Source organism: Muntiacus reevesi, chromosome 2, assembly GCF_963930625.1.
Source record: "Muntiacus reevesi chromosome 2, mMunRee1.1, whole genome shotgun sequence".
In the NCBI taxonomy this organism is placed as follows: domain Eukaryota; kingdom Metazoa; phylum Chordata; class Mammalia; order Artiodactyla; family Cervidae; genus Muntiacus; species Muntiacus reevesi.
The window spans coordinates 255812654-256083489 of NC_089250.1; the positions used below are offsets into that span (position 1 = coordinate 255812654).

The window sequence follows — 270836 nt, forward strand, 5'->3', positions numbered from 1 at the left end:
CCACAGGCTGCTGCCCTTGGAGACCTGAGGAAGCGTCCAGAGGCCACCCTGTGGGAAGATCAGGAAGGTGTGGGCGGCCACCTGCGTGCTGTGGGGGGCCTTGAATGCGCGAGTTGCCTGGCAAAGGGGGGAGGCTGACTCTCGGGGTGGGTGTTCGCTAGGTGTATCTGTGCCACATGCCAGAAACCGAGGGCCTTCCATCCAGCCCTGCCCTTCCGACCCTGGTGCACTTCCTCGGCTGTCTGGGAGTCAGCAGGAACCATGAGGCTGCCCACTCGTCTGTCCTCAGGCTTTCCTCAGCTGACAAGGGTCACGTGCTGTCTGGGACTCTGTTTCCTGCCTGAGACATGGAGATACTGATGCCCATGGCCCGAGGTCGTTGGGAAATGAAAGGAATGGCAGAGTAACAGGGAGCCGGGAGGCCAAGCCCCAGGGCGCCTGTGGGGTAATGGAAAGCCCTGATGTACCTGGGGGAACAGAGGGGCCCCGTGCTTCAGTTTTGGGGCCCCAGGCGCAGTCAGGCTCGGCACCACTCTTTGCTGCCCGCGGGAGGAGCCACGTAGCAGAGAGGGCTGGGGCGAGTCCCAGCTGGGTGTCTGAGATCACCTGGGAGCAACCCTTGGCCTAGAGATTCGGGGAGGGGAGGAAACAGCCAGACATTACCTGCATCCTAGGAACTCTGGAGAGGGGCCCAGGCCTGGAGATACAGCAGGGCTTAGAGTGGGTGTTGGGGCTCAGGGGGGACCCCAAACCAGAAGGATCAGGGCACTGCAGCAGATGCCAAGGAGGCCCACCTCCCTGGAGGGCCCCTTGGCCCATCTCCATGCCCAGCAGACATCCCCTGGCCTGGACCTGGGGGCCATGTTGCCCAGAGTCACCCCATGCCCACTTGGACCAGATCCTCCCGAGGCTCTGGCAGCCAGCGTTTGGGAAATTAGGTGAGGGGGGTCTGGGACAGGGGTGAGGAAGGGAACAATTTATGTCTAAAAGTCATCTTGAAATTTTCAACATACTTTTTATTTTTCAAAACAAAAGCTCTACACGTGGGGGGTGGGGAATGGGGGTTAAACCTAGCTTTGTGGGAAATGAGTCAGACGGCCATAAAATGTGTTTTTCTGAGCCGAGGGGATTATTTTACATCTTGTGGCATGAGCACACTGAGAGGAAGCCCTCCTCCTGGTCCCTGGCGGGGCTCCCCGTGCGCCAGCCTGGGCCGCAGCGCCCCCTCCCTTCCTGAGCTGGGGGCTCTCGCCCTCCCAGAGGAGATGAGTGCCGTGCCCCTTCTGACGGCCTGCCTTCTCATCCCCCAGGCCTCAGCCTCTACCTCCCTGACCTCACGGCCCGTTCTCTTTGGCAGGAGGGAGGCTGGGAGGGGGTGGCCTCGTGGTGGGCCCCAGTTTCACCGTGTATAGTCAGAGAATCTGGTTGAAGTCCAGTGGACCTCTGGAGCCTCCTACCCCTCATCCCTTGGACAGGCTGGTGTGGGACCATCCCCAGAGCAGCTGAGGAACTTACAAAAGCACCTGCAGGCCATTGGTGCTCAATGAAAAAGACCTTCCTTTCCCATCATCAAGCAGCATCCGGGAGCACAGGTGACAAGGTGCGTGAGGGGCAGCCTGTTCCTTTGGACGTTCTTTTTAAGGCCAGAAAGGCAGAAGTCCTCTCCTAACCTCCCCTACATGGTCAGCATCCCCACCTATCACTGTGCTCCTCCGGCCTCCCCCAACTCTGGTCCCAGGGACTGGAAGCAGAATTCCTGCCCGAGGGTTGAAGTCTCAGAAAGGCTTGTTGTGGTGGTGGTGAAGTCGCTCAGTCGTTGTCCGACTCTTTGTGACCCCATGGACTGTAGCCCACCAGGATCCTCTGTCCTTGAGATTCTCCAGGCAAGAAGACTGCAGTGGGTTGCTATTTCCTTCTTCAGGGGATCTTCCTGATGCAGGGATTGAACCCATGTTTCTCCTGCCTTGGATGGTGGATTCTTTACCACTGAGTCACCTGGGAAGCCCTCAGAAAGGCTAGGATCAAGGTATTCCAGGTTGGGAAGATGCCCTGGAGAAGGAAATGGCAACCCACTCCAGTATTCTTGCTTGGAGAATCCCAAGGACGGAGGAGCCTGGCGAGCTGTAGTCCATGGGGTCACAAAGAGTCGGATACGACTGAGTGACTAACCCATGGGGGAATAGGACTGGGAGGCTCCAGAGGACTCAGCTTGCAGCTTCCAATCCCAGGTAGGTGTTGAGTGGGAGCAGGAGGTGAGGCCGCTGCCTGGAGCCTCTCCTGGGGCAGCTGCCTGTCACCATGTGTACCCTGCAGCCCCGCCTCCACGGGCTAGGGGCACAGATCTCACGGAGAGCCTGGGGCCCAGAGGATCTGTGCCGCCTGTGGGAAGAGGCTGCTGGCAGCCTGAGGTGGGGCAGAAGTCAGGAGAGGATCTGGGGCCCGGGTCACAACAGCTGATGCCAGAACCCACCCCCAACTTCCACCCCCAGGGAAGCTGAATTTGCTTTTTGTTTGGAAGCAAGGAGTCACCCTCAGTCACTCTCAGCCTCACTCTCCATGGGCTCTATTCCACCAGGGACAGCAGGAGAGTGGGCCTGAGCTGTCTTGCCTGCCTCATTTCCTCTCATTCCAAACCCCTGGATTCTCCTTGGTGCACCGCTGCCTGCTCTTTCACCCTCAACCCATGCAGTGTGAGTGGGGCTGGCCTCCTCCCAGAGGATCTGTGGCAGGGGTAAGAACATGACTCAGGATTGGCCAGTTAGGGTCGTCCATCCTTCTGGAGAGAGTAGCTGGTTCAATGAGGAGAATATGGTCCAAGAGAATCCAATTTGAGGACTTTTGACAGAGCTATTAAAAAAATCCAAGCTCTCTTCTGGGTTGCTGGGTGTTTGTTTAGAGGTTTGGGGTCACTGGGAAGTAAGGGAAACTGAAGGCAGTGTGAAGGATGGCAAATCAGGAAATGCAGTGAGAGGGGACTCTTGATGACCCAATCAGGCTGCTGGATCCAGCTGTGCCTGAAGACACATCTGGCCGTGTTTTCTCTTCCTCATTGCACTTGGCTCCATGCCTGGCACAGAGACAGGATTTTGGGTGAGAGGTGCCAGTATCAAATGCTCCTTTCTACTCAGACCACTCAAGATAGGATTCTGTGAGCGTTTGTAAGCCTGTTACCTAGAGCTAAGGACCAGCCTGGAGTGAGGGCCCAGTCAGTGCAAACCACACACAGCCAGCCTCACCAACCATGGAAACCTAGGTATGTGGGTGAAAGGGGAGGCAAGGGCAAGCTATATTACAAGTAGTTCCCCATGGAAACCTCCCTCAGGGGCAAATCTGGGAGCAGACTTCATGGAATATAGCTTAGGATTTTCCAGTGATTACATGTAAAAAACCAACCAGCAAGATACTCCTTTGGCTTCATCTTTCCATCTGTCCAATGGGTACCTCCAGTTGTCGAGGGCACCAACGGTGGAGAGTTAGTTCCTTTTGTTAGATATGTGTTAGCATTTCTAACAGTGGAATGTAAACTCCATGAGGGCAGTTCTGCCAAGTGGGGCTCAGTCCTGTGCCCCAGAGCCAAGGAGGACAATGAGGTAAATATTTGGTGAATGAAGGAAAAGGCTTGGATTCGGTCCCTCCCCTGCTTGAAATCCTCTGATGGCTTCGTGGCCATTAAAATATGAAAAGCCTAGATTTCTTTGCTCTATCCTGTAAGGAAGGCGACCATGTCATTTACTGAATAAGCAGGGGTACTTTGTGAGTCAAGGGGGTGCTATTAAACAATTGTGCTGGAACAGCAGGAGGAAACTAGGTAAACGAGGGCTCCTTCATGTCAGTGGGATGCGGGACAGCTCCACTCCAAAGCTACCAGCGGGCTGGTCTCCGCCTGGCTCTCCAGCTTCATCTTCTGCCCCGCCCCCCTCCCCACCACCATCCCAGCTTGCTGGCCTTTCCCTGGACCTTTGCTCTTTTTCTCTACTTCTCAGAGAAGTCCTCTGAGTGCCTGGATCTTTCTCATCACTTTGGTGTCCCCTGAACACTGCCTCCTCCCAGGGAGGCCTTACCCTGACCACCCAGGCAACCTCTGCCACGAGGTTGAGTTTCATCTTTTCCTCCTTGCCCTCGGCTCTCTGCCCTCAGCACAGGGGCTGACGGGGCGGGGGTTGAAATGAACCACGATGTTTGGGAGCCCAGTTCTCAGCATCTGTCAGCCTCTGAGTGGAGGCTTCAGGCACACATCTCCAAAGTGAAAGTGAAGAGAGGGAGCTTCAGCTCCGGAGGGAGGCGGGGAAGTGGGAAATGGAGGAGAGGGAGGAAGAGAGCAGGGAGCGGGGTCAGGATTCTTCCAGAACTAAGCTCAGCAGTGGGCCCATCACATTCACCCCAGAAATCAGATGCACTCTGACCCCAGCCACTGGGACACTTCTTTTAAGAAGTGTCTGGAACCTGAATGTGACTGCGGATTGGAAAGCAACATCTTTGGAGCTCCCAGCGGCCGGACGGAAGACACCAGAAATGTTTATGATTTTCCTAATTACCTCTATCCTCTCTGATACGGGGGCTCTATGAAATTGTCACAGCCGTGGTTGTCACTGGGCTCTGGCTCGCCCTGCATGCACGCGGGTGTGTGTTTACGGAACGCAGATGGCGGCGGGGCCTTCATGTGGCTCTGACACCACCCCGTTGGCTGCCACGAGGGACTGGCCCTTCCCCAGGATTGCCAGACAGATTCGCGTCTCCAGATTCTTTGAAGCGAAAAAACCTGAGTCTTGGGGGTCACTCAAGGGTCCTTGGCAGAAAACCAGACTCAACCTTGCTACCTCCAGTAGAGGGATGTTAACAAAGGGGGACCGCTGGCGGGGTGTGACCCAGCTTGAAGAAATCAAGGGGGCCCCCAGGCCACAGCAGCAGTGGGGACCAGCAGTGCTCCAGAGGTGAGGCAAGCCTTCGTGCTGCCAGAGCCCCACGAGAACTAGACCCACGGAGGGCAGAGCCCCAGCCACCTGAGGTGGGCTGTAGTCTCATCGACTTGCAGATGGGGTGCTGCAGCAGGAAGAGAGCAGAGATAAAATGCACCCCCATCTCTCTCCTTCCTCTGTGTCATTTCCGGCTGGTACCTACCATTGGCCAAACCCAATAGGAAGCCAGAGGCCCAGGGGGCCCTCAGTGTGGCCCACCTAGGCCAGACTCACAGGGCAGAGAGCAGACAGAGCAGGTGTCAAGTTGATCTGAGGGCAAATGAAGACAACCCAGCAGGATTGGGGAAGGCATTCTGGGATAACAAAATGGTCAAGCTTGGCGGAAATCCTTCTCTTATCCCCTAACCATCCCTTGAATTTGTCCACCTCTGGGCTACAAAGCTCCCTCACCGGCCTGACCGATGCCCGGCTCTCACCCCTTGCACTTCGGCAGAGGCACTGTAATAAGCAAGCCTGATCTTGATGGTCTCCATGGCTTCTGCGGCTTTTGGCGTATTGACCAAAGTCTGAACCCTTGCTTGTGAGAACCTGATTGACCCAGCTGACCTCCGGCCTCACCTCTCATCCTCCCACTCCCCATGCCAGGCACTGCGGCCGCCACACTGGATGTTCTTTAGGACCTAGAAGGCCATGCTCCCTCCTACTGCAGAGATGGGAACATGCATTTCCCTCCATCTGGATGCTGTCCATCCAGCCCCCGACTATTTATAAATCCCATCAATTCTGCAGATCTCAGCTTAAAAACCGCATCTCTAGGAATGACTTCCCTGAGCCCACAGAGTCAGCAAGGGTTCCTTCTTGTCACTCCCAAATCTTACTTCGCAATATGCCTTACAACTGTAGTTAACTAATCAATTGAGTAACTCTTTGTTTATTGTCTGTCTCCCTAGAGAGACAGTCGATGAGTACCGCAAGAGCCCACTCTGTCTGTCTAGTTTTCTACTCTGCCCAGCACGTGATGGGCACACAGAGACACTCACAAGTGCTTGCTGAAAGACCGAAGGAGAACTTCTGGCTTCCATTAATGGCAGGTTAGGAGATTTGGGCCCATCCTTGCACTCAAAACAACTAAAAATGCTGGATAAAATTTTTTAAATGTATTAAAAGCACTGAAGCATTGGCAGTATCAAAGGGAATTGCCAGGCCAAAACCAGGTGAGAAAGGAATCCAGACAGGTAAGCAAGAGGAGAAGCCACTTTTTTCCCTTGAGGCCTTGTCTGATCCAACCAATTTGAATTTTATTTTGACAGCCTCATGAATGAGAGAGACAGAAATCAAATCTCAGAGCTCACACAGTTGGGGCCATATAATAAGACACTCCATCCCCCATGCTGATATGAAATTCCAGGAGCTACACTCTCAGGATAAGGGTGAACCAGAAGTAGACCAGCCCTCACATGAGGTTGCAATCTAAGTCTCATCTCCTAGGTGAGTTAGCTTTACAGGTGGAATAAGGTGGCCCTGAACTGGCATATTCCTCACTGTTTGGCAGGAGCAAATAAAAATGCTCTCTAGCAGAAGGGATTGTTGTGCTAAATCCAAGATTTTTCTTACAATTTTTTCTAAAACAATGATTAGCACGTGGTCAAAGAAGATTAGACACACAAGAAAATGAAGCACTAGAGCAAAAACTAGAAGAATCAACAGGAAACAGAAATAGACCCTTAAGACTTCAAGTTACTGACTATGAAAGAACTGTGCATGTGATGTTTAAAGAAATATGATATGCTTACAAATAACTGCAGGGGATAAAAATCTATGAAAAGTAACATAGTCGATCTGCAAAAGAATCAAGTTGAGTCTCTAGAAGTAAAACTGCAATAACCCAAATTAAGACCTCCATGGTCTAATAGCTGAGGAAACACAGTTGAGAAGAGAATTGGGGAATTAGAAGAGAAGTCCGAGGAAATTATCACAAATGTAGCACATAGAGACAAAAGGAAGAGAATATGGAAGAGATGATATGACGTAAAGAGGAAGAGAAGGTGTAACATATGATTGATATTGTCCCCTAAGGAGAGGACAGAAGTGGAGAAGAAGCAACACTTTAAGGATTAATGGATAAGAATTTTCTGGAACCAATGAATGAACACATGAGAAAGGCACTGAACCATTTAATGGTTAGTTGGGCTTTGGTGATATAGCTCCGTGTTTCAGACGAGCTCAAAGAATACTAATGAGAGATTCTGGACGCAGTTTGCTCTTGGCCAAGGGCCATGATGTTGTACAATGCCAAGCCCAATGTAGCAAAAGACACGAAAAAAGTGAAAAATTGACTCCTGCCTGTGCCTTGCCTCTGCAGCTCACCCCTGCCTTCTTAGGAACAATTGGGAAAGGCCTGAGATGACCCTAGCTTCAGCCTCCTGTTCCTTCTGCCCTCCTGCAGGCCTTGCTGACCCGTCACTGGGAGATAGCAGAATGCCAATCCCTAAGATCCCTCCACGGTCAGGAGGGAGGTACAGTGGCATGGCTGGGGGGCATTCTTATTCCGTACTGATGGTGACCTCCTTCTCCTAGACACTGTGCCTCTTCTCTCCTCTGACCTGGGTCTCCTTGTACCTAGACTCCCATCTTGGCTCTCAGAGGTGCTTGGTGGAGACTTACTGACTCATTGGCTGATTTGATCTGATCCTGGCTGGGGAGGAGTGGAGGGGGCCTGGATCTAAAAGAGGAGGTGATGTTAGAGTGTCCTTTTGCCATAGCAGAAGCAGCCTTGATGATGCCAGCCCCATTTGAGGGCCCTTCAACCCCAGGTCCCAACATGAGCCAAGGAGCACTACTGTTTTCACTGTCACCTGGATCTTGAAGCCGGGCTCCAGAGGCAGGAGGGGAAATGCCCAGCCCTTGATCCCGCCTCCCTCTGGCTTTTAAGCCTGAGCTCTCTTAGCAAAGTGGGAAAGTGACCTGGCTGGCAGGTGGATAGTTTGTTTCCTTTTTTTTTTTTAATTGTTAATTGGAGGATAATTGCTTTACAATGTTGTGTTAGATTCTGCTGTACAACGTGGTATCAGCTATAAGCATACATAGATCCCCTTCCTATTGAGTCTCCCTCCATCCCACCATCCCACCCCTCTAGGTCAACACAGAGCACCGAGCGCTGAGCGCCCTGTTTTATACGGCAGCTTCCCACCGGCCATCTATTTCACACCTGGTGGTGCATGTATGTCAGTGCTAGTTTGCCTCTGACTCACGCTCTTGGCTGCCAGGTGGACTGGTCCTTGTCCTCCTCAGGGTGACTCGTCCTGGGATCAGGTTCTTGTGGTTGCTCTGTTCTGCAGGGACACCCATTCATCATCTTGCCTCTGGGAATCCGGCACACCTCTCAGGCACGCTCAAACAGAGAGGCTGCCAAACCTGCGCTTGGTCACACAGCCCGTGTGTGATCAGGCAAGGACACTCACGGTCTCACGCCCCCGGTTGGGTGGCGAGGCAGGCCCAGCCCTTGTGTAACCACCTCCGCACCCCCAGCAGCAGGTCTCTCCAAACCACTGTGCTGTTGGAGGTACCATCCCAGTGGCTTATCTCATGGGGAAAGCCTATGATGAGTGAAGATGGTGGGGGGGGGGGTGGTGTGTGTGCTTGTGCAAGCCCCCAAACCTGGCTCTGCGGTGTCTCGGACATGCCCTTCCAATTTCTGAAATCCTCAAAGATATTCCAAGCAACATGCAGTTGATTTAATTTTTAAAATGAAGAACTCAAGTAGATTAAGTTGAGGAATGCTGGGCCGAGGCAGGGGAGGGAGAGGGTGTCATGGAATATGGCCAGAAAGGAGAGACTTAGGAATACATGAGTGTATCACTCCCCTGGGGGTCTTTGGGGGTGGAGAGGGCGAAACTCTCCCACCGGATGCAGAGCATAGGGCCCCCAGTGGTGACCCAGCCCCTGCCCTGGGTCTCATCACCGGTACTGGCAGACCAGGCTCCTTGGCGAGCATCTGGGGCCCTGGGGAGCCTGGGCTGCAGCTCAGTTGGCGATTAGAGGACCCAAAAGCGCTGCTGTCCTTTCCAGCTCGCCTCACACACATCCTGAGCAGTGCTGCCCCACATAATTACATAAACAGCAAATCACTCAAGATGCTCATCTCACCTCTGACATACTTCAGGCTCAGAGCCATCGTCCCTACCTCCCCTCCTCGGCTCAGGGGCCTGGCCCATGACTCACATGCCCTCCCAGGTGAGATCGCTCCCCGAATAGAGGTCAAGCCTTGGTGAACTTGGGAATTGCTCTTGGGAGCACTCGCCACTCCTCCTGGGCCTGAAAGCGCCTCCAGCCGGAGGTTCAGAATCAGCCAAGTCTATATGCCCACAGCACGCTCTTGCACCCCTGCCCACACCCCATGGCCACACTCTCCCCAGGGAGTTGCCCGCTCTCCTTTCCAGGCTGAGCCGGCTGTGGAGGAGCCAATGGTTGAGGGCCTCCCGGCCCCTCTGGTTTCCTGCTGCCCTACCTTGACAAAGTGAAAGTCACTCAGTCATGTCCAGCTCTTTGCAACCCCTTGGACTATTACAGACCATGGAATTCTCCAGGCCAGAATACTGGAGGGGGTAGCCTTTCCCTTCTCCAGGGGATCTTCCCAACCCAGGGATCGAACCCAGGTCTCCCACATTGAGGGCGGATTCTTTACCAGCTGAGCCACAAGGGAAGCCCAAGAATACTGGAGTGGGTAGCCTATCCCTTCTCCAGTCCTGCCTTGACAAGTGGCAGCCAACTGCTTCCTGTGTGGAGGTGCCCCAGAGGAAGGCCACCTGCCTCCCTTTCCTGAGGAGTTTGCTCATTAACTCGAGTCACCCTCACGGTGGCGTTCCCAGCAGCCAAGGGAGAAGCAGGGTCAGTTCCAGAGAAGCTCTTTCCTGTCGGGGGCCCCAGCTCTGGGGAAGGCCTTCTCAGCCTCCTTGCACCTCAGGGACTGCCTTAGTGGTGTGAGCCCAGCTCGGCCACCCCACAGGGCCCAGGGCAGCCTCCTCCCCTCACTTCCTGGACTCGAGCTGGGCTGGCAAATGGGAACCAGCTGGTTGGCCAAGGGCTGCTGTGACCCAGTGGGGAGCTGAGGGAGGCAAGGGCGTGGGAGTTGTCCCCCCACACCCCGTGTCCCTGACACACCAGCATACCCTCCACTCCCATTCAGCAGTAAGGGAGGAGGCAAGGCCACCCTCCTAGCTGGGGTCCCAGCCCCCCAGATGGAAAGGAGTTAGTGAGGGGCAGGATCAGGGGAGCGGGGAGGGGGTGTCTTTCAGGACTTGGGGAGGCTGATACCCCCCCAAGTGTGAGAATGCTTGTCCTCACTAACCAGGAGTCATCCCATGGGATTCTACACTAGTATCAAGAAACTTCTACCATGACACATACAGGGTGTTCTCACCTGCTCTGCTGAGAGCAGTGGAGAGGGTGTGACCTCTTCTCACTCTTCAGGGTCATAGGGAAGAGGGTTCTGCACCCAGGAGGAACTCATTAAGTGCTTCCTGAGCAAATGGAAGGTCTCCTGGGGAAAAAAATCCAAGTGACATTAAAGTGACTTCAGGAACTCGGTTATTCCGGGTACAAGGATTTTTGCCCTAAATTATTCAGGTGACTGTCTCCTTCCAGGAGAGTTTTCAGGGACTGGGCGTGGCCTTCGCGCCCACTCTGCCTCCTGCCCTAACTCTCAGAGATGGCAATCTCATCAGTTTGAGCCAAGTGTCTCACAAGCTTTGCCTGTTTACCTTTCACAACAGCTCCGTGATGTGAGATTTGTTTTGCATACCTTTTGCATAAAAGGAAACTGAAGCCCACAGAAATGAATAGACTTGGTGAGGGCCCCCACAGACAGTAAGAGGCAAAGCCAGGAGTCAGGTGGAGCCAGTGCCTCAGGCCCACCTCCAGTGGCCCATTCCAACCCTAGGATGGGAGCAAGAGGAAGCTTCTATTCATGAAGTATGAACAAAGTGCTTTCCTCCAGCACCCAGCTCAGCGGTGGGTGTATCATGCCAGGTCATCTGGGCTGGATGCATCCACTCAACAAGGCCTGCTGACCTACCGTGTGCCAGGGCTCTGCAGGAGAGTGGCAGCGACCTCCAGCCCACATTTGCTGGCCGCAGGCAAGAGGCACCTGCAAGGCTGAACTAGACGTAGAGTTAAGCAGCATAGACTCCCGTGCCTTCGAATTGTCCCAGGATAAATCCTTCGTCCTGTGGACTCTTGGATAAAGGCCAGTTAAATTGCTGCCAGGTAGGGCTTATTCCCTATAAATCAGTGGGAATGTGTTCACACGAATTTTAAATATCAGATTAAAATCAAATTAGTGGGAAAATTTGGAACAAATTGCCTTCAAGTACAGTGAATGAGTCTATTTTTAAAATGTTGCCGCACCAGGCAAAATAGTGAAGGAAATGCATTTCCTAACAGTGCATAGACACCGTGTTAGGAGTGATTTGTCATGCTGAGTCACTGTAATTGCTCTAGCAAAACTGAGGAATCAAATAAAACGTGTTTGCAAATTGTAAATCACTTGAGGAGGCTACCTGAGACGGGTCCGAACCTGATGTGGAAGGCCACAGTGGCTCCCTCTGGGGCAGGCACCCCAGCCCTGACACCTCTCGTCCCCGTCCTCGGGGACAGGGGCTGTCACATCCAGCTGAGATGAATGCCCGGTGTGCGAGCCGGAAGGGCCGCCGTAAATCAGCCATGCTTCCTCACCAGCCCGAGGGGCCTGGATCCTGGGGGACTCCAGGGAAAATACTTGTGTTGGCTGGGGGAAGGGGGTGGACTTGCTGAGTACTCCCTGGCTAGGTAGAGTAGGGCCAGGGGCTGCTGCAGAAGGACAGGCTTACTTCCTGGGGAAAGCTTGGCTGCCACCTGCCAAGAAGCAGGAATATTTTCTTGCCACCCGCCAAGAAGCAGGCTTGGGTCAGGCCCTGATGATTCCCTTTCGACCCTGTCTTGGTCACCGGGTGACATGTTCTAACTCTAGGCCACCATATTTGGTCACCGATGCTTTCCATTCTTGGGCCATCACCCTAGGGAGACACAAAAGGGGAGATACAAGGGCTGAAAGATCTCTCTATCAGAAGCACCATGACCCCAGCTGCCCGGTGTCTCTGAGCAGCCCCCACAGGCTTGGGGCACGCTGCCCCCCTCCAACCCTCTCCCCCTTCTCCTGGAATCCCACCTCCTCCCTGTATACTCCCCACCAGTACAACCGTCCTGCTGGGGCCCAGCTAGACTTGGAGGTGAGCTAATCACACAGACGTGTTGAGGATTATCTAGAACTGGATAGGTCACCTTTCGTAGGATTCTTGCTTTTAAAAATTAACTTGGTAGAAGCAACGACTCATCTAGAGTGGGCCAGCCTGGTGCAGCCTTATCTCTGGTGTCCTTGTGTTACCTCCCGACCCTCCAACCCCTGCTTGGTGAACCTCAGGCCAACCCCCTCTCCCCCAGACCCTGCATGGAGCTAGAGGGTGTGGATGTTTTTTTTTTAAGGGTGAGAGATGAGTTGCAGAGAGATCCGTGCATTCAGACACATGTGTTGAAGACCTGTTGTGGGCCAGACACTGGACTTCCATGGGGGCCAGATTCAGCCAGGGGCCAAGAAAGGCAGGATCCCAGGCAAGCTCGGGTGCCTTAGCTCTAGAGACCTGGAGGAGAACACTCTCCAGGGAGGGTGAGGGTAGAGGGTAAGGATGGGGAAGGAGAAGATGAAGTTCAGAAAGTGGCTCTCTGGGTATGTAAGAATCACAAAGGATGTTTTTAATAACACTGATTCCCATCCCAACTTGATGGATATAAGAAAACCACATCTTTAAGTCCACCCTGGGTGGGGCTCCAAACCATGGTCTGAAAAATGGGGCTATGGAAGTGTCTGTTTTGGCTCGGCCTAGAAAAGGCTTCAGAGCAGCAGAAGTTTCTTTGCCTGTGGGGCTCATTCAGCCCCTTCTAGGCCCCACAAGGCAGCCAGGCAGTACAGACCCCCTGTGCCCAGCTCTGCTAGCAATCATTCCAACCTCTGAGAGCTCAGCTGGTCCTACCAGGACTGCCTGCCTGCCGCTCTGCAACCTAAAGGGAGTGCCTGGGGTTCAGGCCCCACGGGGGTCCCCAACACCACCTCCTGCTGTCCTTGGGAATGGGCAGTAGGTTTGGACACAGCTAATGAAGAGAAAGGAAATCTTTGGGCGACATGCACCCAGGGAGGCCTGTTTCAGATGGGTGGGGCCAGAAGGCTAGAAAAATAATAAACAAAAACAAAAGTGAAGAGAAGCAAAGCTCTTGGGTGCCAGAAAGGGGCTGGCCGAGGCTGTGGCTGCCTGAGTAATGGGTTCCACATTTGCCTGGCTCTCAGCGACCAGGATGCAGAACGCACAGCGGGCCCTGCAGGGGCCAGAGGGGACAGCCCAGCTGTGGCCAGACCTAGGCCGAGACATATCCTTTGTGAAGGCCTCTTCCCCGGCTGGCCACAGCGAGCGGAGCCCTCGCTCTGAGCTCATACTCCAGCACCCCAGCCTCTCCCCGCCCCCGCCCGCAGCTCCTGGGTCCCTGCCGGCCTGCACAGATTGTTCGCGTTATTAATGCCGTTTTCCCAGAGATTCCATCTGGCTTTTTAATTGCTCTGGGATGGGGCTAGGATGCTTTGATAGTGAATTGGTATCTTTCCTATGTCTCTGCTTGCGTCAAATCCTCCATCCACAGAAAGGCGTTTGGGGGGAGGGGGAGGAGCAGGGGTGTCCTGAGAAGAGAGATAGCGAGAGACTTTCAGAGAAACAAGAAAGACCTTTCGAAGGTGAGGCGCCGGTGGTTTAGTTTCACCTGAAGAAGAGTAAAGCCCTGCCCTTCCTGCCAGCGTAGGAAGGAGCAGAAGGAATAGTGCCTCGGTCCAGGCATGGATGCGGCCCCATGTCTGTGGAAGGTCTGTGGGTGCCTGGAAGGTGAGCTTCGTGGCTGAGCAATGTCAGGGTTTCCCCCCTGACCTGCTCCATGAGTGGCCTCCTGCTTCCTCCCCACTCCCCATTTCCTCCCAGGAAACTGACAGCTCTCTGAGAGGAGATGTGGCAGGTTCTTTCCTGGGAAGGTGGGGGCGGGAGACCTGGGAGCGGCAGACACTCCTCACCAGTCCCAATGGCTCATCACAGGTGTCAGGGCCAAGCCCCGTGTTCACTAGATTCCCAGGAGATCCAGGAGATAAGGGGGACATGGCGACAACCATCAGGAGGCATCCGGTGCCAAGGGGCACCTCCCCATCTCCCTTCTGCCTTTGCTCCTTCCCTGGAGCCTGGCTCCCCTGAACAGCGCTCTCAGGGGACTCTGGGCTCCAGAGGTCTACTGAGGGGCTGAGGCCCCTGTCGCCCCTCATAGGAGAGGCAGCCAGGCACACTGGACTCGGTCCATGGCCGGGTCTTGGTCAAAACTGCTGCCTCCAAGAAGCCTTCCCTGGGGGCCTCTACTCCCCTTTGAACTTCCCCTTATTGCCCGGTCGCCCTTGAAGCACATCTCGGGTCCACAGGCCTGTGCGTTCCACACCCCCGCCACCCCCGGCATACAGTAGGCATCCAATAAATGCTTGGGGTGTGTTCTCGTGCCAGACTCTTGAAGTAGGTCTTCATGAAGGCTGTAGTCAGGAGGGTAACCATGAGGGCCCCTTCAGGAAGCAGTGGGTGGTAAGGATCAGCTCTCTGTGGGGGCCCCTCTGGCTTGGCACAGCGCACGTGCCAGGCAGTTTCACCCCACGCTCCCCCTCCCCGCAAGTGGGTTGCTCTGTCTACTGGGGACACTACTGGGGGCCTCATGGGCCCCACCCCTTTCCTGGGGCTGTCTTGTCCCCAACAAAGCCTGCCTTGGACCCCAGGGTCTGTGGCAGGAGGGGTGCCCTTTCGTGAGCAGACAGCTTTGAAAGAGGAAACCCCTGAAGCTGGGACAGTGGAACCGGAGAGAGAGGCGTGAGGGCAGGAGGGGCGCCCCTCCCCCGTTTGTCTCGGGATCTGTTCTGGGGGCAAAGGGGGAAGCCAAGGCTTGGCCCCCTCAAACAAGAAAAACTGGAATTAGCACTGAACTCAGAGAGGGTTTGCTGGGGCCTAGCAAGCTGTGGCCTGCCCCAGGCCTCTAGGCAGGCAGTGGGGCTCTGCCTCCTTGGTTCCCAGGCGGTGGGGCAGGCTGCCGCCTCCTCACCGGGGCCCTCGGCCTTTCCTCCACCAAGGGCGGCCAAGGGTGAGGAGGAGGCAAGACAGGGACGGAGAGATAGGGCGGTGGAGGAGCTGGGGGAGTGGGGTGGGAGGCGGGTAAGTCACCCCATTCACCACACGGGCAGGTGAAGCGAAAATTTTCAGAATTTAAAAAGAATGTGTAATTTCTTGAAATGGTCACAGCCCACGTTGGCATACGGCATCAGATGCTCAAGTGAACTGTCTCGGGGTAAAAACAGAAGGCAAAGAGTTTTGCCTTTTACCCTCAGAGAGAGTCAACTCTGAAAGCCCTGGGTCCTGGGTTACTTCCTCCTGGGCCCTCTTCTTGCGGGCATGAGTGAGTGCCCTCCCTTGGCAGTCCAGCACTGCTGCTAGGAGGAGGGGGATCCCGGATACCTGTCCTCATGGGGCAGTTGTTGGATTCGGGGGCTTGGTCCGGGGTGGGCACAGTGGGGAGGCAAATGCTGGGCCTGTTCCTTGCCTTCCAGGCAGTGTGTGGGGAAGGGCCAGACATCCAGTGCGGGCCTGCCGTGGGTCCTTCCTTTCTGGGTGGGCTGGGGCAGGGCAGGTGAGGAGGGCTGGGTGGAGGGCTCCTGTCAGGGCCCCCGCTGGGAGAGGCAGCAGGCACGTGGGCCTGAGCCAGCGGGGAGGGGTGGAGGGTCCTTACCGCTTGTGGCCTATCCCTGCCCGCCCACGGTTCTGCCGGAGGGCTGGGGCAAAGGCAGGTGTGAGCAAGGCTTCCAGAGCTGGGGCTGGGAGTGATCTGGAAGTCAGTGTGGTCAAAGGGCCTCTGGAGCCTGGAGCTCCTGGGCCAGGCCTGCCCGCGTTCCAGAGAAGCTGTGGCAACTTCAGGCAGAGGGCCCCCTCTCCAAGTCCCTCTTCTCCCAGGAGCTGAGAGGCCACACGAAGGCCCGGTAATACCTCCGCACACCCCTCTTCCCACCACACATCCGGAGCCTCTCCAGGCTGTGGCCTTCTCAGCTTGGAGCCTTGTCTACCCTCTGCCATTTATTTGCCTTGGTTGGGAGAAGTCACCCCCTTAATGTAAAGAGGGGCTCAGGATGGGTGGAGAGCTAATGAAAGTCAGGCTTTCGGCCAGAGAATACGCTGTGATTATTCACAAATGTGACCTGGCCCACAGAAAACCTTGGAAGTAGATTTTCTAGTTTTAAAAAGACACCAAAACTGACTTTGATATGTTTATATTATAGATATAATACATAAAACATCTAGCATGAAATTCTATGTCCTCCCCAAAGAAGAGAACCAAAGCCGCCCTCCCCGCTCCCAGGCCCAGCGATCGAATCGGTGAGTGAACGCTGGCTGAGGCCACCTCCCTTCCAGACCCGGAGCCAGGGCCTCTGGGGAGACCAAGCTGCGGGCAGCCCGGGCCGGAGGGGACCGAGGCCCACAGCCACCCCCAGGGAGAGCTGAGGGGGAAGGGGAAGCCCACCTCGCCTCTTTGGTTCCCCTGGGAGCAAAAACAATCCCAAAACCAAAAGGAAAGAGAGCCGCAGACCCTCCCTGCAGCTGCTGACGAAGAGTCTCATTTTGGCAAGTTTCTGAGCAAAACCAAAACAAAACAAAAACCAAATAAAATGGTGGTTTAGCATAGACGTGCACATTCACATTGCACAAGGCACCGCAGGGACACAGAGAGGCCAGATACAAGTGTTGATGTCGGCTGATAAAGCAAAATATTTGGAAAGCTTCTCATAACTTCGGTCCCTCTGGGATGGACTGATTGTGCTTCATGTGTATATGGCAATGCTGGCGACATACAGTACAGACAAGGCTGATGGTCCAGTGTCCCTTCACCATCCCCTAGACCCCCAGACCAGATCTCTAGGTTCCCTGCTTCCACCAGGCCACCACTCCCATGAACATATGTCCTCCTAGCTAACCCTCGACCTAGCTTTCTGATCTGACTGGGGGTCGCAGGCTCCCACTGGTCACCTGGTGACATCCATCTCAGTGAGTTCTGCCCGAGAGAGCCCAGCCTGTTGCAGGCTGGGAGTTCAGAGGCAAGGCACTAGGGACCCTCCACCTTCACGCAGAACAAGGGGAACAACCTTAGGTTCAAAGCCCCAAGTCCCTGTTTCCTCCCCTCCAAAGACAGGCGCTCAGGAGCTGCCGCCAGGGCTGACTTATCGGGATCTCTGCTCCCTGAACCTTCCTCTTCCTGGGGGCCTGCACCCCTCCTCTTGTGGGGGCAGGAACCCTCCAAATAAATTGACAAGGCACATATTTGCTCCCCCTACTCGGTAGGAATCAGAGCGGTGAGTTTGCATTTCCAAGGCACAGGGTTATTCCTTTAATACTAGAGTTGCCAGGCTCCCGGCTCAGCCCCATGGCGCTTCTCTTCTCTGCCTGACCCCTCATCTTAGACGCACCGTGTCCGGCGCAGAGGAAGGCAAGGGGCACGCGCAGCAGGCCAGGCTCTCAGGCGGCACCGGAATCTCCTGGTCCTGGCTTACGCGGTTCGGGCAGTCTTGAGATCCGGAGACCCGAAGCCACTCCCTGGGTCCCAGCCGGCAGCCGGCCCAGGGCGGTCCCGCCGCCGCGCGCCTCACGCGCAGTTGCCCATGGCCTTGACCAGGGAGCTCTCGGGCAGCTGACGGAAGATGCCCCGCAGCGTGTCCAGTTCGCGGCTCAGTTGTTCCACCCGCTTGCGCAGGCGGTCATTGTCACTGGTCAGCTCCAGCACCTTCTGCTGCGTCTCCACGTTGCGCTGCTTGGCCTTGTCCCGGCTCTTGCGCACCGCGATGTTGTTGCGCTCGCGCCGCACCCGGTACTCGTTGCTGTTCTTGTCCACGGACTTCTTGGCTTTGCCGCCGCCGCCGCCGCCGCCCGCACGGAGGTCGGGGTGAGCGGCGGCCAGCCCCTTGAGCGCGCCGCCGGGGCCTGGCAGGCCAGCGGCGCCGAGCGCGGGCGCTGGGTGCGGGCTGGGCACGGGCGTGGGCGGCGGCGTGGGGTGGCCGGGCTGCAGGTGCATGGTGGTCTGGCCGCAGTGTGCGATCTGGAACTGCAGGTGCGGGGCGGCCAGGTGAGCGGGCGGCGGGTGCGAGTGCGGCGGCGGCGGCGGCGGTGGCGGCTGGTAGGGAAAGAGGCCGGCCAGCGCCAGCTGCTTCGCCTCGTCCTCCTCGCGCGGCTCCTGCTTGATCACCAGCGGCCGCAGCGCCGGCGCCCCGACCCGCTCGTACAGAGGCTCCAGCCTGCTGTCCAGGTAGCCGGCCGCCGCGCAGCCGTAGCCGGGAGGGGGACCGTGCGTCCCCCCGGGCATGACGGCGCCGCCGGGGCCCACGGGGGCGCCCGGGTAGTCAAAGTCGTTGCCGCCTCCTGCGGGGGCCGCGGCCGCCTTGGCCTTCTCCTGCTGCCGGCTGTGCTGGAACAGGTCGGCCAGGAACTCGTCGTTGAAGGCGGCCGGGTCGATGTAGGCGCTGATGTCGATGGACGTCTCGTGTTCGCAGATGCCGCCCAGAGGCTCCGGGGCGGCAGGTGGGGCGGGGGGGTGCGAGGGGCCCGCGCCCCGGGGAAAGCCGAAAGCGGCGCTGCTGGGCGCGTGTGGGGGGCTCTGGAGGTGGCTGCTCATCGGGGGCCGCGGCTCCGCCTCGTAGAAGTCGGCCGACTCCATGGGGGAGCTAAAGTCCTCCCGGCATGGCGAGCCTCGGCGGCCTCCAGCCTGCGCGGGGCGCCGCTGCCGCCGCCGCCCACCCAGAGCCCCTACTCGGCTCGCGCCCGCTCAACTCCCGGTCGCGAATGGCCAGGCCCGCGCGGGGCCCGAATTTATACCTGGGCGGTTTGTCGCCCTCTAGTGTCCAAACGGTGACAACGGAGCAGCGCCTCCTGGGTCTTAGCGCCTGCGGTCTGCAGAGGGCGGAGAGTGGGGCTGGAGCTCAGCGCTGGCGGGGAGGGGCCGCGGGGGCAACGCCTACTATCTCCTGTGTCGCCAGCCGAACCGAGACCCGCGCGCGGTGCCCCACCCTCGGTAGAGTTGTCGCCCCTGCGCACGAGTGGTTGACTGCAGGGCCCCCTTCTCTAACCTTTCCAGGGCACCCACCTCCAGCCAAAGACCGGGGAGCCCGGGAACACCCGACGCCGCACAGGGGGTTAGGGTTGGTTGGTGTGGGCTGAGAGGCAGGTCTTGATCTCCGAGCTTTCCTGGCGCGAACTCACTTTAAAAGCTGGAACCGGTTCCGTCCGGGTCTGGGTACTCTGCAAGGAGGCTGCGTAAAAAAGGGGTCAGGGGTGGGGGGCAGGGAACAGTTTCGGACGTGCGGCCCAGAGCATGTTGCCGCTTGGAGATGCCAAGGAGAACCGGGATTTTGCGTCTCTCTCTGATACCCAGGCACCCGCACAGGTTCCGCGCACAAGTACCTCTCCGCTCCGCTCGCCCCGAGCAAGCACTCCAGGGTCATAGGGGCCCGCAGTGCCGGGCGCTAGGACCCCGCGGGGAGCAGAGGAAAGGGGAGGTGGCCGCAGTCCTGGAGTCTAGAGGACTCGGCTCGTCCACCCGCCCCGGCTGGGAAACTTTCTTGCTAATTACTTCTCCTTGCCGGAGCTCTAGGTGTTGCTAGGTGCACGGAGTTGGCGCTGCTACCCGGCGCGGGGCCGCCAGTTTTTTTCCCAGCGAGACGGGCCCAGCTGGATTCCGGGGCTGGGGTACCCGGGCGAGCGGAGACGCATAGAGGGAGGAGGCGAATTTGACTCCGAGACGGGGATCCCGAAGCGGGGTCGGCGATCAACGGCCCTGGAACCCACAACCTTCCCCCTTACTCCCCATTCAGGTGCTCTCCAAGGCGGGAGCAGGACTGTGGAGAGAGCCGGGGCCTCCAAATCTCTGCGGCTCAGGGTCGGAGCACCTAATGAGAGAGCCCTGCAGGCTGGCTCGCAGGACGCTGGGTCCCTGGAATCCTGAGGAACAAGGTGGCCGGGCCCCGGTGACCCCTGGGCGCCGCCTCCGCACTGGCTGCTGCGGGGGGGAAGGGGTTTACGGCAGCGCGTTTCCCCAGCCACGTGGCGCCTCGCGTGTTCTACTTAGGGATCGCGGGGACAGCCTACTCCCTTGGGGCTTCGTGGGCCCGCAAGTTGCTCCCGCTTCTAGTCCCCATTGCCCCTTATCGACTAAGTGCCCCGAAGACCAATGCCGTCTGGGCACTATTTGGAAGTTTGCCTGCTTGAGAATCCCCGGGGCTGAGCCCGTGACGACCCCTCCTGGACCGCGGGCTTCCAAAGGCTGGCAAGACGCCACCACTAGTCCAGGAGCCCTCAAAGAGACGCAGCGTAAAAGCAAGGCCGGGGGAGGCTGAACTTCCACTGTGGTCACAGCAAAGAAGCAGCTTCGTCTGGGGAACGCAGACTGGGCTTTAATCAAGTTCCTATTCAACATATTCCCCATGATTAATGACCCAACTGCTTCATGTTTTGGTCCAGAGCTCATACATAAGATATTTTCAGCTTGATACTTTTGGCCTGGGAGTAAAAGTGGATGTATTCAATAAATGCATATATGAGGAGCTGCTTTCTGCCCCAGGGTGCAGGACGATTTATACACCGCGCACCTCTGGAGACCTGGAGGGAAAATATGGAATGAGATTTTCATTTTTTGCTGCGATGCTAAAAATAAGTCTGCCCCTGTGCAGGAACAAAGAGAGGGCTATCAACAATGACCTGTTCTAGCTTGTACATCTGCTGCCCTGTGCACACAGCAGGCAAGTCTCCTCTTAGGATCCAAGAAAATTGCAGAGGCTCCTGGGCTGGGGGAGCATTGGAATAAAACCTTGTTAGTAAGACCTCACTGTGGGAGTGAGAGATACCAGGTGGGGCTCAGAGCCAGGACTGTAGGTCTTCTCATGGCAGAAGCAGAAAGCTCCCCATGAGGCCAGCTCTGTGCAAGGTGTTTAGTGCCCAGAGGTGAGGCAGAAGCAGCTTCTGCCCTCTCAGAGCTCTGGTCATAGCTGGGGAGACAGACAAATTGTCACACAAAGTCTGCTAAAAGACGGGGGCCTCCTCACAGAGGAGGCAATGCTGAAGGAGCAGGAAATGGGATTGGGTAGAGGCAACGAGCCCATGACTTTGTCAGATGTATGTTGGGAGACATGGATGCAGAGGAAGGATGAGTGTGTTGTGATAAAGGGACGTCCTGCTCTGGCAAATATGGCTTTGAAGGAGGGTGCAACCAACTGAGGAGGTGCTACAGGCTTAATTGTGAAAGTGTTAGTCGTTCAGTTATGTCCAACTGTTTGTGACCCCAGGGACATAGCCCACCAGGCTCCTCTGTCCATGAAATTCTCCAGGCAAGAGTACTGGAGTGGGTTGCCATTGTATTTGCCTCAAATTCATATGCTGAAGCCACAACCCCCAGTGTAATTATATTTGGAGATGGATTTTTCAGGAGGTAGTTACAGTTCAATATGTCATAAATGTGGGGTCCTAGTCTGATAGGATTAGTGGGCTTATTTTAAAAAAAGGAAGAGAGGATGCGTCTCCCCACCACTCACCACCTCCCATGTGAGGACCCAGGGAGAAGGTGGCATCAGTAAGCCAGGAGAGCCCTCACCAGAGCCTGACCATGCTGGCACCCTGATCAATGACTTCCAGTCTCCAGATCTGGGAGAAAACTAATGTCTGTGGTTTAAGTCTTCAGTCTGTGGTTTCTGTTATGGTGGCTCAAGCTGACCTGGATAGGAGAGGGCTTCCTGTAGGAGTGGACCTTTGAGCTCCACCTTGAAGGATGAGCAGGAATTTGCTAGAAGAGAGGTGCAATTTGCAGAACGGCATGTTCAAAGGTGGAGCAGCTGCAAGTACATGTCATGTTCTGGTGACAAAGGACAAGACGTTAGAGGGACTGGAGTGCAGGTATTGCTGGGGAGGGGCCTAGATAAGACTGGATCCACAGACGGGGCCGGGTTCATGGCCAGGGAGACTACCAGGGAAGGAGAGAGCCTCTCTTACAGGCGTTTGCTGTCCATTTTTTAGCAGCGGAGGACTGTGATCCAATCTGGTTTCCTGAAAAGCCACTCTGCCAGGGGCTGGAAAGGGGACTGTGGACCAGATGAGAAGTAAAGGAGGCCTGAGGCCCCAGGAGGGGGGATGGAGGGCAGGGACTATCCTTTGGTATGAATTAGATGACATTTGAATGAGATGTCAGAACTTGGAGTCTGGGTGGGGGCTGGATGGCTGGCTTCTGGCTGAGGTCACCATCCCCCAAAATATGTAATGCAGGGGAAGCAGGAGGTCCCCTCCAAGCCCCAGGGGTTGTGGGGTCTCACCACCCACAGGACAACCACTGCCTGATTTGCCATTCTGGAGGAGAGGACCATGACCCAGAACAGCCTCCAAGATCCACCTCCATAGTCCAGTTTTTCCTTTGAGAGCCAAGAGAACACTTTGGGATGAAGAGGAAGGAGTTTAGAGGGCAGGTAGTGGTTTTGTGTCAATAACCTCAGATATGTAGATGACACCACCCTTAGGGCAGAAAGTGAAGAAGAACTGAAAGAGGAAAGTGGAAAAGTTGGCTTAAAGCTCACCATTCAGAAAACTAAGATCATGGCATTTGGTCCCATCACTTCATGGCAAATAGATGGGGAAATGGTGGAAGCAAGCAGTGTCTGACTTTATTTTTTTGAGCTCCAGAATCACTGCAGATTGTGATTGCAGCCATGAAATTAAGACACTCCTTGGAAGAAAAGTTATGACCAACCTAGACAGCATATTAAAAAGCAGACACATTACTTTGTCAACAAAGGTCCGTCTAGTCAAGGCTATGGTTTTTCTAGTAGTCATGTATGGATGTGAGAGTTAGATTATAAAGAAAGCTGAGTGCAGAAGAATTGATGCTTTTGAACTGTGGTGCTGGAGAAGACTCTTGAGAGTCCCTTGGACTACAAGGAGATCCAACCAGTCCATCCTAAAGGAGATCAGTCCTGGGTGTTCATTGGAAGGACTGTTGTTGAAGCTGAAACTCCAATACTTTGGCCACCTGATGTGAAGAGTTGACTCATTTGAAAAGACCCTGACATTGGGAAAGATTGAAGGCAGGAGGAGAAGGGGATGACAGAGGATGAGATGGTTGGATGGCATCACCGACTCAATGGACATGAGTTTGGGTATACTCCGGGAGTTGGAGATGGACAGGGAGGCCTGGCGTGCTGTGGTTCATGGGGTCACAAAGAATCAGACACGACTGAGCGACTGAACTGAACTGAACTGAGTGGCTTTGTGGCTTCTCAGGTGGTGCTAGTGGTAAAGAACCTGCCTGCGAATGCAGAAGACGCAGGAGACCTGGGTTTGACTCCTGTGTTGGGAAAATCCCTCGGAGGAGGGCGTGGTCCCTCACTCCAGTATTCATGCCTGTAGAATCCCCATGGACAGTGGAACCTGGCGGGCTGCAGTCCATAGGGTAGCAAAGAGTTGGACACAACTGAAGCAACTGAAGACGCACACGCACGGTGGATTGTGGGTGTGCAGCCCAGAGGTGAGGGGGAGTCGTGGGGCCGTCTAAGCCGTGAAACAAGAAGTGGCTGCAGTACCTGGGGGAGAGCCCAGGGTCACTGGACCGTCTTTCCATGGGAGGCGCCCACAGATGGAAGGGGGCGTGGCCTGATGGGGCGCGTGGGTAGCCAGTGTTTGGTTGGAGGCACTTAGGAGGGAGATAGCGCTGTGGCTCAAGTTGAGACAGGGCCAGTCATAAGAGAGGCTCATAAATCTGACCGCCTTTACAATCCTGCTTCATCTTAATTGATGGCACTTGGCCGTCCTCGAGGAGCGAGCGGAGGGAGGGCTTTCTGATGAGCCCTGGCTGCAGTGTGCTCAGCAGGGCGATGTGGGGCAGGGACCCTGCATCGAGGCCACCAGCTCCCGGGACCTGACCTCTGCCACCACAGGGGCCCTGGGAGAGAAGAAGCATGTGCTGGCTCTGGTTCTACTTTTTACATATTAGCAATAGAAGTGAAAATGCAGTTCGTAGGTGTGAATTATGCTCCAGGTAGCTCAGGGGAGGAGGCTGTCGCGCTGGGGGCAGGCAGGCTGGGTGGGGAGAGGGTGGGTGAGAGTCGACCCCTGCCATGAATCATGGTCCTGAGTTTTGGGTGCTCCACGAGTTTCAGAGTCATTCATAACACTGATCATTTTGAAAAGACAGAGTGAGGAAGTTCTTACTTTACTTTGATTCAACCTTCCTAATGCAATGCCTACAAGAGAATTAGTACCTATGTTTGAAAATCAATCGAATTCTGAAGAACAAAGCCAGAATGATTTAGTTGCTCACTTTGTACTATGCTCTGCTTAGGCGCTCAGTCGCGTCCAACTCTCGGCCACCCCACAGACTGTATCCCACCAGGCTCCTCTGTCCATGGGGATTCTCCAGGCAAGAATATTGGAGTGGGTTGCCATGCCCTCCTCCAGGGGATCTTCCCAACTCAGGGATGGAACCTAGGTCTCCCGCACTGTGGGAGCCACCAACTTTATCTACGGCTAAACAGATGTAGGATTGATCATTCCAAAGCAGTACTAGTTAAGATAATTAGTAAGCTCTAATTAAGATAGGAGACAAGAACTATAATTTTCCATCATGGTTTGTCCTCTGGCTAATTTAGTATATCCAATATGGCAATTTAATAAAATACTCTCAAAGACCTTCCTAAATTGTAGACAAACAAAACAAAACACCAGTTACTTTTTAATACAAGTGCATATGGTAAAACATATGAACTCCATGGACAGTCAACCTAAAGTTTAGTGTTTCTTGTGAACAGACCCTGGGCACTTGGAGAAGACATTCTTTTTTTTTTTTAAGGCTCTGTTTTTTTTTCTTTTTCTTTTTTTAAATTTATTTTTAATTTTGGCTGTGCTGGGTCTTTGTTGAAGCATGTGAGCTCTTTAGTTGCAGCAGGAGGACATAGTTGCCTCACGGCATATGGGATCTTAGTTTCCAGACCAGGGATTGAACCCATGTCCCCTGCATTAGATCCCTGATAGCTCAGTTGGTAAAGAATCCGCCTGCAATGCAGGAGACCCGTTTGATTCCTGGGTCAGGAAGATCCCCTGGAGAAGGGATAGGCTACCCACTCCAGTATTCTTGGGCTTCCCTAGTAGCTGGGCTGGTAAAGAATCTGCCCACAATGCAGGTGACCTGGGTTCGGTCCCTGGGTCGGGAACATCCCCTGGAGAAGGGAATATCCCCTGGAGAAGGCAACAGCTACCCACTCCAGTATTCTGGCCTAGGGAACTCCACAGACTGTATAGTCCATAGTGTCGCAAAGAGTCGGACATGACTGAGCGACTTTCACTTTCCCCTGCATTTGGAAGGTGTATTCTTAACCACTGGGCCATCAGGGAAGTTCCGGAGAAGACATTCTTATTACCCTTAGACTAGGTGTTCTATCTCATCAGGAGGTGTGGAGGATTCCTCAGACCTGTTACAACCCCCTGCTTCACCATTTATTAGTACTAGGGTGACTTTGGGAAAGTTATTGAATTTCTCTTAGCCTTTTCTGTAAACTGAGGGCAGTAATTCACTAGAGCGTATTCTCAGCTTGTTATAGGACAAAGCACTGAGAAGTCACACAGAATGTGACAAGGAAAAATTAATTCTGTCACCATGAGCTAGAAATGATTTAACTGTTAGGAAAGATGGCTATATTGACCGTACAAAATCAAACCCATGAGTTACTCAGGTCCATAGAAGACCCACAGTGTCAGGTTCAGCTGATTCTAGTTTTCTCTCAATTTCTATCCCCTCTAATGTGTATATGTGTTTTTTGTTATGTTTCCTGTTTAGTTTAGGTGCTTGCAACTGCTAGCAGATAGGCAAAGATTTAAGAAAAAGAAAACTGAGTCAAAATTAAAAATTCAGAAAGTCCTCCATTATCTTAATTTTGCTTAGTAAATTTGGAAAAGTCCTTTATTTCGGTGCAAAACTCCTTTGGTAGATAATGGGCCCCAGAACTGCCTATCCAGCATTTGGGGAACACTCCAGAAAGCAAGCTGTTGAATGTGGGTGGGCGCCCACCCCACATTTTTATGGGATCAGGGACAAGATTACAAATGGCAACCCCCACACCATCTGTTTAAACATTAGACGTTATCAATCAAATGAAGAAACTGTTAGATAAAATACGTTCTACTTTCCTGCCTTGACAAATAAATCTTCACAGGGTCCTAGAAGGCTAGATTTCGATTTAGAGCTGGGACTCTGGAACATGGTGGTGTCACCCCTTGTGCCATCCTCCACCAGAGGGGTCCTTAGTCAGGTGGGTGTAGATGCCCAGGGCAGGGCTCCAACATTACCCACCCCCCTTGGAGACTGCTCCCCTCCCGTCTCACCCTAATCTCGGTGTGTGCCCACTCCAAGTGCCTGGTGAAGCGGTCCATGAGGACCCAGGCAGCTGGCTCTAGACTGTCTGGGCTGGAAATTCCCTGGCCTGTAGGGTCCTCACCCCGAGGGAAGGGAGCAGCCAGAGGAGGGTGTGAGTGGGGCCTTCTAATGTTGGGGGGGGGTCCCATTTGGGGGTCCAGCTCGGGGAGCCTGAGCTGAGGGACGATATGCGGGATCCAGCAGGCAGGGTCTCAGCACTCCGGTGGGGCCAGCATCCTTCAATGCAAACAGGAGGGCAGTGGTCCTGCTTCTGTGTGAGGACCTGTCAGTCAGCAGTAATCCCCAGCCTGTAACCCGGTTTATGTCTTCCCTCCAGCTCACCCCGCAGATATCCTGGTCCCACACTCTCTCATCTGGACCACGCAGCAGTGCCTGAGTGTCTCCCCGCTGCCCTCCTTGCCCACTGACTGTCCCCAGGGAGCTGCCTGAGTTACCCTTGGATCATGACGCTCACCTGCTCCACCCTGCAGGGACTGCCCATCGCCCATGGAAGAGGACAGGCTGCGTCTCGGCCTGACCACAAGGTCTCACACGGTTTGGCCCTCACGTCTCCTCTCTTTATACCTCACACACTCCTTGGCTGCCCATGGGGCTCCCAGCCTCGGGCGCTGCCCTGCCAGCTCCCTGGTGTTTCTCCCCAGATGTTGGCATGGCTCCTTCCTTCCCATCATTGGAGCCTCACCTTCTCCGAGAGGCTCCTCTCAGGGACGTGTTGTTCACTAGCCACCTCTCCCACTGCTGCTTTGGCCGCTGTGCGTTTTCTTTTCCTCACAGCGCTCTCTGGAAAACGGTCTTGTTTACTCATTTGACTTGTTCCCCGTCTGGCTTCCCCCACTTGGAATGCCAGCTCCACAAAGACAGGACCTCGTCTGTCCTGTTCTGCCTATTTCCAGAGCTACAACAGGCCTTGGCATATGGTAGGGCCTCAAATATTTATTGAATGAACACAGAATGGATTCTATTCAAGAAAACTGCTACCCGGCCACCCTCCCAGAACTCAAGTTTCTTCCCAAGTAGGAGAGCAGCTCAAGGGTGGCCCCAAAGGATGCCGGGGAAGACCCAGCCCCCTGGGTCAGGGCTGTCCCGGGCAGACCATCCGGAGCCTCCTGAAGCTGTGCCAGGCAAGACTGCCAGGGCCTGGAGCGTCTGGACTGACTCGGAAGAAGGCCCGCCGCCACCCCAGGCACATGCAGCCCCCGGGGGCTTGGCTGAGCAGAAAGTGCCTTTGTTGGGAAGAAAAGGGGCCCCTTTCTCTGGAGAGAAGCAGCCCGGCCAGGATACAAGGCTTCGTGAGTGGAAGCCTCCTGCACTGGGGGTGTTTGTGTAAAGCAGACTTCTCCACCCTGCATGACAACCCTGGAGCAGCCCCTCCACCCTCACTTCAGAGCACCCCCTACCTGTAGGCACCCCTTCCGGCCGGGGCCCTGGGACAGCAGGACTCAGTCCTTGGAGGTGATGCACAGCAGATCCACCTGGGGAACCAGGCCAGCCTCCTGCAGGCGGAGCTGCTCCAGCATGCAGAGGAGACACCCCCACTTCTGGAGAGATAAGGTGAGGCTCCTTGAAACTCACTTCTTTTTTCAAAGTAACTGATTTTTTAAACTGGAGGGTAATTGCTTTACAATGTAGTATTGGTTTCTGCCATACAGCAACGTGAATGAGCTGTAAGTATGTATGTATCTCTCCTTTCTCTGGAACCTCCTTCCCCCAACCCCATCCCAGCCCTCTAGGTTGTCACAGAGCACCGGGTGGAGCTTCCTGTGTTATATAGCAACTTCCCACTAGCTAGCTGTTTCACACATGGTAATGTGTATGTTTCAGTGCTACTCTCTCAGTTCATCCTACCCTCTCCTGCCCCCCACTGTGTTCACAGTCCATTCTCTGTGTCTAAGTCTCTATTCCTGCCCTGCAAATAGAGGAACTCACTTCTGTCCACCCACTGCTTTGACCCCACTCCTCCTCTTTGTAGATTTATTCAAGGTTGCATCTTAAAAGCAAAACCAAAAAAAGAAAAACACCTTTAATTAGGTGAGAAGACAAATCCTTTGAAAACCAAAATGAGTTTTTAGGTGCTGGCTCCTTTAAGGCCTCAATGTGAGCCCTCTTTCCTTGGGATTATTCTCAGCAACCTCCCCTCCAGTCTAAGTTCCTCCAACTATGTATAAAACGTCCCCCAAGTGCAAGACCCTGGAGCTGCAGGAGAAATGATCTGCACAGAGTGAGCTACTTGATATGTCTCCAAAGGCCTTATCTGTTCTAGCCCATTAGTTGGGGCTGGATTAACTCCCAAAGGAAGCCGTATCTATGGTGATATACTGTCAATTTACAGAGGTTAAAAAAACTGATTTGCAGAAGTTACCATTCTTAACATCCAAGATTAATCCGTAACTGAAAAAAATCAAGTTACAGAACAGCATGTAGCTTCCACTTTGTGGGGAAACATTATTTAAATACCTATTGTTGCTGTGGAGAAAGATGTTAGGAGGAATACACACCAAACTCTTAACGGGGCTGCTGCTTTGGTAGAAACACAGATAACTTGTACTTTTAAATTTATGCACATATGTATTGGGTTGGCCAAAAGTTTGTTTGAGTTTCCCGTAGGAGCTTACGGGAAGATTGGAATGAACTTTTTGGCCAGCCCATATATTGGACTTTACAGATGAGTGTATATTTATTACTTTTCTAATTTTATAAACTATAAAAATATTTAAAGTCATGTACATTTTATGGTTTTATAATTTTTATAGTTTCATAAACTATAAAATGTTTTAAAGTCACTTTGATTTACTCTGCAAATGTGTGATGCCATAATGGATTGCATGTTTCGGTAAATTACTTCAAAATGCTCTTTAATGACCATATTTTCCAAATAAAAAAATTTGGAACCATGCTGTAAGAATGAATTGTTTCTGATTTATGAATTTGTTCATCTGCAGAACCACACCTAGTTATAGACATGGAAGCACATTTAGTTCTACATTTGAAGAGTCATCTTTACTCTCTTTTTGCAGAGAATTCAACTTCTGTTCTTTTTTAACTTTGTATTTTATATTGGAATATTGTTGATTAACAATGTTGTGATCGTTCAGGTGTACAGAAAATGATTTACGTGTACATTACACACATGTATCTTTTCTTTTTGAAATTCTTTTCCCATTTAGGTTGTTACATAATAAGGTCATCTTTACTCTATTTATTTATTTTTTTAATTTTTTTTCATCTTTACTTTAAAAGAGAAAAGCTCATTTGTATGAGAAATGATAATTCATATATAAGAAAATTCTACAAATCAATATGAAAGAGAATCATTGTCCAAAAGAAAATGGGTATGACTAGAGAGTTTATTAAACAAAAAATAATAAGTACAAATGAATTTTAAACATGCTTGAAAGTGCTAATACTCTGAATAAAAGATATACAAATTAAAGCTATGCCAGTTGGACAGGGTGTAATGTGCCATACTGATAAATGGATAGGTCAAACAGGTAGGACTGTATATTGATACAATCTCTTTGGAGGCCAATTTAGCAATACCTATTGAATTTGAAAGTGTTTTAACCTTTCACCTAGTAATTCCACTTACAGAAATTCAATCCCATAAACTTTCCTATGTGCACAAAGAGATACATGCATGGATATTGACCAAAACATTGTTTATTGTTGCAAAAGACAGGAAACAATGGACTGTCTGTCTATGAATGGAAGACTAGTTAGATAACCATGGGATAGCTGGTTAGTATCCTCTATAGCTCTGTTAAGAAAAAGAAGGAAAATCTGTCCATGAACACATAGAGCTCTGATATATTCATTCATATATGTGTGCCTGCTCACTCAATTGTGTCTGACTCATATGACCCCATGGACTGTAGCCTGCCAGGCTCCTCTGTCCATGGAATTCTCCAGGCAAGAATACTGGAGTGGGTTGCCATTTCTTCTTCCAGGGAATCTTCCTGACCCAGGAATCAAACCTGCATCTCCTGCTTGGCAGGCAGATTCTTTACCACTGAGCCATCTAGGAAGCCCTCAATCACATATACATATGCATAAAACACAGTCGTAAATATGAATGCGTGTGTGCTCAGTTGCTCAGTCATGTCCAACTGTGTGACCCCATGGACTATAGCCCACCAGGCTCCTCTGCCCATGGAATTTTCCAGGCAAGAATACTGGGTTGTCATTTCCTTCTGCAGGGTGTATATATGAATATATACAAACACATAGACACACAGTGCAGTAAATGTGCTTCCATTAGTGTAAAACGTAGGAGAGTCTACATTTATGCTATCTCTGTCTAGAACAGCTCAGGAAGAGCACATTGGCAGGGAATGTAGAGAAGGAATTGCAAATGCATGAGAATTTTTAATACACATATAGATATTTGAAAGATTTAAACAGTTACTAAATAATAAGGAATTGGGATTGCTCCAAAAATCCCAAATCATATGACTGCTGAGTATATCCTGAAAATGCTAGCCTCAGGATGATGAGACAGGGTTTTAGTTTAGTTTTTATATAGTTGAACAGAACTAAATGACCATAAAAGCCCAAACAATACTTTATTTTCATTGGTGTCCCCAAGAAAATCTATGAACCAGTCAGTTACAGTAAAACTTTTATACAACCTGAGCCCATTTCCCCCAAATATGGAACTGAACTTCCTGTCTGTATTGAGTTAGCAGTTGAGGGGCAGCAGGCAGGGTTATCCCTTCCCATCCCTCCAACTGCTTCTGTCTCTACTATTTTCAGTCAAAATTCCAAAGGTCACTTGAAAAGTACATAACCCACTAAGCTTTCCAGACACTCCCTTTTGGCTAGATAACCACCCCCCACCCCCACCCCCAAGGCTCAGATCCCAATGCAGAGTCTTGGGAACCAAAGGGACACTGTTATCAATCCTTGTCTACTTGACCAACAACTGGAGGTGATACTGAACAAATCAAGAGTTTCCACAGGTATATGTTTAGAATCCAATTTTTATTATAATAGCCAGAAAATCTAGCTTACATTCCAAATGCAGTTATTTTATCATCATCAAGGTGCAATAACAGTTAAACAAAAACCAGTATGAGTCATGCTCCCATAAAACCATCTGCTTGCAGAGTTTGGCTTTTGAGTTGGAGAAAAGCTCAGAGTCGGGCAGCATAGAAAGGGGCTGCTCTAAGCCCTCTTCAGTTCAGTTCAGTTCAATTCAGTCGCACAGTCGTGTCTGACTCTTTGCGACCCCATGAATCGCAGCACGCCAGGCCTCCCTGTCCATCACAAACTCCCGGAGTTTACTCAAACTCATGCCCAAGGAGTCAGTGATGCCATCCAGCCATCTCATCCTCTGTCGTCCCCTTCTCCTTCTGCTTCCAATCCCTCCCAGCATCAGGGTCTTTTCCAGTGAATCAACTCTTCGCATGAGGTGGCCAAAGTACTGGAGTTTCAGCTTCAGCATCAGTCCTTCCAATGAACACCCAGGACTGATCTCCTTTAGGATGGACTAAGGCCTCTTACTGGGAGAAATTAATATAAGGAAAGCAGGTCACACGGAATCTGCCCAGTGGCCCACTGACATGGAATGTGCATATCAATTGCACTCTTTGGTTGCCCAGCAGCATCTGAACACCTTTCTAACTTTCAGGGATGGTCCATCTCCCCACGCAGAAGCCAGAAATGCTTTCTCTCTGCCTCCTTCACAGTGAGGATGAAGTATGCAGGAAGGACCTGACAACATGCACGCTGGTGGTAGTCATCAGGGCTTGAATGGAAGGTTCAAGGAGCAGGCTTTGCCGAGTTTCACCTTGGAGAGGAGCTAAGAGACAGCCAGCGTCCTGGATGCTGTGGGCATTATAAGTAGTTGCATGGCCCGGTACTCTGTCCTCTGGCTCTTCTAGAGGTGTTGCCAACTTCCTAACATCCTCTTGAACTCTTCTTGGACTTCATTCTCGTTAACGAGAGTGGATTCTGTTTGTTGTACCCTGCTGGGATAAGCCTCTCGGATGACTAACAAGGACTGGGCCAAGATCAAAGTCACAGATGACTCCTTCCACCTTCTCCCTCCAGCTATGGCCTTGGTCTCGAAAGCTTGCCCTCTGTGTAAGCTGTGTCTCATGGCCGGATTGAAAAAGAAAATGGACTGTAGAGTGAGCAGCCCAATTGAATGCCACTCATGCACAGTGACTTTAATGAGCAACTAAATCTCTCTTGCTCAATATTCTCATCTGTAAAATGGGGATAATAAAGTCATCTTCCCTATAGAGGAGTTGTGAGAATTAAATAAAATAATCCATGCATTTAAAAGCACTTGGATAAATGTTGAGGACTAGTGGTCCCAGTAAGCAAATAAAATAAGATTAAATATGGGGAGTTAGAAAGCCATATTATACAGGATAAAAATAACTGTCCCTTTAACAATGAGATCAGGGATTCTGAGCCGTAATTTTTTCTGCCCATAGACCTCTTAAGAATCAGTCAAGAATATCCAATGATATCCAACTATGTACTCTAGACAAAATCTATACATCAACTATCTGAAGATACTGGAGAGTGAAAAAAGCAAGCAGATGCTGGAAAGAAGTTGGCACTTGGAAGAAAAGGATACCACAGAGTTTCTTTTTAAGTAGCCTAAAGGAAGGCCTCAGTGTGTACGTGAAAGTGAAAGTCGCTCAGTTGTGTCGACTCTTTGCAACCCCATGGACTATACGTACAGTCCATGGAATTCTCCAGGCCCGAATACTGGAGTGGGTAGCTGTTCCCTTCTCAGTCTGGGTCTCCCACACTGCAGGTGGATTCTTTACCAGCTGAGCCACCAGGAAAGCCCAAGAATACTGGAGTGGGTAGCTTATTCCTCCTCTCACAGATCTTCCCCACCTAGGAATCAAACCAGGGTCTCCTGCATTGCAGGCAGATTCTTTACCAGCTGAGCTATCAGGGAAGCCCAGTGTGTGCATGAAGGGTAGCTAAAAGTCTGCCAGAAGAACCTGGATTATTATTGGCTTGATGAACCAGAGGACACATTTTAGGGCTCCACAGTCACTGGAGAGTGAGGAGATGGGAATCTGAGAAAGGGGAGAGGGAGTCTAAATCTGCGGTTGACCCTTAAGCTGCACAGAAATGGGGCAGACACCAAGCAGCCAGCTAAGGCTAAGAGAACTGCACTTGAATTTGAGCTGCCACCCACTACAGGGGGGAGACAAAATTTACAGTTTGAATTTAGTCAAGTTAACTACAAGCTCAAATCTAAACCAATTTTCTTAAGAGAAACATAACAGAAGCCAGAGACTCTACAGTGTATCATTCATAACATCCAGGATACAGTCAAGATTCCCTGATACACCAAAACACACACACACACACACACACACACACACAAGAAAACATAACAGTCTAAGAAAAAAAGATAGCCAATGAAGACCAACTCCAAGATGATTCAGATACAAGAATAGCAGACAAGGATTTAAAAGCAGCTATTGGGGCTTCCCTGGGGGCTCAGACGGCAAAGCGTCTGCCTGCAATGTGGGAGACCAGGGTTCGATCCCTGAGTCGGGAAGATCCCCTGGAGAAGGCAATGGCAACCCACTCCAGTACTCTTGCCTGGAAAATCCCATGGATGGAGGAGCCTGGGGAACAGTCCACAGGGTGGCAAAGAGTCGGATAAGAGTGAGCGACTTCACTTTCACTATTACAACTATGCCCAAAAGGACATTAAAAAAAATGTATTTGCCATAAATAAAAGAATAGAAAATCTCAGCAGAACAGTAACTATAAAAAGAGAATGAAATGGAAATTCTCAAATTTTCCCTGAAAATTCAGTATCAGAAATGAAAATTTCAATATCATAAATTAAAATATATCACTAGGAGGTTTTAGGAGCAGAAGAAATATTACAGAAGAGTCAATAGAAATTGTCCGTCCTGAAGGACATACACATTGAAAAAAATGAAGAGTACTTCAAGGACAAGTGGGACAATATCAAAATGTCTGCACGCATGCTAAGATGCTTCAGTCGAGTCTAACTCTTAGCGACCCCATGGACTGTAGCCGCCAGGCTCCTCTGTCCACAGGATTCTCCAAGCAAGAATACTGAAGTGGGTTGCCATGCCCTCCTCCAGGGATCTTCCTGAGCCAGGGATCGAACCCGCGCCCCTTACGTCTCCTGCATTGACAGGTGGGTACTTAACTACTCCTTGCCACCTGGGGAGCCCATCAAAATGTCTAGCATACTTGTAATCAGAGTGTTAGAAGGAAAAGAGAGGGGAAAAGGGACAGAAAATGTTTGAAAAAAGAGTTTTAAGAAAATGGCTACCTAGTGAATATATCCTTCAAGAAGGGCTTCCCTGGCGACTCGTTGGAAAGAATCCACCTGCCAGTGCAGGAGACTCGAGTTTGATGCCTGGGTCAGGAAGATCACCTGGAAGAGGAAATGGCAACCCACCCCAGTATTCTTGACTGGGAAATCCCATAGACAGAGGGGCCTGGCAGGCTACAGTTCATGGGTGGCAGAGAGTCCGGCACGACTGAGCAACTAATGCAACAATTAAAGAGAATCTGTCAGCAGCAGCTTTGTATTACAAGAAATGCTAAAGGAAGTTCTTCAGACAGAAGGAAAATGAAACCAGATAAAAACTCAACTCTACAGGATGGAATGAAGATCATTGAAAAAGGTAAATAGGTGGATAACTAAAAGAATTTATTTTTGTCATCTTAATTTCTTTAAAATACAAATAAAATACAAATAATGTTGAAAAATTGTAACATTATATTATGGGGTTTACAATGTGGCTCAGAGGATAAAGCGTCTGTCTGCAGTGCGGAAGACCTGGGTTCGATCCCTGGGTTGGGAAGATGCCCTGGAGAAGGAAATGGCAACCCACTCCAGTATTCTTGCCTGGAGAATCCCCATGGACAGAGGAGCCTGGTGGGCCACAGTCCATGGCATGGGGTCGCCAAGAGTCAGACACGACTAAGCAACTTCGCTTATAGTAATTATAACAACTCTACATGAAGGACAGGGATGTAAATGGACCTACATGGTTGCAAGCTTTCTACATTTCACGTGAAGTGTGGTATAATACAAACTCTGAGCAGATTGTGAAAAGTTAAGGATGTACCTTGTAACTTTAGAGCAGAGATGGAGAAGGAAGCATGGTTTTGAAAGATATGTAGGAAACTATATGGTGAGAATTTGGCAACTCTAGACCGAGATGATGACACACACTGACATTTATTAACTCCCTTAAGTCGAGTTTCATGAAACCTCTTGGTCAAGTGCTACTTTATTCTTATTTCTTGTAAAATAATAATAATACCATAACGATATCTACCACTTTAAAAGTTCATTTTATTCAATGCCATCCCCAGCAGAATCTCAGGGACTTCCCTGGTGGTCCAGTGGTTAAGACTTCAGCTTCCAGTGCCGAGGGTGTGGGTTCGATCCCTGGGATCCCAGCTAAGATCCCACAGGCCTCGTGGTCAATGACCAATACATAAAAGAGAAAAACAATATCATAACAAATTCAAGAAAGACTTAAAAATGGCCCATGTCAAAAAAATCTTTTAAAGAATAAAGAATCTCAAGTGAACTTACTTATAAAACAGAAACAGGCTCATAGACTTAGAGAATGAACTTATGGTGGCTGGGGGGTGGGGGAAGGACACATGCATGTGTGTGGCCAAGTCTCCTTCACTATTCACCTGAAACTATCACAATATTGTTCATCGGTTACATCCCGAAACAAACGTATTTGTTCTTTCAGTCGCTGAGTCGTGTCCAACTCTTTGCAACCCATGGACTGCAGCATGCCGGGCTCCCCTGTCCTTCTCTATCTCCCAGACTTTGCTCAGATTCTTGTCCACTGAGTCAGTGATGCAATCTAGCTATGTCATCCTCTGCCACCCCCTTATTTAACAAAAACCCCAAACCAAAGAACCTCAGCTGGTTTCTTTGTAGAAATTGATGCACTGATCATAAAAATCACACGAAACCCAAGGAACCCAGAATAGCCAAAATAACCCTGAAAAGAAGAACAATGTTTAGAGAACTTACTCTTTTTTATTTCAAACCTTACTACAAAGCAAAAGTAATCAAGACAGTGTGATACTGGCATGCAACATATAGATCAATAGAACAGAAATGAGAGTCCAAAAATAAACCCATATCTTTACGGTAAATCACTTTTTTTATAATGGTGCCAAGACTATTCAGTTGGGGAAGAATGTCTCTTCAATGAACGAAGCTGGGACAACTGGATATCTGTATGCCAATGAATGAAGTTGGATCCCTCTCTCACATCATATATAAAGATTAACTCAAAATGGATCAAAGACCTGAATGTAAGAGCAGAAACTATAAAACTCTTAGAAGATAACATAGGAGTAAATCTTTGTGACCTTGGACAAGGCAATGGTTTCTTAGATATGACACCAAAACCACAAGCAGCAAGATGAATTTTGACTTCATCAAAATTAAAAACTTTGTGTTTCAAATGGTATTATTAAGAAAGTAAAAATCTAATCTATGCAATGAAAGAAAATGTGTGCAAATCATACATCTGATAAAGGACTTGTATCTGGAATATATGAAAAACTCTTTAACAACTCAACAATAAAAGTAATCTAATTGTATTAACTAGATTAATATTAATGGGCAATTGTTAACTGTTATTCAGATTAAATATTTCTCCAAAGAAGATATACAAAGGGCCAAGAAGTACATGAAAAGAAGCTCAACATATTAGTCATCAGGGAATACAAATCAAAACCACAATGAGATATTACATCATACCCACTAGAAATCAGAAGACAAATAACCCAAGTGTTACTGAGAATATGGAGAAATTGGAACACTTATACACTGTTGGGAGGAGTGTAAAATGGTATAGCCACTCTGGAAAACTGTTGGCAGTTACTCAAATAGTTGAACATATGTCTCTCATCTGACCCAATCTACCTGGATTTATACCTAAGAGAAATGAAAATATATGTACACACAGAAACTTCTGCACGAATGTGGATAGTATAGTAGCATTATTGATAATAGCCAAAATGTAGAACAAAGGTGGCAACAGTGATAAAGAACCCGCCTGCCAATACAGGAGACGTAAGAGATGCATGTTCGATACCTGGGTTAGGAAGATACCTGGAGAAAGGCATGGCAACCCACTCCATTATTCTTGCCTGGAGAATCCCATGGACAGAGAAGCCTGGCAGGCTACAGTCCATAGCATCGCACAGAGTTGAATACGACTGAAGTGACTGACCATGCATGCACGCATGCACAACCAACTTAAATGCCCACCACCTGCTGAATGGATAAAGCAAACATGGCGCATATATCCATCCAGTGGTATACTACCGGGCTGTAAAAAGGAATGACGTATTGAAACACGCTACCACTCAGATAAACCTTGAAAGCATTATGCTCAGTGAAAGCAGCCAGTTACAAATGACAGCATATTACGTGGTTCTGTTTATATGAAGTGTCCTAAAAGGCAACTCTGTGGAAACACAGAATGGATTACTGGTTGCTTAGGAATGAGGGGGATGGGAAGATAGGAGGGCAGGTGTAGATAAAGGGTTTTTTTGAGGCTGAAGAAAATGTTCTAAAATTGATTATAATGATGGTTATACAACTCTGTGAATATACTAAAAGCCAATAAATTATACACTGTGAGTGAATTATATGGCAAATTACAAACATTTTTAAATTTCATTTTGTTTTTAATTTTTAAAGCTATATAGTTAATACATGTATATTTTATGTTTAAGAAATCAAAAATACAGCAGGATATAGAGGAAAAAAAATTTTAATTATCTTTAAAAATGTTTTTTATTTTATGTTGGAGTAGAGTTGATTAACAATATTGTGCTAATTTCAGTATGATTGAAAATGATTCAATTTTTAATTACCTTCTTATTCCAGACTTTTAACACTACTTTTAACCCAGAGGAAGTCTCTGTTACCAGTTTAATACAAATCTTTCTGTACACTTTTTTTTGTGTTTGCATATGTATGGACATAAATTGTAGATATATTATTTAGTTCTGTAATCTGAAAAATAAGAAGTTTTGAACTATATATATTCTGCTGCTTGCTTTTTTCACTTAATGTTGTGTTTTATAAATCTTCCATATTATTATATATAGATATTCCTTTTTAAAAATACTGCATAGTATTTACATAGTACTGCATTAGTAAAGATGTATGTAGGCTGAATATTTAAGAGTGAAATTGTTGGATCAAAGGGTATGGGGTTTAAAATTAATAGATACTGCAAACAATCCCCCCAAAAGGGTGTACAATTTCACATACCTAACAATAGAGAATAAATACATCCCCCTATACCCTCGCAAGCAATGGACATTATTAGTACTTTAAAATTTTGATATCTCATTGTTGTTTTAACTTCTATTTTCTTGGTTACTTATAAGTTTAGTGAATATGAAATTCCCTAACATTTTCACCCTGAATTATTGTTTTTGGGATATCTGGTATGTTTGTTACATCCATTTTTAAAGTTTTAAAATTCTCTGTTTATCATTTATTTTGATTTTTATTTTGTTTTGTCCATATGTCAAATAGCTAGGTTTTCTTGACTATAAATCTAACAGAGTTTACCTGATCTGAGAGTTGGAAAAAAGGGAACTTGAAAAACCCAAAGAGTTTATTGACAAATCGCCAAGACTAATGTTATTTAAGAGTCTGTCTGTGTAGCTGTATATTATCTTTGTTAAGTACATCATCATATTTTGCTGTAGAATTGAAGTTTTAAAGTTTGTTTATATAGTGCATTCTTGGTTTTATCATGAAGAATTCCACTTGGTTATTATGATGGCTTTAAAACATGTCCACGAATTCTTTGACCCTTCTCTCATAAGAGGTGGAGCCTGATTTCTCCTCCCCTGGAATATGAGCTGGCCTTAGTGACTCACCTCTAACAAGCAGAATGAAGTGAGGCTGAGACTTCCCGCTTCCACTTGGCTCTTTTTCTGTTGGGACGTTTGCCCTTGGAACCCAGCCACCATGTTGTGAGGAAGCCCAGGCCACATGCAGAGGCCCAGTCAGCAGCCAGCACCAAGTGCCAGACATGTGAGTGAAGAACTTTCAGCTGAGGCTCCAAACATCGGGAGCCTCCCTCCACTGTGCCCTGCCCCAGTTCCTGCTCCACAGAATTCATGAACAAAAGAAATCATTCTTTCACGCCACCATGTTTTGGGGAACAACACCTTCCAGCTGCGGTGGAAAAGAGAAGATTTAATCTTTTTTCTAATAACTCATTCTTCAATTTCTCAATGAGATACGTTTGGCACTGTTTATACCATCTTTTTTTAGATTTTCTATTTCTGCACAGAAGTATTTTTTTTTCTTTTGCCTTTCTTCCCCTCTTTTAAGAATCTCGCATTTTCTTTGAATTAATAGGTTTTGGTGTTGTTCCATTCTTTCCTTCTGGGGATTAGAATGTATAGACTGTATACATCTTCTGTTCTTTTTAGGGTTGTGATTACAATAGTGAGAGGTAATAACTAGGTTTAACCAGATTTCAGAAACTAGAGGTAATCAGTATCTATTTCCTCCTCTGAAGGAGAGGAAGAACTTAAAGGACTTTCACTTCCCTCCTCTCTCTCTTTACCACCTCCTCTTACGTTGATAAGCAGCTGAACTTGAGTTTCAGACTGCCTTAAAAAAAAAAAAAAACAGCCAGCAATTAGTTATACTTAATTATAAGCACACCCTCTACTCTCATTTCTTTGCTTGGCATTGTTTTTAGTATCACATATATTTCTCATGGATTTATTGTCTGACTTGCTGGGAGATTTTCAGGGATGTGTCTGGGAGGGTAAACTTTATGAATCTTTGGGTGACTGAAAACATCTTTATTTTGTCCTCTCCATTTGAATGTTGGTATAGAGCTCTGGGTTCAAAAGTTAAACTTCTCTCGGAACTATCTCTACGGCATGCTGTTGTTCTCTAGCTTTCGGTGTTGCCAGTGAGAGATACGATGCTAAAAGGCTCATCATTTTCTTGTGTGTGATCTGGTTCTCTCTCTCTTGGAGAATTTTCTCTTTATTTTTGGTATTCTGAAATTTCATAAAATGGGCCTTTTCCTCACTCTTCTTAGCAATCTAAGGACTGGTTTCTTTTTTCGGCTCTGTAAATATTTCTCTCTCTCCATTCCCCTCCTGCTTCGCTTTCTGCCAGCATCCTCCACCCCCACCCCACTCTCACCAAACAGGATCCCTTCTTATGTCTAATCTACAGGGTTCTCACATTCTCATCTTCTCCTTCACCTCCTCCTATTGTGACAGGGAAGGTGACTTCCTCCTGCCCTAAGTCAAGACTTTTCTTCTTGCTCTGGATCCATTCCTCTCCCCTTTTCAGCACTTCCCTGATCTGATCGCTATTCAGCGTTCAGCCAAGCTCTCATATCCCCCACTTAAGAAAACAAAACACCTCTCATTTTAAATTTTTTAAAAAGATTTTTCTATGTAGACCATTAAAAAAAAATCTTTATAGAGTTTGTTATAATATTGTTTCTGTTTTCTATTCTTTTTTTTTTTGGCCACAAAGCATGTGAGATCTTAGTTCCCCAGCCAGGGATCGAACTGGCACCTCCTGATTTGGAAGATGAAGCCTGGACCCACCAGGGAAGTCCCAACACTGCTCTTGACTCCACACCCTTTCTACCCACCTCCCCATTTCTCAACTCTTTATTCACAACTGAGCTCCTTGACAGAGTTGTCTCTATATGCCATCTCTCCTTGCTCACCTTTTATGAATTTTCCAACTCAGTCCAATATACTCACCATGTCTCACCTACTTACTGAAACTACTTTTGGTAATGTGCCTTCCAGGCTCCTGGATTTGGTAGTCTCCTTTATTGGCACACCCTTTCCCTGGCTTTAAATACCATCTATTTGCTGCTTATTTCCAAATTCATATCTCCAACCCAAACACTGAGTCTGAGCTCCACCTTCCAACATCTCACCTCTTGATCTGGTTTCACAGGTGGCCTGGAGTTGACAAACTAAGACTGAATCTCATTTTTCTTCTGAACTCCCCTCCCAATCAGATCCTCCTACCCAGTGATTTAAACCAGAATCTCAAGAGTTCATCTCTACATCTCTATCTCATGCTTCCTGTCTGATCTCCTAGCATAATCTATTGACCACGTTAGCCCTTCATTATGTGTCTATCAACTTCTACACCCATAGCCAGGACCCTAGTCCACACCACCACTGTCTCTCACCTGGACCGCAATCATATCCTCCTAACTGTGCTTGTTTTTAGTCTTGTTCCTTTAGTGCATTTTCCATCCAGCAACTACAGGCATCCTTTCAAAAACATAACCTAGCTCATACCTTCCCTTCACACTTCAATCTTACAAGGCCCTGTGTGACCCGTGTCTGCTTCATCTCTCCAATCATGTCTTACATCATTCCTCAACTCCACCTTCATCCTCATTCAGTCAAAGACTCTGGCCTTTCATTTCCAGCCTTTCACACCAACAAAGACACTTATATATCACTCTGTTTTGAAGGGAATTAACCTGTTGGGGAGGAGGTGAACGGAGAGGCAAGGTGCCCAAGGAGGCAGCAAATGGGATGCATTCTCCTGTGACATGAGAAATGACATTTCATTTTCTGACTCAGGACTAAGGGGGTGGGGCTGAGAGATCTATAATGGGAGAGAACTTGCAATGCACATGATAACTGAAGGGTTAAAATCTTCAAAAGACAAATACCTTCAACCTGGGAAGAAAAATAATCCAACAGATAAATAGAGAAGGGATTTAATAGAATTTTCAGAGGAAGAGAAATTCAAAGAGAGAATAAATGTGAAGAAACTGAAGTACCTTTCTTTTATAGAAAACAGCTCATCAGATTGTCAAAAATGAGAAAGAGTAACTGGTATGAATACATGAAATTAGATACTCTCACACATTGTTAGTAGAAATGTGAATTGCAGCAATGCTTTGGGGAAATGGTCTGGCAACATTACTAACAAAATAGAAAATTACTCCCTACATCATGTTATGTAAAATAAGATAGAAAATTCCATCAATATTACTGCAAGTCTACAAACATGGATTGAGCATATGGACAAGGACCAGAGGATACCATTAAGTCAAGTGAAAGTCACTCAGTCATGTCGGACTCTACAACCCCATGGACTGTAGCCCACCAGGCTCCTTTGTTCATGGGATTCTCCAGGCAAGAATACTGGAGTGGGTGGCCATTCCTTTCTCCAGGGGATCTTCCTGACCCAGGGATCAAATCCAGGTCTCCTGCATTGCAGGCAAATTCTTTACCATCTGCGACACCAGGGAAGCCTGAGGATACCATGGATGTATACAAACCGATGAGATTGTGGGAAATTTTGCCTTGAATTTTTGCTGTTAAAGTAATATTATTTTTCCAGTATTGTAACTTTTATTTTTTTAAGGCTTTTATTTTATATTGAAGTACATATGATTTACAGTGTTGTGATACTGTAACTTAAAAAACCACACATGGTGAACCCAGGAAGTAGTGATTGTTTATAGGGTGGAGGTTAATTTGCCTTGAAGGTCATTTAAGAATTTTCAGGCTACTCTTATGGGAAACCAGGCAGCAAGGATGGGTTGGGGCTTGACCAGCTGGAGAGCAGTGGGTGGTGGGGTGGCCTTGGGGCTTGAGAGTGCTGGATGAATGGAGGATGGAGACTAGAGGTGAACCGCGAAGTTTCTGCCATGCTCTGTGGATAAGCCTGCTCAATGGATAAGCCACGCTCTATACATAACCTGCGATCAGGTCTGGGGCAGTGGAGAATGATGTAGGTTCAGAGTGCATGTCAGAAGAAACCACTGACCCGGTCAGTGAAGGAAAGAGGCATGAATGGGATTCCAAAGCACAAGATGGGTGGCAGGGAGAGCTGTGGGGTCAGGGGAGTTCTTCAAAGAGGTAGAGTGGGAAAGAAGAATATAAATTGGATTTCAGACGCGCTGAATGTGAATTTTGAGAGTTTTCTGACATCAACTGGGAATAGGGAAATGGGAACCTGACCAAGCTCAAAAAATATACATATATATCAGAAGTCAGAGGTTGAACATTCTTCTGTTACTTGATTGATCTGTGGAAAGATTGAACTTTCCCTCCAATAAGACACATTCTTTCAGCAGAAGGAGTTCCAAAAATAGTACTTCCTCACTTTGTGGTGAAACCATTCCTCATTTTGTATAACTTTATCTTAATATATTTTTTTTTTGTCTAATATTGAACTCAAATTCTCCTTTTTAAGTCTTTGTCATATTGCTAGTATATTTCCTCTATTTTAAACATCCTTTTCCTTAAAAAATTTTTTTTCTTGCTGCTTTTGCCCATCATATACTTGTAAAAAGTGGACGCTGATGACCCAAACTACCCCCTTGGAGATTTAGTCTTTGCTCTGGACCAATTCCTCCATTCTTTTAATAACTTTGGTTCCTCTTTGTCCCCTGCCAGCCTTTTCTCTACATACTTGTGGTAGAAAGCAGGCCTAACTAAGCGCAGTTTTCTGGGTGTGGCTCTACTGTACTTCCCTCATCTGGGCAGCCTTGTCTCCTGCTGGCTCTTTCAGGTTCTCTGATATTAGCTGGCCGGTGACCTTCTCCCACTGAGACCTCTTTGATTCCTACCACCAACTGTGGTTACTACCAGTACCCTCTGCCACAGGTTACAGCTCTACATGCTCCAAATCAGATGCGAGCATTAAAACCTCCACGTTTACCTATTAGGATGGTTTTAATATTAAATTCTTAAAAGGAAAATATGAAGCATTCTTGAGGGTGTGGAGGAGTTGGAACACTCATGCACTGCTGATGGGAAAGAAAACTGGCTCAGCTACTGTGAAAAATAGGATAGTCGTTTCTCAGAAACATAAAAATAGGGCTTCCTTGATGGCTCAGTGGTAAAGAATCCACCTGCCAATGCAGGAGACACAGGTTCAATCCCTGGTCTGGGAGGACCACACATGCCATGGAGCAACGAAGCCCAAGCGCACAGCCAGTGAGACTGAGCTCTCGAGGCTGTGCATGCATGCTAAGTCGCTTCAGTCATGTCCAGATCCTTGAGGCCCCATGGACTGTAGCCCTCCAGGCTCCTCTGTCCACGGAATTCTCCAGGCAAGAATACCGGAGTGGGTTGCCAGGCCCTCCCCCAGGGGATCTTCCCAACCCAGGGATCAAACCTGCATCTCTTAGCTCTCCTGTATTGGCAGGCAGGTTCTTTATCACTAGCACCACCTGGGAAGCCCCAAGTCTGGAGGCCACAGCTACTGAGCCCGAGTGCTGCCCTCACTGAAGCCAGTCCGCCCTAGAGCCCATGTGCCACAACAGGAGAAGCCACTGCAATGAGAAGTCCATGCAACACAGCTGGAGAGCAGTTCCCACTTGCCGCAAGTAGAGAAAAGCCTGTGCAGCAATGAAGACCCGACCTAGCCAAGAAAGAAATGAAAAAACCAAACAAGTTAAAAATAGAATTACTATACGATCCAGCAATTCCACTTTGGGGTAAATAACTGAAAGAGTTGAAAGCAGAGTCTCAAAGAGATAGTTCTACACCCATGTTTATAGCAACGTTATTCATCACAGCCAAAAGGTGGAAACAACGCAAGTATCCATCCATGGATGAACGGGTAACAATGTGGATGAATGTGGTGTCTCCATACAATGGAATATTCATTCATCCTTAAAAAAGAAGGAAATTCTGACACATGTTAACCTTGGATGAACCTTGAGGACATTATGCTAAATGAAATAAGCCTGTCATAAAAAGACAAATGATGTATGATTCCACCTATGTGAGTTACCTAATAACAGAGCAGTCAGATTTAGAGAAACAGAAAGTCGAAAGGTGGTTGCCAGGGCCTGGGAGGAGGAGGGAGTCAGGAGTTATTTAATGGGCACAGAGTTTCAGTTTTGCAAGATGAAAGACTTCTGGAGATAGATTGCACAACAGGATGAATGTACCACCAAACTGTACCCTTAAAAATAGTAAAAATAGCACATCTTACATTATGTGTATTTTACCAAAATAAAAAAAAGTTTTGAAAATTTTTAAAAGGAAAAAAAGAAGTAGTGAAGCTAAGATCCAAATCCAGGTCATCTGATGACAATGCCTACTTTCAAACACTAGGCTACGCTAGTCCTGCAGGTAATGGGACCCATGTGCCTTAGAGGGCAGGCTATCCATCACCCACTCATGCCAGAGCATGCCCCATGGAGGTCTCAATCCCCAACTCAAGCAGTTTATCAGTGGATTCTTTATATGTACATTCAGAGCACCTCCCCCTGCCCCACCCCTGCCTGGAGGTGTTCTGGCAAACATATTTCTCTAAGTCTATTTGTCTTCTCATGATTGGTGCCCCAGCAGCCAGCTGGCTGGGCCACTCAATCAGATTTCTTAAAAGTAGCACCAGTGTTGCCTGGAAAATTCCATGAACAGAGGAGCTTGGTGGGCTACAGTCCAAGGGGTCATGAAGAGTCAGACACGACTGAGCAACTGAGCGCATACATACACTCACACACACACACACACAGCACATCCTCTAACACGTCTTAAAGCTTTGCTAGTGGCTAGAACTCACCTTGGTACCCACCTCATGGAGTTCATGCATCTTTACCATTCTGTGCTCATTTGGCTCCCTGATGTCAGTATAAGTTCATCTGCATCTGAGGGATCTTTGTTCCACATCTGTGCTCACAAAAACTTTTCTACATGGACCAAGAGTTCTGTATTTTCATTCTTTTACCTAATACACTCCATAAAAGTAGAACTTTGTCTTGTACTCCCATAGTATTGCCACCATCTTATACATATGAGAGGTATTTTGAAAAGAGAGCAGGAACTAACTGACCATCTTAAACATGAAAGACATTTTTTTCAAACTTCACAAAAGTAGAGAAAAGAGTATAATGAACGCCTTTGTGGTCATCCCTCTGCATTGACATGTTGTCACTCTTGTTACCTAATAAACATGTAATAAATACATAATTAAATAATAGCATTAAATGGATATAGTCCCAAAATTGACAATTTTATCTGTTTATTTTTTTAATTTAAAATTTTTTTTATTTTTTTCATTTGTTTTTATTAGTTGGAGGCTAATTACTTTACAATATTGTAGTGGTTTTTGCCATACATTGACACGAATCAGCCATGGATTTACATGTATTCCCCATCCCGATCCCCCCTCCCACCTCCCTCTCCACCCCATCCCTCTGGGTCTTCCCAGTGCACCAGCCCTGAGCACTTGTCTCATGCATCCAACCTGGGCTGGTGATCTGTTTCACTCTTGATAAGATACATGTTTTGATGCTGCTCTCTCAAAACAAGAGAATTTTAAATTAATGTAAGAGGAATTTCTTGGGAGAACTTCTTCGTAGACACTCAGTTTTTTAGTAGGTGACATTATGGAATATACTATTTCTGTTTAGCTAAGCTGGATTTGACCCTTTCTGAGATCATTTCTGCCTAATGATGGTCTACAGATGGGCTAAATTACCTCCTAATGTATTTTCTCATTGTGTTAGGTCCAGAATGCAGCAAGGTCTTTGTTTATGAGGAACGGAAACTAAGTCTTGTTAACTTAAATGGTTGGAAGGATTTGGAGCTCATAGAATCCAAGGAAAAACAGAACAACCTTGTAAAGGAGACCATCCAGAGGGAGTTCAGAGCTCCAGAGAGCAGGAATTAATGACCATCTATTCCAGGTGCCACTGCTGCTAAGGTGAATCAGTTCCAAACACTCTCTGACCTTCTCATTCCTGTCACCATTCCAATTCCCAACAGATGACATTAATTGCTCTAGCCTGAGTCATGTGATCATGGCACATGTTCACCCAATCACTATGGCTCTGATTTGGCCAGGCCAAGCTGGTCCTTCAAAGGAAGAACCTTGTACTAATACCAAAAGAATAAACAAGGAATAGAGGCTTCTCTTGTGGTCCAGTGGTTAAGAATCTGCCTGCCAATGCAGGGACAGGGGTTCGATCCCTGGTCCGGGTAGATTCCACATGCCACAGGGCAACTAAGCTCATGTGCCACAACTACTGAAGCCAGAATGCCTAAAGCCTGTGCTCCAGAACAAGAGAAGCCACTGCAACGAGAAACCTGGGCACCACAACTAGAAAAAAGCCTGCACAGCGATAAAGACCCAGCACAGCCCAAAATAATAAAGAATAAACAAGGGATAACAAAGATGAGCAAAGTCCACCCCAAATATCCACTAGCACTTCTTCCTGGCAGCAACTTCTAGCTCAGAGTCTTGTGAACTTGTCTTATGTAACTTCAGATGTGGCTTTAATTTTTTTAAATGATAAATAGTTTTAAATTAATCCCCAAAACACTATCACCATCTGTGATATTGCCTCTCTGTCTACCTGGACCTCATGGAGAATGAAGTGTTCAAAAGAGTAAAAATACACTCCATCCGTTTTTAACCCCAGCTTCATTTTAAATGGTAAAGAATCTGCCTGTGATATGGGAGACCTGGGTTGGGAAGATCCCCTGGAGAAGGTACTTGCAGGCTTCCCTAGTGGCTCAGTTGGTAAAGAATTTGCCTGCAATGCAGGAGACCGGGGTTCGAACCCTGGGTAGGGAAGGCCCCGCAGAGAAAGAAATGGCAACCCACTCCAGTATTCTTACCTGGAGAATTCCATAGACAGAGGAGTCAGGCAGGCTACAGTCCATGGGATTGCAAAGAGTCAGACACAACTGAGTGACTTCCACTTTTCAGTTTATTTATGCTTCCCAGGTGGCACTTGTGGTAAAGAATTCACCTGCCAATGCAGGTAGATGTAAGAGATGCAGGTCTGATCCCTGGGTGGGGAAAATCCCCCGGTGGAGAACATGGCAACCCACTCAAGTATTCCTCCCTGGAGAACCCCATGGACAGAGGAGCCTGGTGGGCTATGGTTCATGGGGTTACAAAGTCAGGCATGACTGAAGTGATTTAGCACGCATGCATGTAATTGATAAATGTTTCGATTCTATATCAAATAAGTTTCTTTTGGGCAAATCAAGTTATATTTTCCTATTATTTGTAATATCGAAGTTTTGTCATCTTCATGTTCTTTAGTTAATGGTGGTCATGACAATGGGATTTCCTTTATGAGTTAAGTGATGCTCTATTCAAAGATTACTCTGTGTGAGATCCTAAAATAAATACTTAGCAAAGAAAATTTCTGTAAAGTGAAGCATCCTTCTTACTCTTTTTCCAAAAAACAAGTGTTTATTTGAGCTTCATGCATGGACAGAGGAGCGTGATGGGCTGCAGTCCATGGGGTCACAAAGAGTGGGACATGACAGTGATTGAGCATGCATGTGTGTTTAAAAAGAACACATAAATAGTTCTTTTAGGGCCAGGAAGCAGAAGAAACTCAATTAGCAGAATAATTATAAAAAATTTCCATTTTCTTTTTCTATGTCATTACTCAATTTTATTCAAAATTACTCAATTTAGTCCTCTGGTTTCTGAACTTAGATGGTCTTTAAGTCAGACATTTGTGGGCTGGCTTAAACACATACCTCCAATTATGATAAACATGTATTTAACCCATCAATTAAAGGACTGTCCCAAAGAAGATTCTAGGTTGCTGGTAGAATCTGTTCCTCAACACCCCCTCCTGCTCTTTCTTTTCATGCTTTGTTTTTTCTTTGCTTAAAGATAGATGTTTACTTTCAAAGTTTTTTCAAATCTTCTGGTTGAACAACATTCTCAATGAACATTTTGTCTATTCTCCTGGCTTCAGGCAAGGCGTCTAAACTCACCTGATCCTTCATTACTTTGTTCAGCAGTCACTAGACTCAGTATTTCCAGGATAGTCTAGGCTGACCCATTACACAAAAAGACTACACTGAAATGCACAGCATTGAAGCATTTGTCCCATGAAGGGTAGAATACTGTGCCTCTCGTGAGAATGATAGATTCTGGGAGGATGAGGTACAGAGTTCCTTCCCCACCCAAGAATCTCTGGAAAAATGCAATATTTTTTCAATAAATTGTTATATTCTTTACCTTTTTCATGAGCTAGCTTCTCTTGTTGTGCCACCCACACACTGGCTGATAAAACCTGGTTCCTTTGCCTGATGCTTGCATTCAGAAACACAGACCTCGGCCACTCTAGAGCAGTGCTGTCCTACAGAAATAGAACATAAGCCACGTATGTAATTTAAAGTTTTCTGATATCTGGATGAAAGAAGTGAAAAGAAGTAATTATTAATTTAAATTTAACCAAATGTATGAACTTATTTTGACATATAATCAGTAGAAATACTGATTAATCAATAGACTAATCAGTAGTCTAATCAACAGACTTTACAGTCTTTCCTTCCAGGTTTTATTGAGATGTAACTGACATAAAACTCTGGATACATGTAAGGTGTGCAATATAATGATTTGATATATGAATATGTTGCAAAATTTTACAGTCTTTTTTCATACAAAGTATTCAAAATCTAGCATCCATTTTACACTTAGAACATACCTCAATTAGGACACTAAATTTTTATTGGAAATAATTGGTCTGTATTTAAATTTCATAAAATTGACAGTGGAGTCACATACCAAAGTATTTAAAAGATTTCTAGTCGCTAAATCAAGTATTAGCTTTAAATTTTAAATATAAGTTAATTAGAATGAAATAAAACAAAAAACATAGTTCTTTAGTTGCACTAGCCACATTGCAAGTGTTGGTTTTTTGAACAGTGCAACTCTAGAGCCTTGTTACTCAGAGTATGGTCCAGGGATCAGCAGCATCGCTTGGGATCTTGTCAGAGCTGTAGCCCCACTCTAGATCTCAGAAGCTAGTTTCCAGGGTTCAAATGCACATCAAAGCTGAAAAAGGATGCTCTAGACCAGTGGTCAGGAAACTTTTCCCATAATGGGCCATATAGTAAATATTTACACTTTGTGGGTCACAGACAATCTCAGCTGCATGTTCGTCTCTGATTTTTTTTTTTTTTTAACAAATCCTTAAAAATTTAAAAGTCATTCTTAGCTCATGGACCATATAAGAACAGTCTGCAGGCCACATGTGGCAAAAGCAGGCTACAGGCCACATTTGACCCACAGCCATAGTTTGCTAATCCATGTCCTGACCACATCTTTTAAAAGAACAAAAGAATCCTTAGCCCTTTCTAGTGGCCTAGTTACCTGGTATATTCTCATTAGAACAAACAAATATAATTTAAAAAATATCACTGGACTTCTCTGGTGGTCTAGTGGTTAAGACTTCAGCTTCCAATGCAAGGTTCATGGGTTCAATCCCCAGTCCAAGGACTAGGATCCCATATGTCAGCGTCACAGCCATAAAAGCACTGTGAATTTTACAAGGCATATTTGCCACTATCCACCTAAATGAAGAACACACACACCCTCTGATCCACACATTTCCACTTCTAGACATCTATTCTACAGAAACATATAATTACACACATACACAGAAAACATAGCAATTGCATATAATCAAAGATACTCACTGTAGTTTTGTTTGTAAAAGAAAAATACTGGGAATACTGTAAATGTCCATTAGTAAATGTTCTATAAATTATGATGTCTCCTTTACCACAAAACACTGTAAAGTTGATAAAAGAAATAAGTAGATCTACATACAATGACATGGATGTATGTTCAGGATATGTTGCTAATTGAAAACAAAAGGATTTGTAGGGATTTCCCTGGTGGGCCAATGGTTAAGAATCCACCATGCAATGCAGGGGAAGTGGGTTCAATCCCTGGTCAGAGAACTAGGATCCCACAAGCTGTGAAGAAACCAAGCCCCCGCCTCGCAACTACTGAGCCACAACCAGAGAGTCCACATGCCACCCATGAAAGTTCCTGCGTGCCACAACTAAGGCCTGATATAGCCAAATAAATAAATATTGTTAAAAAAGCATTGCAAAACAGTGTTCTTATTTTAAAAATTGAAAACACACATGTGCACACACAGTCCAGATTAATTCAGTGATTATCCCTGTGGAGTGAGAGTTGGGAGAAAGAGGCAGAAGGGACAGTGAACTTTCACTTTTTGCTTTAAATCTTTCTGTAGTATGATGATATTCAGTAGGCATGTGCTATCTCTGTAAAGCTCCTACGTGTGCCCTGAAGGAGGACCTTAACTCCTGTACCTGCAGGTCTGAGATGAATTTGAAAATCAAACTCAAAATCTTATCCTGTGATTGGCCAGATTACCACTGTGATTGGTTGAACTCTCAGCCGGCACCTATGGCCTCAAGGGAAGATCCCTACCCTCAGCTGACAGCAGAAGAGAAGACAGAGAAGACTTAGGCTTGGTCTATGGATGGTTCTGCATGATATGCCGGTACCACCCGGAAGTGGGCAGCTGCCGTACTAAGGCCCCTTGCTGGGACATCCTGAAGAAACAGTGAAAAGTTTTCCCAGTGGACAGAACTTTTACCTGTGGACCTGATTCATTGTTCATGGAAGGAGAAATGGCCAGACATGTGGTTTTACACTGATTCATGAGCCCCGGCCAATGGTTTGGCTATATGGATGGGAACTTGGAAGGAACATAATAGGAAAAATCGGTAACAAGGATATTTGGGGCAGAGTTGTGTGGACAGACCTCTCTAAATGGGTAAAAAATATAAAGATTTTTTTTTTTTTTATCCCATGTGAATGTTCCCCAAAGGATGACCTCAGAGGAGATTTTAATAATAAAGTGGATAGGATGACGGGTTCTGTGGGGACCACTCAGCCTCTGTGGAGACCCCTAGCCACTCCTGTCATCACCCAATGGGCTCATGAACAAAGCAGCCAATACTGGCAGGGATGAAGTTATACATGGGCTTCCACTCACCACGGCTAGACTAGGTAATGTTGCCACTGATCACAACTCTCTGGTTGCAGCTCACTGGTTGCAAATGAGACCAACTCTCAGTCCTGGGTATGGCCCTATTCCCTGAGGTGATCAGTCAGCTACCTGATGGCATGCTAATTACACTGACCGGCTTCATTCATGTAAGGAGCACTGTTTTGTTCCTACTATACCAGACACTTTCTCTGTGTTTATTTCACTCCCTGCACACAATACTTGGGCCCGAACTCCCATCTGTGGACTGAATATCTTATTCATCATTCATGCAGCGTTTCTTCTTTTTTCCTTTTTGTTTCGGACACACTATACAGCAGGTGGGATCTCAGTTCCCTGACCAGGGATTGAACCTGCACCCCCGGCAGTGGAAGCGTGGAGTCTTAACCACTGCACTGCCAGGGAAATCCCAGGAACATACTTCACAGCAAAAGCGGAGCAGTGGGCTCACGGTCCTGGATTTCTCTGGTCTTACCACGCTTTTCACCATCCTGAAGCAACTGGTTTGGTAGAATGGTGGGATGTCCTTTTGTAGATTCAATGACAGCAATGGCTAGGTAGCAGTTTCTTGCAGTGTTGAGGCCAAGTTCACAAGAGCTTCAGAGTATCAACATCCAAAAGCCAGGAGCCAGGATTCACAGGCCTAGGAATCAAGAGGCAGAAATGGGAGTGGCACCATCACTATTATCCCTGCTGATCCGCTAGCACGATACATGCTTCCTGTTCCTACACAGGTATGCTCTGCTGGCCTGGGGGTCTTAATTCCACGGGAGGAATGCTTCCACCAGGAGTCACAACAATGACTCCATTGAACTGGAAGTTAAGACCGCCACCTGGTCGTTTCGGACTCCTCATGCCTCTGAATCAACAGGCAAAGGAAGAAGTTACTGCGCTTGTGATGAGAGGGGTGACTGATCCTGACTACCAAGGGGAAATTGAAGCTGCTCCTCCACAACAGAGGCAAGGAAGAGTATGTCTGGAATACAGGAGATCCCCAAAATCATCTCTTAGTATTACCATGCCCTGTGATTAAGGTCAATGGAAGACTACAGCAACCTAATCCTGATAGGACTGCTAATGGTCCAGACCCTTTAGGAATAAAGCTTTGGGTCACCCTACCAGCTAAAGAACCACGACCAGCTGAGGCGATTCCTGAAGGCATAAGGAATAAAAAAAGAGCAGTAGTAGAAGGTAATTATAAATACCAGCTATACCCACTTGGCCAGTACAAAAATAAGGACTGTAATTATCATGAGTATTTCCTTATATTATTATGAAAATGTTTGCGTGTGTATAGCAAATGTCTTTGTTGTCTTCCCTCTCTTATTGTGCAACACAAGTATTGACTTTATTTTATAGGATTTAAGTATTGTTAGTTTTTAAATTGTATTTTCAAGTTAAAGGTTATCAGGAAAAGAGTAAACATCACTCAAGGACTTTACCTCTTCTCAGGAAGGAGTTAGTGTGTTTTCCATTGTTAGCAGAATTGTTGTACCATATTTGGTGGAATTATGGCCCTGTTATTGTCTTTATTTGGAGATTAAGTATGGTTTAAGAGATGCTTTAGTGCCAAGTTGACAAAGGGTGTACTCGTGATCGTTAATTTTATGTGTATGGGAAAAGGGAAACACAGAAAATACTGAAAGTAATGAAAAAGACATGTTTAAAGTGTTCCAGTTCAGTTCAGTTCAGCTCAGTCGCTCAGTCATGTCCTACTCTCTGAGACCCCGTGAACCGCAGCACGCCAGGCCTCCCCGTCCATCACCAACTCCCAGAGTTCACCCAAACCCATGTCCATCGAGTCAGTGATGCCATCCAACCATCTCATCCTCTGTCGTTCCCTTCTCCTCCTGCCTTCAATCTTTCCCAGCATCAAGGTCTTATCAAATGAGTCAGCTCTTCACATGAGGTGGCCAAAGTATTGGAGTTTCAGCTTCAACATCAGTCCTTCCAATGAATATTCAGGACTGACCTCCTTTAGGATGGACTGGTTGGATCTCCTTGCAGTCCAAGGGACTCTCAAGAGTCTTCTCCAACACCACTGTTCAAAAACATCAATTCTTCTGTGCTTAGCTTTCTTTATGGTCCAACTCTCACATCCATACATGACTACTGGAAAAACCATAGCCTTGACTAGATGGACCTTTGTTGGCAAAGTAATGTGTCTGCTTTTTAATATGCTATCTAGGTTGGTCATAACTTTCCTTCCAAGGAGTAAGTGTCTTTTAATTTCATGGCTGCAATCACCATTTGCAGTGATTTTGGAGCCCAGAAAAATAAAGTCAGTCACTGTTTCCATTGTTTCCCCATCTATTTGCCGTGAAGTGATGGGACCAGATGCCATGATCTTAGTTTTCTGAATGGTGAGCTTTAAGCCAACTTTTTCACTCTCCTCTTTCACTTTCATCAAGAGGCTCTTTTGTTCTTCACTTTCGGCCACAAGGGTGGTGTCATCTGCATATCTGAGGTTATTGATATTTTTCCCGGCAATCTTGATTCCAGCTTGTGCTTCCTCCAGCCTAGCATTTCTCATGATGTACTCTGCAATAAAGTGTTTAACATTATATAATTGGGGTCCCAAAACAAGAGGAAAGAGAGAATGGATCCCAAGCTAGACATACACAAAGAAAGCCATAGTTAGGCAAATCATAGTGAAGATGTTAAAAATTTAAAACAAAGGGAAACCTTAAAAGTACCCAGAGGAAAATTTGACTCATTTTCTCCAAAAGAAACAATGAAATTGACGACTGAGTTTTTGATAGAAAGGATAGAAGACTGAAGAAAACAGAATAAGAGCTTTAATGTGATGAAAGAAAATAATTGCCAGCTTGGAATTTCACATCCGGTGAAAATATGCTTCAGAAAAGATGGTGAAATGAAGAAATATTTAGACAAGGAATAAGAAATGTTTAGGCAAACAAACATTTAGAGAGAATTAGCTATTGTATAATCACTCTAGAAGAATGGCTAAAAGGAGTTCTTCAAGCAACAGAAAAATAATTCCAGAGTTAAGGGTGGAAATTCAGGAAGGATTAAAGAATGGCAGAGAGAAATGTGTGTGTAAATCTTAAGTGAAGACTGATTACATAAAACAAAAATAACGATGACTTACGAGTTTTACAGACACACAAAATAAAAAAAAAAAAAATAATGACACAGTATCACAGATGGTGGAAGGGGAGTTCACCAGAGGAGATCCTGAAACAAAGATCTGAGTTCAAATAATTTATTTGGGGAGTTAACCCAGATTGTATCAGTATGGGCCTGGGGAAGTGAGGTCTGGAAGGGAGGAGACCAATGAAGAGCCTATAATCTAAAAAATTCTCACTAGGGATAACTGGAGCTTAATCCTGCCTGGAACCTTTAGGACCAGAGGAGATCAGGCACCTCAGAGCTAATCTCACCCGAAGGGCAAAGAAGCTGGGATATTTATGCACCATTTCTGATAGGCAATTCATTGAGGACTACTTCAGGCAGTTTTAAATTTTTAGGCACTCTTCTTGCCTGCTTGGCACTCAGCATCTGAAGAAGCCCTCAGGCCAACTGAGTCACAGATGCTGGGAGTTGTAAACTGGGTCAACATGCATGGAAATGGTGCCAAGGAGGTTTAGGTGGGACAGAGAAAGCACCCACCCCTGGGAAAAAAGGGAGAGTTAAAAAATTAAAAATTTAGTTTTAATCAACCAGGAAGAAATAAATGTACTAATTTATGTTAGGCTCTAAAAAATAGAAGACACATATTGTAATCTCCAGAGTTTTAAGAGTAATGTGTATTTGACAAATCAGTAGAGAGAGGAGAAGAATTGGTAAAAATGACTCATTAATCCAAAAATGTTAAAAAGTTTAAAAAAATGAACATACAAGACAGAATGAGTGGAAGAGAAATACTAAGATGGTAGATTTTAATCTTGATGTATCATTTAATTGTGGGCTTCCCAGATGGTGCTAGTGGTAAAGAACCTGCCTGCCATTGCAGGAGACGTAAGAGACGTGGGTTTGATCCCTGGATTGGAAAGATCCCCTAGAAGAGGAACCAGTTCCACTATTCTTGCCTGGAGAATCCAAGGGACAGAGGAGTCTGGCGGCCTATGGTCCACAGGGTCGCAAAGAGTCGGACACAATTGAAGCGACTTAGCACACATCATTAATTGTGCAAATGTGAAAGGATGAAATATTCCAATTAAAGGACAAAGATTATCAGATTGAACAATAAAGCACAGTACAACTCAATATTGCTGATAAGACATTTTCAACATAGGATATAGAAAATCGAAAATAAAAAGATGGGAAGCACAGACAAGACAAACCAAAATAAAGCAGAGGCAGTTATATAAATGTCATACAAAGGTATGCTGAGATAGGAAGCATTACTAGGGCTAAAGAAAGATGAAGGAGAAAGGTGTCAATAGCCAAGAAGATATGACAATTTAAATTTACATGTATCTAACAACACAGCCTCACTGTGGATAAAGCTAATGAGTAGAACTAAAACAGACAAATTCACATTCATCAAGAGAAGTGTTTAGCAGATTTCTTTCAGTAACTGTTAAGACTTACAGAACAAGAAGGATATATCAATATAAGATGTAAATAAGATTAACAAACTTTAAACAGATATAACCATTGCTTTTAACATCTGCGGAATACACATTCTTTTCAAGAATACTGCAACATTCATGAAAATTGGCCAGCTCTTGGGCCACAAAGCAAGTCTGGGCACATTTGAAAGAATTGAAATTGTATAGATTATGTTTTCTTATTATAATAGAATTAAGCTAGAAATCAATAATTAGAACCCAAATCCTCAAATGCTAGAAATTAAGAAACACTTTAAAAAAAATTCTGAGTTAAAGAAGAAATTTCAGTAAAAGTTAGAGAGTATTTTGGACTAAATGATAATAAATACATGACAGTGAAAGTATGGATGCAGATAAAACTGTGCTTTTCATACTTTAAATGTTTATGTCAGAAAAGAAGGCTTCAAATTAATGATGTAAGTATCCATTTTAAATGCTAGGAAAAGGAAAGCAAGTGAGTACACCCAAAGAAAATAAAGATTAGAAAAGAAACCAGTGAAACTAAAAACAAATGTATATTAAAGAAACAGAGACTTTCCTGGCAGTCCAGTGGTTGAGACTCCACACTTCCAATGTCGGGGGCTTGAGTTCAATCCCAGGTTGGGGAAATAAGACCCCACACGCAATATGGTACAGCCAAAAAAACCCAAAACAACAAGAAACAAAGACAAAGATTGTTTCTTTGAAAACAATATTGAAATCTATAAACACCTGGTAAGACAAATCAAGAAAAGAGAGAAAAATCACAAGGTACCAGTATGAGACTGGCAAAGAGGATATCATAGTCAATCTTCATATGTTAAAAAGATAAGATGATAATAAATTTTTTATGCTAATGAATTTGGAAATTTAGGGGAGAAACCCCCTCAACCTACCAAAAGTGAAAAGTAGAAACAGAAAAATCTGAGTAATCTTATACCTATTTAATGCATTGAATCCATGATTAAAAATCATCCCACAAATGAAACTCCAAGTATAGATGATTTCACTAGTGAATTTAACTGAACATTTATGGAGAATAAATATTTATTTGGGGGGGTACTACTTAAAGAGGGAGCACTCCCCAACTTGTTTTATGAGACCAGAATAACCTGGATCCCAAAACTGACAAGGATGTTATAGGAAAAGAAAAAGCCAATCGTTCCCATGAATTTAGATGTAAAAATCTTAAACATTATTAAACTAAATCAAGGATCACAGAAAAAGGATAATATACAAAAACCAAGAAATGAAAGGCTGGTGTAATCAACTGATATAATTGCATACCATCAGGACTTCCCTGGTGGTCCAGTGGTTAAGACTCCAAGCTCCCAATTCAAGGGACCTAGGTTCAATCCCTGGTCAGGGAACTAGATCCACATGCTGCAAGGAAGACTCCAAGCGCTGCAACTAAGACTGGATGCAGTCAAGTTAGAAAAAGAAAGAAAGAAAATAAATTTTTAAAAAAGATTGAAAAAATTATTTCATGCAATCTTTAAAGGAGAAAACCATGGAATCATATCAATAGATGCAGAAGAATCATATAATGAAATTCAACACATTCATTGTAAAAATTGTTAGCAAACTAAGAAGAAATGGAAACTTCCTTTTGCAGGGTATTTAAAAACACCAGAAGAAAAGTGAAATACTGAAACCCCTATCAGAAAGTGATAACAAGAAAAATACAGATCTTCCTTGGTTTATGAAGGGATTATATCCCAATAAACTCATTGTAAGTTGAAAATATTGTAAGTTGAAAATTAATTAAATTAAAAATTCAATATAACTCACCTATCAAACATTGTAGCTTTAGCTGAATCTACCTAAACACTCTCAGAACACTTAGATCAGGCTACAGTTGGACAAAATCATCTAACACATTTTAAAGTAAAATTGGGAGTATCTCATGTAATTTATTGACTACTTGTACTGAAAGTGGGGCTCCTTCATGGCTCAGCAGTAAAGAATCTGCCTACCAATCAATGTAGGAGATACGGGTTTGATCCCTGAGTCAGAAAGATCCCTTGAAGAAGGAAATGACAACCCATTCCAGTATTTTTGCCTGAGAAATCGCATGGACAGAGGAGCCTGGCAGGAGTCGGACACGACTTAGCAACTAAACAACAACAGAAAGTGATAAACATAGAATGGTTGTAAGCCTGTTGTTGTTTACCCTTGTGATGATGGGGATAACTCCTGTGGTTACACTATTGCTGCCCAGCATGACAAAATAATGTCTAACTGCATATCGCTAGGCTGGAAAAAGGTAAAAAATTCAAAATACAGTTTCCACTAAATGTGTATCACTTTCACATCTTCATAAAGTATAAAAATCATAAGCGGGGCTATAGTAAGTCAGGAGCCATCTGTGTATTGGTTATTACCACTTACATTCAACATTGTACCAGAGGGCATAAACAATGCAAAATGACAAGAAAGGAAACAAAAGACATATGGATTTAAAAGGAAGAAATAAAACTGCTATTATTTACAAACAATATGACTGCATACCCAAAGGAAACCCAAAGAATAGGAAGCTCAAAGCATCACAGACAAATTGTTGAAATCAACGTCTGACAAAGTTATAGAATACGAAGTCAACAAACAAAACTTAATTATATTTCTATGTTCGGCAACGGACAATTAGACAATAAAATTGTAACAGACAAGTAACATTTTTAATGGTATAAAATAGCCAATAATTGGGTATAAATCAAAAGAAAGAGAAGACCTCTGCAGTGACAGCAAAAAAATCATAATTGAGATTTAAAAAAAATATCTAAGTACATTTAGGGGATATGCCATGTTCATGAACTGGAAAACTCAATTTTGTAAATGTCAATTCATTCCAAATTCAATGCACTCCAAATAAAAATCCCAGTAGATGTATAGGAACTTGGCAAGCTGATTTTAAATTTATGCAATACAAAGTGCTAAAAATAGTAAAGACAGCCTTGAAGAAGAATGAATGAATTTGGAGGATTTATACTGCCAGATATGAAGACTTACTATAAGGTTAAAACAATATGACAGTGTGATATTAGCACAAAGATAGACCAACGAACAGCACAAAGAGTCTGGAAATAAATCCACACGCGTATAGATATCTAACTTATGAGACAGATGACAAATGCAAGGGAAAAAATGTTTTTTCAATAAATGGTGCCAATCAACTGGATATCTTCAGGTGGAAAAATGAATCTTGGCCACTACTTCAGATCACTCATAAAAATGAAGTCCTGTCATATCAGTGATCTAGGTGTGAAAGTCAGAACAACAATGCTTCTGGGAGAACAAATAGAAGAAGATCTAGATTACCATGAGGTAAAACTTTCTTAAACAGACCACAGCACATAAAGAAAAAGATTGACAGATTGGGTTATATTAAAATTAGGAACTTCTTCTCATCAAAAGACACTATGGAAAGCATACTAAGCGAAGCCACAGAATGGGCAAAGATGTTTGCTGACATATATCTGACAAACGACTTATGCACAGAATATGAAAGAACTCTTACAAATCAAAAAATAGATATCCCAATAGAAAAAGACTTGAATTGACAGTTCACCGAAAAGAATGTCCGAACGGTCAATTTGTTGTTCAGTCACTCAGTCATGTCCAACTCTTTGTGAACCCATGGACTGCAGCATGCCAGGCTTCCCTGTCCTTCACTGTTTCCAAGAGTTTTCTCAGACTCACTTCCACTGAGTTGATGATGCCATCCAACTATCTCATCCTTAGGCATCCCCATCTCCTCTTACCCTCAATCTTTCCCAGCATCAGGGCCTTTTGCAATGAGTCGGCTCTTTGTATCAGGTGGCCAATAAATATAGAAACATGTGCTTTCATTAGGTCTCAGGGAAATGCAAATTAATAGAACAACAAAATATCACTGCACCCTCCAACCAGAATGGTTAACACAAAAATGACTGATAATACCATGTGTTGGTGATGAGATGGAGTGGAGTGTTTTCATTTGCTAGGGCTGCCATAACAACGTATGGCTTAACAACGTATGGATGACTTAAACAACAGAAATTCATTTCCCCACAGTCCTGGAGACTAGAAGTCCAAGATCAAGGTGTCAGCAGATTGGTTTCTCCCGAAGGCGTTTCTCCTTGGCTTAACTAACCATCTTCTCCCTCAGTCTTCACACGGACCTTCTTCTGTGTGTATTTGTGTCCTAATTTCTTCTTCGTGTAAGGACACCAATCATATTGAATTATAGGCCACCCTCCTTACTACTTTTAAAAAATTAATTTATTTATTTTAATTGTAAATTACTTTACAATATTGTAGTGGTTTTGCCATACACTGACATGAATCAGCCATGGGTGTACATGTGTTCCCCATCCTGAACCCCCCTCCCACCTCCTCATCCCATCCCTCTGGGTCATCCCAGTGCACCAGCCCTGAGCACCCTGTCTCATGCAGCGAACCTGGACTGGGGATCTATTTCACATATGGTAATATACATGTTTCATTGCCATTCTCTCAAATCATTTCACCCTTGCCTTCTCCCATAGAGTCCAAAAGTCTGTTCTTTACATCTGTGTATCTTTTGCTGTCTTGCATATAGGGTCATCGTTACCATCTTTCTAAATTCCTTGTATATGCATTAATATACTGTATTGGTGTTTTTCTTTCTGACTTACTTCACTCTGTATAATAGGTTCCAGTTTCATCCACCTCATTAGAACTGATTCAAATGCATTCTTTTTAATATCTGAGTAATATTCCATTGTGTATATATACCACAGCTTTCTTATCCATTCGTCTGCTGATGGACATCTGGGTTGCTCCCACGTCTTAGCTATTGTAAACAGTGCTGCAACGAACATTGGGGTACACAGAATTTAACTACTTTTTAAAGACCTTGTCTCCAAATATAGACCCATTATGAAGTACTGGGGTTAGGACCTTAACATATGAATTTTAGAAAGATACAATTCAGCTCATAATCTGGGGAAACTCGACCTCTCATATACCAGAAGTATGTGTGTGTATGCGTGCTAAATCACTTTAGTCGTGTCCGACTCTTTTTTGACTTCAGAGACTGTAGCCTGCCAGGCTCCTCTGTCCATGGGATTCTCCAGGCAAGAATACTGAAGTGGGTTACTGTGCCCTCCTCCAGGGGATTTTTCTGATCCAGCAGTGGAACTCACATCTGTTTATGTCTCCTGCATTGGCAGGTGGGTTCCTTACCACCAGTGCCATGTGGGAAGCCCATCCCACAAGTATAAATTAACATAACTGCTTTGGAAAGTGGTGGACAACATTGAGTACACACCTCTTGGGCCCCGGGGATGATTCATTTCTAGGTGGATATACAGCAGAAACACAGACATTCACACATCAAAAGGCATGTACCAGAATGTTCATGGAGGGCTTCCTTGGTGGCCCAATGGTTAAGAATCTGCCTTGCAATGCAGAAGACAACAGTTCAATCCCTGGTCTGGGAAGATCCCACATGCTGTGGGGCAACTAAGCCTGTTCACCACAGTTACTGAAGCCTGTACGCCCAGAGCCCTTGCTCCACAACAAAAGAAGCCACTGCAACAAGAAGCCCACACCCTGCAACTGGAAAGTAGCCCTGACTCACTGCAGCTAGAGAAAGCCATTGGCAGCAACAAAGACCCAGCACAGCCCAAATAAAATTTAAAAGAGAGAGAGAGAGAATGTTCGTGAAGTTTTCATAATCACCCCAACCGGAAACAAACCAAATATCCAGTGGATAACTGGATAGATAAATTTTGGTATATTATTCCTTGTTGTTTAGCTTCTAAGTCACGTCTGACTTTTTGCAACCCTTTGGACTGTAGCCCACCTGGCTCCTCTGATCATAGGATTTCCCAGGCAAGAATACTGGAGTGGCCTGCCATTTTCTTCTCCAGGGGATCTTCCCGACTCAGAGATCAAACTTGTGTCTTCTGCATTGGCAGGCAGATTTTTTACCATTGAACCACTAGGGAAGTGCCAAATTTTGGTATGGGCATGCAACAGAATTCTACAGAAAAATAAAAACCAACTATCTATTGCTACTCCCAACATACACGGATCTCATGAACACAATGTTGAGTGAAAGGAGCCAGATATGAAAATGTACATTCTGTGTAATCTATAGAATTGCATTAACTTCAAAACTAGGCAAACTACTCCATGGCGTTTGGAGGAAGAATTAGGACAGTGACTGTGGGGAGGGAACCATGAAGGGGGGCTTCTGTTCCTTGACCTGGGTCCTTACTTTGTGCAACCTTTCTTAGTATCTCAGTTTATCAAAGAAAGCAAAGCAGGGACTCCCTTGGTAGTCGAGTGATTAAGAATTCACCTTCCATTACAGGGAACGCAGGTTCGATCCTTGGCCAGGGAACTAAGATCACCGCACCTAAGGTAGGCAACTAAGCCCGCACCACTCAACTAGAAAGCCTGGGGGCCACCATAAAGATCCAGTACAGCCAAAATAAAGCGTTTTAAAAGTAAGGAAGGCAAAGCACCTCAAGCGAGTCTGATACGGGTCTGCAATTGATTTTTAAATCACTACTTAGGCCAGGAAAATTGCAAGGTCCCTATTGTCTGTCTACACCAGGTAGGAGGTAACGAATAACAAATCTGGGTTAGGCTCTCCAAGCTGCTGACAGCATTTGTAATCCAGCTCCTCAGCAACAGTTTGGAAAATGTTTCCCCAAAGACTGAACTTCCCATGGTCAAAAGAACAATTACATTGATTATTCTTAGAAATAGGAGCTCAGATAAGGGACTGCTTTTTATTATAGAACTGAGGAGGAATTCAGGAAAGAAAACTTGCTTAAACAGAAGAATAGAGTCCAGCACATTTTAACCCAGACACTGTCTTGATCCCAGCAGGATCAAAAATGAATTTTCAGTACAGATCCCTCTTAAGGACTTAATTTCTTTATTCCCAACTGATTATTTAGCTGAACTGGGGCATTCAGTGTCCCAAAGCTAGTTGAGTCTGCAGTCACCATTCCCAAACCCCTCTCTTTCTCCTCTCTCCTCCTGGATACCATGGAGACTGGTAATCAAAAGCCAGGCTGCCCCTCCTCTTCCGTATCCCAAGGGGCAGAGTTGAGCACTCGGAGCTACAGCTTTAGATTTCTCTAGTTTCGATGTAACAGGAAAAAAAAAAAAGAATTGAGCCAACTGAAGAGTTATCCTTGGAACTCTGAAGATCTGGCATCTGTGTGCCTCATGTGATTCTGGGAGAACTCTATACCAAAACCAGAATTTTTTTCATGACGATCTCAGTTTTATGAATATCCCAGTAATTACAAGTGGGGATTTCCTCCTACTCTGGTGACTTGGTGCCTTGTTGGCCCAATGCCATGACTCTTTTTGCTCTTCCGGGCTCAGGAGAGCAAAATCCTGGCAGGACTCAAGGGAGCTTTTGGAAAGAGGAGTTGTGGTTACTAAATCCAAACACAGGAGTACCAACTCTATTCCCAGGTGTGTCCCATGGCTCTTGTTTGGGCCTGTTTTGGATCGATAGGCTCCTTTAAGAAAAATAATTCACTTGGTATATAGCTTGGGTGGGTTTTGCTTAAATTTCAAATTAAAAAATATCTCCCTGTTAAAAGAAAGGAACTTACTTTTTCTCCCAGCATACATCTGGCTGCCTCTCTGAGCACAAATCCTATATATAATCCTTGAAAAGAAAGGCGGGGAGGAGGGGTGGAAACATTTCCCAAAAGAATGACTGTGATCATGTCTACAATACCATGTCCTAAGAGAAAAGAAGTGAACCTGGAAGTTTTCAGAGTAATGTGACACCTGCAGCAAACCATTCTAGATAATTCTGTTCTCAAGGCATATTTTGGGGGCTTTGACTGTCTCAGACTCTGGAGTCTGATCCGCCATGGAGCTCCTCACCCAGGTTTACCCTGACCATCCTATTTGATTATCTTTTAAGAATATTTATTTATTTGGCTGCACTGGGTATTAGCTGCAGCATGCAGGATCTAGTTCCCTGGCGAGGGACCAAACCAAGATCCCCTGCATTGGGAGTGCACAGTGTTAGCCACTGGACCATCAGCGAAGTCCCCTGACCATGCTATTTAAATATACTCAATCTTATTCTGGATGGCTCTGTGGTAAGGAATCTGCCTGCCACTGCAGGGTTTGATCCCTGAGTTTGGAAAATCCTCTGGAGGAGGGCATGGTAACCCACTCTAGTATTCTTGCCTGGAAATTTCATGGACCGAGGAACCTGGCAGGCTACAGTCCATGGGGTCTCAAAAGAGTTGGACACGACTGAACACGCAAGCAATCTTGTGTCCAGTCCTCCTTTTACTCCTCCACTTCCCCCTGCCCACAATGTTTAGAACCTTTTAATATAGTGTTCAGTTTATCTCTGTTTTCTACTGTCTGTTTTCTACTGTTTTCTACTCCCCCTGCTAGAAGATGACCCCAAGCAAAAAGAGCTCTCCCTCTGGTTTGTTCCCTGATACATACTAAATGCTGAGGACTGTCCCTTGTACAGTGAGGACATTGTACACTCAATGCTTGCTAACAACTTGAAAATTCAGCACCTCAATTAATCAAGTGCCAAGCCTTTTCACCTTCTTGCCTCAAATCAAATTAAAAATTTTGAATGCAAGGTCTTTGCTGTTATCCAAAATGTTAACATATTTTCCAGACACAGGACTGGGTTGCCCTATCTCTTTTCATCACACCATTTAAAACAAATTTTTAATGAATATTGATCTTCTAATATCAAGGTCTAAAAATTCTGGAAATTTTTAAAAAGTGTGCATGTAATACATACATACTCTATGATGTAAAGCAAATTGGCAGTTAATCTAAGATTCTCTAAAGAAGAACTTAAAGGCACAACACATTTGTCTTTAATCAAGGCATGAAATATCTGTGTGAGCAACAGCTCATGACAAGTCCATGTCCGATTACAATTAGTTAAAACTTGTATGTTGGATGTCTGCTATGTGCCAGGCACAAAGGTTTGCCTGCACTATCTCTGATTATCCCAACAATCCTTCAAGGTAGGTATTATCATCCACACCCATAGATGTGGAAACTGAAGCCCAGAAAGGAGAAAAAAGCTAGCTCAAGGTCACACAGATCTCAGATGAGAACGTGGGTTTGCTCAGCCCCAGGGTTTATCCCCAGACACTTGGCTATTTCTCCAGAAAACAGTGTAATGTACGACTTTATGTGATACTCAACACATGTCATTGGTTTCAATATTCTTAGTCAACACATATGTTTTGAGTAATTGTTATGTTCATAGCACTGTGCCGGCTTCCTGGGAGATGGCTGTGAGAAGCTTGCCATCTCGCTGGGAGGTACTCATGAACCCGGGCATGGGATGTGACGTGACAAGTGAGTGGAATCCACGGAGATGCTGTGGGAGCTCAGAAGAGGGAGACGCCCTCCTGGGTCGGGCTCTTGCAGCCCAAGCACAGGCTGGTCCTCTACTTTTTCAGCCAGACTGGGATTGGGCTAAGTTTTGGCGGCCCAGCTCCTATTTGCACTCAGTTCTCAGTTCTTGCGAGAAATGACTTTTCCCCTACCCCGTGGTCTGTGCACAGGGGTTGGCATCCCAGTCTCCATGGTAACTGAAGAGGTGAGCGCTTCCTTGCTTGAAACGATGGGGGGAAGCAGGGAGGTGTGGGGCCCACACTCTGGCCAATTGCAGGCCTGTTGCTGGGACCTTGGATCTTGAGGAGATGACGCAAGGGTGGCGGACCATCTGCTGGCAGCAAAGACCATGGTGGACAGAGGCTAAACTGAAGCAGCCACATCCTGATTGGGCTGCTCCAGGGTTGAGGAAGTGACACATGTCCCTGAGAGCAGGTTTGTCGCCCGTCAGAGCTAGGACCCCACGAGAGCTTCCCATTAAATCTCACGGTACTTGATACAGTCCTAAGTTTATTGTCTGGCCTTTACTGGAAAAAAAATGTATCTTTTCCTTTATCCTTTCCCCCCTGCATTTCACACTGTTGGATATAGTTTGTGAAAAAAATGGAAACAAACAAAAGGTTCCAGAGACAATCATCAATGAATCAGAAAGTGAAATCTGCCTTCTGTAAACTGTTTCTGTGCTCTGATGGTCTCTCTGCAGGTTGAAGAATGTCTGTGTGCATGCTCAGTGGTGTCCGACTCTTTGCAACCCCATGGACTGTATAGCCTGCCAGGCTCCTCTGTTCATGAAAATCTCCAGGCTAGAACACTGGAGTGGGTTGCCATTTCCCATTGCCCCAGAGTGTCTGATGTTTACCTAATAAAGTTTGAGATGTTTCAGTGTTTTCATCATTCCTCTGAAGTTATCTGAAGCTTAGTAATCCCACAAGAAGCCACCCAGAGTCATGGAGTCCTGGGGGACATGGAACCATCTAGGTAGAGGGGGCTCTGGCTGAGGTGTGGAAGAGGGTGATGTCAGGGTATTGGGTGCCCTGCTGACTTTGCTCTGCGGGATGGTGCAGGGAGAGGCTGTATTTTGGCTCAGAACACAGGCAAGATCTCATCTGCAAAACCACAGCACCATGCCTGGTCCTGAAACTATGAAAGAATGAAGCTTGGGATGACCCACTTACTGAGCGAACGCTATACATCTCAACACTGTTCATTATCTTCCATAGTGTAATGCACTGATTCAGAGAGTATATTTTCAGAGCACATCTGCCCGTTTAAACTCTCTGCACCCAGAGTTACAGTGCAGAGCTGGAACTTGAATCCATCAAAGCCAATTATTCCAGTTCCTTTTTTTTTTTCAGCTTGGAGTTTTTCATTTAAAAGTTGTCATGGGAAAATAACTCTTAATAAATCCCTTTAAGCACAGGGAACTAGGGCAATTACTGACATTTTAAGAATTATTGAAACATTTTAAAGTTTTTTTGATTTATGTTCTGAAGGACATAAGTAATCCTTTTTTCTTTTTGGAAGACCTTCAATTAATTTCAAGGACAGACATTGGCACTCAGACTGTTCAAATCTAATTAATTATCTGACTGTGCCCACAACAGTCACACCTTCAAAACACTGTGGTTATAGCTAATCATCTGAGATTCTCCCACACTGAAATAATTGCACACACCCTTTTAGTCCATGACAGATATATGTATGGGGTGAATTACAAGAAGGGATGGTGCATTCCCAGAGGGAAATCAAGTTTTGTGTGTTTATTAGTGACTCATCAATTTAGTGCATTAAATATTCAACATCTGATGTAAAACATTTAAAATCCTGAGGTAATTTCTTGAAGCAAAACTATACAGGTCAGGTTAACCAATCACTTGAGTAGCTTTGTACCATAAATTAAATTAGAAAATCCCACAGCTGGGAAAAGCAACGACGGAAAGATCCCAGGGATGATGTGGCTCAGAAATCCATGGGTGAACAAACCCAGCGAGGCAAGGGGGTGAGTTTTCTTTCAGTTCATGATCAACAGGAAGTTGAAGGCCAGTCACCTTCGGGCACTGTAGACAACCACCCTTATCCAGTGGCGTTCACTTGGAGTTGATTTACTGCCTCAGGATGTGCATCCAAAAAGGAGCAGAGAGCTTAAAATTCATTCTCACATTTAACCTAAAAACTTCATTTTCCCACACATTGCTAAACTTTAAAAAATAGGAGAAGAAAAAAAAAATAGGAGAAGAGACAAAATACTTGATCCTGAAACTTCTCTTGGAAAAGTTACTTAGGTTACTTGTAGTGAAGCAAAAGATACAATGTGGCGACCACATGTCCCTCATTGCTGAGACCAAACTCTTTCTTTTTCTCCATAAAAAGAAATATTACACTATGCCTTTATTTTTATTTTAAAATATTTTGTAATAAAAAATATTGTTTTTCTGTTTATTTTTGGTTGCACGGGGTCTTCATTGTTACACACAGGCTTTCTTTGGTTGTGGTGTGCAAGCTTCTCATTATGGTGGCTTCTCTTGTTGTGGAGCAGAAGCTTTAGGCTCTTGGGCTCAGTAGTTGTGGGGCTTGGGCTTAGTTGCCCCTCGGCATGTGGGATCTTCCCAGACCACAGATCAAACCTGTGTCCCTTGCATTGACAGGTGATTCTCAACCACTGGACCCACAAGGAAGTCACACACCATGTTTAAAAAAAAAAAAACACGCCACAAGCCTTATCAGAGTCACGGTTGAGTAGTGGTATGTAGGTCTGGAGTACAAATACAAAAATAATTGCTAGAACGTGCCATGACATGTCACCTGCCCCATCAGATGCCTGTTTTGTTGCATACAGAAGTTTGGAATTCGCCACTCCAGGGAATAAACTACTTGTCTGGACACCTGTATAGGTGGGGGCCGATTCAATGATAACTTCCAAGTGTGACCTGAGTGGTTTCTAAAAGACAAGGGAGCGCCCCTGTGAGGCTCAGGCGCTGTTGCCCTGGACAGGTATTGGCAACGATCAAGAGAAGCTGGCTTCTTCAGAGGAGAACGCCCTTTGTGAGGCAAAAGAGAGGTGAGTGGCTGAATAGAGCAGGCCAAAAGATGGACTTCCATACGGTTTTTGTTGACGATTCAAGGGAAATCAGTGTTTGGACCCGAATGTCTGAGAATTGCTGCGCTTCCGTCAACAGAGCCTGTGACTTGTTTAGGGCCCGTCTTCTGCTTTCCAGGACCCGAGGCACCAGGCAAAACTGAAGTTGGCAGTGTGTGCTCCCTACTTGGAGCACCTGCTCCTCCAGCACCAACTCATCTGAGTTGTTCCACTATTTCCAAAATGCCCCCCAGTTTCTTGCCTTCACCTTTTCAGGAATCAGAAAAAGATATTCACACTAAAGAACTAACTGCTGGTGAAATGTCAATTTGGAGAGGATGGAGGCCACATTATCCAAGGAAAAAAATAGTACCAAAAATAAAGGGAGGGGAATGAGAGTGAATCCATTTAAGACAGGAGCCAAAATTTCATAGTACAGTGAAAAAATATATGATTAGGGCTTTGCCTTGAAAGTTGAATAAGCATTACAAAAGGTTTTATTTTGTGTTTCAGAAAATGGGTTTTAACTGCAATCATGGGCAGTTCTTAAATATGAACAGAGAATGAATCAGGTGATGTTGGGGGAGGTTTTGTTTATTGTGTGTGCTCATCCTCTGTGGATTTCCCTTTAGACTGTCACAGTGTGAGGACAAAGAAGGTGACTTTATTAATTATCCCCAAAGCCTCCCTTTGCTATTTAGCTCATTTTTTTTCACGTCAGTATCCTTTTAGCCATCGATTTCCTTCCTCAGTTGTTGACCTGTCTGAATTGTGTCCCATCCACCTCTGACAATGGCTTTGCTTGTGATACGAGCAATCAATAAGTCTTACACAGACAGTGAGGAATCTGGGCTGTTGTGTGTGGGTTTTTTTTTTCAATCTCACTTTGTGGTGATCTGTTGTATGTGTATCCCATTCTTTTGCCACAAAGAGACTGATCCCTCAAAACGGTAACATGAATGGCAAAATGGCTCTCCTGTTGGGTTGGGAAATATGAGTTTATTTTAACCATGGCAAATCCTTTTACCATGACCATAAATATTTCCATGTTATGATTACCTTGGATTCCCTGAGCAACTTCCTAAATATTGGATTTCAGATAAAGAAATCCCCCATTTACTTCCCCAAACTGAATGATTGCTCCTTTATTCTTTTCCAATAATACAAGCCTTTAGGGACTTCCTTGACAGTCCGGAAGATAAGACTCCAAGCCTTCAAAGCTGGGGGCGCAGGTTTGATCCCTGATGGGGGAACAAAGATCTCACATGCTATGGGATGTAACCAAAAAAAAAAAAAAAAAAAAAAAGCCTTTAAAACTGAATTCTATTGAGTAAATAAATATATACCCTCAAAAGTTAATATATACCGTTTTCATAATATTTTTTAAACATAAGTGAAATTGCCATTTTTATTTTTCCCAAGATATATTCAAAATATTTTAAAGATTATTTTATTTTGATTTATAAGTTTATTATTTTGATCCTTTTTATTTATCATCTAGTTTTATTGCATTGTGGATAGTGAAAGTTCTGCTTTGGGGGAATATATTCACATTGTTTTTATTGCCCAATGTAAACTTCTTTTGTATGTGTGACTATTCCATGGGTATTTGGAAAGATTGCATGTACTTTGGCCAAAAGAGCATTGATATGTTTTATCTATTAGATTGCAGTTATATGTTATTATTCAGATCTTCCATGTCTTTTTAAATGACACATTTATTGAGGTATAATTTACATACCATACAATTCACAGATTTAAGGTAGACAATGCAGTGTTTCCTGATATATTCACAGAGTTGTACCGAAATCACCATACTCTTAAATTTTAGCTTACCTTATCAAAATCTACTTCAGATTTATAATGACTTAGTTACAGTGAAATTCAGAAACTTTACTCCTAAAAAGCTCCATTCCACCTCTTCTGTATGCTATCACTGTTATAAATTTTATGTCTTTTGTTGACCTGAAACAAATAGACTACTAGAAACTTCTTCAGCAAAGATGGATTTATTTGAGATTGGCAGAGAATTGTAATTTGGGGTCTGTAGCCATGGGAAGCCACATGCAAGTCCCCACATAGCAAGGAAAGGAGAACATTTTTATAGGGGGGAGGGTTGAGGGGTAGAGGAAGTTGGCAGGGTTCTTGTAAATAAAGAGTCCATGCCTTTTCATTGGCTGAGTCCTTGCCAGGAAAGAAGAGGAGTCTTTCTTCTTCCTGTTGGGTTCTGCTATTGTCACAGGACTTGAGAGCTCCCCCTTCTGGTCTCCTGACTGTGTAATTGAGTTTTCTGAATACTAATTTTTTACACTTTATATGTTAAAAACCAACACTACATTATTATAATTAATTTTATGTAGTATCCTGTGTTTTAAAGAAACAGAGAAGAAAGGAAAGCAAATATATATTTATAGAGTTTTTATATTACCTTCTTACCCTTTCTTTTCTCTTCATCTATTACTGTAGATTTGGGTTATCACCTTTATGCCTTCCCTGATTTGGTTTGAACCCACCTTCCTTCTAGGTAATGTTATTGTCAGATATATTGTATGTCTATATGTTGTAAACTCAACAATACAGCTATATACCATAGTTTTATAATTCAGTTTAGGGAACACAGGGGAAGAAATATGCAATTATGTATTATTTTACAACTCCCTCATACTTACCAATGCTCTCTGAGCGTGTGTATGTGTGCATGTGTGTGTTTTCAAATTACGGTCTGTAGTCACTTGCTTTCTGCCTGAGTATTTCTTGTCATATAGGTGTGCTATCAATAAATTCTTTCAGGTTTTGTTTATGTGGGAATATCTTTCTTTTATTCTCATTTTTGTAGGGATAATTTTACTAGATATAAGACTCGTGCTTGACAATATTTTACTTTCAGCACTGTGAATATATCATCCCAGTGCCTTTTGATCTCCATTGTTTCTTATGAAAAGTCTGCTGTTAATCTTACCAGGGAGTCTGTGTGATGAATTGTTTTCTTTTGGTGCTTTCAAGATTTTATCTTTGTCGTTGCCTTGAAACATTTAGACTCTCATATGTCTGGATGTGAATCTCTTTGTTTATCATGCTTGGAGTTAGTTAAGTTTCTTGGCAATATAGGGTAATGATTTTCATCAAATTTGGAAAATTTCAGTCATTGTTTCTTTGAATACTTTTAATGCCCCTTTCTCTCTCCTTTATTTCTGTGAATTCCTTTATGTATGTATATATATGCATATAACAGTGGCTCACATTTTTCTGAGGCTCTGTCAACTTTTTCTTATTTTATTTCTACTTTGTATTTCTGACTGGATAGACAATATTGACCCATCTTAAGCTTCACTGATTTTAATTCTCCCAGCTTACATCTTTTGTTGAGTCTCTCTAGGGAAGTTTTTACTTTTGATTATTGTACTTTTCAACTCCAGAATTTCTGTGTTGCTGTTTAAGTAATGTTATCTCTTTATCAGTGTTCTCTATTTGATGAGACAATATTATCTTTTTCTTTAATTCTTACAGCATAATTTTTTTTTCATTCTTTGAACGTATTTATGCTAGCTGTTTTGGAGTTTCTGTTTGCTATTTTACCATCTGTACCCCTTCAGTTCCATGTGTTTTATCTTGGTCTGTCAAAGAGTAAAGGTATATTAAATTATTCTACTAAAATGTGTTTTTTTACATTTTCCCCTTTTGTTTTTAATTTTTGACTACAAAATTTAATGCTATTGCTATATTAAGCACATAAAAGGTTTTTTCCTATTGTTATGAAGTATTAAGCAGCTATAAATTAATATTTGTAAAATATGAGCTGTAAGTAACAACTACTATAACAAGTATCAGAGTGTGTACCCATCAAATTTAGGAAAAAGAATACTGTCACCAATTTTTCATTTTGTATTTTGAAGAATTATTTTGGAGAATTTATATTACTAGACATAAAAACTGGTTATTTTGCCATAGTGTGACAGTGATCACATTAGCACAAGGGTAGACAAACAGACTAATGGAAGAGAACAGAGAGTCTGAAAATAAATCAACACGTGTGTAGATACAATTTATGATAATTGGGACAAATGCAGAGAGTACATTTTGATTTGTAGAAACTCATAGAGTTACAAATATTTCCTTTGTAGCTTATCCTTTAATCATTTAAACTTTTCCTTTTTTCTTTTCTGTTTTTTTTCTGTCACACAATATTTTTTTTATGTTTTGCTTTTTAATTTTTATATAGTCAAATCTGTTTATATTTTCTTCTTTAGATTCCAGGTCTTCTGAATTATTTAGGAAACTTCTGCAATCCAAGTGCATAGAAATATTTTCCTTTAATGATTTGGAAAAATATATATATGTATGTGTATGTGTGTTTGTATGTGACTGTGTGTGTGTCTGACTCTTTGTGACCCCATGAACTGTAGCCCACCAGGCTCCTCTATCCCTGGAATTCTCCAGGCAAGAATACTGGAGTGGGTTGCCATTCCCTTCTCCAGGAGATTTTCCTGACCCAGAGATTGAACTCAGCTCTGCCTCATTGCTGGCAGATTAATTCATTCAGAACTTCGTATATATATATATATATAATCCCTAATTCATCCAGAAATTCTTTTCAAGTGTAGTATGTGGTAGGCATCTAACAGATAGCTACTTGTCACTTTCCTATTTGTTGACTGATCCTTTCTTTCCCCAGTAATTTAAAGGGCCACATTTTTTATCTCCTAATTTTCTGCTTTGGGGTTCTTTGTCTAATCTTGGACCAATATCTCACTGTTCTAATAGCTATAACTTAATAGTATATTTTTGTTTCTGGTGAAACAAGTATCTCTTTGGTGTTTTTTCCCAAGCCTGTAGTGAATTCAGAGGGTACCCTTTAAGGTCCTCTGAGTCTAGATACACAGGCTGAGGTCAGGCAGAGCATACAGATCAGATTCTAGAGATACATCTTTAATTTTATGCTCTATAGAAACAACCATAAAACATAATGAACAGAATCATGATCTTCAGCATCTACTGGGCCCCATGTTGCTCTCAAGTCTCACTTTTCCAGAGTCAATTCTCTTTCCTATTCTTCTTAGCTCCAGTTGTACACCTAAACCATCCCTCCATTTATTCCTCCAGGATGAACTCCCCATCTTTGTTTCAGAATAGAAACAAACCATAACATGGGATATTAAAATGGAGAGAGAGCCTCACCCTCTTTCTGCCAAGCTCTGTTTAGTGAGATCTGGTCCCACCCCTTCCCATTCCCTTAGGGAATAGCTCCTTTTCACCGTGTGTTTAAACATGCCTATCTCTCTCACTTTAACACACATGCATGTGTGTGCGCGTGCACACACACACACACCCCCTTTTCACTCCATGTTTCCTTGCAGCTGCCTTGCTATCTCTTCTTGTTCAAAGCCTCATTTCTAGAAAGAGTTGTGCAAACTCATCATTTCTCCTCCTCCCACTCATTTCTCATTCTACTCAAAGGTCACCTGTCACTTCCTTATTGTTAAATCTTTGCTAATATTCTTGCCTCTGGTCTTGTTCCTCATCATTGTAGCTGCCAGAATAATCCTTTTAAGATGCCAATTTGAACACATTATTCCCCTCCTTGAAAAGCTTTCATGGCTTCTTACTGATCTCCAGATAAGTTCCAAACTCCTAGGAGGCCACCATTTTCAGTCTCCCCAGCCTTCTCCAACCCTAAACTCTGGTCACACCATGCTTCTCACTGTCCCTGGCTTCCTCACTATGCCTTCACCTATTCTTTCTTTCTGCACATTTGCATGGCTAATGCATACGTACCTTCATTACACCATTACTTCATTACTCAGGAAAGAAGATGGGAAGGCTTTCCTGACCACCACTCCAAGACCAGACGAAGCTCCCTCACTTTGTGTTTCCTTGGCACCTGTACAATGTGGAGCCCATATCACACTGTTTATTTCTCTCTGTCTCCAACTGGGCTGAAAACTCTTGAGAGCAGAGATCATTTCTTAATTATCACCTAACCCCAACATTAAGCAAAGTGCCTGGCACATAGCAGATAAACTGTAGATATTGAAATCAATGAATGCATATCTTCTCTGTTAGCTTGAGAGCTCAGCATCATCTTTTATTTTTTAAACTAAAGAGTATTGTTTGTTTATACTATGGTAAAAAATCACATGGTGCTTCCCAGGTGGCACAGTGGTGAAGAATTCACCTGCCAATGCAAGAGACACAAGAGACACGGGTTTGATCCCTGGGTTGGGAAGATCCCCTGCAGTAGGAAATGGTAACCCACTCCAGTATTCTTGCCTGAAAAACTCCATGGACAGAGGAGCCTGTCAGGCTGTTTCCATGGGGTCACAAAGAGTTGGACACGACTGAACAATAAAGCACAAAAAACCACATATCATTTAATGTATCCTCTTAACTGTTTCTTAAATGTACAGTTTAGTAGTGTTAAGTATATTTATATTGTTGTGAAACAGATCTCTGGAATGTTTTCTCTTGCGAAACTGGAACTCTATATCCATTAAATAATAGTTCTTCTTGGCTTCTTATCCTTAACTCCTGATAACCACCATTCTACTTCCCATATCTATAAATTTGACTACTTTAGATACCTCATATAATGGAATTGTATGCTATTTGTCTTTTGTATAGTATTGTATAGTATTTGTGTAGTATTTGCCCTTGACTAGCTAATTTCACTTGGCATACTTCTTCAATGTTTATGCATGTAAGAGGAAGGAACACTTCTGAACTCATTCTAGAGATCACAATCACCCTGATAACAAAACTAGACAAAGCTATCACATGCACAAAAAAGTTACAGGCCAGTATCACTGATGAACATAAATGCAAAAATTCTCAGCAAAATATTAACAAACCAAATCCAGCAGCGTATTAAGAAGGATCATATGCCATGATCAAGGGGGAGTTATTCCAGGGATTTAATATCTGCAAATCAGTCAACCAGTGTGTTATATACCATAATAACAAATTGAAGAATAAAACCTTTATGATCATATCAATAGATTCAGAAAAAAACTATTGATAACCATTTAACACCTATTTATGACAAAATCTCTCCAGAAAGTGGGCATAGAGGAACATACCTCTACATAATAAAGGCCATATATGATAAACCCATAGCTAATGTCATACTCTATGATAAACCCATAGCTAATGTCATACTCAATGGTGAAAAGCTGTAAACATTCCTTTAAGATTAGGAGCAAGACAAGAGTGCCCACTCTCACCAACTTTTATTCAATATGGTTTTGGAAGTCCTAGTCACAATATTCAGAGAAGAAAAAGAAATAAAAAGAATCCAAATTGGAAAGAAATATGTAAAACTGTTACTATTTGTAGATGTCATGATACTATATGGAGAAAATCCTAAAGATGCCACCAGAAAACTACCCAGTTCAGTACAGTTCAGTCGCTCAGTCATGTCCGACTCTTCGAGACCCCATGAATCGCAGCACGCCAGGCCTCCCTGTCCATCACCAACTCGCAGAGTTTACTCAAACTCACGTCCGTTGAGTCCGTGATGCCATCCAACCATCTCACCCTCTGTTGTCCCCTTCTCCTCCTGCCCCCAGTCCCTCCCAGCATCAGGGTCTTTTCTAATGAGTCAACTCTTTGCATAAGGTGGCCAAAGTATTGGAGTTTCAGCTTCAGCATCAGTCCTTTCAATGAATATTCAGGACTGATCTCCCTTAGGATGGACTGGTTGGATCTCCTTACAGTCCAGAGGACTCTCAAGAGTCTTCTCTAACACCACAGTTCAAAAGCATCAATTCTTCAGCGCTCAGCTTTCTTCAACAGTCCAACTCTCACATCCATACATGACCACTGGAAAAACCATAGCCTGAAAACTACTAGAGATCATCAATGAATTTGGTAAAACCACAGGATACAAAGTTAATATACAGAAGTCTATTGTATTTCTATGCACTAACAATGAAATATCAGAAATAAATTAAGAAAACAATCCCATTTATCACCACCCCAAAAAGAATAAAATAGCTAGGTATAAACCTACCTAGAGAGGCAAAAGATGTGTACTCTGAAAACTATAAGACATTGATGAAAGAAATTGAAGAAGACACTAACAGATGGAGAGATACACTGTGTTTTTGGATTGGAATAACCAATATTGTTAAAATGACCCTGCTACCCAAGGCCCTGGTAGCTCAGTTGGTGAAGAATCCACCTGCAATGCAGGAGACCTGGGTTTGACCCCTGGATTGGGACGATCCCCTGGGGAAGGAAATGGCAATCCACTCCAGGATTCTTGCCTGGAAAAATTCCATGGACAGAGGAGCCTGGTGGGCTATAGTCCATGGAGTCACAAAGAGTTGGACTCAACTTAGCACCAACCATCACCACCCAAGGTAATCTACAGATTCAGTGCAGTTGCTATCGAAATACCAATGGCATTTTTCACAGAACTAGGACAAGTAATGTTAAAATTTGTATGCAAACACAAAAGGCCCCAAATAGCAGAACCAGTCTTGAGAAAGAGGAACAGAGCTGGAAGAATTATGTTTCCCAACCTCAGATTGTACTGCAAAGATACAGTGATCAAAACAGTATGGTACTGGCATGAAAACAGACACATAGATCAATGGAACAAGATAGAAAGCCCAGAAATAAACGCACCCTGTTACAGTCAATTAATTCACAACACAAGAAGCAAGAATATGCAATGGGTAAAAGACAGTATCTTCTATAAGTGGTGCTGAGAAAACTGAAAAGTTACATGTAAAGGAAGAAATTAGAATATGATCTAATATTGTACACAAAAATAAGCTTAAAATGGCTTAAAGACGTAAATGTAAGACCAGATACTATAACACTCCTAGAAGAAAACTTAGGCAGGACATTCTTGGACATAAATTGAACCATTATTTTGTGTGTCCTTCTCCTAAAGTCAAAGAAATAAAAGCAAAAATAAATGGGATATAATTAAACTTGGAAGTTTTTGCACAGCAAAGGAAACCACCAACAAAATGAAAAGAAATCTACTGAATGAGAGAAAATATTTGCAAATGATATGGCTGAAAAGGAATTAATATCAAATATATATACTCAACATCAAAAAACGACCCAATTTAAATATGGGCAGAAGAACTGAATAGACATTTTTCTAAAGAGGAAATGCAAATGACCAACAGGCACAAGAGAAGATGTTTAACATTAGTAATAATCAGGAAGATGCATATCAAAACCACACACAATTTCAGCTCATTCCTGTCAGAATGGCTAAGAGCAAAAAATATCAGTCAGGATGTGGAGAAAAGGAAGAAAGGGAATACAATGCTAGTGGGAATGTAAATTAATATAGCCACTGTGGAAAACAGTATGGATACCTCTCAAAAAACTAAAAATAGAACTATCACATGACCCAGTTCTTCCACTCCTGGGTATATATCTGAAAAAAAAACCCCACTAATTCAAAATGATACATGCACCCAGTGTTCATAGAAGCATTATTTTTAATTGCCAAGACAAAAACAACCGAAGTGTCCATTAAGAGGTGAATGGATAAAGAAGCTGTGGTATATATATATACACATACACACACACCTACTGGAATACTGTATGCATACTAAGTCGCTTCAGTTGTGTTCAACTTTTTCCAACCCTACGGACCAGAGCCCGCCAGGTTCCTCTGTGCACGGAATTCTCCAGGCAAGAATACTGGTGTGGGTTGCCATGCCTTCCTCTAGGGTATCTTCCTGACCCAGGGATCAAACCCGTATCTCTTACGTTTCCTGCATGGCAGGCAGATTCTTTACTGCTGAGCTACTGGGGAAATTGGAATACTACTTGGCCATAAAAAAGTTTTGCCATTTGCAACAACATGGATGGACTTGGAAGGCATTATGCCAAGTGAAAGGCGTCAGACAGAGAAAGACAAAAATTGTATGGTATCAGTTATGTGGACTCTAAAAAATATAACAAAACAGAAGCAGATTCACCTAGATAGAGAACAAACTAGTGGTTACCAGAGGTGGGGAAGGGGCAATATAGGGGTGAAGGAGTGGGAGATACAAGCTTTTGGGTGTAAGATAGGCTCAGGGATGTATTGTACAACAGAGGATATAACCAATATTTTGTAGTAACTGTAAATGGAAAGCAACTTTTAAAAATTGTGTAAAAATTTCAAATTTTTAATTAAAAAAAGACTAATGCATGTAGTATATTATAGGCTTTCCTTCCTTTTTAAGGCTGTCTCATATTCGATTATATATATATATATATACCACATTTTTTTGTCATTTTTTGTCCATTCATCCACTGATGGACATTTGGGTTGCTTCCAACCACTGGTGATTTTTTATGATTTTCTACAGTATTTATAATTCTGGGTTTTCACAAGTTTCTGATCCTATAACATTCAAATTCCAGATAGTATATGCAACTATATGCTTTACAGAAATAAAAAGAGCTTTATTAAATATAAGCTTTTGTAACTACTATAAAGTTATTCAGTTTTTCTAATTAAAAAACTTATTAAAATGTATACATTTTAATATGCATTCCACTGTATAAATCCTCATTAAAAATAAGAAATGCTTATGCATAATTTGGTATCAGTTTATATAGAATAATGACTCTAATGAGACTGATCTTTATAAGGTCAATTTTTAAACTTGTGTGTTAGTCGCTTAGTCGTGTCTGACTCTTTGCAACCTCAGACACTGTAGCCCGCCAGGCTCCTCTATCCATGGGATTCTCTAGGCAAGAATACTGGAGTGGATTGTCATTTCCTTTTCTAGGGGATGTTCCCAACCTAGGGGTCGAACCCAGGTCTCCCTCATTGCAGGCAGATTCTTTACCATCTGAGCCACCAGGGAAGCCCAACTTAAAAGTGTACAAATCTTCAGAGTCTGAGAATGAATAATCATGAATATTCATGAATGAACATTCATGAATGAATATTCACATATATCTATAGATAGATAGATAGATATAGATATATATTCCAAAGTTTGTTTATCTTTTTAAAAGAGAACACAAATCATTAATCTTTGTTTTCTTCAACCACCAGGTAGCCCACAGGAGTAGATTTTTAATCAACAAGTGAGATCAGGTGGGATGGATAGAATTCTCTGCCCTAATGATCAAATTACAGTGCAATCCATACAAATAGGCATTCAGTTCCTCAAGGGATAAGAAGGCAAAAGAAAGAAAGGTGACAAAAAAACCCAATAATAGTGCCAGTTATAATCCTGTTACTTTAAGTCAGTAACCCATGTTAGGCATATCTTTTCTTCCATTTCTTCATTCCTTCTTGTTGATTTTGAGGACTGGGGCTCATTCAGATGGACATTTAGATAAATTGTCTCTCTTTCTCTGGTTATTGTAAACAACGAGACAATGTAATTCCTTGTATTTTCACATGCATGTATGATGATCTTCTTGGAATAAATGACTAAATTGGAATGGCTGGATCAAACAGTACACCACACACTTCTAGGAGAATATATGTATATCACATGGTGTTGTGATTACTCACCTAGAGCCAGATATCCTAGAGTGTGAAGTCAAGAGGGCCTTAGAAAGCATCACTACGAACAAAGCTAGTGGAGGTGATGGAATTCCAGCTGAGCTATTTCAACTCCTAAAAGATAATGCTGTGAAAGTGTTGCATTCAACGCCAGCAACTTCGGAAAACTCAACAGTGACCAGAGGACTGGAAAAGGTCAGTTTTCATTCCAATTCCAAAGAAAGGCAATGCCAAAGAATGTTTAAACTACTGCACAATTGCATTCGTTTCACACGCTAGCAAAGTAATGCTCAAAATTCTCCAAACTAGGCTTCAATACTATGTGAACTGAGAACTTCCAGATCATAGAAAAAATAAGAGAATTCCAGAAATATCAATAACCTCAGATATGCAGATGACACCATCCTTATGGCAGAAAATAAGGTGCCTCTTGATGAAAGTGAAAGAGGGGAGTGAAAAAGCTGACTTAAAACTCAACTTTCAAAAAACGAAGATCATGGCATCTGGTCCCATCACTTTATGGCAAATAGATGGGGAAAAAATGGAAACAGCGATAGATTTTATTTTCTTGGGCTCCAAAATCACTGAAGATGGTGACTGCAGCCATGAAATTAAAAGATGCTTGCTCCTAGGAAGAAAAGCGATGACAAACCTAGGCAGCATATTAAAAAGCAAAGATATTACTTGGCCAACAAAGGTCCGTATAGTCAAAGCGATGGATTTTCCAGTATTCACATATGGATGTGCGAGTTGGATCATAAAGAAAGCTGATTGCCAAAGAACTGATGCTTTTGAACTGTGGTGTTGGAGAAGATTCTTGAGAGTCCCTTGGATAGCAAGGAGACCAAACCAATCAATCGTAAAGGAAATCAGTGCTGCATATTCATTGGAGGACTGATGTTGAAGCTGATACTCCAATACTTTGGCCACCTGATGTGAAAAACTGACTCATTAGAAAAGATCCTGATGCTGGGCAAGATTGAAGGCAGAAGGAGAAGGGGATGACAGAGGATGAGATGGATGGATGACATCACCGACTTGATGGACATGGGTTTGAGCAAGCTCCGGGAGATTGTGATGGACAGGGAGTCCTGATGTGCTGCATTCAGTGGGGTCACAGAGTCGGATGCTACTGAGCAACTGAACAACAATAACAGATAGGGAGAGAGAGAGAGAACATATATTCTCTCACATATGCCTGCACACATATGTGTATTTATTTCTATATCTATCAATAGATGAATATACACCAAATCATGAATTCATTCTGATAATCTCTGATTCCAATCCAACAACACAGGGTTCATCTAGTCTTGTTCTTTTCCTATTTGTAACCACTTTCTCCGAGTGAGAAACTTGCTCTCATTCTCGAAATATATTTACTTAATTGCTAGCACTTACATAGGGCTTCCTTGGTGGCTCAGATGGTGAAGAATCTGCCTGCAATGCAGGAGACGCAGGAGATGCAGGTTCGACCCCTTGGTCGGGAAGATCCCCTGGAGAAGGGAATGGTCACCCACTCCAGTATTCTTGCCTGGAGAATTCCACGGACCGAGGAGCCTAGCGGGCTACAGTCTACGGGGTCACAAAGAGCCGGACATGACTGAGTGAATAACACACACAGCACATACATAAAATAGCTTCAGAATTGCTAACCTATACCCCTTTGAATAACCTAGTAACTAGTGCATATTGTTTGTGTACAGTTCTTTTTGTATTTTGCCTATCCATTCAAAATACTATGTTCTAAAGCTACAGAGGTTAGTTCCTTTCTTTGCCACAGTGTGGTTATATTGTTCATTTGTAGTACAGTTAGGTTAATGGTTGTTATTTGTATTTCATTTTGGGTCCCCCCTCCCATCCTGGTTGGTGTTAACTATTTGTTTCTGGGGTTTGTGAAACCTCACTGTAGTTCTCAGAGTCAGAGCTGTACAAAAAGGATACTCACAGATCAATCCAGTCCATCCTAAAGGAAATCAATATTGAATATTCATTGGAGGGACTGATGCTGAAGCTGAAGCTCCAATACTTTGGCCACCTGATGAAGAGCCAACTCATTGGAAAAGACCCTGATGCTGGGGAAGACTGAGGGCAGGAGGAGAAGGGGGCAACAGAGGATGAGATGGTTGGATGGCATCATCGACTCAATGGACATGAGTTTGAGCAAGCTCCAGGAGATGCTGAAAGACAGGGAAGCCTGGCATGTTACAGTCCATGGCACTGCAAAGAGCTGACACAGCCGAGCGACTGACAACAACAACATACTCACAGAGGTCTCAGTCACTCCCTCATCTGTTCTACCCACTTCCCACTCTCCTGTTCTTTCTATGTCTGTCTCATCTACCCCTCATAAGTAATTTGTAACTTTAGTTTCTGGTTTATTTGTACTGTGTTTCCTTTACATTACTGATCCCCTGCTGGTCTTGATGATAAATGGACAAGTGCTGTGTTGTGTTTATTGCGCAGTCGTCTCTGACTCTTGGCGACCCACAGACTGCAGCCTGCCAGGCTCCTCTGTCCATGGGGATTCTTTAGACAAGAATACTGGAGTGGGTTGCCATGCCCTCCTCCAGGGGATCTTCCCAACCCAGGGATTAAACCCAGGTCTCCCACATTGCAGGCAGATTCGTACCAACCGAGCCACCTGGGAAGCCCTAAATGGACAAAAACAGCAGTCAAAGCCTTAAAAGGACGTGGAAATAAAGGGTATAGATTGCTTAAGGTTGATGCTTACCCTACCAAGTAAGTCTGTTAGGCCAGGAGACAGGCTGGCCAAGGCTGAGGAGACTTTAGAAGGAGTACTGATAAATTTGACACTATCAAATAAAGTCCATACTCTATTTTTATTTCCTTAGTTTTTACCCAATGTCCTTTCTCTGTTCCAGAGTCCACCCAAGGAACCACATTACATTTGACTGTCATGTCTCCTTAGGATTCTCCAGACTGTGACACTTCGTCAGACTTTCCTTGTTTCAATGACCTTGACAATTTTGAGGAGGTCAGACACTTTGTAGCACATATCTGTTGGGATTTGTCTGGTGTTTTTAGTTCCTAGGGCTTCCTTGATAACTCAGTTGGTAAAGAACCTGCCTGCAACGCAGGAGACCCTGGTTCGATTCCTGGGTCGAGAAGATCCACTGGAGAAGGGAGAGGCTACTCACTCCAGTATTCTTGGGCTTCCCTTGTGGCTCGGCTGGTAAAAAATCTGCTTGCAATGTGGAAGACCTGGGTTTGATCCCTGGGTTGGGAAGATCCACTAGAGAAGTGGTAGGTACCCACTCCAGTATTCTGGCCTGGAGAATTCCATGGAATGTACAGTCATGGGGTTGCAAAGAGTCGGACATGACTGAGTGACTTTCATTTTAATTCCTAAGTGATCAATGCAAAGAAATAGAGGAAAACGATAGAATGGGAAAGACCAGAGATCTCTTCAAGAAAATTAGAGATACCAAGGGAATGTTTCCTGCAGAGATGGGCACAATAAAAGACAGAAATGGTATGGACCTAACAGAAACAGAAGATATTAAGAAGAGGTGGCCAGAATACACAGAAGAACTATACAAAAAAGATCTTAATGACCCAGATAGCCACAATGGTGTGATCACTCACCTAGAGCCAGACATCCTAAAGTGCAAAGTCAAGTGGGCCTTAGGAAGCATCACTACGAACAAAGCTAGTGGAGGTGACAGAATTCCAGCTGAGCTATTTTAAATCCTTAAAGATGATGATGTTAAAGTGCTGCCCTCAATACACGAGCAAATTTGGAAAACTCAGCAGTGGCCAGAGAACAGGAAAAGGTTCGTTTTCGTTCCAATTCTAAAGGGCAATGCCAAAGAATGTTCAAACTACCACACAATTGCACTCATCTCACATGCTAGCAAAGAAATGCTCAAAATTCTCCAAGTCAGCCTTCAACAGTAGGTGAACTGAGAACTTCCAGATGTTCAAGCTGAATTTTAAAAAGGCAGAGGAACCAGAGATCAAATTGACATCATCCACTGGATCACAGAAAAAGCAAGAGAATTCTGGAAAAACATCTACTTCTGCTTCATTGACAATGCTAAAGCCTTTGACTCTCTGGATCATGATAAACTGTGGAAAATTCTTAAAGAGATGGGAATATCAGACCACCTTACCTGCCTCCTGAGAAATCTGTATGCAGGTCAAGAAGCAACGATTAGAACTGGACATGAAACAACAGACTGGTTCAAAATTGGGTAAGAAGTACATCAAGGCTGTATATTGTCACCTTGTTTATTTAACTTATGTGGAGAGTACACCATGTGAAATGCCGGACTGGAGGAAGCACAAGTTGGAATCAAGATTGCAGAGAGAAATATCAATAACCTCAGATATGCAGATGACACCAGATGGCAGAAAGCAAAGAGGAACTAAAGAGCCTCTTTGATGACAGTGAAAGAGTCATGTCTTTCATGTCATGAAAGAGTTAAAAGAGTAGAGTAAAAAAGTTGGCTTTAAACTCAATATTAAGAAAATGAGATCATGGCATCTGGTCCCATCACTTCATGGCAAATAGATGGAGAAACAATGGAAACAGTTACAGACTTTATTTTGGGGGGCTCCAAAATCACTGCAGATGGTGACTGTAGCCATGAAATTTAAAAATTTAAAAATGCTTGCTCCTTGGAAGAAAAGCTATGACAAACCTAGATAGCATATTAAAGAGCAGAGACATTGCTTTACTGACAAAGGTCTGTATAGTCAAAGCTATAGTTTTTCTAGTACTCACGTATGGATGTGAGAGTTGGACCATAAAGAAAGCTGAGTGCTGAAGAATTGATGCTTTTGAACTGTGGTGTTGGAAGAGACTCTTGAGAGTCCCTTGGACAGCAAAGAGATCAAATCAGTCAATTCTAAAGGAAACCAGTACTGAATATTCATTGGAAGGACTGATGCTAAAGCTGAAACTCCAATACTTTGCTCACCTGATGAGAAGAACTAACACATTAGAAAAGACCCTGAAGCTGGGAAAAATTGAAGGCAGGAGAAGGGGACGACAGAGGATGAGATGGTTGGGTGGCATTACCGACTCAACGGACATGAGTTTGAGCAAGTTCTGGGAGTTGGAGATGGACAGGGAAGTCTGTTGTGCTGTAGTTGATGGGGTCACAAAGAGTTGGACATGACTGAGCAATTGAACTGAACTTTCTCATAGTTAGACTACCATGAATTCTTGGACGTCAAGTGGCATTGTCAACTCAATATAGCAACGGCTTTCCTGGTGGCTCAGAGGTTAAAGCGTCTGCCTCCAATCAGGGAGATCCAGGTTCGATCCCTGGGTCAGGAAGATCCCCTGGAGATGGAAATGGCAACCCACTCCAGTGTTCTTGCCTGGAGAATCCCATGGATGGAGGAGCTTGGTAGGCTACAACCCACGGGGTTGCAGAGTCGGACATGACAGAGCGACTTCACTTTCACAGCAACAAGATGCTATGGTTGGATGGCATCATTAACTCAATGGACATGAATTTTAGCAAACTCAGGGAGATAGTGAAGGACGGGGAAGCATAGCATGTTGCAGTTCATGGGGTCACAGACAGTTGGACATGATTGGTGACTGAACAACAACATCGCAGTATGGTTTATGTCTGATTGATGTTGACCTTAATCGACTGAGGTAGTGTCATCAGGTTTCTCCACTGTAAAGATTCTCTTTATTTTTCCCTTTCATGCTCTGCTTTTCAGAAGAAAGTCTCTTTGTGTAGTTCTTCCATAAGGAGTGAAGAATTATGATCCCCCATCTGAGGGCAGAGTATCTACATAAATTATTTGGAATTCTTCTGCATGGGAGACCCATCTCTTTCCTGATACTCATTTATTTACATCAACATGGACTCTTGGGACTTTCCTGTGGTCCAGTGGGTTAGACTCTGCCCTTCCAATGCAAGGGGCACAGGTTTGATCCCTGGTTGGGAACTAAGGTCCCATATATCTCATGGGGTGGCCAAAAATTAAAAAAACAAACAACCATGAACTCTTGGGTATTTGTTTTATACTCTGGGTTATAACTCAACTCTACACTATTTATTTTGCTACTCACACTGGCATCGGGGCTCTCTGGGCACGAGGGACTCATCCATTTGTTCCTGTGCTCCCTTGGGACATGATTTTGGACTGAAAGTTTGTGTGTCACCGTTGCCCCTCCATATTCACATGTTGAAACCTTAATCCCAAACATGTTGGTATTTAGAGATGGGCATTTGGACATTAGGGTTAGATGAGGCCATGAGGGCCCTCATAATAGGATTAGTGCCTTTATAAGAAGAGACACTGGAGAGCATGTCTCTCCCGTATCCATACAAGGATCACATGAACACACAGTGAGCTGGTGTCTGACTTCACACCAAGAAAAGAGGCCTTGGCATAAAATCGACCTTGTTGGCATTTTGATCTTGGATTTGCCAGCCTCCAGGGCTGTGAGAGAAAAACTTCTGTTGTTTAATCCACGCAGTCTATGATGCTTTGTTATGGCAGCCTGAGCGAAGACACATACCTCATTGTTTTGCTTTTTGAGTACTTCCTCTCTTTCTGGCGTTGCAAGATGCTCCAGGCTCATCTTGTGTATTTCCTGCCTCAGTCCTAGAATCAGCCATTTTTCCAAGGAGTCCCATTGTTGTTACTGGAGAATGTTATCAGACACCAGGAACCAGGTCTTAGGTAGCAAATTCTTTTTGGATAGACAGATTATTTTGTGCCCACTATGTTTCATGCTATGCTAGCTTCTTTTCACTGCAGTTTACTTGACCCTCATAACAATTCTATGAGGAATTTACTGTTAACCCCCTCTGCAGAGGGGGAACAGAGGTTTAGCTAGATAAATGCTAGCCAGCATCACCTCGTTCTATTTCCTGAACCCATCATACCACTATAATGGAGACTGGTGTCACATATCCCACAAATTCCAAACGACCCTCTGTTTATCTGCAGTTTTGTACTTCATAAACTCTAGAGTAATTTGCATTACAATCAACATGTAACAGGTAATCAGCGCTTTTTCAGAGGGGTGAAGATATAAGCCGCTCCTGGATCCACAAGGATAGTAGATACAAGTTACCTCTCCTGATATGTACAGATGTCACACCCCTCTTACGAACACAGTTCTCATGTACAGTCTGAGACAGTCTGTACCTATTTTCATGTGTTTACATAGTACACACCACAGCACACACCAATCCTTGTGTGCACAGATAATACGGACTATTCTAAAATGCATGGATGACACGTCTTTTCAAAAAATTTATTTATTTTTTCATTGAAGGATAATTGCTTTACAGAATTTTGCTGATTTCTGCCAAACATCAACATGAATCAGGCATACGTATACATATGTCCCCTCCTTCCATCTCCCTCCCCACCCCCACCCCTCTAGGTTGTTACAGAGCTGCTGTCTGAGTTCCCTGAGTAATACAACAAATTCTCATTGGCTGTCTATTTTACACATGGCAATGTAAATTTCCACGTTAGTCTCTCCATACATCTCACTTTCTCCTTCTCCCTCCCCTGCCAGCTCCGTGTCCACAAGTCTGTTTTCTATGTCTGTTTTTCCATTGCTGCCCTGGAAATAGATTCATCAGTTCCATCTTTCTAGATTCCACATACATACATTAGCATATGATATTTTTCTTTCTCTTTCTGACTTACTTCATTCTGTATAATAGGTTCTGGGTATGGATGGCATCTTAACTGACAGAATAATGAAATCTGACATGTGGGAAAGTGCTTTATAAAAGACATTGACACTACTCTAGTTTAAACTATGTCAGATTTTTCTCTTTCACACAAAGGACCAATTTATGAAATTTGGGGATGTCCTAAGACAACTACTGAGCATCTTAGCTATTATTCCAAATAGTGCTTCCAAAGGTAAAATTGGAGTTTTAAATCTTGTCCTCAAGGATGGGGATCATATGGTACAGGAAAGAACAAATCAGACAACCAGAGTGATTAAGGCTCCCTAAGAGTGGCCACGGTGTGAGCTGGCATTTGAAGTAGACATTGGTGGATTTGTCTGCTCAGCGCCCCCTTTCCCTCTGGGAGCTGCTTTTGCCTTACCATCCATAGCTGCCACATTAGTACAAGGTGATCATTTGATCATTCCAGGGAAGAGCACTTGACCCAGCTGGACCAGCCCCCAAGTCCTTGTCTAGGACTTTTATAACAGGAACTGGTAAGGAGAGTGGGCCTTTCTTTAGTGACCAAAGCCGTGAACAGTGAGGCTGTCAGTGGCTGGGTGAAGTAGGAATAATGTGTGCAATGCCCTAAAATCTTTGACCAAATCCTTCTTTGTGCTAAGCATACTCAGGGTTGGTTTTCAGTTATTTCCTATCAAAAGAGCCCCAACCAATGCAGAATAATTGCCAATTGCTGTCATGTAATTGCTAATATAGCACAAAAACCATCTATTGAGACTCAAACCTGTGACAGACAATATCTCAATCCCCAGAATATTATAGCTGTGGTCCAGATCTGTCAAAGGTGGTTAATTTGGTATATTAATTCTTCAGAAACTTTACAGATACACATTTATCATACTTAAATATTATTCTAAGTACTTAAGATACATTTATGATAAATACTTAAGTTTCCATGGCAGACCTCTATTGATCTGGCTTTCAAATACTAAGAAATTTCAAATTACTAAACTTTTTTTCCACTCTGTGGAAAGAAATGAAATGATAAAATGTGGTAACTAAGGGAATTATCCTTTAAAAAATGCCTTTTGAGATACCCTATCGAGTCAACATCACCTTCAATATTGTGACTATTTCAGTGCCTGAATCATCAAAGTAATATTAAGCACAGGGTGACCTTGGTTTGAAGTGTATTGTAGTTTACTATAATTCTGTGGATATAACTGGTTTATAATTCAGTTATGAGCATCATGGTAATAATAGCTGATACTTCTGAACCATGTATCAGGGGTTTCCCTGGTGACTCAGTGGTAAAGAATCCACCTGCCAATGTAGGAGATGCAGGTTCAATCTCTGGGTTGGGAAGATCCCCCGGAGAAGGAAACGGCAGCCACTCCAGTATTCTTGCCTGGGAAATCCCACGGACAGAGGAACTTGGTGGGCTAAAGTCTATGTGGCTGCAAAAGAGTCGGACACGACTTAGCAAATAAACAACACTAACAACAATGTTGTATCAGCCAGGCTGTTTTAGGGCCCTTTTATCAACTCCAATCCTCACAGCAATTCTATTGGGTAGGCATCGTTGGTCTCCCCATTTGCAGAAGAGAGAGAGGTTAAGTAATTGGCCTGAGGTCACACAACCAGTAAGAGGTGCGGCTGTGAACAGAACAGCCTGACACTAGAGTCCACACCTGTTAGGTAACTAAGTAGTTAATCGCAGTAGCTCTCAGGTAATTGGCCCATTCAATTACAGGAGGTCTTACTTCTCAAGTCCTTTGGAGGGGATTTTAAGGTACTACTTGTTTACAAATTCTCTGGATTTGTAGACTGTGTATTGAGTATCAGTGAGGCAGAGATCTATGCACAAAATTTTTCTTTGGTTGTAGTGGCTTGGGTCCCTGTGACATGCAAGAAACAGTATGGTGGATCTCCTCAAACTAAAGAGAACTCCACCAGGCTCTCCTCATTTCCTTACGATGAGAGCAAGTCTTTCAGAGGATTCCCATCTCTCTTACGGTAAGAATCAGAACACTTCCCAGGCCACAGGGTCCTGTCCATCTCATCAATCTCCTCTGGGGCACTGTGCTTCAGTCACTCTGGCTTTAAATTTCTCCCATCTCAAGACCTTTCGGAATTCCTCAGTGGCTCAGAGGGTAAAGAGTCTGCCTGCAATACGAGAGACCAGGGTTTGATCCTTGGGTGAGGAAGATCCCCTGGAGAAGGACATGGCAAGCCACTCCAGTATTCTAGGCTGAAGAATCACATGGACAAAGGAGCCTGGCGGGCTACAGTCCATGGGGTCTCAAACAGTCGTACACGACAGCAAATTCACAAAACTTTTAGATAAGCGAGATCCTCTGACTTGAAGACACATTCCCTTTATCTGTACCACTTAGGCAAATCCTATTCATCATACAGGGTTTCCCTAACCCACAGACCAGGTTTGATTCCCTTCTCATAGTCTCTGCAGCATCTTGTACTTTCTTCTTAAAATAACAGTGAGAAGTGATTAGAAAATTGTGTGATTACTGAAAGTTTCTAAGTGTAAGCTCCGAGTGGACAGGGACTGTTTATTGCTGATTCCTGACAGCTTAGCACATAGTTGGCACCAAATAAATAACGTGTAAACTGAGTAGAAGAAAGAATTACCAGCTACCAGCTGAGGAGGAAATAAATAGTCTCCTTGACATTGACTAGACCTGCTGAATGTGGAAGGCCTGCCCAGACAGACACGGAGAATGCCGGAGCAGCTTGGCAGAGAGGTTAGCAAACCTGAGGATACATGAACCTACCTATACTTTATTTTTTATACAGTTTCTTAGGTGATTAGGAAAGAGTGGGTGTAAAGTTATGGTTTTGTGAGCAACAAAATTGAATCCAGTTTTAACAGTGCTAAAATCTTGATCAAAGAAATTTCAACTCAGAACACTAAGGGCCAAAGTGAAAGAACATAGTGTTTTTGATGATTCTGTCATTCTACCAAGTGTGCTTCTGTGGTTATCAGTGCTCATTTGCAGTTGCCTCTCTTTTTGATTTTTATAATCTTTATTTTTTTGCAAATATTTTATCATGTCTTCACTGATTCCTCGAAACAGTCTTATGCGGAGAGCTGGTGTCATGGCCTGGGTGATGTAGAAACGTTTCCTTTTTCAAAGACTCCAGTTTCTGGACGATAAGAAGTGCTAAAGAGGAAGCAATCAAACCTATCTGCCTCCACCCTGCGCGCTGCTTCCTGGTCGTGATACCCTTTCAGATTCTCCTGTGAATTGTCTTAGATAAATAAGGATGGACTGCCATCCATTTTTTGAGATCACGTCTCTGTTCACCTGGAGGACAGTAGAGCACAAGGGAATGGATCGTGGAAATGCATTCCCCCATAACCACAGTCTGCACCAATGTGACATCAACACTAATCCTACGTTGGGAAATTTTGCTCCCTTAGTCTTTCAACAAGTTTGCAGTTGCCTTCACTGCCCTGAGGTCCAGGTCTTCTCTCCAGGCTCCCTCCGAGTGGTGCGGGCCGTCAGCGGTGAAGCGTCCGTCGGGCACCCAGCGTCCCAGGAGGCGAGCCTGGTGGGCCGTTCCGGGAAACCGTTCCCGGGAGCGACGCCGAGGCGGGGCTCCCCGAGGACCTGGTGAAACCAAAACAGAAATCGGTGATTCAAAACATCATCTCAGGAAATTGTGCTTTCCAAAGACAGGTGCTCCCTTCCCGAGGCTACGGTTCTCCAACTCCCACCGAACCTTCCCCGCGGCCGGCAGTCCACCCCTCCGAGGGCCGCCCCGCGCACTCGCCCGGGGAACCCGGGGCAGCCTCTCCGCCAGCCCCGCCCGCCCCGCCGAGCCGTGGGATACGCCTTCGCCACGTGCCCGCCTCCCGCGCCTAGACCTCCCGCAATTGGCTGGTGGCCCTGCCCGTCGCGGGGGGGAAGGCGTGCCCCCCGCAAGGCGGCGCTCCCATTGGTCATGACGGCAGCGGCCGCGCGCGCGGACCCGGCGAGGAGGGGAAGCCGGTGGTGGTGGCGGCTGCGGCGGCGGAGCGGGCGGAGGCAGCCGGTTTCGTAACCGTCGCTCCTCCTGGCTGACTCGCGGGCTGCGAGGCCTGGGTCGGGTCGGGCCGCGCCGTGCGGGGCCGCTTGGAGTGGAGGCCGCCTGGGAGCAGGCGGGCTGGAGGCGCCAGGTAAGGAGGCCGCGGGCGGGCTGAAGGAGGAGGAGGAGGCCGCGGCGCCGCCGGCCGCTCGCGTGGGTGCGGCCCCAGCGCGAGGAGACCCGGCCCGGCCCTGGGCGGCCGGCTTGCTGGGAAGGCCCCGCGCGGCCCGCGGCGCGGGCGGCGGCCCCGCGCGGCGTCTGATGCAACCTGCCGGCAACACTCGGCGGGGCCGCTGAGCTCATCCCTGGCCCCGGCCCAGCGCCGCGGCGCCACCCGCCGACCCCCGCGCTGCCCCGGCGCCCCTGCTGCCGGCCCCGGACGGGATGCGAGCCCGGCTGTGCCCCCCTCCAGAACCCGGCCCTCTGTTTCTGCAACGCGCAGTGTGACTAGCCAGGCTCGTATTGGCCCCTGGGGATACAGGGTGTTCCCAGAATAGCAGAAGGTGGATCGCGTCCTGTTGAGTGCCGCCTGGGATTATTTCCCAGGTGCTAAACTGCTCGGTGTGGGGCAGTCGGGAATCTTGTTCAGAAGTTAGTAGAAAAGTAGGCAGGGAAAGCAGTTGAGTTTAAAATATATGACTTTACACAGATATTATTGTGCTTCCTTATGGAGCTGTACTTCGAGTATACATTCTGCGTTAACTGTTGAGCACACGTTGGATGAACGTGCAGAGCCACCACGTTGAATAGGAAAGAGGAGGGCAAGAAATGAAGCGCTTCATTAGCGTGTTTGGAGGGAACACAGTAAGGAAAACTGCCAGCGGAGGTGTCTAGGCGGAGAGGATGGAAATGCATGTTTGAGGGGAAGGATAATCTGTTCTTCGAAGTAAGCTTGTGGGTTTTTATTCTTCAGAAGGTTTAATTGCTTGGCTTTCCTCTGATCTGAGGTTTGTGCTGTCATCTAGCATCTTACATAAAATGTGTCCGTTTCAGAAGGGTGTTTAACATTGGTGGGTTACCCAAAAGTTGGTAGTTCTCTCTCCCAGGATACCCTGTCAGTTGAATTCTTGTTTGAAGAGATTACCCTTTAATTCAGGTAGGATATGGGATGCTCAGAGACACATTTGAAATAAAATACTATGGAGGCTTGGCTTTACTAAGAAATTTAGCCTTTAAAAGCCCTTGGTAACTAAAAGTTAAAATTTGGTCAGCTGTTACTACTTGAGTAGTATTTGGGATAAGCTATTCTTAAAGTTGGTTCACTGTTTTGGAGAAACTTAGTGTAAACAAGGCTAAATAATTACAGGATGCTAGTGAGCTGAAGAACTTTTCAATTTCTTGAGTCCTACTTCTGGTGGGCACACTTGGCAGATTCAGCCATTTTAATACCTGCCTGAAAAACATAGGTGGAACCAAAACTTCGTGTTTTTTTTTTTTTTTCTTTACCCCCAGAATATCCTGTTAAGTTCTCAAGATCATGTCATAACTCTCAGCAAAGTTGTCTGATCTTGGACAGGTAGTTTCATCCCTAGGGATTTAAACAGCACCTGGTGAGTCCTAGGTAAAGATGAATAGGGCAGAATTCATGTGGCTGAATTTGGTGTTATGGCCTTAAATTGCCCCACCTGATCACAGAAATGGTAAACACAGGTAGTCACAATTCCATGTTTATTGTGTGTTCTTAGGCCAGGGTAGCCGATGCTTCTGTGGGTTCTTAGGCTGATAGGTACATTGATCTCCTACCTTTTTGGTTTTCCAGACCAACCAGTAAAAAGAAAAAAGAGCATGACTCTAAAAGATGTATATTTATAAACAGTGTGGTGTGTTATTAATAGTTCATGTGTGTTTTAAATGACACCAAAACTAGAGTAAAAAGATGACATTAAAAAAAGACAAGAGATATTTTCTTCTCATACTCCAGTGGACCACTTATCTACTCCCTGAAGGAGTATACTCGTTTGTGGACCCTTGTTTTGGGTCATGAAGCCAGCGTGGCAAATTCGTAGAAATCCTGCTCATCTGGTGTGTGTGAAGTTTGACAGCTTCCCTTCATTTCATTTGTAGTACTGAGTTGCCAGACCCTGGCAACGTATGCCTAGGAACTTGAGGTTGTGGAAAAACGTAACTGGACAAAGTGGAAAATAAAGGTTCTCAACTGAATGAAGCAAAGAACAGACATGAATGACCGTCACTGTATAGGCTGGGGACTAGAGTAGCAAATGTTTTTATTTTCCTGTATTCCTTTAAGATAGACCAGGAACTTTGGATCATAAGGCTGTGTGTACCTTAGTAGCACTCAATTTAATTATGGTTGTTTTAAGAGATTTTAATGCTAGAGAATCTTATTTTTATATAAGACACTTAAATGTTTTCTCTTAGCCTTTTGAGACTGTATTCAACAAATGTTTCTTGAGCACCACCACTGGATGCTGGGCGTATGATGATAAAGACAGAGGCCTGCCTCTAGCTTATTCTACAGGGAGCCACACTGTGGAGCTGGCATTGACAGAGAAACTAGGGGAACAAATTGGACAAAAGCACAAAGAACAAAGGGCAGACCATTTAGGGGTGTGATGTTGACTTCCAGTATTGTTGGGGGGTAATGAGAAAGGGAACTGGGCCTGAAGAGATTTGATCTGTATGTTGAAGCCACAGAAGAATTTTCAGTGAGAGGGAGGCTGTGACACACTCAGGTTTGAGTGTTAGATTGCTCTGGAGACAGTGGCTGGAGGGAACACTGCTGGAGCAGGCAGGCTGTGCCCCTGAGAGATGATGCCAGCCCGAGGTGACTGTGGCATAGAATGGAGCGGGATGGTGGAGTGAGGGGTTTTGGGGGAGACATCTGGGCAGAATACCAGTAATACCAATGGTTTGAACAGATTTGGAACAAGGGACAAATGTCTGAATATTGTGGAGTGTATATCTTGACTGGGGAAATTGGAGGTAAACATTCATTTGGGAAGAAGGAGAGGAAGGATATCTCATTGTATATATATGAAAAAAAAAATGACAAGAGGGCTAGGAAAAGGCTTGAGACATTTATTATCCCAAGTGAAACTTGAGAAAATTTTGATTTTGCTTTACTCATTCTAACATTTTGAGTTTTCCTGATTTGAGTGTGTCCCGGATTTTGAATGAACGTCACTTGATTTAAGAAATTTGAATTTAAAAAGTGGTACCCACTCAGCCCATCTTTCTGAAGATCTGCAGTTGGTTTGTGGCAGTGGCTGTCAAACTTCAGTCACTCGGGGGTCCTGTTGAGACGTAGATTGCTTGGCCCTGTTCCGAGAGCTGCTGATGCCTCCGTCTGGGGCAGCCTGAGAACTTGCATGTCTACCAGGGGGATGCTGAGGCCACTGGTTCAGGGACTGTTTTTCTGAGAACTGCTGCTTTTCAGTTTTTCTCCTGCTTCCTGCCGGAGTGATTCACAGCAGGGAGCAAGGTGCCGCCCTGCTTCCTGTAGTCTGAACTTTGGAGTAGCATTTGTCCACGTAGGAGCCAGACTTTCATTTAGGGTTGAACATCCAGATTTGAAATAAGCTTATTTTCCATTGTAGGTGCTCAGTAAATGTTCGTGAAAGAAACAAAAGCACAGACAACAGTGTAAACTGCAGAACTGTAAACTGTATGTAGCATTTAGAGGTAGCTGTTTTACTCAGTGTGAAAAATAAAATTGACAATCTATTTGGAGCAAGTCTTAGCCCCATTTAGCTCTTTGACCCCCTTTCCATCGTGGATAACTCTTCACCTTGAGCATTACTTTCTTGGCTTGTCTTTGGTTGGGGAACTTAATAAAAACAACTCCTTTTTTTTTTTTTTTAAATCTCCCAGTTTCCCTTTCTTACATTTTTTACCAGTTAGATGATTACTGTTTGTTTTACAAGCCAAGGGCTCATTTTCAAAACCTTGCCTGCTGTATTCAGCCTAGTACCTTGGCAAGATGAGTCAGATTGAAAGCGCCCTTCCTTGTTCTGATGTCTTTGAGAACAAAAACGGGCATGAACCTCACTAAGTTTGGAGCCTGTAATAAGTGTTTTTGGTGACTGACGTTCATGGTATATTGTCAGCGTCGGAGGGCATTTTACATTCCTCCTTTGCAGAGGGGGAGATGGAAGGCCCAGAGAGGAAACGGGTGTGTCCAGAGTGGGACGGGGGATGTCCGAGCCAGGATGAGAATCGACTTGGTTCCTGGTCTCTACTTCTTTGGATTATTGTTATCTCTGAGTTTATTAGGGATTCGCTTTAAAGACTAAAAACCCAATTGGTATATAGAAGATAAAAAATAGATGAACATAATCATTGATTGTTGAGACAATCCCAGGACAGGTGTTAAACAAGTTCTTAAAAGTTGAGTAAACACTTCACTTTAGACCAGTAGATAAGCAATAGTATAGATGGCCAGTAACACTATTAATGCTAAGTGTGGTGCAAATTATACTCAACTGCCACTTTGAAGAAAAAATAGGCAGCATGATAAATTATCAAGGGAAATTGTGAAACATTCATTGCTGAAGATAAACTTGGAGTAGATATCCATCATGGTTTGGAAGGAAGCTTTTGGTGTTTCCTTAGTACCGAAGTGAGAACAGATGACCCTCTAGCTCAGGACTGCCTGTGTGGCCTGAAAAACAATGGAAAGCAATGATATATGGCCTTTTAAAAAAAACAGCCCAATACAGAAATGGCTCGCTAAAGGTTTGGGCGAAGCTTTTCTTAAGAATTGTGAGGTGTACTCATTCGAAGCTGTTCATAATTGTGGCTTCAGGTTTTTTACACTGATGCAGTTTTGTGAAAAAATGGGGTAGTTCTGTGGTTCCTAGCACTGCTTCCTCAGTTTCCAGCAGTGCTGTGACTTCTTGGTGGGCATAGTTCACTCAGCTTAGACAGTTTGTCTTGAAGTGGCCTCGTGATGATAGGCTAGGTCTGCTTTTGACACATCTTGAGGCAGTTTTAGGACCAGCTTGGATTCAGAGTAATCCGAATGTGACTGGTTTCTGAAGCTGTGACTTTGTTTCTCCCGGCAGCGCTGCAGATTTGGCATGTCCTCTGTTGTCTGAGCAGCGTCAGGCGGGTGCAGGCCGCTGCTGCCCTGGCTCTTGGTTCAGCCTGACTCCCAGCTTGCACCTCCTTGGATGCATCATCAGGGCCTTTGTTTCTCTCCTTGTGGTATCAGGGTGACAGTGTTTAGATGTGTTTACTAGTTATGTCAAGAATTAGGAAAACACTGGAAGCTTGATGTGAGATGGGGAAGCAAACTGGGTGTCTCAGAGCTCCGCAATGAGCCAAGAAACTAACTTAGGAAATCTCTGTAAACTACCATCATTTGAGGTCATTAGGAAAATAAAAACAAGCCAAAAAACACATTTTCAAAATAGCCCATACAGATACGCTTTGGGAGAACAGTTAAGTCCTTGCTGGCTCAGTCTGCACGTTAGAGTAAGGACCACGCAGAGATGGTAGTGCGGTGTTCCTGAGGAGACTGGCCTGGGTGCTCTGCGCTGGCCTTCTGATTTGATCTGAACCAACAGTTGAACGTTGTCCCTCTTTTATTGCACTGTGTCTCTCCTGTTGTAATTGAGCTCATATTTTCTGTGTTTAAACCAAATACCTCACATTTCTCTCTTGCAGATTGCCAAGTGCTGTCATTCATATGTGCTACCTAATTAGTGATACTGTTTTGTTTTTTCCTCCCATTTTTGATAACACTCACAGATGGGCAGTCCCCTCAGGGATTCAGGTGGGTTAAATTTGGCCGTGTGGTGCCTATGTATTAACTTACTTCTCTGAATTACATGACTTAGACTTCTGAAACAGGGGAACAGTTGGCCGTTGTTATAGACGCTTCTCAGCATGGTCAGTTAATACTGGCCTGCTGTGAAGTACATGCGAATTTGATCTCATTTGATCTTGTCATCTCCAATATTTTAATGCAGTTTTTTTCTTGAATAGGTACATGTGAAGATTTCTTGGCAGTTCAGTGTGGAAACCATTGATCACCTTGTCTTCCTTCTGCTTGTTCTGTGTTGACAAGGGAGCGTGCCCAAATGAGCAAGGTATCGCAGCAGAACAGCACCCCGGGCGTGAACGGAATAAGTGTCATCCATACTCAGGCTCATGCCAGCGGCTTACAGCAGGTTCCTCAACTGGTGCCCGCCGGCCCTGGGGGCGGAGGCAAAGCCGTGCCTCCCAGCAAGCAGAGCAAAAAGAGCTCACCCATGGATCGCAACAGTGACGAGTATCGTCAGCGCCGGGAGAGGAACAACATGGCTGTGAAAAAGAGCCGGTTGAAAAGCAAGCAGAAAGCGCAGGATACGCTGCAGAGAGTCAATCAGCTCAAGGAAGAGAATGAACGGTTGGAAGCAAAAATTAAATTGCTGACTAAGGAATTAAGTGTACTGAAAGATTTGTTCCTTGAGCACGCACACAACCTCGCAGATAACGTGCAACCCAGTAGCACTGAAAACACGACCAGTCCTGATAAGGCAGGGCAGTAGAGCCCACCCTTTCCAGACTTCACACCTTGGGACTTGAACATTCAAGGTGTGACTGCCTATGCCTCTCGCATCAGAGTGAACCGCCATTATTCAGAGATCCACTGAAGGTTGTTTTCTAGGGTCAGCCTTGAAGAGCTGATTAGCTGAAAATGTTAGCCGTGTAACTTGAATATCTGATTTTAAATGATAAGCGTTTTTGTGGGGATAAAAAACACTTTTAAAGGTATATGGTTTTAAAAAAAAAAAAAAAAACCTGCCCTGGAAACTTGATGTTCTTAATAAATGCTGACTTCCCAAAAAAATGTTTCTTTTTTAGGTTGACAAAAGGAATGGGGAACTGGCAAGTCGTGCGGAAGAGTCTTGGTTTTAATGGATATGGTTAATTGGATGAAAGAAAGCTGAATGCCATCTCTGTTCATCTATTTGTGACTCGTTTCTAAATTATGTATTAAAAATGCTTAGGGCTATAGAAACCAATCACTTTATAATTTGGAGTGATTTTATGTATAGCATAAACCCTGTTTCAGCCTAATTAGTACTGTTTTACCCAACAAGTACTAGTTTTTTGAGTAGTGGTGACAAGTTACGTAAAGAAACCCCATTGCATTTTAAAGGCAATATGCAGCCAATTGGCTTAAAAATAGAAATAGCATTTAGGAAGCAAATAGGTTTTTTAAAAGTAAAAGCAAAGCATATTAGAATTACACTCTTGGGATACCTTTGGGTTATTGGATTGGCATTGTTTTGTTAAAATTAAAAAAACAATGGTTTAGAGAAACTTTGTATCAGTTCTAGTTTCTGCAGATGCTAGTAAGCTTTTTTTTCTTTCACACCATTTGCACAGCCTGGTTAGAAAATCAAAGAATCTTAACAGTTTATGTCCACCCAAATTGCTGATTAGGATTTTGAATATTAATTTCAGCAGGTAGTTTCTTCTGTGTTCAGATACACTGCAGTGGGGATGAGGATTTTGAAAGCAAAAATTTCTTGTGAAGGATCACTTGTATTTGACCTTAACCAACTGGTTATTAGAAAAATACACTGTCAACTCCATGCAATTTCCCAAAATAATAACCTAAGAAAACTTGAAAGTATAAGGTTTAACAGTTAATTTATTTCACTTAAACACATCTTTTTATATTGTTTTTGTGACATTTCTTAGTGAGCTATATTCTTCCAGACTTTTGTACCACTCTTTATTCATTTGTATGCATTTATGTCCCATAAATTATTTTAGCAAGAAAATACTGATAAAACTCAGGATACTGATATTTTTGTTGAGACTAAAAAGTGGCAGTCACTAGAATGGGAATCTCTAGGATCTGGATTATGTCAGTGTTGGTAGTTTTGATTGCCCTTGTTTCTTTCTTTAACACAGTTCTAGCTCAAATTTGTTGGAAGTCTATTTTTTTCTTCTTTCAGTTTTTGTTTTTGGATGACCCAGGCTGGTGACAAGAAACTGAGTCACATCTGATTTAAAAAGTTACCAGCTGTCTTATTTGAACTTGGTCATTTTAGGCCACACTGTTGTTTCATACCAGAACGTGGGACATTTTAACCAGGATGTAATTCAAGTTGCACCCTCAGACTGATGGAGGAGTGGTGTCTGTGCCCTTCTGGTCAGCAGAAGACTATCACAGTGCCCTGTGGCTCAGCACAGCCACTAACAAAGGCCAGGAATCCCTTCTGCATGTGACATGAGCCCAGTATTGTCCCATGAGAGCCACCGTCCCAGGATGGTTAACACCTGAGAGAGCCAGGAGACAGGATAGGGGTTGCAGTTAGGGTCCAACATTGGTCACCTTGGTTGGAGTATTGATCAACTTGTAGGTTGATAGAGGTTTTAAATAACTAGGAGATGCCCCAGAATCCTGCTGAATGTTCAGTAGCACCTCACTGGGGATGCAGTTAGGTCTCCTGAATCTTGAAGCATCTATAAGAGGTACTACAGACATTTTAATCTCTTTATTTACTAAACAGTATCTTTCAGAAATGGATGTCCACATGGAATTTATTGTTACCCATTATATGAAGTGACCTAACTATCTTGGAAAAGAAGCTTTACGGAAATCATCAGGAATGTACTCGGTTATTTCAAATAAGAAAATAAGATTGGAACTTTTGGAACAATTGATTCAGACTTTCCTTTTACCTATGCAAATAAGAACTAGCACAAGCAGCCGTGCAGTTTTATGCATAATGTAAAAAGATGTTAACCATGGTCTTGACTGTCTCACTGAAGTGTTTGGGAATGAAAGTTTTTCATTTGATAGGTTTATCAGTATAAAATGGAGGGAAACCAAGTGTGGGGAATGGGTAAGTGTAGAGCTTTGGGAATTGTAAATGATTTGTAACTTTTTGTTCTGTAGGTTTTGTGTGAACCATTAGGATATGATCTGCCTTTGCTGGCAGGTCTAGTGGTTTAGGAATTAGGCTTCAGTATAAATTTCTAGCTGCATCTGAGTCTTCCGGGGTGGGTGCTTTCTGACTGGGCTTGGCTGCAGGTGGTGCCAATGAACAGTGCTTCCTGCTGTCCGGCCGCTTTTAGTTACTGGGATGTGAGCTCATACTTTGGACATTCTTACCAAGAAGTAGTAAGATTTTAATAAAACATGACCAGAATTTTGAAATTCAGGTCATGAGTGTGAAATTCTCAAATTTACATAAAGAAGTAGAAGTATGTACACTTTAATGTTTGAGGTTAAAAGAAAGGAAATCATAGCAGCTTTTGATGTTTCTTAATCCCCATTAGAAGGTGTGAAGCTTTGTACCTGAACAACCCAGTTAAGGCACTCAGAGTGTTTTTGATGCCTTAGAAATAGAAATTTTTTGTTTGACAAAAGCTAGGAAGGAATAAAGTCCATTCTGTAGCTGTTAGATCTGCCTCTCAGGAAAAAGTACTTGTTCTTTTTGTTCCTGGCTTTCCTCAGTTTGTGAGATAACTCTATTTTTTTAAATATAATTTTATTTCTTTCAATGGATTTGAAATAAAAAAAAAAACCTTTGGAATAATGACTGTATTTCATTGTGGGTTTCTTTGTTAGATGCCAAGAAAGTAATCCAAGTTTGTTCACCAGCTTGAGGAGCAGGCAGATAGATGCCTGCTGCCTTTATGTGCTCAGCCCAAGGCAGGGGTGAGGTGGGTATGGGAGCAAGCAGAGGCACTTTTGTCCCAAGTGCTCAGCTGTGTCCAACTCTTAGCAACTCCATGGACTGCAGCCCGCCAGGCACTGTCCATGGGATTTTCCAGGCAAGGATACTAGAGTGGATTACCATTTCCTTCTGCAGGGGATCTTCCTGACCCAGGGATCAAACCCATGTCTCTTGGATCTCCTGCATTGGCAGGCGGAGTCCTTACTGTTGAGCAACCAAGTGTAGGCTTCCCTTAATGACAGGAACATAGTTGCCTCTGAATTTAGAGTGCCTCTTCTGTTACATTATTTGTCACCTTGTCTAATGTAAAACTATATACCAGAATAGAGGAAGCAGAACACCTAGTGTCTCAGAATGCGGCCTCCACCTTCAGGGTAGGAAATGAGTTCTTGGGCTTTGAGGTCGACGGGACATCAAAGTCAGGCCTTTCCCCTCACAGTCCAGTATGTGCACTGTCTTCATTTGAATGTCTAAAAAGGGATTCATAAATATAAACCTGAGAAAAGCTGATCTGAGTGTTTGAAGGGAAGACACCATCTAGATCCATGTCGTCTATGATCCTTCAGTTATTTTCATGTCTTGGGAAATAGATTTCTACTTACTGCATCTTAATGAAAACTGTAGTACAGTAATTTCTGTGGGTAGTACGTCCCATTTCATTTTTATGAATTAGTTGTAAGTTAGCATCCAGTAACTTGTCAGGCAATTCTATATCAAGATGGTTGTGAGAGTGCCAGCCCTATTTCAATAAAAGCACTTTAGACCTACTGCTCTGTGGCTGCCTGGGAGTGAAGAGCTCATGTGCCTTTTACACGTTCTCAGGGGAGAACAACAACCCCGAGTACCCTTTTACTGCAAAGTCCCCGCTCCTCCCAGCACTCCAGACCTGAAGGTTGTGCGGGGGTGTCTAGAGAACAGGGCTTGGGAGAGAATGGAGTTGTTAGGCTGTCACACATCACACTTGTTTGCAGCCCATTTCCCCAAGTCTTGCGTCCTGGGAAGCAGCTATTGGACCAGATGCCTTTGTACATCACCACCTTTCAGTTCTGCCAGCTGTCTCCAGACTTCCCCAGCCTCACCTCCCCTGCCCCACCTTTTGGAGGAGACATCACCCTCTCTGGCCTGGCTTTGATCTCCCTGGAACTGTGCACGCTTTCCAGATCTTGGTGGTTCCCAGGTACACTCTGCGTGAGACCCAGCCTCCCTGGGATGTGGCTCTGTTTGCTTTTGCTGCCTTCACCCCCCACCCTAACCCCCTGCAACTCTTGTGCATCATTGCATCACTTTGCTTTGACAGCAGGGCTTTTCTCAGCACTCTACCCCAGGGCTGGCTGCCTTAGCACAGCTCTGGAATGGCTTCATCCCTATACTTTTCACTTTCCACCCTTCCTGTCTCAGGCCCCTGGCTTTCTAGGTAAAGTCAATCTTGTTTTACTTTCCTTCTTGGCACTTTTCAGTGTTTGAGACATTCTATTTGTGCATGTTTAAGGAGAAGTCAGACTCCAGGCTCTGAGAGCTGGGGTCTTGTTTTTATGCCAACATTGGCGTATAGGAGATGCTCATTTCTTAAATGAATACCTAGACTTTTCCTGGATTTTGGAAAGGCTTTTTGGCACTGTGTGGCTTTCTGGAATGGTCTCTAATGAATTTCTGAAGCTGTACAAATTTCTGCAAAAGTTGGAGACTTAGGAATTGAACGTAGCCTCTGAAACATGGGGCGAAGTAGGTGACTACTGTGTCCCTGAGTCCTGCCTGCAAAGAATGCCCTTTGATTCACCCACCTGGGTCCAAGCAGCCATTTCTGTCCCCATTGTCCCTCTGGGACAAAGAGCACTTAGTTACTGAGATTTCTCCTTGAACTTTTTTATCAACTTGCTTGATAATCACAGCAAATGTTACTGAGAAATGGTCTGTTTTGCTATGAAACATCTAAAGGGGAGGAAGGAAGATGTATTTTTCAGTTAACACAATTGAAGTGTCCACTTAAGAGTTCCAACCTAATTGTAACTGGTTTTATCCTGGGGGTGGGGGGAACTTGAAACCCTGTGCATAGAACGTGGCTTGCAGGTACAGCTGGTGGTGAGAATGATTTGGGTGAACTCAAACTGACCTTCAGAAAGATAGCCATTACTCAAACTGCTCAATATCATGAATAATCATGATTAGGGAACATACCTGCTTGTCAGCAGGAAACCTTAAAAACTGATGTTGTAAATCTTACAATTTACAAAAAATAGTGATTTGAAACGAATACTGCTTTATTTTAATGCGGCCACATCACAAGCACTTCCGTATTAGTGGCATAGAAGAAATCAGTTTGTATTCTTCTCCTCAGTGACTTAAACAGTCTCTGACTTGGGCTATGGTTCCCCATCCTGTCAAGGCTTCATCAGTGACATCTGCCCTTCTAACCTGCCCTCCACCTGGGCTCAAAAACTCCCAGATGTGCAGAGACAACCCCGGGACGGTGTGCAGGATTCTAGAAGCTGGCTGAGGAGTCGGGGTGGGTCTGGGAGGCCGTGGGAAGGCCGGGCAAGCAGAGGAAGGCCAGGTGTCCGGCCACTGGCAGGGACTGAGCCAGAGGGCCCGCGTGGCCCCTGCGTCTCAGAGTGGAGTTCGGCCAGCGGGCTCCCACTCATGGGAGACACACAGACAGACTCGGCAAACGTGGAAGGAATGAGAGAGTTCACCTTTGCCATGGTGCTGCCTGAGGCGGCAGTGTCTCTCAGACAGACGCTGGCTTTACTAGCATATCTCACATGAATAGGAGACCAAGGACAAGGAGTCTGCAAGTCTCAGGTGCTCAGGTAACTGTGCTTTAAATGCTGCACAGTTAAGACCACTTCGGGAATCCAGCTTTGAGGCAGTGCATGCGTGCATGTTCAGTCATGTCTGTGACGCCATGGGCTGTAGTCCACCAGGCTCCTCTGTCCATGGGATTTTCCAGGTAAGAATACCAGAGCGGGTTGCCATTCCCATCTCTGGAGGATCTTCCCAACCCCAGGATCGAACCCGCATCTCCTGTGTCCCTTGCATTGGCAGGTGGATGCTTTACCACTGAGTCACCCATATCAAAAAGGCTTCTTACGCTCTAGTCCTCCTTTGCACCTGTGCAGAGGCGAGACAGCCCCACCTACACATTCAGGCCCCCAGAGGGCTCTGCAGGGTCACTTTCCAGATCTAAGCATGTGTTCATCTGCAAAGGGAAAAAGGATGGGGCGGGGAGAGGTGATGGGCACAAAGGTCCATTTTAGGAAATCTTTTATTGCAAATTCCATTCTGTGTATTGATTTTGAGAGAAAACACTAGAAATGCCCCTTTCCTGAGCAGAATACAAATGACAGCAAAATACACATTTAGTTGCTAGTAAAGAGAACAGGATTATTGAAAATAACGCGATAATTGAAAATTAGTATTCTAAAAGCCGCTGTCACTCAGGCAAAGTAAAGACATTTAGATGAAGGGTGTGATCCCACAGAAGGGTAGTAAGAAAGTTTCTCCAGGGAAACAGCATATTGGGTGTGATCAAAGGCTGATGATGTCGTGCGTGATTTCTGAGCACCACTGGGGCCGATGAGCAGGCTGCCCTCCAGGAAGCAACTTGCGAGGCCGGGGCCCAGCCCCCTGCCCCGGGGCACACCCATGGCTCTACTTGGGACCAGAGAAGGGAGCAAAGGCCTTGTCCTGGCCCGCCATGCACGCTTCCACCTCCTCCACCGTGCGGGGCACGCAGGTCAGCAGCTCCATGCCAGTGTCCGTCACCACGACATCCTCCTCGATCCGGACCTGGTCAGACGGATGGACACTCGTTATTTCTGAGCTGTCTTTGCGCGCTTAGTTTGAGCATCAGGCCCGACAGCTCCAGGTTGAGTGGGAAGAGCCTTTTCTGTGGAGTGGGCAGCACGGCCCAGGTCGGGGTGCTGGCCCTAAGGCCGCTGTGGGCAGCTGCTGGGCAGAAGGTGCCTCCCACAGGACATCTGCTCCTCCACCCGCCCAGCCCGGCTTGCCCCCTGCCGGGTGGGTGGGAGCCCCTGGAGTGGGCAGAGGTTTTGTAGGAATCTGTGTCGCTTGTGTTGAGGGCTGGTGACAGACCATGAGAAAGGGTGGGCCAGGTGCCTCTCAAGTGAGGAGAGTCAAGACTGTGCCTCTTGTCCTGGAGGACAAACCGGTGACAGGTTGGGGGGGCAGGGGAGGGGGCGTTCTGGGAGCAATCAGCACTCACCCCACCAAAACCACGGAAGCGCTGCAGGACCTCGCGGTTAAAGAAGCAGGCGCGGGCCGGGTCGGCCAGGGCCTCGTCCAGGAGGTGGTCGATGAAGTAGATGCCCGGCTCCACGGTGAGCACCATGCGTGGCTCCAGGTGCCGAGCGGTGCGCAGGCGCTGCAGGCCGGGCTCGTCAATCCGATCCACGCCCTGGGTGGGGGTAGGGGGGTGGTAGGGAGAGGACAGTGAGGGGGGGACCCAGGAGGGCACAGCCCCAGGCCAAGGCCACCGCCTCGGCGGAAGGCATACGGAAACAGGCAAGTGCGCAGGGCACCCGCCCCTGCCTGTGCAGGCAGCCACACGTGGGGCCTGGCTCAAGCCCCTTGGGTCCTCCTGGAGCCGCAGGAGGCTCTGTGACCTCGGGGGTCTCCAGCCCAGACTCAGACTTGCTGGGTCGTCCACGGTACTTCAGATAAAGCCCTCTGCTCTCTGCACGCTCCCCTAGATTTCTCGTGTCCCTGCCCCTTGTCACCCCTAGAACTGTGCCCCATGGACACTCATGTGCACACACCCAAGGCACGCTGTCCTGCTGACCCAGGGGGCTGGCTGGGGGTCCGGCTGCCTTACCCAGGCCCTCTTCCCGCCAGGGGAGCAGTTGAAGCCAAACCTGTGAAGCCAAAAAAGCTCTTAGGAGGTTGCAAGGCCTCCCAGGCTGCAGCTCTCTTCCAGGCAGCTGGTTTCCAGGCAGAGTGGAAACCAGCCCTCAAGTGCTGGGCCTGGATCCCCACAAGCCGAGGCCCAGGTTTTCCGTGTGGCTTTCCAGGAAGAGGGACAGGTGCTGTCAGCAGGACACCAGCCCTGGCTTGTGTGTGCACAGATGCACACTCGCCCCGTGTGCATGGCCTGGGGGGGTGGCCCACGAGGAGCACACGAGGCAGCTCCACACCACACCCATGTGCTGAGCCTCCGCTGGGCTGTGGGGGACTGGCTCTCAAGCTCTCTCCCCCAGCACTCACAAGGGCATGGCCAATGGGGCAGGTGGCACCTAGGACACTTGCAGAAATTTCCCTGCCTTCCCCAAGTCCTGGAGGCACCCGTCCGGCCCTTGGCCAAGGCCTGGGAGCAAGCGCGCAGCAGGCAAGCTTTCTGGTCGGCCTCTGAGCTTGCCCTGCCCCGCTCGTGGCTCTACGCTGGAAGCCCAGCTGCTGGAGATGGAACTGTCATTTCTGACTGTTTGGGGGCCAAGAACATCAGACTTCAATTAGTGGTTCATGTAAGGTAACCAGAAACGGGCTGGCTCAGCCTCCATCCATGGCTGGGCGCAGCAGGGAAGGCTGTGACCGTGATTCCACGAGGGCGGGGACAGCGGGGCACTGTGTGCACGGCCGCCCTGACCAGGTGTGAGCCAGGCTGGGATGGAGGTGACGAGGGGACACCAAGGCCCTGTGGCCCCTGGGCACAGACGCCCGCCTGGTGTGGTATTTGACCCCACAGTCTGGGATGACGGTCCCTGTGCTCAGGTGAGAGGTGCTGGGTGGTGGGTAGCAGGGGCCTATCTCCTGCCATCTGAAGCCTGCGTCTGCCCCCTGGGCAGCCCCTCCCCTCCCTTCCCTTCATGCTGCCCCCAAGAGCCAAGGCTGTCAAAGTCAGGGGCCAGGCGGAGGCTGAGAGCTGACGAGGTCTTGCCTCCCTGATCTCCTTGGTGGCTGAGGAGCTGTGCCAAAGGCGGGGGGTTTGCTCAAACTTCTGCAGATGGCCTTCTCTCCAGAAGATTCCAGGACCACTGCTCAGACTGGGGGTGAGGGGTGAATGGAAGGGATCCGGGGGGCACAGGAGGATGTGCTGCCCACTGACTATGACCCCTGCAGGGCATTCACTCCCAGGAGTCTGCCCTATAGGCCTCACCAAGGACGGCCAGATCAGGGCTGGGAGAACGATGGAGGCGGGGCTGAATAGGGAGAAGACCCCATGAAGGGGAGAGGCCGAGCGCCCAGCCCCTCAGGCCTGGGGACTTCAGCCTTGTTGGGGGTGGGGGGGACCCTGCCCATGCCGGGTCCACGCTGGCTTCCGCTTGGGCTCAGGGCTTGACGGGGCCTCCGCTGCACTGGGCTCCGGACAGAGGAGACCCAGATGTGTCTGAAATAAAACAAATGACTTTTAGAGGAAAAGCCATATTTTTTCCACAATGTTTATCTGTCAGAAGAATAGACTCCGTGAGCACAAAGGACCGCTTACTGGAAAAGATGAAAACAGTTTGCTGCCAATTTTCTCTGGTGGAAAAAAAAAGTGCTTTGGCGACTAATGAATAACGAACCTCAGTTAACAATGTCTGGAAGGCTCTGCTCTTGGCTCCCTGCGCACAGTGTGATGGATAGAAATTAGGAAATTAAAACTGATTTTGTTTCTCCAAATTTAACTGTTTACACTTGAGGAAAAAATAATTGAATAATAATGCTTCTCTTGAGCAATTCCCGCCCCCCCCCAAAATCGTTCTTAGAGCTTTCAAAATACCCTGCAGCTAAGGGGCCAAGCCATCTTGGCTAACTGGCTGGTGGGCCCCAGGGCGTGCACCGATTGCATAATCCACCCCCCTGTGTTTCAGGCACCTGGCCAGACGGCAGGGCCGGCTCACCCCCACCCAGGGCCTATGGAGGCTGCAGTCACCTGCCCGGCAGAGCCTCCTGAAGCCTCAAGCTTTGTCTGGGTGGTCCTTTCAAGGGTCGGTCAGTAGGAGGGGGAGGGGAAAGCCTGGCCTAGAGATGCCCACACAAGCCTCCCTGTCCTGCTGAGCATGGGTCCAGGAGATGAGGAAGCCATGCAGGCCCTGTTGGCTCAGGCATCTGGGTGGATGGAAGCTGAACCGTCCAGCTGAACCAGGAGAGGGTGGGGCAGGACTTGCGAGGGGCGTGGGGCTCAGCTCGTCCCAGGATGGACCGGTCACCAGCCTGAGGAGCCTTGTCATACCTGATGAATGAAGCCAGAGGCAGGAGGACATGACGGGCGCACTGCCAGCCCACCACTGAGACCCAGCTTTGGGGCTCCACTTTCAGGGCAGGTGCTGCCCCCCGCGTGCAGCCCTGGGCCCCGTGCAGAGCACACCCATTGCCTGCCTGGTTCTGCGGAGGCGGCCGCCAGGGGAGACGCCCTTGGTAAGGACAGGGCCCTGGGCGTGGGCAGTGACCTGGGCTGGGATCAGCCCCTGGGTGAAGGGGGAGGAGGGAGAGCAGGCCTTGCCAAGACCCCAGTCCTTCTCATCCTGCCTGTCCCCCTACACTGCGGCCGTGTCCCAGAGCCCCATTCCACCCCCAGGGAGGTCCAGGCTCAGCTCTGGCTCACAGGCAGGCCGCTCGTGCCAACGCTCCCACACTGACCTCAGGGTAGCCTCCCACGTCGTGCACATCGAGTCCCAGGAAGTGGCCGAGCCCGTGAGGCATGAACACGGCTCCCAGGTGGACCTGGACCATGGCGTCCACGCTGCCGGTCAGGAGGCCGATGCGGGTCAGTTCCTCCAGGTGGATGCGGTCGGCCAAGCGGTGCATGTCGGGCCACCAGACACCTGGGGCTCAGAAGGAGGCTGCGATGAGCTGAGGCCTCTGGCAGCCTGGCCAGGGCTTCCCAGGGCAAGGTTGCAGGGAACACAGGAAGCCCTTGCACTGGCTGAAGCTGGGGAGTCTGAGGTGAGGGGCAAGAGCGATGCGGCCCAGGCGGTCCCCCTGCAGGGCTCTTTCAGCGCAGCTCTGGACCCGAGACCCCTCCTCTCTCTCCACTGTGCCCTCGGGGCTAGGCTCCTCTCATCCACGGTCACCCGCAGGGGCCCAGCTCCTGTGGTGTGCTCCCAGGGCCAGGGGAGCCCAGTAAAATCTTTGGCACCAGGAGGAGAAAAGCATGTGTCCCCAAGAGCCGAGGTGGGGCAGCCTCAGTGAGCCCTAGACAGAGGCTCAGGTGTGGGTGGGGGAGGGGCGTCCCTGCACACCCCCGCATGGGGGGCTGAATCATCCTTGGAGCCGCTGTGGGGAGCAAAGGTTTCTGGGGTGAAGGTGCAGCCGGCACAGCCTCCCCGGCAAACCGGCAGGGGTCTGTGGCCCTGTGGCTACCAGCACCAGGTGACCATCTCCGTGGTAGCCCAGATGTCCAAACCCTGGGCTCTAATCAAACTCATCCCGGCCCCATGTTTCTGGGGCAAAGGTCACCATGGAGAGCATCCCCAGGCACCGAGTTCTGAGGAGTGCAGGCTCTTTGGAGCTGCCTGGCCCCCAGGGAGGCCCTGAGGGGCTGGAGCCTTAGGCCCTCAGGGAGCAGCCTCCAGGAGCCTCGCTGTCACTGGGGCGTGGCCGCCTTGCCCACTCGGCTCCACGAAACGAGGGCACCAGGTGCTCAGACTGAGCACAAGAACCTAGACTGACAATGCTCCCTGCCCCACCTTAAGAGGGCAGAGTTGGGGGCAGGCCATGTGCCAGCCGAGGCCAGCAGCCCTGGGACGAACGGGGCCAGGAGGACAGGGTGGGACCTGCACCCAGAAAGAGGGCCAGGGCTTGACCCTGTGGCCCCTCCATGTGGGGCGTAACCCTGGCTCCCAAGGGGTCACTCAGCCATGCCCTGATGATCTCAGCTACAAGAGGGGAGCACTGGGATTCCACACCCCAAGGGGCCTTGCTGTGGATCCTGCACTGGTGAGGGGTGGGCCACCAGGATCCGAGCCTCTGGGGCTGGCAGGTAGCAGATGATAGGCCTGAGAGGTAGAGGGAGATGAGACACAGGCCCTCCCCTTTCAGACACTTGCTGGGCACCAGTCCCCCAGGTGTCCCCCTACCCTGCCAGAGACAGTGGGCCCATGTTTGGGGTCTTGAGCTGGCTGGAAACCCAAGGCTGATCCAACCTCTTGAACCCAGGACCCAGGTTCTGAGCTGGTGGTGCTGCACCGCGATCATCAGGCAGTGGCCAGTCCCCGGCCCAAGACACAGGGAGGCCAAGGGTGGAGGAAGCCCAGTCTTGTCCAGAGACACAGCCTCCTTGGAGTCCAGCCCTGTTCTACCTGCCTCAGCCCATGAAGTGGGGGTGGCGTCCTGGGGCCTGGTTACAACCACGCTGGCGCGGGTGGCTGGGTCTGTACCCCTGGGGGTGGAGCCAGTGTGGGGAGCTTTTCTCTGATGGTCTGGCATCCTGAAATAGAGACCCTGTTAACCAGGTCCCAGCTAGGCCGTTCACCTGCTGTGTGGCCTAGGCAGGCCTCCACCTCCAGGAGCCTCAGATGCTTCCTTTGTCAAAGGGCCATGACACCGGCTGCAGAAAGCTGGCTGTAGAGCCTCTGGCATCTACTGGGGACCAGCTCACTAAGCTCCCCCAAACTGCCACTGTTCATCCATCACGTGTGGCCAGTCAGACCCTAGGTTCGACACTTTATGATCAGTGCGTCCCTGGGGCACAAGCCAAGCCTGCCCAGCCTCAGCCACCACTCTTTTCCTAAGACTGACTCACCCGCCTCGCCCTCCTCGGGCCAGGGACCCCTGCCCCAGAAGCACACCTGAGGGCCCTGCACGTCTGACCCTTTGCAGAGCCGGCTGGCCTGTGACCCTCCTCCTCGAGGTCTCAGCGTACACATCCGCCCCTCCTGGAGTGACCTCCCCCATCGCGACCGCTCTGCTGTCCCGGCCACTACTGTCTGCACCTTGTTCCCTGCACAAGCATGCTCACTTGCTTCTAGGGTCTCTCCACCAGGAGGGCGGCTGCCCCTCCAGGGCACACCAGGAGGGCAGAGCGGGTGCTGGTCCAGTGGTGGACGTGCAGCGCGCTCTTTCCTAAGGCCCGCCCCTGCCCAGGGCCTCTGGGCCTAAGAGTAAGCCCCCAAGTAACCCTGCAAACTCCGCTCCCATCACTCAGCCTGGCCCCGGCGAACCTGGGAAGGGCCAATGCCCCAGGGCAGCTCCATCTCTCTCGGGCAGGGCCTTTTCGGGTCGCCAAGCGAGAGGCCCGGGAAGCAGGCTGACTTCAAACCTGGCTACCTTCCACAGTGCGGGGCTGCGGTCTCGGCCGGGCCCAGGCAGCGGGTGGGAATCAGGTATAAATCAAGCTCCGTGCTGGCAGCTCGGCTCCCCTCCTGTCCTCGCGGCCCCTCGTGGGGGCCGGACGTGTGGGCCCCGGCGGTCCCCGCGGCGCCTGTAGTCTTCCTTGCCTGCGCGCCCTTGGGGAAGGCCGTGCACACGGCTCTCTTGGCCGGGAGTGGGAGTTTCTGCCTGTGTGTGGTTAGGGTTGTGACAGTGATTAAACCTCCAGCAACTTGGCCCCAGTGTCTGGCCCGGATGGTGGTTACAACACCCACGGCCAGGGCAGGGGCCCCTGAAGTGAGTGGAGGTTACTGTCCCCGGGCGAGAAGGCAGGGGTGGGCACAGACCAGAGGGTCTCCCTGCCCGCCTAAGGCCCCGACGCCCCGGCTCCTCAGCCTCTGCAGCCCGTGGGCACATCTGAGCCCACAGGCCTGGCCAGGAGCATCGGGGGGCCCCCGAGTCTGCTCACACTGGGGATACCGCTGGAGATCGTGCTGCAGAGACCAGGTCATCTGCCCTGCCCGCCCTTCTACCGCCAGCAAGCACCGAATCTCATCCTCTCTTCCCGAAACCTCTCCTGACCCCGGCGCCTCCGTGGGCCCCCACCTCTCCTGGACCCTTGCCTGGCTCCTCCAGACTCCTCACCCCGCTGCCTCCTGTAAACGGCCGGGACACCAGGCCATCTCTCTGGAGCACAGGTCAGACCAGGCCAGTCCCCGCCCCAAGGACAGAGCCCCAAGCTCCTTGGAATGGCTTCCCTCTCCAGCTCCAACCCCACCCACTCCTGAGGTGCCCCTGTGCCTTCCACCTGCCACTCCCTCCGCTGGGACACCTCACCTTGCCAGTCTCACTGCCCGGCCTCCTGTGGGCCTCTGCGGAGGCTTTCTCCAGGAAGCCCTCCCTGATTGCCTCTTCCCTTGCTGCCCGAGCTGGGCAGGGCTCGGTCTCTGAACCCCGAGAAGGCGGGGCCCTCTGCCCTGCTCCGAGTCTGACAACCACGTGGCCTGACCGGGAGCCCCAGTCTCCCCGTGGCTCTCTTGCAGCCTGTGCTGTGACGTGATGGGCCCAGGATTCACGTGTGCCCCCAACCCCGCTCCTCTGTGCACTCGGGCCCAGGGTAGCAAGGCGGCATCTGCGTTTGCACTGCACCACCTGCCCCTTGGCTCAGAGGGACCCGAGGCCTGGGGCCCAGGCACCACTACGTATCCCAAGCAGCCTCAAGTCACCGACTGCCCTTTGTGCTCACCTGGCCCCCTCGGACCACACCTTCCCCTGATGGGCCGGGAGCCTGCTGGGCCTGCTGCCGGGGCGGGCTCCTGGGAGCCTCGGCAGCATCCATCACGGCCTTGAGGCCTCCTGCCCAGAGCGTGACAGGCCTGGGGGCTCCGAGGCCCTGAGCCGAGCCGGGAAGGCAGCGGAGGGCCCCTTGAGCTACATCCTCACAGCCCATCCAGACAAAGAGCTCACTTCATCTGAAGACAATGGCCCTCGGGGGATGACCGCGCGCCAGGCCCTGGGGGTGCAGGAGGGAAGGCTCAGGGCTGGGGTCCCAGGGCAGGCCCCGCGGGCTGCAGGGAAGTGTCTGGCAGGCCATGCTGGCGCGGGGCGGAGGGCTTCCAGCCCACCCCGCCACACAGCCCTGCCTGCTGCCAGGACCTCGGGGGACCCACTCACCCTGCAGAAGGGCAGGGGCAGCACACGCCTGGGCAGCAGGCACCACGATGCTGAGTTAAGCATGACCACCCCACGCGGTCCCCATGTGGTCCCCCACCCCAAACCCTGGCAGAGAGGCCAGGGAGGGCGGGAACTCCCCCACTGCCCTTTGGCCAGCAGAGGGGCCTCTCTCAGGCCAGAGGGGGGACACAGTGCCTTTATCAAGCACAGTCCTGGCTCTGCTGGTTTCTGCCCTAAGGTGCCCCTGGTCTGCATGGCATGCTGTCCCACTGCATCTGCCTGCTGGGCCTCTGTGCCCAGCACCATCTCTAAGGCTAGGCCTCCAGGGGAGTCCAGACACTGCAGCCCCTGCCCCCACCAGGGAGGGAGGCAAAGTTGGCAAAGGGACCCTGACCAGAGTCTGCAGAACGAAAGACCCTGCCCCGACCAGTGGCCAGCTCGGACATCGACTCTGGTCCCTGCCCTGCCCACAGCACCTCCTCCTCTCGTGGGGACCAGGTGTCCTATCAGCAAGCCCATGGGAGCCCGTGGAGACAGGCGGTCAGCCCAGGATGGGCGCCTGCTCTGACGCGGAAGCCTTGGAGAGATTTGCTTGCATGGGCCAGAAGCCGGCACGTGGCCAATGCACCGACCCCCCACCCCGCTGCGGGGCCAGCGCGGGTGGCGCTTCCCCCAGGTGCCGCCACTGCCTGGCCGGCCCTGCTGCTCTTGTGCAGTCTCTGAGAGAGCTCAGCCCTCCTTCCCAGGCTGCCTCTGCGTGGCAGGCGGGACACTACCCCCCGGCCCCAGGCCTGCCTTGCTCAGGATCCCTGTGTGCTCCAAGCACCGGCCCCTGCCCCTCCTCTGGGCATCTCGCTGTGACCCCGGCTGTCTCGATTCACTCGTCCCTGGAAGGCGCAGGAAGGAGTCACACAGTCTCTGCGGGTGTTTGTCTTGGCCCAGGAGCCAGGCCCACAAACCAGGGGCATTTCCGCTAGGACCGGGCACGGGGCTGACCTGGCCACGGCCTTTGTGCTGCTGTGGGGGGTATGGCTACCCCCTCTGAGGGCAGCGCTGTGAGCATAGGACCATGCGACCCCCAGGGAGCAGCGTGTCACAGCCTTGAAGAATGGGGCGGGGGGCACGTTGGGGGCTCTGCTCCCTTCCCCTCCACACGGGAACCTCGAGGCCCCAGTGCAGGCCAGGCCTGTGCCCCGCCGTGTGCTGGGGGAGGCCTGCCTCACAGTCCCCAGGGACCATCTCAGCTGAGTCTGGCCTGGCGGGGCCTGAAGCCTTGTAACCGCCCCCAAAGTGACACCGCCAGGCAGTCCCATAGGACCTTGGTGCTGGGACCCTTTTCAGTTCAATGTGTGGCCCCCGGGACTTGGCTGTGGACCTGGCCACTTTCTGAGCAGAATCGGGGTTGCTTTGTTGATCGACTGAGCCGGCCAGGACAGCAGCTGGGGACGTGCCACCCAGAGCCTGCCCAGGACCACCCTCTGTACCACGGCCTGGAGCCAGGCTCGGGTCCACACAGGTCCCTCTATGCTCCTGGAGGGACCTGCCATGGGCTGTGGGTGCACCAGGGTCTTGGGGCCACGCACCTCCAGGCACTCCCACTGGCCCAAACCTTTTGCTGCAAGTGAAACGCTTATCACTTAAACGACCGATGTTCAAAGCTGAACAGAACCTTCCACTCCTTCTCTCCCTGGGGTAACGCGAGGATATCAGGAGGAGATGGTGCCCCTTGCTCGGGGTGACGGCTCCACACAGGCGGAGTTTTACAGGTAACAGGTGCCAAGTACCTGGGTTTAAAGGTCAGAAAGTATAAAAGGCTCCCGGGGAGCACCCTCCCTCCTCGCCACGGCCCGCCCAGTCTGTCTGGCTGGCTCCCTTCCTGCCCCTCCCCCTGTGGATTTACAAGCACTTGTGAATCCACGTTCTCACCGCCCTTGCCCTCTTCTTTATCACCTTTTGTGAATTCACCCCCTCCTGCGCCGCTCTGTCTTTATGCAACAGTCCGCCCTGGAAGCGTCCACACTAGCCCCTACCTAGAGAACTGCTTTTTAAACACAGTTAGTGCAAGATGCTCTTCTCTTCTGCAGCCGCCACACCAGGCCAGCCCCGTTGATGCCGTCAGCTGCCCCGAGCTGAGCTTTCAGGTTTCCTTCCTTGTGTCCTTTTTCGTGTGTATCTGAGTTCCTCATCATTGGACTCATCTGATCACCAGCCTTTGTTCCCGCTGGACAAGTGAGAGTGCGGGCCCGTCACCCCTCCCCGGCTCCCTGGCCTCTGGTGGCCCCGGCACTGATGGGGGCGTCCGGAAAGCCCTGCTCACAGTTCGCCTCCTCGGAAGGCGGCAGTCGCTGATGAACCCTCACAAGCAGCACTTGGCCGGCAACGACTGGATACGGGGTGGCAGGGGCTCCAGGCGGAGCCATCAGATTCTGGGCCCTCAAGGGGCCACACTCTGGGGCCTTTACAGTTTAGGGGCTTAGGATCTTTTCTTCTTTTTCCCTTTGTAAATACAGTAAATTTCCTACATACGAACGAGTTCAGTTCTGACAACGTATTCGTTAAGTCCGACCAAGTTAGCCTAGGTACCTGACTTTTCTAGACAATGCCAGACATGTGAACTAATTTAAGTGACTGGACAGGCGCACGCACATTCGCATCTTTGAGAGCTCGCGACTTGAAGGTTCGTGTGTTGGAGACTGACTATAAAAGTTCCATGAAGAAATACAAGTCTGACTGCCACAGTCTCCCTGATTCTGGTATGAACTCAGAGTCCAACATTCAAGGCCTGTCAGGCCAGGTCCTCAGATGGCCCCACAGCCTCTGCTCATCACTCGCCACACCGGAGAGACACTCAGCTCCTGCCCAACCAGAGGCGAGTGTCCACACTGCCAAGCCCTCGCTGCAGCAGCCGCTGCTGCGGGGCAGGGCAGAGGACATGCTGACATCCCAGCGGCCAGTGTGGACAGGGAGACGCGCAGAAGGAGAAGGTGGGAGGGGATGGGGGGTGGCCTCGGGCTGAGCTCCCTGAACCCCCCCAGCCCTGTCTCTGCTTGGTGGTCAGCCCCCTTTCCCAGGAGTGATGCTGGGGACCTGCTAGCATCTGGGGCCTTACTGGCTGAGCATGGGGGGGGGGGGGGGGGGACAGAGTCAGGTCACTGCAGAGTGCCGGACCTGCTTCTCAGAGGTGCCCCGCCCCCGGCCACGGGCATCCCCTTACCAGGAGGTCCTCCCCCCAGGCCCCACCCCTGCCCTCACCTGGCTTCATGGCACTCATGACGGCCCGGCAGCTCCGCAGCACCGCCTCGTAGATGGCCTTCTGGTCTGGGGTGAACTTGCCGTTGGCGGGGAAGGAGCACGTGATGTCAGAAGCGAAGCAGTAATATTCACCGCCCATGTCGAACACGCTGCCGGGAGAGTGGGGCGTGAGGCTGGTGGGACACTCGGGGGCACCTGTACCCGCCCCAGCCACGCTTCCCTCCTGCTGGGCACTCAAGGCCACCAAACCAGAGACTTCTTGCAACACGGCCTGAGCAGACAGCAGCGTGGGGCCCTCCTGCCCCGCTGTCTCCTCACGGTGCACAGGCAGTAAAGGACCCAGGGGCGCCCGGGGAGGCTCCCGCTCCAGAGCAGGAAGGTTGGGGGGAATGTGGCTGCCCACACACCACACCCTCACAGCCTCTGCTGGCCAGGCCCCTGGATGCCTGGCTGTGGGGATTCCCTGAGGGAGGGGTGGGGGTATCCCCAGGCCCCCACCTGGCCTCCACAGAGGCACTCTGACAGCGCTGCCCCCAACCCCCAGGGGCCACCCTGCACCCAGCATGGGCACAGCTGCAGCCCACAGGGCAATGCTCATGGGAGCCGGACGGGGCCTCAGGACAGATGCACCCGCCAGACAGAAGACGTGGGCTGAGGCATGGCGCCCACCTCTCACAGGCCCCAGGGCTCCAGTGAATACCCCGACCTTGGGGCTGCCCGGCCCCCAGCACCCCCAGGCCACAGAGCAGGGACCAGGAGGCACAGAGGCCGGCGTGCAGAATGTGGGAGGAGGGGAGAAGCGGGAGCCGGGAGCCCCTGCAGGCGGAGGCAGGGCGGCGCTGGGACAGACAGCAGGCTGCTGAGTCAGGAGGCCGGGCGGTCGGGCCTGCCCTCTGGACACCCGTAACAGGGCCCCAAGCCGCAGGGCTGGGTCGGAGTGCGGGGATCCAGGCTCCCACACCCTCACCGCCTGGCCCTACTGTCAAGGGCAGGTGAGAATCCCGCCTCACGCACCCTCCACATGGGGATAAGACAAAAACGAGGGAGGGGCTGCTGGGTCCAAGCTTGGTTCCCACCAGGTTACCCACAGAGAGGAGTGGGGTGTCCAGAATGAGCAGCCTCCCTATCCTGTCCCCTCACCAGCAGGATGCTGGACAGTGGGCCCAGAGCTGGACCATCATGGGGTCAGGGTCAAGTCATGATGCTGATGGTGACAAGACAGTCTGGGGGCATCAGTTCAGCTTCAGGCCCAGGCCACTGCGGTACCTTTGGGACTAGGGGCCCCAGAGAGGGTAGGGGCGGAGGTGGGTGCCGCTGCCCTCTCTGGGTCTGGCTCCGCCCCGTGGGGGGCAGTCTGCAGCCACTGTTGGAAAATTGGAGCCCCGAGGCAGAGCCACACCTGCCATGAAAAGAGCCTCTCAAACCCCAATTCTGGGCTTCCCTGAGAGCTCAGTGGTGAAGAGTCTGCCTGCCAACGCAGGAGACACAGCTTCGACCCCTGGTCTGGGAAGATCCCACATGCCTCGGAGCAGCTAAGCCCACGCACCACAACTGAGTCTGTGCTCTAGAATCCAGGAGTCACAATTACTTAAGTCTGTGTGCCCTAGAGCCCATGCTCTGAAACAAGACTAGAGAGTAGTCCCCGCTTGTCACAACGAGAGAAAAGCCCTCAGAGCAATGAAGACCCAGCGCGGCCAAAAATAAAGAAATAAAATTATTTTTTTAAAACCCCCATATTTCAGTGGTAAACACGACGACTCAGCCTGCAATCCAAGAGCTGCCTGCATGCCTGTCTCAGGGGACCTACACCCTGAGCAACTGGCCCTACAGGTGGAGCCAGGGGTCGGCCATGCGGCCTGATGGCAGCAACAGGGACTCCATAGAAACAGAATTGTTTCTAAAGGAAAGTCGTGAATACTTGGGATCTCAAGACACTCCGCTGGAAATCGAAGTCCCCAGTCAGGCACTTTTTAATCTCCTGTCTTTTTCTGACTGCAAAACATCATAAACTGTCAACAGTGCAAGAAGCACCGGATAACAACTCAGGTGATTCTCAGGTGGTGGTGGGGAGAGCTCGCCCGAACGGCAGGGATCTTTGGGTTGGGTCAAGGTCAGAGACTCTGGGGGACCCACCCTGGGGTGGGCCAATGTGTGTGTGTCTGAGGGCGGACTTGGGGCTCACTAGACGGGACCCGCTCAGCCCGGGTGTGGGAGCCAAGGATCCAAGGGCGAGAGGCCCCAGCAGACACGCCCAGCATCTGCTCCCCAGGACGCTCTGATGCACCAGGGGGTTGGGGCTGACAGCTGTCTGCAGGTTTACTAGTGCCCCGGGACACATTCCCCCTCCCGCCAGCTGGCCAGGAGGGCGGAGCACATCAGAACCCTAAACTTCAGGGAAACCGAGGCTCTGCACACTGGTCTGGCAACGTCTCAGGTCGGGGTCAGCAGCTCAGAGCCCAGAGACGGGCTCTCCTGCCCTCGCTCCGGCACTCAGCCTCGAGCGCCTCAGGGCGGCCCCACATTTAGCATGTGGCTGCCGCCATTGCGGCGGCTTTGCGTCCTCCGCGGCCAGTGTGCAGGCAGGCCTGGGAGTGGAACCGCGTGGGGCCGTGGCCCAGCTTCACCCGGGGAGCAGAGCATTCTTACTTGGGGTCCTTGGAGGCAACAAAGGAAAATGGTCTGTGGTTTGTTGATTCAGAAGGACCAGGAATGGCCTGAGCAGACAGGACAGAGCCAGGGGCGTGGGGACACAGATTCCTGGGGGCCACCACATCAGAAACAGACCTGCAGCAGCATCCCTCCAGGCAGAAAGTTCTATGGGGCTGTGCAGGGCTCAAAGGAAAACAGAAATTAAACTATTTAAAAAGCCAGGAAGCCCACAAGAGCACACCAAATGCTGGAGTCATCCGGAGGAGTGAAAACAGGCCCCTTCCCCGGGGCAGGCACGACTCCTGACCAAGTTCTCAAAAACAAAAACACGGGAGGCGGGGGTGAGCTCCCCGGCCAGTCTGGCTTTATTGTTCAGCTTCTAGAAACCTTCGGCTGTAGTTTTTTTGTTTTAAAATCATCCACTTTAGGGAGAAGGAAGTGTACACCCAGCCGGCCAGCTCCATCCTGCCCAGCGATGCTCGGGCACGGGGCTGACGTCTATTTTTGTGCTCTCAGTTCCCTATCTCTCTGCATTTTTAAAAAAAATCTCCCTCAGAGAGTTCCTACATGTATTAGTTATTCAGATTTCAAGTCGTTCTGGAATCCAGGGATGAAAGCCATCGCTTTTATAAATCATTTCCCTTAGTTCCTCTGTGTCCACTCTGTCCGTCCTCTGAACGCAGGCTGATGACGGAGAATTCGCTCATACTTTGGCTCAACAGAGAACACGAGAGCCCTCCTCCCAGCTGCCTGGGGACACCCACTGGGGACCCTACCATCTCTGGCCGAGTGAACGCGTTATGATAATCTAAGCCATCTGGGGAGGTATTACACATCTCCAAGCAATATGCTGGTGGCTCATTCCTCACGTGTTCATCTGGTTCTATTTCTGGCTTGGAGGAGAGGTTCTGTCTTCCGTTGGCTCCTCCCGGGCAACTTCAGGCCCGAGCTACCTGCCACCATCGGCCCCCCAGGCCCTCCCCAGATCCCCTCCGTCCCCTCCACCCCACTGCGGGCAGGAGGCCTATGAGATGGTTCGGTCTCTGATGCGAGGCCTGGGAAGAGTTTTGGGGGAACTCTGTGATCCTTACGGCAAGGTCACTGTGTACACAGGCTGCAGCTCTGGTTTACTCTCCAGGGCTGTGACCTCGCTCTCAGCTATCTCAGCCGTCAGTACCCAGACAGGCACAGTACACACGTGCCCACGCGTGTGCACTCACTCACAGATCTATTCACCGCAGCGCACCATTTCAGACCCCGACTTGCACCCGCCCCAGTCGGCGTTCTGGACCAGGCTGGGGGATTTCTGAGCTGCAGGAATCTCCTGCTTCCCCTCCAGACCTCAGCCTGAGACAGAGAGGAAGGCGAACTGGTGACTTTCCCACTGGTGGTGGCCACACAAGGCCCACGGGTCACCGCCAGCTCCCAGCCAGACCTTCCGCGTGGTGACGAGCCCTGGGACAAAGGCCTATGCTCAAAGCCCTGGGGCTGACTCCCCAAGCCGACCTCTTCCCACTGCCTTCTGGGCATCCCTGCTCCCCATCCCAGCCATGGGATGGGTATGTGGGGCCCGGGCAGACAGGAAAGTCATCCAGGCAACCAGCCCCAGGAGCCCCGAGCCAAGGGTTGGCACGTGCTGCGGGCCTCCCATGTGTCTGGATGGAACTGCTGTTACCTTTCCGCAGAGGACGTGGGGAGCGGCGGAGGACGTGGGGAGCGGCAGAGCCCCAGTGCGGGCCACGACCCCAGGAAGGACGCTCCGCAGTCTCTAGCCCCATGTGTGGGTGGGACGCGGCGGCCGCCCAGCCCTGGGGCTTCCTGCCGCCACAGGCAGTGGCCTTCCCGGGGCTGGGGGAGGCGGTGAGTCGGCGTCACGCGCACAGCACATGCTTCGTTCCACTTTTCGGTAAGCAGTGTCCCATGGTGTCTGCGAGCACCCCGGCTGACCGGGTGCTTTCACACTGTGGGTTGTGGCGTCAACCATGTGGGATGCAGGGGCAGCAGCATAAACAGGCAACACAGGGCAGACCCCACGGTGAGGGCGCTTGGTTATTTTCCAGGCGTATCTGCTTGCCCGGTACTGCATTAGAATGCAAAGGCTGCTTCAACCCAGACGGCGGGTTGAAGGCCACGATCACTGGTCTGGACAGATAGCTGACCAGGGCCTGTGCCTTCCTGAGTGTGTTCTCTTGCCCCAGGACTGGGGCATGTCCCGAAGACCATCAACTCCTCAGGATGGGGCTGGCTGGTGACTATATGGCCCACCAGGCTCCTCTGTCCATGGGAGTCTCCAGGCAAGAATACTGGAGTGGGTTGCCATTTCCTTCTCCAGAGATGTCCTCTAAGGAGACAGCAAAGTCGGGGGAGTGGTGTCCTGGGCTGGGCTTGGAGGAAACACTTGTTCTCTAAAGCTGACCAAGGCTTCAGGCACCAAGACAAGGGGAGACTTAGGGACCCCTCATTGTGGCCCCTCTGCCAGCTGGGGAGGAGACCCAGGCAAGACTTGCCTGCCCCCAGGAAGCAGCACACAGATGCCAGACAGATGTCAGACCAAGGGGCCCCCAGGAGCAGGCAGAATTGTTCCCACTCCTGCCAGAGGAGCCCCAGAAATGCTAAGGGGACTGCTTGGGCCCCGAGTGAGCAGCAGGCACCCAAAGCCTGTGGAGGTGGGGGTGGATGTCTGTGATGAAGATGCAGGCTATAGCCCCAGGCACGGTGTGATGGAGGTAAGGAGGGGGGAGCTCCCCCAAGCAGTTTAAACTAATGTCTAGTCCACATCAAACCTGTGGAATGATCAGGGAACTAACTGGAGAGCAGGGCAGACAACCCACTCCAGTATTCTTGCCTGGAGAAGCCCACAGACAGAGGAGCCTGGCAGGCTACAGTCCATGGGGTCGCAAAGAGTCGGACACGTTTGAAACGACTTAGCGCGCTGAGTGGGGTTGGGACAAGCCTCTCCCCCACTAACCAGGCCAGCCAACCGCTCCTAGGCCCCAGAACACAGAGAACACAGCCAGCAGGGATGAGCCTGGCCGGCTGGCATGTCCTGAAACAACGCTGCCCTCTTCTGGCCAGTGCTGGGAGGTCCGGCTTGCCACCCACCAGCCACATCCTGCCTGCAGCTGGGCAACCCAGGCCCAAGCATGCTTCGACTGGGGCATCTAGAAGGTTCTGAGGGCAGCCACTGGGCTCCCTACCCCAGGAACCATCCCCCTGCTACCTAATCAAATGGTGGGAGAGGGAGGCGGTGGCAGGTGAGGAGGGGTTGTCCCAGCTGTTTTCCAAATCAGAGCCCAGTGGAGGCAGACCCTGGACCCTCCCCACCTCTGCCCTCTGGGGTGTGCCTGCTGCGCCCAGGGGGAGGCGGGGAGTCTAGCACAAAAGAGGGCCCAAGTCTGGGTACATGGCTTCCTTGGGGACAGTGGCGCCCCCTGGCCCATGGGCAGGGCCCTAGCCCTGGGTGCCTCCATCCACCACGGAGGCTCAGGGAGGGAAAGCCCAGGCAGGCTCTGGGCGGACGCGCCAGCGCTTGAGGGCTCAGATGACGACGGAGGACGATGAGGACGGTGAGGACAGTGACCTCGCCGCCACAGGCTCAGGGCTGATCTGGTGGGGAGGGGTCTTCCGGGGCTCCCACCCAGGAAGACTTCTGATGGCTTCAGACACGGTCCGCTGTGTGAGCTTGGGAAGGGTATTCATCAGAAGTGCACCACACTTCTGGGACCGTGTTTTAGAAGGTCTGCTTGCTTTTGTCTTAAAACAAAAACAGAAAGCAACTAATGGCTTAAGAGGAGAGCGACTTAGTGATGGGGTTCATGGAGAGCCCTGAGGGCCACAGCAGGAAAAGGGCTCTCTCAGAGGCGACAGCAAAGCCCTGGGCGGCCCCACAAGAGGCTGTGTGCCTCTAAACCAGCCGAGAGGGAGGTCCGTGGGGACCCGAGGCCACATCAAAGTCCAGTCGTCGTCCCCCCCACACCCTCGGATCCAGGCAGAGCAAGTCTGGCAGCATCCAGCTGATATAAACGGGGGTGGGCGGGGCTGGTGTGGTGTGAGGAGTGGTCCTCAAAACCCCCCTCTCAGCTCTTGGGTGATGCCTCTGACATGGAGTAAGAACCAATGCATCTGATAAACAGGCCCCGATTTCCGGGCCCAGCTCCCAGGCAGCACCTGGTATTGGAAGGACAGAGGAGTGGAATGCGGCGCTGGCCAGCTACATGCCCTACCCGGCGCAAGCCTCGAGGACAGTTTAGGGGCTGAAAACAGAGAGCAGGCAACTACATGACCTGAGAGTTGTGTGAATAAACCGGGGTTGTCTTGCGCTGCGCTGGGGCCTCTTGCCTCTAGTATCTGTCCGGAAGTGCTGCTGGGAGGTGGGCCTCAGGGCACAGGTGCGCTGCTGGCTCTGGGAATTCTGATATGTAGCAGCAATCCCACCAGGGGCCCCCTGTGCAGGCTCCATGCTCAGCCTTATGATCAGTGAGTCCTCCCGGAGCTGGGTGCTCTCACCCACAAAGATGGATGGAGAAACAGGCTCAGAGGGGTGATCACTCAGCTGGGCACGGGGGTGTGGGGGGGTGGCGAGGGGGGCAGGGATTTGAGCCAGGGACCTTTGCTCATCACCACACTCCTGGGGCTGGAGGGAGAGGGATGCCCTTCGGCATCCACTCCCCACCTTCTCCAGCAGAGTCTGACTGCCCTGGACCAGCTCCTGGCCCCCAAACAGCCCCATTCCTAAATGTTAAAGATCTCTGGGGCATTTTCACCTGACATCAAGGAACTGAGACCCAGAGCGTACCACAGGATGGGTGCCTGGAGAACAGTCGTAGCTGAGAGAGACACTCAGGTTCAGAAAAATTCTACACCAGGCTCATATTTTGGTTTCATACCTTATGCTGAAGTGCTGTGACTTTTATGTTGGGATAACAGAGTGATTTATTATTTACCGAACACAGTAGGCGCTCGGCAGATCAATTTCAATAAAACAATGGATTATAAATGCTGCCAGCAATCTGGCAGTAGCAGTAATCAACAAAACATGTTGTTCTAAATGCTGCATAATAAATTGACTATAATAAACTCATAATTATTCTACTGGCTACATTTCAAAGTTAGCACTAGAAAAATAAAATCACCCATTTGGGCTTGGCATCAACATCTGTGGGATTCTCTGGATCACTCCTGACTCTCAAGCAGCAGGAGACTCGGGTGCCACACGCTGCCCAGGAGGGTCGGGGACACAGCATCCGGACGCGTGGAGGCCCGATGCACAGCGCCCCTATTCAGCCAGGCCCCAGTGTGCCAGGCGCCCCCGGAACACAGCTGCAACAAGCCTCTCGTGGGTGAGGACTCTCTTGGGACACAGAGAGAGGAGAAGCAACCACTTCCTCCGGGCTGTGTGAACTCACAGAGAAGACAGACTCGGAGCCACATGGCCCCGACGCAGGACCCTCCGCAGGGACAGCTGTGGCTGCTCGTGTGACCCGGGCTCTGCCCGCCTGGGGACTGGGTTCCCACGTCCTGGCTCAGCCAGAGCAGGCTGCAGAGTCAAAAGCGTTAGGACATGTTCTAGGAGGCGTGAGTCCCTGAAGACACCAGTTGGTCTCCCTTTGGGGCCACCAGTGACCCAGCTGTGGCCCAGAGGGTAGGCCCCCTCTGTTTCCCTAGTCTCCAGCTGAGTCAGGTTGGAGGCAGCTGACCCCTCCCCCAAATCCCTCTGGCTCTGCACCTGGACGCTCCATGGGTCTCAGTGGCTCCGCTACATGTGGGGGGGTGGGGGGGAGTCTGGTGGGAGGGGGAGACACCCACTTCATGGGATCAGAGTGAGCGAATCTCCATCATGAGCGGCACCTCGTGTCAGGCAGGGCCAGAACCCCATCCAGGCTGCTGCACCCCCTTGACCCCCACGCCAGGAAGGGCTTCAGACTCTCCGGGGGTGGAGCGAGCAGTGAGCGGGGCTGCAGTGACCTCCGTGACCACGCTGGTGTCCCCCTCTGCGTGGCCCTGTCCCCGTCCTGTGGGCCCAGGTCCCTGGGAGCGTGTGTCCACCAGCACTTGTGGTCCTGACATGTTCCCGCCACTATCCCGCGCAGGGCCGAGTGCTGCATGCCATCTCCACCGACAGACAGTAAACTCAGGCTCAGAGAGAATCCGGAGGCTTTGCTTCCTCCCAGAAGCCTGAGCTGGGCTCCTGCCAACAGGGTCCTGAGCCAGAACATCCCATCCAGCTACTGACCCCGGGCGAATGGATACCATAGCCAGTGGCGCTGGGGCGCCCTGGGGCAGGGGGCACCCTGGGCTTGGGTGGGTTTCTGAGAACACTGGGCAGTGACAGCTCGGGATGGGGTGTCTCTCGGCTCAGGTCCCCTGATGGCTGTGGGCGAGGGCCCCCCATGCACAAGTTCCCCAACTCCCAGCCTGAGGTTGGGTCCTGGCCAGTGTGCAGGCATGACCAGAATATGAGCGTGGGGTCAAAGCCTCACAGAATGGCACATATGAACCGAGGCGGATGAGGGGCCGGATGAACTGGTGCTGGTGGGAAGTGGGACAGAGGGGCTCAGTTGCCTTAGCAGCAAGAGGAAAAGAACCAAGGGACCAGGTAGGGCAATGTGCTACCTGATGGGAAGAACTGACTCATTAGAAAAGACCCTGATGCTGCGAAAGACTGAAGGCGGGAGGAGAAGGGGACAGCAGAGGATGAGATGGTTGGATGGCATCACCGACCCAATGGACTTGAGTTTGAGTAAACTCCGGTAGTTGGTGATGGACAGGGAGGCCTGGCGTGCTGCGATTCATGGGGTCGTGAAGAGTCAGACACGTCTGAGTGACTGAACTGAACTGAGGCCAATGTGCACCAGCTCTCCTGCCCACACCTGCGGGTTGGTGGCCATGGTGAGATGTCTCAAGGGCAAGACAGAAGGCCCCGTGGAACTTGTGGCCTCTGGGCGGCTCTCAGCCTCTGGCCTGGACTGGCCCTGCCCGACATCTGGGTGGTGGAGAGAACAGGCGGGGAATACAAGTGCCCATGAGCTGAGGACAGGGACGCTCCAGGTCAGTAGGGTGTCCATGGCCCCTGCCAAGGCCAGAGGGGCCGCTCAGAGTGGAAGGGTGTATGCCCAATGGGAGCCCTACACACTGGGGAGTTGGAGGCTGTGGGGCCTGCCCACATATGCTCAGTCAGTAATCCATGAGGAGCGGTGGCACGTGGGCAAGCAGTCCTGAGGGTCAAGCACCCCCTCTGACCTCCTGAACAAGTGGCCGCTCATGCCGAGGCGTCGTGAGGCAAGAGCCGGCAGGTTCAGAGGGCGGAGGACTCCCTAGGGGTCTCCCTTGCTCCAAACTGGAGACTCGAGCTGGAGACGCGAGCACGGTGGGTGCTGGGTCACGGCGCAGGTCCTCCTCTGAGGTGGGGCCCTACCCTCACAGCACTTGGCCCCCGCTCCCCTCTCAGGGCCTCCTTGGTCCTGGAGAGGAGACAACATGGAGGACAAAGCCTTGGCAGAGAAGTCTAGACCCAGACCAGGCCCAGGGACCGTGCTGTGGCCAGCCTTCCCGGGCTGGGGCCAAGGGGCCTCCATCAGCCACGCCTGGGGTTGGGTCCCACCTGGGCCCCACCATTCACACGCCAGCCAGGGGAGCTGGGGGCTGGCCCCACTCACCACATGTCTCCGTCTTGGATGGTCTTGTCGTTGGGGGCCCCGGCGTGTCCGTAGTGCAGCACGGCTGAGTTCTCACCACTGCGGAGCATCAGGGGGAGGTCAAGAGCCCATTCGCACCCAGCGGGCCCCAGGGGCCGGCGCCCCAACCCCTGGCCCCGTGGGCAGTAGCATACCCTGCAGCAGAGGCCCAGGGCCAGGTGGACCCGGCCAAGAGCCTGAGGCGGGGTGACGGGCACGGTGGCCCTGGCGTCCTGCAGCCACAGAGCTGGCGGCTGGCCTCTGGGCTGCTCAGGTAGGTGCCCTTGGGGCTGAAGATGTGGGCCTGATGTGGCAGCAAGGGCCTGCAGGCCAGGGGAAGGGATCCCAAGGAAGCTGGGCATCCTGGTGGCTAAACGGGGAGGGGAGGCCCAGTGGGAAGGGCCGGGACTGTGTCGGGGCTGCATGGAGATTGGCCGGGCTGGGCCAGAGCCGCAGCCAGGGAGCCAGCGGCTGCCTGCTCCTCAGCTTGAGAGCACTTCCCTAATGAGCGATACCTTTAAGAAAAAAGGACTTTTTAGTCTGTCCAAAGGAAAAAAAAAAAAAACCCACCTGGGTATAATATTTATGGCCCCGTTCAGGAGTCTCAGGAATCATAAAAGTAGAAATAATGATTTTTCTCTCTATCCACCAGAGAAGAACATTTCCAAGGACTGAGATGTTCACATGTATTATTCATGTGCCAAGGACGTGTATGCCAGCAGAGCTGCCGGCTCCATCCTGGCTGGGCAGAGGCCTGACCCTCTGACCCAAGGGGAAAACACAGGGAGATGAGATGGGGTGAGCCTGGGGGACTGGGAGCCCCCCCAGTCAGGACGTGTCCCTCAGAGACACACAGGTCTGCATGCTCACGGCTATGAGCTGCCCCACATGCATGGTCACCTCTACCCTGGGCCTGCAGACCAGCCAATGCAGGTCACACACACACACACACACACACACACAGAACCCCCTGCCCCCAGCCACATGTCACACACACACACACACACACACACATACACACACAGAACCCCCTGCCCCCAGCCACATGTCACACACACACACACACACACACATGCACAGAACCCCCTGCCCCCAGCCACATGTCACACACACACACACACACACACAAACCCCCTGCCCCCAGCCACATGTCACACACACACACACACACACACAGAACCCCCTGCCCCCAACCACATGTCACACACACACACACACACACACAGAACCCCCTGACCCCAGCCACATGTCACACACACACACACACACACACAGAACCCCCTGACCCCAGCCACATGTCTCACACACACACACACACAGAACCCCCTGCCCCCAGCCACATGTCACACACACACACACACACACAGAACCCCCTGACCCCAGCCACATGTCACACACACACACACCTACAGTAACAGCCCCCAAGGCAGAGCCCCAGACCCACCCGTGGCTGTGCTGTTCCCCACACAGCCACACACACACATGCACACATAGCCACACACACACATGCACACATAGCCACACACAACCACACACACGCATGCACACACAGCCACACACACACAACCATAGTCTCCTGCCCTGATATAGCTCCTTCCACACACCCTGCACACAGAAGCCGTCACAGTCTGAGGTCATGGCCTAGTCCCCACACGCTGGGAGCTGCTTGTGGAGGCGGAGAGGAAGGCTGGCCCCAGGAGGAGCCACCAGCTGGAGATGGGATGGGAGGGCAAGGCAGTGGTGGGCTGGCTCCCCTCTGCACCCCGAACTGCCCAGGGCGGGCAGGAAGCAACCTCCACTCCCAGAGCCTTAGGAGCGGGGAATGACTTCCAGGCTTATGAGGTGCCGGGGGCAGGAGAGCAAACAGTTGCGTCTAAGCTGGGGGATGGTGGGGTCCCCTCACTCCCCCCCAACTCCCTCTTTCCATCATCCCCACGTGGCCCAGGTGGCTGCTTACCTGCCGCAGATGCAGGTGTAGGAGCTATGGCGCATGCCGCCCCGGGAGTAGCAGTAGTGTTCGAAGAGGCTGCGGGCGAAGGAAGATGGGTCAGAGTGGGGTCACCGGAGCACACGCGCCCCCTACCCCTGTGCAAATCCTCAGCCCAGGCCTCCCTCGGCCGCGCCCACAGGAAGGCCTGAGCTCCGCAGTGCAGGTCAGTGGCTGGGAGCCTGGAGGACACGGGCCACTGAAGCACGGAGGTCAGCGCAGAGAGGGAGCATGGCTGGGGGAGCCGGCCACTTCCAGTGCCAGCCTTTCGGGCCCAGCGGGAGGACAGGTCTGGTCCTGTGGGGAGACGGCCTGGGGTGGGGCCCCCTGTTTCTGCAGGGCTGGAGGGGGCATGCCCCTGCGACTCCCTCCTCCAGTGGTCACATCCTTCCCCCACCACGAGGGGCTGGGTGCACAGCCAGGGAGGGATGAGAGCTCTCTGGACCCCAGTGCGGGACTCACCCGGGGCCCCGAGGCTGACCCTGGGAGGGGTGCGGAGGAAGGAGAACAGGGGCTGCTGGGCTCTGGCCTGGGGACTGGGGATGGGGGGCAGGTCGGTGTATGACAAGCAGGCTGGGTGGGCTCTGGCGGGGGAAAGAGGGGCAGAGTCTGGGGGTAGGCACCGACCAGTTGGTCCCCTAGACAAGCTCCCTCTCTGAGCTGGGGAGTCCAAGAACACGGTCTGGAGGGAAGATGAGAGCCCAGGGCAGGTAGCTGGCAACTGGGAGCCCGCCTCCAGGCTGCGCCCAGACACAGTCAGAGCCAGCGGAGGCGTCTGGGAGCTCGGCTGTCAGCAGAGCCCAGCAACCGTGGGAGTGGAGGGTGAGAGGTCAGAGGGTGAGCCAGCCTCAACCCTGTCCCCCTGGGGCAGATCCTGGGGGTGACTGGTGGACCAGACTCGCCACATCCACAAACGTGAGCAGCGTTTGGAACCCTCAGGAGACCACGCTGCCTAGGGCTCTGCAGAGGCCAGGTCCTGCCCCTGCCCCTCACCACACACCCCAGGACCTGAGCGGGTAAGAAACTGGGCATGGGACTCAGGGTGCCAAGGGCCCCGCCTCTGCAGAACCCAGTGGGGAAAGGGGAGACACTGGGGGGCTGCCCCCGGCCCCTCCCTGAGGCCTCGCCAGAGCTTGGACCCAGTTGAGAAGCAGGTCCAGGTGGACCGGACCCCACCCACTGACCACCAGTGGGGGGAGACCGACCACGAGGCGTGCTCAGAGCCCCGAGGCCGCCTGTGGGCACGCTAAGTGGCAGTTCTGCCCTGCATGTTCCGGGCCTGTTTAAGAGAACGTCTGAACGGAGGAGTCTAATCTTCAGGCACTGTAAACACAAATTAAGTGTAATTGTTATGATTGGGTATAAAGCAGTTGTTATGCAGGAAGGGTTCTGCTCTATTCAGTCAGCTTTCAGACTTGCTTTACAAATCTCACAGGATAATTGGGAATCTGCAAGTGAAATGTTTCCTCAACACAAAAGAATCCAGGAACTGCCAGGGAGGTGAGGAAAGCCGTGTGAGGTACGAGCCGCCCCCACAGTCACAGTGGGAGCGCTCAGGCAGCTGCCGCCGACCTCAGCCTCGGGTACTGAGGCCACAGGACAGCTGGGCCAAGCCCGGGCCCCACGGCGGCTCCACACGGCCTGCCCAGATGCTGGGGCCTCAGACACCGGGACTCCGTGCAGCTGCCCCCCAGAGACTGGGGGATGCTGACCGGCCATGGAGCCGCAGGGCTCCCCTGAGCCTTGGGGGACGAGGCCCTGCCCAGACAGAAGCAGGTCAGGGGGCAGCAGCTGCTCTCCGGGTGACGGGGGCAGACGGGCACAGATGAACAAGCCAGAACCGCTAGAGCAGCCTGGGGGACCGCGGTAGCACTGGCTCCCCCACCTGCTCCCAGTCTCTCCCTGCCCTGTAATCTACTCAACAGAGACAGCCTTCATCGCACGCTCAGGCTCCCACTTAAGTAAAGAAAAGCCTTTTAGAGTAAACGCATGGCTCACGGACGTGCCAGACTAAGGGAAGACCGACCCAGTTTTCATCTGCTAACTGCAGCCGGGGTTGCCTCTGCCAGTCACACGATCCCACACCCGCAAGAAGAGCCACAAACACCAATGCTGGAAATCCAGTCTCCCGCAGAAGGGCTCCAGTCCTTCACATTGAGCTTCAGCACCTGATCCTGTCTCAGGTGAACTTGTCTGACATGACACAAGAACCACCCGATGCAATGGGGGCGTAACAGATACAATGGGCCCTATTTTTGCTCGCACCCCTCAGGGAACCCTCTCCCCAGGAGCTCGGCCCTGGGCTGTGGACACGTTCTGGGGCAAGTGCTGTGGCCCAGGCCCCAAGTCTTAACATCTTTCTGATTTTCAAGGGGTGGGGGTGCGAGGATGCTCCAAACTGGGGCTACAGGCTCGACGTGAGGCTCCTGAATGGCCCGGTCAGAGCTCAGCAGGAACGGGTGTGGAGGACAGATCGCAGCAGCAGCAGAGCCACCTCGGTCCCAATGGATGGCTCCCAGACCAGGCGGCAATGGGAGGACGCTCCGTAAAGACCCACTCGATCTTTACAGAAAAGACGGCAAACTGTGAGCCAAAGAGGGGCCAGCTGCTGCGTAACTGGAGGGGCCGACTACTGATGATACACGTCCACGGCCGAATTCGGCTGTGAGCTACCACTGAGCCCCTCCAGAGCCACGATGAGATGAAGGCAGAGTCCACGGCCAGAAACCCTTTGACCCCCAACCTGCAGAGCTGAAGATTAAATGTGATAAGCAGAGCCATGTCCATAGGAGAAGCAGGGAGGTGAGGCCAGAAGAGGAAGCTGCCAGTCTTGCGAGCCTGGAGGGCTTGGCATTCATTGCCATATGGGGACAGCGAGGAGACCTCAGGCAAACCAGAGTTGGGGGCCAGAACTGAGCTCTCCCCTGACATAACGCCAGGGGCGGGGCAAGGATGTTCCCTCTGCGAAAGGATGGACTTGGAGAAAATTCACCAGCATCACAGGATGCAATGCAGAAGTGTTCCTGGGCTCTGGGAAAAAACAGTGAAGGTTTCCTCAGAATTCGCAGCATAGGTCTGTCCTCCACGGGGTTCAGGTTCAAGGGTGAAGGACTTACGTGGTTTTGGAAACCTTGAAGCCAGGAAATCAACAAAAAACCGAGTCCCTAACCGGTGATACCTGGAGCCAAACCGACAAAGTCAAACTGGTTGGCCGCCCCTCTACCCAGGCAGGAGAGACACATGTACAGACATACGTGTACATACATGTAAATATATGTACCCACACATATACTCACTCATAGGTACGTATACACAACGCACGCACTGGAGAGGAACTCGGGATCTGAAAACAGTTCACAGGAGCCGTCAGACACCACAAGCAGCAGGCTGAGACGCAGCCCTCCAGAACTTCCAACAACAGAGCAAACAGCAGGCTAAGACCTGCCCTGGCACCAGTGCAGCACCACCAGGGACAGGGGACAATCCCTGGCCAGACTGGGGCCGCTGCTGCCTTCCCACCACGACGGCGCAGGCCTAGCCAGCAAGAAACACCCAGTAGCCTCCTGTAGCCTTTGGTGTTTGCGACCATCCCTCAGGGGTAGGAGACGGTTTCCGACTTTGCCAATGAGGAAAACTGCGGGTCAGCGTGGTGATGTGCTATGGTCAGAGAACCTCTTGAAGGAGTCCTGTGAGCCTGGAGTCCATGCAGGGTTTCTGACCCCGATGCCTCTAAACCTCAGGTCTGTCAGTGATGGGGGCGCTGGAACAGCAGCTGCCCGGGCGGGACAAGGCCCTCTGCTCCCCAAACACCAGTGGTGGGTGATGCCGTGCTGGGCCTTCCAGGACTCTGGACTCTGCAGGGAGCCCAGACAGAGCGGGAACGGGTCTGCTAGGACACATGGCCCACCAACCCCAGGGACGACCAGTGGAAAGCTGGAGCTGGTGCTCTGGAAGAGGCCCCTGGGGAGTGGAGACCTTGGAAAAGGAGAACCCGCCGACTAGAGGCAAGGGCGGTTGCAAGGATGGCTGTGGTCGGGGCAGCATCAGGGAGAGGCCACTGTTTTTCCCTCGGAGAGAGTGGCCTTATCAAGGTATGAGATAATTAGCATTTTAATTGGGTAATTGGGAATTCTGAATTGCCTAGCTTGTATGAGGCGTGACTGAGGACATAACATGACATTCAATTAACAAATATTCCCTTTTATTCTTGACATGCTCAATTAGTTGGAGCTTCTGAGTTCCTCAACATCAATTCCTGGATAAAGCACTATATCCTCTCAGCTGTCAAAGCCCTGGCTGCCTCAGACTGCTAATCATCAACATATATAGAGTCGGCATATACACATATGCAATTTTAGACATTTTCTACACAAAAGAAAAAAAGAATGACAATCACCCATAATCAGTTCAGTTCAGTTCAGTACAGTCGCTCAGTCGTGTCCAACTTTTTGTGACCCCATGAACCACAGCACACCAGGCCTCCCTGTCCATCACCAACTCCTGGAGTCTACCCAAACCCATGTCCATCGAGTTGGTGATGTCATCCAACCATCTCATCCTCTGTTGTCCCGTTCTCCTCCTGCCCTCAATCTTTCCCAGCATCAGGTTTTTTTCAAATGAGTCAGCTCTTCACATCAGGTGGCCAAAGTATTGGAGTTTCAGCTTCAACATCAGTCCTTCCAATGAACACCCAGGACTGATCTCCTTTAGGATGGACTGGTTGGATCTCCTTGCAGTCCAAGGGACTCTCAAGAGTCTTCTCCAACACCACAGTTCAAAAGCATCAATTCTTTGGTGCTCAACTTTCTTTATAGTCCACCCATAATCTTCTTCCCACAAAATAACCTCTATCACATATTTTCTTGAACATCTTCTCAGACACTTCTAAACGCAGAAACACAGATTTTAAAAATAACAATTAGCTCACACTTGCAATGGAGCAGACCCTGGTTCAATTCCTCAGTCGGGAAAATCTGCTGGAGAAGGGATAGGCTACCCACTCCAGTATTCTTGGGCTTCTTCCCTTGTGGCTTAGTGGGTAAAGAATCTGCCTGCAATGCGGGAGACCTGGGTTTGATCCCTGGATTGTAACGATCCCCTGGAGAAGGGAAAGGATTCTCACTCCAGTATTCTGGCCTGGAGAATTCCACGGACTGTATAGTCCATGGGGTCGCAAAGAGTCGGACATGACTGAGAGACTTTCACTTTCAAACTTTATTAAAAAAAAAAAGTCACCTTTTGACTGAAGTCTGACACACACAGAAAAGGACCACAATTATAAGGACTGGGCACGATGGCCAGTCACAAAGTGAGCATCTCTGCCCAGCATCCAGAGGCCCTGCCCCATCAGTCTTCACACCCATGGGAAGCCTGACTTCCAAGACTGTGGGTTAGCGTCTCCTGTTTCTGAATTTGATGTAAATGGAATCAAACAACAAGATCTCTGAGTCTGGCCTCCCCGACTGCTCCACGTCACATGGGTGAACCAATCCTCAACAATGAGTCATGGTCACTTGCTCCCTCTCATCGAGGGCAGTGCTCCGCCGGGTGAAGGTGCCCCACTCTATTGTTGGGCATTCATGTTGCTTCCAGATAGTGGCCATCAGGAATAGCGCTGCTGAGGACATTCTCATGTGGTCTTTTGGGGCACATGCACGCATCCCCGTCAAGCACATAGCCAGGAGTAGAAATGCTATGTGTTGCTGGAGTCTGTGTAGGTCTAGTTTTAGCAGATAAAGCCAGTCTTTCCAGGCAGCTAGATCCATGTGTTCACTGGTCTCTTCCACTTCATACCTGTGCACATCTCAATGGCCCCACTCAGGCCAGGATGAGGGCTGGAATGTCGTTCCCGGTCAACAGATACATGTCTACACGACTGTCTCCGTGACAAGACCCTGACACTTCCCCCACTGCTCGCCCCTGATGCACCTTCTCTTGCCTGGTCCACGGTGACAGTGGTGGACCCGGAGCCCCTGCTTCAGCCCTCACCCCCAGAGTGTATCCCTTCAACAATGTAAACGGGCTCCCAGGATTCCTCTGCTCAAACCCCACCTTGCCAAGAGCAATCCACTTCCCTTTCGTTCCCAAGTCTCAGCTCATCTTCTCAATATGCCTCCTTGCTACTCATGGGACCACCAGCCAAGCTCCCACCGCAGGACCACCAGCTGAGCCCTGTCTTTTCTGTCTGGAACATCTGGCCCAGAGGTCTACAGCTTGCTCTCTCTCCTTTAGGCTTCTTCATGTCTCCTCCTCAAGGACACCTGTCCTGAGCTCCCTGGGGAAAGAACACTCCCTCACCAATATCCATTCCTTCATCCATCTATGCATCCCTCCATCCTCTCTTGCCCCCCACTAGGCTGGCTCCTGTCTCTTCTGTTCACTGTAGAACCCCCAGAGCCTGGAATAGTGCCTGGAACACAGGAGATTTTCAGTACAGCTGTTGAAAGACTGAGTAAGTAAGTGGCTGTGTGAGCAGGATCACTGCCTATAATTTACTTAACTCCCTTCACGCTATGAGACATCTAGGTTGCTTCCACCTCCGTGTTATGATGGACACCCGTGGCCATATGCCTTTTTACTATCTTCAGGCTAAATTCCTAGAATTCCTGAGCATATGCACAGTAGTTCTGATCTCAGGGAATGTTCTGCCAAACGGGCCCCAGAAAGCTCACAGGGATTTCCAGGGTCCTGAGCTGTGTACCATGGGGCCTGTCGGCCACTGGACTGAGAGTCTGGCAGGCAAAACAAACAGGATTTCGCTGTCTCATTAACTGGCAAGTTTGAACATGTTTACATGTTCATTTACTCATATTTATTCCTTCCATTCATTTAGAAAACTGAATGTCGGGCTTCCCTGGTGGCTGGCTCAGTGGTAAAGAATCCGTCTGCCAATGTAGGAGTCATGGGTTCGATTCCTGGTCTGGGAAATCTCACATGCCACAGAGCAACTAAGCCTGTGTGCCACAACTACCGAGCCTGCGCTCTAGAGACCGGAAGCTGAGACTGCTGAGCCCACACGCTACAACTACTGAGCCCATGCACCTAGAGCGTATGCTCACAACAAGAAGAGCCACTGCAATGAGAAGCTCGTGCATCCCAACTAGAGAGTAGCCCCCACTTACCGCAACTATAGAAAAGCCCACGCAGCAACAGGGACCCAGCCACAGCCAATAAGTAAATGCAATTATTTTTAAAAATAAAAAAAGAAAACTGAATGTTCACCTTTTCCTTACTGATCTTCAAGGGATTTACATAAGACGATTTGGACCATCATCTACATGGCAAGGGGCTGGCCTGTTCTGACCCTCTCCAGCACCTTCTTTGTCGGGAAGAACAGGGTGCCCGGGGCAGGACTGACTGCTTCCCAGGATGGTGAAAACACACAGGAGGAAGAAACCCTGGATTCCCACAGCACATGGCTTAAGTGGGATAGTCCAGATCTATAAATCCAGTAGCCCTCATAGTCAACAAAAGAGTCCGAAATGCAGTACTTGGGTGCAATCTCAAAAATGAGAGAATGATCGCTGTTCATTTCCAAGGCAAACCATTCGTATCACAGTAACCCAAGTCTCTGCCAAATACCAGTTCTATGATGACCTACGAGACCATCTAGAACTAACACCATAAAAAGATGTTCTTTTCATTAAAGGGGACAGTAATGCCAAAGTAGGAAGTCAAGAGATACCTGGAGTAACAGGCAAGTGTGGCCTTGGAGTACAAAATGAAGCAGGGCAAGACTAACAGAGTTCTGCCAAGAGAATGCACTGGTCATAGCAAACACCCTCTTCCAACAACACAAGAGACGACTCTATTGGACATCACCAGATGGTCAATACCAAAATCAGATTGATTATATTCTCTGCAGTTGAAGATGGAGAGGCTCTATACAGTCAGTAAAAGCAAGATTGCGAGTTGACTGTGGTTCAGATCATGAACTCCTTATTGCAAAATTCAGACTTAAATTGAAGAAAGTAGGAAAAACCACTAGACAGTTCAGGTATGAGCTAAATCAAATCCCCTATGATTATACTGTGGAAATCCCAAATAGATTCAAGGGCTTAGATCTGATAAGAGTGTCTGAAGAACTATGGATGGAGGTTCATGACATTGTACAGGAGAGAGTGATCAAGACAGTGATCTCGAAGTAAAAGAAATGCAAAGAGGTAAAATGGTTGACTGAGGAGGCCTTACAAATAGCTGTGAAAAGAAGAGAAGCAAAAGGCAAACGAGAAAAGGAAAGATATACCCAACTGAATGCAGAATTCCAAAGAACAGCAAGGAGAGATAAGAAAGCCTTCCTCAGAGATCGATGCAAAAAAGAGAGGAAAACAATAGAATGAAAAAGACTAGAGATCTTTCCAAGAAAACCAGAGATACCAAGGAAACATTTTATGAAAAGATGGGCACAATAAAGGACAGAAACAGTTTGGACCTAACAGAAGCAGAAGATACTAAATAGAGGTGGCAAGAATACACAGAAGAACTATACAAAAAAGATCTTCATGACCCAGAAAACCACGATGGTGTGATCACCCACCTAGAGCCAAACATCCTGGAATGTGAAGTCAAGTGAGCCTTAGGAAGCATCACTATGAACAAAGCTAGTGGAGGTGATGGAATTCCTGTTGAGCTATTTCAAATCCTAAAAGATGATGCTGTGAAAGTGCTGCACTCAATATGCCAGCAAATTTGGAAAACTCAGCAATGGCTACAGGACTAGAAAAGGTCAGTTTTCATTTCAATCCCAAAGTAAGGCAATGCCAAAGAATGTGCAATCTACCCCTCAATTGCATTCTTCTCACATGCTAGCAAAGTAATGCTCAAAATTCTCCAAGCTAGGCTTCAACAGTACATGAACCAAGAACTTCCAGATGCTCAAGCTGGATTTAGAAAAGCCAGAGGAACCAGAGATCAAATTGCCAACATCTGTTGGATCACAGAAAAAGCAAGAGAGTTCCAGAAAAACATCTACTTCTGCTTTATTGATTCTGCCAAAGCCTTTGACTGTGTGGATCACAACAAACTGTAGAAAATTCTTAAAGAGATGGGAATATCAGAACACCTTACCTGCCTCCTGAGAAACCTATACGTATGCAGGTCAAGAAGCAACAGTTAGAACTGAACATGGAGCAATGGACTGGTTCCAAATTGGGAAACGAGTACGTCAAGGTTGTATTCTGTCACCCTGCTTATTTAACTTATATGCAGAGTACATCCTGAAAAATGCCAGGTTGGACAAAGCACAAGCTAGAATTAAGATTGCCGGGAGAAATATCAATAACCTCAGATATGCAGATGACACCACCCTGATGGCAGAAAGTGAAGAGGAACTAAAGAGCCTCTTAATGAAAGTGAAAGAGGAGAGTGAAAAAGCTGGCCTAAAACTCAACATTCAGAAAATCATGGCGTCAGGTCCCATCACTTCATGGCAAATAGATGGGGAAACAGTGGAAACAGTGACAGACTTTATTTTGGGGGGCTCCAAAATCACTGCAGATAGTGACTGCAGCTATGAAATTAAAAGATGCTTGCTCCTTGGAAGAAAAGCTACAACAAAACTAGACAGCACATCAAAAAGCAGAGATATTACTTTGCCGACAAAGGTTATCTAGTCAAAGCTACAGTTTTTCCAGTAGTCATGTATGGATGTGAGAGTTGAACCATAAAGAAAGCTGACTACTGAAGAATTGATGCTTTTGAACTGTGGTGTTGGAGAAGACTCCTGAGAGTCTCTTGGACTGCAAGGAGATTAAATCAGTCAATCCTAAAGGAAATCAGTCCTGAATATATTCATTGAAAGGACTGATGCTGAAGCTGAAGCTCCAATACTTTGGCAACCTGATGCAAAGAACTGACTCATTGGCAAAGACCCTGATTCTGGGAAAGGCTGAAGGCAGGGGAAGGGGACGACAGAGGATGAGATGGTTGGATGGCATCACTGATTCAATGCACATGAATTTGAGCAAGCTCTGGGAGTTGGTGATGGACAGAGAAGCCTGGTGTGTTGCAGTGCATGGGGTTGTAAAGAGTTGGACATGACTGAGCAACTGAACTGAACTGAACTTGGGGCTGGCACTCTTGAGCAAGTGAGAGGCCCTAGCTCTGGAAGTCCTTGGAAGAGCCCTGTAAACACAGGCACAGTCTGCTAACTGCTCTCTGCCTTCCTAAGAGATCAACAGGGTCTGCTCTCATCTGACACAATCTCACTAGTTTTTCCCCATGTCAGCAAGAATATCTTTCTTGGCCCTAAACCAAAAACTTCCCCTTTAAAAATGCACCAGGCCACCCTAGGAATCAGCCAGGGAGGCTCAAATTGCATGACCGGAAGATGTGGAGAGAGAGGATCCTTGTTCACCAGGATCTAGAGGCTACTTTTCCTCCAAGGGAGGCCAGCACTCCCTTCTCCCCTCCCCAGAAAGGCGCAAGGCAGGGCCGGCCTTACACAGAGAGAGGAGGGAAGCGGTTTTCTATGAGTTGGTACTTCCCAAAGCATGACAAAGGTCCATGAGATGACATTATGGGATGGGGTACACCGATAAACATGTTTTGCCCTAGGTGTTTATTTTAAAGTCACCTTCCACTTATGGCAAATTACACTGATAGGAATACAAAGCTTTCTTTTAAAGTATATTTCAAGAAAGAAGTAAGTCAATTATTAAGCAAATAATACAAGAATGGGGCAGAAGCTTTCTGAGGAAAAGCCTGTTTTTAGTTCCGGGTGGGAGGACGCTATCCAGATGCTCCCCGTTCCCAGGCGTCCCCCAAATCTGCCAGCCTTTGGAAAACAGCTGGTGGGATGGACTCCAACAGAACCCAGGCTCTTACCCATGCCCCCACCTGCTCCTGTGCCCTGCTCAGCAGCCTGGACCCCAGGTTACTGTGGACCCCGTGGACGAAGGCCAACGGACAAATGGGCCCTCTGTCCTTAGCACTGGGGGTACTGGGGGGGCTCAGGGAACAAAGCCACCTCCAGCAAACCTGACTGCCGAGGGCCTCAGACAAACAGATGCCAAGCTCTTATCACAGTACTCTGCTCCCTATCACGTGCAGGCTAGTGAGAACTTCCCTTCAGCCCAGGATCCTGGCTAGAGCCTAGCTTTCCACCTTCCCTTATTCAACAGCTGCCCATCAGGCCGGATCATTGATGGAGCCTGGTCAGGGCAACGGCCGCCTCTCAGGGTGTCCACTCAGGACCACGGCTGCATGGCACCTCGCATGCTGGAGGCTACCCTACTCCACCCTGGGGTGCCTTTGGGGCACCATTTGCCACAACTCTCCCCATTCCATGAGCTCGCCTCCCATCCCCAGTGGAAAAAACAAAACCTGGAATCTTTCACCAAACAGGTATTTCCTAAATACAAACCCTACAGGAGAGAAGGGTCCCGGGTGCAGCCCAGTGCAGTCAGGATAGCAAGCCTATAGCCAGCCCTTCTTCCTGAATCCCTCCGGGCTCTGCTTTCTGAATCCCTCTAGGGCGCTACAGAGTCCAGTGCCACTTTATTTCCAAACATCAAATTTCCTTTTCAGCCTTACAATCTTAACATATTTCACAAGTGTGTCATTTCAGATAGAAGTTTCTCTGGAAAGCACCATTTTATGTCAGTGCCTTTCTCATGTCAAGCGCCGGCTCCCGCTCCCGCTCCCAGGCTCCCAGGAGGCAGAGAGCCCAGCTTGACGTCAAAAGAACCAGGAAGGGAGGCCTGGACACCGGCAGGACCCAGGCAGAACCTTGGTAGAAACAACCCTTCCCAACCTGTGTGTGGCTGTGTTCTGGCGGGTAGCATGTTGACCATTTCTCCTTCGTGCATCACAGACTCGTCCTGGAGAAGGGAGTGTGTGACTCAATGAAACTATGAGCCATGCCGTGCAGGGCCACCCAAGACAGACAGGTCCCAGTGAGGAGTTCTGACAAACTGTGGTCCACCAGAGGAGGGAATGGCAAACCACTCCAGTATTTTTGCCATGAGACCCCATGAATCGTGTGAAAAGGCAAAAAGATATGACACCAGAAGATGCATCCCCCAGATCGGAGGTGTCCAGTATGATACTGGGGAAGAGTAGCAGGCAACTACTAATAGCTCCAAATAGAAAGAAGAAGCGGAAATGAGGCTCAGTTGTGGATGTGTCTGGTGGTAAAAGTAAAGTCCAATGCTATAAAGAACAGTATTGCATAGGAACCTGGAATGTTAGGTCCATGAATCAAGGCAAATAAGTTGTGTCAAATAGGAGATGGCAAGATTGAACATGGACATTTTAGGAATCAGTGAACTAAAATGGACAGGGATGGGCAAATTTAATTCAGGTGACCATTATATCTACTACTGTTGGCAAGAACCCACTAGAAGAAATGGAGTAGTCTTCAGAGTTAACAAAAGAGTCTGAAATGCAGTACTTAGGTGCAATCTCAAAAACAGAATGATCTCGGTTCATTTCCAAGGCAAACCACTCAACATCACAATAATCCAAGTCTATGCCCCAAACACTGATGATGAAGAAGCTGATGTTGACTGGTTCTATGAAGAATTATAACACCTTCTAGAACTAACACCAAAAAAAGATGTCCTTTTTATCACAGGGGATTGAAATGCAAAACTAGGAAGTCAAGAGATCCCTGGAATAACAGGCAAGTTTGGCTTGGAGTACAAAATGAATCAGGGCAAAAGCTGACAGAGGTTTGTCAAAAGAACATGCTGATCATAGCAAATACCCTTTCCAACAACCCAAGAGACAGCTCTATGTATGCCTATCACCAGATGGTTAATACTGAAATCAGATGGATTAGTTCTTTGCAGTCGAAGATGGAGAAGTTCTATACAGTCAGCAAAAGTAAGACCTAGAGCTGACTGAGGCTCAGATCATGAGCTACCTATTGCAAAATTCAGGCTTAAATTGAAGAAAGTAGGGAAAACCACCAGGCCATTCAGGTATGACCTATGACCTAAATCAAATTCCTATGATCATACAGTGGAGGTGACAAATAGATTGAAGAGATTAGATCTGGTGAAGAGGGCCTGAAGAACTATGGATGGAGGTTCGTAACACTGTACAGGAGACAGTGACCAAAACTATTCCAAAGAAAAAGAAATGCAAGGAGGCAAAGTGGTTATCTGAGAAGGCCTTACAAATAGCTGAGGAAAGAAGAGAAGAGAAGCAAAAGACAGGGGAGAAAGGGACAGATATACCCAACTGAAGGCAGAGTTCCAGAGAAGAGCAAGGAGAGATAAGAAAGCTTTCTTAAATGAACAATGCAAAGAAACAGAGGAAAATAATAGAATGGGGAAGACTAGAGATCTCTTAGAAAACTGGAGATTTAAAGGAAACATTCCATGGCAGAAAGGGCATGATAAGGGACAGAAATGGTAACGACCTAACAGAAGCAGAAGAGATTAAGAAGAGGTGGCAAGAATACACAGCACTATACAGGAAAGGTCTTAATGACCCAAATAACCACAATGCGGGGGGAGGTCACTCACCTAGAGCCAGACATCCTGGAGTGTGAAGTCAAGTGGGCCTTAGGAAGCATTACTACAAACAAAGCTAGTGGAGGTGACTGAATTCCAGCTAAGCTATTTCAAATCCTAAAAGATGATGTTGTTAAAATGCTACATGTAGTATGTCTGCAAATTTGGAAAACTCTACAAGGGCCACAGGACTGGAAAAGGTCAGTTATCATTCCAATCCCAAAGAAGGGCAATGCAAAAGAAATGTTCAAACTACCGTACAATCGTGTTCATTTCACATGCTAGTATGGTTATGCTCAAAATCTTTCAAGGGAGGCTTCAGCAGTACGTGAACCAAGAAGTTTCAGATGTACAAGTTGGGTTTAGAAAAGGCAGAGGAATCAAATTGCCAACATCCGTTGGATCATGGAGAAAGCAAAGGAGTTCCAGAAAAACATCTACTTCTACATCACTGACTACTCGAAAGCCTTTGACTGTGTGGATCACAACAAGCTGTGGAAAATTCTTAAAGAGACAGGAGTACCAGACCACCTTACCTGTCTCTTGAGAAACTAGAATGCAGGTCAAGATGCAATAGTTAGAACTGAACATGGAACAATGGATTGGTTCAAAACTAGGAAAGGAATACGTCAAGGCTGTATATTGTCATCCTGCTTATCTAACTTCGAAGAGTACTTCATGCAAAATACTGGACTGGATGAATCACAAGCTGGACTCAAGATTGCCAGGGAAAATATCAACAACCTCAGATATGTAGATGATACCACTCTAATGGCAAAAAGTGAAAAGGAACTAAAGAGCATTTTGATGAGGGTGAAAGATGAGACTGAAAAAAGCTGGCTTGAAACTGGACATAAAAATAAAACTAAGATCATGGCATCTGGTCCCATCACTTCATGGAAAATAGAAGGGGAAGAAGTGGAAGCAATGGCAGATTTTATTTTCTTGGGCTCCAAAATCACTGTGGATGGTGACTGGAGCCATGAGATTAACAGACTCTTTCTCCTTGGAAGGAAAGCTATGACAAACCTAGACAGTGTATTAAAAAGCATAGCTATCACTTTGTTAGTCACTCTGGTTTTTCCAGTAGCCATGTACGGATGTGAGAGTTGGACCATAAAGAAAGCTGAGTGCCACAGAATTGATGCTTTTGAATTGTGGTGTTAGATGGAGAAGACTCTTGAGAGTCCCGTGGACTGCAAGGAGATCAAACCAGTCAGTCCTAAAGAAAATCAACTCTGAAAATTCATTGGAAGGACTGAGGCTGATGCTGAAGCTCCAATATTTTGGCCACCCAATACTTAGAACTAATTAACTGAAAAAGACCCTGATGCTGGGAAAGATTGAGGGAAGAAGGACAAGGAGGTAACAGAGGATGAGATGGTTGGATAGCATCACCTATTCAATGGACATGAATTTGAGCAAACTCCAGGAAACAGTGGAGGATAGAGGAGCCTGGCGTGCTGCAGTCCACGGAGTTGAAAAGAGTTGGACACGACTTAGTAATTGAACAACAACAACTGACTATTTGGTGTGAGCTGCCGAGATCCCTCTTCTCATGACCCTTTCCATCCCCACTCAGGACTCCAAACGTTATTTTAGGCACACTCAGCTGAAGGAACAAAGGAGGATGTTATTGATCACTTTGAAACTCATCATCTGCTTAAGATGACAAATGGGAGTTGCACTTACGCTCTCCTTATAAAATGATCAGCCCTGAAAAGAGGAAGTGCTGCCTGCCGGGACACTCGGTAAGTATGGGGTGTGGTCGGGGGGCAAAGGGGCCGGAGCTTTAGCCCGGGCATGGCAGGGGCCACATAGGTGCTCCCTCGGAAACTGATCAGCGGGGCCTCGGCCACGGTTCAGCACAGTGAGGACACGGCCATCTTCCACCACCACGGTGCTCCCCACTGTTCCCGACTTGCTGCCGGACGTCTGCTCGGGGTCCGAGGGGACAGGAGAGGTGACTTAAGAAGTCACTCCTGGGGCAGCCAAGTCCGTGCTCCACGAGAAGACACTGCAGTAAGAAGCCCGCTTGCCACAACTAGAAAAAGCCTGTGCAGCAACAAAGACCCAGCACAGCCAAAAGTAAATAAAATAAAAATATTACACCCATAAAAAACAAACACAAAAAAGAACTCACTCTTGTGCTCTGAACCTTCCTCCCACTGATGCCATCCCAGGGTTGCAGGGCAGGCTCCTAAAAGCAGTCCTCTAAGCCCCATGAATTAAATATTTTGGTAACTGGAACCTATTTATCAATAGCTAATTAATAAGGTCCAAGTCCTGTGATGACAGAGTGATTGAAGTGTTTTCGAAATAATCCATTTTTAATTAAAATGCTACCCCTCTCTTGGTTTCTGGATAGATTCAAAAGAAAGCCTTAACAGATGTCTCATTTTTAAATATACATTATATAAAGCCAATAATTAGAAAAATTCATGCTTTTAATTATATTTTAATTATTCTTTGCCTATTGATGCAAAGTTAAACGATCTTTCTTCATGGTACTAATGCTGCTAAACAAAGCCGGCAGACGAGTAGCTGGTGTGAAATCCCCTTGCAGGGAGCTGGAGAGCAGCAGAGGTACTTAGAGGAACTCTGTGCCCTAGTCCTGGCAGACGGCAGGCTAATTCCAGCAAACCGCCTGGTGTGGAAGTGCTCTCCTGGCTCCTGGTCTGAGAGAGGCAGACACGCCAGTTATGTGATGAGGGTCAGGGTTTCCCCTTCTGCTGTGCAGTCACGAGGCAGAAAAGCCCCTTGATGTCTCCGCTCCCTTCCCGGCACACCCTGCAAGGTTTCTCGTCGGAGCAACCTGCCCGAGCCACCAGATCAGACAGCAAAATTCAGAGAAACTCACAAGAGCCTGGAGTGTGAAGAAGAGGGGACCACCCCGAGAGGCGTGCTTCCCCCCCAGCACGCTGACCACCGCAGCGAGCATCTTCACCCTGCCCGGCGTGCCCCGAGCTCTCCTTCCTGCGCTCCACCTCCAGCACTGCCCCCTGCCAGCCCCTCGGCCCCCGCCAGGTCCCCTCTCCCCAGCATACTGCAGCCCCTCCTCGTGGCTCCCTCCAGGCCACCTGTCTGCCCTGTTGGCCTTAACCAGGGTCTCTCAGGGTCCATCTGCCCACTCTGCAGCCTCCCCCCTCTCCCCACCACAAGCCCTTCACAGGTGAACCCTCTCCTCCTCCCCCCACCCCCCCGCCACGTTCCCCAGCAAGTCCTCATGGCTGGTGGTCTTGCACACGCCTGTGCCACAGAGCCTGTCCTTTTCCCCTACAAGGCTCAGAGGGAGCTCCTAGAGGCAGGCCAAAGTCACCATGTACCCAAGGCAGGGCACAGTGAAGAACACATGGTCAGTCCTCTTCTGGGGGCAAGAGTAACAGCTGGTATGGATGGTTGGCCTGCACATGCCTAACGACCAAAACAGAACACGCACACATGTGAGTACACACTCACAGCCTTAAGCCTTGCCTGTACAAACGTAGCCCCGGGTGGAGACCTGGCCATGTGTTTACCACTCCACTTCCTCTTTCTGGACACATTTTTCAGACTCCCTGCAGTTTGGCTGGGACCAGGGGCTGACTCTTGTCAACGGCAGTAAGAGGGGAAGGGACGCGTGCTGCTTCCTATGAGACGTTTAAGTGGATGCATGCTCTTCATGCTTTCTCTCTCTCCTCTCAAAGGGGACAGAGTCGGACAATGCAACTGACCCAACACTTCTGGAGGAAGACCACGGGGCCTGATCAGACCTCAGCGTAAGTCAGAAACAAACTGTTCCTGGGCTAAGTCACTGAGATCTGGGGTTTTATTGTTACTGCAGCAAAGGCTATCCTATGCTGACTAACACACACAGGGGTTCAGAACATGGCACTGACTCAATGGACATGAAACCGGGCAGACTCCAGGAAATGGTGAGGGACAGGAAGGCCTGGCGTGCTGCAGTCCATGGGGTCACAGTCGGAGATGACTTGGCAACTGAACAACAACAACAAAGGTGAAATTATAAGTGAATAGGGAAAAGACTTTACTCCAAGGACAGCGGATCAACTAGTCACTTTGTGAGGGCACAACGGCCAGAATCCTCGCTTGCTCATTACTCTTAAACGCACTTTAAGTAAAAAGTTAAAAGTAAACAATGAAATCACACGGATACACGGATATGTGAAACGACACATACCAGTGTCAAAATATTTCATAATAATACAGAAAATACTGTTAAAAGAAAATCATGAGATCATAAAGATAGATGAAAACATAGGCAAACAACTGAACTGTGCTGAGGTGGTAGAAATGATCTAACTATGCAAAAGGTAAAAACTATACAAGAAAAACTCAATTTGAACCATTATATTTAAATTTCTTGTATATCAAACTGGGAAAAATATTTTAACAGATAGAACAGTAACACAAAGAGCCCTATTATAAAGTGTTCTTGTAGAAAGTCCACCTACAAATGTCCCAAGGGCAAAATTGTGCCAAGGACAGACAAGCCACAAAAGCAAATGCCCAGGAAATACCTTTAAGAGAAGTTTAATCTCACCAGTAAATAAAGAAGTACAAATAAAGGTAGGATACTTTTATCAGACTGGGCAGATGGTTAATAATAAAAACAATACTAATTAACTTTGAAGCCCAAGTGGGCACACAGGCACCTAAGGATGGATGCATGGCATGTGTGTGTGTCCAGTTCGGTAGGTGAGAACTTGGTTTCTGAACAGAGGCCACCTGGCTCCTCTAAGACCCATCTGTCTGCTGTGGGATCTTGGGCCAGTTCCTTAAAGCTCTGTGCGGTGTAAAGTTCAGAGGATGCCATCCCCACCTTACAGGATTAAATGAGAAAATCCCCAGGAAGCGCGTAGCGTATGCTCACCAGACAGACATTAATGTCACCCAAGCTGTGTGGGAGAACAGCTTCGAGAAGGCAGTTATGCTTCGCGCATCAAAATCCTACCCCCGCCCCAACCCCAGAATTTACCCCGAAGAGATTATCAGTTAAACACCAAGAGGGGGATAGATAAGGCTGATCATCACAGTGTCATTCACACCGTAAAGTCGGAAACCACCTGGCCGCCCATGCGGAGGGCTGGATAAGAGGATTATGACACAGCCCCGCAGGAGCAGCAGGCCCCGGATCACTGATGGGAGAGATGGCCCCCTCTCAGAAGGAGGAGGGAAAACTCTGCCCGGTGTGATCCCGGCAGACCTGAGTCTGTGTGTCTGTGCTCCCGGAGAGATCCACAACACGTCTACTGAAGCAACAGGGGTGAGCGAACCTCTGCATCACAGGAGATTTTTCATAGCTTGCCTATAATGCTTTGTGCTGACTGAATTTCCTGCTGGCACAAGCAATATCTCTTCATCTTTTCATCCGAGAAAACTGTTTTCATTTTGACAATATTTTCCGGAAGGAATGAAAGCTACTTGTTAAAGACCAGCTCCCCTGCAGCCAGCCTTGCCGCACCAGCCCCAGTAGGCCTCTTTAAAGACCCATGTGACGGGCTCAGTGGACACGACCCGCAAAGCCACCAACAAGGACGATGCTACGAAGCTGCCACAAGGGGTCGCTAGTGCACACTGCCTGCTGCCCACACCTTGAGAAACCTTCAGTCTGGCTTGAGGGTCTGACGGTTCAGAAACAAACTCTGCAGGAACTCTTGGGCATGGGGTGTGAAGAATCCAAGCCACAAGAATGTCTGCTCAGTCTTGCTTCAAAACCCCACTTACTTGTCTTCTCTGGAATGGGATTCTGTCTGCATGAGGAGGGACCCCCACTGCAGCGTGAGCTGGGGATATCAGGGACTGGCTAGACCCCCTCTGTCTGACCCCAACGTGCACACTGCCCTTCCTGGACCACCTGCCCACCCCCTCGGCAAACTCACAGGGCTTGGCCTCCCTCTGGGTGGAAGGAGCTGCTGGGAAACCCCAGCTCTCTGTCTCTCCTGGGAGCAGAAGGAAGCTTCTCTGCCCTGGGGACTGGGCTGTCCCGTGGAGGCAAGCCTGCTACTGTAAACAGACTCAGCAGGTACAGGGCAAATACTACCTGGACGTGTTAGGCATGAAAGTGAAAAAAACAAGTTAAAGTGGTAGTTGCTCAGTCGTGTCAGTCTCTTTGCAACCCCATGGACTGTAGCCTGCCAGGCTTCTCTGTCCACGGAATTCTCCAGACAAGAATACTGGAGCGGGTTGCCATGCCCTTCTCCAGGGGATCTTCCTGACCCAAGGATTGAACTCGCGCCTCCTGAACTGCAGGCAGAATCTTTACTGTCCAAGCCATCAGGGAAGACCTGACATTCACCAAATGCCCCTGGAAAGAGCACTTGAATTCAGCAAGTAGCTCGGAGTCGAATGGATTTCCATTCATAGCTTCTAAATCCCCAATGCAACGCACTGCCACACGGCAAAGGTGGGAAGCTGGGGCTCCCTGCACGTTGTAGCCGGGAGACGGTACCCTGACACTGCCTGAGTCAAATGCACACACGTCTCCCAGAGGCCCCTGGTCCCTCTCTGCTGTACCAGCTGCTGCTGTGGCTGGGAGCATGGCATCAGACCCTTCTGCCTGCCTGCCAGCAGCAGGGCGTCCTGGGGGAGGATACTTCAAGGGAATTGTTTCTGCCTACACCTCCCACCCCAGTTCTGAGACAACTGGTGGTCCCCAGGGACTTGGGAGCTACACAAACACTTGGATGTGGCTTCCAACCAATTCTACCACTTGAACCTGGTCGCCTCTCCCGGCCTTCCTCGCTCGGGCACAGGACAGGCTTGGTGAGGCCACAAAGTGCCAGCCTCCCCAGGCACTTCACCAACTAGGGAAGAGATTTCTCTATGAAATTTCTGTGGTCTGGCTGCTAGTTCTTGCCTCTTCTGGGGTGAGCAGGGGTTTTATCCTTAAGTACGGAGACGGAGCGCTCCTGTCCTGGCTGGGCATTCCCACTCCACACACACACACACACACACACACACACACACACACGGGGCACACGGAGGCCCTTCAGACGGTCTTAGAATAATGATGCCCACTGGGAACCTCCAGGGGACTTAACTAATTTATAAGGCAATTTTAATAATAACTATATATTAATTTTGCATTCCCTTTTTACCTATTTCAGTGACTACGAACTGATAGGAATTAGGTAATATATTACAATAGGCTTCTGGGGACTTTTTATTAACTAATGTCCCATATTTAAAAACCTTCCTGTCAAATGAGAAACATTAAAAAAAATGCTGTCCCTTTTATAATTGCTTCTAATAGACTCAATATTCAGGTCCTGGCCTTAGTAGACAGCCCGGGTGGTACTTCCCCAAATTACACTTAACTTCTCATTTTCTCACTGTCACTGGCCAACGGAATCATTCTGGAAGCACACAAATGGTCATCTTACTGTGTCAGCCTGTGGCTCCCGAGATGCCTATAAATTTAGAAGGTACGAAGGCCACTTAGGACAAGAGACATGCAGCAGCTTCTTGCCTGGTTACTGCAGTAGCCTGCCTTTTTGTACAGTTGCTTAGTATTTTTTTTTTTTTTTTTTTTTTGGTAACCCTATTTATTAAAAAATAGAACATACATACAGTAAAATGCCTGCAATGCAGGAGACCCGGGTTCACTTCCTGGGTTGGGAAGATCCCCTGGAGAAGGAAATGGTAACCCACTTCAGTATTCATATCTGGGAAATCCCACGGACAGAGGAATCTGGCAGGCTACAGTCCATGGGGTTATAAGAGTCGGACATGACTTAGCAACTAAACCACCGCTACAGTAAAATGCACACATCGTAGGCGTCCAGACGGGTGAGACTTTATAAATGTTCCCTTTAGATCAAGACACAGAACATTTCTAGTCCCCTGGCAGGGAACACTGCTGCCCCTCTCCCTGGCCCCTGCTCCTCCATCACCCAAGTTTTGCCTGTTGGGGAACCTGAAGGAATGGAACGGTTCTCCTTTCTCTAGACACTGCCCCCATGGGAGCTGCCCGACCCTGGTCTTGTGTGCTGGTATTCATCGTGTGAACACACCATAGTTTATCCACCTCCACAGGCAGGCTGTGGGTCCCCCTGGTTTTAGAGCACTCCCAGCCCATACACACAGTGTCCTCGTGTGCGGCTCTAGCATGTCTGCTGTGAGCCGAGTGGACCCGCTAGTCACCAGGTAAGGAATGCTCAGCTTTCACGGACGCTGTCAATAGTCCTCCAGTGTCTCTGTTTTTCAAGTTTGCTACTTTTTCCCTGGCACAGAAGAAACTTTCAAGCCCATCACTTTATGAACTAGAGGAATAAACCCGAGGGTGAAGCCTGAGCACCTCACCAGGCCTGAGTCCTGCCTCCCTTGGTCATTTTGGGCAAAGCTGGAAGAAACTGCCTTCTCTGAAAGCCAGACCTGGGCTTCCCAAGTGGCGTTAGTGATTAAGAAACCACCTGCCAAAGCAGGAGACATAAAAGACTCGTGTTTGATCCCTGGTTCAGGAAGATCCCCCGGAGGAGGAAAAGGCAACCCACTCCAATATTCTTGCCTGGAGAATCCCATGGGCAGCGGCACCTGGAAGGCTACAGTCTATGGGGTCACAAAGAGTTGGACAAGACTGAGTGATTTAGGACGCAAAGCCAGACGTGCACACGAGACGATGGCACAACTGGCCTTCCCCCAACCCCAGAGGCAGGACCACACGTTCCTGAGAAGCAGAGTTGCAGGTGGACTCTGAGGCCCCTTCATCTACAAGTAGAGACCTCTGCAGATGCAGACACGTGATCCAGAACAAGGCAGAGGGAGTGAAAATCACACACCCGTCCAACTGGGAGAGAAAGGTGTCAGCTGGGGGCATCCAGAAGCAGCTGGGAAAGGTCACGTCTTTTGAGTGGCCGCTCAGTCTTGGGAACAGAGTCAGGAAGGAGCCGGAGGAAGCCCAGTAAACGACATTTGAGGTCCAGCCCTCCCTGCTCTGAACGATGGACTGTGGCAGGGCGGGCGCGGGGGTGGCGCGCAGACCCTGGACAGGCAAACATGTGAGGACAAGCCGGGAAGAGGAAGCAGACAGACGCCAGCTTCCCTGGGAGGGAGCCTCAGGACGCAGGCCCACTGCAGCACAGGGCCCCGGGGACAACCAGAGTGCAGGCCAGACAGAGGCTGAGGGACGACGCGGGACAGCGGAGGTGGCGGAGAGCCCTGGGCGCGGTGGGCGGCCAAGCGCAGGCGGCTGAGGTGACAGCTCCTTATTCACCCTGCACTTCCAGGCAGAGGAGAGAAGAGGCCCAGCCTCCCAGGGCTGCCGGAAAGATGCCAAGCTGGGGGTCCTTTGTTTTCCTTTCCCAATTCAAAGGGCCCTGGGCTGGCGTCAGTCAGCGTCTGATCCTGACTCAAAGCCACAGCGGATCCCTGGTGAGCCCCAACACAGAGGCTCAGCTGTGCCAGCGGGTGTGGGGGCAAAGGGAGGTTGGAAAATGAAGGCCCCAGGGGCCAGTTTTAGAAGTTTATGAATAATAAATGCAATTAATGTGATGGAAAACAGAAGCCGAGTGGAGGCCTCGGGGTGGGTGATGACTCAGCAGGTGGCCTCCCTTGCTACTTCTGGCTGCCCAGTCCCTCACAAAGGACAGTCAGTCAGGAGGCGGGGGCGGCGGGCCCCTCCCTCACCTGGCCTCAGCCCAGAACAAAGGACCATCAGGGTCTGAGTCTGGGTGTGAGACACAGGCCCCCAGCACCCTCCCCCTGGTTCAGTGCCAGGCCCGGCCTGCCCTGGCGGTATAGGGGTCCTGGCTTCTGAGCGTGCCTCTCAGGCCCAGGTTCCCTTGGCTGTGAACCGGAACGAGGACCACGCTCAGACTGGATATCGTCACCCCAGTGCTGATCCTGTAACCCTCCACTCTCATCACGTCGACATCCTGGGGTCAGAACAGCCACGGGCTGCGAGGTGAGGGCTGCTCGGGGGTCCCCACACCACATTCCCATGGTGGCCCCTGCCTGGACTCCGACACTGGCCCCAGGGACATGCTCCCACTAATCCGAGCTCCCGTCAGCCTGCTGGTGGGTACCCCGACCCGCCCCGGGCTCTCAGGAGCTCCTCTGCTTTCCCAGTGCCTGGCACCCAGTATCCCTCAACGAGCGTCACTGGAAGGCAGAGCAGGTGCGGAGGAGGAGGCCGGCCTCTGGAGCTGGGGGCAGCAAGGAGAAGCCTGAGGTCAAAGTGGCTCAGAGCTCCTCCTGACTTCTGGGCTCCCAACTTGGCTTCTGGTTCCTTCTGGTGAGAGGACCAGGAGAGGGGAGGAAGGAGACGGCGAGGGGGAAGGAAGGGGCAGGAGGGCTCAGGCTGGAGCCTTCCAGGGGGCCCCCAGCTCCCCACCTGGAGGCTAGACTTAGCCTTCGCCAGCGTCTCCGCTGGCCCAGCCCAGGGTGCTCCTGCCTGACCGAGACCAGCCCAGTCCAGAACTCCAGCGCCCTTGCACGCTGAGGAGACACCTTCCCCTGGCATGGGCCATGAGGCGAGTGTCCACTGCGGCTGGGGGGGTGGGGAGGGGTCTCAGTGGCTGCCCCCGATGAGGTCAGCCGAGAGACGGTCCACTCCCCCCGGAGGGCCTCGGGGCCCACTGGTGAGGAATGGTCAGGAAGCTCCTCTTACTTACTATAAATTGTACCTTTATGGGAAAATCAATGATACTGTCTCCTCGATCTTCTACACTTGTTGCTGGTCTAAAGTAATTTCTCCGTAAGGCAACAGGCCAAAACCGGGCCAGTGCTCCCTGGAGCGCCTGCCCGCCCCCACCCCTGCATCCCAGGAGGGCCCGGGATGGGAAGCTGCCAGAAGAGACTCATCACGCCCAGCTCCCGTGCGTGTCCACTAGGTCTGTGGGCAATACTGTTGTCCACCTACTATATGCCAGCTGTCACACACTGTGACCACAGGACGAGGGAGACCCGGGCCCTCATCCACGGAGAGATGGGCATGACTTGATTAACTGTGGCAATGGGAAGTTGGACAAAGCACAGCCAAAGGGACAGAACTTACCGGAGGACTTCCTGGAGGAGGTGGCACAGCAAGTGGGAAATCCAGAGGGAGAGGGAAGCAGAACATGTGAGGGGGCAGCAACAAGGCCTGAGGAGGCAGCCAGAGCTCAGGGGGCAAAGGAGGTGGGGTCTGACCCTCACAACACGTATGTCGCCTGCCCTTGGCACTCTGAACACTAACTTCTCAAAACAGTCTACTTTTTCCCTCTTTCAAGGTTCTTTGAAATGATAGCTTGTTTAACTAGCAACATCAATTGGCCAGCCATTCCACGAACAAATGGCTCTCTGCTTATCTCTGAGTTCAATCACTTTTATTTGTCCCCAAGTATTTGGCAGGAACCAGTTACATCAATAAAGAAACGTCAATTTTTAACAGCCACATGAGATGCAAAAGCTTCAGATGGATTTTCCTTCAGCAAACAGGGCGCCTGGAGGACTGTTATTAACAGCCATTAGAGACACGCGGGCGGGCCTGGGAGACAGGGCTCTAGATTTAGACTGGATTAAGGAGATAGCATAGACCCAGGACTTCTCAGCATCATAAATAATGCTGAAATTTTAGACGATGGCTGCACTCTCTGTTGTCACAATCGTTTAGGCCACCGTGTGTCTGATGCTGTATAGCAAAATGACAAATATCTTTCTCAACTGCTAAGTGCACAGAGCCCATCGGAATAAATCCAACCAAATTCCCCACAACAGGCAATCAGGCGGTGACAGGGGGGTTGAGGGGGGAGTGGTATCAGATGCGACTCAGACAGTGATTTCTGGAGGTGTGTGGGCCATGCAGAGAGAGGTCTGCTTTCTTGCCAACTCTCACCACTTCCTGTCATGTCACGTCACTGTTTCCAACCACGTGGGGTCTGATACTCAGCTCTCCCCAACAAACACCACATCACAGCAGAGACAGTGAAATGGGAAGAAAAAATAAATACAGAGAATGATGGAGTGCAGTGTCCAACCGTGAAATATAAGGAGAGACATGCATTAAAGCAATGACTGATGCTCCTGGAGAGAAATCTCCCTCCACGTACCACTGGCTGACCCACTGCCAGGAGACAAGCCCTCAAGGGTGTTGCCAACCAGCGAGACTTTGTGAGACATCCAGGAACTGGGGTGGGTGCTCAGAGGGCAGCCCCCCGCCACCACCCCAGGGCACACGGGCTTCTGGTATAGACATTCAGCTGGGTGCACGGTGAACACGGCCATCTGCCCCCAGGTCTGGGGAAGAACTGTCAGAGGCAGGGATGACACACCCCAACTCACATGCTGTGCCTGTCCCGCGGGAGAAACAACACCTGTCTTAGGCTCCTACCCGGGCTCAGAGCTTCAGCCAGCACACTGGGCTGCTCCTTTCTCTGGCACCAGGCCAGCCTGATTTAGTGGTTGCCAGAAAATGGAGCCTGAAGGGTTTGAGAGAAGAGGCAGGTCAAAGGGTCCCTTTAGTCCTATTTCCGGCAAGGCTAAGACCTCCCTCCGCCAGGGTCCGCTGTGCCCCCAGCCCTGCTGGGTGGGAGCTCTTCCGCTGCCCAGCTGGCCAGGCCAAACTGGAGTGGCCCCTGGGAGACCGAGGTGGGCACGGCAGGGTCCTGCTCTCATCAACAGCTGGCCCTGGCAGAGCAGTTGCACTGAAGGGAAATGTTCTCCCGGCACTGGCCGCTCTCCCCGGAGCAGAACTTCCACAGCCCAATCAAAGACACCTCTGGGACTGAGGCGTTTTGCTCTAAGAAGGTAAGATGCTTTCTAACCAAGAAGAGCCTGTGCTCCAGGACAGGCCGGTAACACAGTTCTCCTCCCTGGCAGTGCAAAAGTTGCTGCTGTCTTGGGTCTTCCCTGCCGATCCAATGGTCAGGACTCTGTGCTTCTACTGCAGGGGGCATGGGTTCAATTCCTGGTCGGGGAACTAAGATCCTGCATGCCATGTGGCGTGGCCAAAAATTTTAAAAGTGGCTGCTCTTGAAAGGGAGGTTTGAGGGGCTGCTCCAGACGGGTCACGGTCCAGGGAGGGAAAATTGTGACCTGGCCAGGGCTCCCATAACCTGCCTCGTCTCACATGCACCCACAGGTCCCAGGGGGCACCGACACCTCCTGCAAGCCCTGGCCCCGCCTCCCCTGGCTGGGCACTCAGGACAAGGGGCCCCAGGTGTTGGTGACCATGACTTTCATCGGGACTGGGGAGCAGTCCCAGAGCCCCCTAATTCTCTCATGGAAGAGCCAAAGCTTCAGAAAAAGGCTTTCTCCCCCATGCACAGGGGTGGTGAGGTGGGGGGCAGGACACAGAATAGGCTGGCAAGCCTCCCCGAGCAGCTGGGGCTCTGGCGGGGGTTTGCGAGGGGAGACTCAGCAGGGCTCCTGGGCCCAGGCAGTTGTGTTAGCTTCCTGGGGGCTCTTCAAAAACACCGCCAAGTGAGAGGTCTCGGCCACGAGATGCCCACCACAGCTGGCATGTCAGGGGTCTGTGGGCCACACAGCCTGGCACCATCCTTATGAAGGGTGGCCGGTGACCCCAACTGTCAGTGCCTGCAATTAAATCGGATCATAGCCTCTCAGGCACTGCCACCCTTGGACCTTGCTGAACGCCTTTCATATGCTCCCCAGAGCAAATGCCAAACTTCACAAGAAAATGGTTCCAAGAAATGTTCTGAATGACTTTATGCTGGCTTCTCCTGAAGCACAGCAACAGTTCATTTATAAAGATTCTAAATGACGTCCAGTGGGACCTGTCACAGGCCGGGTGACCCTGGCTAGAGATGAACTTTTCCCCTCTGTTGCCTCCATCTCCCCAGGGATAGGTGCTCTGGCCTCTCCCAGCCAGACTTCCGCCTCCTATCATTTATTATTTTTTTCTTTTAAGTTTTTATTGCTTAAATACCCATACTATAGAGCAAAAGTCCCTGAAAATATCACGGATAGATTTTTCTCCCTTCATCAGAAAATTAGAAGTAATGGGAATTTCTACACAATAGCTGTTATGAGCCTGATTCTTTTTTCTAATGTTTTTCCTCTCCATCATTTAATAGCAACTCTATCCTTCCAGATACTCATGTCGAAAACCCTGTAGTCAACTTTGATCTGACAACACACTCTGCTGGTCTCTACCTTCCAATAAGACAGGGCTCCTCGATAACCTCTGAGTTTTCAGGTTCACCAGGTCCAGCGTAAGGTATGCCCAGAACCACCCACTTCTCCCCTTGAATGTTCTGACCCCGGACTGAGGCCCTGTCGCCTCTCACCACTGCAGGGGCCTCCTCTCCAGGCCCCTGCTGGTACCCTTGCCCCACTGCAATCTCAGCTCAGCAGAGCTGCCTGAGGCTGTTCTTTGCCATTAGACTGTCCCTGTTCTGCCCAACCCATCGCCTCTCGGCCCTCACCCCCAGCCCTCTCCTCCCTCTCACTCTGCTGTGGCCAGGGGCCCCTCTGGGTCCTACGCAACCTCCCTGCGAGGCTGTGATGCCACCCTACTCAAAACTGCAAATCAATCCTAGAAGGGACTTCCCTGGAGGTCCAGTGGTTAAGACTCCCCCTTCCAATGGAGAGGGGTGCAGGTCTGATCCCTGGTTGGGGAACTAAGATCCCACATGCCTCGGGGTGCCATCAAAAATAAAAATATAAAAAACAAACACACACAATCACTCCCAGGACTCCCTCCATCACTCTCTGTGGTTTTCCATTTTCTGTAGAATTTGTCACCATCAAATATTCTGTATTTTACTTATTTGTTTGTCTTTCTTCCAAAGCTCCACTGACAGGTTTCCTGTGTTCTATCTCCATGCTCCTAGAACACTGCTTGGCACCTGTGGTTCCCCCATAAAGGTCTATAATCCAACCAATTGGCACAGGCAAGCTGAGGCTGAGCCAACACTTGCTGGCCAGCGGGCAGGATGGGCCCCGGGGGCGGGGGGGGGGGGTAGCCCGCTTGCCAAGAACGGGCAGCATGTGGGGGGCATCTGTCAGCCTGCTTGGCCAAGGCAGGTGAGAGGGTCAGGGGCTTCACTGCCCTTCTGGTGAAGCCTCTGCATGGTCACATCAGCTCTGCAATGCACAGCCCTAAAGGTAGTTTCGAGATACCCCTACTGCATCTGGAAATGACTTTGGAAATACTGGTGTTGAAGGGACAGTGAACCTGGCTTGGCAGGTTCCGCCAAACCCCGAGAGGTCAGCTCTGGCTCTCCTGGGCCCCCAGAGATGGCTTCGTCAGCCTGCCGTCTGAACATCCTTCCGGTGAGGCTGGCCTTTGCCTGGCCCTGAGACCACCTGTGAACGATTGCCACACACGCCTCGTTGCGACACCATCAGACCTCTTATCTGCCAGCCCAGGGGCACGGGCCCGATTCCTTGATAACCACTGGGCTGTCAGGTTCACCAGGGCCAGAGACCACATCCATAGGAAGCGAGGCGCCTGGAAGAGTGCGTGGCCGTGGGTGCGGGGTGGGGCGGGGGTGGCATGTGACCTTGCCCTGACAGGCAGGACTTCGGCCCCGCCCAGCCTGGACACTCCTTGGACCTTGAATCCTCCGAAGGTTAAGCGAGGAGCCTGCGGAGTCCTCCTCCTCCTCGGGAACACTTACTGAGCACCTGCTGTGTACCAGGCCGGTCCTTCCTGCTCCATCTGCAGTCCGGAGCCATCCATCCCTGCGGGTGGCCTCTGCCCTCTCCCCCATGCCTCCTCATCCCTTCCCTGCCCAGCCGTCCCTTTGCTCTGGACCTGCGGTCTCTGCAGGGCCACAGAGAACATTTCCAGACGCTGGAGCAACCTCTGAAGGCCACGCCCTGGCCTCCAGACAACGGCCTTGACCCTGACTGAGTGTGAGTGGGTAGGGGGTGTTTTGAATGCCCTGCCATTTCTTAGGCAATCTCTTTTCAATTTAGGGGGCAGAGGCTTCTTCCTTACCTAGAGCTGGCTCCAGATCCCACCCCTCCCCCACTCTGGCATTAGGTTATATGTCATCATAATTAATTTGTAAACTGATAGATATTATCATTTTTAATCTGCATATATATTTACACAAATAAGAACTCCCCACAGAAAAGAAGTGGGCCTTTCCGGAACCCTGCACTGTGCAGTGACCACTGCCAGGTTGAAAGAAGCAGGCCCCCATCCACTGTGCAGACGTCGCCACGGCCAAGCAGCAAAGGCTGCAGGCTCTAGAGCCGTCGGCTGGGGCGCCAGTCCTGGCTCCTCTGCATGTCAATGGTAGGGCCTTGGAAAAGTTACTCAGCCTCTCTGTTCCTCACTTACCTTGCCTATGAAAGAGGCAACGGTCCCTACATGCGGAAGGCTGCTGGGAGAATGAAACGCATTGTCCCCTCCTCATTCAATACGAGAAGTGCAAAAGGGCCCAGGCCTCTGGAAACACCTGTGGGACTGCTGCTGCCGCCACCCCACATATCACACACACCACACACACACGCACACACTCACACCCTACCACCACCACGACCACACACATATCCCCCCGCACACACCCCACCACTGCACAAACACACACACCCCACCACCACACACATATACTCCACCCCACACACACTCACACCCCACCACCACCACACACACATACCCCCCCACCACCACACACTCTCACACACACACACCCCGACACACACCCCACCACCACCACTCACACATATCCCCCCCCCACACCCCACGACTGCACACACACACACCTCACCATCACCACATACACACTACACACTCACACATATATCCCCCCACACACACCCCACCACTACCACCACACACACACACACACACCCCACCACCACACACATATCCCCCCACACACACCCCACCACTGCACACACACACACCCCACCACCACACACATATACTCCACCCCACACACACTCACACCCCACCACCACCACACACACATACCCCCCCACCACCACCACACACTCTCACACACACCTCCACACACACACACCCCGACACACACCCCACCACCACCACTCACACATATCCCCCCCCCACACCCCACCACTGCACACACACACACCTCACCATCACCACATACACACTACACACTCACACATATATCCCCCCCACACACACCCCACCACTGCACACACACACACCTCACCATCACCACATACACACTACACACTCACACATATATCCCCCCCCACACACCCCACCACTGCACACACACACACCTCACCATCACCACATACACACTACACACTCACACATATATCCCCCCACACACACCCCACCACTGCACACACACACACCTCACCATCACCACATACACACTACACACTCACACATATATCCCCCCACACACACCCCACCACTACCACCACACACACACACCCCACCACCACACACATATCCCCCCACACACACCCCACCACCACCACTCACACATATCCCCCCCACACACCCCACCACTGCACACACACACACCTCACCATCACCACATACACACTACACACTCACACATATATCCCCCCACACACCCCCCACCACCACCACCACACACACACACCCCACCACCACACACATATCCCCCCACACACACCCCACCACCACCACTCACACATATCCCCCCCACACACCCCACCACTGCACACACACACACCTCACCATCACCACATACACACTACACACTCACACATATATCCCCCCACACACACCCCACCACTGCACACACACACACCTCACCATCACCACATACACACTACACACTCACACATATATCCCCCCACACACCCCCCACCACCACCACCACCACACACACACACACACACACACCCCACCACCACACACATATCCCCCCATACACACCCCACCACTGCACAAACACACACACCCCACCACCACACACATATACTCCACCCCACACACACTCACACCCCACCACCATCACACACACACACCCCCCACCACACACACACACCCATTCACACACACATCCCACCACATACACACCCCCCCTCCACCACACACACACGCACACACTCACTCTCACACACCACACTCAAGGCAGACGTGAAATACAGCCAGGCCTGAATGAAAGGGCAGCGCCGGGGCCCTAGGGAATCTCTCCCCCATCCAAACTCAGGATGTCATAAAAGCACAGCCTGAAGGCAGAGCCTCTGCATTCCAGGGGCCGAAACTACAATGCTTGGGAGGTAGGAGGCAGGAGAGAGAAGAGCAGGTATCTGGGGGAGTAGCGCCTGCAGCTACCTAGACAGGTAAGGGACGGCGGGGAAGTGTGACTCAGCCTGCCCAGCCTGGCCCGGCACCACCAGGTGGCAAGTCAGGAGCCTGGGACCACTCCTTCCCCCTCACCCTCATGTGCCACGCGTCAGCGAGCCCCCAGCTCCAGCCCCCAACATCCTCCAGCCCACCCTCTCCTCCCGCCCGGCCCCATGGCAGCCCTGTCACTGCTCTCCGGAGGCCGCCTCTGTCTGCTCGCCACCCGAAGCCACAGCCTCAGCAGGTCACGTCACCCACTCACAGACACCTCCGAAGGGCGTCTCACTGAGACCTGGCCCCCCACCGCTCCTCTCACACCCCCCGGTCCCTGGTCCCTGTGCCCCTCACCACGTGGTCAGTGCCAGGCTGGCTCCTCAGCCCTTCTCGGGCTCAACACAACCATCGTGCTGGGCCATCGGCCCCCTGTTCCTTCCTGGATTCCGAATTATCACCACGTACAATTCTCCTGTCTTCTCTGGAACGTCACCGGTGCACTCTTGGGGCTAAGCTGTGTGCCCCCCAAATTCCTATGCTGAAGCCCAAACCCCAGTGCCTCAGAATGTGACGGTATGGAGACAGGGCCTTTGGAGGGGTGATTAAACTAAACTGAGGCCATCACAGGGCTCTAGTCCAATCTGACACCCTTAGAGGAGGGGACTGGGGCACAGAGACACCAGGGACATCTGTCCACCGAGGAGAGACCACGTGAGGACCTGGGGAGAGAGTGGCCGTCTGCAAGCCAAGCAGAGAGGCCTCAGAAGAAACTAAACCTGCCCACACCTTGATTTTGGTCTCTCGCAGCTTACAAGGCTACAAGAGTATAGATTTCTGTGGCTGAAGCCCCCAGTCTGGGATATTTCGTTATGGCAGCGCCAGCAAACTACCACAGGGAAGCCAAAGGCTGAGCAGTCCCCAGAAGCTCTCGGGAAGGCTGTGGCCACAAAGCACCAGGGCCTGAACTGCCCATGTCCTGAAAGCTGAACCAGAGTCCCATCAGGGTCAGAGCCAAGACCTCAGAGGCCAGAGAGAGGATGTGACAAGCCCAGCTCCCAGGTGAGCTCCAGCCACAGCTGTGTCGCCTGTCAGTAGGGGCCTGTGTCTTCACAGCAGAAGAGGGAAGCAGACCCCTCCCCGCCCCCACCCAGCCGGCCCCTGGCTGGAATTCTGGCAACCCCCCTCCACTCCCACCCCAAGGAAGGGTGGCCGCTCTGAACCATCCAGACTGCAGCCTCTCGGAGATTCATTTCTTTCCTCTTCAAAGCATTACGGATTGATTGCCAAGTCTTGCTGTAAATCAAAAGAAAGTCACTACTCATTACCTACTTAGAATTCCCCGAGATCTTCCTGGGAAACCATTTCTCAGCTGTTTGATCTCTGAGCCACCAGCACTATCTCCAGGCATGCCACCCATCACGGCAGCCACCAGACACTTTCTTCTTCCAGGCTCCTTTCTCAGCACCTGGATGAATTTTTACCTTTCTCCAGTTTCAAGAAGAGCTGCCAAGATAAATGATTCAAAGACTCCAGCTCGTGCTGAAAATATATGGACTGCGTAGAGCCTATTCAGAATAACCCCACGCTGGGGGAAAAGGCTCCGACTATGCTCTCATCCCACAGGTAGTGCTGGCAGGCGGGGCCCTGCACATTCCTTCCTGTGTCTTTTCACCTGCAGGACAGTGACACTTGTCCATCTGCAGCCAGCACCAGCTGCCCATGACTCGGTCAAGCCCCTCCTACCCCTCAGCAGAATGTCACCCATGGCCCTAGGGACATACATCAGCTGTGGCTAGTGCGAACAAGGAAGTAGCCCAATTTTCAAACTGTGAATGTAGGAGGACCCTCTTTCCCCAGTCCTGCAGCTGGTAACTCTTTCCCAAGAGACCCCACTCATGAAAGGGCTGCTCACCACCCACGGGGGCAGGGCCCAGCTGATAGCAGCCTCCCCCACCCAGCGTGCCCATCTGCACAGCCACCAGCCCAGCTCTAGATCAAGCAGTCCAACCCTACTTCTCTTGCTGGGATGAACATCAAGACAAATTAGAACAGAAGAAACAAGCCCAGCCAGGCCCCGACCCCAAAAGCTACCAGGTGCCTGCCTGTGCAGGGGGCTGGATGGGCAGGAATGTCCACCAAGAAGCCATGGTCAAGCCAGGCTGGAGGGATAGGTACAGCGTACCCAGCCCTGGCCAGGACACCCAGGCCTCTGTGCTGCTCCTGAAGGTCAGGACATGAGAAGAGCCGCAGCCCAGGCCTGGACACAGAAGGCAGGGGACTGCCACGCAGCAAGCGAGGGGACCCAAGGAGCAGTCAGGAGCGCAGCCTGGTGGTGTGGGTGGGACACATTCGAGGAGGATGCCGGGGAGGGCGAGCTGGTGGGAAGCATAGATGCAGGATGCTGGAGCAGAGGGGGATGAGGTGTGGCCGCTGCAGAACTAGACTTTCCAGCAAAACAGTGGAATTGACATAAACGCAGCCCGCTGAGTCTGGGGGAGGCGGTAATCACACCAGGTTCCTGCAGGTGCGGGCCAGAGGACACCAACCTTTTGCCCAGGGCCGTGACCAAGGGCAGAGCCATCATCTTACTCTCCTTGGAGAAGCAAGGGACAGAGGGAACTTGAGTCCTGGCAGTGCAGGGGCCTGAAGGAACCCAGGACACTCCACAGGGACAACAGGTGAGCCCAGATCCCTGACCTGAGGTCGATCACCCACACTGGACTTGGCCCCCAGTCGGGCAGTGGCAGCCTGGTTCCCAGACATCCTCATGTCCTCCAAGCCTCAAGCACAGCATGCGGAAAGTCCCAGGTCCATGGGAGCTGCAAGAGCCCATCTCCTGACCGTCCACCCAACTCTGCACTCTTCTTCCCCTGTTCTGGGGCAGCAGTGGGAGGAGAGGCCATGGCAGGCCTTTTCAAAACCAGAGAAGGTCAGAGGTGCACCTGCCCACCCTCCAGGCCAGGGACCAAGGGGAGCCCTGGTGCAGGGCACAGAGACTGGCCTGGCCCAGGGTGGGTGGAGGTGGGGGCACTCCTGCATGGCACCTGATGTTGGAACCTCTAAGCGGGAAAGTCTCTCTATGGTTCCACCATCAATTACCTCTGGGTTTTAAAAGCACACAAGTCAGCTGGCAGATATGGGAACGGGCTTTCAGAGTTCCTGGATTAAATCCTTCATGACATCTACAGAATTCAGAGTTAGCAGGGAAAAACTCCCAGCCCAGAATAATTGCTCCCACAGGGAGCATCTTTCTGCACCAGAATGTAATAGGTCTGGATGAGAATATTCTAAAAACCGGCACCAAACCTTGCAGCAAAATCACAACTCTTTGCTTGTTTGGGGAGCCAAACCGAAATAATGGCTCCTGCAGGGTAATTTCTCACCAGACGCTCCTGAGACCCTGAGTGATTGTTCTGATCATCAGACCCAGGCAGCGAAGACTGCCCTCCAAGATGGGCCCCTGGCCTACACATAGCACCCCCTCCCCATCTATCTGCCATGCGGTTCCTCCTATATGGAAAAGCAGAAAAGCTACTCCCAGGTGTGCTGAGGGCCAGGACCTGCTCAGAGGCCTAAGGGCACCTGGCTGGTAACCTGTAAAGGAGTGAAGTTGACCAGAGATTTATACACAAAATATGAGAGTGGCCTTTTTTTTTTCCCCATAGTGTTCCCATTTTTCTCAAAATACATGACCCCTTTGACTATCTTCTCTTTTCCTGTGTTTTTATAGAGACACTGGTGCTTGAGAAATCTTTCTCAACTATGAAAGAACCAGAGGCATGAGAGCCACGAGAAAAGGTGGGGGCAGGGTCTGCCTTAGTGCTGGGGAAGGCAGCAGGACTCTGCCCTACTGGGCTGCTGCTCTGTGGGAGCTCCCACCCAAGAATTAATTTCAATGTCCAGGGAAACCCAGAGAAGTTTCCTGATTTTTAATTGTTGAATTCAGTTCAGTTCAGTCACTCAGTCATGTCCAACCCTTTGTGACCCCAAGGACTGAAGCACGCCAGGCCTCCCTGTCCATCACCAACTCCCAGAATTTACCCAAACTCATGTCCATTGAGTCAGTGCTGCCATCCAACCATCTCATCCTCTGTCATCCCCTTCTCCTCTGTCCTCAATCTTTTCCAGCATCAGGGTCTTTTCAAATGAGCCAGCTCTTCACATGAGGTGGCCAAAGTATTGGAGTTTCAGCTTCAACATCAGTCCTTCCAATGAACACCCAGGACTGATCTCCTTTAGGATGGACTGCTTGGATCTCCTTGCAGTCCAAGGGAATCTCAAGAGTCTTCTCCAACACAATTGTTGAATTAGAATGACCAGAACAAGCCAAAAAATCTCACTGTGTGGGCTAAACTCACTCTGCCTATGCCCTGGGTCCGGCCCAAAGGGCTACCCACCAGTATACAACCTCTGGATTTGATCTTGCTAGAAAATAGTGGGGACACCAAAGGTTCTAACCCCTCTCCTACAAGACCTTAACCTGACAGAAGTTTCTGGAAACCCACAGGGGCTGCAGGCCAATCTCACCAGGACCCCAGGGGGAGGCAGGCCAGCTCAGGGGGTATGGCCTAAACCAACTCCAGCAGCGACCAGGGCGGAAGCTTGATGCACCCCTGGTGTGGCTCATGCCCTCCTCAGCACCTCTGAGTGGCTCATCTTGAAAGTGAATCCACAGGCAACCCTAACCTTCCTCCCCTTTTCTTCTGGGCCTGAGCCATTTCAACAGCACCCGGCATCCCAGAATCAATCAGATGGTTTTCAGCGGTACAGAAGGAGCCAGAGAGAATCTCTCCCTGTGGGAAACGGGAGGAAATTTAAAGTAAGTCCTGAGCCCATGTTTTTATGGGATCCACAAGGACAGCATATCTGAAGAGCCAGAGCTGACAGTCATGGATGGAGAAGGGGCCGTAATAGGGAGGGGCTCTCCAAGACCACAGAAATGGTGGCCAGGTTATAAAACGGGTGTATTTGGGAGGAGCAAAGCTTCTGGAAGGGGGTGGCAGGAAGTGAAAGGGAAGACAAGTCCGCAAACTTTCCACCAATGAGGAAGTGCAAGAGAAAAGATGAGAGCCCCAAGACAATGGCCAGTGACCCGATACCTGTGGAATGAAGGCCCTGAGGAGAAGAAAGGTTTCAGTGTCCAGATTAGAGAGTCAGTTTCTAGACCATTCGGGAGATCGTAGGGTCGACCCCAGGCTTGTCTACACAGCTGCTGGCACCCAACGGGTCCTGTTAACTAAGAAGAAAGGAAGCCACAGAAAGATGGGGGTGTGAAACCTGTCCAGGGTGACATGATAAATAATTCCATCACAAGTCTCAGATAACGTGACCTGGGGGATAAATGCCTGCGCCTGGGAAGTGACCAACAGGGTAACAGACAGGAAATACACAGTGCATGACACACTCACTTGAGTGTGTGTGGCCACTGCCTCCGGCCTGTCCTTGCTGGTGGCACAGCTGCTCCTGACCCCACAGAGAAGCTGATGACATCGCCGGACCTCTCACCTGGATCACAGTCGACAGGCTGTGTCCTCCTCCACCTCGTCTGGTCTGTGTGCAGGTGTGACTGCTTCTTTGTTCGACCCTTCACTGGCCTAAGTCAGAACACACCTGACCGGAGTCCTGCCACTTGAGCTGTGCTGCCCTCTGCACACACACACACACACACACACACACACACACACACACACACACACACACACACACACACACCGCCTGGCTGGAGAGTGGTCAGTTAACACGAGGTCCATGCACACCTCTCCTCCAGGCGCTGCCTACAGGGATCCCACCCAGCTGGCGAGGCTGGCGGAACCGTGACTCCCGGAGCCTGGCAGAAGCATGGATCCTTGGGAAATATTGTTGCACTCAACAAGAATCCTGTAAGCGGGACTCCCCTGGTGGTTCAGTGGTAAAGAGTCTGCCTGCCAATGCAGGAAATGTGGGTTCAATCCCTGATCCGGGAAGAGCCCACATGTTGTGTAGCAACTAAGCCCGTGGGCCACAGCTATTAAGCCTGAGCTCTAGAGCCCGAGAGATGCAAATACTGAAGCCCTGCGCTCTAGGGTCCCTGCTCCGCAACAAGAGCCACCACAATGAGAAGTCTGTGTACCACAACTAGAGAAAAGCCCACACAGCAGCAAAGACCCAGCAGAGCCAAAAAGAAATAAACAGAAAATTAAAAAAACAAAAACAAAAAAGAATCCTGTAAGCATCGGACAAGAAAATTAACAGCTCCCTAGAGAGGAAGAGCATATGATTTGCCTAAGGTCTTCAGCAACAATGGAGGGAATATTTTCAAACAACAGAGATTCAATACCTGGGAAGCCATCCTTCACACAGGAGGCAAGGAAAGGATCTTCTGATGTTCAAGGTTAAACTAAATGCTTTAGAGCAGGGGTCCCCAACCTCTGAGATCTAATGCCTGATGATCTGAGGTGGAGCTGATTTAATAACAAAAGAAATAAAGTGCCCAATACGTGTAATGTGCCTGAATCAACCCCAAACCATTCCCCCACCCTGGTCTGTAGAAAAATTCTTTTCCATGAAACAGGCCCCTCATGGCAGAAAGGCTGGGGACTGCTACTTTAGAGGAAAGGGGGAACACAGGGCAAAATACAGGTCCACACTGGATTCAGTAACACAGTGACAACTAAATAACTATAAACATAATCAACTTTTTAACAGAGGTAGAGAATGGAGAGAAATACAGGTCATTTTTTCTTAACTTAAAGATAAATTCTACAATAAAAGTGGAATGCATAAAAAAGAACAAAGGAAATTTCACCAACTTTCCAAAGACAAAAAAATTGTTTTTCCCAAAGCCGGAACAGAAACCAGAATGTGCCAAAGGAGACTCTGATGAGAAACCAAACACATTAGTCATCACCACAGATGCCATTGGCTCTCCTAACACTTAGAGGGGCTCCATTTGGAACAGATAAACTGCAACCAATGAACAAAGTTTAAAATAAAGGAGCAAGCAAAGATATATTATGCAAATTTCACAAAGAAAACATTTAATAGCAAAACCAGTGTCAGTTAAAGTCAGATTTAAGACGAAAAGGATTAATTAGGTCAAAATGGTTCTTAAAAGCCATAAAAAGGTAAAATATCACGATAATGTCATAATCATCAACCTTTATGCATCAAACAACTTGGGGTGGAAATGAACAAAACAAAAGCTACTAAGAATCACAAAGAGAATCATAAAACCATTTCTCTTAATCTTAAATATAAAAAATAAGGAAGGAGGCAGAGGATTGGAATAATATAAGAAATCTGATTTAATGTACACCAAAGTAAGTAATATACAAATAAAAAAAATAGTTTCTAATATTCCATAAAATAATGACCAAAAAGATGTCTACAGAGTCCACAAAGAAAAATCTCAAAATTCACATAGACCACAATCTGTCACTACAATGGTGATAAAACCAGAAACCAATAACAAAAAGTTAACAAACCACATTTACCTAAAAATGAAAAGAAATGCTTTTAGCTCATTTCTGGGGTTAAAACATGAGCGAATCAAAACCTCTTGGGATATGGTCAAGGCAGTATTTAAAAATATATTAGCTAAAATTCACATATTATTAAAGGAGAAAAAATAAAAAAATTAGATTCAACTAAACAAGTTAAAAGATGGATGTTCAAAACAAGGTCAGGAAGTGGAGGGAGAAAGGAATCAATAATGAAACTAGGAATCCATGAGTTAGACAAGCAGAACCAATAAATATGTTTAATATCTGATTTATGAAAATACCTATAAAACTGAAACAATTTTAACAGTGCTAATGAATAAAAAAAGAACAAGACTGTGAAAGGGAATACAACTACAGTTACAGAGAATTTGGGGGTGGGGCTGGGGGTGGGGGCCACGCCCTGTGGCTAGCAGGATCTTAGTTCCCCAATCAGGGATTGAACCTGGGCCCTGGCAGTGAAACCACCGTGTCTGAACCACTGGACCACCAGGGAATTCCCTAGAGAATGTAGTTTTTAAAATTAAGAGAATAAAACTGATAACTTGCTTCTAAGAAGTTCAAAATTCTTGATGAAAACAAAAACTTTCCAGGAAAATGTACTGTATTGACTTTAAGAGGGATAAAGTCAGAATAAAACATCGCTGTGAGAAACTTAAAAAGGTATCAGAGAAATTCTCCCCAAAGAAACAATGGGTTCTGACAGCATCAAAAGACTTCTTTATACCTTCAAGGAGCAGACAGCTTTCTAAACTGTTAAAAGTAGAGAGATTCCCAAATCATGATCTCAAAAAAACAACACAGCTAAAGAAAAAAAAAGTATACCTCAATCCCTGATTTTGGAACCTACATACAATGCTAGTAAAAGAATATCATCAAAACAACCATTATGATGCTCACTACCTACACTGTTCTATATAGTGTACATGTATCAACTCACCAAATCCTCCCAACCATCCTATGAAGTGCTATTATTATCCTTTCTTCCAGATGAGGAAACCGTGGCACAACTGTGACCCAAACCCAGGACACCAGTCTCTAGAGACCATGCGCTAATCACTGAAATACACTGCCTCCCCTTTCAGTCCTGCAGCTTATTAAAACAGGAATCCACCACAACAAAGTAAGGTATACCAGGGATGCCAGGCTGGCTCTGCACTGGGAAGTCTGCTCACAAAATTCATCTAAGGGACACCCAGTGCCCGGTGTTGGTATCTGATACCATGCTACAATAAAAGCAGCCAGCCAGGGCTTCTCCGAGAAATGGCTGATTTGAGGGATGGAGCAGGAAATATACAAGATGAGCCTGGAGCATCCTGCAGGGCCAGAAAGTAAGGAAGTACTCAAGAAGCAAAATTATGGGGTATATTAGAGGGACAAAGGAGCCGAATGAAAGAACCCCCAATGGCCAAGTTGGAACGAATTAAGCAATAAAATAGTGTAATACTGGTTTATAACCCAAGGTACAAAACACATTATCTATGAATCCATACAGATAGAAGCAAATAAGCCATTGAATAAACAGGAAACAAGAGGCAAATCTCCCCTACAGAAGAATTATAAACAGTGTATGTAGATAACTCCCCACTCAAGGAGACAGAGCATAACCCCCCTCTCCGTAAGCATGAGCTGCACACTGTGACTTCTTCTGAAGAATGCACTATAACGAGGGGGAAAACAAGTATGCTTAAGTGGAAAGGCGTGACAAACACTACCTCAGTTAGGCAATCAAGGTCAGTATCAGTGACGTCAGGTCACTAGCATGCACTCTCACAATGATGAGATATAAAAGTGGCCCTTTTCCTTTGGGGTCCTCCTCCCAGTGACACATACCTCCAGTCTAACCAGGAGAAAAACATCAGAAAAACTAAAACTGAGGGACATTCTGCAAAATACCTGACCACTCAAAACTTTAGGCCACTGAAAACAGGGGAAGTTGTAGAAATTGCCACAAGCCAGGGGAGCCTAAATGTAACGTGGGATCCTGGAACAGAAGAAAGTTATTAGGTAAAAGCTAAGGAAGGAATTCCCTGGCGGTTCAGTAGTTAGGACTCAGGGCTTCCACTGCAGGGGGCATGGGTTCGATCCCTGGTCAGGGAACTAAGATCCCGCATGCTGCACTAGCACAAATAAAGAAAGAAAGAAAAGATATTATGGAAATTGGAATAAAGTATAGGCTTTCAATAATAATAATGTATCAACACTGCCCATTAGTTATGACAGTATATCACAAGCACATTAATGATAGGGGAAAAAGAGAACTGTCTCTAATATTCCTGTAACTTCTCTGTGATCTAAAACTGTTCTGAAGTTAAAAGTTTATTAACTGCTTAAAACACAGAGACAAAAGGCTGATAAAATTCAACATCCTTTCCTGATAAAATCTTAGTAAGCCAGGAAGAAAACACTACTTCCTTACACTGATGATAAATATTTATCAAAAATCAACAGTCAGCACCAGGTTCAATGGTGACATACTAGAGGCAAATCCATAAAGATGCCAACCAGTACTACTGTTATTTAATAGGTTCTCCAGGGGCAATTCCCCTGGCATGTGAAAAGAAAATGCCTATTTCTGTTGGCTTTGCCCCCAAAAGCTCTAATTAGGGTTGCATCAACCAGGGTGCGTATTTGCAGAAGCCCTTCCCTCCGGTTCTTCTCGAGCTTTCTGGCTGAATAGCAAGCAGTCTAGTTTCTGTCCTGAAAGTGAACGTGTTAGATGCTCAGTCGTGTCTGACTCTTTTCGACCCCATAGACTGTAGCCTACCAGGGTCTTCTGTCCATGGGATTTCCCAGGCAGGAATACTGGAGCAGGTTGCCATTCCCATCTGCAGAGGATCTTCCTGACCCAAGGATCTAACCAGCATCTCCTGCATTGCAGGCAGATTCTTTACAGTCTGAGCCACTTACCAGACACTTGGTTTATGTCCTAAAGGTGCCCATTTCTCAGCTATTTTTCAAGCAAAATGAGCTATCCATGCTTCAAGCCACAGATCCCCATAGCCTTCCATCCTCAAAGCCCACCTACACTCCATACACTGAACTCTGCAGAGCCTCACAGTTCCCCTCTCTGATACTGGGTGGTCCAGGGTGAGGTCAAGTCTGTTCAGAATTCCAGGAATTCTCCACCCAAGACAGCCCCGACTTCTCAGAAAGGGCTCAGCTTGAACACCAAGGCGCGCATGGCTGGTGGGGGGGCAGGACTCATGGACGGCCTTCCTGAGGGGTGCACCAAACAGATGGGGGTTTCCTGACCCCCTCGTGGTGGGCTGTGTGTGGTCCATCTCCAACAGCCGAGGAAGTGCTGGCAGGAAACCCGCAGCAGCCTCACACACCCAAGGCAAAGAGCCGGTTTGGCCACACCAGACCTGGGGGTCTCAGTGGGCCAGGCCCAGCCTCGTCCCTCAAGGGGGTGGACGAGAGTGAGTGAGGTCTGCTGTGGAGGGTGCGAGGTACTGCCCAGACAGCAGCCGGGCCCACGGAGAGGGCCCATTACACCTGTACTTGCCTAGTGGCTCTAGTCTCAGAGGCTGCCTGGACCCAGGCCTGTCCCAGGGCCCCAAGCAAAAGTCTAGTACCTTCCCAGGGTAATAAACAGAGGGCAGTCTCATAGGGGCCCAAGCTTGTCCAGGCTGCGAGCACATTAGGTTGGATCACTCCAGGTGACATCTCCAGACCCTCCAGGAAAGTAGGAAGTAATGAGAGCCTCTGGGTGATGCGCATCACCGACGAAACCTGGATCTCCAGCGAGACCCATGGGGTGGCCAAAGACACACAGGGCCATGCCTGACTACCGTGGCGGGCAGGGAGAGCCTTGGGCAAGACCCAGAGTGAGAGGAGGACCGTGAAGGCCCGAGAGTCTAAGAGATGGCCCCTCGGGAGTTACAGGGCACCACGAGGGAGGGACTGAGGAAGAAGAGGGCCACAGGCCGAGAGCGGGAGACACAGCTTCTGCAGATCTGAGAAGCTGGTCCAGACCAGTGAGGGCGGGGTGGCACTGCAGAGAGTTTGGGCGGGGGGGTGGGGGGGAGTCATGCAGGCGAGGCCTGGGTGGGAGAGACAGAACTCTCCACACCTGCCTACGCTCTCAGCGGCCACAATCACCACGGGTTCATAGGGTTGTACAGCTTCCTGTAAACTCTCCCACCTTCCAATTATCCTCACTGGAGTTACATTTTCTAATCCTCAGGAAAAACAAACAACATAGGCCTTGTTTAACAAGAACACAGCAAGGGTTTTTTGTGGGGGTTTTTTTTGCAGCCTATTCCCTGGGGTGGGTAAACTGAAAGCTCAACCAGCAGATCCAGCAACATATGGCTTGAAGGGAATTCGTGTGTGAGTGTGTGGCGTGGCGTGTGGTATATGTAGGGTATGTGTGTGGGGGGTGGGGTGTGTGTGTGTGTATGATGGGATGTGAGTTTGTGAAAGAGAGCGGGTTGCAGTGCAAGTGAGTGTGAGAATATATGGTGGAGTGTGTGTGTGTGTGTGTGAGGTGGGTGATATATGTGAGAGCTGCGGTGTGTGTGACAAAATGTGTGGCAGAGTGTGTGTGTGGTATGAGTGCTAGGTGTGTGTGCATATGTGATGAGATGTGAGTCTGTGGAGCATATCGTGCAGTGCGTGTGTGAGTGTGTGTGTGTGTACGGTGAGTGGTGGGGAGTTTGTGAGAGGATGTGTTGCAGAGTATGTGATGGAGTGTGTGTGTGCACGTGTGGGATATGTGGTGTGGGTAGTGGGGAATGTGTGTGTGGTGGAAGTGGTGGGGTGTTTGTGAGACAGGATGTGTGGTAGAGTGTGTGTATGATATGAGTGGTGCGGTGTGTCTGCGTGACGTGTATGTGCGGGGGTTGCATATGGGGGGGAGCCCCCCCTCCAGCCCTGGGGAGAAGCCCCTCAGGCCAGGTCCCGTCCCCCGACCCCCAGTCCGGGCCCAGCGGGCGCACAGAACTGTGACTTCCTCCCTCCGACCAAAGGGCAGGAAGAAGCGAGGCCACCCTGAGCCCAGAGCGGCCCGGCCGCACAGCTGGTCACTACCAAATACTGAAAGAGGAGAGGAGACTCTTACTGCGGGCTGCCATCTGGGACGGAGCACAGGGAAAATCAGGCCCTGACAGGGGTCTCCACGCAGGCTCGGGGTCTGCCAAGACCCAGCCAGGGGAGGAGGACAACACGATGCTTGTCCCTTGGAGCCCTCACAGACCCCTCTGCCTATTCAGTGACACCCACAACCCCCAGGGACGCTGCCGGGAAAGAGCCCGAAATGCCCCCATTCACCACGTGGAGAGAAAGAGAGCGTAATTTCAATTAAGGTCCCAGACTGTCAAAAAACGTCAAGTTATTAATCTCCTCGTGGCAAATGTGAACCGGGACCTGCTTACACAGCCAATTGAGCATGCTCTAAATTAGTGTTTGCAGGTAATTGATTCAGCTGCCAGCCCCACGCCGGCCACTACAAGCCGGTGACGCCACTAACATTAAATAATATGGGGCAGCAAAGCGCGCTGCCTGACTGGGCCTGCAGTCAGATGCCGTTAGCGCCCAATTTACCCAAACATTAACGTCTCATCGGTTTAACACAATTTACGACACCTCAATTGCGGAAACTGATTTTCATTTCCTCTGGAACCCCGCTCACAGGCACAGTGCGGAGGAGGGGGGAGTCTTAATAAATGGCAGCGGGTCGCTTCCATTTTTCCACTGTGCCCTGAAGATTTTATGACAAACCTTTGATGATGAAACAAAACAAGAAGATGAGGCTTAGAACTAGGTCTCCTGGCCAGCAGCCCCTGTCTGGGTCTGAGCACCACTGTGCCGGGGGTGGTGTGCCCTCCTCCCGGAAAGTCAGTCCCGTCTCCTCCCCCTTCAATCCTGACCTGCAAGAGTACCTGTGCTTCTTGCCCTGAGTCCCCCCTTCCGTGGGGCTGGGGCTTGGCCATGCTCCCAGCAGAATGTCCAGAAGACTCTAGGGAGACTTCCAGCCCAGGGGTCAGTGGCCTGCAGGGGAATCACTGCCCTGTACCATCCCGGGCATCAGTCCAGCCTGTGTAATGAGCACCACACCTCCTGGGGAACCTCCACCTGCTTCAGAGGAGATCTCACACTCCCAGTCAAGAGAAGAACGCTGAAGTTTACAGCCAGCTGAGACGACAGGAGAAAAGTAGTTCAGGACATTTTCTTCTCTTGCGCGCCCATCCATCTAACTCACCCACGTGTATTTCCTGACACCAACTGTGGTGCGGACGCCGCAGATTAATGAGATGGTGGGGCCTCCAAGGGGAAGTTCCTAGGCTCCAAGGACACAGGCCACAAAACAGCACCCCGGGCCACCTGGGCCATGACAGAGACGTGCCCGTGGGGAGAGCGAGCCTGAGGCAGCGGTGTGGGCCCACCTCAACGCTGAAGACTGAGCGGTGGCACTGGCAGTAGGCGGCGCCCTCCTCAAATCTGGCCAGGGACACCCCAAGATGTGGCGGTGTCCCAGGACAGTTCAGTTCAGTCGCTCAGTCATGTCTGACTCTTTGTGATCCCATGGACTGCAGCACGCCAGGCTTCCGTATCCATCACTAACTCCTGGAGCTTATTCAAACTCATGTCCATCGAGTTGGTGATGCCATCCAACCGTCTCATCCCCTGTTGTCCCCTTCTCCTCCTACCTCCAGTCCTTCCCAGAACAACCACCTTCCCATTGCCTCTATTGGGGGGGGGGGGCGGGGGGGGGGCCGACACCATCTGCTCCCCAAGGTCATTTGCCCTGCCTCTCCCCTCCCCCTTGCCCTTCAGGAACAGACTCCATCTCTTGTTCTCATCATCTCTGCCTCAGCTTTTCTCCAAGAGGAAAACTGCCTCTACCCTCCACCCCAGGAACCCCCTGCTCTCAGGGTCAGGGACCCACAGATCAGAAGCCCCCCCGCCCTGCCTGGCTGAGGCCGCGAGGGCAGGCACCAGTTCCCATCTGTATCCCTCACGGCCAGCCGCAGGGTGGGCACATCACACCGTAGGTGCACAACAGTGTACCTACCTGGCACTTGAGCTGGATTAATGCCCCTCATCGCCCTCAGGGTGGCTGCTTCTGGCCCAGAGCCTCAACATCATTCCTCGGAGGGCCACCCCTGATATACAGAGGTGGCGGCAGTGGGGCCAGCCTGGGATGGGAAGGGGCGGGGGCAGGGGGAGACCAAGCAGTGTGGAGACAAATGTAAGCTCTCCCCAGAGCTCAGCTTGTCAAGAGGCTCTCCTTCAAATGACAGCTAAACACAACATGTAGATGCTGAATCCCAACTCACACAGACCAACTCGAAAAGGACAGCTTTAGACAATGTGACCTAGACACTTGTAATATTCAAGATGACTGTTAACTTACTCAGTGGTTACGTGTAAAGGAAAAAAGTACCCTGATCCACTGAGACACCTGCTGACGTATTTACAGGTGAGATGACTCCATGTCTGGGGTTTGGTTTGAAACATTCCAGCAAAACAAAACTAAACAAAAACCCTGATGGGGACTTGGAAGTTCATTATACTCTTCTGCAGTTGTTGCTGCTGTTGTTCAGTCGCTAAGTCATGTCTGACTCTTTGGGACCCTTTGGACTGCAGCCCGCTGGCCTTCCCTGTCCTTCACTATCTCCTGGAGTTTGCTCAAATTCACGTCCACTGAGTCGGTGATGCTATCTAACCATCTCATCCTCTGCTGTCCTCTTCTCCTTTTGCCTTCTTTCCCAGCATCAGGGTCTCTTCCAGTGAGTCTACTTGGGGAGTATTTGAAATTTCTCATTAAAAGAAAAAAATGATCTCTATTGCCTGGGGTCAGGGAGTTAGGGAGCAGGAAGAAGGTATTTCAAGTGGCCGGCCCCTGACCCAGGGCCCACATCCATAGGAATCCTAGAGCAGATACCATGTTGCAGCAGGAGACCATGGGGAGGCAAGAGTCCTCCTGTGGCAGGAGTGACAGGGCTGGGTCCTTGATGACTCACCAATTCTGTGCCCTCTCGTGGGAAGTCATAGCAGCGGGGCCTCTGAGGCCATGTTAGCGTCTTATCTCCCAGGATAAGAAGAGAGAAATACAGAGGACTTCTTTATAGGTTATTAGACTTTGAAAAAAAGATGCCTACCCCCCAAGCCCAGGATGATGATGACCATAAATGTCCACAATGCTCACAGCTGACTCGGTCTGCCTCACCCTCATCCTGCACTGATGAGGTGGGCTGTCGGAATAGGCTAGGGGTGTGGAGGCAGGCCAACCCGGAGGGCACCTCGGGTAGACTTGGGTCCTGCAAGGGGGTAAGGGGCACAGCACTGAGCTCTCACAAGGCCAGGCAGCCCAGGATGGATGGTACAGGGCAAAACATTTTTTTGTGCTCACAACATTTCTGACATCAAATAAGTGGGTTTTCCACACTAAGTAATACTCCAGTTCTCTGTGATACCTTCTGATACTGACTGCTGGAGTTATTTGCAGACGACACAGATTAAGGGCTCCGTACCACAAAACTGGCCCCTCTGCAGGCACCAAGCCCAAGTCCGGGCCTCCTTTACTAAACTCTGACTGATCAGCCTGAAATCAGGGGTTCCCACCGAACCTCACCTTGGGTTTCACAGTCTGCTAGAATGGCTTGCAGAGCTCGGGAAAGCGCTTTACTTGCTACAACCACTTCATTATGAAGGATAAAACTCAGCAAGGGCTGAATGGAGAGCAGCACAGGGCCAGGTGTGGGGGGAAGGGCACAGAGCTTCTAAACCCTCTCCAGGGGCGCCACCCTCCCATCACCTCCCCACGTTCGCCAACCTAGATGCTAGATGCTTTCTGAACTCAGTGGTTTAGGGCTTTTATGGAAGTGCCATTACCTCCTTAGATACACGACTGATTAAATCACAGCCAGAACTCAGTCTCAATCTCTGGTGCCTCTCTCCTCCCATTCTGAGGGTTCCTCATTAATATAAGGGGCTTCCCTGAGGGCTCAGTTGGTAAAGAATCTGCCTGCAATGCAGGAGATCCCGGTTCGATTCCTGGGTCAGGAAGATCTGCTGGAGAAGGGATAGGCTACTCACTCCAGTATTCTTGGGCTTCCCTGGTGGCTCAGCTGGTAAAGAATCTGCCTGCAATGTGGGAGACCTGGGTTCGATCTCTGGGTTGGGAAGATCCCCTGGAAAAGGGAAAGGCTAACCACCCCAGTGTTCTGGCCAGGAGAATTCCATGGACTGTGTAGTCCATGGGGTCACAGAGTTGGACACGACAGAGCAACTTTCACACTCACTCACTCATTAGTATAAATTCAGGTGTGGTGGAAAGGGGCTTATTGTAAATAATCATATGCTCCTCTTTATGAGGGGATTTCAAAGGTTTTATAAGCTCTGTGCCAGGAACTGGTGGTAGAGACAAAACATGCATTTTTATTACGTCACTTGTGAAAAAAAGGCAGCCTCTTCAGTGTCCTCTCTCCACAGGATGGGGGCTCCCAGGTGGGAGACTTGGGAATGGGGGCTTCCTGCCCCAGGAGGTGGGTGGGAGGGCAGCCACTGGGGCAGCTTGGGGCTGACTGCAGGGCTTCTTCACGCTCTGGGGAGCAGCCTGCTGACCCCAGGGTCCTAGAGTGGGGCTGAGGAAGGGGCCAGGCCACACCCAGGATAGTGGGGCAGCGCCTGCCCCACCTCGAGGCCCCCAGGGGGCAACGGGCTCAGCCTAATTGGAGCCAGAGGATGACGGAGCCCTCCAGAACGCTTTATGAGCCACTTAGCCATCCCGCGACCCAGTCGTCCAAGCACAGCAGACATAATGGCGGTGTTCACACATAAAAACGGCAAGCTGTTTTACTAGCGGCTTTCAGAGTCACAATAGCAGCTATTTGGTAAAGTTTCCCACAAATGGCAGAAAGTCCAAGAGTAGAATGCTGGGGCACTAAACCACCCTGAAAAGTAATCAAAGACCATTACCATCAAACACTCTGCCAAGAGGCAGGGAGGTGGCCCCAGTCAGGAGAGAAATCCTCTCTGCCCATGACGTCGAGTCTGCCCCTAATCCCCGCTCAATCTGTGCGCCGGCCGCCGCGCCTCATCTGTTACTCGCTCGGGGAGCATCAATTACTGCTTCTTACATTTTAATCTTTACCCAGAGAAACACGGCAGCTTACCTTTCCATCTCATATTCTTTCATTCCCACTTTTACAGCCTTCATTACCTGGAGGACGGATATTAAGCAAAGACATTTGTATTAAAGAGATAAGTAACACTGCCTTATAAATAATGTATAGCACTTTTCCCCAAAGAATCTCTTCTTTAAAAAAAAAAGAAAGATACGTGCACACAGCGGTGCAGAAATGCGACAAATTAGAACTTTTTTTTTTAAAGCTCCAAAGTCATATAGTTTATTTAAACCACTCCGGAGCACTTCTATTCAGCAGTCAATAAACACCTCGGCAGGCGAGTGAAGATTTAACCAAGATGTGTCGGGTGAATTCTTAATGCTCGGAAGGCCATGGCAACTATCCGAGAAGGTTTCCCTCCTTATAAAACACAGACAACATGAACTGGGACAACAGATTCTGCTGCTCCCAATGATCCCCATCCGTCTCCTGACACAAGGCTACAGTGAGCAGGTACCGGGCTAGCCCACTCAACCGGACTCGTTTTGGGAAATAAACTTCCTTCGGGTAAAGTGGAAAAGGTTTGGGAAAAACCCATGTGAGGGTGTTTTCAGAAAATGTATGATGGTAATAAATGTGCTTGATTAGCGGGTAAGAACCACAGATTATTTTTTTGTAACAGGCTTTATTTATTTATTTAAACTTTTGGCCACAGCCTGTGGCATGTGGGATCTTAGTTCCTCGAACAGGGAGCGAACTCACACCCCCTGCATTGGAAGGTGGTCTCTTAACTCCCCACCAGGGAAGTCCGGAGGACCACAGATTCTTTCAAAGGAGCTGGGACGGCCAGGATGCCAAGAGGGAGAGTCCTATTCTCCCAGAAGGGGGTACTTCTTGTTGGGAAATTCCCTGAGAGTGGGGGTCTTAAGGTGAGAAACTGAGGCGGGAGCCTCAGTCCTGCAGGTCCTGTGCCCACTGGGGACCAGTAAGGAGCCAGCACTGTGCATCTGGCCTGCAGAGGCACTCCTGCCTGCTGGCGTGGCCTGGGGACCGGTGCCACTCTCGACACTCCCCTCTCCATCTCGTCCATCCTCCCCTCGTCCATCTCGACACTCCCCTCTCGGCCCACACAGAGCAAGGCTGTTTCCCTGGCCCTCCCGGAATGGCAGATCCCACGAGCCAGCGCCCAGCTTACCTCCCGGTGGGCCTCACTGGAGATTTTATTGGTGTAGCGCAAAACCTCCAGCTCCATGTCCGTCTTGAAGACCCGGCTGCAGAGAGGAGAGAAACAAAGCAGCGAGTCAGTGACCTCCAGTGGGAGCTGGCCGACCCCCAGGGAGACCCTGCACTACACCGAGCACCGCCTGACAAGGAGCCTGGTGCTGCAGATGGGCTGCCTGGGCGTGGGGATGGGCAGAGGATGGGCCGCCAAGCCTCAGCGATAATAAGCTGAGCTAGGCATGGCCCTGGAGACCCAGCGCCAGCCTCAGGAGCGTGGGCTGTTTCCAGTGATGAGATTGGGAAGCCACTGTGGGTGGTAGAAGCCCAGATTCTGTGGTCAGAGACAGCTTGCCTCAGCAGGACCCAGCTTCCTCATCCATCAAATGGGAATACGGCTACACGGTAACACTGCACGCACGCATGCTAAGTTGCTTCAGTCGTGTTTGACTCTTGGCGATCCTATGGGCCGTAGCCTGCCAAACTCCTCTGTCCACAGCATTCTCCAGGCAAGAATATTAGAGTGGGTTGAAGTGCCCTCCTCCAGCACAGCAAGGCTGCTGGACCTGAATCTTAAGTGTGCTGACTCCCAGCGCCCAGATGGCTGAAGAGTTCTTCCATTTCTTCCTCACCTAGCCCACAGGTCAAGGAGCCTTAGAAAACCATGTGATTCAGGCCCCTAGCGTGAGACAGGGTTATGGTGGGAACAGGGACGGGGTGAGCAATGCAACCAAGACACCCTGCCATCCCCTCAAGGCTCAACTGTGCCTCCTGCCAGCTGCACTCCAGGGGGGGTCCTCCCAATAAACTCATGTTAGTTTGCCCAAATCTGGTTCGGTTTCTGGTCTCTGAAATCAATCACAAGCCTAAGTCAGACTCCTGTAGAGAAGCTAAATAAATATTCATTTTCTACTTCTACTCATTTGAAATAAGCAACTGCAGGTCATGAGCATTTAAATAGCAGCCCGGCCCAGCCCTTACGTGCATGGAGTCCTCGGTGCATCCCTGATGGCCAAGTCTGCCCCCTTTATGAAAGGTGACCCGGCTGCACCAAAGGGCCCACACGGCCACCCCTCCTCTCACAACGGGAACATGCCCAAGCCCCCTCAAGATCAGCACGGTAGGGGACTTCCCTGGTGGCCCAAGGTTAAGAATCTGCCTTCCAATGCATGGGACACGGGTTCCATCCTTGGTGGGGGTACTAAGAGCCCACATGCTGCGGAGCAGCTAAGCCTGTGCGCCGCAGCTAGAGTCCATGCACCACAACTAAGGAGTCTGTGGACCGCAACTAGAGAGTCCGTGTGCTGCAATGGAAGGTCCCTCGTGCTGCAACTGAGACCCGACAGGGCCAAAAACAAGATCAGCAGAGCATACCGTCATGGTGATAGATTAACGCCTGCCCCTCCATCCAGAGCGCACCTGCATCTAAGCACTGTCCTCCCCTAAAGCCTGGTGGCTCTGAGCTAGTCTCAGCCAAGGTGGCCGAGGATGGCATGGAGCACCCGTCTCCACCAGATGCACTCCCCAACACACGCTGTCTCCATGGTGCCCAGCTGGACAGCCTCCAGCCACTTATCACCAGGAAGGAAGGAAGGCACTGGACAGCACAGGAACACCTTTCTAAGTCTATAAAACCTTCTGGGGGGAAGATCAACCACCCACCCACTGAGATTCTGTCCAAACAAACATGCCTTCTTTGCCGAGAACCAGACCTGGAAGTCTCAGCCTGCTCTTTATCATCATAAAGGTACTCTGGCTCCTTCTCCGGGTGCTGTGAGCAGTGCCACAGGAGGAACCAAAAGCTGGTTCCTGTGCCCCGGAGGCTGAGGTCCAAATCCACTCGCAGGATAGCCTAGCGGCCCCTGGTGCTTTGATCCCGCCTACTTAGCACCAGCCCTAAGATCTGTGAGGGGGAGCAGACCTCTCTATTCTCCGATGCAGTGATGACAACAGTGACAACACCCGTGGGGACCAGGCCCAGGCTGCCCAGCCTCTGACCCTCCGCCTCTCTCTTCAGCCTGGTCCAGCACTCTAGCCACACTCTTGCTGCCACTTAGACCCCTAGGCCCTGTGCCCTTCCATCAGCAGGGGCTTGGCCAAAGCCCCAAGAGGCACGAACCCAAGCCCAGGCCTGTGTGTGTAGGACAGGATGGCTGAACAGAAACCACTCGGCCGGCGGACAGACGGCAGCACTGCCACCGGCCTCCAACGCTCCCGCTCTGCCAGGAGTCACAGCAGAGCGAGCAGGCTGCTCTTGACTTCCCCCACCAGGGAGGCCTCCCAGGGCTCCTTCTCACACGAAGGAACTCACCTCCTGCCTCCTGGGGAACGCGGAAGCCGGCAGACAGGTGTGCTCTCACCTTTTCTCCGAACGCCCAAGCCCTCCCCCCATACCGTCCCCCAACCTGGTACAAGGGAAGGCGTGCCCTCTTAACAGTGAGGCTCAGCCCCCCAACATCCACACCTGGGCTCCACACCTGCCGCTCTTCCTGGAAGCTCCATGACCACTCACCTCCTCCTCTGGCCAAGATTTCTCCCCAAATCCTGGCCCCATTTCCAGAAAGAAAACCCGGACAGTCCTTGCCCTGGGAGAAGAGCTTTTACGAGCCTCTTCCCTGGCTTCTCCCTTACCTTCTCCCCTCTCCTTGTCTCCTTCGGCCCCCGCCACTCTCCCAGCTCCCCCACCACTAATGACCTTCTCACAAGCCCAGAGGCATCAGTGACCTCCTGAGAGTGAGAGGCACCACGACGCCTGCCTCCACTGGTCCATCCTCAGCCGCCTCACCTCCTCCGTCTCTCTTGGGTCCTCCCCTCCCTGCTCCCCCACCCCCAAGCTTTGCCATACAATCTGCTTCCAAACCCCTGGCTCGGATATAGGCCTCTCAGCTGCATTCCACCTGCAGGACTCCCGAGGCACCACAGCTCAGCAGGGAAGAGACTCCCACCCTTCCTTGAGCTCCCACCTCCAGCCACAGCTCCCCATCCCCACTGCCTAATACACAGACCTGGGCGACCTCTCTCTCATCTGTTCATCACTCCCACATCCAACTGATGACCAGGGGCTGTGATCCCACCTCCGCACCCTCTCATGCCTCCCCTTTTCTCTTTGCCCCACCCCACCCCCAGCCTGGACCACCTCTTCTGGCTCTTCTGGCCTCCAGCCCCGTCTGCTTCCTGGACCACAGCTGTGGCTCTTCAGGCAATGCAAATAAGACCAGGCATTCCCTAGTTTAAAACCTTTAGTAGTCCCTAGATGTCCAGACGAAGTTAAAACAAGGACCTATACTCAATATTTTGTAATAACCTATAAGGGAATATATGTGTGTGAAAAATAACTGGATCGCTGTGCCACATGCCTGAAACTAACATGACACTGTAAATCAACTATTGTTGCTCAGTCACTCAGTCGTGTCCGACTCTTTGTGGCCCTGTGGACTGCAGCACGCCAGGCTTCCCTGTCCTTCACCATCTCCCAGAGTTCGCTCAAACTCATGTCTGTTGAGTCAGTGATGCCAACCAACCATCTTGTCCTCTGTCATCCCAGCATCAGGGTCTACTTCAGTTAAAAACCATAACAACAACCCTATCTTGGGACCCTGAGGCTCTCCAGGGCCCACCTGACCTATCTCCATCACCTAGCTGCAGCCTCCTCCCCCGTCCCCCACCAGGGACCCCTCTGCCTGGAACTGATTCCTGCCGTTTCATTCTCTGGCTTCCACCTGAAATGCCCCTTTCTCAGGGCTAGCTCCATCCAGTCCCTCACTAGGCAAAATCCACTCCCTCTATTCCTTATGCAGTAAACGATCAGGCTTGTAGTTTCTTTTTCATTTAAGTTTCCCTTTAAAAGCGCATGGTCCCTGAGAGAAGGTTCCCAGAGCCAGAACAGTACCTGGCCCTGAGCAGACAGACAGGACCTGAGCATTGAAACCAAAGCTGGAAAACACTTCACTTCCAACCAGGAGAGAGAATGGCGCATCTCAAAAAGAAAAAGAGGCCTCCCCACTGTTGCCCACCCTGGGTTGTTCCCTAGGTCAGTGTGGGATGTTGCACAGCCTGGCAAATCCGGGGCAGGACAGGGAGACACAGCCTCCCCAGGCCTCAGCAGCCTAACCCCGCCCCACCACTGCCCGCCCCCCACCACACAGGTAGGAAGAGGCAGCCCCACTGTTTGAGTCCCAGGAGACCACCTCACAGGCTCTTATACTCACTTGCCAGATATATACCTCCCAGGCTCTCCACTCCCCTCCCCTCTGCAGCCTGGACACCCTCAGTCTTGAAATAAGCAGGGAAGAGGCTCCACCAGCCAAGGAGAGAGGGTGCTGGGAGCCCAAAACCATGCCCCCTCCCATCAGAGGTGATAAGCATGTCGAGCTATCTGAGGCCCAGAGTCCTGTTTTCTTTTCTAATTTTACTTTGGGGAAGATGACAAACTCAACCTCTAGCTGATTTACTCAGGACTTATATTTTTAGTCATGTTAAAAAAACATCAAACAGAACCAGGGTGAACTGTCCCGAGAAGGCAGTTCTCCGGTGAAGCTAGCCTGACTGAGCCCAGGCCTGGCCCTGTTGAGTCCAGGCTTTAAGGGCCCTGAAAGCAGACAGCTGCGTGTGCCAGCTAACCCGACTGCCCACGGGTGCTCTAGGGCTGACGTCTCGCCCTGGTGCTGGGAGTCCCAGCCTGGCCCCGTTAACTCCACAACACAAGCACGGGAAACTGTCTTTAGGACTGTGGCAGGAAGCAGTAAGACTTTCCAGTGTTCTGCACAGTTTCTCCTCATCTGCGAGAAGACTGCGCTGCCCTGAGGTTGAGAAAGCTGTTTCCTTTACTGCCGAGACAAAAAGGCAAGTGGTTTGGCCATGGTTTGGCCTCTGTAGGCCCAGCAGCCTCGGAGTGACGGAAGGACGCTGAGTGTCACACTGAGCCCCAGCTTTGCCCAGCCCGAGGATGTATGGGGTGGGGTTAGAAACATCACCGGCGAGGTGTCCATCCCCAGGAGAGGATGGAGGTCACCTCCTCCATGAAGCATCAGGGGACCAACAATGCTTAGGACAGGATGGCACTGATGCCCTTCAGCTGTCTGGGCAGAAAGCAGCTCAGGCTCTTCTAGCAGCAAGAGGAGGTGCCTGACGTGTGCAGATGAGGACACTCAGGCAGAGCCCCCTGCTCATGGCCAGGCCTGTGAGTACCACCACATCAGGAGCCCGCTCAAGGAGAAAGGCAGCCCCACATGAGAGAAGGGGAGAGGAGGGGAGAGAGGGGGTGAAGGCCCAGAATCCCCGCTACAGGCCTGAAACGACAATAACTGGACCAGGCTGAGATCCATTTGTGCAATCTTTTTTTTTCCTTTCCCTTAAATATTCGCAGGTCACAAAACTGCCTCTGGGCATTAAACCCAGGATTAAGACATCAATTAAGTAAGGTCTGAATGCTCCACTGATTAAAACAGTAGCAAGACAGGATGAAGGATTTCCAAAATCAGTCTCTAAGCATCGAAGTGTCACAGTGTTGAACAAAAACCCATTTGAAAGGGACAGGAATCCCGTCTCTCCCAGAGATGGATGTGCACAGGCAAGTTCTGTGCGAGCCATGGGCAGGATTTCAATACCCCCGCACCCACGCGGCCATTCCTTCCCTACACCGCGACCCAGGGACAAAAAGGGTAAAATCCCGGAACAACAGGAGGCAGGGAAAGGAAGGAGCTGGTTGGAATTACATATTCTCAGGAGGCTCGATCAATACGTCCTCTCAGAGAAACCAGAGCCAAAAGAAAGAAAACAGTGGTTGAGCTCAGCTGGGAGTTGAGAGTGCCTGAAAACTGACCGGGGCCAGGCAGTCGTGGGCCACGTAGGGGAGGGCTGGGACCGGGGCCTGACGCCCACAGTAAGCCAGGTTCTCCCTCTAATCTCAGGTCCCCACTCTCCACTCCGCTTTCTGGTTGACTTAGGGCTAAATGCCTATTCATTGGGAGGCAAAGACTGCAATCCTACCAGAATACTTTCCACATACAGGTCAGAGAATCTAGGTCATCATCCACGTACCCTTTCTAATTTGGGACACGTTACCCAGGATGCAGGATCCTGATGCACGTCTGCCCCAAACCATCCACACCTCGCCATCTCCTGGGCACAGACAGGCAGGGCAGTAGAAACAGAAGGGTCACCCCACCGCCCGATGAATACACACAGGCCACCTCCGCCCAGTGTCAGTAACAGCTCCAACACTGGTATAGGACTCAAGTTAACACGGTCTCACTTAAAACCCGAGAAGGTACGTGGCAATGGCTGACACGCTTGCTCTTTTGTGACGTTTCCAGAGGTGCTGAACTAAAACCCACAGCACCGAGCTATTAGACAGCACAGAGGCATCTCCTTTTATTTCCTCACCCACCTTCAGATCAATTTAATCATCTGCCAAACAGGAAAGCAGAACCACAGCTTAAATTATGGAAGTGAGACGCCTGCTCTTATTGAGTTTCAACTTTTGACCTCCATGTTCCCACTGCAATACCCAGCGTAAGGAAAGAAATGATCAGTTATGATCGCATGTTTGTGGGGGAAGAAGAGTATGATTATAGAGGAATTTACAAGAAATCAAAAAGGTACTGCTCGAGTGAATGGAAAACAATAAAAGCAGTCATAGAAAAGAAATGAATGACACCCAAACATAAATGGGAAGGGAAGCTTCTCCTGTGCTAGGAGAGGCCTCTGAATCAGACAGTCTCCAGGAAGGATCCCAAATCCCCAGGCCAGCTGCCACCTGGGAGGTGGGGTGAATGTGGGTAGCAAGGCATGGTTCTTCCACCCCACCACACCCTGGCCTCACATGAGATCTATTCCAGGGGCTCTGAGCATGTCAGGTGGCCAAGAATGAACCGATAGTGGCTGACACTTAGGCAGCACCTGCACGCCACAAGATGCTCCTCAGAGCCACATGGGGTGGTATCTGAGCCTGGAGCCACTGGCCTGGGCTCAGCTCCTGCCCTCTTCTTGGGCAAATCATTTCCCTGTGCTTCAGTCTGCCCACCTGCAGCATGGGGATGATCAGAATCCTACCTTATAACATAAATAAAATGTCTCTTCAAATGAGGTGATGGGTGTCGAGTGCTTAGCACAGCACCTGGGACACAGGAAGACTCAAAAGGTGGCAGCTGGTGGTCCAGGGGTTAGGAATTCACCTTCCAATGCATCAGATGTGGGTTCAATCCCTGGTCGGGGAACTAAGATCCCACATGTGCGTGCTCAGTTGCTCAGTCATGTCTGACTCTGTGCAACCCTACGGACTGTAGCCCACCAGGCTCCTCTGTCCATGGCATTTCCCAGGCAAGAATACTGGAGTGGGTTGCCACTTCCTCCTCCAGGGGATCCCCCTAAATCAGAGGCTGAACCTGCATCTCCTGCATTGGCAGACAGATTCTTTATCACTGTGCCACCTGGGAAGCCGTAATTCCCACAGGTTGGGAGGCAACTAAGCCCAGGTGCCACACAACTGCAGAGCCCGTGAGCTGCCATGAGGACCCAGTGCAGCCAAAAAAGTGACTGCCATTATTATCAGCATGTGTTGTCACTTGACTTTGCCCTCAGTCTTTGAGCCATTCACCAAGGGAGACCACATCTACTTTGCAGTTGAGGAAACTGAGGTGTGGTGTGTTATACACTGAATGCTGTGTTCCCCTCAAATTTATAGGTTGAAACCTATCTCCAGTGTGATGGTGTTTGAAGGCAGCAACTTTGTGGGGTGCTTTAGGTCATGAGGGTGGAACCCTCATGAATGGGAATTAGCACCCTTATAAAAGACACTCTAGAGGACTCCCTTACCCTTTCTGCCCTTGAGGACACAATGTGAAGACACCATCTATGAACCAGACAGTGGGCCCGCGCCTTGGCCTTGAACCTCCCAGTCTTCTGAACTGTGAGAAATAAACTTTGGTTGCTTGTAAGCCACTTGGTCTGTGGTAATTGTTAGGCAACACGCATCTTGATGTGCATGCTGTGAGTTAGGCATTACACCCCCATTTTACAGATGTAGAAGCTGAGGCTCACAAAAGTTAAGTGACTTCCCATGGGGCGAGAGGGCATGTAAGGATGGGCTGGGGATAGAATTTGGATATGCCTGACTGGACCCTTCTTCCATCACCCCAGGTAACTTCTCTCCATGGAGCCGAGAGAAAGAGGGTGGTAAAAGCAGCCAGGACACAGGGCCTGAAGACACATCAATGAGCCATAATTTAACACCACGGAAGGCCAGCCTCCCCTGTAAATGAGGGGCCTGCCCACCGTCCCACCCAGAGTCCTTCCGTCAGTGACCAGAGAGGAGGGTGAGGATGGTGACTGAGCCCGCCAAGAATGACTGCAGTCACTACAGAGGCCGGAACCCACGCTGCTAAACACACCCCTGAGGCTGTAAGCACGGTGTGACATTTCTAAAATAGTTCCATGGCCATCAAATGCCAAGTAAGTCCTCTCTGCTAAAGGCTTTAATAAGACTGGGAAGTAGTTTATGAGTGCAGGATCTACCTCAGAGCATTGGAAATGTCACTAGAATTAAAGTGCGCTTGTTTCAAAATGACGAACTAATGACTTGTCCCTCTGGAGATGCGAGGTGCACAACCAGCCCTGGTCTCCGAAGCATCCGGAGTGTCAGCAGCTGTGAGGGATGTCACGGGGAGGAGCAGACACGGTTCCTGGGCATCCAGGATTTATTTTTCTGCCGGCTGTGTGCTACGGAGGGGCCAGGCATGTTATTTCATATAAACAATAAGAGATGGGGGACTTCCCTGGTGGTCCACTGGCTAAGACCCTGTGCTTCCGACGCAGCCAGCCTGGGTTCAATTCCCAGCCAGGGGACTAGGTCCCACAGGCTGCAACTAAGAGTTCGCATGCTGCAACTAACAGCTCCTGCACGCTGAAACTAAAGATTCCACACGCCACAAGGAAGATCCCGCCTGCTGCAACTAAGACCCGGCACTGCCAAATAAATACATAAAATACACAAATATTTTTAAAATAAATAAAAAAAAAAACAAGAAGAGGTGGCTGTGAACTGGCAGGACACAGGCCCTCATGCTCCAAGTGTGCAGCCGTGCCGGGCACTGGGCCAGGGCTGCCAACAGAGCTGCTGGCCCGCCTGCCCCCAGCTCTCCCAAGGGTTGGTACCGATGCCAGTCGACAACCCTCAGATCTTCTCCTCTGGCTCAGCCTCTCTCCCACTGGCACCTGCCTCAAACTCAACACACCACAAACAAGTCCCTCATCGGCCACAGCACCGGTCCCATCTCAGTAACACACCACCCAGAGCTAATCAGGACAAAAACCCAGAGTCACCTTCAACTGTGCCCTTCACTCAGGCATCAAGGCTGGTTCCTCTCAGGAGCGTTCTGCTTGACTGCCCTTTACTCTCGACTCTGCCACCTACCCCCCGCCTCCCCCCCCCCCCCCAAAAGCCACCTGGACCCTGCAGCAGCCTCCTAATTGGCAGCCTGCTCCCATTCCTGCCCCACGACTCAAAAAATCACAAACCTGATCCCACCACTCTCCTGGTTCCACTGTCTCAAGACAAGGTCCGGGCCGACAGTATGGCCCGCCTGGCCCCCGCCCGTCTCTCTGGCCAACCTCAGGGGTCACTTCCACAGTGAGTGGCCCTAGGCTGGCCACAGAGCCACCAACCTTTCTCGTCTCCAGCCTTTGAACAAGTGGCCCCTTGGCCTGGATTATGCGCTCCTTCTCCCCTGCTCTGCGTTGCCCCCAACCTCATGAGCCAGCCCGTGCTCACCCTCAGGCCACAGTGTTCCCAAGACTAGACGGGCGAGGTCTCCCAGCCAGATGGTGAACTTGATGAATGGCCTTAGGGTCAGACGTGAGGCATCCACACACCTCCCAGTCAGGGGATGATGTGGCAAAGGCCCTGCCTCTCCTCTCTCCTCCCTTCACAATAAGTGCAGCCACATGACAAATAAAACACGTTTTAGTGCTACTCAAGAGCACCTCGATGGCGTAGGAAAACTGGCAGCAATCAGAGTTGAAGGGTCTCTTCTGGGACACACTGGAGGTACATCGCCCTGCTGTGACCCAACAGAAACAACACGGCAGGCAGGGGCTAGTGGTACCGGGAAGCGAGCGGGCAACATAAGACACATGAAAAGGAGGCCAACTAGTCAAGACACACATGTGACATGAGGAAAACATGTTTGCCTTTTGGGTAATGGAATTATGTATGAGGTTTACTTTTATTCCTTTCACTATCAACTTTAACTGAGCTATGTAACTTTGGCTCCTTTACAGTAAGATTTTGTTTTAAAAACTTCTAAATAAAGAAAGGGAGAAATACAATTGACACTCGAGTGACTCGTGCCCTTCTGGAAAAACAGACCAACCGACAAAAGAACAAAACAGAAGAGGCTGAGAGAAGAGCTTCTAGCAACCAGCCTGCCCGAGGGGCTCCCTGAGACAGGGTGGGTGGAAACAGCAGGGTCTCTCCCCTTCCCGGGCTGAGCACAACCAACAGCCACAAGCCATACTCACCACTCCACGATCTCCGGATGAAGAATGGTGCTGTTGACATTGAACCTAGGGAGAGAAAACAAGTCAAGTCCATTAGTTCAACGGTCTATTCATCTCCCAGCAAGAAATATTTCATTCAAGACACATCAAGAGGGCTTCCTTGGTGGCTCAGTGGTAAAGAATCTGCCTGCCAATGCAGGAGACACAGGTTTGATCCTTGATCCGGGAAGATCCCACATCCTCCGGAGCAATTAAGCCTGTGTGTCACGAGTATTAACCCTGTGCTCTAGAGCCCGGGAGCCACAACTATGAGCCTAAGTGTCCCAGAGCCCAGGCTCTGCAATAAGAGAAGCCACCGTAATGAGGAGTCCATGCACCACAACTAGAAAGCAGCTCCCGCTAGCCACAACTAGAGAAAAGCCTATGCAGCAACGAAGACTCACCACAGCCAAAAATAAATAAATAAATAAAAGACATACCGGAGAGAAGATCTAATCAAGAGAATTTTAACTTCATGACTCTCTGGACAACAGAAGGCCTGCTGCTCACTTCCTGCAGCAGACTTGGCAGCTCAGGCCATGTCCTCCAAGTGCAGTCAGTTGGAGAACAAGCTGCTTGGCTGCAAAACACAATCTTCCACACTCACTAGACAGGGAGCATAGCTGCTTCCATCAAGTGTACCAACATGTACATAATAGAAGTCCCAGAAGAAAAGGAGAGTGATAGTGAAGCAGGATATTTGAAAATATCATAGCCAAAAACTTTCCCAATTTAATGAAAAATATCAGTGTTAATTTCCATAATGCTTAACGAACTCCAAGTAGGATAAACTCAAAGAGATCCACTCCCAGACATATGATCAAACTGTCAAAAGAAAATCTTAAAAGCAGTAAGAGAAAATAAATTTATCACATACAAAGAATCTTTAATAAGATTCATGGCTGATTTCTCATCAGAAACTACAGAAGCCAGAAGACAGAATACAAGATGACATATTCAAAGTGCTAAAAGAAAAAAAAAATCTGTCCATCAGGATTCCATATCCAGCAAAGCTATGCTTCAATAATGAAAGAAATTAAAACAGTTCCAGATAAATGAAAACTGAGAGAATTCATCACTAGAAGATCTAGCCTACAAGAAATATCAAAAGGGATCTTTCAGACTATAGTGAAAGGAGTTACTAGAGTAACTAGGATTCAAAAGAGAAGAAAAAAGGCAGGGGTAGAGGTAATTAAATAGGCAAGTATAGGAGCAGTGTAAATGCATTATTTGTTTGTAAGTCCTAGTTTTCTCCTATCTGAGTTAAAAGACAATTGCATAAAGCGATAACTATAAACCTGTGTAGATCACCACAAGATGTATAAAGATGCAACCTGTATGTAATAACAGCACAAAGGAAGACAGCATACTTTTTGTGTACCATTGAAACCAGCTGTTATTAATGCAAACTATATTATTATAAGTTTAAGAGGTCATTTGTAATCCTCTGGGTAACCACTGAGAAAATAACTAAAATATACAGAAAGCAAAATAAAAAAGGAATCAAAACTGAATACTGCAAAAACCTCAAACACAAAGAATGGGAGTAATGGAGAAACTGAGAAATAAAAATAATATAGGACACAGGAAACTAAAAACAAAATGGCATAAAAAAGATCTTCCTTATCAGTAATTTAGATGTAAATGGATTAAAATTTCTAATTAGAAGACAAGGATTGACAGAATAGATGCAAAAAATAACTCAACTATATGCTCTAAAGAGATACTTTAGACTCAAAGACACAAGATGAAAGTGAAAGGATAGGAAAAGATATACTATGCAAACAGAAACCAATACATCCATAGGCTGGAATATTTTTCAGCCGTAAAAATGAGCAAAGTACTGATTCATGCTACAATATGGTTGAATTTTGAAAACACAGTAAATGAATGAAGCCAGATATAGAAGGCCATTTATTGCAGGATTCCGTTTAAATCAAATACTAACATAGGCAAATCTACAAAGATAGAAAGTAGATTAGTGGTGGGCAAGGGAATGATTGCTAATGGATATAAGATTTCTTTATGGATGATGAAAATATTATAAAGTTGGCTGTGATGATAATTGCACAAATCTGTAAACATACAAAAACCATTTAATTGTATAGTTTAAGTGAGTCAATTGTAAGGTATATGAATTATATCCTGACAAGACTGTTTTTAAAAACTTACTGAATATATCCATAATTAATTTTATTACATACAAATTTTATCTAATAAAATTGATTTCTAAAAATTCTCAGAACAGAAATGGAAACAGATAAATCAACAAGAATAGTTTGAGATTTTCACATACCTCTTTTGATGACAGAACAAGCAAACAGAGAAATCAGTAAAGATGCAGAAGATATAAACAATACACTTAATCAACTTAACTTCATTGACATATACAGAACATTACAACCTACATGCTGTGGACTGTGCTCCCTTTAAGTACACATGAAACACTTATAACGATCATATGCAGAAAGTTTCAACAAATTTCAAAGGGCTGAAGTACAGAGAACATTCACTGATTACAACAGAATTAAACTAAAAATCAGTAACAGAAAGAAAAATATAAAATCCAAAATCAAGAATTAAGCAATAAACTTCTAAATATCCACTCTTCAAAGAAGAGATAATAATAAAATTAGAAAATAAAAACATGAAATATCCTAACTGATGAACTGCAGCTAAAGCAGTGCTTAGAGGAAAATTTAAAGCTCTAAATATAGATAGTAGAAAAGAAAAATTGAAAACCAGTGATCTAAACTTCTATCCCAGAAATGCCTTTCTTCTTTCTCAAGAAGCTAGAGAAAGAACAAACAAAATGTAAAGAGATTAGAAACTTTTCAAAGCAAAAATCAATGAAATAGAAAGCAAACATGTAATTGAGAAAAACCAAGTTGTTCTTTGGTAAAATGAACATAACTGGAAACAGAACCCAAGAAACAAAAAGATCAGGCTGGGGCAAACCCCTGACACTGGCGTCACATGTGACTCAGAGCTCAAGCTATCAGTGAGACAGCCGAGGAAGCGCAATGCGGCCCGGCACGATGCATGGGCCTCAGCAGAGAAGCCTTGGCAGGCCTTCGACCCCCGGGATTCTGAGTCCTGCTCCATCTCAAGCCAGGAGATTACACGCAGGGCATACAGGATTGTGAGCAATCAGGAATTCTCCCGGGCCTCAATGACGGGTGTTTGAAAACACCCATCTAATGCCTTGGTTGTGCAGCTAGCACCCCCACTCCTGGCTGAAGAAGAGAAAGGGGAGAGGAGAGAGAAGGAGGTGCTGGCAGGCTGAGAGGTTTTCACAGTATGAAAGCTTTCAGGGTCCCTAACTAGAAAAATAAGACTACTTACTGCAAAGTCAAGCAAAATGTTGTAGAATCAAGCCCTACTTGTGAAATATCAAAGCGACCACAGACAGCCAATGTGGCGCAGAGTGAAGAACAGAGAAGCAGATGACATAAATAAAGATGGCAATAGAGATTCTGTCTCCCATTCTGCCAAATGTCACTTTGATGCCGGGAAAAGCAATGGCCTATCTCTTCAAAAGCCAAACATGCCAATAAAATCTCACATTACAAATCATACATACATATACACGTGTGCTCACACACACATACGGACAGCAAGGTGACCCAGCACAAAGACCCAGATGCAGACACACAGACACACACACAGGCGGGCATATGCTTAGAAAAGAGGCACATGCAGACCCACACATGGATGTATATTCATGGACCTGGGCAAATACACACACAAAAAGGCATACACTTAGACTAACAAAGATCCACATCCAAATATACACACATATAGAAATATACAGATTCGCACACATGAGACACAAAAACACTCAGAGAATCACACTCGGACACACACGTAAGAGTCCAAAAGATGTTCACTACAATGTCGATGGTTTAATTTAGGGTCATGCAATTGGAATGCTCCTTGCTTTTGCCTCTGTGCTAGTTAGACCTTTCTACAACGAACATGTAATTATTATGTGGGGAAAAAAAAAAAAGCCCACCAGCGTCCATGAGGGTGAAGAGTGTCCTAGAAGCAGAGGGTGCCTAAATGGTGGGCTGCACCTGTGGGCTGGATGATGGAAAGCGAGCAGTACGGGCCCAGCCAGCCCTGCCCCAGCCCCCAGGCTCCTCCCTAGTTTCCAACTTGAGGATGGAGAACAGGCCTCGAAGGCCTCCCACTCCACCAGCTCTGGGGGCTGGGATGGGCTCTTGTCTCTTCAGGAGACTCATGGAAATTCCATGAGCCATAATCAGAACCTCAATCTGAACTGCTACCTTGATACATAAGTTAACAGGAACCAGAGAGCCACTGGTCCCCCCATCACAGACTGGCATTTTATTGTAATTGTCAGGTTTTAATAATGTTCTTCTATTTCTTGGGTTTAAAAATTCACATCTCTGAACATTAATATTCCTATATTAATAACCCCCCAATTCAGCAATTTCATATTTAACTGCTTATTTAAATGGAATTAATTTGTAACCGATTGTCTTCAAGTGCTCAAGGCAATTTAAGTAAATGCCAAAAGATAAGAAATATGCTTATCCTGAACAACCAGCTGATGTAAAATATCGACCATATTTCTCTGTCAGACAATGGCGTGAAACAAAGTGCTCTGAACTGACGGCCCCCGCCTGGGGCTCCCGCGCAGCCCGCCCACCTCGGAAGGAGCGGTCCCAGGCCAGAAGGGTGGCCCCCCACAGATAATCTCGCTCCCTTCAGAGCTGGGGTCTGTCTGTCTCTCAGGAAAATCAAGTCTACCCCCTCAGATTGCTAACAAAGACTTATGTCTGCCTTGGAGCCCAGGCTGCAGGAACCCACTACGGCAGGCCCAGTGGTATGTGCAGCCCGGGAAGAAGCCGTGTTTACGGCAAAGCTGTCCTCTCCACAGACCAGCCTTGGCCCTGCCCTCGCCAGCACCTGGCAATGGACGCTGGACCCTGCCCTGTGTCCAGAGCCCCTGCGGGGCCTGCTCCTCCTGCACCTTCGTGGGAGCTGTGGCCTGGGCCAGAGTCCAGCTGAGCAGGAGGCCTGCCCCTACCCTGCTCCCTTCAGCCCAGCATAGCACTCCCTGCCCCCCAGGAAGGACAAAGCCCCACCTTGCTTTCACCTCTGTGTGAGTTAAGAGCTCTCTACGCGAGCATATCATAATTATGTAAAAAATAAAAACAAAGCCCACCAGAGCCCATGAGGGTGGGGCGTGTCCCAGAAGCAGAGGGCACCTCCCGGATGAGTCCAGGGGCCCCACGTCATGGGGAGATCCCAGCACACATCTACCGCCCCCAGCCCGCCTCTGCCTCCCTGCTCCCGATCCTCTGCCGATGCCAAGACTGTGATGCCTGGTACAAACCCTGCCGTGGGCAGCAGGAGGCCTGGCCCTGATCTGGGAAGTCTGAGGGAGGCCTAAAGGCTCCCAGGATCAAACCCACAGCCACCCCCGCCTCCGACAAGGTGTCAGGCCCGAGGCAGCCAACCCTGAGGAGCCACGCCTGGAGAGACAGTCACAGGCCAATCACTAGGCTGGACCAGGGCCAGGAGGGTCAGGCATGGGTGGACAGCTAAGGCCTTTGTTCTGCCACCAGCTCCCTCCTACCCCAAGTCAAGGGATCAAGGTGGCTGGGGGTGGCCCATTAGGACAAATTGAGAGGCCGGATCCTGAACTTCTGCCAGAGGTCAAATAAGGATCTAAGGTGGGAGGTTTGCAGAGAAGTTCAAAACGGTTACAAACAAAATTCCAGGAATGAGGCACTTCATTAGGGGAGTGAGAAGTGACCGAGGACAGCAGCAGCTTAGTACTGGAAACTAGGACGACAGCAAGATTCATCTTGCTTAGGAAACAGGCTATTATTATCCCCGAAAACAGCTGGAGAGGCTCGCGGCAGGCAGGTGAACTCGGTCACTGAGCCCCGCGGCTCTGGAGGACAAGGGCCCCGCCAGCCCGGAAACAGGGTCCGGGAGGTGGGAGAACTAGAGTGCCGGCAGCGGGCTGGACTGCACCCAGACCCCAGGAATCTGAACATGACTCTTCCATAGGGAAGGCGCTGGCAGGGGACCCGAGGTCAGTGACCACGCGTGCGGGGTGAGGGCACCCAAAAGGAGCAACCCTGGAGGGCAGAGCTACGTGAAGGCTGCCACACTGGGGTGTGGGGCCCAGCGGGAGGTGTGAGGGAACAGGAGAGAGGTGAGCACTGCAGGTGGGCCTGGGGACCCCAAGGCAGGGAGGGCTCTCATCTGCAGCCAAGTCAGAAAACTCTGCTGCCACGTGGGCGTGGAAATGAATCTACCCAGCATGGGGCGGCACTCAGCCAAGCAGTGAGGGGCCTGGGGAGCAGTCCATAGCCAGCCCCTGTCTGGACTGGACCATGGATTGGAGAGGGCTAACCTAGTGCCTAAGAGCGTGTGCAAAGATAAGGCAGGCCCTGGCTCTCCAAAAAGCATCCCACAGTGGGGTGGGGTGTTGGCCAAGCACAGGCTCCTTTGGGCTCTCGGCAGGGACCATGGCGACTCTGGGGGCAGCAGGGAACAGAGGCTGAGTCTACTCCATGGAGGGAGGGGTCGGTCCACATCGGGAATCCTCCCAGGGGGAGTGGGCAGGGGGCCTCAGCTTTCACTGCTCACTGACAGTGATGATGTCGCTAGGGTCCCCTGCCTCTCCCTCCAGAAAACTTTAGGGAGTAGCCAGCAGCCACCTGTGCCCAGGGTGCTAGGGAGGCATTCTCCACAGCAGAGACCTCGGCTGGGGAGCTGGGCAAGCACAGACCCCACAGCCGAGAAGCCCGACAGCTCAATGACATCCGGGAATTTTGTCATCAGAGATTCTAAAGTCCACTGGCCCACTATACAGCTGGGGAAACTGAGGCTTGTAGAGGCACTGGGGCATGATGGGGGTTTGCTCATGGGTAACTGTTTACTAAGCACTGACTCCACGCCGGGCTCTGGATGAGTAGGGCCTCATTGCATCACGTGGCAAGCCCACCCTCCTCCCAGCCTGGGGCCCTCCCCACGAGGTAGGGACCCACGCTGAGACCAGAGGGGCCAGCCCGCAGGACCAGAGATGTTCCATGGTGCTGGCAGAGGCAGGTGAACAGGGCCCGAGAGCTCTGGCATCGGGCGGTGCTGGGGGACCAGGGGAGGCTTGGGACGGGAAGCAGCCAGCTGCGCCCACACCACCCTCTCAAGGGCCTGGGGAAGAGACAGCGGCTCCGCGGCCAGCATCTCAACGAGCTGGGCTAATCACCGCTGGTGTGGGAGGTAGGCCGCTCTGGGAAACTCCCGAGAGGATGCAGAGATTCGTGCAATGAAAAGCAGCAAACCTGACACCCGTTCCCCCTGCCCCGCCGCTCTTATCATTGGGGGAAGTGATACATATTTATGAGCTCATAATCCCTGCTAATCACCCTACATCACACATACGCACAAACTCCCATGGCTCTGGCTCATACATAGTTATAAGGCGCTTCCTCTGCCACCGCCGCAGTCCACCAAAGGACGACAGAGGACGCCCTGGTGCAGAGGACGGGCGGTGCAGGAGAGGCTGGGGCCAGAGGAACAGGCCAGCGGGCCATCCACACTCAGCAGCCCCGTGGGGTAGTGCTCTCCTCAAGGGCTCGTTTGCTGCAGCCTGGGGCCCCGCAGATAACCCCCCATCCCCACCAGGGTCGGTCAGCAGCCAGTCCAGAGACACGAGGGTGGCTGGCCAGCCACATTCTTTGGGGGCCAGGGCGTGAGGGTGGCAAGGCAGGCAAGATTCTGTGCCCAACATCTGACCTCCTGTGTGTAGAGGCCTAAAGGGGGGAACAGGACTCCAGGGCCCCGCCTGGGGCTACACTGGGGAGTGAGGGCAGGAAAGGCAGGGGCCCCTGCCCGGGACTGGGGCAGAAATGGGCACGGGAGAAAGCTGTAAGCCAGACTGGGAGAGGGTCATCGGCCAGGAGTGAGGGGAGGGGGCTGGTAAGAATGAAGACCACAAGGTCAGAGCAGGTCCCTGGAGAGAAAACAGCTGCCCGCTGTGTGTACTCGGCCCCCTGAGTGTGCCTGGCGGCCAGGGCTCCCTAAGCACGCGGTCGCTGGCACTTTGATGATGGAGCTCTGTGGGGAAGTAGCATCGGTCCTTAAAGTTGAACTGAATATAAGCAAATTTTTTTCTAAGCATTTCCTCAAAAGTACCAAATTGAGCCCCTTTCTATAAATATCCTTCTGGTTTTTGTTTTTTAACTTTTTGGCCATGCTCTGCGGCATGTGGGATCTAGTTCCCTGATCAGGGATAGAACCCATGCCCTCTGCATTGAAAGCAGGGAGTCTTAACCAATGGACCACCAAGGGAAGTCCCTTCTTGTGCGTTTTGCATCTAGTTTATATAAATAGACTGGGTCAGGCCTGCGGGGGGAGGATGTGAGATGAGGGAGTAGGAAGACGGTTCCCGGGGCCCCAGGACTCACTTGCTGATGCCCTCGAAGGAGGCCTCCCTGCAGATGCTGCCGCTGTCGGTGTTGACGCCGCGCTGGGGAGAGAGACTGAGAGTGAGGGCACAGACCTGGCACACGGGGTCTTGGGGACTGGGTAAGGACCGGGAGCCCCCACCCTGGCTCAGCCAACCCACCCCTTCCTGAAAGGCCAGGCCCCAGCAGAAGGGCAACCCTCCTTTCTCTGCTGTAGCTTGAAAAGCAGAGGAAACCAAGGTCTCCTTCATCCAAGCACTTTGCTGACCCTAGCTCGGGCTGCCTGGGACCACCTTCGACCACAAGCCCCTGCCCCCAAGCCTGACCCATCTTCCTTGCACAAGTGTGTGTGCACACACGCTCCTCAGACAGTGTCCCGAGAACACTGTCAAATCTGACCCTGCCAGAGCTGCCGGTGTGACCCAACTCGGGAGGGATGGGACTTTCCCAGTGACGCTGGGACTCTGCTACATTCCTCTCTTTCCCTAGTTGTAAGGAGACTCCAAGTAGAACTCAGACAGGGAAGGAGAGAAAACAAAAGATTCAGAGGAAAATCTGCTATCCCCAGAGAGGCCAAGCCTTTAAAACCCCCTTTTAATTCTTCCTCAAGACCTTCAGGTGGATGTCTGATTGCGTCCCCCCAAATAAAACAAACTGGACCCACTGTGACCACAATCTTAACTTCTCTTCTCAGCCATCAAAACAGCAGGGTGGGAAAAAGAGATCATGTGAAGTGCTAACAAAAATAACTGAGAAAAACTATTCCTGTAAAAATCAATTAACAAAGGAGAGAAGGGTCACTTTCTGTACGCTCTTCATATTGGAAGCGCCCCAAGACTGAAGAAGTGTACGAAGGCAGGCTTCTTCTCCGAGCTGTTTCACAGCCCCAGCTTTCCCACCCCGCTGGGGTGCACTGTGCACCCCTGCCAGCCCCAGGCTGCCGCAGTTCCTCTGTCACTCGGCGCCCAGGGTCCCAAATCTGACGCCACACAGCCCAGCATCTTCATGGGCTGATGCAAAGGGTGTGTTTTTCAAATTCTATCAACAATGAGGGAGGCACAGGGTGGAAGCAAATTGATAAACAAACCCCGCGAGCTCAACCTGACCCAAATACATCCTCTAGCCGGGTTTTAACTCTTGGAGTATGCACGGCACCTCGTCCATAGTGGGCCTCAGGACAGGACGCGGCCCAGGGCGACTGGAGAATGGAGGGTGTGATCCTGGACACGATTAGTCATTCAGACTGAGGTGTCACTACTGATCACCAGTGACTGCTGCTCACAGTTTTCCATCCCACCCCAAGGCCTTAACCTCTGCAGTGTCAAGCAGCTCCCCAAAGCCCCTCCCTGCACACAAATGCTCCCTGGTCCCTGAACACCAGCCACTTACCAGCGTGAGGAGCACAGAGGGGCTCCGGGATGTCAGAACACTGGCGATCTGAAAGGTCAGAAAGAAAACATCCTCTTTAGTGCCACCGCATGAAGCCTGATGGCAGTGACGTACAAGGGTTACTAAGGGCTGACAATTCACACGGATCAAGCACATCCTTCAAACAGGAAACTTACAGAGAATAAGGGACTTCAGAAAGCCACAGAGCTATCAGGGGGCAGAGAGGGAGTCAAGCTTAAACCTGGCACACTTCCCCATGTGCTGCCCAGCCTCCGTGACCCACATGGACCCCAGCTCTAAACAGCCAGTCCCACCCGCCTGCCAAGGGCAGCACCTCTGTTCATCTGCCTGGTCCCCTGCAAAACACCTGTTCCAGCCAGCTCTTAGGCACCGGCCCCACCCGGCTCTGGTCTCCTGGGCAGACACCCGCCTCCCTGCCCCGATTCACCCCCTTGACCACATGGACTCAGCCACTCCTGACCCCACATCCTTGCTCTCCATCTCTCCCATGGCCCACTCAGGCCCTTGATTGCTGGCTGCTTCCTAGCCAACCCCCTTGAACAACCCCACTCCCACCCCTGCCACACAGGCTCATCCCCATGCCTTTGCCTGGGCTCTCACTGCTGCCTGGCACACTTCTCCCCATCTCAGCTGCTTCCTCAATTTGTACTCAAGACTTAGGTCCCTGCCCCCTTCCCAGGCAGGTTGGTTCACCCCCTCCTCTACTGCCCCCGAACAGCCCTCATTCCCCTGGCAACCTGCCTATCACACTGCATCGGCCATGACATCCAAGGGTGCCTGCCACTTCAGTGGAACCACCTGCTTCCTCTCCTGGATCCACTACTCAGTCCACTCAGCATCTTGGCCATGGCAGCTCCCACTGTATTTGGGCCCCCTCCCCACGCCCCCACCCTAAACTCTAACACTCTGACACAGGATGAGAGTGAGGGGGATTTGTTTGTTGTTTCAACTGCTTTATGAAACCGTCACTGACATATTCTATGCTGCACATTATTTGAAGTGCATGTTTTCATAAGCCCTGACATATGTAATACATATGCTTTTTAATACTGAGAGGCTCCCAGAGAATATCTGGAAGATACTGAAAACTATAAAAAAAGATAAAACACACCTACAAAACCATCCCCTGAGAGTTTTTACCTCTGCACATAAAAACAGATTTGTAACGACATTTGGATCATATGAAGTTACACGCTTTGCTTATTTCCTGTCATTAAATATTCTTCAAACATGCCATTTTTGCCAGTCACTACCGAGGGGGATGGTAAACATCCAGGGAGACCTTGATTATGGCCTGTGTCAGTCACTGCAGACTCATCTCATGTAACCACCCACGAAACTAGTGCAGCAAATTCAGGTTTCACTGGTGAAAAAGCTTAAGGGGAACTTCCTGGTGACCCCAGAACCTGCCTTGAAATGCAGGGGGTGTGGGCTCAATCCCCGGTCAGGAAACTAAGATCCCACATGCCGCAGGGCAACTAAGCCCATGCGCCACAGCTACTGGGCCTGCGCGCTCCAGAGCCCTCCACCACAACTAGAGAGCCCGAGCACCGCAGTGAAAGACTCTGCATGACGAAAGGAAGATCCTGTGTGCTGCAACTAAGATCTGATGCCGCCAAACAAACAAACACTGTGTGCACACAAGCTCAGTTGCTCAGTTGAGTCTGACTCTGTGACCCCATGGACAGGAGCCTGCCGGGCTCCTCTGGGATTTCCCAGGCAAGAATACTTGAGTGGATTGCCATTTCTTTTTGCAGGGGATCTTTCCGACTCCGCATCTCTTCTCGCCATCTCTTCCCACGTCTCTTGCATTGACAGGTGGATGCTTTACCACTAAGCCACCTGAGAAGCCCCAAAATAAACAGTAAAATAAAATAAAAAACCTAAGACTTCATCTAACCAGGTTCACAGTTAAAAGACAGCAGAGTGCAGAGTTGCGCCATGTCCTAGTCTCTTAACAGAGCTGGCATAGTTTATTTACTCATTCCTCTGTGGGCACTTACATTATTTCTAATGATTATTATAAATCATGACAATGGACATCCTGGTATAGAGTCTTTATTTCCTTAAAATAAATTATCTTTTAAAAAATGGCTTTCTTAAAAAAAAAACTGATTTAGGGAAACTGCTGTCTGACAAGCCCCACACTTTGTCAAGGTTTTGATGAGTCCCGGATGTGTACCAACCACCCTCCCACCGACGCTCCATCTCCCCAGGCCCTCCTCATTTGCTCAGTAACTGCTCTGAGAATGACTGAAGCCCGGCCTCCGAGCTGCACGCACCACAGCACGCTGAGTCACTGACACTCCCCAGGCCCTCCTTGAGGAGGGGGCGGCTCATTAGAAGGAACCGGAGCCGTGCTTGTCAGCCCTGGGTGTGTTGTTACGGCGACTGAAGGGTCTACATTCATCAGCGTGGAGCGGGTCTGTCAACTGCAGCAGCAGAGCCAGAGCGCGAGCGGGCACTTGGGGATTGTAGGCGCTATTGTCCTTGGGAGAGGGGAGGAGGATGACAAATGTGCTGGCTGCTGGTTTTCTTCTCGGCTGCGACTCAGGACGTGCTGGTGGGGGTTAACAGAGGAGAAGGAGCAGACGGATGGAGGAGGTCTGATGTGGCGGGCCGGGAATCTGACGGTCCTGGCAGGACAGTGTCTTTTATTGATCACGACCTCTTGAGTGGGCCCTGCTTACCTCTGCGGCTGTGAAACCTCCCCAAGCCAGGCAGCTGCATCCGCCCTTCCCTGTGGAGACCCATTACTGCTACACTCTCATCGGCACACCCTGATTCCATGCCTCTGAAATTAAGGTGATGGGAGGCAGCTATGCGTCACCAGCGGGAAATGCCACTCCACATATGGGATGACACAGCTCCGGCCACACAGGGCCTTGTTTCCATGGAGCAGCGGTCACTGGGGACCCACCAGCTCTCACGAACCAGTGCTGTTAAACACCCCTGCCTAACTTCATGCCACAGCACCTGTTTCCCAGATAGCCTGGCCTTTCCGGCAGGTTGAGGTGGACAGCAAACACAGAATGCTCCAGAGCCCTGTGGACAAGGATCCTTCCCTGGGGATAGTCAGAGGCTTCCTCTTGCACCCTGGCACCCAAGGCTTCCACCAGGCCTGCTGGCCACTCTTCAAGGGTGATGATCCAGAAAAGGGGGCTGGACGATCCTTGACCAGTACTGTCAAAACAAGCTCCTACGGCTCCAGGAAGTTGGGTTCACGATGCAAAAAGCAAAGCTTTTAAAAAAATGAACCTGTATCATGGCAGTCTGAAACAGGGCTGCACAATAGTTTTTAAATGCAGCAATGCATTTAAAATTTTCAAATTGTTCCTAAAATTTAAATGTGGGGAATGACCATAAACAGCATGGATGTGCATCTACTTATGAACAACTGGGGTATCCGGTAACCTGGGGCCAGTGTCCCACAGAGCGATCGGGGGCACACCTCTTCCTGATGCCTTTACCCACTGAGGTGGGGAGATAGGGGGTATCAGCCACTGGGCTGTCACCAAGGTCTCTTATATCTGAGTCAGTGACTTTGGCAACACCTGTCTGGTGCCACAAAAGAGGACACAAGACTTGCCCTCTGCCAGGCCAGCTCCCATCACCAGGCACATAGCCTCTGCACTGCACCTCGACGGCAATGCCTAGACCCTCTCAAGGTTTTCCTGAGCCCCACCCTCTCAGGGGAGCCACCATTCACTCGACCTTCTCAATAATTAAACTCAGGATCACCTATACAAGGAGGGGGAACTAGACAGCCAGGTTTGCTACATCAGCCACCTGCATGTGGTATCGAGTGACAGGCCATGGCCTGGGGTGGGGGCTTCCTGCCTTCTTTCAGAGGAGACAAGTGTCAGCTGCTTCCTGTCTGTGATTTGTGCAGATGGCCACGGCTGTCTGAGGGTTAGACTGAGCCAAGCCTCATAGAACCGGCCCAACACAAAGGGCTTCCTGTCACCGTCCGTGATGGAGCAGCCCTGGGCATCTTGAGTGCCTCCCAGCTTAGGCGTCTGTACTTTGGTTGGGCTCCAAGTCAAGCCACAGAAAATCCAAGGCACCTGGGGGCCTTGTCAGCTCTACAGGTGAGTCCAGCAGCACCTGCTCACTTCTGATAGGGCACAGGTGGGGGTGGAGGGTGCACCTGTGGGGTCCACAGGCTCTGAGGTCACATCCAAGTCTGGTACTCCACACTGGTGGGGCTGTGGATGAGGCCCTTCGCTGCTTGGAGCCTTGGCCTCCTCCTTTTATCAGGGTGAGACTCTGGCCCCCATAGCACAGGGCAGAGGGAGGAGGGAATCCATGAGAGTTACTGAGGTTCCTGGAACCTGCAGGTGCCGCCCCAGGGTGAAGCACCTCTCCCCCAGTCCACAAGAGCCCTCGTTTCCAGTAAGATCCACAGGAGAAAAAGGCACGACAAGGCTGATGACACTGATGATAGAGGGGCCTGCAGAAAGCTTTCTGTTTTCAACTACACTGATGCCTTCACTTAAGATTCTGCTTCCTAAACACAGACTCAGAATGAGCTGGTCTGTGGGGCTGTAATCCTAGACCATCATTACAGGCTTTCCTGTCCTGACACGAGACCTCTTCTGTTTCACCTCATCTAGAAGCCAGCTCTCCTTCTCCCCAGAAATCACAGTGTAAGTGGAGCTGAGTTCACCCTCTTCCTGCCACTGCCCACCCCCTGGTCATAGAAGCAAAACCATCAGATTGTGGCTGGGAGGCTCTGACTCGGTGGGCTGAGCCCCAGGACCCGTCCCAGGCTGCCCACCTCCAGGTTTCACACCCAGGAGACCCAGAAGGTCAAGGTCCCAAAGGGCAATAATGTTACAACGCAGTTTACAAAGGCAGTAGGGATACACCCACAAAAGGAGAGGATCGGAACAAAATGAGAACTAAGCATGGGCACCTCCCCCTGCTCTAACAGCAGTGGAAGTCAGGGGCAGCCGCTTCCAATTGCCTGGACTGGGGACAGATTCAAAGCCCCAGGAAGACGGCTGCATCCCTACCCTGGCCACACACTATTGGCCAAGCACACTGAGAAGAAGATTAAAGCTGGGGGGAGTTCCCTGGTGGCCTAGTGGTGAGGATTCCACGCTTTCACTGCCGTGACCCGGGTTCCATCCTCAGTTGGGGAGCTAAGATCTCGCAAACTGTGTGGCATAGCCAAGAAATAAATAAAAGTATAGACAGGGGACCTCCAAGTCCACCCCACCCCACAGGCCTCTCGCAGCCTGGGGCTTTTCTGACAGCAGCATCTGCAGCTGATGAGGGCCTGAGAGAGGGCCTCCCGACACATGAAGGCCCAGCCGAGACTGATCAGACCTTCACAGAGATAGCCTCCCCCGGGCAGCTCAGCGGCCACCTCCCAGGTACCAGATGCTTCCGGCACTGCTAAGGGGGCTGGTGGCTGGCCCACGCTGTCCCGCGATGTCAAGCCAGGCTGCGGCAGGGGAAGGGGTCAGTCACTACTGACCTCGTCTGTGTACTGGACGTCATCCACGGCGTACTTCTCTTTGAAGTGCTCCTTGGAGTGGATCCTCAAAAAAAGCACAAAGAAGGCCAGGGTCAGGGTTTGGCCTTGGCTGGGCCCCAGCTGCCTTCCCACCCCCAAGTCTAGGGCCCATTCCTACCCAATCCAGCACTTGGCACCAAGCCAGTCTACCCAACACAGACTCGGGGACAGGGGGCAAAGGACACTGGGCCACAGAGAGACCGCTGAACCCCGTCTGCCTCCGTCCACCTCCCCAGCTGATCTCTGCTCTTCCTGTGAGTCTGTGACCCTCACCGCTGGCAGCAAGTAGGGACGACCCTCCCTCCACCCACCAGGGAGAGTCCAAGGGGCAGCCCATCAGCACACCCTACTCTTTGGGGAGTGAAATAAGCTGCCTCCCAGGCCCCCACAGAGCCTCTTTAAAGGAAAGTTTAAAAATTAAAAATTAACATTTTAAAGAAGTCAATAACAGTATTACTCACTGTGATGAGAAACACTCAAGCTTACTCATCGTCCCTAAAAAATCAGCTGGTGAGAAGACAAAGACCCGGGGCGGAGGTGGCTGAGTCGCCCCTGCCCGGCTCACGGTCACGTGTGTGCTGGCCGTGGTCATGGCTGTGCTGGGCAGGGCTGGCGGGTCCGGCAAGCGCCACCCCCACCCCCAGCCTCTTGGTGGGAAAAATGAATCAATGTCACTGCTGGGGACAGAGCTCACATCAGGAGCACAGCCACCCAGGAGAAGGGTGTCCAACCCAAGTCTAGTCACACACACACACTGCCGTGTGCCATCCCATGCCTGGGCATCGCATCAGCCCAGGGGGTTCGCCCTTCCCCTGCCTGCGATGTGTGGTACTCCAGTCACTAAGTGTCAGATCCAAAGGAGGCCTCAGAGGAAGCAGCAGATGGCTTTTGGAGTGTGTTTCCTGGGCTGTCAAGGATGAGCAGACAGGCAGGGGGAGGTGCCAAGGACAGTGCGCCTGGGAGGCCCACAGGGGATAAGGAAGCGGGCACTTGGAGACAACCACCTCTGAGAGCAAGCTCCACGCACCTCTGAGGTACCAGCACCACTACCCAGAAAACAGACTCCCATCCCCTCTCTGAGTGGCAATTTTCCTTCCACCCAAACAGGCAGCCCAGACTGTGGCCAGGAAACACACAGCATGATCCAGGGACAGACAGGTGGCCTGGGGATTAGCAGCAGGGCACTCACAGCCCCAGGGCCGAGCTGGGCTGGGGAGACAGTGGTCCCGGGCGATGGGCAGCTCACTGGCCCAGAACCCTCTTTGCTTCACCTCCCTTCTGGCTTCTCTGACACGGGCACTGGGTGTCAAGCTCCCATCATTAACTAAACTTGCAGGATCCAACTGCATCAGCTTCTGTGGTTGAGACAGGACTCAAAGGTAAATGGCCAAAGTCTGGTGCCTCCACTAGCATCGACCACAGCAGCTACACGGGGCAGGAGCTGATGACAAGCACCCCGCGTGGACACTGGAGGCCCTGGCTCCAAGGCTTATTGCCAAGAGCTCGCTGACTCTTTGCTACTAAGGGGTGACACTCTGCAGGTGACCCTGCAGCCGCACACAGAAGCACAGGCCAGATGGGCAAGAGGTAGGGACCTTGGCGTCATCACCATGTTCCCGCTGACTGCTGTGACTCCAGCCCCAGCTAAGGACACTCAACATCCTCGGTGGGTCCCCAGTTCACCTGTGGGCCCCCGTCACTCCATCTGCTCCAGCTGTGACAGACATCAAAAGCAAACTCCCGAAAGAGTCTGGAAGAGCTAAGGGCCTGCTTCCGAGGCCGGCCTCAATGATCCTATAGAGGGGTGTCTCGGCCATTAGCCTGGACACTGGCCTTCTCATCTCACCTCCTGTTGGGGACCCTAACCCTCCCAGGTCTTCCAAGCCACCTTGCCAAGGGACACCGCAGGAACCATGCTCCTGCTGGCCCTGCTCGGGGGTGGGCGGGGGTGGGGGGGTCTTGTCAATCAGGATTCAGCAGAAACCCAGGAGACTTGAGATCTGGGAACATCTCCATGTATTCAGCCTGAGGTCAAAGTCTTAATAGGGAGGAACCGGTGGAGGGGGGCAGAGGAGGGAGTAAAGGAGAGAGGAGCACAGGAAGCTGTGACCCATGGGTGGCCCAGGGCTGTGTGCTTGCCTGTCCACCCCTCACCTACCAGCCACGAGCCAGCCCACTTGCCATGGGAGCCAAGGAGCCACGAGGGGCCAGCCAGCCCACGGGAGAGGCAGATGCTGCTGCTCTGATGTCCAGGAGGAAGCGAGTTGGGAAGTCAGCCTCACCAAACGCCCTTTGCCCACCTCAACAAGTCCAGAGTGCACATGGGCCTCAAGGGCCCCAAGTCACCCAACTAGCCACAGGCTTGGCTCTCAGCAGGAGTAACCAACTGGATCATCTCTGGCACTTAGCATGTCACTTCTTTCTAAAGGATAGGGATAGTTAAGTTGGAATAGTACTTATTTTTCATGTTTTGGGGCCAATTCTAATAAAAATCATTTAAATGGCACCGTAAGAGATAAGAGTGACAGACCACCATGTCACCCAGCCACCAGAGGGATTGACAGGAAAAGGAGTGGCATGTCCACACGAGCCCTGCAGGAGAGGTCACTGGGCAACTCCATGCCCACCGAGCGCTGGGCCGGCCGCAGCCACACGGAGAGCTGCACGCTGCCCGGACTGGAGTCTGGAGTCCAGCAGGGCAGCTCGGGCCAGATCTCGTCATATGGGAGATCCAAGTGGCAGCAACTGAATGCGAGAGAGTGGGCCACCAGGGAAGCCAAGCCCACCCTGGAAACTCTCCCTTCAAAAGGAAGGGGCAACCTGAATCTCCCACACACTGTTAATCAGCTATACCTCAATGCAAAATATTTTGGGTATTAAAAAATTAAAATTTAAAAAAATGTACAAAAAAGGAAGGGGAAGCTCTGGCAGGAGAGAGGAGGCAGGGCCCACTCTCAAAGGGGTTCACATCTTCAGGAAGGAGCTGGTGTCCGCGGCCCCGGCCCATGCAGGCCTTCTCTACTGGCAGCTGGGCCCAGCAGGCGACAGGGGAGGCCTCGCCTAGAACTCAGAGTCAGGGCAGGCGCAGTGAGTGCCAACACCCTGTGCGGGGCCTCCCCTGAGAAGGAAACTTTCAACTAACGCCCAAGGGGCAGACACAATGAAACCCTCTAGAAAATAAAATTCCCAAGCACAGGTCTAGCTGGCGAGCTGACCACCTGCATGTGGCTAATGAACCAGTAACAGGGCCAAATTACAGCCGTCAGCATCCATGTCCAGCAGCCAGAGCCTGCCTGCAGCTCTTCTCCTCCTGCTCACCGTCCAGCGCCCCGCACCAGCTCTGGAACGAAGGTGGCAACCATGTGGGGGTTCTATTAGCTTGAGAGAGAAAAGCAGGACACTCCCAAGTTCGGGAGGCACTTTGACCTCAGGCTGCCTGGGGTCAGGTTCCTCACGAACCGCCTGGGTCAGAGCCAAAGGAATTCCCTCGGCCCTCCTCCTCTGGGAGGCCTGCACCTCTCAGCACTATCCTGAAGACAAGGGAGCCAGGACCAGGCCACCAGACAGGCTGAGGCAGCCGTCATCCTGTGACCCAGCCGTGTGTACGGGGTGGGGGGCAGGGGCTGAGAAAACACCCCACACCCCCCACATACGCACCACACCACAACCACACAACATACACACACTGAACCACACACATACTATGCCACACCCCACTCCCACGCCATCCACCCTACACACACACCACCCCACACACATACCACACCACATATACCCCCTATACGGCTCGCACACAGACCCACACACATCACACATGCACACAGCACACCCGCTGCAGACACATCACACACGCCACAGCACACAGCACACACACTTCAGTTCCCACACCAGGAAGTGACATGTTCAGGGCCTCAGCCCCGGAGACACCTCCCTCCTCCCTACAAACCCCAGGCCAGCCACACTCTCTCATGTTCAAGCCCGAGGTCTCAGCCAGGGGTGGGAGCAGAACACAGCCAGGCTGCCAAGGTCCTAGAAGGGGTCCCCCAACCTGGCCCAGAGTCGTTCGCCCTCTATCCGTGCTGAAGCTTCCCCAGGGTGCAAATTTCCCGCCTGCTCAGAGGACCCCAGACACCCCGGGGGCCAAAACTGCCATCAGCTGAGCCCGATTCTGACGGAAATGACAGGAAACACTCTCACAACAAAACCACCACCAGACTTGTACAAGCAAAGATGCCAAATAAAAACAAAATAGAAATTACCACATTCCCGTCCCCACAACGGCCAGGGGTGAGGAACAGCCTGAGCCATCGGCTGCCCTCGGGCCCCTCGCATCTGAAGCCTTGATGACAGGATAGGCTGTTTACACAGGAAACGGCAAATGTGGAGACGGGGGTGCTGTTTCCCTGGGCGACTTCAGATTGCGGTATCTGCCAGCAGGATTTTCAAAAGCCATCGGAGAGAGACTCAGAAGGAAGCTGAGGAGCTAAAGGTCAAACGTTCAGGCTAGCGGGTTTTGATCGCAAAGGCCAGGTAATCCCGCCAGCCTCGCTCCCGCCCTATTGATCAGGAGTGTCTGATCAGCTCCGCACATCAGATCCAGCCACTCCCCACTCCAGCCCCAGACAGTCCAACCCTTCCACTGCCCTGTGCCTGACATGCCGCCTTCTCTTCCGAAGGCTTGGGACACGTGGACTAGTAGAAGGTCACACCAGAGCGGAGGGAGGGAAAGGCCAGATGGGCTAGGCACAGAGGGGAGCCAGGTCTGCCAGAGACAAGGGGCTAGCTCTCTGCTGCAGAGCCAGAATGCCCTGGGGACCGGCCTGCTCCGTCTGGCCTGCCCAGACCACCTGGAGCCTTTCTGACAGGGAGACGCGCCCTGCAGACCCATCTGTACCCTCCAAAATCCACACCACACAGTCAGTTGCCCTGGCAAAGCAGGGACAGACTGGAGAAGAATTTTTTAACAGCAGCTCTGAAACGCAGCCATGGTCAGAGTGCAGAAGATCATTCCTGTATTACTGAAGACTATGCTCTAGAACCGGAGAAGGCAATGGCACTCCACTCCAGTACTCCTGCCTGGAGAATCCCAGGGACAGGGGAGCCTGGTGGGCTGCTGTCTATGGGGTCGCACAGAGTCTGACACGACTGAAGCGACTTAGGAGCAGCAGCAGCAACACCATGCTCTGGAACAGGCAACCGCTAACAGCTGCTCCCTGACCAGTCAGGTCCAGAGTTTTAAACCCTATGTTAGGACGTCCCTGGTGGTCCAGGGGTTAAGACTCCACTTCCACTTCAGGGGGCAAGGGTTAGATCCCTAGTCAGGGAACTAGATTCCACATGTCAGGCCAAGCGGTCAAAACAAAACCCCCTAAATGCCATTTGGCTGTGGGGAGGCAGGGTGAGACCTGCTCAGCTGTGTGGAGTCCCCAGGGCCAGGAGCCACACCCTGGAGGGTGTGCACCCTACCCCGTGGACAGGCACTCCCTGACTTCTGGCAAGAGTCAGCCCTGGGTAAGCAGTATCAGTGGTCTTAAGGGGGGGTGCCCTCAGAGCCCCGCCACGCCTCCTGATGGAAACTCACCACTGTCCACACCCACGTCTCACGGGGCTGCGTCTCTGATGCTCTGGGCGTCTCAGCACAGCTGGGGCCAGGAGGCAGGGCCACGGGGAGGCTGAGAGGGCGGGCAGGCCAAGGCCACGGGGGCCATCCAGGCACAGGGGCCCCAGACCTGCCACTGGCAGGAAGGGCTGAGGCTACAGCTTGGTGCTCACCTCAGGGTGCAGGGAGGGCTCTGGGAGAAGCTTCTCACCCAGACCAAATCTAAACACTCACCAGGAAACTCCTGCAGTCACCAGGGCTTCATGACGAGCCACCCTGACCCGTAGGGGAGTAAAAAACCACATACCACGCTCACAGACCCTGCAGGTTGGGGCTCGGGACAAGAGTCCCAAGAGAGCTGGGGCTCCAGCGGGGGTGCTGGCTGACAGCCGGCCCTGGGCCCTCTACACAGTGAGTCTGGGTTCCTCACCACATGGCAGCTGGGCTCGAGGAATGAGACCCTGATGGAAACTACAGCACAATTTACAGGCTAGCCCCAGAAGTCACAGGCTCTCCTGGTGGCTCAGATGGTAAAGAATCCGCCTGCCATGTAGAAGACTTGGGTTCAATTCTTGGGTTTGAGTAGATCCCCTGGAGAAGGGAATGGTTACCCACCCCAGTACTCTCGCCTGGAAATCCATGGACAGAGGAGTCTGGAGGGCTACAGTCCATGGGGTCACAAAAAGTCAGATACAACTGAGTGACTAACACTCACTTCACTCAGAAGTCACACAGCGACCCAGCCATGTTTATGCATTGAGGCCGTGACCCAGGTCCTGACTGAGCCAGGCAGGAGGGAAATGATTCCAACTCTCCATAGGGAATGGCCATAAATACTGTGGACATTACAAGCTGCCTGTCCCCAGCATCCTCACTGCCTCACCCCAATGCCACACCACAGTGACCGTCCCACAGTGTAACCACCGCATAGTAACTGAATAAAGCCCTGGTGATGCCTCGTGAGTGGCACCGTGGCTGTTCCACAGATAAGACATTGGAGGCTCCGACATTGGTCAGACCCGCTCCCCGGAGAAGCCCACGGAGGTTGGGGGGGCCCTACCCTGGCCCTCTGCACAGACGCCTCATCATTCAAACCAGCCACAGACCCACCAGCCGACCTGGCAATGAGCGTTGGGACACGAGGCAGAGAAGGCTGCAATTTGTACATTAGCCCAGAATAAGCATTCTCCTGGCAGAAATGACACGTTAGAAGGTGGAGAGCATCTAGCGGAATCCTCTGATCACCTCAAGCGTGCCCAGTTAAGTACAGCCGCCACCTCAGCACCTAGGAGCCGGCAGGAACACCTCCTGGGAGCAGCGGATGTGGCCAAGGGTCCTGACACTGGCAGGCACCCCAGATGATGAGTGTGGCAGCCTCTCAGCCTCACTCAGGCCTCTGGCCCCAAGCTTATCACACAGCATACCCCAGAGCATGACCCCGTCTCCCAGCTGAGCCACTGGAGGCAGGGCCTACATCCTCGGCCCCTCATGGCTTAGCCCAGAGGCCAGTACATGGGAGGCACCCCGAGACAGCATGCAATCCGTGACAGGCCTCAGAGAAGGACCCCAGGATGTCCTCCCTGGCCAGAGCCAACCCCAGCACACCAGGGTGGGGCCGCCTCCCATGGATGCTACACAGGAGCGAAGGTCCCCCCTGCCCAGAGCCAAGGCCTCAGGCATCTCAACACAGCTGGGAATCCGGAATCTCAGTATTAACAAACAACACCTCCAAACAAACGTGAAAAGTCTGCGGCTCCTGCTCTGATACTCCTTCCCATCCAAGGGCACTGGGCTCCAGCCCAGAGCAGGCTGTTAATACGCTTGCCCACTAAGCCTTGCCCCTTGCTAACCTTCCTCCGTAGCCACTCACAGGCCAGGCCGTGCCCCTGCCCCCAGCCCACCAGTGGCCAGCAGGCACGCTCACAGCCCCAGACTGCTCCTTACTTGCCCATCCAGGTGGCGTGGCTGGGAGGAAGCCTGGGCACGAACAGAGTGGCCGTCCCGGTGTCCACATCGATCACGCCGTAGCAGTCCGGCTCGGTAACACCAAACGCCCAGTGAAAGAAGGATTCCTGTGGCGGGAACGAGGACCCAGGTCACCCAGTCGGCAGGACAGAAACTTAAGGCGCAAGGAGAGAGATGGGGAGTCTGACCGAGCACCTTCCTCCCCACACCCCAGAGAGGAGACTCAGACTCCCCGGCTCTTGAAGTCGGACCCCAGTCTCACACCGCCCTGCACCTCAGCACTGTACCCCCCACTCCAACCAACTGCCATCTTCTCCTTCCTCCTGACTGGCTGCTCGGACCCCGCTTCATGCCCATGTCCCAGACCCACCCGCCATCCCTGCCTCCCCGCCACACCCCTCAGGTCCCAGACAGGACAGGTTAAAACTCGGGTTCCCAAGAGCATCACAAATCTGGCAACGCCCTACCTGCATCCTCCTGTCCCTCCCCACCTCTCTGCCACCCCCACTGCCTGCAGGCAGGCAAGGTTCCACCTTGACTTAAGACGCCCAGGCCGGGCATCTGCTCAGAAGCAGATTCCTCCATTTAGGACTTCTTCCTTCCTTCTCCCGCCCCCGGGGCAGCTGATGACTTCAGTGTTTAGCATTAAACACGGAGCTAAAATATCGTTGTAAAGGTATGAAGTGGAGGAGGCGCTCTTCTAAAATTAATCTTGCATAAAACATCAGTAAGGGAGCCAACAGCTGAATTTAGGAGATTGGTTTTTAAACCACAGACTATGGAAACCTCAAGAAGCATCAGGACGAGGCAGAGAAAACTTGTTTAGACCTCCACGTCTCCAGCAACCCAGGGACGGCAGGAACGAAGAGGCAGAGGGAAGCCCTCCAGTAGGAGACACTTTCTGTGGAAGGTGCTGCGTGCACCATGGCTCCCAGCAGCGGATCGAGGCCTGTGCCCCGAAGGGTAGACACTGTCCAGCTGCGGAGGCCATGCTTTGCTGCCTGCTCTCCACGCTCAGCTCCCTTCCCATTCCCCTGCCTGCTCCCTGACCTGGATGCTGGACAGCCATGTCCTCTAGGCCTTGCCTGGCCCCAGGGAGTTCCCAGTGCATCAGACCCCTGCTCTGGGAGACTTGGAGTCAGCAGATGGGTTCTAATTAATCCCAGCTTCCCCTCTGGCAAGTCATTTCCCGCTGAGTCTATTTCCTCATCTGTAAAGTGGGGGCAGCCTAGGGCCCCCTGGGTGAGCCTCTGATGGCTGTCCTTGTTCCTGTCCCTGGGAACTGAGTGACACCAGAGGCCATCACATCCAGGCTGGCTTTCTACAGCTTGGCCACCCGCCGCCATCCCCCAGGGTTCTAGAACTTTGAGGAGCCCCTGGATCACTTCCCAAGGGAGGAAACCAAACCCAAGGGGTCAGTACTGGCCAAGCTGGGATGAATGCCAGGGCACTGGACTCCTGTTCAGACCCTGCTCCCACGCCTCCTCCTCCCAGGATCTCTGGAGCACCAGTCCATTCTCCTTGCTGCGGCAAAATCTGGTCACAGGAACTCAGCCTTCCCCAACAGCACCTCTCCCAGCCCAGGGAAGGCTGCCCAGCCCACCCTCTGGGGTCCAATCCTGTGGATACCATTCCCCCACCTAGAACACCGAACCCCAGTTCCACCTGTCAGTATTCACACTGGCCTTCAGGGTCATGCCCAATACTGCCTCCTCCAGGAAGCCTTGCCTGCTTGCTCCCCAGGAACATCATCCCTCTGTACTCTGATCTGAGAGAGCAGAGGCTGATTGGTGACAGCTCTGCCTCCGGAGTGGGGGCCCCCTGGGGACCTCAGCCTTGGCCTGCCTTCAGAGAACCTCCTCCTGGTCCCTCAGGAGGGCAGAGCTGCCCAGACCCACCCAGCCTGATGCTGGAGGAGGGCAGACGGCCTACAGGAGGCCCAGCGCACACCCAAGAGGCGGGAAGCGGCCGGCAGCGCTCACCTGGCGGAAGATCACCCCGGTGTCAGTGCAGTAGCGCTGAGTCTCCTCGCCGCCCTGCAGCACCACTGCAGAGCCCGCCTGCACCGCCGGGTTCTTCCGCAGCCGCTCACACAGGCGCCGCCTGTTCAGCGCGAAGAGTGCCAGTGGCACCTTCAGGGTTTCGTTCCCCAGCCAAAATGAGGGTCTGCAAAGACATAAGCAGGCTTCTGTTAGCACCGCCAGGCACATGCCCTATGCACAGTCTGGGGCGGCCGCAAGGCCCAGCCTGGCACCGGACCCCCAATAGCACGTGGGAAGCTGATCCAAGCTCGACCTGCATGTGATCTGGAAACAGCTCCTTGCCGGGCGCCAGTGGACCACAGGGGCTGTCAACCACACCCTCCCCTCCTGGCCCTGAGCGCCAGACAAGTGGGATGAGGGGCAGCTGGGTCTGTTTAACCAGCAGACAGATGAGGACACCGAGGGAAACTATAACGGTGCCCAGACACACTCCCTACCCTCCAGTTCCTGCCCTCAAGGAGCTTCCCATCCATGTGAGATGTTTTCCCAGAGGACACTGGATCCCTGCCCACGTGTCCGCAGGCTGCATCTGTTCTGTAGGTCACAGATCTGGCAGCCCGGGTTGTTTCTCACCTGAGCTGGGACAAACACACACACACACACACACACACACACACACACACACACACACACACACACACACACACACACACACACACGGCATGCGCGCACACACAGACAGACACACACACGGTGTGCACACACACACACACACACACACACACACACACACGGCATGCGCGCACACACAGACAGACAGACAGACACACACACGGCGCACAGACACACACACACGCCCCACCCCACTCAGCACCAGACACTGAGCCGAGCCAGGCCTGTATGTGCCAAATGACTGAGGAGGAACCATGACAAGATGGATCCGGAAGTTGCGGCCTTTGGGCTGAGGCCTGAGCTACCCCTCATGTTTCTCCCCCCCGCCCCCCAACCCCTTGCATTGCTCCAGCATCAATTTTCCCCTCTGGGGACCATTCTCAGCATTCAGACGTACAGGAACCTCACCCATCTTTAAAATAAATAAGTAAAAACACACCCCTTGACCCCTACCCACCAGCATCTACTTCTCTCTCTCTCTGTGTGCAATAAAATCCTCTGAAGAGTCACCCAGCCGTTCCCCATGTCCTGGCCACCCCAGCGCCCTTAGAACCCAGTGCAGACTTCCTCCCAGCCACAAGGCGCTGAGGCGGGCCACACGGGCATCATACTCTTCCCTAAACCCTAAGAATGCTCCCACCTGGGGCCTTCCTGTTCCCTGTAAGGAACACACTCTCCTACTGCCGACCAGGGTCATGTTCTCGCTTCATCCAGGCCTCTGCAGACATAACCCCTCTTCCCGGAAACTTTTCCAACAACCCCACCCAAACCTATCCACTGCTCTCTTCCCACCTCTCTAGAGCACGCATCACTGTCTAATGGTATATGTTTACTTGCTCGTCATCTCCCCAGGTAAAATGTAAGCTCCATGAGGGTGGGGACCACCTCCTTCCAGGCCCCTAAAACAGTGCTTCATGCGTGCATGCATGCTAAGTCGCTTCATTTGTGTCCAACTCTGCAACCCTGTGGACCGTAGCCCACCAAGCTCCTCTGTCCATGGGATTCTCCAGGCAATACTGGAGTGGGGTTGCCATGCCCTCCTCCAGGGGATCTTCCACACCCAGGGATCGAGCCCAGGTCTGTAACATCTCCTGCACTGGCAGGTGGGTTCTTTACCACTGGCGTCACCTGGGAAGCCCAAAACAGAGCTGCATGAATGACTAAGTGGAGGAAGGGCAGTCCCAGTGAGTGGGCTGGTGGCCAGCAAGGTTGGGGCCAGAGGGCAGGAGTTAGGCAGGGGCGTGTGACCTGTGCGGAGGGAGGCCCTGCAAGCTCTCTAGCCAGCGGAGGTCCAGGAGGACAGGGACAGCCCAGAGAGAGGGGGTGCTGCCTGGGGCTGCAGTGAGAGACGGTGCTCACGCGAGAGGGCCACCTCCGGCCACTAGAACGGAAACCCCACGAGCCCAGAGAGCTGGGTCTGCTCTGGCCAGTGCCGCCCCACACCAAGCTCTGTGCTGGGCACGTGGCAAGTGCTCAATAAAGATTTGCTGAGTGAGCAACTGTCACAGCCTGGGGCCACCCACACAGCTGTGCAAAGCTGCCATTTCAGCCCCAGAGGGGAAGGAAGCCCCACCCTTAGACCAGCCTGGCCAGGAAGGACAGACAGGTCCTGCCCACCCAACGTGCTGACGGGACCAGAGCCTCCCTGGGCACGACCCTCCCTCACCCTCCCAGGAGGGTGGACCCAAGAGGCCAGGGCTTCCTCTCAGCCAGGCCGCTTGCCTGCCATGCTCAGCACCAGGATGAAAGGAAGGGGTGACGGCTCACAAACAGGCCGGCATCCCAGCTGTCAGGAACTGAAAGTGCAGCCGCCAGCACCCCTGCACAGAGTCTCCTGTGTTTCCCCATTCTTTCCCCTCACTCAGCAAAGCCCATGGGGTGGGCTCAGGGAAGAGCCTCGTCTCTCTGGACTCCCAACAGCACAGAAGGGGCAGGACCGCTGCAGAGGCCCCGGCCAAAGCTGCCTAGACCCATGCAGATTCAACAGCACCAGTGCCTAAAAATGCCCAGCCTCGGCCCCCAGCCTGCAGAGCCCGCCCACCTCAGGTCCCCCCACCTCATGCCCGCCACGTCCCTCCTTAAACATACCAGGTACCAGTTGCCTGGGTGGCTCATGGTAAAGAATCCGCCTGTGATACAGAAGACATGAGTTCGATCTCTGGGTTGGGAAGCTCCCCTGGAGAAGTAAATGGCAACCCACTCCAGTATTCTTGCCTGGAAAATCCCATGATCCCATGGATGGAAAAGCCTGGTGGGCTACAGTCCATGGGGTCACAAAAGAGTCGGACATGACTTAACAACTAAACAATAAAACCAGTTGACACAGCATCACCACCTGGAAGGCTCTCAGAAGGGCTAGGCGTCACCTTATCTGGGCTTTCCTGGTGGCTCAAATGGTAAAGAATTCTACCCACAATGCGGAAGACCTGGGTTCAATCCCTGGGTTGGGAAGATCCCCCTGGAGAAGAGAAAGGCTGCCCACTCCAGTATTCTGGCCTGGAGAATTCCATGGATGGAGGAGCCTGGAAGGCTACAGTCCATGGGGTCAAAAAGAGTTGGACACAACTGAGCGACTTTCACTTCATCTTATCCAGAACTTTCTGAGAGACCTAAACTCCTCAGGGCACCTGGACAGGAGTTTTCTGGCCCAAGGGCCGAGCAGTCCAGATCAAGACAGGAAACTCGACAAGCTACCGTCCCTGGGAGCAAGAGCTGCTGCTGCAAAGGAAATCTACAATACTACCTAATCCTGCATGGGCTCAGCCAGAACAGAGAAAGGCAGCCTGGCCAGAGCCCCTGGACAGGGCTGACGGCTGCAGTCATTTATTACTGCAGGGCACCTCAGAATCCAGGGGTATAGAGACATGCCCTTTGATTTCTCATGGCATAAACCAACCCTCAGAGAGAACGTTGGGCCCAGAGCCATCACAGGTGGCTTCTCCCTGCAAGTTCAGCAAAAGCAGCACTAATAAAACATCCCCACCTGGTTTCTGCTGGAGCTTTTGCTAATTGGCACCTGGAATCTAAAAGGTAAAAGCCAGGTCATCTCCAAGTCCAAGTGTAAATAAGGCACACTCTACTGCAGGCAGCCAAGGGCACGGGCAACGCCCAGGAAGACAGTAGGGACTGGCGGATAAAGACTCCAGGGTATCAGAGAGACCCACAGAACAAGCTCCAGCCCTCATAGGCCAGCCCACCCCCTGTCAACAGCCAGAGCCCAGGAAACAGCCAGTGACCTGCCCCCATGGAAGGTGTGACACTGATGCCCGGAAACCTCTCCTGTCCCCCAAATCAGCACCGAGCCACCTCTCCTTTCCCTCAATGGCTACCTGCTGGGCTCTCACCCAAGGGATTAATGCACAGAGTTTAGGGACTCCGCCTACCTAAATGGGGAAAAAGAGTTATATCTTTATTTTCTCTAACCTCTCTTTCAAATTAACATTTTCTTCAGTTATTAACATAAGCAACAAACCACAACAGTATCAGCAGAGTATGAATCTATGAACAGAAATCAGAAGTATTTTCATGTCACCTTATTGATGTTCCCATATCTCAAGATTACCACTTTTACTCATCACTACTTCAACACTAAGGTTAGACCTGCTGCTTTTATTATTTAATGTGTTAATAAAGAAGCATATAGTACTATACCACAAATTTGTTTCCTAACATCTTAATGACTGTGTTCCTATATAATTGGTTCTCCTTGTACTCCTCTGTAATTTATTTTATCATGTTTTTGTTGTTTAGTTGCTCAGTCATGTCCAACTCTTTGCAACCCCATGAACTACAGCATGCCAGGCTCCTATGTCCATGGGATTTCCCAGGCAAGAATATTGGAGTAGATTGCCATTTACTTCTCCAGGGGACCTTTCCGGCCCAGGGATTGAACCCGCATTTTCTGCATTGGCAGGCAGACTCTTTATCACTGAGCCATGTGGGAATCACGCTGGGAGGGATAAAAAGGTCTCATGGATGTCCATGGGGTCCATAGCATGGATGAGGACAACATCCTTGCTCTGTGATGTGACACCACTTCTGAATGGGGCCATACTGCTAAGCTCCCAGCAAGAGAGGCCAGCCAAGGACTGGCCTAATTCCTCAGCCACAGCCTCCAGCTCAGGTCAGGCACTGAACCCTCTGGCTGGCTGACAGCAAGGCCGACTCTCTCACCCTGGCTGAAGGGGCCTCCCAGCAGCTGGCCGGCATCTCCCACCCTGCCTACCCTTCTCCTAAGGAGGGTGAGCAGGGCTAAGCACACCCAACGACCTGTGTGGAGGCAGACCAGGCCTGAGAAAGGGCCTCGGAGGGCAAAGGGGCACTCATTGGCCAGTCTGCCTCCCGCAGACCCACACCTCACCCCAGCCACCAAGGTCAGCTCGTTGCCTCTTCCCCAAGAGCACAAGGTTCATATCAGGGTGGAGACAGGCTCTGATCCAGAATCTGACTCCTCCAGATACTTGCTCTCCAGAAATGCTGACTCCAGTATGACCTATGACCCCATAGGGACATATCCAGGACAGCTCACCTGCTGCTCCTCGCTGGGCAAAAGTCCTCTGGGCAGCAGCCCCTCCATCCCGAGTGTCACTCAGTTAAAGATATCCCTTCATCCTGCTCAGCATGCTGTCCCCACTCCCGCCCACAGCTCCCTTCCTCAATTACTGAGGGCTCCATGGAAAGCAGGATGGCATGCTGGACTAATATAGAGAAATCATTAGGTACCACGTCACCCAGAACCAATCACAAGGTGGCCATGGGGCTCTGGAGACACACACTGAAATAGTCCCTGGGCTTAAGGATGCCGGCAGAGGCATGAAGGGGAGCAACCTCTCACCTGACCACTATGGGCAGGCATGCAGATGCAGAAAAGCATCCTGCCAGCAGGGAAAAACTGGGATTCTCTGAAGTTCTGAGAAGGAAACTTTGACTGGAGGTCCAAATCAGGGAGGCGATGGGGGGCGGGGGGCGGGGAAGGAGATCAGGAAAGGCTTCTAGGAGGAGGAACCACCTGAACTGAGCCTGCAAGTGTGAGAACAGTATGTGAGAGGATGAGGACGGTCCAGGGCCAGCCAGTGAGTGGGCAGAGGGAGGAGGAGAAAGGAAAAAGCCATGAGGGGTACCGATATAGCAGCTCTGGCTACAGCAGAGCAGTCTCATCTCTACTCAAGGAGAACACACCTTCCACCAGGTGTCATGGGATGGACGGGGGGTGTGGAGGTGACTTCACAGCAGACCCTCTGGGGGCTGTGGGACCCTCTGTCTCAATCTTGAAGTCCTCGCCCAGGCTGGTAGGACAAAGCAGAATCAACCCTGAGACATTCCTCAGAGGAGCAGTTCAAGTTTCCAGTTGAACCTGAGATACTACCTTAGGGCTTCCACTGCTCCCCAGATCACATGGAGCACAAACCAGCACCTGTGTCTCCTGGCCTCCCGGGGCCTAGAATCTGGAAGCACTCTTGTTGTTTAGTCGCTAAGTCATGCCCGATTCTTTGAGACCCCATGGACTGTAGCCCACTAGGCTCCATGGGATTTCCCAGGCAAGAATATTGGAGTGGGTTGCTATTTCCTTCTCCAGGGGATCTTCCCAATGCAGGGAGCAAATCCACATCTCCTGCATTGGCAGGTGAATTCTTTACCACTGAGCCGCCAGGGAAGGTCCGTGTTCAGGGAGGGCTCTATAAGCAACCAAATTCAACTCCTGGGGAGACTGTGGCTATGACTTGGTGATGTGGTGACTCTTTATGCCTGACACTCCGATCTGCTCTGAGTATGTCTGGGGACCTTGAAGAACTATAACGACAGCAGTAAAGCCATTCTTCAAGGTCCCCAGACATACTAGGACACAGCTTTGCCGGAAACACACTCAAAGCCTCTTCCACCTAAGGAAGTTGCTGGGTTCCAAGGGTCCAGCAAGGCCACCAACACCAGCCTGGGGTGGTTCTTGCCAAGGAGGGCCTATTAAGCTCTGGAAGCTACCTCTCAGGTCTCCCTTCCCATTACACACCTCTCCAAGACCTCTGTCACTCAGCTTTTACTGCACATGGCCCAGAGAATCAGCTTCGCTACAAAGGCCTTCCCTCCAGGATTCAGCCAGCTCGAGGCCCATGCCCATCCAATCACCAGCCTGGCTCACTGTACCTTTGGTAGCACAGACCTCAAACCAGCATGGAGCCCTGAACCCAAATGTAGCAACTGGAACTCCCTGTGACCACATGGTGGCCCGGATACAGTGGTAACAGAACCACATCTGGGCACGGGCCCGCACCTACTGCTCACTGTGCGCTTTAAGACAGGGTCACAGGCTGGGTTCAAGGGTCTGACCCTGGATTCCATGACATTCATGTGAGACTTAGTTATCTGCCTGAGGGGTACTCAAGGACTAGCACAAATGCCATCCAGGGAGTGAAGCCCACCCACACCCTCCCCTGAGCTCAGAACCCGTGCACGTCCAAGGCACCCATTAAGAGGCAGACAGATGAATGACATCTACCCAGGTGGCCCGTGAACACCTAAGGGTAGACCCAGTACTCTTTCTGGAATACAGCAGGGTCCTATTACGTGTTTAATTTGTAATAACGTGTTTGTTTGTCCTAAGCTCTCCCAACCTCGGGGGCCATTTTCTGTTGCCATTCTCCCTACCTTCCAAAGAGAGACGCCCATTTAGTCCACCAGTTTCCCCATTCTGATCTCAGTTCTGGCCTGGCATCTAGAGCAATGCCTTCGCTCTATCTACCACACCCCATTCCAGCCCCAGCATCTCCAGGCCCAGGTCTTGCCCTAAACTCACAATAGCTCAAGAAGTAGTTATCTAAAAGGCAGAACTCACCCATAGCTCAGAAGATAGTTATCTAAAAGGCAGATCTGAGCAGATTAAAACCCTTGGAATGTCCCAGTCCCTTAGGACAAAGTCTAGAAAAGCCAGCTGGGACACACCTGTGCGCTCCAGCACAGGGACACACTCCATTGTCCCCTGTCCCAGAACACTCTCAACCTTTGTCTGGAATGTTCCTTCATCTTGGACACTCTCCAGTGCTCCAGTGAGCCCATCTGTCCACACTTCCTTCCACTAGGACCACTCACCATTCTTCTATTGGGCAGGATTTATGAGGCATGTATGTAAGGCAAATGAGGCCCAGGGGTGAAGGAGACAAAGGCCCTAACCTCACACTCTAAACGGAGAGAGGACAAGAACAGGTTCGTTGGGTTTTCTTTTTTTTTTTTTTTAAGGTACTATATTATTAACCAAGTGGTGCTAAGAGTGGGAAAGGTGCTTAGGGAAGGCTTCTCTGAGGAGGTTCCATCTGGGCACTGAAGAAAGAGTGGAATTGCCTAGCTAGGGAAGAGGATTCCAAGGCCATCTCAAATGCTGCCTCTTCCCGGGATCCCCAGGACCCCAGCACCCTGGCAACGCCGCCTTCCCATCGGAGTTCCATGACTGAACGCGCGTGTGGATCCGAGACCCACCTCGGCCGCACAGTGGGGACGCCACACACGCGAGTGGGGCCTGAGCGCCACGGCGGCCCTGAGGGCAATGAGCAGCGGCCAGTGAGGGGACTCGCAGCCGGATGCCCAGCGCTCGGAGGACCGACCCGCGCGAAGAAGCGCGCTGCCCACGGCCTCACTGCACGCCCGGCGGGGACGCGGCCTGGCAGCGCGGGGCTCTCACCCGCTGTCCAATCGGCAGGCCCAAGGCCCCCGCGCCGCGCCGCCGGCCAAGGGCCAGGGACAGCGGCAGCACTCACCCGGTGGCCGCCGCCATGCTTCCCCAGCTCCAGCGTCACGTGAGGAGGGGCGTCAGCTGAGCCCGACCAGGTCCCACTCCGGGGGGGCGGGGCTGGATGGGCGGGGCCTGGGCGGGGCTGGTGGGCGGGGCCGGGAGCCCCTGTCCAGTGCCCTCCGGCGAAGCGCTTCCCCCGACCCGGAGGGGCGGAGCCCTGGAGGAGGTGGAGAATCTGTCTGGTCGCCCGCCTCTTGCTGCAGGGGTGCGGCTGAGGTGCGGGCGGAGGCTTTTCCAGAATAGAAGCGAACATACCCGAGGCAGTGAATACCTTGATTCTGCCCTTCACCCGACGTCCCAGCCTGCCCAGGGGGAAAGACACCTTGAGAGAGGAGCCTCTGACCCAGTCTAGTAACGGGCAGAGGTGACAGTGGTTGGCTTAAGAAGGGAAATGGCTTGAGCAAGGGCCAGGGCAATTGAAGTAACCTAAAAGTTCAGTGTCCAGGAGAGAGGGGAGGTGCAGCCTCAGAGGTGAGCAAGGGTCAGATCTTGCACTGCCTGAGGAGGGCTAGGGAGAAGCGGCCACAGAGAGCGCACAGTTCAGGATGGAGAATCGATCAGAGGGTCACCCCCCACCCTTGCCCAGCTGTGCACTCTAGTTGGGTGCAGGCTCCAGAGAGTTGAGAAGTGGGGCAGGAAGGGGGATGGTAAGTAAATATTCCAAGTGTTGACTAAAAAAGATGTACAGCTTGAGAGTTACCAGTTTGTTTTTTTTTTTTTTCAGTGAGTTTTGTCATACATTGATATGAATCAGCCATAGAGTTACACGTGTTCCCCATCCCGATCCCCCCTCCCACCTCCCTCTCCACCCGATTCCTCTGGGTCTTCCCAGCCCACCAGGCCCGAGCACTTGACTCATGCATCCCACCTGGGCTGGTGATCTGTTTCACCATAGATAATATACATGCTGTTCTTTCGAAACATCCCACCCTCATCTTCTCCCACAGAGTTCCAACTCTGTGGAACCAGTTAAGTTTTATTTGGGACAAAATGAGGACTGCAGCCCGGGAGGCAGCATCTCAGATAGCTCTAAGAGACTGCTCCAAAGCAGCAGTGGGGGAAGGTCGATATATAAGGTTTTGGTGAAGCGGGCGTTCAATAACTTGAAGCACTCATTTTACAAAAGGGTTTTTGTTATTCATGAGGATCTGATGTCACCATGAAGGGACTCAGTGCTTCTCTAAACATGAGGAGATGCAAGGATTGAGATCATAGAGATCATAAAATCTGTTTCTAAAAACATCCAGCTATCTAAAGACCTGTCCCACCAGATTCCCTGGAGCAAGGAGTGTCTCACTCCACCCTGAACTCCCTCAGGGGTTGTTGAAGGTCATCAGCTATGGCAGCAGGGGGTTCAATCTCCGTAGAGGTAGATGGTAAATGCCTTTGTCATTCAGTTGTTGGCAATGCTCTTGGTAAGTGCCAGTTTGTAATTGACGCAAGGCAGCTCCCTATGCTGTTGGTACCTTAGAATAACAGTAACACTAGCAGGTATGGAGCACTTACTGTGCCCCAGTGCTTTGCGAATGTCAGTTCACTGAATCCTCAAAAGAGCCCTGTGAGGTGGGCTTTGTCCTTAATGCCATTTTACAGATGAGGAAACTGAGGCCCAGAGAGATAAATTGAAGAAGGAATTCATAGGTCCCGGACTCCACCTCAGGTCTGTCCGTGCTGAACATGCTCGGCCACCTCTCCAGTGGTCTCTGAACTCTCTGCTTAGTGCCTGTGGGAACAACAATGGAAGGATAAGACCCCCTCCGGATAGGGGAACCTTGAAGATCATATCCTAAGAGAAAACAGACACTAATCACCCCTGCCTCCGGACACTATCTATCAGAATGTAAGCACAGGCTTATCGGTTATTAACTGGTTGGAATGTAACCTCGGGCTTATTGATTATTAACTGTTTTAACACATAACATGTGAATGATGGAGTTATTGTGATTGTATTTACTCTTCCTTTGTAAGCCTCAAGGGATTTGGGGTGGTGGGTTTGGACACGTACACATGGGGTATAAAAGATTTTCACAAATGCTGGTCGGGGTCCTTGGCTAAGAGGAGACTCTGCCTTGGACCCGCCGATGTAATAAACTGCACTCCACTATCTGTATTGTCCTTCTGAGTGAGTTTGTTTCCTGGAAAGCATGGCTATAACAAAATAACTCACCCAAGTTCACACCGGGGCTGAGTTCATGCAGTAGTGACTTGGGAGTGACTCACACCCTCTCTGTAAAGGGGCCCAGGGCTAGTGGGAGGGGGTACCCCTTGAGTTCTGGGCCACACGAGGCCGTGCAGATGTGGGTGGACAGGAGGAGGGGCCCAGCACATGCCCACAGCCCCTAGCTATCTCACAGCTGGAAGTAGCTTCTGTTTGGCTTTTGGGGTTCCTCTTGTTTCTTTGTTAGGATCAGGATGTGGGTCACCGTGACTGAGCTAGGGAACCACCAGGGACAGAGAAGCAGCTGCTGTTTGCCCCCACAAAGCTGGGAAAAGAGCAGCCCCTTAAACAGGCGGAAAGGGCAAGTCGAAGCATAAGCAGGGTGGGTGACTTGAAGCGTTCCTGCTTCTTGTTGAGCGCCATCCCTCGTTTCTTCATCTGTCAGGTGGGAGCTAATGGTTCTTGCCTCATGGGGCTGCTGTTGGACTTCACGAACAAACATCCAGGCATCTTCAGCCTGTGGCACAGCTAAAATGGCCAAAGCTGTAAGGAGGCCGGCAGCTCCTCCAGACAGCCCTTCCCACCTCCCTCACCCAGATAAAGCCACGGAGACTTGATGGAAGGAGGGGACCCCCATCCTTCCTCCCACTCCCCACTTCCTCCAGGGACCCCAGAGAGGACCTATCTGCCCTCTTGGCAGTTTCAAAGAAGCTGAGCAGAGGTATAAGCCCCACACCCCACTGCCCAGCCCAGTTTTCTGAGAACTTGGACTCCCCCACCCTCATTTCCATTAAGCAGTTTTCCACCTTCAGCTGGAGAAACTTGATTCTCTAATAAGAGACACTTTTTAAAAACAACAAAGAGTGAGCAGAATGAGCTTCTCATGCTCTTTTGTGGAAGGAAAACCTGCCCTGGAGCTAATCACCACCCCTCCACCTTTTCTTTTGACAGAAAATATGTCAGAATTAAGCCAGCTGCCAGTTCTGAGTGTTTATTAATATGAAAAAGAAGTAATTATCCTAAACAGTCACAAAATAATAGGGGGAGGTCACCTACCGACTGAGTGGGGTGCCCTTGTTTGCGGGCAGTGCTGGAGGGGGAGGGCTGCCCCTAATTCCTGCCCACCCAGGTCTGTCTGGATGGTGGGCTTACCCCGCCAGTGAGCCTGGCACAGAGGGCTGCTCGCCACTGCTCACCCCTTCCCATCAGAGGCTCTGGCAGGGCTGTCCCCACTCTCACCCCCTCCTTATCAGGGCTCTGGCAGGGGCTCCAAGAGAAGCAGCCCTGGGAATGGGAGAAGATTGCATAGTTACTCATGCAGGGCCGACCCTGAACGCTGCTGGGAGCCAGGAGGCAATTGGGGAAAGATTGATTTTAGAGGGTTGGAGCGAGAGTGTATAAATCAGCAAGAGAGAGCTCCAGCCAGCACTCTCAGGCCTCACGCAGCGTCCCCTCTGAGGTCACAGACCCTTGGCTGAAATAGTCGCCCCTCATCGTGACCTACAAGTGGCTGAGAGGTGTTTGCACTCTGCTGGCCCGGTGGCCGGGGCATTGTGGCTCTTGAGAAGTGCCCTGCCCCGGCCAGAGCCCACAAAGGAACTTGGTCCCAGGAAACCTTCTCCTCGGAGCTCCCAGGGCTCCCTTTGTCTCTGTGAGAGCATGTCCTGCCAGGTTTCCCCTCTCTGCCCACCCTGCTTGACCCAGGCAGCATGCCCCTGCAGCTCCATGGACACTACTGACAGCTGGCTGCCTGGAGATGGTTGGCCCGGAGGTGGCCACCAGCCAGACTCTGACTCGGGGCCTCACAGGAGCGTCCCTGGAAGACCTGGAGGACCTGGGCACCTTCCATCTTCTACGACATACTAAGGACGCTGGTCTGCCGGAAGGCTCTGTGTCACCGCATTGGATGCTGGCTCTGCCCCGCTATCAAGCTGTGCCACATGCAGATCCTGGAGGTCTGGGAGCAGAGGAGGAAGAAGGGGCCCCCAGCATCATCCCCAAGGAGCCCACCATCTGGGAGGGCCTAAAGCAGGGATGTGTGACGAGTTAGGGGGTTACTGAGGGCTTCTGAGCAGAAGAGCAGAGGGGTCCGAGTCCATGTCTGGGGCGGGAGGAGCTGGCAAGAGGCTCTGTGCCAACTGTATGGGGGCACCAGTCTCAGAGGGTGGCACCCCACACGGGGTGGCATGTGAGATTTCTGTGACCCTTTGCTTTTTCTGACAATGAAAGACGGGGCTCAGGAAACCGACCGAACAGAAAGAAGAGAGGGTGTGAAAGGGGAGGCGGGGGTGGTATTGTCTAACCCAACCTCTTCCCAAGTGGGGAAGGAAGGTGCATGATGGAAATGAAATGCCCAGGAGGCCGCCTCTCCATCACGGTTCTGGCAGCTCTCAGCCCTCAGCCTTTGCAACATCAGCAGCAGCTGCAGCCGTCGCTCTCCGACTCCTGGGGCCAGCCTGGCTGGCTGCCTCCTCCAGGCCATGCCACAACTGTCACTGCCATCCCTCAGCCCCCCAGAGGAGCCCCCACGCCACCTCACACTCCTCTTGCCCTCGCTGGCCCTGCCTGGCCCACCTGGGCATCCATCTTCCTGCATAAAAGAGGTGGGCAGCAGCCCCGGGGCCTTCCCTAGGAAGCCCCGTCACCGGCTCAGATGAAGTGGTCCCCTCTGACTGCTCTGCCAGGGTCTACGAGGCAATTCAAGATGAGAAATGGAACGATGCCTTTGGAAAGGCAAATCATTCCAACAGCACCTTAAAAACAGCAGAGGAAACAAGCTCGTGTGTGTGTGTGTGTGTGTGTGAAAATGGAGAATATATTGTTTTTCACTGTTTGGAAGACTGTTTTCTCATCTTGAAACCACAAGCTGTTTTCTTCCAGAGAGACTTATAAATACATCCAATTATCAACATTCAATATAGGAAATAAAGTTCTGAAATGGTTTTCTTTCGCGCACGAGGAATGGGCTGGCCAGGTTGTGCAGGTGATAATTACTTTTATTTCTTAGGAGTCGTATCGGTGCCTAGTGGCTGGTCTCTCCACCTTTTATTGCTTTCACCTTTATTGCATTTGCCATGTTGCATGAGGCTGTTCGTTGGTGTAACTTTATTTACCACATTTCAAAATCTTGATAAAATGAACAAAATTCAGAAGTAGGAGTGTTGTGTCCCAGCGCAGGGAAATTGGTTTCTGTGGCTTGTGTCCTGGAGAGAAATCTCCTAGGGGGATGGGTTCTCCCTCTACCCATCTGCAAGGTACTGAACATCTCTGACGTTCCTGCTGACATTCACAGCTGCCTGTCTCATGGGTTACTGTCAGGGTGTCATTTTAAGGGAGTTGATTTCAGTCCTTCATGAAATCACCTACCGACCATGTCCCCAGCAGCCACCTAGCCTGTCCGTGCCACCTGCAAGACTGGAGTGACTGCTCCCTCTCCTGACCTCACACCTGTCTTTCCTTCCTCCTCAGTGCCTTGTCTCCCCCCATCCCTCCCACCTCTCTCTTCTGGCAGCCCCTTCCCACTCCCCTCATGTGACTGCCAAGTCTCCCAGGCTGGCTGGCTGCCTACCTCTTCACAGTCTCTTCCCTTTTTAAACCCCATGCTCATCAGGATTCCTTGTAGCCAAGAGTCCCTTGAGTCTGGCCAACCTCAAATAGAGGAGGATGTGTCGGGGGATATCAGGAGACAATATGGAGGAGAGTCAGTTTCAGAAAACAGAAGGAGACCAGATAGACTGGTAGCTAAGTGCACAGCCAGGCCACACCACACATTGCTGCCCTAAATTGTTGCCACTACCCCTATTCTTGGACATCACCCTGGACTGTCACAGGATCCTGGCTTCTTTGCACAACCAAAGCTCTTAGAAGGCAATGCGGCCACTGGTTGAGCCCAAGACTCATGCCCACACTCTGGCTATCTTGTCCCTCTGGATTTCTGCGATGAGGAGGGAAGGGTTGAGTGCCTGGTATCTCACTGAGTCCCATTCTCCAAACAGGTGATGGTTAAGATGCTGGGAGATGTACACAAGTCCCTGCGACACACATTTTTGCAGGTCCCAATGGGCCGGCAACTGCCCCTAAATAGTATCTTGAAAAGTTCAACTTGGACAGGCTAGTCCTGAATGTTGCAGTTTAAAAGTCTAGAAGGCAGCAATTTTCATTTCAACACAACAGTGAGTTTCTTGTTTCATGGTTTTTTTTTTTTTCCAGTTTACATGAGAGGATACATCATTTTTTTCATTTCTTCAACTCTAAAGGCCTAACCTGGTCCCGCCTCTGTAACATTGTCAAGGAAATATCCCCAAGCAAGAAAAACCCGTTAGAAATCGTGCAGTGAAGAAAGAAAAGAAGTACATGTGGGTCCCCTGAGTTCCCCATTTTGAGACAAAAAGGTGCTTTTGCTTAACAAGGCAGTTCCCAGAGGCAGAGGAGGCCATGAACTCTGGGGCTCTTGGATGACTGTTTGCTCTATTGCGCTTAGTCGCTCAGTCGTGTCCAGCTCTTTGCGACCCCATGGACTGTAGCCCATCAGGCTCCACTGCCCATGGGGATTCTCCAGGCAAGAATACTGGATTGGATTGCCATGCCCTTCTCCAGGGGTTCTTCCCAACCCAGGAACCGAACCAGGGTCTCCTGCATTGCAGGCAGAATCTTTACCAGCTGAGCTATCAGGGAATCCCGGGGGACAGTTTAGACTATACAAATATGGCAGGGGTCACTTATGATACTTTTTATGGTGCTTATTATCCAAGAGCATGTACATAGAGATTGGGAATGTGGATGCAGAAGTCTAGGTCCCATCCCTGGCTTTTTCAAACTTGATTCACTGTGTGGCACTGGGCAAGTTACCCAACCTCTCTGAGCCTCCTTGGTAAACTGTGGGTGATGGGTCTCAGCTCAGAGGACTGTTGAAGAGATTAGTTGGGTGATTCTATGAGACACTCAGCACAGTCCTCAACTCAAGATGGCTGTCATCCTTATTTCAGTGGTCATGTGAGAAGTAGGGGCAACAGGAAAGCACCAGGACCCTGATCCTTAAGGCATGAAGGTGGGCGAGATGCCCTATGAGATCACTGTCAGCCCTGCCCACCTACAGAGGAACTTGGACACAAATGGCTGAGTCCATATCTACAAGCCGAGGTGGTATGTGCTTACCCCCTTCCAGAGGACTGGCTGGGTCCTGGGGCTGCCTGGCCATGGTGAGCCAGTCTTGCTCCCTGTATGTGAGCTGGGAGTCCAGCCAAACACAGAGATGCTTAAGAGATGCAGGGAAATAGATGAGCAAGGAAGGCTGCAGAGAGGGCATCCCTGGCTGGACCTGGGTTTTTGGTCCTGCCTATAAAGCCAGCAGGGCTCTGCCTGTAGGCCTGGATTTGCATGTAGGGAAGAGTCTGCAAGGAGGTTTGTGAGAGGGGTTAGAAACGCACAATAGATTGCAAAATCGGTCTCAAATTCTCCTTGCTGTGTTCTCATCCTTGCTTAGTGATGCTCAGCCCCTCCCATCCAGAAGTAGAGTCTGTTTCACCAGCCCTTGAATCTGGAGTGGCCACATGACTTACTTTAGATAATAAGACATCCGCAAAAGCCGGGGCCTCAGCAAGGGCTCATCTACTGGAGCCAAATCCTCTTGCCGCTCTTGGGAGCCCCGCCACTGGGTGACAATGCCCTGGTCAGCCTGCCAGAATGTGAGATGCCCGTTGGACAGCCTGCTGACCCGCAGACTCACAGGCGAGGCTGGCTTGGATTATCAGCTTCTGGCCAACGTGAGAACTGACTGTAGACCCATGAATGTTTCCAACAGAAACCTGCTAAGCCGGCCCCTGAATCCAGAATCTGACTGGTTGTTTGGAGCCTTTGCACTGGGGGGTTTGTTATGCTGGGTTAGCACACAGGGCAGAGGGAGGGGAACCTGGGACTCACACCCCAAGGGGAGGCTGGGGACAGCTGCTGGAGGGGCTGTTTCCACACAGAGCTCTGGGAAGTGCAGGGTCCCAGCAGTACCCACTGTGGGGCCCTGGGGAGAGAGTGTGACCATCGCCTCAGCTCTACCTGGAGCATCGTCTGACTACAGGGACCTCGGCACGCAGAGGTGGTCGCCCAGCACCACATGGCTGCACCCCCACATGGCCCTGTGGCCGCACAAGGCAGCCTGGGCAGTGGTGGTGCAGACATGGGGACCCCGGTGGGGCTTCCTGGGCAACCGACTTAAAGCACAGGAAGTGGGGGGTCTCTGAGTTTCTGTAAGACTCTCTCTGAGGACCCCCCAGGAATGCCTAAAAGAGTTGGTGGGCTTCTGTCATAGAGATGGTACTGGAACCAATTACATCCAAATGATTAAGTTGATGGAACTTCCTGTGAGCCAAAAACCAGTGAGCCTGGCCTGCGAACTTGGCCTGCACTGTCACACCCCAAAGCAAGGCCAGTGTGGGACGCATAAGCCTGGGGTTGTAGCTGGGTAGCCTGGAGTGGTAGCTGAGAGGTGACAGTCAGTGGGGAGTTCACCTCTAGGTTAGCCTTGCTCGGGTGTGCATGCAAAGTTGCTTCAGTCATGTCCGACTCTTTGGAACCCTATGGACTGTAATCTGCAGCCCACCAGGCTCCTCTGTCCATGGGATTCTCCAGGGAAGTGTGTTGCTATGCCCTCCTCCAGGGGATCTTCCTAACCCAGACATCGAACCCACGTCTCTTATGTCTCCTGCAATGGCAGGTGGGTTCTTTACCATTAGCACCACCTGGGAAGCCCCAGGCTACCCTTGCTCAGACAGACCCAAACCTCTAGGGAGGCCAACCAGCAGACATGAGGCGAGCTCTGCTCTTTCCAAAACAAAGCACCTTCTCACGTGGATGAAAACCAGACTCCTGCTGCAGAGATGCCTGCCTGCATCCAAGGCTCGGACGGTCCAAGCTGAACACCTGCCCCACTTCCAAGTGCTGGTCATTCTATCCAGAGTATCAGTTGAAAAGATTAATGGAGGGACTTCCCTGGTGGTCTAGTGGCTGAGATTCTGCACTCTCAATGCAAGGGGCCCTGGGTTCAATCCCTGGTCCAGAAACTAGATCCCACATGCCGCAACTAAGATCTCAAGTGCCTCAACTAAGACCCGGCACAGCCAAATAAAGAAATAAAATTAAAAAAAAAGAGTCTAACAGATACCCAAGATGTTGCATCCACTGTATCCGCAGTCTCAGACGGCACATAGCCGATGTCAAGTTCACCGGCAGCTTCAGGAGCCGGCAGGGGTCTCACTCGCTTTCTCATCCTGCCTGGACGTTCTGTTCAAACTATCTTTGGGAAAATTACAATTTTATTTCCAGAGTTTGGAGATCAATATTTAGGACTTGAGGGAGAATTTACTGAAAATCATCTCACAGTGGAAACGCTGGAGGCAGGAGCTTCTGCGCATGCGGCCCCTCCCAGACCATGAATCCACCCAGAGGGCTAGCTGCCCGCCCAGCCTGGGGCCTCTGCCAGCTTCCTCCCAGGGAGACTGGGCGGTGACCAGGGCAACAGGGCTGGTCAGGGGTGGGCAGTCAGGCCTTCTTTAAGGGGGCCTGAGAGGAGAAACGACCTAGCATCTACCCAGGACACCACCTCTGCTTGGAGGAGAAAGTGAAAGTGTTAATTGCTCAGTCCTGTCCGACTCTGTGACTCCATGGACTGTAGCCCCCAAGGTTCCTCTGTCCATGGAATTCTCCAGACAAGAATACTGGAGTGGGTAGTCCATTTCCTTCTCCAGGGAATCTTCCCAACCCAGAGTTTGAACCCAGGTCTCCTGTATTGCAGGTGAACTCTTTACCATCTGAGCCATCAGGGAGGCCCAAACTGAACTGAGAAGAGCTCCCAGAATCTTTTCGGATGCCCCTTGAGCCCGTCTGCGGAACTGGCTGTAGGGGAAACCAGTTTTAGTTTTGGGTCTGATACCAACAACAGAGTCTGTCCCTTCTATCACCAAGGGCACTAGCCATCTGAAGATTAAGACAACCCCCTTCTAAAGGGGTCCAAGTCCCCTGGGGAAGGCCCGCCCAGAACAGGACAGGCTCCAAGCTGTCTCGGTGTGGTTGTTCGGGTGGTGAAGGGAGGGGCAGACATGCAGCCCACCCCTCAGAGATCTGGATTTGGTGGGCTGAGGTGTGGTCCAGGCACATGGACTTTTAATCAGCATTCCAACCACTGGTGGTTTGTGGCCAACTTGGGGCTTATTGTGTGGATGGCGACCCAAGGCGGCTCAGCCTCTCTTGTGTCTTCAGGTCACATGCACTCCTTTGCCGGGCCTGTTCACTGCCTCTCCAGGGATGAGGCATGGGCACTGGGCATTGGTCCTGAGCTCATCACCTCCATCATCCACACATTTATTTCCTCCCTTCCCCTTGGTGAGGGCCCTTTCACGCCTCACTTTCCCGTGAGGCCCCTCCTTCTCCCCTCCCCATGGCCCAGTCAGAAAAGCACGCTGGACTGGCCAAGGGACCCTTGGTGCCCATGGATCCCCTGTTCCTGTTGCCTAAAGAACCTGTAACCCATCAAGTGTTCTAAGGCTGTGGGAAAATAGATGGGCACACCTACTTTGGTGCTGTGTGCTATGCTTACTCAACCAGTCGTGTTGATTCTTTAAGACCCCGTGGACTATAGCATGCCAGACTCCTCTATCCATGGGGCTTCTCCAGGTAAAAATACTGGAGTGGGTCGCCATGCCCTCCTCCAGGGGATCTTCCCAACCCAGGGATCGAACCCAGGTCTCCCGCACTGCAGGCAGATTCTTTACCAGCTGAGCTACCAGGGAAGCCCCTTGCAAATAGCTATAACCTGCCCCTCCCCACCTCCCCCCAATTTAAAACAAAGCCTCCTGGGCTTCCCTGGTGGCTCAGTGGTAAAGAATCTCCCTGCCAATTCAGGAGACACAGGTTAGATCCTTAATCCAGGAAGACCCCACGTGCTGTGAAGCACACCTACTGAGCCTGTGCTCTAGAGCCCAGGAACCACAACCGTTGAAGCCCTCGTGGCCTAGAGCCCATGCTCCACAACTAGAGAAACCACTGCAACAAGGAGCCCAAGAACTGCAACCAAGAGTAGCCCCCGCTCTCTGCAACTAGGGAAAAGCCCATGCAGCAACAAAGATGCAACACAGTCAAAAATAAACAAGTAAAATTTTTAAAATAAATAAAAAACAAAGCCTTCTGACCGATAGTCACAATTCTCATTATCTGCCCTAAAGAAATTCTGCCTCATAAAAGGGAGAGAAGCCATAAGCCAGCAAGCTCGCTGAAGGATTATTTGTGATAGCGAAAAACTAGAATCTGTCTGGCACATTCATCCACACGTGAACTCTCTCCTGCTCTCACATTTGAGATGCGTTAAGAGGAATGTCCTAGATCTACAGGTATCGACTTGGCAAAATCTCAACTGCATTTTGTTGAGTGAAAAGTTGAAGAACAGTGCATCCTGTGTTATATCATTATGTTTACAAGCCTGTAAAACAATAGACAGTTCTACGAATTCACTGCAGACATGTGTTTTATGTTGTAAAAGTGTTTAAGAAGTCTGCAATAAGATAAACTGGTGCTGTCTTCAGGGATGGCTGAAGGGGCTGTGAGGTGACTTGGAGGGGCTGTGCCTCTATCCAATGGCCAAATTTTTTTTAAAGGAGAATATATTCAGGCATTTGTGTCGTTAAAAAGTAGTAGGGACTTCCCTGGAGGTCCAGTGGTTAAGACTTTGCCTTCCAATACAGGGGGTCCAGGTTTGATCCCTGGTTGGGGAGCTGGGATCCCACATACTTCACAGCCAGAAAACCAAAACATAAAACAGAAGCAATATTGTCACAGATTCAATAAAATTTTCAAAACAGGGGTCCACATTAAAAAAATCAAATAAATAAATAAAATCACTTTAAAAAAGAAAACCTCTATCTTAGTTGTACTCTGTGGAGTCCCTTTGAAAACTGGGGAGCTTGTTTTTAGGTCGGGCCACGGGTTCTGTTGGAGCTGCCCCCAACACTCTTGCAGCTCCTACCCTGGTCCAACCTCACCTCCCAGTTCCTGGGGCCCCAGTCGCACAGTCAGACTCTGTCTGGGAGGGGAGGTCAGTGGTTGGTTTGTGTTTTGAAGGAAGAGGGCTGGTTATTAATATTATTGATGAGGATCACAGACAGCACTCCGGAGCAGTGCCAGAGGACAGCTGGAAAGTTGGGGCTATTGGACAGGGGGACGACCCTGGCTTACGGGAGCCCAGACCCTATATGACCAACTTCATGTCTCCACCCCCTGATGTCCCAACTCCCATCCCTACCTCTGCAGCTCTGCCTCTCCCCACTCCTGAACCCCGTTTCCCAACTTGCCGGCCCTAGAGCCCTGAGCCCTGACCCCCACCTCTACACACCCACCATGGCCTAATCCACAGTCCCCCCAGCACCTGCTCCCCAGGCCCTCCTCCCTTCCCCTGACCCATCTCCCCACCCCTGACCTACTGGCTCTTCCCAGAGCACCAATCCCCCTGTTTCCCTTTCTATTCCCTGGTGAGAAATGGGAGCCAGTCCACCATCGATGGGGTGACTGCCGGGGAGAAAAATGTGGTGTTTCAGGCTTTAACTATGAGGAAAGGACTGTTTCCCTTCTTCCTCCCCAGGATTTGCAAGACAGTGTTCAGCCCCCTCCTCCCTTCTGATTTCTGTCTCCTGTGTGGTTTCCATGGATTCAGAGATGGCTCCTAGCACCTGAGCCCACAGTGAGAGGGAGGGAAGTGAGGGAAGTGGCCCAGTCCGTGGAGGGTGGGGGTTTGGAGCTGCTCCACAGGTCCCCCTGCCGGCCCCCCCTTTTCCCCAGAAACCTCAGAGGTTGGAGGGGCACTGGGCTTCCAGAGAGCTTTCTGGGAACTCCCTGGGGACCTGATATATTTCATCCTCTTGGGTGGTCCCAGGGGGAAACATGCTCTACCCTGACCGATCTCGAAACCAGCTCATGGAGGGACTGTCACCCTCAGCCAGCAAATGCCAGCAGTGACCACAGCAAGAGGGAATACCACTCAAACTGGCTGGTAACTGTCGCGCTGTTGGTGAGAAGAGCAGGATAGTTTAGGGAAGGGGCCAAGGACACCGCTGTTCTGTCTCTGTTCTGTTGGACCCAGGGGCCCAGGCAAGAGTTCACTTGGGTCCTGTGTGTCCAGGGCTTTGGTGCTGCTGCTGAATCCAGGCCACTGGAGAGAGGGCCGGAAAGTTCCACAGTGGGGAGCCACTGACCATCATCCACCAGGGAGTGTTCATCCTGCCCAGTTTAGCCCCTTCCGGAAGAGGCAGAGCATTCTCCACCCCTCCCTGACCCTGCCAGGGCCCCTGGGCAGTCACTGGGGCTTCCCTGTGCCCCCACATCCTTCTGAGGGCTGCTGGGTGTGCAGCCCCCAAGCACAGCCTGGCCACTGTCCTGTCCAGGGTGCAGGTCAGGCAGAAAAGGTTCACAGAGGCTGCAGGAGAGCCGCCGTCAGGGCCAGAGCAGGCAGATCAGCAGGCTGGGAGGAGAGCAGTTCCCAAGGCGGCCCGCTATGGGTTCCTCCCCAGCCCAGGCCCCAGGAGGTTCTGAAAACAGCCTCACACCCTCCCAAGGACATCCTTTCAGCATACACTTGCTTAAGTCCAGTTTTGTTGTTTCTATCTGGGAGCTCTGCCCGATACACAGTTTGCCAGTGGGTGGGTGGTCTTCAGTGGGCAGGTAGATTCTTGGGGACCATCTGTGATCTTAGGGACCACTACCACATGAGGCCCAGTGGTCCTCTTTTCTGGCTTCCCTGGAATCTCCCAGACAATCTTTAAAAGCTGCTAGTGCCTGCACTCTACTACACAACTGAATCAGAATTTCCAGGAATGGAGGTAGAACATTTGGGATTTTTGAAAATCTCTTTGTTGATTTTCCTGGCAGCCAGGATCAAGGAAACTTCAAGACAAAGTCTTCCCCAGCACTGTTGGCAGGGACAGTGGGGTCCCACAAGAGGGAAGGCAAGGGTGGTTCCCAGGCAGGATCTTCTGTCTCCCAACCAACTTCATACCAGTTCTCCACTGACTCCCCACCCATCCACTCTGCTCCTGTCTCCTGAAGGCTGCCCATTGGCCCTGCTCTCTCATCCTCTTTGTCCCTCCACCACTCATTGCAAATTCTGTCTCCATCTTCACATTCAGCTTGGATGACTTAGGAAGCTGTTCATCTGAAACCTTAAAATGGAGTGCCCACCTCTGACCCAGCAACTCCATTTCTGGGTGTTCGTCCAGCAGAAACATGAGCATCTGTCAATTGGCAGACCTAGGCAAGACTGCTCATAGCTGCCCAGTTCAGAAAAGCCCCGAACTAGGGCTACCCAAACACTCATCATTGGTGGCTTGGATAAATAGAGTGGTATCCTCATGCAGTGGAATCTATGCCACGGGGAGGATGAATCTCAGAAACATGATGGTGAGCGAGATCAGCCTGACAGAAGAGCACGTGCTGTGTGGTTCTTTGGCTGCTTTTCCATGACAACGGCAGAACTGAGTCATTGCAACAGAGCACGCGGGGACTGCAAGCCTAAAATATTGATTCTTTGGCCCTTTTCAGAAAAAGTTTGCCAACTCGTGGTCTGTAAGGTAGGGGGAATGGAAAAGAACAGGGATAGAAGCCAGAATTTTCAGTAGACATACTCTTTTGTATCAAACTCTTTGGGTTTTGCACCTTTTTTTTTTTAAGGCCAAAATGGAGTCACTTGTGCTAAGCTCCAACATCAACAAACTAAGACAATGCCTAACCCAATTGCAGTTTCAGCCTCTCCCAGGAAGGTCAATCTGGAATTTTGTCCAGTCAATCTGGAATTACTTGGTCAGCACTCCTGAGATTGGGGTTCCCTCCCCAACAGGAGGATGGTGACCTTGCCTAGAAATAACTTGCCCTTTGCTAGAATAGCTTCCTTGCCTGCCTCCTTCTGCCTATAAAAGTCTTCCATTTTGTGCAACTCCTCGGAGCTCCTTTTTATCTGCTGGATGGGATGCTGCCCAGTCCATATTTCATTGAATTAAGCCAGTTAGATCTTCAAATTTACTTGGTAGAATTTTTCTTTTTTCAGAGAACTTAGGGAGGAATGTGTTACTTGTTCATAAGAAAATATAAAAATAAAATCAGCAAAACAGAAAAAAAAGTTAAAAAGAACACTGGAAAAGCACATCTAAATTGTTGGAAGTCAAAATCATGGTAACCTGTGGCCTGGAGAGACTTCTGAGGCTATAGAGGTAGGTTGGACTCATCTGGGTGACCCCATGGGCACATTCATTTTGTGAAATTGCACAGAGCTACACATTTAGGAAGTGTTCATTTTTCAGTCTGTACGTGATACTTGAATGAAAGTTTGCTATAATTAATCAGGCTGCCCTAGAAGAGGACATGAAGATGAGGGGGAAAATTATATTCCCTCTTCCTAAGGCAAGAAAGGAGAAGAAACCTAACCTCTGAAGTTCCTGTTTTAAAACCAGCTGAGCATTTATGACCTGCTGGAACTCTCTCCCTGTGAGTCCCCCAAACTGCCTTCTCCCCTGACACCTGGGCTGCCTGGAGCTCCAAGTAGAGGGCAAGCCTCAGCCTCGGGACCAGGAGAAGGAGACAGGGGGAGAGCCAGCCCAACTGGCCCAACCCAGGTTCTTTGTCCCTCCAGATCCACTGGGTATCTTTAAACCTCATCCTACCCGGCTTCTTGGCGTCTTAGGGAGCTGAAGATGACTCCCTCCTTCCTGAAACTCTCTCTCGCTTTGTCTCCCAGCTGCCCACCTTCTCCTGATTTCCTTATGCCTCTCTTTGGCCCTTCTCCAACTGCTGAGACTCAAGCCATTCCTCAAAAAAATGAAACCCCCCAGGATGCTATTGCAGGTCCCCCATCTCTAACTGCTGCCCACGTGCTGGCAGCTATCGCAGCTTCATCCCAGGTCAGACTACCTTTGGCCCAATTTCTGTATCTCCCAACGCCACTTATGTAGACAAGACAAACAAGCTCACACAGTCACTGTTTGATGGCCTCTCTGCCCATCGTGATTCCCTATCTCAGTAGCCATGCAGCTAGCTGTCCACAAAAAATCTGGTATCACTTTGATCCTGAGTGACCTCAGCCTGCAGCAGCTTAAAGCGGGGCTTTGGTTCCTGGCCAGAGACTGAGGTCGGGTCTCAGTGGTGAGAGCATCACTGAGCACCAGTGGTCAGTGACAAGGCTTTGGCCCTTCGGCTTTGCAGAAAAAGAATGCCCACAAAGATGGAAAGTAGTGAAACAAGTAAAGTATTCTGTAGAAGGAAAAAAAAGAGTACAATACATGTGGATACATACATGGGCAGACTCAGAGGGAGAGTGCCTGAACTGCACGACTGTGGAAGTTTGAATTCCTTTTATGGGGCATTCCTTCCAGATCGCCTTTGGCCAATAATTTTGATCTGCCAGGTTCAAGGTTCATATCTGGTATATCTCAGGATCCTCCCATGTGTGCCTACGCATCTCTTAGCCAAGATGAATTCTACTGAAGAGGGCTATGGGTAGAGCGTCTCTTAGCAACACTCTTCTTTTGACCTCCAAGGAGCCTTTCTGCGCATGTGTAGTCTGGAAGGTCTCCTGACTTTGAGAATGAGACATTGTGATCTTCTATCTGGGCAGGGCCCAGTCTCCTCTCTCAATTGTCCTGCTATTGATATTTTAGAGTTTCAGTCCACAGGGAATGCATCTCCAATCGCTTTACTCTGGGCAGAGGTGTGGGGAGGGGCATCTACCTCCTGCCTCCACCTCACCTTCACAGGCACATTCCAAGTCATCAAATGCTGCCTCCAAGCACCACTGGAATCCCTCCCCGCTCCCACGCCCACTGCCCTGGAGTGGGCAGTTTCCTCTTGGGAAGCAGTGACCAGGCTTCCTCTTCTTTCCCTGGGTCATTGCTAGAACCTTCAACAAGACTCTCCCAGCTTCTGCCCAGGAATCCTCTAAATAAAAGAGATTTGATCTCAACCCTCCTGGATGCTCACAGCTGTTTAAGGGGGCACATTCCCCTTAGGATAAAGCACTCAGGTCTCAAGCAGGGCTACATCTTAGCATCACCTGGAGAGGGTTTAATGCTGCTGTCTGATCCCACCTCCAGGCTTGGGACCCTGCATGTTGGTACTACTCCACCTGTCCACTGTGGTCAGCCCAGGCCCCATCTTTCAAGGTCTCCACTCACCTCTGCTAATTCCACATTCCTGATCCACTGGCTCCTTTACTTCCAAGTCTCATGCATCACATATGCTACCCCCCAGCCACCTTCCCTGCCGGTTCTGCCTTCACCATCTTCAGGTCCAGTCTGGACTTACGTTCCTTCCCTGACAGCTCTGCCCCCTGTCTGCTCAGATGTCCTTCCTTCTGACCCACCCCACTCTCTCCAGAGGCCTGTTGACTTGTTTGTTTTCCCTCCATGCTGGGAGAATGGGACTCACATCTACTGCTACCTTCTTGACAAAGATTCTCTCTTTGACCAAACTCAGCCTCCTCTGAGCCCTCTTGTCCACCTTCGCCTGTAAAGAATGTGACTTCTTAGCACAATTTCATGTACTTCCCATACCAACGGGAGAGGATGAGAAAAAACCAACTGTATCCCTGTATCCCTGGAACAGCGCAGCCCCTCCTCAAGTTCCTGCCTGGGAAAGAAAGCTCAAGACTGCCAAATAAATTTACTGCCTGTTCCAGTCGATGGTGAAGATGGTGCTCGTGTCTCCTGGCCTCTGGGAGAGGATAAGAGCACACTTCCATAAGCTCCAGTGAGCAAACCCAGGGGCCTAATCACACTGGCCAGCTCCCGCCTGTTTTTTTGCAGTTTTTCACTTCCCTGATTCTTCCCCCGCCCCTGCTAGTTTCCTACTCCCTCATGCGTATGTGCCTGCATGCTGTTGCTTCTGGTGTGTCCGACTCTTTGCAACACTATAGACTGTAGCCCACCAGACTCCTCAGTCCAAGGAATTGTCTGGACAGGAATACTGGAGTGGATTGCCATGTCCTCCTCCAGGGAATCTTCCTGACCCAGGGATCTAACCCATGTCTCTTACGTCTCTTGCATTGGTAGGTGGGTTCTTTACCACTAGCGCCACGTGGGAAGCCCTCCCTACCCCTTCATCCTCCCTCTAAAACACCCTGTGGCCTCTACATGGAGGACGCAAGCTCAGTTTTACACTGGAGTCCCTTTCTCCTACTGCAGTGGTTCCTGAAGATCTGGCTTTACTGCCTTTATCTACTGTCTGGCTTTGCATTTCTTGGACATCCTCTAGAACTCACGCTTGAGTGGAAGGCAGGCAGGATGTGAGCAAGCTCATCCCCACCTCTATCAGAATGAAGCTCGTGCCCTTGACCAAGCCCACACAGGAGGACCTGGGCTGGCTGAGACCCTGCCCTCAGCTGGACTCCCCAAATGTATTGACTTGCTAGGTCTGCTGTAACATATTACCACACACTGGGTAGCTTAGAACAACAGAAATTTACTCTTTCATGGTTTGGAAGCTAGAAGTTCAACATTGAGCTGTCTGCAGGGCTGGATTCTTCCATAGTCTCTGAGAGGGAATTGTCCCCTGCCCCTCTCGCAGCTGGAAGGCCTTGGCATCCCTTGGTTTTCCACGGCCTTCTCCCTCTGGCGCTGTGTCTTCTCTTTTTCTGTCTTCATAAGATCATTCATCACTGGGTTTATGATCTCATCTTGAGATCTTAAACAACATCCACAAAGATCATTATTCCAAGTCAGGTCACATTCCAAGATTCCAGGTGGACATATCTCTGGGGGAACCACCACTACCTTGGGCTCAACAGGTACCCACCTTTTTTCCTGGCACTTATGCTGTCATTTCCAGGATGATAAGACAGATCACGGGGAAGAGGGCCATCCAAGGAAGTCTCAGGAGTGTGGAAGGAACCCGAGAACCCCCTCCCAATTCAGGCCGACACACCCTCGTCTTTGTCAACTCCTCCCCAAAGATAAGCACTTGGCTCAGAGTCAGGAGGCCTGGATTCAAGGCCTGGCTCTGCCCCTTGACTTGCTGTGTGATCTCTGGCTAGCAAGTCCCCTCTCTGGGCAGAGACAACGCTCCAGCCCCTCTTGTAGCCTGGGTTCCGGGACTACAGCATCTCCTGTTTACATCTCAGAGAGCCTAGCATCCTGCACAGACCCCAGCCTAGGAAGGTATTGAACGAGTGGCTCTGTGTGCTTGGGGGTGGTCCATGCCTGAATTGGGCATGCAGCAGGCTTTGTGAAGCCCCTGAGCTTCCTAAATCATAGTGTCCCCATGGTGGCTGTGTGTAAATAGTTTCTCCCAGCATCAGTTGAGTTCCCTGCAGACAGTGAAGGCTGACACATGGTGACCAGGTGCAGAGCAGGATGCAGTCAGCCAGACACCATGAGGAGTTCAGTTTCCCTGGTAACAAGGGTGGGACTGTGAGCCCTCATACCTGGGCCTCCTGGAAAGTCACACATGGGAGATGCTGTCCTTATCAGTACATCAGGGTACTTGCCTTCAAAGGAGCCTGTAGGGCAGCAGGGACCCAGGAGCAAACAGGAGATTCATCCCTGATGTTTGTTTTGACCCCAGAACCATCCTAAAGTGTGCAGAGAGAATAAGAGAACACACCTGTCCACCGCATCCCTACATGAGATAGGCAGCCTTTCCTTATGGAGGTGCCATCCCCCCGATACCCCATCAGTGGCTCTTGCTGGAGGACTCAGGATATGGTGGACAGCTAGGACCAGAGGTGTATGGCTGTGTACACACAGTGGCTAAGCCAGGGGGGCAAGGAGAGGACCAGTATTTCTCAGTTCCATCTCATTTCAGTCTCCTACTATATTGATGAAATAGGTACCATTATTATCCCCATTTTCTAGACGAAGAAACTGAGGCTCAGAGGCTAAGCAACTTGTCCAGATCACACAGTTCTTAAGCAAATAGAAAGTGAAAGTGTTAGTAACTCAGTTGTGTCTGACTCTTTGAGACATCATGGACTGCTGCCCAACTTCCACGCTCCTCTGTTTGTGGGATTTTCCAAGCAGGAATACTGGAGTGTGTTGCCATGCCCTCCTCCAGGGGATCTTCCCGACCCAGGGATCTAACCCAAATCTCCAGCATTGGAGACAGAGTGGGCAGGACTCAAACCCAGTGGGTCTGACTTCAGAGTCACTCTACTACCCTGCCCTCACCTCTGAGGCCAGGCCTGGGGCCCAGAGTGAGCCAAGAATGGAAAAATGAATACATTGCACTGGCTCATCAACCACACCAAAGTCTCTACCATCATATTCTCCAAATAATACTTTTAACCACAGCTGTGTTAGGACTGTGGGCTTGAAAGGGATATTTTTCTGCCTTCCAAATGTTTGTTAGTATACTTCTATTATCTTTATAGGATAATCCTCATTCAGAAGAGCTGGCGCAGAGGACAAGCCAACCACTCACAGATTCTCTAGGCCCTGGAAAGTTGCACACCAGCACTGTGTTTCTCTGCCTTCACACAGAGTTGTTTTTAAACTACACCTTATATCATTCCCTTAGTTTCTCGCATTTTCATAAGCCTGCTCTTCACGGACACTATGCTCTGCTGTTGACAACTGTCTCAAAGATTCAATTGACAAACTCTGGTTAGAAGCATAGCTGGGAGAAACACTCTCTAGATCAACCTGTGAGCTTCTGAGGAGCTCAGCCACGTCTGTTGGCACTCACATACTTTCCACAGTGCCCAGTACAGTACTGTACATTTACTAAGTGCTCACGTATTGTTCTGTGAAAAAAGGAACTGACTGACTTGCACAAGTGAGAAGTCCCAAGGGGTGCCTTGCCTCAGGTATAGCAGGATCTGGAGGTTCTAGCGAACTCATCAGGTGTCTACTCTCCCTCTTTTGGCTCTGCTTCCTTGTGTTATCAGTTTCATTCTCAGGCATGCTAACCCCCTTTGGCAGCCAACAGAACCACAAGTGTTTTCAAAATCACTTCCACATCCCAGCTTCTGATGACAGAGAAAGCTTCAGCCAATGAAGTCTCAAGGAAGACTCTGGTTGGCTGACTTGGGTCACATGCCCATCACTGAGCCAATCAGAGTGGCCTAGGGAATGAGGTACTCTCATTGGCCAGGTCTAGGTCAGGTCCCACCCCCTCAAGCCAGGGCCAGGAGTCAACCTCACCCAACTCCAGAGCCCATCAAGGACAGGCTGTGTCATCAGAAGAGGATGCAGAAGGAAGTGTGCCGAGCAAACCTCTAGAAATCAATGCTGCACCAGTCTCTAGAATGTCCCAACCCGGACTCTGGATTTTGCCCCCTCTGACCTACAGTTCCCCATTCTGATAAATGGGATACCCAGCAACTACCCTGTCCTTAGAGCCAGAAAGTTACAGATTATTATTATTTTAAGTTCTTTTCTCTCCCTTCCCCATGGGCCAATGGAAACTAAATGTGTGTGGCTACTAAGCCCAGCGACCCAGCAGTCCAGCTTCAGCCAAGCAGCTGCTTGACCCCTAGGTCCTTCACAACCCTCACCATAGCTCTCAGAACCCTGGAACGAAGAAGGCATTATGCCCATTTCATGGATAAATACACTGAGGCCAAGATGAATTATGATATCTCTCCTAAGGACTCATATGAAGCTGATGGCAGAACCAGGGCAGAGCCCAGGTCTGAGACCTTTTAGGAAATATATCCACTGTGGGACCACCCCATGGTTTATGGCCCTGTGCCCAGCAGACCACCAGCACCAACAGGCCAGACACCCCCATCCAACTCCCCTGCTGCAGCCAGCCAGGGCCCAGGGTCCAGGGCTTATGGGTAGCAAGCATCCTCAGCAGGGGAGGGGTGGGGGCAAGCCTCCTGTGTGGACAGAGACCTGCTGGCCACTGCTGAGACAGCAGTGAAAACATCTTTCTTAAACCAAATTTTTGAACTTCCCACTTTAGAGATTCTTTTTTTTTTTTTTTTTGTCAAGGGGCACAGGTTTTTCATTGTGGTGTTGGGGGGCTTCTGTAGTTGTGGAGCATGGGTGCACAGACTCTAGAGTGAATGGGTTCGTTAGTTGCAGCCAGGAGGCTTCTCTAGTGGCCCCAAGGCATGTGGGATCTTAATTCCCTAACCAGGGATGGAACCAGTGTCCCTGCCTTGGAAGGAGGATTCTTAACCACTGGACCACCAGGGAAGTCCCCTACTCCTGAGATTCTTAATAATTTTTATCTTTAAACCTGTGCTTTGTAAAGTGAAGTTCAAAGGGATAATGGAAATGTTTTGGGGCTCAGAGTCACCTCCTTCCACCACCTCCCACATCCCAACCACCTAATCTGTGCCCTACCTGGCGACTGCTGTCACCCTCCACTCCTGGGGGTCTGAGCATAGGCAGGAGGCCAGATTAAGCTCTGAATTTCAGGGTGGGATGCTCGGCACCCATAAGGATCTACATTCACCCCACAAGTTTCCCATGCCTGAGGGACAGTAGCATTAAGTAGCAAATCTTAAAACCCCATTAGAGGTGGCTAGAGAGATTGTGGAAGAGTGGGAAAGGTTTTTCCATGCTCTTTGAACAAGGGGCCCAGTGTTTTCATTCCCTACCAGGCCCTGCAGTTATGTAGCTGCCCTGCCTCCAGGAGCCGCTGATGGTGCTGGTTGCAGACTCTCCAGAACTCCATCCTAGGCTTCCTATTGGCCACACTGTGACCCCTTCCCCAAGACTTCCTCTAGGGGAGGATGGGGGCTTCCCTTCTGGGGCAACCTCACCCCCAGCTTCAGGGGACTGCTCTCAGCCCCCATCAACCTCTCTGAGCTCACACACCCTCCACTTTCCCCTCACCCCCACCCCCCACCTCCTTCCCATCCTCCCCAACCCTTCCCTGTTCCCTTTGCTTGATCCGTTCCTCTCAGCCTTTTCCTGGCTGGATCCTTGGACTCCCACTTCCAATGCTGCCTTTCAGGGCCCTCCTGAGTCCTGTTGCATTTCCTCTTTAGCATGTCTATCTCTGAAGTTCCCTTTCTGTTGATTGATTACTGTGTAGCCCTGCCCCTCATGCTCCCTCCCACTCTCTGAGGGCAGGGATCTTTCCATTTGGTTCACTGAGGTGTCCCCAGAACAGTGTCAGACACACAGTAGGAACCCAGGAAATATTGGGAGAAGGTGAGAGCAGAGATGTGGCTTAGCATCTGGGCTGTGGGTCTCCAGCTAAGGGGTGACTTACAAGATGCTGGCCCAAGATCAAGCTGGACAGACCCCCACTGAGTCTGACTGAGCACAGCAGGGTGCTATGTGAGCTGACAGGACTCACTGCAAAATGCCCACCTCCTTCTGTAACCCACTCTAGGCAAGGTGGTAGCAAACACCAGCAGCCCAGAGAGGAAACCAGCGCTGTTTCAGCTTGAATGACGAGGGAGGAGGTGAGGTGTTGGACACACTCAATTATCACCCCAAACCCTATCATCGCTCATAATCTGCCAGAGATAAATCACAGGCAGGTAATTATTATGTCAGGCCAGGTAGCAGAGAGAAGTTTTAAAATAGCAGTCAAAGAACTTCCTGGTTAATTCAAATCCATCCTGACTCCCTCCAGGGGACAAAAATGCTTTGGCTGTAGAATTGACCAGGCGTAGAGAAATGAGATTGCTCCATGCAGAATGGGGACTCCTGGACTTAATGTTTCTCTCTGTCAAGTTTCAGAATAGCACACCTGTCAGGAGTCCTAAATCAATGATCACCCATTTGGAGTAAATCATACCGCCATGATGTCCTATTTCCTGGGTGTCAAACCCAGACTCCCTGGTCTGCTTGCCGGACTGCACCCACCTCCACACAGCCCAGGCCTCAGGACCCAGGCCTCCTCACTTACTCTTGCCTTGGACCCTTGGCCCCTGGGTGTCCCACGCCGGCATGCTCGCCCCCATTCCAAGTGCCACCAAGGCCCAGCTCAAGCACTTTGCCCCAGGGTATCCTGTACCCAGGTGATGTTGAGGCCCATCCCAGGGTCTGTGTTAGGAGAAATTTCCTCAAAAGACAACACTGGGTTTATCTGTCCCAGTACTGGGGCCAGCTCGAGGGCCTTCCTAGAGCTAGGTCTCCCCATTCTTTTTTTTTTTTTTTTTAATATTTTTATTCGCTTACTTATTTGACTGCACCAGGTCTTAGAAGAGGCATGTGGACTCTTGGCTGAGGCATGAGAAATCCAGTTCCCTGGCCAGGGACTGAACCCTGGCCCCCTGCATTGGGAGCATGGAGTCTTAGATACTGGACCACAGGGAGGTCCTAGGGTCTCCCCATTCTTGTAAACTTGAACAAAGCTGTCCTCTGGGGCTTGATTCTCTGCCCAGTAGCTGAAACCCGTTTGGGCTAACTTAAGCCAGAGAAGTGGAGCAAGGGGTTGCTGGAAGGATGCTAGGCATGGGGAGAGCTCTTGGGGTGGCAAGGGAAAGGATACCCAGTTCACTATGAGCTGAGCAGACCCTGTCCTGGGCAGAGTAGCCTCAGGAGGGGCTGGATTCAGCCACTATCACCGGAATATAGATTCTGGGCTCTGGTTGACCCCACTGAGGACTTTCATGGGCTCCGGGTGGTGGTCAGGTAGTTTCTCACATCCGTCCAGTTGTAGATCCATTGCGATATGGTAGGCACTGCATCCCAGTGGCTCAGATGAAATCCCCAGGGTTAGTTCTAATGGTGTCTGACCATGTGGCCAGAGTCACATGCACAGCACAGGACACATCCCAGAGGAACAGCATTCTGATGGGTTTGGGTCCTGGGTCACAAGCTGGTCCCATGTAGGGCACAGCTCCAGCCATTCAGGCTGAGAACACAGGAGGAATCAAGACCCCGAGAGGAGGGAATGGATGCTGGACAGCCCCACACCAATACCATGAAGGTGGTCCTTGGATCAAAGAGGGGGCAGAGCAAAATCAGGGTGGCCCAAGGGCCTGGGGGCCAGAGTTCCAGGCTCCTCCTCCCCTGGGGCTGGTTGTGAACAAGGCACTCAGCTTCACCACCTCTGTTTCCCAGGAAAGAAGATTCACTTGGCCAGGCCTGAGTCCAGGGCATGGTTGCCAGGGCATGGCTGGCTGAGTACCAAGGACTTCCTAGAGAAAGTGCAGGACTTTGAGAGGAGAGACGTCCTGCCAGCAGCTGCTAAAATGTGGATGCTGCTACCATTGCAATCTGGGTCACCTTAACTTTTCTTACCCTGATTAATAGTTGCACACTTTTCCTTTTAATATCACTAGTATATGATGCAATTCCATGATGAAGGTTTATCTGAGCAGATAACTGCCCTTGTGGTGTATCCTCCCCTGACCTCTGGAGGCCAGAGCTAAGCCAAAGCCGGGGTTGTCATTGTTTCCCTTCCCTTAGTGTGGTGGGAACCAAACCACCTGACTTTGTCTCAGATTTCTAACTGGTCAAATCAAAATGCCTTTGGGGCTTCTCTGGTGGCTCAGTAGTAAAGAATCTACCTTTCAATGCAGGAGACACAGGTTCAATCCCTGATCCGGGAAGATCCCACACACTGCAGAGCTCTAGAGCCCAGAAACTGCAACTATTGAGCCTACACGCCAGTAGCAGGAGGGGCTGCTCTCACCTTCAAGCCCAACAGCTTCCCCCACCTTTCTTTTTTTTCCCCCCACCATTCTTGAACTGTGTACCCAGCCAATCTCATTATGCGGTGGGCGAGCCTCCTCCCCCATCCTTATCTGGTCTCCCCTGGACCGCTAGTCACAGTGCTGGGTGTGGCCAGCAATGAGTGCCCACTAACACGTGTTGGATGAAGGATCAGACAGCACAGTTGGGAGGAGGGACCATGGTTCTATGGCTAGGATCATGAAGCCACCCGGCCTGCCAGCTCCTGTTAGGAGATACTCAGATTGGTTTTAAGTCAGGAAAGATGTTCATCCCTGTGGTCAGCACCGTGGTGCCCAGGGGCCACGGGTCCTCAAGAAGAGGCCCACGTGGGGACGAGCCAGGAAATTCTCCCTTGGAGTTCCAGCACAAGGGGCTGGAAGGATTGGCCACCTCCACCCCCAGCCTGGGGCTTCCCTGGTGGCTCAGAGGGTAAAGAATCCGCCTGCAATGCAGGAGACTAGAGTTTGATCCCTGGCTCAGGAAGGTCCCCTGGAGGAGGGCATGGCAACCCACTCCAGTATTCTTGCCTGGAGAATTTCATGGATGGAGCAGCCTGGCAGGCTACAGTCCACGGAACCACAAAGAGTCAGACACGACTGACTGACTAACACACACACACTCCCAGCCTGATCCTGGCGAACCCCGAGAAGAAAAGGACAGCCTGGGGGAAGGGAAGGCATTTGAAACTGCTGATGTGCTGAGAAGGGCAGTCCCGGGCAACGCTGACAGGGCTCTTGAGGGTTCATCTTCAGGGTCTCGCTGAGGAGCTGGAGGCTAGCTCTTAATCCATGAGGTTCTGGGGGGGCCAGTGAGTGTAGCATAGCCGCTGCATGACGTTGTGTTAGTTTCTGGTGTACACAGCAAAGTGAATCAGCTATGAAAAGTGAAGAAAGAGGAAGTGTTAGTTGCTTGGTTATGTCCAACTCTTTGAGACTCCATAGCCTGTAGCCTGCCAGGCTCCTCTGTCCATGGGATTCTCCAGGCAAGAACACTGGAATTGATTGCCATGCCCTTCTCCAGGGGATCTTCCCAACCCAGGGACTGATCCTGAGTCTCCCACATTGCAAGCAGATTCTTTATCATCTGAGCCACCAGCTATATGTTTACATATATTCCCTCTTTTTGGTATTTCCTGCCCATTGAGGTTACCACAGAGCATGGGTAGAGTTCCCCGTGTTATACAGCTGGTTCTCATTAGTTATCCATTTTATACATAGTAGTGTATATAAACAAGGGTATTTAGCCAACACAATAAAATTGAAAACGGAAAGAAAACAAAACCCCCAAATTAGAAAGGAAGACAATATTCTCATTATTGGCAGACAATATGTTTATGTTTACTGAAAAGATCCAAGAATGTTAATTGCACAACAAGTTGATCCACGGAGAAAGCCTGGAAAAGTGGACTGAGGGAGGGTACGTGGAGGAAAACCATAGGTTTCCCAGTACCAGGGAATAGCTGCCTGGGAAATGAAATGGGAGGGAGGGAAAAAAAAGAGCCTCACAACATCAATAAAGCCACAAAGTATATAAACTGAACAGGAAACACACAAGGCCCAGATGAAGAAAATCCTGAAACACTAAAAGGATAAACAACAGACATGCCTGATTAGAGAGAAATGATCCTTGATCCTTTCTGGGATGGGAAAACTCGTTTTGTGACGATCTCAGTTCTCCCCAGATTCATCTGTGTTCCTATTATGATTTCCAATTTTAAAAATCCCCAACACATTTTCACGGACGTTTGAGAGGAAGAGGTTCAAGTCCATCAGACAGAGCAGGCGGGGCGGGGCTGAGGGGCTCGGCTCTCCCCACGCATCAGACACCCCTTCCCTGCCGCAGCCCAGCAGAAGCCGCACGGCCACACACACCAGTGTCGCCATGGGAAGGGAGTGCGCCAGCTCTGTGTCCGCAGGCCTTGGTGCTGTTCCCTGGGTGGGTGGCTCCGGTCAGATGGGGTCTCCTGCTGTATGCACTGAATATGCAATATGCGGGTGAGAGTCTCCTGAGGGGAGAGGCCGTGCGCCCAGGGCTGGGGCTCCATGGCTGAGCCCAGCTCACAGTCTCCGTCTGTGACGATGGCTGTGTGATGAGGTCTCCTCCATCTTGACCGGGTAGAAGGGGCTGGGTTGGGCTTTCCAGGGTCTCATGGCTGTGCCGATTCTCAGAGGAGAAGGACAGAGGAGAACAGGATGGGGAGGACCGTGAGGCTTCGGGCCAAGGGCTGGCTGCCCACCTCTACCCTGGCCTCTCCTGTGGCTCCCAGGATGGGGGCAGAGCGTTGAAGCTCCCTGGTCAGCTGCTTCTTTTGCTGTGTGACCCTGGACCATTCTTCCCCTTGATGTCTCAGCTTCTCCATCTGTGATGTGTGTGTGGAGGGGTGGGGGTGCAGAGGGGTTGGCTGGATCTCAGGGCCTGGGCCTCTCCAACAGGGCTTCCTTTGGAGGCAGCAGGCAGAAATTGCTCTCTTGTAAAAGGGAAGCTGGGAGTCAGGCTGGCTGGGAGGGCTGGGAGGGCCAGACCAGAGCTGAAGGCCTAGGAGAGCCTGGGAGTGAGATCCAGAGTGGGGCTGGTCCAGGCCCTGCAGGTCTCAGGCTGTAACAGAGGGGCAGACAATCTGGCTGCCGGGTGGGGGTGTGGACCCGTAAATAGACCAGTGTCCTCTCCCTGGCGTGCAGCCTTCCTGCAGGGCTGAAGACCTTCCCTGTCTCAGTCCAACAGTGGGAGTCCGGACCTTGAACAAGTGACCCAGGTACCCTCCATCCCAACTCCTCCCGGCCTGCAGAGCCCACGCTGGAATTGGGAACATTTTGCCGCAGGATTCATGGCACAGGCAGGCAGGAACTTATGGCTTTCTTGTCTCAGAACTGAGGTTGCTCTCAGATTCATGGGAGCCATAAACCCGTGCCCTATTTCTGCTCTAATTGAGGCTATTTGTATTGTGACTAAAATAATCAGAGACAATTTTATTGGTATATTTAAAAAAATAATGACATCTCATATACTTAAGTTATGTAACTGCAGTGACAATTCGATGGGACTCCCCGGGGCCTTGGCTTGGACAGCCTGTGCTGGATGACGCTGTCCCACCCCAGCATCCTGCACCTCCCAGAATAGACAGCAGAAGAAATGCTGACAGTAACAGGTCCCCAAGGCCTGGGTCACATTCTGGGACCAAATAGTAAAGATCTAGGGGCTTCCCTGGTGGCTCAGTGGTAAAGAATCCTCCTGCCAATGCAGGACACGTGGGTTTGATCCCTGGGTTGGGAAGATCCCCTGGAGGAGGGCACAGCAACCCACTCCAGTATTCTTGCCTGGAGAATTCCCATAGAGAGACAAGCCTGGTCAGCTACAGTCCATGCAGTCACAAAAGAGTCAGGTATGACTTAGCAGTTAGACAGCAACAACAACAAATGCCAGCCCAGTGACCCAGAACACCTTAGGAAATTGGAGAAGTGGGGCTTTCCAAACCTTAGTTCACCTCTGGCTTTCGTGGTGGGCTTTGCCACCCAGCCAGTCATCTGCCTTCGGGTCACTCATTCTTCTCTGGGGACTCCCCACTCTTCATTGTCCTGTTTCTGGAGCAGCTGATGGCCCCTACCAACTCTTGTTGTTCAGTTGCCAAGTTGCGTCTAACTCTTCATGACCCCATGGACTGCAACACGCCAGGCTTCCCTCACCATCTCCTGGAGTTTGCCCTAGTTCAGTCCATTGAATCGGTGATGCCAACGCTGGAGTGACCAGTCAGAGTGTCACACTCCCCAGCCACTGGGGTTGGTTCAGGGCCAAGCATGTGTCCATTCAGAGCCCTAGAGCTATGGCTGTTCCCAGTCATTAGGAGGCAGGAGCCAGCACATCCCACTTTTGTTTAAGCCTGTTTGAGCCAGGCTTTAGTCACTATGATCTAAAGAATTATAGCTGATGTGACTTCTATGAAGGCGGAGGGCAGTAGCACCCATCTCTCGGGTGTGTTGCAAGGACGCAGAGGGAAGAGCTTACACAGCACCAATCACAGCGCCCCCCTGATCAGTGACTGTGGCTGTTGTCAGGAGATGCTTGCTCGTTTACCAATTTTTCGATACATATTTCAGATATTTTTGTTTCTTCCAATATGTTATCTATCAGAAGTGACTGAAAGAAAAAAATGTAATTGGGCCCCATTATTGTCCCAGAGATGACTTTAAGAGAACACTGGTCAGGTGAATATCATTATTTCCCATTGTCAACCAGTAAATCGTTGCCATTGATAAACAGGCAGTCAGTAGTCAGGAAGACTCAAGCTATGTTACATAATATAACATGCCTGTTCATAGATGGGAAAAAAAAATAGAAAATAACTTACGTGAGAAGAGACAGCAGGGAGGGTCTAGGAGAAGACTGCAGCCCAGGAGGGGCCTGGGGTCTTACTGGGAAGCTCGTGGGTAGTAGGAGCAACTTTCTCCTGGTGTGGAGGGCACACTCCCCTTCTCCATCAGGGCCCCTTCTGGGGGTGTCTAACACAACTGGTGGAGCTCAGCCCGGGGCGCTGGGTCACAGGAGGCACCTGCTAGGCAACCTCTCCCCATTCCTCCTCAGCATCTTCCGAGTCTCAGCTGAGCAGATGGACCTCAGCATTCCCTCCACATCGCAAAACCTGCAGGCCCTGCATTGAGAACCCAGCAAGTCTGAGTGCCCACCAAGCCCCACAACACCATCAGCCATTCTGGCCAAAAGCAGGTGTGAACCCTTCCCACCTGCTCTGAGCAAGTGTTCTCTCCTAAAGCAGCCTTCTGCCCCAGGAAACATCTGTCCAAGTTGCTCACAGGCAGTGGGGGCCTAAACACCCTGCTCCAAGGAAGCCTTCTCTCCTTGCTGAATTCAGGCCCTGTCTTGGTCCTAAATGGCAGTCGGAGCTGCAGGAAAAGCCTCAGCGTCTACCTGGGGTGGTTTGGGAGACGCGATACTCTCCTTTCCCGGGGCTTATCTGATGGGTCCACTGCTCAGAAAGGAAGGACCAAGAGAGATGCTGGGGCCAGAACATCCAGCTGGCTCCTGGGGCTCCAGGCTCTCCAGATTGCCTGGTTCAGTGGGCACACACTCACACCGGTACACAATACTGCACACACATATACTCTCACATGCCTCAGAGCCCTTGCTTTTCCTTTTTTTTTCCCTTCTGGATACAGTTTCTGACTGATTTAATTGCAGTAAAATTCCCTGGTGGCTCAGATAGTAAAGAATCCACTTGCAGCGTAGGAGATCTGGGTCTCTGATCCCTGGGTCGAAAAGACCTCCTGGAGAAGGGCACAGCTACCCACTCTAGTATTCTGGCCTGGAGAATTCCATAGAGAGAGGAGCCTGGTGGGCTACAGTCCATAGGGTCCCAAAGAGTCAGACACAACTGAGCAACTAACACTTTCCCTTTCTCACTTCATATTGTGACAGTTTCACTTTCACACATAACTTAAAATGTATCATTTTAACCATTTTTCCCATTTTAACCATTTTTAAGGGTATGATTCAGTGGCAGTCAGTGTTACATCCACCATGTTGGGCCACCATCACCTCTATTTGTTTCCAGAACAGTCTCATCATCCCAAGTGGAAACTCTACATTATATAACAGCTCCCCATCTCCTTTCCCCCAGCACCTGGTAACCACTATTCTATTTTGTTTCTGCTAATTTGTCTATCCTGCTGCTGCTGCTGCTGCTAAGTCACTTCAGTTGTGTCCGACTCTGTGCGACCCCATAGACGGCAGCCCACCAGGCTCCCCTGTCCCTGGGATTCTCAAGGCAAGAACACTGGAGTGGGTTGCCATTTCCTTCTCCAATGTGTGAAAGTGAAAAGTGAAAGTGAAGTTGCTCAGTCATGTCTGACTCGTAGCGAACCGATGGACTGCAGCCTACCAGGTTCCTCCGTCCATGGGATTTTCCAAGCAAGAGTACTGGACTGGGGTGCCATTGCCTTCTCCAATTTGTCTATCCTAGGAACCTCATATAAGTGCAATTGTACAATATTTGTTCTTTTGTGTCTAGCTTATTTCACTTAGTATACTGTTTTCAAGGTCCATCCATGTTGTAGTATGTGTCCGTACTTCATTCCTATTTATGGCTGAATAATATTCCATTATATGCACATACCATATTTTCTTTATACATTTACCTGTTGATGGGCATGTGGGCTATTTCCACCTGTTGGCTATTGTGAATGTGAGGCGAGCAGAAGTAACGCCATGGCAGGCAGCTTAGGTTAGGAGTAGGCCTTCCTACTTCTGGGTGGTAAGATTATCAGACCACCTGGATACAACCAATCAGCTTAACACTGACCACTGTTTCCAATTAGGAACGGGGCGGAAACCCCTGGGAAAGTCCCGCGTGCGCAAAAGTTTTGAGTGTGTTTGACCAATGAAATTGCTTTGCAAACTTGTAACCAATCCGCTTAAACCAACTACCAACGACGGGTGCTCACCCTATAAATTTGTGTAACAGCTTGGGCTCGGGGCTCTCTGACCCCGCACCACTGCGTTGGATGCGGCAGGAGCCCTGACTCGAGTCAGCAATAAACTTCCCTTTTTGCGAGTTGCATTGTCTTGGAGGCCTTCTCTCTTCCCGCTCAGGGATTCAGACATCAGGCATAACAGTGAAGAATACTGCTGTAAACACTGGTGTATAGGTATCTTTGTGAGCCCCTATTTTCAGATCTTTTTCACTTGCTTTTTCTGTCTATACCAGAGGCTGGGCAGGGGCCTCTCTGTGCACCTCTGCAGTAGCCCAAAACCTCAGTTATGTGGGATATCAGCCCAGGAGACCCCCTCCTCCTGGATGACCAGACCATGTCCTCCTAGTCCTCAGGGTTTCTGGCCTCAAGGGTAGGTAGCATCCAGCATTCACTGGTCCTTGTGAACATGGGCCCCACCCACCTAGTGGGGCATTCTCTCCACCCACCCCCAGGAGCCTCACCAGAGGTCCCTGACTTCAAACATTCTTTTCTGTCATCAGCCCTCAGGTAGTTCAGATGGGTGTGAAAATCCAGCCACCATCACAGGCCCAGACATGAAGGTACAGCTGACACAGGCCCAGCAGGACCTAAAATCTTTGCAGCCACAGGGCGATGCCCAGACATGCCTCCAGGACTCAGTGTGAGTCTGATGGCGGCACCTTCTGCCCCTGGGTCTGGGTTATAGGTCTCCCCTTCTTTGGGTTCTAGAAGGCGTAGCCGGGCAACGGTTACACTTCTCTCTCTCCCAGCAATGACCTGGCAATTATCCCCCGACAGTGGTGGCCTAAGGGATTCCCGACCACCTTCCCTTCCCTCCAGATCACACCCCACCAGCTCCCACAAGCCATCATCCAGGCAGATGGACCCACAGACACTTCCCATCACCATCTGCACACCCATGACAGATAATGCCCCACCCAAGGTGCTGAGTAGGGTCCTTTCTGCCCACTCTTGTCACTGTGGATACAGGGCAAGAGTATGTCTGATCTTAGACCTCAGTCAGCACCTGCCCGTCCACTCCCAGAAGACCTCTCCTCTCCATCCCAGTGCAGCCGGGGTGGCGGGCTAGACTTTGGAAGGGATGGCCTTATGTCTCCTGCCACAGTCTAGCCAATTAATCTGCTCAGTGCTTCCCGGACCCCAGTGGGGTGATGATCAAGAAAGACAAGCGTGCCCTAGGAACTGGACAGGCCAAGAACCCCTCATGGAGGTAGGTCCTCTTCCCTTGGCCTCCAGAGCAGCAGGAGGCCTGGGCCAGGATGGTCAGCAGGCTTCTGGTGGTGAGAAGGAGCTCGGTCTGTAGGAGTGTGGGTCCTGCTTTTAGACCCCTGATGTGAGCTACTCAGGGGGCTCTGGCAGACATCATCCATGTCCCCTGCGACTGAGGGTGGGTGACACACACAGCCTGGAAGTCCCTCGAAGAGAGGGGGGGAAGGGAGACCTTCAGAGAAGCCAGGGTGCAGACTACTAGTTGAAGAAGTATAAGGGTGGAGCTCCTAGAGGGACAGACAGACAGCAAACTGTACTACCACCCCTGGCTCCCCTTTTTGGCCCCCATGAGAAATGAATAAGTCCATCCCAAAAAGGGCCCCAGGCAGACTCTGCTCCCAGGATATCTTTGCTGACAGCCCTAAAGTCCCATCCCCGCATTCCACTCCTTGTTCAGAGGAGGAAATGGAGACCCTGAGGGAGGCAGAGCTGCTCTGGGTTCCACTGTGGGTGTCTAGAACCCAGGCCTGCAGACCCCTAGTCCTGCACTGGGCTCTACCAGTGACTTGAGGTGCCCCAAACTTCTGTGCCTTTCCACCCCTCAGTTGTCCTCATCTGCAAAATGGGGGCATTGGGTCAGAAGGTTGCAGATGCCCTTTCTGGTTTGGATACCTAGAGACTTAGGCCCCAGCCCTCCAAGCCTCTGGGAAATCCAGAGTCCCCTCCCTTCCTGTATTCCCACCACTTAGCACCTTTTTAAAAATCACCTCTGTCAATCACAAAAGTCATCCCCTCCTGGCCTGTTCACCTATTTCAAACAGCACAGAAGTTATAGGGTAGAAGCTAGAAGTGTCTCCCACCCCAGCCCATCTCCACCAGGAACCCCAAGGTCTGTGCAAATGCAAGCATGCCCTCAACTATCTCTCTAAGCCCTTCTTCCCGCAGAGTTAAGGAAGGGAGCCTGGAATGGGTGAGCTCGGGGAAAGCCCTGAGCCCAACCCAGCGATCCAGCACACCCCAGCCCCTGCCCACACCAGCCCCCCGCTGCACAGCCCTCTCCTCCCATGTCTGTCCCCTGCGCGGAGCCCAGGGACAGGGGCTCATTATCCCATCCTGTCTGCCTTGGATGCCGCAGAGTGACAGCTGTTCCATGTTTAATTACTGATGGGCTGCGGCTATGCCAACCCATGAATAAAATTACAGTTGTTCTGCAATGCAAATACCTCAGCGTTGGTCTGTGAGGTGCTTGTTTTGATTGGCTGGCTTTTTTAATGAGAAAAGTTTTATTACATTTTAAAGAACATTAGTAATGATGAAACTCGCACACCTAAAGATTTATATAGCGCCGCAAACAAGTAGCAGGGAGAAAGGATGTTATTTATAACTTCAAATACTACTCCTGCTGTCTGATTGCATTGTTTTTGGGAACAGGGCATTTTTAGCTGATAATTATTTTAATGATAAATGTGGAAACTCAAGAACCAAAATATCTGTAGTGTCTTTAAAAGGCAAAAACCTCAGCTAAGATCAGGGTGAGGTGACCTTACTTAGGGGAGAGTGGGAGGGCTTACCTAGTGGCTCAGAGGAAAAGAATCCGCATGCAATGCAGGAAATGCAGGTTCAATCCCTGTGTCGGAAAGAGCTCCTGGAGGAGGAAATGGTAACCTACTCCAGTATTCTTGCCTGGAGAATCCCATGGACAGAGAAGCCTGGTGGGCTACAGTTCATGGGATCACTAAGAGTTGGACACGACTGAATGATTTAGTAGAAGCAGCAGGGGAGCGAGTGAAGGAAAGGGAGTTTGACCTCACCGGGGCATGTGAGGATGAGAAGATGTTATGGGACTTCCCTTGTGGTCCAGTGGTTAAAAACCCATACTTGTAATGCAAGGGATGGAGTTTTGATCCCTGGTCAGGGAACTAAGATTCCACATGAGGCAGGGCGCAGCCAAAGAACAAAAAGAGGATGACGTCCGGACGTTGGGCTCTGACAGAAGTTAGTCATTTGCAGGTGTCCACTGGGCACAGGTTCAGCCTATGGAAGTGGGGACAGACTGACCTCCTTCTGTTGGAGCCACCACCAGGGGATATCTGTCCTCTGCTGGGGAGGAACATTTCCCTTCAGGGTGACCGATGTATCCGTGCTCTTTGTGACTAGAAATCTCATCTGAGCCACAGCTGGGTGATAATACAAAGTTCTGGGTCAAGGATCTGGATTCATACAGGTTTGAACACAGACCATCTGATTCTACTTCCCCTTTCACTTAGAGAATGGAGTTTCCTGGGGAAGGCGGGCATTTGGAGATGGATTGACCTGGGAGATGGCACTTCCCTCACTGAGTTTTCCCTGCAGATCCTTCCTCCTGGGCACACAGCTGAACTCCAAACAGTAGAGCAGAGAGGGAGGGTTTTGCAGCTGGCCCAGGTCCCTGTCGCCACACAGAGCAGAACTGACTTCAACTTTGCATCCTTGGTGCCTTCATTTGTTGCTTCATTCTGCCAACATATATTTATTGAGGATTTGCCGTCAGCCAGGCTCTTGGCACATTCAGAAGAGGAAGATGGAGCCCGCGCTTCCAAAAGGGATTCCTCGAGTATGGCAGAGAGCACGGAGCCGAGCTCCATGACAGTGTGAGCAGGACAGTCATGGAGATATGGATGCCCAGCTTAGGGACAGCAGAAGACAGGGGCCCAGCTCTGCCTGGTGGGGGCAGGGGGCATCAGAAAATGGGCCATCCAAGGCAACCTGGAGGGGTACATCAGAATCTGAAGCAGGCACCCACTCACTGCTTTGAGATCTGGGGAGGGAGGAGGACGTGGCGTCCCTGGAGGATGGGAGTTGGGGAGTGGGGGGTGTCCATGAGAGGGGCAATTTGGGGTGAGGCAGGCATCAGGCTAAGGTGCCTGGGCTTGTTCCTGGGAGCACTTCTGCAGCTCAGAGCTGGGGTTCAGAGTGACCTGGAGATGGTTCCAATGGGGGAGGGGGTGGGGAGTTAGGGATCCTGGAGAGAGGCTGTTTTGCCAAAAGTAAACTTTTGTTTTAAGTGAGAAGGATTGGTTAACAAAAGAATCTACTTGTTACACACAAATAGTCAATTTCAATTTTTTTTATGGAAGATGATTTGACTTAGTTTCATTTATAGGGTCATTAAAAGAAAAGAAACGGTAGAAGTAACAGTGTATACATCACCAAATTGAGCCAACACATACATCCAGACTTAAACAGCACTAGGAAGTCCCACAATAACAGCTATGTGGAGCCCAAATCAGGAAAGTGTCCCAGGCAGTGCGTCTACCCTACACACAAGACTTCAAATTGCAGTTTTGGGGGCTCCCTCTTAAAATCCCAGGCGACAAACAGATACCACCATCAGTTTGAATGCAAAACTGCAGCTCTGGTTTCTCTTTAACTTTTACAATGCTGTTTGTTTCACCTTGTGAGTGAACTTCTTAGACCCCTGGGGGTTAGCCAGACCTCCAACGGCTCAAGAATTCTAAGACCCACTTCCTTTCTTTTCTAAAGTGCCACCTAACTTGCTAGTAACAATTGTTGTGCTTGTAGGCAGGCCCGGAGTCCAGGCAGTGTCCAGGCGGGTCAGAAGCAGGTCAGAGGCTTTCTCTCCTGCTCTGAAGCCTGAACAAGACTGCCTCCATTTTAATTTCCCTAACAGAGGGCCAGTGTGTGTGAAATGTAGTTAGCAGGCAGAACCAGTGTTTTCTGTTCCCTTCTCTTGGAGGTCAAGTGTTCCCTAGTGTCTCAGACAGTAAAGAATCCGCCTGCAATGCAGGAGACCTGAGTCTGATCCCTGGATCAGGAAGATCCCCTGGAGAAGGGAATGGCTACCCACTCCAGTATTCTTGCCTGGAGAATCCCACGGACAGCGGAGCCTAGAGGGCCACAGGTTACAGTCCATGGGCTTGCAGAGAGTCAGACACAACGGAGCAACTAACACCTTCTTTTGGAGGTCAGCTGGGTTAGTGTGTCTCCTGTCGTCTCAGCCAAGGACCCCATCCTGGAATGAGAGGGCGGAGGAAGACAGGGAAGGAATCCCAAACCAGAGCTGGCATGTGTGTGCAAGCAGCCTGGTTCGTGTGCAGGTGCGTATCTGTGTGCTTGTCACTCGGCGTGTATGTGTGTGGACGTGTCTGTGCCGTGCAGGGTGCATGAGTGAAAATGTGTAAGGGGTGCTTGCATCTGTGTAAGCCCATGCACATGTGTTGGTGTGTGAATCTCTCACGTGTGAGCATGCGAGCTTCTGAGTGTGCTCATGTGTACCATTGAGGATTTGTGTGTGTAAATGTGTGTGTGTGCATGTGTGCACGAGTGTCCATCAGAGGATCCATGTCTAGACCAGACAGTTGTTTTTTTTTTAAATAAATTCTGACACCATGGATTTGACACAGTCTGACACCACCACCACCGCTGGAGCTTCTCAAATGAATCTCGTGCAGCTCTGCACACTGCTCATACCCTTGGGCAGCTCATGTTGCTGAGGCCTCCTTGGTGAGAAGAAGGAAATGGAAAATGAAATAGCAACACAGCCTCCTGGGACTGCTTAGGCCAGGCTTGAGAGGCTGTGGAGGGCTGAGAGAGCATCTAAAGACAGGTGCCCAGGGGCAGCCTCAGTGGCCCCGTGGACAGGACCCAGATGCCTGTGAGTTTGTGTATGTGCACACAGGTGTGTGTGGTCTTGGTGTGTGTGCAGGGTGTGTATGCACAAGTGTGTGTGCACATAGATAAGCTTGTTGGTGCCTGTATTTGTGTGTGCTCACAATCTGTTTCTTGATCCAGGGACTCTGGTCTGTCATGTCCAACTCTTTGAGAGCCCTTGGACTGTAGCCCGCCAGTCCCTGTCAGCCCTTCAGCCCTCCAGCCCTTGGACTGTAGCCCGCCAGTCCCTGTCAGCCCTTCAGCCCTCCAGCCCTTGGACTGTAGCCCATCAGCCCTTGGACTGTAGCCCGCCAGTCCCTGTAGCCCGCCAGCCCTCCTCTGTTCCTGGTATTCTCCAGGCAAGAAAACTGGAGTGGGTTGTCATTCCCTTCTCAAGGAATCTTTCTGACCCAGGGATAGAACCCAGGTCTCCTGCATTGCAGGCAGATTCTTTACTGTTTGAGCCAGCAGGGAAGCCCCTTTGTTGATCATGGAGTTACCCAAAGTTGCATCCAAGGAGGGTGGGGGTGGGGGAGGGACAGGGTACATGTCTTCCCCTTCCCCCCCACCCCCATGCTGGCCCTCTGACCCGCCAGCCTCAGAGCTGTGCAGGGAACAGACTGCACTAAGACTGCACTGCTGGAGAGCCTGCCCAGCGGGTGGGGTGCAAGGCGTCCCCCAGCACCCCACCCCCAGGTCGCAGTGGGATGGGAACTCACTGCCTGACCTGGAGGCCTGTTCTCTTCTTAAAGTCTTATTGGCAATTAGCTGATGGCAGAGCCTCCAGGTTCAGGGTCGTCACCAGGTTTAAGGACTCTCCCTTGGGCGGCCCTGTTTTACTTCCTTCCTTCAAGTTGAAGGAGGGGGAGGGGCTGGGAACTGGAGGGTGTAAGGGATTTGGTGATTGTGTGGAATCTGCCACTTTGGTGACAACAGTCAGGCTGTGACACAGCAGCCTAATGGGGCAGGTGGTATTTGGGAGGGGAGTCAGAGAGACACAAGTGTGACAGCTCGTCAGGCAGCTGGGCCAGAGGCAGAGGGGGAGGTAAGTGCCTGGGAAGGACTAACAGAGGGGGTCTATCTGCAGAGCACTTCTCCCACAGGTGCCCTCTTTATGCATGATGGGTGCTGTGAGCTTAGCTCCCGGACCAGGAAACCAAAGCTCAGGGAGGTTATGTAGCTGCCTGTGACCCGCACTGAGGTTAGCTGAGCCCACATCACCTCCTCCATGCAGTCCTCCTCTCCTGCCACTCCAGCCAGGCAGCAGGGCGGGACCAAGACCTCAGGGTCCTGAGACCTTCCATCTCAAGGTCCAGAGATGGGGAAATATCCCGAGACAGTGGCTGTGGTATCAGCTCAGGCACAAGGTTTTTCTTTGATCTCAGGCCCAGGCCACACATCCTTGTTGGCAGAGTTGTCTGCATTTGTTAATTTTGCTCTGAGAGGAAGAAAGAAAAGTCCTTTATTTGGAATCTCAGGAAAAGGGTGGAACTCTGGGCTTGCATTCCAGGATTCAGAGGCTCTGAGGGAAGAAGGGCCTGACTCTGGGCCCCAAAGAAGAGCCTAAATTACAGTCAATATGGTTGTAAAGGGCTACAAAATTAGGCATAAATTAGTCCCTCAAAGTCATTATTGTGTGTGTACGTGCATATGGGCCGATCATGGGCCACTGAGGGCTTCCCAGGTGATGCTAGTGGTAAAGAACCCATCTGCCAATGCAGGAGACATAAGAGACACAGTTTCGATCCCTGGGTCCGAAGATCCCCTGGAGGAGGGCAGGGTGACCCACTCCATTATTCTTACCTGGAGAATCCCTTGGACAGAGGAGCCTGGTGGGCTGCAATCCATAGAGTCGCAGAGAGTTGGACAGAACTGAAGCGACTTAGCACACATGCTTGCATGTGCATATGTGCGTGTATAACAAGTTAATATATACCTACATATATTTTAATATAATGTATGCATGTGCATATGCATATATATTTATGTATATATACACATATTTTTCGTATGTATATAAAAATACATACACATGTATATGTGTGTTTATCCAGGTGTGTGTATAATGTGGGTGTGTGTGTATATAATTTATTATCCCTAGATGAGTCTGGGACAAGATTATGAAATAAACTTAAACAGCACAGTGGTCTTTTATTTCCCTTTGAAAGAGGTATACTTATCCACCCATGTTCTTTAGTAAAAGCTTAAATTTGAGGTAAGAAGATAATCCCAACCTCAGGCCATCTGTATTCTGAAGACACACACCACACATCACGTAAACACAGAATGTGATTTCGGCATAACATAGTGATTTAACCCAAGGAACTTGTGTTGGAACAGGAGTCAGAGTGACGATTTTGATTATAATAAATAAGGCCTAAGCACCACTTATTGATCAGCTCCACATGCCAGGCCCTCTTCTAAGTGCTTCACAGATATTGATTGTCTTAATTAATTCAAGTCATAGAACCAGAGGTAGGTTGTTGTTATTTTCCTGTCTTCAGATAAAGAAGCCGAGCTTTATTTATCTCCACCTTTTCCCAGAGACATACAATCCACCTCATTACAAAACAAATTTCTTTGTCCCTTAGGAAAGTTTCACTGCAGTAATGATGATTCATTAAACTCTTTAGCCATTGACATGTGTGGTTAAAAAGCATCTAGACCACACCTTCGGCATGAGATGTGTGAAGGGCAAGTAAGGGAATGGCCTCAGCATTCCTCCCTGAAATGAAAACATGCAAAATAGAGAACAAAAATCAGGAAAAGTCAGGAAAGTCCTGCTGAAACTCAAGGAAAGCAGCAGCCACATTTTACAGGCTTCAAGGAGTTTCTGCCAGGGGCTGGGCAGCTGAGACCAGGGTGAGGTGGTGGTTTGATGTAGACCCACAGCCCTCTTTCCTGGGTATGGTAGGAAGCGAAAAGAAGTGTGGTGTTGGGACTTCCCTGGTGGTCCAGTGGTTAAGACTTGGTCTTCCAATGCAGGGCATGCAGGTTCGATCTCTTCTTGGGGAACTGAGATCCCACATGCCTCGCAGTCAAAAAACCAAAACATAGAACAGAAGCAATATTGTAACAACTTCAATAAAGACTAAAAATGGTCCATATCAAAAAATCTTTTTAAAAATCCATTAAAAAAAAAGTGCTGTGTCAGAAAAGTAAGTAATGGAGATGATGATGAAGCATCACACACATTCTTTCCCCTCCAGGTGAGGCATGCCACGAGCACACTCCTGGGTGCAGTGGGGACCCATGCCCACCATGTCTCAAAGGCCTTCAGAGGCTCCAGCCTCAGGGCCATGAACACGGTCCAGATTGCACGAAGAAGCAGCCCTGGGGTGCTCAAAGGTTTCTCTGACCTTGCCATCCACTAGTGTGGGAGAACTCCTTCCTGAACCCTCTAACTTGGAAGGGTACACAAGAGCCATGAGCTCTTTTTGTCCTCAGGGACCACCAGCCAAGAGGAGACTGTGCTGAGCCTAGAAAGCCCGAGTCTTCGCACCAGGCAGAACTCTGTGGTCAAGGCTCTTCTCTACCTGTCCCATCACCCCTGCAGTGGGCTCAGTCGGCCCTCAGGGGCCCTGCCCTGGGCACGAGGGATACACCACACTCACAAGATGGAGCACGCCCAAATTGGCAGGTAGAAATCCAGGTGTGAGAGTGAACTCAGCAGCCGTACAGCAAGCACCTGAAGAAAAGATGAACAGAACAGAAAATCACATTTTTCATACTATCAAGGAAGATGAAAAAACATGAATTTTAAGGATACTTATTATGAGAAACAGATGAAGATTTTTTTTTTCAAAATGAAAATACTGACTCTGAAAACCAAGAGATAGAGAAAGAATGATAACAAACTATAATCAAAATGAGGCTGAAAGTTGGGCAAACTATCAAAGGACACAAACAGCACAGCAGCAGACTTTTTTTGTCTTTTAAATTTTATTTAATTAATTACTTTTTAACTGAAGGATAATTGCTTTACAATATTGTGTTGGTTTCTGCCATACATCAACATGAATCAGCCATAGGTACCCATATGCCCCCTCCCTCTTGACCTCCCTCCCACCTCCCTCCCCACCCCACCCCTCTAGGTTATTACAGAGCCCTGGTATGAGTTCCCTAAGCCAAACAGCAAATTCCCACTGGCTATCACTTTATTTATGGTAGTGTATCTGTTTCCACGCTACTCTCTCCATCTGTCCCACCCTCTCCTTCCCCCCACCTGCCAGGTCCCTAAGTTTGTTCTCTATATCTGTGTCTCCATTGTTGCCCAGCAAATAGGTTCATCGGTACCATCTTTCTAGATTCCAAGTGTGCGTGCATGCTAAGTTGCCTCAATTGTGTCCAACTCTTTGCAGCCCTATGGACTGTAACCCTCCGGGCCCCTCTGTCCATGGGATTCTCCAGGGGGTTGCCATGCCCTCCTCCAGGAGATCTTCCCAACCCAGGGATGGAACCCACATCTCGTATGTCTCTTGCGCTGGCAGATGGGTTCTTTACTACTAGAGCCGCCTGGAAAGCCCCTAGATTCCATATACATGCATTAACATAGGCTATTTTTGTTCTCTTTCTGACTTACTTCACTCTATATAATTGGCTCTCAGTTTCTACAGCAGACTTTTAAAAGGCATCAGAGACAGGAAAAGTCAGGAGAGAGCCTGTGGACGATTGATTCAGGAACACGGAGAGTGAGTTTGAGAGGCTTTTTCAGGATGTAGGGGAGAAAAAGAACAAGGGAAGTTGGAGGTAATCTGAGAAGACCACACCTTTGGAGACAGGGTATTGAAAATCCAGAAAGAGTAAGGGATTTGATGAAACACAGAACACAGTGAGCAGAAAAGAAAAAACATACCAACATTAAATAGAGGGAAAGCTTGCTGATCTGAAGATGCACAGATGTAGATCTGTAGGTTGAAATGGTTCACTTCATACCAAGCAAAGCAAATAAGCATCAGAAGAGAGCTGGTGGGACTTCCCTGGTGGTCCAGTGATTAAGACTCTGCCTTGCAATGCAGGGGACAGAAGTTCAATCCCTGTTCTGGGAACTAAGATCCCACATGTTGCAGAGCAACGAAGCCCACGCGGCGCAGCTAATGAGCCCTGCACTTCAGAGCCCATACACCACAACTAGAGAGTCAGTGTGACACAGTGAAAGGTCCTGTGTGCTGCAACTAGGACCTGACACAGCCAAAGAAGCAAATTAATATTTTAAAGAAAGAGCGAGAGCTGGAGAAATGATCTAATCTCCTGGATTCACGAAGAGTAAGTATCCACAAAGACACCAACACTGATCTGGCCATAAATTTTCTCCCTCCACCCCTACCACCCTGGCCTTCTTGAGTGGAGCCTTATCTTGAACTTTCAGTCTCTTTACCTGCTTTCTGGATGACGCCTCCCTGCCCCTGCTCTGGGTCCATCATCTCATTAATCCCAGGTGAGATATACTAGGGCTTTCCTGGTGGCCCAGACAGTGAAGAATCCACCTGCAATGCAGGAGACCCAGGTTCAATCCCTGGCACAGGAAGATCCCCTGGAGAAGGGAATGGCAACCCACTCCAGTACTCTTGCCTGGAGACTTCCATGGACAGAGGAGCCTGGCGGGCTACAGTCCGTGGTGTCTCAGTGTCCCTGTTCTTAGGCTGCTCAGCTGCCCCAGAGAGTAGGAGGGTCCTTAGGGGATCAGAGGCTGGCAATGCCCACAAGTTTTCCCAGAAGGGTGGTTCCTATCTTCAAGTGGGGTTGAGATAGACAGAGGGGAGAGACATATCCACTTGCAAATTCAGGCCAATCAGTAAGATAAGCCCCAATCAGCAGAAGCTAAAAGATGATACTGTGAAAGTGCTGCACTCAATATGCCAGCAAATTTGAAAAACTCAGCAGTGGCCACAGGACTGGAAAAGGTCAGTTTCCATTCCTATCCCAAAGAAAGGCAATCCCAAAGAATGCTCAAACTACTGCACAGTTGCACTCATCTCACACGCTAGTAAAGTAATGCTCAAAATTCTCCAAGCCAGGCTTCAACAATACATGAACCATGAACTACCAGATGTTCAAGCTGCTTTTAGAAAAGGCAGAGGAACGAGAGATCAAATTGCCAACATCCGCTGGATCATCAAAAAAGCAAGAGAGTTCCAGAAAAACATCTATTTCTGCTTTATTGACTATGTCAAAGCCTTTGACTGTATGGATCACAATAAATTGTGGAAAATTCTGAAAGAGATGGCAATACCAGAGCGGCTGACCTGCCTCTTGAGAAATCTGTATGCAGGTCAGGAAGCAACAGTTAGAACTGGACATGGAACAACAGACTGGTCCCAAACAGGAAAAGGAGTACGTCAAGGCTGTATATTGTCACCCTGCTTATTTAACTTATATGCAGAGTACATCATGAGAAACGCTGGTTTGGATGAAGCACAAACTAGAATCAAGATTGCCAGGATAAATATTAATAACCTCAGATATGCAGATGACACCACTCTTACGGCAGAAAGTGAAGAAGAACTAAAGAGCCTGCTGATGAAAGTGAAAGAGGAGAGTGAAAAAGTTGGCTTAAAGCTCAACATTCAGAAAACTAAGATCATGGCATCTGGTCCCATTACTTCATGGCAAATAGATGGGGAAACAGGGGAAACAGTGGCAGATTTTATTTTTGGGGGCTCCAAAATCACTGCAGATGGTGACTGCAGCCATGAAATTAAAAGACACTTAACGCCTTGGAAGAAAAGCTATGACCAACCTAGACAGCATATTAAAAAGCAGAGACATTACTTTGCCAACAAAGGTCCATCTAGTCAAGGCTATGGTTTTTCCAGTAGTCATGTATAGATGTGAGAGTTGGACTATAAAGAAAGCTGAGCACCAAAGAATTGATGCTTTTGAACTGTGGTGTTGGAGAAGACTTGAGAGTCCCTTGGACTGCAAGGAGATCCAACCAGTCCATCCTAAAGGAGATCAGTCCTGAATATTCACTGGAAGGGCTGATGTTGAAGCTGAAACTCCAATACTTCAGCCACCTGATGCGAAGAACTGACTCATTTGAAAAAACCCTGATGCTGGGGAAGTTTGAAGGTGGGAGGAGAAGGGGACAACTGAGGATGAGATGGTTGGATGGCATCACCAACTCGACGGACATGGGTTTGGGTGGACTCCAGGAGTTGGTGATGGACAGGGAGACCTGTTATGCTGCCGTCCATGAAATCGCAGAGTCGGGCACAACTGAATGACTGAACTGAACTGAACTGAAGCAGAAGCCACATAAGTATTGGGCCACATTTTAGACCGAATGGGTATCCTGCTTTCCTGAGCCAGGAAGGCCCACTGAGAACATGTCCAGGCCAAGCTGAATGACACCTAGCAGGGCTGCCAAGTCCCTGACCGCACACCTACACTGTGACCCAGGTAGAAACCAACTGATCTCCTCTGCAACAACTGTTGCCCAGAAAGATGAGAAACATAATCAAAATCTCAGGTGTTTGTTCCCAACGGTCATTCCAGCTGGAGAGCCTAAATATCACACAGGGTCTGAACGTGCTGCATTTATTAGTTTCACCATGGAGACGTCCAAGAAAATTGACCTTTTCAGCTTCAATAAAAAAGGATTTTCCTGTAGGTCCTCTGACAGCAGCTGTGATCATGAGCGGGGCTGAAACTCAATATTAAACACCAAGGAACAGAAAAGGGAGGTGTCTTCTCTTAGCCTATGAGGATATTGCTACCTGTTTGCAGTTAGATATGGGCAAGTGTGTGGGGCCTGAGCCCTGCTCAAAGGAGAGGCTTCTTACTCCTCTTAAACCGTGAAGACTCAGGCACCCTCCTAGCATCAGTGAAAGTGAAAGTGTTATTGTTCACTCAGTCATGTACAACTCTTTGTGACCCCGTGGACTATACATAGCCCACCAGGCTCCTCCGCCCCTGGACTTCTCCAGGCAAGAATACTGGAGTGGGTAAGGGATCGAACCCGGGTCTCCCGCATTGCGGGCAGATTCTCTACCATCTGAACCACTAGGAAACACCTGCTTATTCTACTTGAATGAACTTTTGCTGGTGGATATGTTTATGAACAAATTTGGTAGGTATGTTCAAATTGAGTTTTTTTCTCAACTACATATTTATAGATATATGAATAGCATCAGAGGTGCCTGTTATTCATGCATTCAGTTCAAGGGCAGATTTGACTCAGAACAAAGGCACAGTAGCAGGCTGCTTTGGAATTTAGCAAGACTGTATACTGGCATGCTTAAGATTCAGCGTCCCCTCCTGTAACATTCCCAGGAATCCCCACTTTGACCCATCTTTCCCTGAATGCAATCCCGGGTTGACTATCTTGCCATTACTTGGTGGACAAACCCTTGCAAACTTCCTGTTCCACCATTTCTTCCGACCATGATAGTCAATACACAAAGGGACACAATGGCAGTCAAATAGTAACAGTACTTCCTTGCACTGGAACAAGGGGTTTAGCAGTGGCCAAACCTGGAGTGAGTTCCTATTAAAAACCAGTGGCTTGGGACTTCCCTAGTGGTCCAGGGGTTAAGCATCTGCTTTCCAATGTAGGAGATGAGGGTTAGATCCCTAGTTGGGGAACTGAGGTCCCACATGCAGTAGCACCACAACTACTGAATTCCTGAGCTCTTGAGCCCATGCATCACAACTAGAGAGTCCATGTGTTGCAACTACTGATCCCAAGCAC

The 270836-nt window shown here is 50.1% G+C and overlaps 3 protein-coding genes across 5 annotated transcripts; 1 reads left to right on the top strand and 2 right to left on the bottom strand.

The window, feature by feature from the left end:
• Nucleotides 1–16319: 16319 nt before the first annotated feature.
• Nucleotides 16320–18871, bottom strand: CEBPA (CCAAT enhancer binding protein alpha). The gene has a single exon (XM_065920563.1). The coding sequence runs from the start codon at nucleotides 18756–18758 to the stop codon at nucleotides 17694–17696; it is 1065 nt and encodes a 354-aa protein (XP_065776635.1). The 5' UTR covers nucleotides 18759–18871; the 3' UTR covers nucleotides 16320–17693.
• Nucleotides 18872–92473: 73602 nt separating this feature from the next.
• On the top strand, nucleotides 92474–102094 carry CEBPG (CCAAT enhancer binding protein gamma). 2 transcript variants are annotated; one of them, XM_065925766.1, is made up of 3 exons: nucleotides 92474–92669; nucleotides 96136–96203; nucleotides 98528–102094. In XM_065925766.1, the coding sequence occupies exon 3, from the start codon at nucleotides 98623–98625 to the stop codon at nucleotides 99070–99072; it is 450 nt and encodes a 149-aa protein (XP_065781838.1). In that variant the 5' UTR covers nucleotides 92474–92669; nucleotides 96136–96203; nucleotides 98528–98622; the 3' UTR covers nucleotides 99073–102094. The 2 variants fall into 2 exon arrangements, with proteins under 2 accessions (XP_065781838.1, XP_065781837.1); XM_065925765.1 differs by lacking the exon at nucleotides 96136–96203.
• A 3375-nt stretch (nucleotides 102095–105469) lies between these two features.
• PEPD (peptidase D) lies at nucleotides 105470–224101 on the bottom strand. Of its 2 annotated transcripts, XM_065925767.1 has the most exons (16): nucleotides 224011–224101; nucleotides 215597–215780; nucleotides 213594–213721; nucleotides 206012–206075; nucleotides 200506–200553; nucleotides 199117–199178; nucleotides 190646–190690; nucleotides 180105–180180; nucleotides 178958–179004; nucleotides 129676–129744; nucleotides 127701–127778; nucleotides 117397–117545; nucleotides 109801–109985; nucleotides 107001–107096; nucleotides 106448–106639; nucleotides 105470–106011 (listed from the first exon to the last, which is right to left on the bottom strand). In XM_065925767.1, the coding sequence occupies exons 1-16, from the start codon at nucleotides 224025–224027 to the stop codon at nucleotides 105874–105876; spliced, it is 1578 nt and encodes a 525-aa protein (XP_065781839.1). In that variant the 5' UTR covers nucleotides 224028–224101; the 3' UTR covers nucleotides 105470–105873. The 2 variants fall into 2 exon arrangements, with proteins under 2 accessions (XP_065781839.1, XP_065781840.1); XM_065925768.1 differs by lacking the exon at nucleotides 107001–107096.
• Nucleotides 224102–270836: the final 46735 nt, after the last annotated feature.

What these genes read in the sequence shown, in the direction of transcription:
- CEBPA (XM_065920563.1), bottom strand. Translation starts at nt 18,758, where the DNA reads ATGGAGTCGGCCGACTTCTACGAGGCGGAGCCGCGGCCCCCGATGAGC.
- CEBPG (XM_065925766.1), top strand. Translation starts at nt 98,623, where the DNA reads ATGAGCAAGGTATCGCAGCAGAACAGCACCCCGGGCGTGAACGGAATA.
- PEPD (XM_065925767.1), bottom strand. An exon ending in AAAGAATATGAGATGGAAAG is followed by an intron (nt 129,745 to 178,957) that starts GTAAGCTGCCGT and finishes CTTCGCCCGCAG; the next exon opens with CCTCTTCGAACACTACTGCT. An exon ending in TACACCTGCATCTGCGGCAG is followed by an intron (nt 127,779 to 129,675) that starts GTAAGCAGCCAC and finishes GATGCTCCGCAG; the next exon opens with TGGTGAGAACTCAGCCGTGC.